Source organism: Melanotaenia boesemani, chromosome 3 (genome assembly GCF_017639745.1).
Source record: "Melanotaenia boesemani isolate fMelBoe1 chromosome 3, fMelBoe1.pri, whole genome shotgun sequence".
NCBI lineage: Eukaryota > Metazoa > Chordata > Actinopteri > Atheriniformes > Melanotaeniidae > Melanotaenia > Melanotaenia boesemani.
The window spans coordinates 31,022,331-31,255,085 of record NC_055684.1 but is presented as its reverse complement, the minus strand read 5'-3'; the positions used below and the strand labels follow the sequence as shown (position 1 = coordinate 31,255,085).

Genomic DNA, 232,755 nt, shown 5'->3' with positions numbered 1-232,755 from the left:
TAATAAACCATCTCATACTGATCATACCACACCACTTACTTTGGTAAAATATAGGCTGAAATTCCTAATAATATTATATTTTATATTGATTCTATATTGATCTTCATATCAACAGTTACAATCTTAAAGGAATATACAGCCAAGCCCAAAATTATTCATACCTTTGGCAAATACCATTTAAAGTTACTTTTATTCAACCAGAAACTTTTTTCTTGACATTTGAACAAAAAGTGGCATGTCCACAATTATTCATACCTTTCCCAATAATCAATTAAAAAAGCCTTTTTTTTTTTCTTTTTTCTTTTTTTTGTGGCTACTACAGCAATCAAACGCTTCTTTTAGCTGATGACCACCTTTCGGCATGTCTCCACTGGTATTTTTGCTCATTCATCTTTAGCGATGAGTTCCAACTCTTTCAGGTTGGAGAGTCTCCTTGCCATCACTCTGATCTTTAGCTCCCTCCACAAATTCTCAATTGGATTCAAGTCAGGACTCTGGCTGGGCCACTGCAAAATGTTGTTTTTGTCCACTAACCATTTCTTCACCACTTTTGCTGTGTGTTTTGGGACGTTGTCATGCTGAAATGTCCACTGGTGCCCAAGGCCAAGTTTCTCTGCAGACTGCCTGATGCTGTTGTTAAGAATCTGAACGTATTGCTCTTTTCATAGTGCCGTTTACCGCGATAGGTTCCCTGGTCCATTGGCTGAAAAACACCACGAAAACTTCAGGTTCCCACCACTATGTTTGACAGTGGGGATTGTGTTCTTAGGGTTGAAGGCTTCTGCTTTTTGACACCAAATGAAGGACACATCACTGTGGCCAAACAAGTCCATTTTTGTTTCATCTGACCATAAAACAGAAGACCAGAAGTTTTCTTCTTTGTCCAGATGAGCATCTGCAAAGGCCAAGTGGGCTTTTGTGTGCCTTCTCTGGAGAAGTGGTGTTCTCCTTGGTCTGCGTCCATGGAACCCAGCAGTGTGCAGTGTCTGTTGGACTGTCTGCCTTGAGATGTTGCCACCAGCAGAGCCCAGATTCACCAGGATGGCCTTGGCGGTGATGCTTGGATTCTTTTTCACCTCTCTCACTGTCCTCCTTGCCAGCACACATGTCACTTTTGACTCCGACCACGTCCTCTGAGATTTCCCACAGTGTGAAACGCCTTTTATTTATTAATAATACTTTGCACTGTAGCCACTGGAACTTGAAAACATTTAGATATGGCCTTATAGCCCTTTCCTGACTTGTGAGCAGCCATAATGAGCAGCCACAGGTGGTCGCTGAGCTCCTTTGTCTTAGCCATGACTGTCCAAAAACCAGCTGCAGGAAGCTGCTGTTTTTCACCTGCTGAGTTAATTAAAATAGCTGTTCCCAATTAATCACGGTAATTAGGATGCCTTAGAACAGCTAAACTATTTGGACTATTTTGAATGGTCTAGAACTTTGGATTTTCCCAAAGACTGCAAAGGGTATGAATAATTTTGGACATACCACTTTTTGTTCAAATGTAAATAAAAGCTGAGAAATATTTTTTTTTCCACAATGATGCCTCTTGTACATCATCTTATAATCTTCTGGGAGATGCCCGTGTCATTTCCAATCAAGAAAAAAGTTGCTGGTTGAATAAAAGTAAGTTTAAATCGGAATTTGCCAGAGATATGAATTATTTTGGGCGTGACTGTATTTGCCTGTAAGATTGTAACTTTTGATAAGAAGCTCAATATAGAATCAGTCCATCCATCCATCCATTATCTGCCGCTCATCCGGCGTCAGGTAGGGGGGCAGCTGCCTAAGCAGGAAAAACCAGGCTTCCCTCTCCCCAGCCACATTCACCAGCTCATCCAGGGGTATCCCAAGGTGTTCCCAGGCCAGCTGAGAGATGTAGTCCGTCCAGTGTGTCCTGGGTCTTCCATGGGGCCTCTTTCTGGTGGGACATGCCTGGAACACCTCACCAGGGAGGCTTCCAGGAGGTATCCTGACCAGATGCCCGAGCCACCTCACCTGGCTCCTCTTGATGTGGAGGAGCAGCGACTTTACTCTGAGCCCCTCCCGGATCACCAAGCTTCTCACCTTATCGGGCAGCATGGCTCAGGAAGGTAGAGTGGTTGTCTTGTAACCCGAGGTTACAAGCCGGTTCGACCCTTGACTAAGTCGAGTTCATGTCGAGGTGTCCTTGGGCAACACACCAAATCCCTAATTGCTCCTGATGGGTCGTGGTTGAGCGCTTTGCATGGCAGCTTCCGCCATCAGTGCATGAATGTGTGTGAATGGGTGAATGTGATGTATGATGTAAAGCGCTTTATTCCAATAGACTCTCGTCTTCCTGTTAAAAGAAAGTGAAAGTGTAGCTCTCTCACATAGGAGATAACGACACAGTCTATAGGCTACTAAATATAGCCTTCCCTGTTCATTGGCCAGCTTACTCCCTGGGCAAACTAGGTTTCTCTGTATGTTATTACGCAGTGTTTTGGTCCTCAGGACCCACTGCCCTACGTGTTTTAGAGGTAACTGTACTTTAACAAACCTAAACAAAACTAATGACTCGTTAACAGGCTTGCAAAGAAGTATAAGGAATAATAAATATTATATAAGATATAAGGATTTCTGTTCATCTAAATCAGGTGTGCTGGAGTGAGAACACATCTAATGCAGCCTGGCTAGTGGGTCCTGAGGTCCTGGTTTTAGAAACACATGGGCTAATTTACAATTTGTTCAGTTCTTCTAACGATGTTTCTCTCCGTGTCTCTGGTCTGCAGCTGTTCTATCTGTATAAACCCGACACAACATGCAAGTAACAATATGTCTGTAATAACAAAGAAAATATTTTTTGCGATACATTCTTTAACAGATTAATTACAGCTGCAGACGCAGAGGTGATGTAATCAGAAACGATTTACATGTTTTACATGTTGCTGCTTCACTGTTTAGGCTTTATGTGTTTCCCTTATGCTTGTTTACTTTTAGAAAGCAAAGTCCAAAAAGTATATGTTTTATATGTCTATTTATAAACGATTCATTTCTATTGATGTTCATGACTTATTATTTTAAAGATTTATTACAGTACATTTTTTCAATAAAATGTAGAATCTACATTAAAGCGGTCAAGAGTCATATTGTCCAGATTACTGGCCGACTAGTTAGTACATCCACTCCAAAACCCTTTTAAGGTGGAATTCGGTCTCAGAATAGACATTTTTCCTACACAGTTATAGTTTGTTCTGGTTTTTATCTTGCGTATTCCAGGTGCATTGTTTGGATCTGTGGCCTTCCTCTAATTTAATGGGGATGACATTTCCCATTTGGCACAGACTTCTACCCATCCCTCTCGCCACATTAACAAAATATTAATCTCCATCCATAATGTAGTGATAAAATCACACTGTACACATTTCTGCACTGGGTACAACTGATGTTTTCGTATTAACTAATTTCTAACTGTTCAGTTTCAGCATGGTTCATTTCCTTTCTGTAGTGTTTATGTTCCCTTTAACAGTTCTGTGTTGTTACATTTATTTGTAGCGTCTATGTCTGCATATTTCTATAAGTTTTGTACAGAAAACAAGTAACAAGCAAAACCTGTTTTGCATTTTGTTTACAACCTGGCCTGAAGGGAAGGAAAATATAATAGCCGGGTGTTGGATAAAATGACCATTTATTAGCAATCTGATCATGTCAGGTGACAACAGGTTACATTTACAACCAAATTTCACTATATTAAACATTCTGAAAAAAAAAGAAAATACAGGTCAACATGTCAACAGGAAGCTGGGGAAAATTAAGCTTAATAACTGTAGATTGTACATATGGAAACATGATCTGCAAACTTTAGAGCTGTCAATGTTTTATATTACACTTTAAAGCAAAACTTACTGATAATGTAAAATACTTTTAAAAATACAGCAAGACATAGGCTATAACAGTAATTCTTAAACTTTTTTCAGCATTGTATCCCCAGTGGAAGAATTTTTCATCCAAGTACTCCCTAAACCTGGGATGTCAATCATATGACGTGGGGACCAAAACAGGCCCACCAGAAGGTCCAATCTGGCCCACAGGATGAATTAATTTAAATTTAAACTCAAAATTTACAACAAAACAGTTAAACAGGCCGGAACACTTAACTTTTACAACCTTATTGCAAACAAAAACAAAATGTTGTTTTTAAGATATGTGAAGCATTGTTTTTACTTAAGGAAACATTGAAGAGTTTTGTCCTGGTTGATGCAAAGATGCTTGGTCGAATTTTCTCCCAGTTAAAGCCCACAACCTGCCTTTTAGACACTATTCCCACATCGCTTTTAAAAACATTTCATGGTCTCTTTGAGCCCGAGCTTTTACATATATTATTCTCTTTAGATGGGGCTTTTCAATCTGCCTTCAAAACAGCAGTGGTGACGCCTCTTTTGAAGAAGAGTAATTTAGATCCCAATATTCACGATAACTACCATCCTGTATCCAACTCATTATGCAGCTTACTACATGGTTTTATTCCTATCTCACAGAGCAACAATTTTTTGTAAGTCTGGATACCTGCTCCCCAGAAATCCATGTAATTAAGTGTGGGGTTCCCCAAGGCTCAATTTGAGGTCCAGTAGTTTTTAATCTGTACATGCCGCAACTTGGTGATGTCATCAGAAGACACAGCATTGATTTCCAGCTATGCTGATAATACCCAGCTTTATATCACAGTCTCCTGATGATCTACAAGCAGTTAATGTCCTTTTAAACTGTATTTTAGATATAAAGTCGTGAATTGCTGTTGATTTTCTACAGCTTAACTAGGACATGACTGAAGTTTTAATTATCAGTCCTGAAGATGAGAAAATAATCATTTTACCAAAAGTGCATAATTTTAAACCTTCTCAGTGTGTGAGAAATCTGGCCGTCCTTTTTACCTCTGAGCTGGATTTTGTTTCACTGCCTCTTGCAGGCAGTTGTTTGCAAATGGACACAAGCAAATCGGGCAGATTTTATTTTCATCTCCTGCTGTCGCTCCCTCTCTTGCCAGTACTTGAGTGTGATGCTGCGTTGAGGAGTTCTGTATCTCAGAAACACCTTTGGTGTCCTTCAAGCTCGGCTGTAATGCGGTGGTCTTTTGTTACTGATGTAGAGAAGCGTCAACAGAGGCTTTTCTTTCTTTCTTTCTTTTTTATAGTACTGACTCTTTTTGAAAAGCCAATATATTTTCATTTGACCTTTGCTGGTTTATTGACAGAAATAGTTATGGGCTTCAAGTGGTTCTCCTTTGTGGTTAAACCTGTATAATTAAAAATGCTCTTTGTTGGGGATCTCTGTCTTCCTTGACGTGTCCTGAGTTATTGATTTGTACTCTTGAAGAGAGGGATTTCTTTTCTGCATTGCATTTAAAGCTGCACTGAAAGCATCTTGACTTTGACTTGGCCCACATACAGTCACTTCTTCACAGGAAAAAGTGACCATAAGGTTGCTCTCCTTTTCCTGGATAACCCTCATAGCATCACTCAACTGATCTGGATCTACAAACCTGAGAGGAAAAACTGTCCCACAAGATTCAGATAAAGAATTCTGGACTAGTTTTGTGAACTCAATGAGAGCTTCTTGTGGTTCACATACCAGTAATGACCCACTGAAACAAGGCAATCTTCAGATGGCTTTTTATATTCATCAAAAGAGGTGTTTCTTGGAGTAGAATGTGCACTACTCTGTCTCCCACCACTTGGTGTACTGATGTGTTGATTCTCCATTAAATGGAGGTCCACTGGAGGTCTCCTCTGACCAATGACCAATGCTGGACTTGTCTACTGGGCCACTGAGCCCAGTGGCTCCAAAAAGTTGGATGAGGCTTAAGGGTGATGTGGCAGTCTTCTGGTGCAGATGCAGAAGAGCTCTGACTGTTCGACTGATCTCTTATTATCCTCTGTGCCCTGCTGCTGCTAACGCTACCACTCTGGTCGCTCTGACTCGTCCTTACGCTCAGCCTCTGTCCCAAAATGCTGCTTCTGTCAGAAATGTGTCAGCCATATCTTAATGCATGTGAAGTAACACAAGTCTATGTAATTACAATAACTTACGTTTTTATTTTGCTTAAAGGTCATGTTATTTTATGCTGTTGTATATGTTTTGTCATTAACTGAAAAAGAAGTACAATCATTTTACCTAAAGAACATTTTTGCAGAATCATACATGCATTTTTAGATTTTTTTTCTTTTTTTTATGAAAAATGACACATAGCTTTTATAGTACACAATGCATGGAGGTGCAGACTTTCTTCTGGAAAGAGAATAATGTTTAATTTTTTGCTGGAGTACTTTACAAGCTAAATAACAGATATTGTTATAAATAAAATTTGAAAAATTGTACAGAAAACCAGCCACTGTTTTCTTGTGTTTTGTTTCCAACCTTCCTTAATTAAATGAACAATATCATGAGTCAGGGTGAGTAATTAAACCATTTATTAGGCAAACAGTAAATTTGATTCTCTATTCTGTGCCATCAAGATTACAATCACATGCTTAAATGCATTTGTCTTACAAAAACAGCCATCAACTGAAATCACCTTTTATATGCGAACATGATCTTGCAAAACAACTTTGAGCTGAATATTTTTACTGAACCTTAAAGCAACCCTTACTGGTTATATTAAACATTCCTAAATAAGAGATAGCGAAGCATATGTTCATTTTTATACTTCAAACATTTAAGAGATTTTCTTTTTCTGTCTCGAACAAAGAAGATTTCACTTGGTGTCGCTGTCACTTAATGCCTTTGTCCTTCAACTCCTCCTTGACTCTTTTCAGATAGTCGGGGTCAGGATACCCAAAACTGTGGAAGCAGAATATGAACAAGTAGATATATGAATCATTTCAGCTAATTTAATACTGGAAAAGATAATAAACCTAGAAACCAAGACTGGGGTTCTGTACCACTGTGGTCCTCCTGATGGAGATGTCTTGTGGTGAATGTCATTCCAGGTCACCTGGTTCTCTGACCCAGTCGTTCTGGAGGTCCCAACAGTAAAAGTCAACTTCTGATCAAATGCTTTTTTCAACAGTTGCAGCACTTCTTTGCCCTCCTTGTTGTATGGAAGATATGCAACTCTGCGAGTACCAAAGTAGCGCTGACCGGGATTGGGATGCTTTCCCTGCAGAAGAGAGAAAGACAGAGTTACCAACATTTAGAAACCACAGTTTATTAAACTAATTTAAAGACAATTATCACATGTTCAACTATTTAAGAAATTTACCGTTTGTACTCCATCTGGAATATCATATCTGATTACAATGTGGCCACAGTCTGGGAATCCAGGGAGAGGTAAGGAATATGTTGTCCATGTCATTTTTCCATCTGGCTGGTCTCCCTCTATCAGACCAAAGACATCTTTGCATACAGGACAGATGGGCCCACCGTGTTTCACTGCATTTTGCAGGCAGTCGTTGCAAAATTCATGTTTACACTTAAGTTGTTTCTTATTGGTAAATGTAGACAAGCAAATATGACATTTGTCATCTTCAATATCTCCTGCTGACGCTCCCTCACTTGCTGGTGCTTTGATGTACTGATGTGTTGATCCTCCATTAAATGGAGGTCCACTGGAGGTCTCCTCTGACCAATGACCAATGCTGAATTTGTCTACTGGGCCACTGAGCCCAGTGGCACCAACAGGTTGGGTGAGGCTTAAGGGTGATGTGGCAGTCTTCTGGTGCAGATGTAGAAGAGCTCTGACTGCATGCCTTACCAAGGAGGCATTTCCTCCAGGTCCTAAGTAAGAAGCTTTGACATCGATTTTGTCTTGACTGAGGTTAGATTCTCTGAAGGTCACACCAAACTTTTCTTTGATCTTTGTTAATTCTTTAGCATAAGCAGTCTTCATCAGCTTCCTATGGCTCTCACTCATGGTTAATCCTGCATCAACAAAAGGATCTTTGATGGTCATGTTAATCTTCGGTGATGTGTCTTGAAGTGCTGGTTTGTGCTCTCTGAGAGAGGGATTTCTTTTCTGCATTGCATTTAAAGCTGCACTGAAAGTATTTTGACTTTGACTTGGCCCACATACAATCACTTCTTCACAGGACAAAGTCAGCAGAAGTTTACTTTTGTTTTTCTGAATAACCCTCATAGCATCACTCCACTGATCTGGATCTACAAACTTTAGAGGAATAACTGAGCCACACGATTCAGATAAAGAATCCTGGACTAGTTTTGTGAACTTAGAGAGAGCTTCTTGTGGGCTTCCATCTTCTTGGTCTGCTTTAAATTTCACGTTGACATTTGGCTCAATACTAACTCTATTTTCTTTCAGTATACGTTGAATTTCCTCCTTGTAGATGTGGTTCACATACCAGTAATGACCCACTGAGACAAGGCAATCTTCAGATGGCTTTTTATGCTCTTCAAGAGAATTTTTCCCTTGTGGGTCATTATCTTTCCTAACTGGGTCACTTTGTTTTTTATCCTGGATGGGGAACAAAAAAGTATATCAATTTGTTTAGAAACAGTGTTTTTGTAAATTGGCATTATTTCTTTGACAGTACATACAGCTTGTGGCCCCGGGACTGAAGAAGAATTGTTCATTAACTCATCATCTGGTCTTTGTAAATCCAGGTTTAGTGGTGCCAGACTAATGGACAGTATGGTGACTGTTTTTCCATCTTTACTGGTCAGTGTTTTTCCATTTAGTTCCTGAAGATCACTCAGAGCTTAGAAAGAAGAAAAAAAAATCATTAAAAGTTGCAAAGTTTATATTCATTTAGTCAGAAAGCCAAAATAAACTATTCTTTAAGTTGTTATAGATATGCAATTAGATGATCATGCAGGTTCTGACTGATACGATCCTAAGATTCAAACAGCCATACTGCACCTGGGCTCGGTTTCACTTTGATCAAGGCACTTCCATCTTTTCGGATGCTTTCAACTAAGCAGTCCATCTTATTTTCTCTTCCATTGAACCAAGTCTGAAGAAGTTTCTCTAGTCTTGGTTTTGGTTTTTGTAGTTGATCAGACTGTGACCACTTTAGTGAAAAAGTTAGCAGTACACCTTCATCTTTATCCTGTGAGATTGCAGATACATCACAACACAATAATAAAACATTTTCCAATAATTCCCACAGGTTATCACTTTTTTCCTTTTTTCTATTTCCACGTCAGCAGGTGTATTACAGGTTTGTTTCTTTGTTTGTTTATTTACTTATTTATTTATGTATTTATTATTTATTTATAAAAAAAAAAAAATAAATGAATAAAATTCTTGTATGTTAATCATTTATTGTGTCATATGCAAAAATTATTGTAGTGCATTGTTGTGCATCCACGCGGGGAGAGAAGACAAATATCAGATTATGTACAACAGCTTTTTCAGCCAAGTTTTACCCTTAACTGATGCAAAAGTTCTCGTGATACAAACTGCATAATAAGGTTAACAAAGCAGAGATCCAGTGCTTAACAGTTTAAATACCTGAACGTCAACGTCCATGGGCTCCCCGACCTGAGTTCCTGTCATTTTCAGTCTTCTTTCTTGAAAAACAGCAATAATTTACATGGACATGTCAGTTGTATTCAAATAACCACCTCTTTTCATTATCATTATTATTATTAGTTTTATTATTAAAAAATAAAATAAAATAAAATAATAATAATAATAATTCGCTTGAGCTATTTATGCAAAACTGCCTCCAAATGCTGACAGATTGTTATTCCTCCATTCTACTTTAGTTTACGTCTGTTTAAGGGGAAATGCCGTTCTTTTTTATTTACATCACAAACCTTTAACAAAATCGTTCACTCAGCGTTTTTTCAACAAAATGAGCAACACGCCAATGTGAATTTCCAACTGTGGCGCATCATTTACTTACTTTCAACAATTTTTTTCCAACAAACTCTCTTCTTCCTGGTAAAAGAAAGTGAAAGTTGTAGACTTCGGTAAAGTTAGAAAGATATTCACAGATTCGGCTTTTCCGGATTAATAACTCATCAACGGAACATTGCTTCTACAAAACCGACACAACAACGCAATCACAGCAACGTAGACTGTGAGCTACAATCGTATTTTCATCAAAACGAGCCGTCCTCCGAGCTGGGAGACTTACTTTAGACTCTATGCAGAACTGCCAGTGCTCGACTGGGCAGGGACCGTCTGCAAATTGTAACGCCGAAAAAAATACGGAAGGAAAATATTTAATAACTACAATATGACATGTTATAGTGCCACCAAACTAACAGTACTAATAAACTATCTCATCTTGATCCTACTACACCTCTTACGTTGGTAAAAAAAAATAATGCTTACATGTATTTTTAAATTTTTTTTTCATCATTTTAATAAATAATAAATGGGCAATAACTACAATATGACATGTGGTAGTGCTACCAAACTGACAAAACTAATAAAACATCTCATACTGATCATACTACACCACTTACTTTGGTAAAATATAAACTGAAATTCCTAATAATATTATATATTATATTGATTCTATATTGATCTTCATATCAACAGTTACATCCTTACAGGAATATACAGCCAAGCCCAAAATTATTCATACCTTTGGTAAATACCATTTAAAGTTACTTTTATTCAACCAGAAACTTTTTTCTTGACATTTGAACAAGATCATCCTGATCTTTATCTCCCTCCATAGATTCTCAATTGGATTCAAGTCAGGACTCTGGCTGGGCCACTGCAAAATGTTAATGTTTTTGTCCACTAACCATTTCTTCACCACTTTTGCTGTGTGTTTTGGGACGTTGTCATGCTGAAATGTCCACTGGTGCCCAAGGCCAAGTTTCTCTGCAGACTGCCTGATGCTGTTGTTAAGAATCTGAACGTATTGCTCTTTTCATAGTGCCGTTTACCGCGATAGGTTCCCTGGTCCATTGGCTGAAAAACACCACGAAAACTTCAGGTTCCCACCACTATGTTTGACAGTGGGGATTGTGTTCTTAGGGTTGAAGGCTTCTGCTTTTTGACACCAAATGAAGGACACATCACTGTGGCCAAACAAGTCCATTTTTGTTTCATCTGACCATAAAACAGAAGACCAGAAGTTTTCTTCTTTGTCCAGATGAGCATCTGCAAAGGCCAAGTGGGCTTTTGTGTGCCTTCTCTGGAGAAGTGGTGTTCTCCTTGGTCTGCGTCCATGGAACCCAGCAGTGTGCAGTGTCTGTTGGACTGTCTGCCTTGAGATGTTGCCACCAGCAGAGCCCAGATTCACCAGGATGGCCTTGGCGGTGATGCTTGGATTCTTTTTCACCTCTCTCACTGTCCTCCTTGCCAGCACACATGTCACTTTTGGCTCCGACCACGTCCTCTGAGATTTCCCACAGTGTGAAACGCCTTTTATTTATTAATAATACTTTGCACTGTAGCCACTGGAACTTAAAAACATTTAGATATGGCCTTATAGCCCTTTCCTGACTTGTGAGCAGCCATAATGAGCAGCCGCATGTGGTCACTGAGCTCCTTTGTCTTGGCCATGACTGTCCAAAAACCAGCTGCAGGAAGCTGCTGTTTTTCACCTGCTAAGTTAATTAAAATAGCTGTTCCCAATTAATCACGGTAATTAGGATGCCTTAGAACAGCTAAACTATTTGGACTATTTGTAATGGTCTAGAACTTTGGATTTTCCCAAAGACTGCAAAGGGTATGAATAATTTTGGACATACCACTTTTTGTTCAAATGTAAATAAAAGCTGAGAAATATTTTTTTTTCCGCAATGATGCCTCTTGTACATCATCTTATAATCTTCTGGGAGATGCCTGTGTCATTTCCAATCAAGAAAAAAGTTGCTGGTTGAATAAAAGTAAGTTTAAATCGGAATTTGCCAGAGATATGAATAATTTTGGGCTTGACTGTATTTGCTTGTAAGATTGTAACTTTTGATAAGAAGCTCAATATAGAATCAGTCCATCCATCCATCCATTATCTGCCGCTTATCCGGCGTCAGGTCGGGGGGCAGCTGCCTAAGCAGGAAAAACCAGGCTTCCCTCTCCCCTGCCACATTCACCAGCTCATCCAGGGGTATCCCAAGGTGTTCCCAGGCCAGCTGAGAGATGTAGTCCGTCCAGCATGTCCTGGGTCTTCCATGCGGCCTCTTTCTGGTAGGACGTGCCTGGAACACCTCACCAGGGAGGCTTCCAGGAGGTATCCTGACCAGATGCCCGAGCCACCTCACCTGGCTCCTCTTGATGTGGAGGAGCAGCGACTTTACTCTGAGCCCCTCCCGGATCACCAAGCTTCTCACCTTATCGGGCAGCATGGCTCAGCAAGGTAGAGTGGTTGTCTTGTAACCCGAGGTTACAAGCCGGTTCGACCCTTGACTAAGTCGAGTTCATGTCGAGGTGTCCTTGGGCAAGACACCGAACCCCTAATTGCTCCTGATGGGTCATGGTTGAGCGCCTTGCATGGCAGCTTCCGCCATCAGTGCGTGAATGTGTGTGAATGGGTGAATGTGATGTATGATGTAAAGCGCTTTATTCCAACAGACTCTTGTCTTCCTGTGAAAGTGTAGCTCTCTCACACAGGAGATAACGACACAGTCTATAGGCTACTAAACATAGCCTACCCTGTTCATTGGCCAGCTTACTCCCTGGGCAAACTAGGTTTGTCTGTATGTTATTATGCAGTGTTTTACTATTTTGGTCCTCAGGACCCACTGCCCTACGTGGTTTAGAGGTAACCGCACTTTAACAAACCTAAACAAAACTAATGACTCGTTAACATGCTTGCAAAAAGTATAAGTAATCAGAAATATTATATAATATAAGAAATAAGGAAGTCTGTTCATCTGAATCAGGTGTGCTGGAGTAGGAACACATCTAATGCAGTCTGGCTAGTGGGTCCTGAGGACCTGGATTGAGAAAGACATGGTCTAATTTACAATTTGTTCAGTTCTTCTAACGATGTTTCTCTCGGTGTCTCTGGTCTGCAGCTGTTCTATCTGTATAAACCCGACACAACATGCAAGTAACAATATGTCTGTAATAACAAAGAAAATATTTTTTGCGATCCATTTTTTAACAGATTAATTACAGCTGCAGACGAAGAGGTGATGTAATCAGAAACGATTTACATGTTTTACATGTTGCTGCTTCACTGTTTAGGCTTTATGTGTTTCCCTTATGCTTGTTTACTTTTAGAAAGCAAAGTCCAAAAATTATATGTTTTATGTGTTGATTTATAAATAACGATTCATTTCTATTGATGTTCATGACTTATTAGTTTAAAGATTTATTACAGTACATTTTTTCAATAAAATGTAGAATCTACATTAAAGCGGTGAAGAGTCATATTGTCCAGATTACTGGCCGACTAGTTAGTACATCCACTCCAAAACTCTTTTAAGGTGGAATTCGGCCTCAGAATAGACATTTTTCCTACACAGTTATAGTTTGTTCTGGTTTTTAATCTTGTGTATTCCAGATGCATTGTTTGGATCTGTGGCCTTCCTCTAATTTAATGGGGATGACATTTCCCATTTGGCACAGACTTCAACCCATCCCTGTCGCCACATTAACAAAATATTAATCTCCATCCATAATGTAGTGATAAAATCACACTGAACACATTTCTGCACTGGGTACAATTGATGTTTTCATATTAACTAATTTATAACTGTCCAGTTTAAGCATGGTTCATTTCCTTTCTGTAGTGTTTATGTTCCCTTTAACAGTTCTGTGTTGTTACATTTATTTATCTGCATATTTCTACAATTTTTGTACAGAAAACAAGTAACAAGTAAAACATGTTTTGCATTTTGTTTACAACCTGGCCTGAAGGGAAGGAAAATATAATAATCGGGTGTTGGATAAAATTACCATTTATTAGCAATCTGATCATGTCAACTGACAAAAGGTTACATTTACAACCAAATTTTACTATTTTAAACATTCTGAAAAAAAAAAGAAAATACAGGTCAACATGTCGACAGGAAGCTGGGGAAAAGTAAGCTCAATAACTGTAGATTGTACATATGGAAACATGATCTGCAAACTTTAGAGCTGTCAATGTTTTATATTACACTTTAAAGAAAAACTTACTTGTAATGTAAAATATTTTTAAAAATACAGCAAGACATAGGCTATAACAGTAATTCTTAAACTTTTTTCAGCATTGTATCCCCAGTGGAAGAATTTTTCATCCAAGTACCCCCTAAACCTGGGCTGTCAATCATATGACGTGGGGACCAAAACAGGCCCACCAGAAGGTCCAATCTGGCCATCAGGATGAATAAATTTAAATTTAAACTCAAAATTTACAATAAAACAGTTTAACAGGCCAGAACACTTAACTTTTACAACCTTATTGCAAACAAAAACATAATGTTGATTTTAACATATCTGAAGCATTGTTTTTACTTAAGGAAACATTGAAGAGTTTTGTCCTTGTTGATGCAAAGATGCTTGGTCGAATTTTCTCCCAGTTAAAGCCCACAACCTGCCTTTTAGACACTATTCCCACATCGCTTTTAAAAACATTTCATGGTCTCTTTGAGCCCGAGCTTTTACATATATTATTCTCTTTAGATGGGGCTTTTCAATCTGCCTTCAAAACAGCAGTGGTGAAGCCTCTTTTGAAGAAGAGTAATTTAGATCCCAATATTCACGATAACTACCATCCTGTATCCAACTTATTATGCAGTTTACTACATGGTTTTATTCCTATCTCACAGGTCAAAATTTTTTGTAAGTCTGGATACCTGCTCCTCAGGAATCCATGAAATCACGTGTGGGATTCCCCAAGGTTCAATTTGAGGTCCAGTAGTTTTTAATCTGTACATGCCGCAACTTGGTGATGTCATCAGAAGACACAGCATTGATTTCCAGCTATGCTGATAATACCCAGCATTATATCACAGTCTCCTGATGACCTACAAGCAGTTAATGTCCTTTTAAACTGTATTTTAGATATAAAGTCGTGAATTGCAGATGATTTTCTACAGCTTAACCAGGACAAGACTGAAGTTTTAATTATCAGTCCTGAAGATGAGATAATAATCATTTTACCGAAAGTGCAGAATTTTTAACCTTCTCAGTGTGTGAGAAATCTGGCCGTCCTTTTTGACTCTGAGCTGGATTTTGTTTCACTGCCTCTTGCAGGCAGTTTTTTGCAAATGGACACAAGCAAATTGGGCAGATTTTATTTTCATCTCCTGCTGTCGCTCCCTCTCTTGCCAGTACTTTAGTGTGATGCTGCGTTGAGGAGTTCTGTATCTCAGAAACACCTTTGGTGTCCTTCAAGCTTGGCTGTAATGCGGTGGTCTTTTGATACTGATGCTTCAACAGAGGGTTCTCTTTCAATTTTTCATATAGCACTGACTCTTTTTGAAAAGCCAATATATTTACATTTGACTTTTGCTGGTTTATTGACAGAAATAGTTTGAGCTTCAAGTGGCTCCTTTGTGGTTAAACCTGTATAATTACAAATGCTCTTTGTTGGGGATCTTTGTCTTCCGTGACGTGTCCTGAGTTATTGATTTGTACTCTTGAAGAGAGGGATTTCTTTTCTGCATTGCGTTTAAGGCTGCACTGAAAGCATCTTGACTTTGACTTGGCCCACATACAGTCACTTCTTCACAGGAAAAAGTCAGCAGAAGTTTGCTTTTGTTTTTCTAGATAGCTCTCAAAACATCACTCCACTGATCTGGATCTAAAAACTTGAGAGGAATAACTGAGCCAGAAGACTCAGACGAAGTACTCTGGACCAGTTTTGTGAATTCAGAGAGCTTCTTCTGGGCTTCCATCTTCTTGGTCTGCTTCAAATTTCACGTTGACATTTGCCTCAATTCTAATTCTGTTTTCTTTCACTATACATTTAATTTCCTCCTTGTAGATGTGGTTCATGTACCAGTAATGACCCACTGAGACAAGGCAATCTTCCGATGGCTTTTTATATTCATCAAAAGAGTTGTTTCTTGGGAGTAGAATGTGCACTACTCTGTCTCCCCCTGCTTGGTAGACGGATGTGTTGATTCTCCATTAAATGGAGGTCGACTGGAGGTCTCCTCTGACCAATGACCAATGCTGGACTCGTCTACTGGGCCACTGAGCCCAGTGGCACCAAGAACTTGGGTGAGGCTTAAGGGTGATGTGGCAGTCTTCTGGTGCAGATGTAGAACAGCTCTGGCTGCATGACTTTCCAAGGAGGCATTTTCTCCAGGTCCTAAGTAAGAAGCTTTGACATCAATTTTGTCTTGACTCAAGTTAGATTCTCTGAAGGTCACACCAAACTTTTCTTTGATCTTTGTTAATTCTTCAGCATAAGCAGTCTTCATCACCTTCCAGTGGCTCTCCTTCATGGTTAATCCTGCATCAACAAGAGGATCTTTGATGGTCATATTTATCTTCGGTGATGTGTCTTGAAGTGCTGGTTTGTGCTCTCTGAGAGAGGGATTTCTTTTCTGCATTGCATTTAAAGCTGCACTGAAAGCATCTTGACTTTGACTTGGCCCACATACAGTCACTTCCTCACAGGAAAAAGTCAGCAGAAGTTTGCTTTTGTTTTTCTGAATAACTCTCAAAACATCACTCCACTGATCAGGATCTACAAACTTGAGAGGAAAAACTGTGCCTAAAGATTCAGATAAAGAATTCTGGACTAGTTTTGTAAAATCAGAGAGAGCTTCTTGTGGGCTTCCATCTTCTTGGTCTGCTTCAAACTCTACCCTGACACTTGTTTTAATGTTAACTTTATTTTTTTTCAGTATACATTGAATTTCCTCCTTGTAGATGTGGTTCATGTACCAGTAATGACCCACTGAGACAAGGCAATCTTCAGATGGGTTTTTATATTCATCAAAAGAGTTGTTTCTTGGAGTAGAATGTGCACTACTCTGTCTCCCCCGCTTGGTGTACTGATGTGTTGATTCTCCATTAAATGGAGGTCGACTGGAGGTCTCCTCTGACCAATGACCAATGCTGGACTTGTCCACTGAGACACTGAGCCCAGTGGCACCAGCAGGTTGGGTGAGGCTTAAGGGTGATGTGGCAGTCTTCTGGTGCAGATGTAGAAGAGCTCTGACTGCATGACTTTCCAAGGAGGAATTTCCTCCAGGTCCTAAGTAAGAAGCTTTGACATCGATTTTGCCTTGACTGAGGTTAGATTCTCTGAAGGTCACACCAAACTTTTCTTTGATCTTTGTTAATTCTTCAGCATAAACAGTATTCATCAGCTTCCAGTGGCTCTCCTTCATGGTTAATCCTGCATCAACAAGAGGATCTTTGATGGTCATATTTATCTTCGGTGATGTGTCTTGAAGTGCTGGTTTGTGCTCTCTGAGAGAGGGATTTCTTCTTTTCTGCATTGCATTTAAAGCTGCACTGAAAGTATTTTGACTTTGGCTTGGCCCACAAACGGCTACTTCTTCACCGGACAAAGTGACCAAAAGCTTGCTCTCCTTTTCCTGGATGGCTCTCAAAGCATCACTCCACTGATCTGAATCTACAAACTTGAGAGGAAAAACTGTGCCTAAAGATTCAGATAAAGAATTCTGGACTAGTTTTGTAAAATCAGCGAGAGCTTCTTGTGGGCTTCCATCTTCTTGGTCTGCTTCAAATTCTACCCTGACATTTGTTTTAATGTTAACTCTATTTTTTTTCAGTATACGTTGAATTTCCTCCTTGTAGATGTGGTTCACATACCAGTAATGACCCACTGAGACAAAGCAATCTTCAGATGGCTTTTTATGCTCTTCAAGAGAATTTTTTCCTTGTGGGTCAATATCTTTCCTAACTGGGTCACTTTGTTTTTCATCCTGGATGGGGAACAAAAAAGTATATCAATTTATTTAGAAACAGTGTTTTTGTAAATTGGCATTATTTCTTTGACAGTACATACAGCTTGTGGCCCCGGCACAGAGGAAGAATTGTTCATTGACGCATCATCTGGTCTTTGTAAATCCAGGTTTAGTGGTGCCAGACTAATGGACAGTATGGTGACTGTTTTTCCATCTTTACTGGTCAGTGTTTTTCCATTTAGTTCCTGAAGATCACTCAAAGCTTAGAAAGAAGAAAAAAAAATCATTAAAAGTTGCAAAGTTTATATTCATTTAGTCAGAAAGCCAAAATAAACTATTATTTAAGTTGTTATAGATATGCAATTAGATGATCGTGCAGGTCCTGACTGATACAATCCTAAGATTCAAACAGCCATACTGCACCTGGGCTGGGTTTCACTTTGATCAAGGCACTTCCATCTTTTTGGATGTTTTCAACTGAGCAGTCCATCTTATTTTCTCTTCCATTGAACCAAGTCTGAAGAAGTTTCTCTAGTCTTGGTTTTGGTTTCTGTACTTGATCAGACTGTGACCAATTTAGTGAAAGAGTTAGCAGTACACCTTCATTTATATCTTGTGGGGAGGCCATCCCACCCTGGAAGAAACATGGATTACTATATATTACTATTTGTGAGAGGAATTTAAAAAGTCCTGAGCTATCCAGTTAAAATCATCTGTATTAAAGTAATTTCTGTATAATTCAAATAAAATTATACAGATTGCTTCAAATTATTTAAAAATTTTAGAAACTGATGACAAACTAAGTTCACATATTATAATTTATAAAATTGATATTTCTATGCTGTTAACGTATAAGTAATATTAAAACCAAATAACTTTACATAAACACAAATAATAATAAAACACAGGTTATCCTATGATATTCACTTTGTTCCTTTTTTCTATTTCCACGTCAGCAGGTATTACAGGTTTGTTTGTTTGTTTATTTATTTATTTACTTACGTATTTATGTATCTCTTTATTTTAAATAAATAAATAAATAAAATTCTTGTATGTTAATCATTTATTGTGTCATATGCAAAAATTAATGTAGTGCATTGTTGTGCATCTACGCGGGGGCAGAAGACAAATATCAGATTATGTACAACAGCTTTTTTAGCCAAGTTTTACCGTAAACTAAGGCAAAAGTTCTCATGATACAAACTGCATAATAAGGTTAACAAAGCAGAGATCCAGTGCTGTGTAATGTTCTGAGGTACAATTATCGCATTGCACCTGAATGCAGCCTAAGTAAGTACTGTGTTGTGATTGGTAGTTGATATCCCGTATTCGGGGAATGTATCACGAGAGTTGTATTGAAGCTAAGGCCTTCTGTACTGTAACATGACTGCATACGTTCTACATAAAAGTTATATCAAACGCAGCACGTCCGGATCAGTTATTCCTGCACGTCTGCAAAACAAACAACACGACATGCTGAACAGTTTACGTACTTGAACGTCCTCGACCTGAGTTCCTGACATTTTCAGTCTTCTTTCTTGACAAACTGCAATTATTTACATGGACATGTCAGTTGTATTCAAATAACCACCTCTTTTCATTATTATTATTATTAAAATTATTATTTCGTTTGAGCTATTTACGTAAAACTGCCTCCAAATGCTGACAGCTTGTTATTCCTCCATTCTACTTTAGTTTACGTCTGTTTAAGGGGAAATGCCGTTCCTTATTTATTTACATCACAAACCTTTAACAAAATCGTTCACTCATCGTTCTGTCAACAAAATGAACAACAAGCCAATGTGAATTTCCAACTGTGGCGCATCATTTACTTACTTTCAACAATGTTTTTCCAACAAACTCTCTTCTTCCTGGTAAAAGAAAGTGAAAGTTGTAGACTTCGGTAAAGTTAGAAAGATATTCACAGATTCGGCTTTTCCGGATTAATAACTCATCAATGGAACATTGCTTCTACAAAACCGACACAACACCGCAATCACAGCAACGTAGACTGCGAGCTACAATCGTATTTTCATCAAAACGAGCGGTCCTCCGAGCTGGGAGACTTACATTAGACTCTATGCAGAACTGCCGGTGCTCGACTGGGCAGGGACCGTCTGCAAATTGTAACGCCGAAAAAAATACGGAAGGAAAATATTTAATAACTACAATATGACATGTTATAGTGCCACCAAACTAACAGTACTAATAAACCATCTCATATTGATCATACTACAGCTCCTACTTTGGTAAAAATATGCTTACATGTATTTTAAGGATTTCTTTTATCATTTAAATAAGTAATAAATGAACAGTATCTACAATATGACATGTTGTAGTGCCACCAAACTCACAGTACTAATAAACCATCTAATCTTGACCACACTACACTTCTTACTTTGGTAAAATATGCTTATATGTATTTTTAAGATTTTTTTTTTATATTTGTCATTTAAATGAGTAATTAATGGGCAATAACTACAATATGACACAGTAATCCTTTCTTTGTGTGGTTATCCAAGCTATTAATGAATGATGGCTCTTGATGTAGTGTTGCCTGAAAAATCAAAAATCATAGGTATCCCACTATGTAGTGTAGAGAAAAATATGGAATTTCTCAGTCATTTCTTAAACATTTACATTTATTATATTTTTTAACACTCAACCTATCATTAATACAGCTTTTGTACCATTAAAATTACTTGTTGACATCACATCTTCCAACTTTTTTTTTTCAACTGCCACATCCCAATTTATTTGGAATTAGTTGGTGACTTTTCATGCACATGAAATGTAATTAAACAATGAGACAAAATGTAAAATATCAAGTTCATACTACAAATTAATGTGAGATTATAAACTGAATCTCCTATAAAGATATCAAGAAACAAAGGTTAGAGGTGCAAAATCTGTTTATTATTTTTCAACAAACAGTATACGATCTGATCAATCTTTGCAAACATATGAAAACTCAAAAATACCATAAGTGTAAAGTATGAGAAGCAAAGACATCTTAGCTGTAAAAAATAAACATAAAAAATTATTCAATAAGGCGCTGTGATAAGATACGTGGAAAAGTACTGTGAAATATACATATATGAGATCCACTGTAAACCGGCCATAAAAAAAGGTTAAAAATACTGAAGTGGCATCAACCTTCATAAATGATACAAACGCAACTAAAATCAGACGTTACTGCACTTCAAACAAAATATTCTCAAACATTAATAGCAACAAGAAAAAAAAAACTAAATCTGACAACGTTCCTCCTGAACCTGAATCACTTGCTCTACTCCATCTATAAACTCATCCTCATGCAACAATTTAACCATTTTCTGACCTCCTAAAAGCTTTTCTTATTTTTTAAACCCAACTACTTCAGCCTACTCATCTTTGGTGGAAGTAATTACATATAGTGCACTCCACTTTTCTACTTTATGTTCATACACAGTGAGCTGGGTGGATGCAGGTAAAGCTGCCACAGTGGTGCAGAAGTGGAGAAGAAGAAGGCATCAGTGTGAGAAGCAGCAGATTAGGTGATGAAGTTCTCATCACTGTTACAACAAGGTCAGCAAGCAGAACAACTATTCAGCCTCGTCAGTCAGAGTGAACCTGAAACATGAAGCGAAACAGTCATTTCACTACAAAACACTTGCAACGCAAAAAATTAAAATGTAAATAAAAACAAAATGCTGTGATTTTTAAAATCTCTAGAATCCATATTTAATTAGAAATAATAATAATAATAATAATAAAGCCATCACTGTGAGAAAAGACATTGTTGGATTTTAACAATGAGTTTATACTTTACGCAGCAACTCATATTCTAAGAAGTGGTGCTGTAGGTTTGTACAAGTTTCTAGCATTTGGTGAGAGTTTAGTGTGTAACGTAAAGTCATGGGAAAACTGAAAGTGTTCTGCTCACCACTCTGTAACACCAGACTTCAGGTCCATCTGGGCCAGCTCAATCTGCACCTAAAGATTAGAAAGGTCATATCAGCAGCTATACAGTTATTCTGCTCGAGTTCAGTGCATTTCAATGTAATTAAACAATTAGAAACAAAACTCTTTGACAAACTTTCATGCAATGAATGTAAAATAAGGGACCAACTAAGTTACCTACTATTGTCCTTCTTGAGTGCATATAGTGCATATTTATTCTTTGTGTGAGCAGATGTCCTGCAGTTTCAAACCTACCTGTCCAATCACATCTCGGCTCCTGAAGGAAGCAGAGTTATTTTTCACCGATACACTGAGGCGCCTGAATCTTGTCTCTTCCTCAGAGAGATCATACTCAAACCTTAATGACAGGACAAAAAGGAAAAAAACATCAGTACTAACAGAGATCATCAGGGATAATAACATCTCTACTGAAACAACGTGATTACCTTTCATTGTATTCTGGGTTGAGATCTTTCTTCTTCACAGCTGTCTTTCTCTTGGTGGCCTTACTTTTGTCTGGCAGCAGCATGAGCGAGACATAGCTGTCGATACCGTCTTTACTTTGTGACATCAGAGCCCTGTGTGAAAAAAACAGCAATTTTTTGTTTATCGCTCAGTTTTAACTTACACTGTTTTTAAAGTTGTTTTTTTTGTTACTGTATTTCTAGTTTCTATATTTTATAGATAAAGGTATTAAACTTTTTTCCAGAATGCCTTAACAAGCTGAGGATTTGTAAAAATTAATAAGATCTTTGTCTTTTTTGGTTGAATAACTATTATATTTAATTATTTTATTATCTGAAAATCCAGTTTTTGAAATGTAACTTAACTCATATTACTGAACTTATGCAAAAAGAAAGAAAAAAGAAAAGCTTAACCCTTAACTCAGCCTCAAACAGCAACAATGCTTCTATACATGTAACTGGCATGAACAGTGACCTGTTCATGCCAGTTACATGTGTGTTATGTCACACACACCTGCAGGCATGCACGATGACAACAAGCTTTCTCTCCTGCGTGGCATACGAAAGAGACATCTTAACCTGCCCATTTCCAGGGCCAGGAGCAGCACAAGGCAGAGTCCCTGTACCGATCATATCCACCATTTTGGACTTCAAAATCTATTAAAACAAATTGAGATGATCACCAAAGACCAGAATTCAAAGCAGTTAAGGCACAAATATATTTGATCTTTTTTTTTTGATCTGTTATCACCTTGAGTTCAGCCCTCAGGAGGATCTGACTGTCAGGCAAGGCGCCGTCCAGATGGAACCACTGGTCCAGGACCAGCTGCGGCGCTGCGAGTAGCTCCTTAACAGTAACCACGAGAGATCCCATCGGCTGGTCCCAGCCACTGGACAGCTGAAAGGCAAGAGACAGGGCGGTAATTTTTCTGGTAAATAAGATGGAAGCTCATTTAACCTGTGCCACAAATGGATGCAATAAGCAGCAGAACAGATCTAAATTCTGCAAACTAAAAACTCTAAATAAAAATCTTGCCTTCAGCACAAGCATCTGATGTTTGGGGTCATGCACCAGGAAGTAGAAAGACTCATTCCACTGAGGACTGGTACTGCGGTCACACACCTGAAACGTATGATGAAATGTTAAAGTGAGCAATATCTATTAAATGTATTTATCACAGCAGAAAGCAGTAGGCATGAAGTCTCACTTTGGTTTTGTAGGTTGTGTCACCCAGAACGAGCTCAGCTCCTGCTTTGGGCTCTTTCCCACTCTTCTTCAACTATGTGGTAAAAGAATAGCATTCACGCTATATTCTAGGAATCAGTTTTGGTCACAGTGTAAACAAACTCCAGGTGACTCACTGGAAGCGAATGCGCTGCCTCTATGTAGACGAAGAGCAGAGCTGCAGAGGGAACAGCTTTGTTCTGATAAGACTGGAGAGACTGAAGCTGCAGCACCTAAAACATGGAACACAACACATTATGTTGCAATATGAACAGCAGGCCTTGTGTGTCAGCAATTTCTCATCTAGTGGCACCTAAAGTAGTGAGTGATAAAGCTATAAACTAGTAGAGGAGCTGACCTGATCAAGTCTGACTGAATTTGACACAGTAGGAACCCACTCCAGTATCAAGTGAACGGCTCCAGATTTCACGTCCTGTAGAGTGAACCACTGTAACAGAGACAGTTACAGTTGAAGAAGTGGGACAGTGGCTTTCATTTAAGAAAATTATACAAAATGGATTTGGGAAATCACAAGGCGCAACCTCATGACCAAGAGTTACTGACTAACCTGATCTGTGTACTGTGATCTGATGACCTCTTTAATCTTAACAGTGAATCTGTGAACACGGATACAAGCAAATGATTAACTAACTGAGGCTCTTTTTATAATGTTGGTTACAATAAGAAATCACGCTTAAACCAGATAATTTACTGTTATTTTCTTCAAGTGTTAAGTGTATATACATATATATATATATATATATATATATATATATGTGACACACACCTTCCTAGAAAGTCATCCGAATCTAAATCCTTATCAAATGCTTCAAACTTGATGTCCTGGTCTCTGTGTCCACTCAAAACAACCTGTTAAAAACAAACAAAAATGTGTATTTGAAGAAGAAAAAGATTAAAACAGTGAAATCCAAAACATAAACAGTATTTTAACCTTAACCTCAAACTCCATACCTCATACATTTCATTCCAGGTTGGGTTTAGATTTTCTTTGATAACATGGCTTTTAAATGCAACCCCTCCTATGTTAATCTTGACATAGGGATCACTCTTGCCCTTCACCATTCCACCCATCAGGTTATCCTTTGCAACCAGATTCTTGGCCTCCAGCAGGTGAATCCTCAGCAGCCCCTACAGGGTGAAGATGAGAAGTGTTAGAAAATTTACAGAAAGACATCTACTGGTAGGTGCATTAAAGGTACCGTACACATTTAATAACTAATATTAACTAGCTCATGCACCATCCAAACAAATACTAGAGGCAACAATAACGAGTATTCCATCTCTACTAGCTACCAAAGTCTGAAGTTTGGCTGTCTTTGAATGCACATTGTGTCACTGAATTAGATTATGAGATGCTTAAATGTCTTTGCTAAAGGCAATTAATGATTTTTCTGCTTTGTTTATTTAGCAAAAGTAACTTATCAAACCCACCACACAAACCGTGTAAAAATATTAACAATCACATGGATGTTTTTCAACAGACTGCAAACCAGAATTATTACAATTCCAGAAGAGAACAAAATAATCCCAACAGAAGTAGCTGTGATATTTGAAAGAAGAGGAAGAGGAACTAAATTACTCCTTGTACCTTTTTTCAAACAGTATTTGGGGAAGAAAAGCACGAGGAATAATTTAGTGCACCCAGACATCAAACTGAGAGCCAGCAGCAACAATTTCCATCAAATGATTGGGACTAAAATAAATGTTGTGATTAATATAGTTTTCAATTACTTAACACATCCATCCATCCATTTTCTATACCGCTTGGTCCAGTTTGGGTCGTGGGGAAGCTGGAGCCTATCCTAGCAATTAGCAGGCGAGAAGCAGGGTACACCCTGGACAGCTCGCCCGTCCATCACAGACTATTTAACACATATTTGATAGAAAAAATCTATAATAATGAGAAACATCATCATGCTGTAAATTCATGGTGGAACAGCGATGATGGCTTTGCGTGTTACTCTTCATTGAAGCGCTTTCCTATTGCTACAAGACAAAGCTGATGAAGAAGACATTTAAAGAGACAGTCACAGCTGCTGAAAGGTCAATAGCATCATAACCAAACCCACCTCTTTACCAAAATCCTGGCTTGGTGCTGTGTGTGATGGAAGAACTGGACCCACTTTGGGCATTTCTGTGACTTTTGCTGGCTTCGTGGAGTCAGTGGGAAGACCTGTGATTGTCGCATGAGCAAGATCGTCCAAACCAGTTCTGCAGTAACACGAAAATACAGACGCAGAGAAGTAGAAATTATTGCATGGATATTGTTACTTTCCCTCATTTCTGAAAACTAGAACTTAAAGAAGATATAGGGGGAAAAGTTGGTTGTGTTGTTAAGCTCACCCCTCTGTTTGGACTCGATGTGGTTCAGAGTCTTTTCTAACAGCTGTGTGTGACTTTGTGGGATGCCGATCTGCATCTGTGGGTTCTTCCACCAACTGACAGAAAATTATGTTAAAATGATGAAACTGTTTAAAATAGTCCGTTAGTACAGAGTAACTACTGCGTGACTCACTGCAGGGGAAGGGATTGTATCACGTGTGGATTCAGTGGCAGCTGATTCTACAGGAGGAACTTTTGGTGTGGAACGGGCAGGATCTGCTATTTGCGATTCAGGTTGTGGAGGCTGGTCTGATACTGCAAGAGACCTAAAAACACACAAAAGAAAAGCTAACAGCAGGTCTAAGCTGAAACTCTCCTAACAGCACTTTTAGGATGGCTTCGATAGTTTCTGATTTGAAACAGAGCAGCAGGTTTGATGTACACATAGTCAGATAGGGCAGAAATGGCTCACTCATTTCTTGGAACATCGTTTTTCTCCTCCTCATGAGCTTCTTGAATTATCTCTTCAGTGGGGGGGGTCAAAACTTTTTTCGCTGAATCAGTGGAAGATGGTCGTGGCACTTCTGTCATCCGGGTGTTAAGGATCTGTCAAAAACAAAATTCCAGTTTTTTATTTATTTCTATGTCAGATACCGTGGCACTAATTAATTTGTGCACACATCGTCATACCTTGAGTTCAGCTCTAAGGAGGATTTCACTTTCTGGCAAAGCTCCATCCAGATGCATCCACTGGTCCAGGACCAAGTGTGGTTCAGAGAGCAGCTCTCTCACAGGAAGCACAAGAGATCCCATCGGCTGGTCCCACGCACTGGATAACTACAGACACCAAGACACATTTATAACATTATTCTTGCAACAGCAAAAAGCTTTAAACCCTTTTTTATTTAAATAATTTAATAATAAATTAAATAATTTAAATAAATAAGTTAAGTAGGTCCACCTTGATTATGAGCATCTCTTCTCTGGGGTCACAAACCAAGAAGTGGAAGGCCTCACTCCACTGAGGAGATTGGGAGGGATCACACACCTACAAAAGAAAAATAAAATGAACAGGTTATATTGAATGTTCGATGCACTTTAGTTTTATTATTTCTTCCTTCATATTTGGTGTTTTGGAACACTTAATAAAAAAATATGCACTGTTGTCTATGTAGCACTTATAAGGAAATGTTTTTGTTTGGTGCATCCGCTCAATAATCTGCTTGAATATTTAGTTTCACTGAGCATTCAAACACATTTTCAGTTATACAGTTTACTGTTGTCACCCTTAGAGGGCAGAACAAACAGTTTTTGGCTCAGGGTGGCCAGACATACGAAGAGGAAGAATCCAGCATTATGTGTAGTAGTGGAAGTATTTGCCCGGTGCTGATGTATCAGAATATTTGTACAGTCTACCCATCGTTGTTGGTGAGAAATAAAAAAAAAAAAGTTTTCTACATCCATTACCGTCAGTCTGAGTGATGTAACATCTACTGTTTCAAACCTAAGCAACCTGTTGGGAAGTCAAAGTTTCAATTCTTATATAATAAAGTAATAGTTTTCCCCCCATTTTTTTCTGATTATTTGAAGACTTTGCCGACATGGTATATTCAGAAATTTCGGAAAGCCCATAATAAAATTATTATAATAGATTAAAAATGCATTAATAATATTTTAATCAATGTTGCAATAAAAATAAGTACTACTTGCACTCACAAATTTGCAGAGCCAAATACAGTGTGTGTTTATTTTTTCATGTTTGTATATTTCACATACCTTAGTTCTGTAAGTTGTTTTACCAAATACAAGCTCAGCTCCAGCTTTGGGCTCCTTTCCACTTTTCTTAAACTGGACACAGGAAGATAAATACCACAAAAGCTAATTTTAGTTGTGTTTTTACTCTAAGTAATCAAGGTTTGACATCCAACACTTTCTTTTAAAAATGTATGTATTCTTGCTTTATATCATGAGATAAAAAAAAACAGCTCAGCTTGGGATAACTACTGATCAATCGTTTGTCCAATTTTGCTTATACATCCCTTTATCAGCATATATACAAACTAATCTTGATCTTTAAATCAGAGACAGTAGATTTAATACTGTGTGTTGCAGTGTGCAAAATTTCTCACAGGCAATGAGTGTGCTCTGTCCAAGTAAACAAAGAGCAGTGCTGCAGAGGGAACCGCCTTGTTCTGGTAAGACTGGCCAGACTGCAGCTGCATCACCTGCAGCAGGGAATCAAATAAAAAATACATTACAGTGACTCAGCACTGATGAGGACAGAGAATCTAGACAGGCGGGGATCATGTTTAAAATTGTGCGTGATTATAAAGAAACCGTGTAATAATAAGATATGAAACATCCACAAATCATATTAAGTGCACTAACCCGGTCCAGGGTGTCATTATGGGACACTGTGGGAACCCACTCTAGTATCAAACGAACACGACCAGACTTTACGTCATTCAGGGTGTACCACTGAAACACAGGTGTTTCCTTACTGAATCTTAGCTTATAATTACAAAGGAACACAAATTATGATACAGAGTGAGAGCAATACCCACCTGGTCTGAGTACTGGGAATGGATTATGTCCGAGACACTGATTTTGAACCTGTTCTCAGTGAAGAGGAAAATGCAGGTCATGCATACATGGACAAACACATGAGCAATACGGTGCAGAATAACAGGTCTTCCAATAATAAAATATTTGAAAGAAGAAAAAGAAAGACAAAACTTGCTTTATTTTCCTTCGCCATTTTCTTTTAGTTTTTATAAACAATACATGTAGGCTTTTATGTCTATGCTAATCTTTCATTCGTATGATTGCTTTTGACAATGTACATGTCTGATTAATGATGCAAAGAGATGAGGTCATTGCAGAACAACTTGAAACCTCCACATTAACCCTCACCTGCCCAAGAAGTCATCTGTGTCCATATCTTTATCAAACAGCTCCACTTGCACCTCCTGTCCTGACTGAGGCCTCATTACCACCTGAGGGAATACAGAGCAGTCCAAACTATCTCATTAAAAAAGAACAATAAAACACTGTGCATTATTCTGTTAGTTTTGACAGCTCTTCATACCTACCTCATACATCTCATTCCAAACTGGGTTTAGATTCGCCTTAATCACATTACTCTTCAACAAGACCTTCCCGATACTGATCTTGGCATAGGGATCACTCTTGCCCTTCACCATCCCACCCATCTTGTTGTCTTTAGCAACCAAACTCTGGGCCTCCAACAGGATGATTCTCAGAAGTCCCTGCATGGAAGATATATTTAAATATGCAAAACTTTATTGTAACTATATCTGGTCATGCTCGTCATGACTTTGTGATGTTACCTCACTGGCAAAGCTAATATCTGGGGAAGTATGAGGGGGCTGTGTTATGACAGGGGTCAGTGATTCCTCCACTTTATCCTCATTCACATCCACAGCACTTTCTTTTTCTTCAACCTTTTCCTGCAAAATCACTGAGGAAGTGATTGTCTCCACCGGAGGAGTGTCCACTGAACTTGACCTAAACATAAATAAAAAGCAATAATGCATGTTTAAGAGACTGGAGGAAGGAACAAACAAGGGAAAATAACCTTTTCCAGAATGAACTATCTTACTTGAGCACTTTGCCTGTCTCCTGTGGGTGTTTAGCTGGAGCAGGGTCCGATGCCACAGTGACCTTAGCCTTTTCAGTAGCACCTGGACACTTGCTAGGGATCAGCAACTGTAATTAAATTGATTTTATTAACACAGCAAAATAGCACAAAGCAACAGCTTTCACAAAGGAAAGATAGATTAAATACAAAGAGATGAATATATACTGAGACACTCAGCAAAGCCTTACACCAAGACAAATGGAAAATAAAACTCCACATGATCAACAGTAAAAATATTACCCTACCTTTAGTTCAGTCCTCAGTAGAATTTGACTCTCAGGTGAGGCTCCATCCAGATGGAACCACTGGTCCAGGACCAGTTCTGGTTCAGACAGCAGCTCTCTAACAGGAACAATCAGAGAGCCAATGGGCAAGGTCCAGCTGTGAAAAAGCTGGAAAGAAAATTTAATACTGAGTGTTATTACAGCCGTATATACAGTACATGAGATCTTACTCTTTCCATCTGCATGGCAGACTGCTAACCTTAAGTACAAGGATATCTTCTCTGGGATCACGGACCACGAAGCAGAATGCCTCATTCCACTGAGGTGATGTTGTACGTTCACACACCTTCAGAAAAAAGCATTAAGAGTTTGACACTTTAACAGAACTTGTGTTTGAATCAGCCCTGCATTATCTGAGGAAAGTTTTAGATCTTACTGTCGTTTTATGAGACATTTCTCTAAGAGTTAACTCTGCTCCGACTTTTGGATCTTTTCCGCTCTTTTTCACCTATAAAAACAAAGATCAGGTAACGATTTTCGCTAAGAGTTCAAAAAGCTAACTAAAGCCTCTTCTACACACTATGTGTCAGTATTAAAGGACTCACTGGTAAGCCATCTGCTTGGTCGACATACACAAACAATAGAGCTGCAGAGGGCACTGCCTTGTTTTGGAAAGACTGCCTGGAGTGGAACTGAAGAACCTAAATCCGCAGGAAAAAAATAAGGATCATGAATAAAACTCACCAGAGTATTCATCAACTCGTGGCTTGATTTGAAAACACTGACCTGGTCCAGTCTGTCTGACTCTGAAGATGTTGGAACCCATTCCAGCACTAAGTGAAGTCGGCCGGACTTTACATCACTCAGCGTGTACCACTGACAAATAAGGAGAAAATATTTTAATGTGGGAGTAAGATTTTCGACTGGTCTAGCCCAAACAACAGACACCACCATGCACTTTTTTCATGAAGTAATTTTAGAAATATCTAATTTAAGTACTTATAACTGTATTTTTTTGCTTAAATATGTAAGGCCTTCATGTTGGCCTTTTTACTCTATCTACATTCATAAAACCCAAAAACACACCCACCTGATCAGTGTACTGAGAGTCAATGATATCCTTCAGACTGATATTCAGCCTGCAAGTCAAGAAATATGAGATTTGAAGTCATGAACTTTTATCTAATTACCAAACATGATGATGACACTGTAGATAGCTACCTGCCCATGAAGTCATCCTTCATGTCCATGTCTTTATCAAACACCTCCACATGCACCTCCTGGCCTGGAAGCTCGGTCAGAATAACCTGAGAGGCAAACAAAGTCACACACTTCAAAGGCTGCACTTAAACCACAGCATGAAATCTGAGAATGCTTTCAACTTTAGTCATCCTTTAAAATTCAACATCACTGCACATGTATTCACCTCATACATCTCATTCCAGGTGGGGTTAAGATTACTCTTGATAACATGGCTTGTGAATGTTTCACCCCCTATGTTGAGCTTGACATAGGGGTCACTCTTGCCTTTCACCATGCCACCCATCAGGTTATCTTTTGGAACAAGATTCTGGCCTGCCAATAGGTGAATTCTCAGCAGTCCCTGAGTAGAATATAACACAAATTACAAGTTTGAATGTATTAAAAATACATATAAACATGTTTTATGCTTGGAGATAAAGATATATAATCACACTGTCCTCCATTACCTCTGTAGCAAAGCTAGGATGAGGGGAGGTGTGTTGGGCCAGCTGTTTGGACAATCCAGCTTCCAGATTAGATGACACATCAGATGAAACATGTTCCTCATCTAACCACAAGACCTATGTTGAAGTGGGAAAAAGTAAGATAGAAGGAGACGCTAAACTAAAATCCCAACTTAATTTTGGTTATATATATTTTTTCCAGTTCAGTGCAGAATTAGTAAACAGGCATTGATGTCATTTACCCTTAGAACTGCGTTGATATATATGCGACTGGCTGATTCGGGACTTTCCAACTGGAACCACTGGTCCAGAGAAAGAGTGGAATTTGCCAGTAGGCGGGACAGGGGGATGGTCAGACTGCCCAGCAGCTGCACACGGTCAGCATCCTTCACCTGATTAAGGAAAGCCAAATTAACACCACAACTGGTTTGACTATCAAACTGCCAAACCTGAGGTTTAATGCATGGAACTTAATCATACTGGTTGGTACCTGAATGTTTATGTCCTGTTTGCGGGGATCTTTAATAAAGAAGGTAAACGCTTCTTCCCACTCTGGATTATTGGTTGTATAACAGATCTAAAGACATGAGTAAACAGTTTGTATATATATATATAAAAAAAAGTAAGTACATCTATGGTATTTCATTTGGCTCTACCAGTAGATATACAGTACCTTGCTCTCTCTGGTGACATCCTTCACAGACATCTGCACCATGGGGCTGGGCTCTTTATTTCCCTTTTTCATCTGAATGTTACACAGTTTCAAGCAAACAGGAACAGACAGTAAGGCATGTGAATGATGAACAAACACACATGAGTATTATTCTAAAAACACATGGTTATCAGTAATAATGTTTTTGAGGCTCCCATAGCAACTGTGAGATTATGTAAAAGAATGCATCATACTGCATGGCACAATCAGGAAGTCTGCAATATAAAAAAAAATCCACACAGACTAGGTTTCACCGCTGCACCCTTTTGTGTTTGATAAGACAGCAGAAATTACAAGAGTAAGAAAAGTTTTACAGAGTTAAACTAAGTTAATCAGATTCTACCACGGTTTAAAAGAGTGGAAGGGGTGTGAGACCAAGTCAGCTACAACTACACCATTTTCAGCTACAGTTTTGCCACAGTAAAACCACACAGGAAGCAGCTCTGAGCTAAACATGAATATAGGCACTGAGGGAAAATATATCTGACTTACAGGAAGTGCCTCAGCTTTGTCCAGATACAGAACCAAGATGGCTGAAGACGGGGGCTCATTAGTCTTGCAGGAGACATTCTCACTCTTCTTTAAGATCTGAGGGAATTGCAAATACATTTTTTCCATATTGTGACTATATGACAGGGGTGTCCAGTTTCAGTCCTCGAGGGCTGCAATCCTGCAGGTTTTTCATGTATCCCTGCTCCAACACATCTGTCTATATTTGTTATATCCATTTATTTTGAGTCAGGTGTGTTGGAACATGGAAACCTACAGGACAGCAGCCCTCAGGGACTGAGTTTAGACACCCTTGCTATATGGCACCACGAAAGAGACTAATGAATGACACAGAAGACAGATTATGATTGAGACTGACTAGAGTAATGTATAAGTGGAAATGAGAGAGTCTAACCTGCTCTAATCGATCAGTACTGGGAAGCAAAGCCAACCACTCCAGTCTGAAATGAATCCGTCCAGAAGGAGCATCTTTCAAAGTGAACCACTGAGAGGACAGATACAGGCATGCATTTACTATCCGATGGTTAGATACTTGTTCAGAGAAAATATGGTTAGCTTGATAACAGCTTTTCACTTACATCATCAACAACTATGGATTTCCTCACAATGCCCAAATCCAATTTGGTCCTATATCAAGAAGTAAAACGAAATTATTAATATTACTAGTTGCATCAATAAAAACATCAACAGCACTGGAAGCAGATTCAACTTAAATTTATAATAAACCATAAGGACTCTTTCACATTGTCCATGACCGGTGACAGATGAGTGGTGAAAAGTGAGCATGTCAAATAAAAAAATAACACAAAGACATGAATTATGAACATGTACCTTCCCAGGAAATCATCCTGGTCTGGGTCTTTATCATACACCTCCACCTCCAACTCCTGACCAGGCACTTCATGGACTATGACCTAATGTATGGGACACACATAAGGACGTGAGGCCTTGACTGAGAGATCTGTATGGAAAGTGTCTGCAGACTCATGCATGAAAAATGAACTCCACCATAACAATGAGAGTCCAGTCTCTAAAATGTGAAATGCTGTGGTACACACCAATGAAACAGAATCTTTTGTAACCTGTACATGCAGCACAAATCTGAAACATTAAGAAAGATTTTCCTTTTTCCTCACCTCATACATCTCTCCCCATTTGGGAGAGTCTGTATTATCAATATGTTTGGAAGTGAAGGTCTGAGGCCCCACTCTTAATATAGCGTAGGGGTCAGACAAGCCTGCCATGACCCCTTTTACGTAGTTGTCCTTGGCTGCCAGATTCTGTGCCTCCAGGAGGTGAATGCGCACAACACCCTAAAAAAGAAAAATCAATTATAATACAGTTCTGTTAACTGAGACGCAAACTGGTGCAGTTTCAATGTGCAAGAACTTCAATCTTCACCCTGGGCAAAGGGCAGCGTAGGTGAGACACATGCAAACCAGGGACCAGTGGTACAACTAGACGGTTTGGCAGCACCAAGAAAGAGGCAATGGCGTCCATGATCATGCTGTCTGACATGACACTGCAAAAAATTAAAAAGTAAAGTTCAATGAAAAAAGTGGACAATACCTCAAATGTTTGAGATTATGTTTAGAAAAAAAACACTGTGATCATTACAAATGTGTAACTCTAAGAAAGATTATTTCAGCAGGACTCACTTTAGTCCAGGAATGTCCAACAAATTAGTCAATCCAGTCCAGTTGATGTCGAGTTTCTAGGAAAACAGAAAAAGATAGAGAAAAATCAATCTGGACTGACAGAAAATCAGTAGCATGAAAAGTAGATGAGACTATACAGGGACACATGATCTTCACAGCAATGGGGGGCTGATGGTGTAACAAGACGAGGACAAATAGAGGTGAATGCAGATGAACGTACAGGCCGACGGATGAAAAACATAGTGACTGCACCCACTATGGGCACATCTCCAATCAGAGGCTCCAGAATCACTCGCATCATCCCATGTAGCTAAACACAGAGAAACAGGAAGGAACATAAAATTAGTGAAATTCACATAGATTCAAACTCCAACCACTCTTATGTGTAGAAATCATATATGGCTTGTTGTTGTTCAGTTACTGGAATGCATAATTCCAGTTACTGAGAAGCTCCTTATCCAGCATAAGCGGAATAAGCAGACACACCTGTATTCCTTTAACTCCAGCTTTGCAGAAGTATCTTTTTACTTCAACGTTGATCTCTACATTGCCAACAAAGCTGTGGATACAAGAACAGACATGTCACCTAAAATAAGGCCTTCCAAAACTCTAAAACTAAGGTTAAACAAATGCAGATAATAAAAAGTCACCTGATGTACAGATCTAGCAGAACTTGCCCTTTGTCGTTTTCTGTGTGTGCCTTGATCCCAACAACTTTCATAGCCTGATGCAAACAGAAAACACATTTATTATTTGCACAATAAAAAAATTATAGTAATTACTTGCATCAATATTGACAGCATCATAAAATAGTTATGATCTCAATGGCATCACCTTATTTCCCATGTCCACCTTGGTGAAGTTGAGTGTCTGGAGGTGGGCGCTTGAGGCTCTGATAGAAGGAGCAATGGATTCTACCAGAAGCTTCTCAAGGTACTGGCCAACAAAGGGCCACACCTGCTGCAATACCTGGTAGGGGCATCAAGCATATCGAATAAGGATGCTTTTACGTGTAAGAAATATTGCATGCAATCTACAATCCTGCAGCATGCTGCCTTAGACTGCTACTGAAAGTAAACTTTGGCATATTAGTAATTCAGTATCAAAACTATCTGTCAGATTCTTTGGCTTCCATAAGCAGTAAGAGCTGAATGACAGAGACGGCTGGAGCCAGCTGGGCCTTCGCAGCTGTTAGTCTTCTTATTCTGGTACTTAAGGCTGCGTGACAATGAATTCTGTGCTCTACTAACTGTATATTAATCCAGAGATAAAAACATGTTTATACTTTAATTCTGTTCTTATTAGGAAAGAATCTAAAAGCTGAGGCAGTGGTTGGTTGTGTGCCTCTGCAACTGGGGGAAAAAAAACCACAGAGCTGGTTATAGTCTGGAATAAGTGGGGAGTGAGTCATCAGCTTTCTGCTTCTGTGGAGGACAAAGGAAATCTGCTGACCACCCCTCCAGTACCCGTTCTCAAACCAGTTCTTTGTGAAGCTAGGATCTCGTGGTCATGTTAGCATGAAAAGTGTTATTTTTGTATGTGCATATTATTGGCCTTCGTTTCTCTGGGTTGGAAGTGCAAAGGGGCTACAGTTTTATTTAGTTTAAAGGGACTGAACTGCTCCTCCCCCTTCCTGTTAGCCTGGCTGGCTGCAATGAAATGGAAATGTTGACGGTCGCCTGGCATGTGGCCTGCTCCCTGCAGTACAGAAGGCCTACAGGTTTGGAGGTGTGGCCTTTTTGGGAAGATGGCTGCAGCACTCTCTATCAAGCGTCACTCATCACAACAGTTGGCCAAGCTTAAAATAGATGAAAAATTAAACAATACAAAGATGAAGATAAATAGTAAACCCCTGATATCTTACCTTATTCAGCCATTCAACTTTCTCAACATCTTGAAAGTTTACCTGGAAGAAAAAAAAAAAACTATGAAGGCACACACATCAGTTGTGTCTAGAGCCTGGTAAATAAACAACAGGATGGGGAAATTATTCAAAGATTATCTGGAAATGTCATCAGGTACACTGTTGATAGAATTTGGCATGAGGTTTTTGACTTTGTTCTTGGAGAAAGCAAATATTGACAAAGGGAAAAAGAATGCAGATAAAGAGAATCTCCATCCAAAGACCACTTTGAAACACATCAAATATGAGTGCCCTCTCTGTTCATGTTCATAAATATTTCTGGTCATTAGGTTTGGTTCTAAAAGAATCTGAACACAAGTTGTTTGTTGGGCAACAAACCAGCAGAACGTGCAGGATGAACACTAAAGACTAACGTGTAAATGCACTCCTTGAAACATGTATGCATGGACATGAAAATATGGGCGCATGTTGCCTGGTTACAAGCAATCATGGAAATCACTCATAAAAAGAACCCACAGGAACCTCATTTGGGTGGGGTTTCATGCACCAAGTCAAAACAAGTCCATGCAGGTTTACCACTGTAATTCTAAGTTCTCTAAGGGATTCGTGTATGAATTTGCAAGACTGCGGGACTATTTAGTTTTTCCTAGAAAAAACTGATTAAAAATGCAGATGGGTTGAAGTGATTTTGACATTTTTGCAAAGGGCTATGAATGGGTTCATGTAAAAACAAGTTTAAAACAAACTAGGCAAGCATCTAAGTGGAAATGATGAAGAGAGAGGGGAGTATTGTCTGCACATCTGATCGCATGCTTTTTCATTATGAACCAAACAGCCATTCGTTATTTTTCAAGTATAGCTTGTGGCCTGTGCATGTGTGTTTCTCAAGTTTCATATAGCTAATAATTGTTGGTTTAGTTAGTTTACTGTAAACACCAGTACATCCTGTAAGATCCTTACAGGATATTATGATTTTAAACACCACTGCCAGGTATTTTGCCTCAAGTAATGTAAGGTTACTTTTGGTCAAAGTGAGCAGAGATGTATTTTTTAGGGCAATTTATGATCCCTGACTGCTGTGTGCTCTCTTATCTTACCCATGCAGGAAGCTTGGTTTTGGAGACTGTTCTGGACATATAGTCCTCCTCGTTGCCGAGCAGCTCTATCGCTGACTTGAGACGGTCCTCCTTTGCCTCTCGCGCATGTTTCCATCCCGTATAGACCATCATGCCGAACACCAGAAGACTGGTGCTGACCCGATAATAACCGGCAAGGTAGACGGGTAGCAAGGCAGTCAGACATTTCCCAAAGGTCCACAGCACTGCGACAGCACTTATCCCCTTGGGTTTGTTGGTCTCCGTTTCCACATTGCTCGGTGCTGCCTCATCTGACCCGCTCGCGCTCGGACTCTTAACGCCCTGGGGTTCAGTCGGTTCAGATTTTTCGCTCTGCATAGTGTTCTCTGAAAACAAATTTTAACGCCACCGAATTGAAGAAAAAATGCTGTAATAAAACTGTCGGAACTCACCTAAGAGTTAGAGTTTCATGTCTAAGGTCTGCTACCGTTCGAGGAGGTGGAGTGCTGCGCGTGAACTGCACTTGTACTGTCGCTTAGTCACACTTCACTCACATCCCAACTTATTAAATGGCCTTAAATCTTCTTTACTAACGTTTATCTGGCGCTGTTGTACAAGAGTCCAGAAGAAGTAGCAAGTTCTATGCCTCACCCAGTACCGTTAGCTAGATGAAAACACGCCCACTGAAACAAAAAAATGTGCATCTTTGACGTTTTCACTGCTGCGTCACGCTGCCCACGTCCGCTGTTATTACTGCGGCATAACACTAACCCTACATTTTACAAGACGAATTATCTTAATCACCATTTTCAATTAAAATTAAACAATGCCTGGAGGCCCAAGTACTGCACTGCATTTTGTGACCCATCTGATTCTGTGCCTCAAAGCCAAAACAAATTTCCAGAGAAGTTAGCCAAACAAGAGACTACAACATTAAAATGTGATATTTTTTCATAAAGTACTACATAGCACAAAGCAGAGCCAAATTCCAGAAATCAAAATGAGTTTCTTCTAAATATTATAAAATGCCCATATTTAGGGAAAGCATTAACAAAGATGGATAAAGTAAAGGTCGCAGATCCTAATCACAGTAAAAAATATGATGGGTTAAGAAAGATAGAGCACTCAGGTGATGATCCCAATGACTTAAGGAAAGCAAGTGCCAAATATTTCAGTTGTTTAAAGAAGTGGGTGGATATGAGACTCCTGGAAAAACGGATTACGTTTGCACAACCTGACTCCATACAAACAACTGTAGCAATAAAATGTAATGAGCACTGGTCACTGAAAACCATTGTCTGATTGCACATGGCTTTAGTATCTCCACCTATGTCAAATATAAAGTTGATTATGAACAGAAAAATACAGCTGTATACAAAGAAACGGATAACACAGGATTCAATAAGTCGTTAATTTTTGTTGTTATGTGCAAAGTACCAAAGTTAATTTACATGAGAGCAATCCACAAAAATATAAACACAAATTGTTTCAAATGTCTTTATGTCCCAACATGGACAGCACAGCAGTCTGGCAAAAAAAAAGTTTAAACAACATGGATGACTTCACATATTTTGAAACTGCAGCCATTTTAGGGTAAAATGATCCCTCTGCTACACAAATCTTTGCCAGAGTTTACAGGAAAAGAATGAAGAGGTCACAGAACGCAAGGTCCGGACTTGTGGACATACAAGTGTTTATTCTGCCCTCTGCTGGACAAACAAGTGTCTACATCTCACTGCTGACACTATTCAGTCATCAGTTGAGTATTAAACACATCAGGAGTCCCTCTGTTAAAATTCCCCATTTAATATATGACAGTCTGGTCAGGGAAGCGATACAAGTTCAGTGAGGCAGGGATGTGATCCTCATGCTCTGACTTGCAATGGGGTATGACACCATTGGGGTGGTAGCATGGCTCATGGTGATCCCAGGTAGGGGCTGCGTCATGGACACTGCCACCGGTGCCACAGATACTGCCACTTGTGCCATAGAAACAGGCGGTGCCATTCCCTGAGCAATAGTCTGTGCGAGGGCAGCTGATAGTGGGGTAATCTCGGGGTTGAGGTGTGGCGGAGGAGCTGTTGGTGGGGCTGCATTGGTCGGAGGTGCAGCAGGAGCACCGGTGGGAGCTACCAGGTCTTGCTGAGTGACAGGCCGAGGCTGCAGCCCTGCGCTGCTCAGGGTGGTGTGAGTCTGAGCAATGCTGTGATTGTAGGAGCTTACTGCACCCACAGGGGGTGCCAGACTCTGCTCGGTGGGCGCAGGAGTGGAGGACAGCGTCATCACCTTGGCTTGGCTCCGAAACTGGGCGTTTTGCTCCAACAAAACCTCATTTGTGGCAATAAGATTGGAAACCTGAGGAACACATGAGACATGACTTAGAAAATGAGTAAATAAACAACATAACCAGATACTTGAAACTACTTTAAATAAAGCCTGAAACTTTAAGATATATAGAAATCAATTCTAATTTGCAAGTAATTTTTAAACAATCAGATGCAACCTTATTTATTCTACATAGTAAATGTTTGTCTTGTGACTAAAGTAAAACCATCCAGTCAGTTCTTTGAGAGGAAAACAGCTTTGACACATCTTCATTCTTTTTTTGTCCTTCCTGCTTGACAATGAATCCATCCAATGAAAAACATTCCTGTGTAACAATGGAAAATGAGTTGCTTTGGCGAGATAACCTGTTTAAGAGGAAACAAATTAGCAACCATTACCAAAACTTTACATTTCCCTCAAGATGTCTGGATATAAAACAAAAGGCCCTAACTGTGGAATTCACTTCTCATGTTGCCGTCTCTTAAATGTAACTCTCTTGAGCTCAAACTTAAAATGCTAAAATCAGATTTTTATCTGAACAAAGCTTCATTTTCATGCACAAGAGCACAAGCTGTTCTACATAAAACTTTCCCACATTGTTAATGAAAAGAATGGCTCAAACACTGTTCCCTGGATCATACTTATATGTGGCTTTATTTAGGATAAAAGTAATAAAAAAGGATAATAATTTTTTTTTATTATGTTAATGTTTTATGAAATTACATAAGATTTGTTTACATAAAGCTAAAAAACTAAACTTATTTTTGTAAATCTGATCAGTTTGAAAAATGTTTTTTACTTGTCAAATCTTGTGCTCCTTTAAATTTAATGCAAGCAAAACACATTGTGAAGAAGTTTGGGCAGTGGCAAGAAAAAAACTATAATATGAAACCAGAACATCTTACAACTAATTATTTTATTTGGGAACAGGCCAGTAGCAAGACTGGCTATAAAGATCTGAGACAGACCGAGTCTCTCAGAGGGAAAGATGGGAAAGTTCAAGCTGCGCCGCATCAAAAACAAATTTGATAATTCAGTGGAAACCACTCCTTGGGCCCAAGAAAACATCTGAACATCACCGACAGCTAATTAAGTTTGTCTCTACACAGAAATTAAAATGAATACATCAACTATTCAAGGAAAACAACATGTTTTCAAATAGTCCAGAGGTAGTGCTGCTGTATCTTGCCTAGTCAGAGATGAACTGGAAACTGTTCTACATGATAATAAACATAACTTAAAAAATAAATAAATAAAAATTAAATAAATATATTTATTAAAATTTATGTGTTATGCTCATATCAAGCCTGTTATGATCTGCATGCCAATTTCTAAGGTTTTATGTATTGGGGCAGAATAATAATTAAGAAAGAAAAATCTGTGGATGTTTACAAGGTTTTAAAATGAGGTAAGAAGCTCAGACCAACAGCTTCACTGTAATATGTTAAAATCTTTATTAAACTCAAATTAAGCCATTTGGTTTGCTCTTTACGACCTTCCTTCAATTCACTGAAGTTTGAGGGCATTTGTTTATGCACAGCTCTCTGACTTTTGAAGAGGTTGAGGTCTGGACTTCTACATGGTCATTGCAACATCTTCATTCTTTTCTTCTTCTGTCATTTTGTTTTAGGTTTGCTGCTGTGCTTTGGATCATTGTCCTGCCGTATGATCCAAATTCAGCAAAGCCATCACAAAAATGGCCTCACGTTTGACTGGAGAATACTTTCAGAAGAGTTCTTGGTTTGAGTAGATGACTGCAATGTCCAGGTTGTAAAACAAGATCAAATCATTCACACCTAAAAAAGCCTGACAGTTAGTATGAGATGTTTGTACAGATATCCGGTGTTTGGTTTTGGTCAAATGTGATGTTGTGCATTAAGGTCAAAAATTTTTTATTTTGTCTAATCTGCATAAAGGACATTGCTCCAGATGTTTTGTGGTTTGTTCAGATGCAACTTTGCAAACCTAAGCTGTGCTGCCATCTTCTTTCTAGAAAGATAATACTTTTTCTTAGTAAGCTTTCTAAACGTATGCCATGGCATGTTAAATATTTAACATGCCAAATGAGGCCTGAAGAGGCTGAGATTAAGAGATGTCTATTTATGTTTTCACACTCATTTTCACTGTTACACTGTGTCCTAGAGTTTGGTTCTGTAAATAATGCTATGGTGTAATATTTCATGTGTTAATGGTGAACATAAATATAATGATGTAATGATGTTACATGATTAGACAAAAGAATGTCTGGGACAATCGGCTCAAGCTTTTATAGTTGACTGTAAGTAAATGATTATTAATCAATGTTCTAACCTGCTTCTTCAGCTCCTCCACTCTCTTCCTCAGCAGGGAATTTTCTTCCTCAAGGAATCTGTACTCCAGAGGACGAGGTGGGAAGGTGGCTTGGACCCCCAACTCATAGTGCCCTCCTCCATTCCCATCTGTCAGTCGCAGCCCCTCCAGCCGCCGCCTCTTCAGCTGTAAGGCAGTGTGGTCCATAGATGCCTCCAAGGAACCTGCATCAAACAACCCACTCTCAAGGAGAGGGTCATATACTGAGCATGTGCTCCTCTCGTACCGTCGCTGTCCTGAAGAACTATAGGACAGACAACCGCTCATTCCAGCTCCACTTACTCCTCCAACCCCTGAGATAACTGGATCTCTACAGCCACCCAGACTGGGACAACCTGTCCCCATCATATTCCCTCCACTTCCAACTCCAATAAGTCCTTGCATTCCTCCACATGAACCACCTCCTCCACCTATGCCTCCCCCAGTATTCACCACTCCACTGGTGCCCTGACCCATGACACCACCCACTCCAGTCCTGGAGGGTTCATATTCATAGTCTTTTTTGACATGGCGGAATTTACATTTATTGCCTCTCTGGCACTCTCCCTTAAGGAAGTCTCTGCAGATAGGAACCTCCCCCCGGCTATGGGGAAGATCCATTGGGGACAGGCCGAGTCGTGCGGCAACCTTTCCTCGTAATCTGAGGGGTAACTCTCCTGTTTTCTTGTAATAGTCCTCATCCTCTTTAGATCCATGGACAAAACGGCAGTTAGAGCGCATGCACTCCTTATTCTGATGGTCATGACAAAAGATGAATTCATTCTTTTGCACCCCCAAGTCTGGCACTTCATTAAAGTCTGGGTGTCTAAATCGGCAGCGCTTCCCTCTCTTGCAGACATTGCGTATGAAGTCTCTGCAGACCCCATCCAATGCTAATCCTGCACCTTGCCCCCCACCTCCACTGTTCCCACAACCGTTGCTGTTTCCGAGTGCTCCTCCTCCACCCATGCCCCCTGAGCTGTTACCACCGACACTTCCCCCTGAACTTCCTCTGCCGTCTGCTGAGCCCCCTGCCAAACCAGACCCAGGTCCTCCTTCGTCACCCAGACTGCCACCACTACCACCACCACCTGACAGGTAGGAGCTGTCCCGGTCAGGCATGGCGCTTGGCCCAGCTCATGGAGAAAATAGGACTCATGTGTATGTAGAGATGGCTGACGTGACCTGGTAAACGTGCATACAGACAGGTCAAAAAGTCATGGATTTCTTTTATTGTCCTTGGAATAATGTGATCTGCTGCCACGGATCTGCAAGACAAATACATAAAAGGATTTTGAGTTAACAACTCCAGTGAATATATATGCTAATAAAATTATACCAAGACAAAAGATATAGTTACAACTGACATAAGGCTGGAACTGAAAGACACGTGACAAAACAGCATAAATGAATAGTACCACTAGTTAAGGATGAGAAGCAGCTGATAAGTCTGATAAAACAACACAAATGTACGGAATTCAATGTCTTTTAGTCACCCAACAACACACATATTGGGTTATATTCCCAAAAAAGTACAAAGTTGCGACGACTTCGCTGAGCTCGGTGCATAGCTAGCTAATCGCTAACAAACGTTGCCTGGCTACATGGCTAGATGTTTTCGTGATCTTACCAGATCAAGAAAGCAGCCAGAGGTTCATAGTCAGAAATATCTTTAATCTGATTCTCTGAAAAATCTACAAATGGTTCTCCAGACAACAGCCAAGCTCGTGTTATTTTTGGCAATACCGCAAGGCCCCGGTGATGTTTACCACCTATCTGTCTGCATCTTTGAGTACCAACGAAGAAGACCGAATACTACCGTCTTACTCTGTGTTTATTTTCTCAGATAGTTGTTGACTGCCACCTAGTTGTGGAGTAATAAACTGCATGGCCACAATGTGCCCGCTTCAAACCAGGAAATAATAACAAAACATCAAAAAGCCGCATTTATAGAATTTAGCAGCGATTGTTGAGGTTACCTTTGATCGCCTTTTTTTTAACCTCATTTACTGTTCACCGGTGGGCTGAAACAGACGAAAAAGCGTCCTTCTACTGACGTTTAGATTAGATAGCTTTGTGTGAATATGGAAATAGGATATCAAACCGCAACGTAGCAGCTGTTGGCTTTTAGACAAAGTTTGTTTGAGTTCCTCATCCTGTGCTGAGGCGTTTAACATGGCAGCAAAAGTCGCGACCCACTGGATGCAAGCCTCCGTGGTCATCTTTTTCTGCCTAGCTGAAGCCCAGCCTGCTTCAGCAGCCTCGGAGACTGTCAGAAATTATTATGACACCCTCAATGTTGAGCGAACAGCAACAGACAGCCAGATTAAAAAGTCTTTCCGTAGACTGGCTGTGAGGTACCACCCTGATAAAAACAAAAGCGCCGATGCAGAGACGACATTCAGAGAGATTGCCGAAGGTAATGACTCACAATATCTCTATTTACTTTAGCCTAAATACAAAAGGGCGTGAAGCGAGATTATTGGCTCAGTTATGTCAGACTTTTCATTGTAACTCAAAGTAATCTTGAAAGTTGGTGAGTGTACCGCAGTTATGTTGATCAGATGTTAAAACATTTATTTCCAATGTTAACAGTAATGTTGATTCAGGGGCATCTTTTCAGCAGTTAATCTACAGTATTTTATAGCAGATCCACTATGGATTTTTATTCTTAACTAATACAAATCATCCTTTTGGAGTTCACTAAGAAAAAAAAAAGTGATTATGTTCCTCTCTAACATACACACATACATTGTTAAGATGACTGTGTTCACATTAAAGCAATGGTTCCTAAACTTTTTCTGCAGTGCCCCCTCTTCATTGACAAAAATAATGTCAAGGGTCCCCAATCCCACGATCACATGCACCCCAATGCTTACAAAGAAATATACAAAAAATGTGCCACAAAATATACCTTAGTTTACTCATTAATTATAGTTAAAACCATGTCAGCAGCAGTAAGGGAATGATCAATTCCTCTACTATAGCATGTGGCGTTTTAAACCAGGAAACTGCAAACTACTTCAGGGAAGTTGAGCATTTGATGAGACAGATGTTGCTTTAGTAAGACAACTCTGCTATTCATAACAGTTAAGTCATTTGTTTTTAATATTATCAACAGGCTTTTTTTGTGTGTGTTCAGGATGAGAAGTCCCCAAGTTGGCTTCCTACTGTTAGATGCTAAATTTTGAGACGTTGCATCTGATCACAATGACTTGAATGGCTAGCTCCATATCAGGCGGTGTTGGGGCAGATGATACTGTGGCTGGGGTCTGTCTTGGGTCAGAACTGTGTCCTTTCTCTTTAAAAGAAGATGGGAATATTTCCTTTTTGCTCTTCATTATTATATCGTCCTATAGACTGGCTAGCAACTGTCTTTGTCCTCATTTTCAGTTAATTTTACCTACTTTTTGATTTGACTTTAAAATAAACTAACAGCCTTGCTGGCCTCCTGTTTGATATTAACTGGATCATGTCGCTCTAGCATAATCAGCACCAAGTAAATTGGATACTGAAACATTCTTTGAACTTTTATATAGTTGTTTATTAGAGTTGATGTGTAGTCCTATTAGGAAAATTCTTCACAAGTCCCAAAAATACATTCTGTGAAAACTAAATATGAGATGATTTATCCAGAAAATGTTCAAACTAATCTATTGCTTCTAGATTAGCACAGCCTCATTCTAACATTAGACACGTCATCTTACATAACATTAATGGGGGACTGGAACAAAATGTCCTCTAGAAATATTCAATATCAATATTTCTGAGGGTTGATTAGTTAGAGAGTTACTGTAAAATTCTGTCTGTAAAGACTTTCCTTTCTCTACAGCAGTGGTTCTCAGACTGGGGGTCAATATATAGCCTACATTTATAAAATAAATATGGGATTTTTACCAGGTATGTCAAAATTAGATAAATGTTACATTAGTGCCCCAAAAAGAAACTGATGTGGCCATATAGGTGCCTTGTCACGGAAGTAAACCACCAAAAACCACATTATGCTCCTTATTTATGAAGATTCTGACAGTCTTCTAGCCTTTACGTTTTGATCACTAAGTGGTTGAGTGGCGGTGGAGATTGCAAACACCAAAGCAAGTTATCTTGGAGGTCGTGGCTCAACAAGTCTGAGAACCTCTGCTCTACGGCACTGTTTAGAAAAGGTCTCCAGTGGGATCTTCTTGTCATGCCAGAAACGTTGGAAGCCATCAGAACCATCTAGGTTTTTTTTTTTTTTTCTCCTCAAAAATAAAATTTTACTCCATCGTTCAGCGTCCAGTGTTTGGTGCTTTCTTGCAAAGTCCAAATGGGCAAGTTTGTGGTGTCCTGCCACGTTCAAGGACGGAAAGTCTTTTTGCTTTTGCCATCAGGGGGGCATGACAGTGAATGATTATAAGAAATGTCATGAAAGCCATATTTTTGTGCAAATTTTGACTTTTTAAGGCCACAGTTTTAAACGTTTAATTAACTGATTACCAGCCTATTTAATTTTAAATGCAGTACTCCACAAATTGCTCTTATTCTTTTTGTATTTTGAAGATACTTAGAACTAGGTTACGACCCACCAGGGTGAAATGCGAATACTTGTGCTTTTTCTTCTGATTTTAAAGCTTTGTTCAGGAGTGTGTGTGCAGTATATTACAAAGTTTGTAAAAAAAAAAAAAGATGATTTGACATCATTAGTCCAGTCCTTATAATAATAATACAGAGCAAACTATATATATTTTTAGATGTCAACAAGTCCATTCTGTATAGAATAGAATAGAATAGAATAGAAATACTTTATTAATCCCTTCAGAGAGCCCTCAGGGAAATTTGGGTACTCCTGATATCCTGATATCAGATCTAACACATTTAAAAATGATAATAACACATTAAAAATGATGATAATAATAATATATATTAGTTTAAATAAAAATTGCTTTGATTTTTGGTGAGAATAAAAAAATATAAAGCGATCTGCATCATCAAATGATAGCTGCATTTAATAAGTTTTATACCTATAAACGAAGGTGTTTTCATCATTCAGTGAGCCAAGTCTTCTGTATAAGGGCTAGACCCCTCATTGTTTGGCAGAGCATCATTTATGCACATGGATAGGGCGAATTTAGTCATTTCTTCTCAATTGTGAGAACTGCTCTGACAAAGAGAGTCATATCTTCCACAGTGTGGTCACAGTACAGACTCTTGGTAGCAGTACAAAAACACAAGATACAGATTCAAGGAAAGAGCCTAGAAAAAGCACAATTTTCCTCATACTCTCAGAGCTAAATGCATTTCTTATTAAGCTAAACAAGTAAAAAAAACCTAGTTTGATCTGAACTGAGCTGCATTATTACCACTTAAGTAAACATTTATTGAAGTTAACAACTGTTTCTCCTCCCCAGCCTACTCGGTGCTCTCTGACAAGGAGAAAAGGAGGTTGTATGACCATATGGGCCACGAAGCTTTCCTACAAAAAGAGGCCTCTGTTGACCCTGACGATGAGGATGAGACAAGCTTCCCCTTTAGCTTCTCAGACTTCTTCCGGGACTTTGATGATGATCCCTTTGTGGAAGAGCCACACTTCCACTGGAGCGTTCTTCAGGAGGAGGAGTATTTTACCAGTTTTGAGGGGCCTAACTTCAGCTTTAGTTTTGAATATGAAGATGAAAATGAGGAGGAGACCTACTATTAAAAATTCAAAATGATTTTCTTGTACTGAATTTGCTTTTTTTTTATTGATAATAAAGTGTATTTATCAACTTGTATCTTGTGTTTGACATGTAGACTTTTACACAGCTGGAAAGTGCTTTGTATTCTGCCTCTTTTATGAGATATCTTGTAAATTCAGTTGCTGTGAGGTTAGGTCTGACAAATAGATAACTGCGTGGACCGTTACAGCACTTTTCCTGTGTGGGTGTGTCAGAGGTCCAGAGTTTATGACTAACAAACCATTTACTTGTCTATTTCCCTGTGCCAGCACTTTAGATTTGGTTTGGTTTTACTCCATGTCTCTCAGGACAATTGTGCACTTTGACCCAGAGGATATCCTGTGCTTTCTCAGCAGTTGGAGCTTGAGCGCACTGAAGCCAACAGACAAAAGATCTTCATAGTTTTATGTTCTTTAATTGCGATAAAAACAAAGATTGTAACATTTTAAAAAGCAGAGACAAGACAAACTTGAAACATCAACCTGCAAGCTTAACAATGATGGTAAGTACGCCTGAAAAAGCAGTTGTTTATGAAAACCTGTGAATGTCATGTGACATCCTTAGCAGACATCCATAACTGCAGAGAGGGTTTAATACAGTTCTTCCCTTTTTATATAGTTCACAGATGTATGTGACTTTAACCTTGGCTGGTATTGTTTATATTGACTGCCATGTTTGTATTGAAGGAAGAAGTGAAAGATGCATCTTCTGTTCTGAGTGTCCACTGTCATAACATCAAGATTACAGAGGTGCTGCAAGACGGGGACGAACTTACCTTCATAATTGTATCTCAAAAGGTGTGAAAACGATTCATTTACCCAGCACTTGCTTCAAATATTGCACCATCTTAATTTATGAAGTGTGCACTTTTCCACTTGATTGATTTATGTTATGAAATTACAAAAACTGACATGTTAATGACCTGCTGTCTCTTCTGTCTGTTCCAGCTTTCTGGGACGGGGGAATACCATGTGGACCGGACCTATGATGACTTTGAATGGCTGCAGCAACACTTGTTTTCTCAGGAAGATGTTCCCGGCATTCAGGGAGTCATAGTGAGAGCTTCATAATTTTTTCTGTGCTAATCTCTACAAAACAAAGCTTGTAAAGGGTTTTCTAACAATAATTATTGATTTCTAAGGAAAAAAACGGGTTTCTTTAATGACTTCCATCAGGATTTTGGGAAGCCATTTCGTCTCTATCTAACTGCCTGCTGTAATGTTCAGAAGAACAAGTGAAACTTTTTTACATACATGTAATGACATCATACAACACTATGTGTTTGTTACTGAGAAAAAATGAAAACTATATTTTCACTGAGTCCGTCGGTTAGAAAGTGTTCTACTTGTATCCAGATTATACAGTCCTGAGGTATTTTCACCATTGAGAACTGCAGTTGCCATTATCCTTTAAAATGAATTCAATAAATAACATTATGCACCAAAATAGTTCCTTTAAATACAATTTAGGCTTTTGTATATCACAAAAGGTTAGGGCTTTTAATATAATATAATATATAATATGTATAATGTCAGAATGTACTTGGAATGTAATATAACCTTTACAGGTGAACTTAATTTGACTTTCTCTAAACATTTGAATACACATGTAGAGCTTTCAGTGTTTATTTTATTTTATTTTCAGTATCTAAATCAATAAATATGTATTATGTAGACTATATGTATTTTATGCACATATTGTGTCATATTTGCAGTTTTTGAGACAGTGTCCAATAAAGTGAAATTGTCTTCTCTCGTTTTCCAGTTTCCTCCTCTTCCAGCCAGGCCTCAGGTGAATGCATCAGCCAAGGTGATGAAACAGCTTGGTGAGTCCAAGCTGAGGCTGCTGAATCACAAAAACCTAATCAAAGCAGTCTATTAAAATGTGTGTTTCAAGGTTAAGACATCAGCCAAATATATTTTCCAATTTCGTGTCAGTTTTGTTTCAGTTTTTAGTTTGTTTTAAAAATCTAATTATTAATGCTTTCCCTGCAGGTTTCCTTGGTTTAGGAGAGTGGCAGCCATACTGCAGAGCGCTGGAAACATTCCTCAGGCAGGTCACTGCACACAGCATCCTTAGCAAAAATAAAGCCATGGAGGTCTTCCTGACTAGCACAGATGTAAGTGGACACAAACAGATTTTCACCTTTTTTTCCCCCCAATTTTATTTTTAGACTTATCTCCAGTAAAAGGAGGGAAATTAATTCTACAACAGTGTAATGACAATGTTTTCTAAAAAAAGATGTTTGTCTGTCTGTGCTACAATACATAACAAATTATACAAGCATAAATAATTGTGTTCATGTTGTCAGCCTCCAGGCAGACAGAAAATAAAGAAAAACATTTTCAACCGTCTGAGCCAAGCTGTGGAAGGAATGAGGAAAGAAGGCCATAAGGTTTGCAACTGCAGAAGTTAGATGTTAGTCGGTCTAATGAAGTTAGACAACGTGGAGTTCTAAAGATGTAATGACTGTCTGCAGGATGTTGATGAGTTCTTTCAAACTAAACGGGATCATAACCTTGTTCTAACTGGCTACACCAAGACTGCAGCTGAGGTGAGTCAGCCAACCTGTCGCCCTCTCCATCTCCTCCTCACACCCCCGCACACACACACACACACACACACACACACACACACACATACTCTCATAGTGTGAGTTTAAAACTTTGCTTTTTGTTGCAGAAATTCCTTGATGTGGTGCTGACAGAGCAAAGTAAGAAATGTGTTTCTTTCACAAAGTTTGCTTTCTTTTTGATTCTATATAATATAATATATATAATAAGGAAGATATCTGATGTATAAGTGTTTGTGGATAAGTGTTTGTGTTTGTGGACACAAGTCTGGAGTTCCTGTGTGGTGTGTTCTGTTTATCTGCAGAAATTGCTGTGGCCTGTGGGCATTTCTCAGCTTCTCTGCATCTTTGTGTAGAACAAGGGGATGATCCTGAAAAACAAGCTTTCACGAGGTGAGAGAACAACATTATTGGTGTATGGCAAAAAATATTTAAAGTTAATGCCCCTTAAGTTTTGAGGAGATGCTTGTAGAGAGAGTAAGCTTTGATTTTAATCTCCTACATTTTGAAATGGGGAGACCAGTTGCTGTAGTTTTGAAAGAGAAATAGTTCCCGTTCTTGCCTGACTCTAAATACATAGCCACCTGATGACCTGACATTACAGCCAGGAAACCAGAAACAGGAATGTACAGTTTAATAAACTGAAAAAGAAACAACTCATCAACTACACTTTCTTCCTGCAGGGTTTGTGTGAAATTATCAGAGGTCTTTAATTCTATGAAGGTAATTTGTTTTTCATTTTCAGTAGAAACATATTTAGCGGTCAATCGCTGCTATGCTGAATCATATATTTGTGTGTGAGCAGAAAAGCATGATGAGTGTTGCTCTGAATGACATGGGCACTCTTGGACTGGGCCTGGACCTGGAGTCTCGTTACCAGGATGCAGAAAAAGTGTGTGCTGTAGTTCAAAACTCAGTATTATCTGTCAGTCTAGAGCAATCAAACATCAGAAAACCTATGACCAATGTTCATGTTTGGAATTGAATTATTTTGTCAAATATAGGAGATGTTGTTCAGGAGAACCTGTAAACTGGTGGAGTTGGAAAATGCCAGAAAAAATGCAGAGAGGGCCAAACCTGTAAAGAAGACTGCTGTAAGTATTTAAACAAGTAAACAACCACTCAAATAATCATAAATAACATGCAAATAAAATAAGTCTGCGGTTAAAAGAGAGTTCTTGTAGACCTGAACATACTGTTGCATACGGCTGGTTGTCAGTAGAAACCATGGGAAAGATTAAGATTCTAAAACTCATTCCAGGAGGTAATTAAACACAGAGGATAGTGAGATGTTGCTTGTTCCCAGTGAGCTGTGTGTAAAATTTGGTTCAAATGCAAAAAAAGGAAGGAAGGAAGCTGTCAAAGGATCAAGACAGAAAACTAAAAGCAACAAAAGTAATAAAAAACAAATTGATAGTACCAGGAGTCAGTGTTACATTATTTTCCCCAGCAACTGGAGAGGGATCGACATGCTGTCATGTAACCAGCAGGTGTCAGCAAAATTCAGCTTATATAGTTCAGTCGTGGAGCACGAAGAGAAAACATAATACGAGGACAACAGATGCGAGTAGAATCTCAATAATCCCTTTGATGAAGTGCACAAGCATAATGACATGTTCTCCACTTTCCTCAGATGGAAGAGGTGAAAAACGCAGCAGAAACGGAGTTTGAGCAGATTTGTGAAGTTGCCAAAAAAGAGGTAAAACATCAAATTTACATCTGGATTCCCCAATCCAACTGTTGACTTCAACTGTTTGTTGACATGCACATATATAATGTTAACATTAAGACAATGTGCTCCTCACAGATCGTCCAGTTGGAACGAGCACGTGTGGAAATGTTGCAGCAGGCTCTGATTCAGTGGTGTGAAAAGCAACTTCTCACGGCCAAAGAAAGTGCTGACGTGCTCAGCCAGCACCTGCAAGCCTTTAAAGGGATGGCCTACTGACCTCAATTACATCTGGTGTGAATAAAGAAATCTAAACAAAAAAGAAAGAAAGAATCTACTGATAATCCAACAGACTCACTCTAACCTGAACCACTGCTATGGCCTCACATTTGCCCTCATCTTAACCAAATTCTACTTTTTTTGATATCTTGAGAAAAGTCTTTCCTCTATTACACTCATTCCAATAAAAACCAAGTAGAAATGATTGCTTCTTCTATCCTAGCAGTGGGCTTTTAAATCTGCTAAGGAAGTCCTGTGTGTTTATGATCGTATATGTGTTTTATACTGCACTGCTACAATATGCTGAGATTGTATTGTGTTGCTCTCTAGCTACTACATCCACTGGGGTCACACAAAATAAAGAGTGATGAATTGATTCCCAAAGTACCTGCTTGCCTTTGTGTGTGTTTCTCCCTCCTGGATCATTAATCAGTTGCTTTGACTGTTACTGCAAGGACATGGCAGCAAGGACGCTCTGTGCTGGCTTTTTATTTAGCTTTTGAAACTATTCCACCATTGTGAATATCTGTAAATGATCTCTTCCCACAATTGTTCTCAGTCCCTCATAACTGTATAAAAAGTCTGACTCAGAACTAAGATAGACTAACATTTCTGCACATAACCTCAATGTCATCCACTCCTGCTCTGTATTCAGTGGACTGTAAGGTTATATTTCAGCACTGCTGTGTGTTTTTTCACATCTCTTCTGGCATGTGATCTGTGGTTGGTAAGTAAATAGATATTACCATTTGAGGAAATATGTCAGTAGGAAATGGATGATTGGTCTCATAAGTAGAGAAAGCATAGAGCCCCACCAAATGTTGCATGGGAAATAATTTAGTATTGTCTTCACTTTGAATGAAAATAACTCAAACTTGGTATTTAATGGCTTATGCTGTACATTTATATTCAAACTTTAAGGTGGTCTTGTAATTTGACATTATTATTATTATTATTGACCAAAAGATAAACTTGTTCTTAGATGTGTCCTCAGAAGAGTAATCATACTTTAAAAGGCACCCGTTACACTTAATTATGGCATTATAGATTTATTCTTGCAGTAGCTGTGCGTGATTCACAAACATATTCAACCTGAATGTAATGGCTGTAGAATTAAAGCTCTAAACACCTGCTGACTTTGAGATAAAGAGCTGGTTAGTCTTTCAGTCACAAGTCAAATATGAAAAACAACCTATGTCCTCATTAATCTATTATTTAACAAGGAGGATATACACGTGAAAACATAATCTTGTTATAAAGATGGATTGTAAGCATGTTTTTACATGTAGCTTTTCCATCCAATTTTATTATTCAATATAAAAGGTCAAATAACGTCAAGTAACATTTGATTTAATTAGGTCACTGTAAACATATACATAAACAATAATGTTTTTCAATGTAATTTCCAGATAGAAATTCAAGGGAAATGTTTTAAAAAACATCCACTCTTAATGTTAATGTGCTACTTAGCATAGTTACTTTATTGTTTATAGCTTAGCCACGTTTAACATAACAATGACTTTTTAACTCTGTACATGGAATAGAAGATGTGGAACAGCAGTATTGCTGCCAGCCCATGGATATTTGGACAGGATTTTTCTTTTTTGTAAAATATAAAACATGCTACTAGGGCTAGAGATAAAGCTACAGAGTACAATTCATCCTAAACTGAAGATGTGTGTCTGTAACATTTCATGGAACGCACAAGCTACCGTAAGCAGTTGCTCAGTATTTTTCAGCATTATTTCAGTGTTAATATCAATACTCATCTCTCCTGTCTGTAACTGCATTATTGAAGATTAATTTTACATCTCTGCTGCTTCAGATTGAGCTTATTTACTAAAGTAGCTCATTGCTAGTTTAAAAATAGCACTCACTATGCCCCCTGATGGGACCAGGACTGGTTTGTCCAGTGAAGGCAAAAGCTTGTGTGAACACACTGTATGTCAAGGCATTACGACTCAACTAGTCCCACAAAGCTAAAGTCTCTGATGAGTGCAACAGTTCATTAAATAGTAAAAATGATAGAAACAGGCCAAAATGGATTAATATGTTTTAATGAGACATTTTATTATTCCTTGTTCGTTCTCTGAAAAAGAATAGATATATATTTGTATTACAGGCACGAAAATCAAAGATTAATGAATGAAATATGTCTTAGAAAATAAATAAATTAGGGGGTATAGTTTATCAGAAAATCTGTGTGTCCCTGAGTTTTTCCTTTAACCACATCTCTTCATCTTCACAGCCGTCTTTCCAAGAGAGTTACAGGAACACAATCTGATACAGTATCATCCTTTTTTCTTTTATTTTGACCGTCGGTGTTCCTACGACTTAGACTGGCCTTAAAGTTGAAAAAGTAAATGTACACTTTGAAAGTCTTAATCCTGTTCCTATTTACCAGTTTCCATGTGGTCAGATACAAATTTGTGTTTTGGGGTTTAGTTGAGTCAATCCAAGGTTGTCTGCACCTCATTAAATCTAATTATTGTACTTTCACAGAAAGTAACATTTGGACTCAAACACAGACAGTGAGCAGGGAACTTCGAGAACTCCCCTTTGAACTAAGGGAACTTTAATGACCCTTGCAACAAATAGTGCTGCAGAGTAAATAACTTCAAGCATACCGGAAACCCGCAGCAGGCAGAACCAAAAAGCAGACTGCCAGAAAAACAATCTGGCATGGAAGAACTGGCAAGAAACAAAGCAAACCAGAGTAAACAACTCTAAAAACACTGGGCTGCAGTGTAAAATGCAAATAAAACTATGAATTGCAAAACAAAATTTCAAATCTCATAAATCTGTATTTTAAGTCCAATAGAACATACACAACACATCAGATGTAGAAACTGAGACATTTTACATTTACTGGAAAATGAAGACCTGAAGATCATGAGCATGCAGTTTTGACCTTCGGTCTTGTCCCATACACACAGGGATTCCTCATAATTTTCTGAATCTTACACTGAAGATGGTGGAATCTTTAAAGTCTTTGCAATTTTATGTTGAGGGACGTCTTTGCTGAAGTTGCTCTACACTTTTTAGATGCAGTGTTTTACAGACTGAACGTTTGTGAACCTTCTCAATCTGAAAAACTCTCTCAAATGTTCTTTTTGATAATGCTCTTCCAGTTGTTTTTTTTATTTGTGTTGTCTTTTCCAGCATTTTGTTGTTTCTTTTCCATCTCATTCAAAATGAGTTAACATTTTCCATAAAATGATAAAATGTCAGTTTCAACATCTGTCATGTTGTTAATGTACTATTGGGAATAAATTTTGGGTTCATTAGATTCTGTTAGATTTACATTTTACACAACATTTTGGGCATTAGGGTTGTAAATACAGAGGACAGTAATGAATACCATAACACACGTGAGGTATTCAGTAACAGGAAGCAGGAAGCAAAACTAAAAAGAATGCAGTTTGAAACTAACTACAAAATAATCAGGAAATAAGGGAAGCTAAGGTGCAGGAGGAAATTATTTTTTTAATTAATATATATATATATATATATATATTAATTAAAATAATATGCACCTTAGTTTCCCTTATTTACTGATTATTTTGTAGTTAGTTTCAAACTGCATTCAATAAATCAAAACAAATTTTAAAATCAAGCATGTCTTCAGCCAAATTTTGAATGAAAAAAAGCCAAAACAAAAATGCCAAAACAGCTACCAATCACATATTTTTTCTTTCCTGAGTAACTATATTATACACCATCCATCCATTTTCTACTACTTATCTGGTTGTGGGGGCAACTGCCTAAGCAGAGAAGCACAAACTTGCCTCTCCCTGGCCACATTTGCCATCTCATCCAGGAGGATCCCGAGGTGTTCTCAGGCCTGCCGAGAGATATAGTCCCTCCAGCGTGTCCTGCGTCTTCCCTGGAGTGTCCTCCAGGTGGGAGGTGTCCGCAACATTTTGGCTGCTTGTATTTACGTAAACTACCCACAGCTTGTGACCATAGGTGAAGGTAGGAACGTAGATTGGCTGGTAAATCAAGAACGTTGCCTTTTGGTTCAGCTCCTTCTTCACCACAACAGAAGCCACACCGATCCACCTGTCGATCTCCTGCTCCATCATTCCTTAACTCATGAACAAGACCCCGAGATAACTGAACTCCTCCACTTGGGGCAGGACCTCATTCTTGACCTGGAGAAAACATTCCACCCTTTTCTGGCCTAGGACCATGGTCTCGGAGTTGGAGGTGCTGATTCTCCAACAAGAGCTGAAGATCACAACCGGATGAAGCCAACAGAACTACACCTGCAAAAAGCAGAGACCCAACCCTGAGGACACCAAACCGGATCCCTTCCACACCTTGGCTGCACCTAGAAAATCTGTTCATAAAAGTTATAAACAGAATCAGTGACAAAGGACAGCCTTGGTGGAGTTCAACCCTCACTGGAAATTAATCTGATTTACTGCTGGCAATGCGGACCAAGCTCTAACACCGATCAATCAGGGACCGGACAGCTCGTACAAAGGGGTCCTGCACTCCATACCTCCCACAGGAGTCCCCGGGGGACACGCTTGAACACCTTCTCCAAATCTACAGAGCACATGTAGACTGGTTGGGCAAACTCCCATGCTTCCTCTAAGACCCTGAAGAGGGTATAGAGTTGGTCCACTGTTCCATGACCAGGGCGAAAACCACACTGCTCCTCCTCAATCCGAGGTTCAACTATCTGACGGACCCTCCTCTCCAGCACTCCTGAACAGACCTTACCCGGGAGGCTGAGGAGTGTGATCCCCCTGTAGTTGGACCCTCCGGTTCCCATTTTTGAAGAGTGGGACCACCACCCTGGTCTGCCAGTCCAGGGGAACTGTACCCAATGTCCACGTAATGCTGCAGAGGCATGTCAACCAAGACAGTTCCTTAAGGAGCTCCGGGCAGACCTCATCCACCTCGGGGGGCCCTGCTCCTGAGGAGCTTTTAATAATAATAATTTTAACTTTAGTTAATCCATATGAGATTTTCATTTCAGCTTTTGTCAATCATTACACGTAGGAACTTTGTTTCCTTTACACGATGAATTTCAGGGTGCAGAAACCTTGTAAGGGTTTGTAGGACCTTTCTTATTTTAATGTGTAACACATCGTACATTTTACAAAATACCACTCTTCAATCCTGATGGTGACACTTGACTAGTTATTTGGATGCTAGCAACTGTATCAGTTCCCCTTCTACTGCAAAGCATTAGACTTGCTAATCTGGTCCATTTTTCTGTTCAGTACTGAATGGATCCATAAATATTAATGGATTCACGCTCCCCTTCTGACTGATTGTCATGCGTTCAAGGGATTAGGGCTGATGGTATTATATTGTTAATTAGGTTTGCAGGAATAATGTCAGCAGCGAACCAGCGGACAGGCTGACATGCTGAGGTGATGACTTTCCTGACATTTTTAATGCACAACAGAGTTCTCAGAATATACAGTAACATGGAAAACACTCTCACAGGAGGCATGGAGGGAAAGGGTGGGGCTGTCCATCTTCTGAATTTACAACATTATGGTTTATTCATACTTCATTGAGATATAAAAAAAATGTAAGTTTCAGCGAAATAGTGACAATTTTCTGCCAGGAAGAGATACTGTACAGTCCTCAACAAGTACACAATGTACAACAAATACTGTAACACACATAGTACAACTGCACCCATTAGAGTAAAATCAATTATTCATTTGTTTTTCCACCACAGCTTTGACCAGAGTGGCAGGGCACAAACACAGTCCTCACAGCTGAGGTTAGTTTGTCACATGTCTTCAACATGTGGCTCTTTTTCATCTTCATCTCCAACAACGTGTCCCACAGCATCGCTGCAGCACGCTGCAATAGTTATATTTGTATGGTCTTCACCTCAAGTCATCAAGTGAGAAATGAAAGAATGTACAACTTGCTGCGTTTCCAGCTTTCTACAACTTTTTTAAACAAAAAAAAGTTTGATACATAAGAATTTTGGATTTACACACACACACACACACACACACCCACCCACCCACACACACACACACACACACACACACATATATATATATATATATATATATATATATATGTATTATGCTTTATATATTATATAATATATACATTTTTTTTCTTAAGGCTTGGCATGTTCTTATAATGTGAGGACAAGGTTGTAACTGTTTTTCCACACACACACACACACACACCCACACACACACACACACACACACACACAAACAGAAAAAACATAATTTATTTTATTTGTTTAGGTTTTGCATAATAAAAAAGGTTTTTTTTTCTATAAATGTTTATTTTTTAGTGACTTTACCTGTAACATACTGAGGCAAAGGTTTCACAGTTTTGTTGAAGGACACCTCAGCGGGGCGACTCGCGCTGCCAGAGATGCTCAGACTAGAACCTTCTATGGAAGTTGAAGGGCAGCCACTTCTCCACCTCTATGTTCCAAAAACATTGAAGGGCAGCGCAGCCAGATGGAAAGCCATCCCTGGGAAAACAGAGGTTGAACATCTGTTGCAGGGATGTTTTCCAAGCATAAGACAAGTCTCACCTTCCTGCTGTTGTTTCCTATGACTTCCTAGGACTTGGCACAAAGATACAGATACCATCACCAATACCCTGTGGTTACTGCTATTAAATTTCACTTTGAAATAATGCATGCCAAAGTCTCATTAAATACCAATCAGAGATAAAACTCAGTAAACTCCCCTTGTGATTTGATTAGAAAGCATGGGGGCCTGTCTTCCTGCTGATTGTGTTTATAATCAAATCCTTCCTGTTACAGAGCAAATAAGAGCTAAGATGAAAAAACAAATAGGAACAAAAGCAGAACAAGCTGAGTGGGAAGTCCCATTTTCCTTTTGTTGTGTATAGTTTAGCTTTTTTGGTACAATGAAAGAATAGCAGAGTTGATTCTGTTCATAATTGTGATTTCTCACAATTATAATTTGGTGAAAAGAACAGCAATGAACCACAATTAGCACTGATTAAACACTGTAGCATGTTCTGTTTAAATTTTTTATTTTCTTCAAACTTCCAGGTACACTTTCGTTCAGTGGTAGTACATCAGTCACATTACTAACATTGTTTAAAATTAAATTATTTGCTAACGTTTGCACTATAGTCTACTTTTATATAATAGACAGAGGTTGTCTAACATAATAAAATAATAGCATAGTTCTGTGAGGATTCCCATCCTGTTTATTTATTTACTTGCTTTCCATGATTTGAAATTTGGCTGTAATCATCTTGTCACACCCTCCTTTTCTGTGGTTTTGGCCGAAGAATTAGTGCTACCCACTGTCTATCACCATCAACCAACTGCTAAAAATCACACTGTTAAAAATGGGATTTTCTGTTTTTTCAGTTTGTGCAGAGTTCTTTTGAAAAGCACATTTAAAAAGTGCTTAACAAGGTGATTAAAAACAAGAACCAAATAAATATAACCAAAATAAAAGCAAACACAGTTAAAAACAAGTTAAAACAAACTGAAATCACAGCATAAAAAACTGATGGGGCTTAAACAGAGCTTAAATTAAGTAAAAAGGAAAAAGGAAAAAAAAGATGTTTTCAGTCAGAATTCAAAGGTCTGTGAAGATGCTGCAGTGTGAATATTGAGCGGCAGGTTATTCCAGAGTCCAGGAGGCTGCCACTGAGAAAACCCATTCCTGAGACCTCAGCTGCATTAAGAGCATCTGGCCGATGATCTCAGTGATCTGTTGGGGTTATTAAGTGGAGCAGCTTATTTAAATAGCTGGATGCTGTCCCATTTAAAACTTTAAAATAAATAAAATAATCTTAAAATCAATACGAATAACAGGCAGCTGGTGTAAACCTGCTGAAAGTGGAGTGATATGATCATACCTTCTGTGACTTGTTACAAGACCTAGACGCAGCCTTCTGGACTTACTGCAGGTGATGGAGGGATGATGGTTCAAAGCCAAGGAAAAAATAATTGCTGTTGTCCATTCTAGAGGTGATAGCAGCCTGATCTGCTTCAGCGAGACACATCTAATTCCACCCAAATTAGAAAGTCATACACAGTTTAAGACTGTGACAATTATTCAGTTTTAAGTGTGGGTTTGAGAATCACATGGTGCAGCTTCCATCAGAGCATTTTAAAGGGGTTTGAAAAAGTGGGTAAATGATAAGGACAGGGCTCTATTTCTAGAGGATTTTGTTAAACCTTAGAAAAGTGGAAGCCTGCATGCTGGATTATATAGTAAGGTTTATCATGTAAAGGCTTAAAAAATATGGCCAAGTTCATGAGTCATTAGAATTTATTCTAAGCTATTTAAAGAAACTTGTGTTTTCTTAAAATCTAGGACATATTGAGCCTGAGAAAGTTGCACTGCAATGAAGGCTGAATGCTGAGTGTGTGAAAGTCTCTAAGGAGCAGTGTGCATTGAGAGACAATTTCTTTCCCTGTTGTCAGAGCAGTGAGTCTTCTTTAAACCTCTTTAAACTGAGCCTCAGGAAGACACAGCGCTCTGAGACTGAATGCAGTGAAAACATTATTTTCTGCTGATTACAGCAGCTGCAGAGCAGCTACAGAAAAGGGGCAGCTTAGACAAAGGAGAGGACGTGAGACATTGCCTGAGGTCTGTTGTCTAAAAAGTACACACACACACACACACACACGCACACACACCACACACACACACACACACACACGCACACACACAAACATTTAATTGACCATCTAGTATGTCAATAACAAACACATACAGAAGCAAAGCATGTCCTATTTCTGGAAAGCTAAATGAATTAACTCTCATAGGTAAAAAGTTTCTCTGAGAATCAAGATACATCATTTATGTCTCATTGTAAACTCATACAGACCATTATCATATAAAGCAAAGGGGGAGAGGGCAGAGAAATGTATTTTTAGCAAGTGTTACCAGCCTTCCTATTGATTTTCTCCACTATAATATGTATTATTTTATGTGTGCATAAAACACTCTGCTGCAACTTTGTCATTTCTGTTTTGTGAAGCAGCCCCGCACATGCTGACTGTGGTGGGGGGCAGGAGATAAGCAGTTCAGGAGGGGCAAATAAGGAAGAATGAAAGGGAGAGGTATTTCGTAGAGGGAACAGAAGGAGAATTGAAGAGAAGATGAGCTAGAAATTAATCAAAAGTAAAGCAAAGAAAAGAAGACACAAGCAATACCGTTGAAATTAAGTTGACCATCCTTGTTCAAATAAAGATTCTTCTTCAAATGCGACTGTTGTATTTTTATTCAAAATCACACAGCTGAGTGAATTACTCTCGGAGATAATGAATGATGAGGGAGAAATTGTCCAGTCCTGTCTAGATGAGCTCTCTGGATGCTGAGAATAACCCCTCCTCTCTTCTCAGGAGTTACAGAGCTCTGAGGAATACAACAGCAGAGCTTCTACATGAGGTAGAATCAAATTACATATGGGACAACAACAATACACCCACAAGCACAAAATAAATTAGGATCTGTGTTTACAGTGCTGGCTTATTTTCAGGCGATAGAATGTTTCATCTGTGAAGTATCTGCAAGGATTGAAAAAGAACATAAAAGCATCTTGAGTAATTGTTAAGTGGATAAAGTGCAAAATAATCAGCAGCCGTTAGAACGTGGTGAGTTTGAGTAGCAATACAGGGGTGATCAATATACAAGTCAACCTAATTTCATCCACATTATTTTAAATGTGGACAATTTAAACAAAGAAACCCTTAAGCCAGACAAAGACTGTTTCAGTGCCATTGCAAAGCCATCGGGGTGCAGAGAGGTGCAGCAAACCACATCCAACTATTCACTCTTTCTTCAGCTATTGATGTCTTAGCCCACTCTGTCATGTCCATCAGGTTAAATGTTTCTTTTAGGACTGGCATCCTACAAAACCTTCCATCACTTTTTATTTGGTTCACAGTTGGTCATCAATCCACACCTCTGGCCCCACTATATCAGTTTTAGGTTCTATATTTCACAATCTTCCTCCATACAGTTATTATTGCTTCATAGTCAGACAGTCTCAGATATGTTCCAGGCCTCCTTAAGCTGTCAGTAAGCAGCTGTGGATAGAATACCAGGTGGTGGTTCCCATTGTCAGCTTGGTTTGGGCTTTTTGCCAGCTTAGAACAAGGAGAGACTTAGATGGAAGATTCTAGCTTCTACTTTTTTTTTTTAATCTTCCAGTGCCTGCCTCTATTGCCTCTATCAAGATCATCCAGCAGTCTTCTATCAGAGAACTGATGACAGGGGTTATCACTCCTCACATGAATGTGGAGGTTTGTGGGGTTTAGTCGGACTTTAACATAAAATCTGACTTGGTGAAAGTGAAGTCATAGTATTATTGTTTAGAGGGTGATGATATAGATTACAGCCAGCAATGTAGAGTTGTTTTTTCAAGTTAATCCTTTCAGCTGTTCATCAATGTAGTCTAGCTATCAAATGATCAATAACAGCCCTTTATCATTACATAACAGTATCCCAGAGTAAATAATCCCCACAGTTTATTTTCTGGTGTAGTGCAACCTGCAGTACAAATCTGAGGAAACCATGGCAGTCCTCTACCTCGTCATCTCAAATAATGATCCGCAGAAATGCACACAAAGCTCCCTAATCTGCTGTGTGTAACCAGAGGTGAATATGAATGAGGATATGAATATAGATGAGAAAAAATAAATTAATATTGATGAAGACAATTTCTCCTCCCTCTGACTGATAGTGTTGGGACACAGAGTGGAACCAATCAATCATTATGGAACACCAAACTATTGGCAGGATGGTCTATTGCACTTTTCTGTTTATGTAATTCCTCCTCATGATAGTGTATAAGGCTTTATTTACACAGACATGCTTGAGTCTATAATGTAAAAGTTATGAAAACCTGCATTTATAGGATTGGAGTTATTACTTTGCATTAAACTGTGAGCAGATTCAGTAATTATTAAACACCAGTTTTTGTGCTAACCCATTTGAGAGGAAGATCAAATTAATGCATCAACTCTGACAAACTGCTGCAGAATGTGCTGTTCATATGATAAATTACATGCAAAACAAGTACATCCGTTTTCATCATTATTATACTGATTAAACCAACTCAAGAGCTTAATGAGGTGTTGCAGTTATGTGGCAGATGCATTGCTAGAAGCTGTTGGGTGGGTCAGAGTTTTTCTTATCGATTCAATGATTAAACTGCCCTAAAGCGCCAAGTAAGTGATATTGGATACCTGACACAGATTGAATCTTTTCAGTGTCATTCGGCACCCACTTTGCACAACTTTAGCGTCACTGTGAAAAAAAAAGAAAACTCATTCAGGTTGAAACAACTCTGTGCTTCATTACAAGGCTAATGCAGCATCTCCTGTACCTACACCTAAGGGATCATTTACCATCTCTTTGTTTTGCTCTTCTCCCCATTTACCCCCAATCCTCCTATTCCAGATAATGAGTCAACAACTCTCAATGGCTTCGTAGACCATGACGCTCCCTGACCATCTGTGAGATATTGAGTGTGTATCCCCTGATCCCAGCAGGAGAGGAATTAGATTTAGTCAGAGCTGAAGTGTCTGCATGGTAACCTACACAATATTAGATTAGCAGAGAGTCACAGCCAGGTCAAAAGCTCTTCATTAGATGACTGGGGCCCATATCTGCCACTAGAAGGGCAATGTTTTTTCAGTTGCTGATCTGATTCATGATGACAATATTCATCAGCATAAAAAAGTTGCTGATTCATTTATGAATCATTAAAGATCAAATTGACTCTGCATATCCTCCTACAAGCACCAACACAATTCATGTTATATTCCATTAGTTTAAAATCGTGTATAGAAATTACACCTGATTTGTTGTATATTTCATACCAAACAGAAAATTATAAAGTTAGCTTGAATTTTCTAATAAATCTATTTGGAAGAAAATGGCAGAATTCTCCAGAAAAGGTGTTTAAAAGCAACATTTTGTTGTCATGAAGCCTGAAGTTGGGTCCTTTGCAAGATGATGCACAACTGTTCTTTCTTTAATCATAAGGTAAATTTACCTTATGTTTCCTTCACTCATCCATCAGGAAGGCCTTATGACTGACTGCTAAGATCCCAAAAAAGGCACTATATACATAGTGTTAAATGTATTATCAGAAGTAATAATGGCTAAAAACAAAGCAGTATAACTTTACTTGAAGTGTGCAACAGTTATTTATGTTGGTATACCCAACAGATAAAGCAAGAACACACACAAATATTATATACTAACAGAAAATACCACATATTTTAAATAAAATAACAGAATTATGCTTTTATCTAGTCTACCTCCCAACAAAGTCCACAATGCTACTCCTTATCACCATGCCACACTGACTCTAAAACCAAGGGTAGAGTTAAAACAGGTCTCTGAGCACCAATGGAATATACCCTGAAATACCACACAGCCAGCATGTATTCTTTAACTCAGATGAGAATCATATTTAGAATTTTTCCTTTAGAATAGATAAGTTTAGTAAAATGTCATTACCAAAGGATTTCACAAAGAGGGATGCTTTAAGGAGTGATCTGAATGCAGCTATGAAGTTTGACAAGATGGGGTGTCTAATAAAAACATGTCAGAATCCCCTTTTGTCACAATCTGAATCTACAGCTTTTCAATGGTCAGAAGGACACATACCACTACTAACCAAATGTTAGTAGTAAGATTTTTAAAAATCCATAAGGAATCTAACAGTGAGCCAGCTCAGAGAGGCAGAGTGTTGTGCAATGTGTACCTTTTTTGACCTGAATATTGGTTAAGCGAGGAGCCCTGATTGATACGCGAGTCAGTCGTCATGTTTTGTTCTTCTTTACCTTGGCTATGTCTCTGAGCATTTGACAGTACTTTCAACTGGACAAGGAAAGTTGCAGTTATGAATAGTGGCGAAACTGGATGATAATGGGTTTATACTGTATACTGGACTTTTCATTACAGGTTACACTTTTTTTTATGGCCCATTTTATCCGAGGTACTGAAGCAAACATCCATTCCGTCCTGATGTAAATTTAACCTGAGAATAATGCAATTAATGTTCAAGTTTGTTGCTGGAAAATGTGCATAGAAAATATGATAAACTAACAACAATTACCTCCTTAATACTTCCACAGCCAGTTTATACAAATTTTAAACTTTCAATCGAGTCACTTCCAAGATCTGCTGTGACAAACAACATATCAAAGAGCAGGAATCTATGTAACAATTGGGATGTGGAAATTGTAAGACGTATCCATGGCAGCAGAGCAGTGCTGTGTGACAGGCCGAGACAGGATTGTCTATTCTCTGTCGTGAATACAGTATGTCAGCACTGTGTGTGACATTACCTCAGGGGCACAGTTTGTACAAAAGAGACGGTTTAACAACCAATGTTCCTATTAAAGAGAGGATCCACAAATTATAAATGAACAGTGAATTAAAAGCTATTGTGCAGATAATTGGGCGTTAATTTGTGGCCACTCGAATAAAAATGTTACATGATCATCTCGGGGAGGGACATAATCGGCTTATCCAAACCCTTGCAAAAGGCTTTTAGCCTGCCAGAGGTGGCATCACCCTGGGGTTGCACGTTTGTCTTTCTTTCTGCATGCAACACAATACAATTCAACACACTGCTTTGCAAGCAGAAAATACCCACAGTAAGCTTGTGCAAAGGAGGTTTCTATCACAAACATAAAATAGCTGGAAAGTGAACACAGTGTATTCAAAACAAGACCATGCATTACCTTCTTTTTTAGTTGGTAAATGGGCTCTAAATTAAGACGTGAGTGCAAACTGACAGAGAAGGATAGATATTTTCAAAGCCCAAAACTGCACTCTCAGACTCCATAAATCAGAGTTTCTTGCTCTGCAGTGTAGGACCAATTAGTCAGATGGATGTACAGTGTTATCTTTACTCCAGCTCAACCCTGCTTCACAGGCACATAGCCCCTGCAAACGGCTGTGGCCAAATAACGCCAAATAAGATCATAATAAAGAACCACCACAAAGATTTCTGCCATCACAGCAACTAAAGAAAAAAAGAAAAGGTTACCATTGTGTGGTGACATATCTACTCTCATCTAATCACAGCAGTTAGTAAGTCATTCTCATCCTCTCTATGTCCTCTTCATTGTTTACACACTCATATCAATTTTTGAATGGATATAGGAGTGCCTGTACCGTCGTTCTCTACTACAGTTCATGCAGCAAAATATTTCATTATGAGCCCTCTACAGAGAAGGTCTGTAAATGTAATATATCATCACGGTACTTCAGTAGTTTAGTTTTTTATATAAAGTTTGTGGAAATATGAGTGACAGATTTGGAAAAGATCTGTTAAAACTGCTGTAAATTCCTGATAATGTGCTCAGACACAGTCTGTGAAGAATGCTGCAGGCAAGTACAAATGCATGCAAAGTCACAAGAGGTTTAAGTAAGAATTTACTTGGCCAACTTGACTTAGCATCAGATGAGCAGGAAAATGAGAGAAACTATATAAGAGAGTAATAGAGTCCATAGGTTTCAACACTGCTAATACTGACTAGTATTTTATACATTGTACATGGATTGTTTTGGACCACTAAAGATGGTCCAGACATGTGATTTATACACATGGCACATAGAGTGTTTTAATTTAACTTCCAATATGGACCAATTAGATCACATAGATGCATCTTATCAAGTACATACCTTACAAACTGCACACCTCCAGTGTATAAGACAGCTTTTCTAATACTTTAAGTCTTAATTAATTATGTGGTCAAACCCAATAATGGGAGTATTACCCTCAACAAAGCTCTTGCCAGCCCACAAATAAAATTATACAAATGTTTCTTTCCAGATTTTCACGAATAATAAACTGATCCTTATCTAAAACCAGTGTCCCTTATTTTTTAAATAAATCTATCTACAAATCTACAAAGAACTGTCATAAATTTAGCCCTTTTGGGGGCGGCTTCACCCCCTGTTTAAAGTCAGAACGCTTTGTTTTATTTATTATGAGTGTTAGTTTCAGTATTTTCTCTCTGGTATACTTGAAATATAAGACTCATAGACTCGACACAATGAAAATGCCAGTGATGGGGAATAAATGAGTGGCAGTAGAATGACTGCAAGTAAGCTGACATAGTCATTAAAAACTGGCTTCAGGCTGCGGGTTAGGAACAAAAAGCTGCATCTATTTCTTTCCGATTTATGTCACTGCCTCCACAGTAGAAGCACCCCCGCACAATAAAGAGGGGAAAAGGTTTTGGTGACTTTATGGTTTACTTTACATATTAAAAATTTATTCATTTATTTATTAGTTTAATATTTTGTGGGATATCCTTCCAAGACAACACATGTTGAATCCAGGTCTTCCAGGAACGCACACTACAGGCAGGTCAGAGTTCAGTGACACACTCTCGAACACTGATGACACGGTGTTACATCATTAGTCTGATTCCTTGGCTTTGTCAATGCAGTCCAAACCCCACCCACCCTTCAGTGTATAAGGCTCTGTGTTGTTGGGACAGATGTCTACCTCCAGAGACTACGCCCCACCAGAGCATGGGAACACATGTGAAAGCTCGCCAGGCTTGGGCTGACTCTGTGGCTCACACATATCCAAATGTCTTCACTCAGAGGGGCCTGGCACTCACCCGTGGGACTGAGGGTGGGGGCTGATTTGGCTGTTGCAATGCTTCTCCCGCAGCCCTCTTCCACATCCTATTGATGCCCTAAAGAGTCCAGGTTAGAGGTCAGCCCCTCGGAGGTGCAGGGGTCAAACTTCATCTCATGAATATGGAAGAACATAGAGCTCAAGGGACCATCTGGCTGTCCCTATTGGAAACTAAACAAATGAGCCTGCTGAGAGGGTGGCGTATTAGTGTAATTGTTGTGCACTTCCCAGGCTTGAAAAACAGTGTCAGTACTTGTTGGCTCTATTTCTATACTCAGCACCTGCAGGTGTGTTAGACTGAAATCAAGCAAGTAAAGCCATTCAAAGGTCCCATGATTCAAACACACAGAGAATATGAGGGCTGCATCCATTCTCATTAACATGCTCATCAGAATAAATAAACATAATACAGTCAAGACCTTAATCTTTGTTCCTATTTATGCTCTAAAAATGGTTTGTGTAGAGTTATGCTGTTTTGTTTAAATGGTCTTTGTGGTATTACATATACGACATGTTTTGCTGAAGGTTATCGTTGTAGTTTGGGAAGCTGACAATGCAAGTGTTGTACAAGTATATGAAGCAAAAAACAAAAGTATATATTCTTGTCATCTCAGCAACACGTAGCTCATAAAAACAGCCAAGAAATTACAAACCCAAGAACCTAAATTTGCATACTAAAAAGGAGCATGTGTGGCTCAAGAGGCCACAACAAGACTTAAAGTCAAGAAGACAGTGGATTTGATTAATGGCTGTGAATAATTACAGTATAACACCGGCCATACAACAGAAAGTGAGCAATCTGGTTCTTTATGGGCAACATGACAGTTTTATATGACACTTACAACACATACAAAGAGCAATGGCCTTTCTATATGCTGTGGATGTTGAAGAGATGGAGGTACTTCCTTTGTCTGGTAACCTTGATAAGAATCTCACCCTGTTAAACACACTGTTCGCGAGTCTTTTGAGGCCTACCATCGGAGGCGAATCATAGGTCAACCTCTTGCTATCATCCTTCATCTTTACTTTCTCCTTATTTCCTTCTTTCACACCTCCCAATGATAGTAAATACAACGCAGCTCTGTGTGTTGGTGACTGCCTGTTTATATGTTTGTCTGTGAGGATATTTTTTATGTATAAGTGCAGTGAAGAGTGCACCCTCTCTTTTATTTTGTGCACACATGCAGGTGACCTGGAAACAATGAAAGCAGACATCAGCCACAAGATTACAAAGGGAGATGGAAAAGGTTTGATTTGGTTTGATTAATTCATTTTCAGCTTTGGGGTGCAAGTCAAGACCAACATGTGACAGCTGTTCTTTCCCTTCTGAGCGAAACTTTACTAAAAACCTTTTTCACTTCCTGGTTAGGTGTAGGAAATGACATCACTTGGTTAGAGTTAAAAACCAAAACTTATTATTGAGGGTCAGAAAATGATTATAGTCAAAACTAAAATACATTCTTTTTTCTATGCAATAGTCACCTTCCTGGGTGCAATTTTGATGGCTACCTGGCTCATCAACCTAATCACTGACCCCACTGTACCCGATGGATGGGATAATTGCTGAAGACTAACCAAACCATGCATGCAGAATACCCCTCAGAACTTAACAAAACCTCATGATCCCCTTGCTGGGGCAAAGGCTTTACGTTTTTCCATTGATTGGCCTGTATATTTGAATATAGACAGTTAATAAGCCTGCATAATGCAATACCACTTTACTTCTTCCTATAGTGCATGTTTATTGAAGTGTCATATTCTGGACTTTGAAAAATTATAGTGAACAACTTTATAATATCTATTAATGCTTGTTTGTACTTTAAACAAACACAAGTAAAATACAGTTTATTTTATAGATGTAATGCAATATTTTTTTTTAAAGGAAAAAGCATTTATGTTCAGGGTGAGCCCAGAACCTGCTGTCAAACTGAGTGGAACTAAAGACTCAGCACATGAATAAATCACCACAGTTTGACCCATTTAAATACCAAATGGAACCATACTCTCCACTGGGGAACTAGAGGCATGCCTGAGCACACTGCCTCATTTCCATGATGGAAGCGAGATGCCACTGGTAGACAGTCAGACAGGAGTCATGCAGCGAAGAAGTACTTCTGCTACGACTTTATTGCCTTTGGTTATGGGTCAAATATGTCCCCAGCTGTAGCCTGAGGCCGGTGATAGCGTTGTAATGTAATGATATTATATAACCCTGATATGAACTCAGCATTGCACATCTGCTTTTGCTCAAAGAAGATTTTCAGTCATGTGTGACTTCTTATTCAGCTGCTTTGTGCCCCACACTGTCACCCTCTGTCCTCCATTTGTAATTGCTCATAGAGTTGCTTAGCAGTTAAGCCATCACAGCCGGCTAATGGATGCCTCTGTTCACTTAACTCCTCAGTGCTTCAACAATTCCCTTAATGTAAGCCAAATGGAGCACATTAAATCTTGAGGAAAAATAACATGAATTTTTCAGTAAATGCTGGCCTCCATTCACCATTTCTCTTCACTGATATGATTTTGTATTTCCTCTGAAAAAGTCAGGATTTTATGACTTACCTTTTAGCCCTGCAGGTTTATTCATCCACAGGACCTCCCTCACACCACGCTGTAAATTACTAATGAGACGTCTGGTGTTTGACCATGGCACATTTAACTAAGTTGGTTTCCACCCACCAACACCACTGCGACAGTCTGTCTGACTGGCCCACAGTGTGTGTCACATCTTGTCTGAAAAGCTTATTAATATTTAAAATTTATGTTTGTCTAGATGTGATTAGTGACAAAAACCATGGTAAGGGAGGTAGGAGAGCGAGGTAGGTGAGAAATAACACTGTGGCAAGCAGGGTGGAGGATCACAAGGCAGTTGACTGACACAGAACCTTCAACCTAGGCTGCTTAATCTCATCATCTCTGTGGATATCTGTGCTTCTTTCTGGCTGCAGAGGATTCAAATGTCACACCTGAAAAGGCCATGTATTAACAAGGTTTCTTGTGCTGTTTTAATGTCAGTTTTTTATAGTAACACCAGAAATATTACAACCTGTGAATGATGATCAGTTGCTGTCATCCTGTGTTATTGTTTCTCCAGCTTTGACACAAATATTTAAAAAAATAATAATACTGAAGTACCCTGAAGTACCCTTTCTTTCTTTCTGATGATGATATCGTACATTCTCAAACCTTAGCTCACAGAAGTCGGTATTTCTTCGAAAGATCTTCTCTCTTTTACAGAGTGAAGTAAAGCCTTGAGACATAAACTTTTACTGAGAAAAGTATGGAGATGCGTGCAAATAAGAGACTCTATCTGAGAGAAGATTTTTGGTTTCAGACCTCAAGTTAACTAACCAAAAGTTAAAAGATGTGACAATTGTCATAGAGAGAAGTACAGAAGACTGGAGAGTCTGGGGAATGTCGAAGACTCTTTAGGTTGTAGAACGTTTTAAGGAAAAAAAAACCCAACTTTTTATTGACAGTTACAAACTGCAAAAACCAGGGGAACATTAAGCAAGGTCGAATAAAAAACTCAACATATCAGAAAACACAAAATGCAAATGCAAAATATATATATAAAAAATGCAATAATAATGAACAATATTTCCATTTAAGAAAAAGTGGGACAGCTTTTTTGGTCTGAGCTTGAACAAAAAGTCAAGTGTTGGGTTTTCTCTTTAGATGTTTTTTGAAGCTCTTCTGTTTTGTTGTGATATGATGCAGTACAGTAAAGAAGTCTTAAACCACCCCTCACCCCTGCTAGTAAAAACAGAAATAAGTAGACATCTTTTGAAATGTAAAAGATGAATGGAAACACAGTATATAGGGCAAAAACAGAGTTTGTATAATTCTAATGAGCTCAGCACGGCCTTTATTCTTCAACGCGGCCTGAACCCTCTTTTAGAAAATCTCTCATAATTTAAGTGATCTTCAGAACTAGTTCGCTGGGCTTTTTGAAGAACTTTCTGCTCTGTTTTCTGTTAAGATGATACCACATGCAGTTGTTTAAACACGTACCATCCCGTCACTTTCAGCCATTATGTCAAGATAATGGCTAATAGCTTTTTGGAAATCATCTTGTTGGTTCAAAAATAGTGTTTAATATCTGTCAAACTGTGTTAACTTTTTTATCTTTTCAACGACGTAACTAAAGAAATATGAAGAAATGATGATTCTTTATTACATGCTGCCAGTAATAAAGTGCCTAAAGATGAACTTTAAATTAGATCCTTTGCTAAGTTGTTATGTTTAGTCATTACACTGGATCATCCCCTGAATTATGTCTTTGTTAATGATTCATAGGTCAAATGTTAAGGGACACAACCTTGTTTACTCAGTATTTACTAATTATTCAAACGTAATGAGACTCGGAAGAGTTAAAACAGTATCTCTTTGAAGAGCAGTCTATTGATTCAACCTAATGAAGCACTTTTTCTTTCTTTCTTTCTTTCTTTCTTTCTTTCTTTCTTTCTTTCTTTCTTTCTTTCTTTCTTTCTTTCTTTCTTTCTTTCTTTCTTTCTTTCTTTTTAAACCCTAAATGATTTCCAATTGCTGCACTCAGTCCTGAGGCTAAATCTGATGGTGGGCTGGATAACCTGCTGAGGTTGATTCCTATGTACTGTATCAACGTTTGAAAAAAAAAAATTTTTTAAATGGTTTATTTACTTATTTCTTATAATGCATTGGTCTTTTTCCCAATAAAACATATTGTGTCTTTTGTGTTTCTAAAACAGCACGTTGACCATTTGAAGGGTAGTAATTGAAGACTAGCATAAAAACACAGACATTTTTTTGACCTTCACTCATATTTATTTTCCCCATAGCACCAGCTCTTTCTCTAAAATCAGCATGATTTATAAGGGATAATAGCCGCCCACTCTGCTCTTTAACTCTCAGTCTGCTGATATTTGTCAGCCAGTAAATGGAGTTAAATGATCCCACTCACAAGGAGACATTAACACTGTAGGATTTACCCTTTGTTGTAGACTTGTATATTGTAACACATATGCAGGGCACACTAGCACGCTTTTAGCCACAATGAATGATTCAGTCTCATTGGCCATGGAAATTAATAATTACAATTTCTCTTCCCAGAAACTAATATAAGTGTAAATAAATAGCAATATTTAAAAAAAAATCTGAAAAGGCAGTGAGATTTTGAAGGATAGGATGAAAAATATAGAAAACGAAGACAAAGAAATATTTCATGGGGAGCAGACAAGTTAAGGAGGCCACCCAACCCCCTCCTCAAAAACAGACCCTCAGAGAGTAGCCATGTAAACCATCTCAACATCTCTCAGCACATCAGACCCACCAAAACTGGACTAAATTGGGTTGGGTAACAGAGAGGAAAAAAATCCCTCACTACACTCACTTCTTTTATGTAAAACCTCTTCTTTGCAGGTCTTAATCACTCCTGCAAGTTTTTATCTGTCTCTCTCCAACCCAGTCTGTCATTTAATTGAATCTTTGTGTTCACTGGGCACTTTTTCTTAAAAAATAAAATAAAAATAGAATAGCACTGTCAGGATGTTGAAGTGCTTTGTAGTGTATCTTTGACAACATCTCATCTTTCTGACAAAAAAAAGTGCAACGTTCCTTTGAAAATCTGCAATATTTTCACGCTGATAGATGGAGGGCAGCAGAACAAAAGGTGGGGTGTTTTGAGCAAGAAAAGGTGCTTGGTGAAGTGCTTTTCAACAGACAGCTGCTTCAGCTCTCTTAACTATGGCTCTTGAAAACATCTGAACAAGGCACCTGTGATCTAAATAGAGACCTGAGGCCTGACTCTTTCTCTAGGATTATTTCCCCCTTACATATCTCCTACTCACAGACACATGCATTTGTAATAGTGGCTCCTATCTAAGCTACTAGCATTTTAAAAAGGACAAATTCTGGCTCCAAGTCTCAGACAGAGCATGTAGCCAACAAAGAGCAGTTGTCTTTGTTCAGCTGGTGCAGAAGAGGGAGGAGTGAGCAGGGAGGGATAAGGATGGAGGATGGGGAGACGCATAGATTTTCTCTATGAACACAAAAAGAGCTGGAAAGCCAAATTTTCTGTTCTAATCACACACAAAAATAATACACTCACAATTCTACCTGTTAAGACCCAGAATCCTGTGCTGGATACTTTTGTACAAGACCATGCTCATTCAGATGGCTCTGAAGGCTGGTACACAGATCCAGGAGACATACTGGAAGTAAAACCAAAATTTCTTTCGGGAAGGTGTTTGGTTACAACATGATACCAGACCAGCAACAATGCATTATTGCATTGATCTTTCAAGTTTCTGTTTTGTAGGAATGCTTTGCTCTGTGGGACCAAATGGATAAAAATAATGCCTCCAAATTCTTCCCTCTGCACAACAGAGCTATTGATCCTCACTGTTCAGGTCCTGTCTTTATATAGTCCTGAATATTATGTGATAAAATTAAATGCAACTAATATGTATTTCAGCTTATGAAACACTATGTATGCATATTTTCACATTACTTAGGGATTTGGCTGAAAGCAGCGTGGTAGAGTCTGCAAACACACTGCCAGCCCTGTGAAGCTGAGCTACAACCTACAGTATGAGTCTAGCATGTTAGTACTGTATGATGCTGTAGTTTGTATATCTTCTCTCCCCTTTACGTCTTAGCTCATTCATTTTTTTCTAATTTGCGACTAGTCTGAAACACTGCAAGTGTTTACTAAATCTACACTTATGGTTGTTGTCAGGACTGTTACACATAATTCAAATATCAAGGATCTTATATTTTCAATGGTGTGTAACATGTGTAGGTACTTGGAAAGGAGACTGAGTAAAATACATATTTATTTGTCATGTCCCAGCCATGGGGCATCAGGTACCAGCTGGTTAAAAAAATGAGTGAAGCGTTGGATTTGCCTGTGATGGCAAAGAGGAAATCACAGGGATCACCTCAAGGCTGTTTCTGATTCCACAGATTTCATGGTTTCATATCTGAGTGAGGGCCAGAGACCCACAACGGCGTCACTCTGAAGACATGCTGTCAGGCTAAAAACTGAGGACAGGAAGCATTAAATTTATAACCATAGCTAACATGGAAGACAGCCAATGTCAGATTAAGTGATGTCACAGCTTGTGCAGCAGTCCAGGGCAAACTGTGAAGGTTTGCTGTGCTGTCCTAAACTCACAACGTAAACGTAATTATTTAATGACAACACCCCTTATTTGTTTATTTATTTGATTCTCCTCAACACAAAAAAAGCATTTATAGTTCCATGAACTTAACACACTAAAGACTTTCTTTAACTTAAACATATTTCTATGTTTATGTTTGTTTTGGAGCTGAAATGAAAACAGACACACGTCCTCTGCTTTTCCATTCTGCTGCTGGACTGAGAAAAATCTTTTAAGAATATTTAAGAATAAGAAAACTTTTATTTTTCCCTCAATACACACACACACACACACCCACACACACACACACACGCACACACACACACACACACACACACACACACACACACACACACACACACACACACACACACACACACACACAACAAGTAATATGTACAATAAATGGTCTGACAGGGTGAGTATGTTCAGCATATAAATATATACATAAACGTATATAAATATGTAAACACATTGTTCATTGTAAAGTCTTTATTTTAAATCTTTATTAGTTTATTTTTGCTTAAAGAAAGTTGGTATACATCAGCTACACAATCACATGCAAATGCTAATTAAAAAAAACAATACATTTTTTTTTCAATCTGGCTTTAATAAATCAAGCATTACCTCTTTGACAAATCCAAATGAAAAAATCAGTTCTCAGGAGCTTCTGCTAAATTGCTTTGCTAAGGAGCAATTAGAAGCGGATATGTTGATTTTGTTTTTAAGTAGCTGTGAGTGGCTGCAGCACAACGGTCCCAAATATTGACACTAATGTAAAGAGACGTGTGTAACAGGAGTCAGGACCTCATCACCTCTGTGGCCATTACAACCGAGTTCTGACAAAATATTTGTACATTTACATTTTGAACAAAGCAAAACAACAACAACAACAAAATAAAATAAAATAAAATAAAATAAAATAAAATAAAATAAAATAAAATAAAATAAAATAAAACAAAATAAAATAAAATAAAAGTCAACACCAATTTCATGGCAACAGCACTGGATTTCTATAAAACACGGGTAGTGATTCACACAATTTGTACAAAGTATTGAAAAATGAACTAAAAACAGACTTTATTCTAGAGAAGTAAATGACATATAAAGACTTATATTTAGTTCAGACAGTTTCATCATCCTCACCTGTTTTATCAGGTTAAAAATGCCCTCTTACCAATGCTGAGACTGTCATTTTAAGTTAAATTAAAGTATCCAGGCTATAGTTTCATAGATACAGACAGAGAAGTAAAACTGATCTTCTCATCTCTCAGCAAGAACACACAAAAGTAATTCCCTAGAATACTACCTGTACACTTTACTGCAGTGCAATATAGAGACCCTTCAGTAAATTCAGTGAAGCATATAATGTTCAATTTGTGTTGAGACTGAAAGGTGCTGATCCAACTGCAAGGGGAGATTTTGAGGCTATTTGTTTTCTTTTATGTCAGACTGAATCATATTGTCTTTCTATGTCTCATGCTTGTCCATGTCACACCAGTCTTGCAGAATCAAACATCATGGAGCATGCCAAACAAAGTATTAGATCAGTACCAATGAGTGATTGTGTCTGAGTGTAAATGAGACGACATTTGCAATATCTTGACAAAGGCTCGTAATGATAAGGAATTGTGTAATTGTGATATATAACAAGCCTGTGAGTGTGGTACATGTTCAGAGACAGACATCTGAAGACAGCATCAAGCTGCACACAGCCATGTCAATTTAATCAAGAAAATCCAATTAAAACATAACACATTTATCTTATTTCTGCAAATAAAACTCTCTCCTACTGTGTGCCACTATGACTGTATGCAGTATGTATAAACTGTGGGTGAATTAAAAAAGACTAACATAAAGATTTCAGCATTTAGCTGTTCACTTCCAGTGATTTTGAGTCTCCATGAGTTGTTATCTACTTTTCAGGGTGCACTTTATTTTCTCTGACATTCATCTTCTTTCTTCACATTTATTATTCCACCCAGTTATTCCTGAAAATGAACATCAATAAGAAAAAAACAAGCCTTGTCTTGTCATCAGCGAAGTTTTCCAGCTAAACAATGTGAAGACTAAAAAAGGTAAAACAGAGGGCACATGTTTCTTCTTGACTGGCTTTCCCAGATGACCATGTGGAGGGAAATGTGTGATCAGAGATCTAATAAACCCGTGGATATGCTGCATCACCCTTCCTGACAGGGAATTGTTTCCATGGCAACCACACCACAAGCACTGCAGGTTAATGGTGGGAATTAAGATTTGCTGGTTGGAACTTAAACATACCCTGACACACACACACACACACACACACACACACACACACACACTGACTGACTATTTACACATCACAAAGACCTTCAAACATCTTTCAGATGATCCCCTCAGCAAAGTGGAATAAATTTCATTAGCACACTTAAACTGTATTTGCCTCATATACTCAAAATAAACCACAGCTCTGAAAGAAATAAATTAAAGAAATGATGATGAAATATTTCAAAACATCAAAATAGTATCTAGGTTGTTACAGAGATATAAGAGTGGTGTTCAACTACTGTTTCAGAAATGGAAAACAAAGCAGCAGGCTAACAAACTTTCTCATGGGAAAAAAAAAGGAATAGAAAAATAACTTCATCCTGCAACTTTGAAAAGAGAGAAAATAATAAAAATGAGAACAATTTGATTTTCTTCATATTGAAAATATGAATTCATCTGTAACTAAAACTACTGTGTAAACAGAAAAACCTATGACATCTGTTCTCACTACACAGAGATGATCATGGTCTTCCTCTGGATCCACAGTTCAAATGAAGAAGCAGCCTGGCAGCTCCCACAGCAGCAGCTCAAACAGAGAGCGATGAAACGCTGTCATTTTCACTGCTCTCCTTAGAGAGGAGCAGGGAAGAAAAGCATGAGGAGGATAAAGGGAAAAAGAAATCCAAGCAAGTGACAGGGTCTGATTAAAAGATGTCTTTCTTTTTTTTACCATTACTTCCTGTGTGCAAGTGTATAATTGCATGTGTTTGAGTGCATTTATATTAAGCTATGTGGTTGGCACCTACACTATTTCACATCAATGAATGAAAATAAAAATTATAAATAAAAAATAAAAGTAAAAAAATTACCCCTTTTTACTGCTTTTTCATTTCCTTCTGCTGTGGAGGGTAACTGCGTTGGTAAAATGTTGTTGATACTTTAGGGTTATTGTTCATGTGCGGCTAAGCAGGACACAGTTAAATGCTGCATTATTTCAAATAACGTGACGATAAGAGAAGAAAAGCATCACAGTGATATCCGAGTTTGTACTGATAGTTTTCTTTTGTTATGTAGAGGAAGAAATGCTACCTTCAGATATAGCTATATAGGATAAACAACTTTTGGAAAAAATATACAAAGAAGTTAAATTTTACTAGATACTCTACTCAGTAGGTAATGTAACTTTGCCTACTTTTTGTTGTGATGTAAAAGCATCTTTAACAGAAAATCTTAGGGCAGCAATTTTTTTTTTTCTTTCCCAGAACATTAAACCATAATCTCACATATGTCTTAGTACTTACAAAGCAGAATTTATGACCTCTTGAAACAAAACATGTAATAGCTATGTTGCTCAAAAGTGCAAAAGATGTGAAGACTTACATATAATAGAATGACTACGTTTTCAGACTGCATGCTATGTTTAAATACAAAAATGGGGCTTACAGCATGACTGTTCACTGCATGACATTGATGTTGTACTTCTGGCTGCATCAGCCACACAATGAGGAGCACAAACTTCCTTTTATGGTTTAAAAAAAAGTTCCAGTTTAGAAAACAACTGAAAATAGTTTAAGCTAAGTCTTTATATCTCACAGCATCCAAACCCAGGTCCTCATGAGGCAAAGTTCATTTCAGATGTTATGGTTAAGGGTTAAGGGTATTTAATTGAAGTTGAGGTAAGGTTAAACCATGAAATGATGGGACTGAGTTTGTGTGTGAATGAATGGCATTGCATGCCCTAATAAGGTCTTGCACAGGCATGTTTGATTTTGTGTGAGAGATGCATGAAATCCACTTTGAAGTCCATTTCATTCCATACTCATCGTAAATAATTAATGAGCAGGTCATTAAATTTATATAAAATATGTCTCCATGGTACACAACGTCTTTTGATATCCTCAATCAAAATATATTTTCATCTAAAAGAAAATGATGATGAACACCCTGTTGACCTGATGAGCAGGAGCAGCCAAAGAGAGCAACAACAGAAACTCTGACACGCTGACATCTTGTCAGCGCACTCAGATGCCTTCGGTGGCTCCTGTGGCTTCATCACACCATAATTCGCACATCGCAGATCGTGGCCGTTAGGGTGGGACTTTTGTTCCCATGGTAGCTCTGACAGAACAGATGGCGAGGTTGCCTCTTTGGGCACAACAGTCGATGTCAGGCGTGTTCCAGTCCAGCTGACCTGCACAGGGGGCATTCGTCTCTGGGAGCTGCGCGCTGCTGCTTTTTCCCACTTCTGAAGTATCACATTGTGTCTCCAACATCACCGGCTGGAGACGAACGGACACTGCATCCACCTGGTGGTTTCTATTCCGGTTAACAGAGCTGATTATTTCTACTTCAAAACATAAACTGCACCCCACGCGCATTCTCCTTGAGCATACTGGCTGGTGTTAAATACAGTAGCCTGCAGCATTCTTGCGTATGCAGAGGATACAACGCTTCATAGGTGAGAGCCATCTGTTTATATGCATGTGCCGAAATGTTTATTCTTGTAAAATGTGTCAAATTAATTTTGTAATCTCTTACTAGAAAAAAAAAACAATTTGATCAGAATAATGAAGATTAAGTCACTAGGCTGTGTTTTAACAACTGCACTGGTCAACAAAGGTGCAATACAATTAGTGCCGTGCCGTTGTGTTACATCCATTTAGAGGAAACATTGCTTTTAAAATGAAAAAAAAAATTAGACGGAATAAAGATATGTGTACATTTTAAAAAAAATCCATTAATATCGATGGTTGCGCCGCATTAATCTGCAATACACGCGTTTGAATCTCATCAATAAAATTGTGATTTGTTAGGACAGTAAGCTCTGCAGCCACTCTATGATGCTCATAATGAACCTCTCAGAAGTATGGATATATTGTTCAATATACACAAAGGGGAAGGAGAAAAACAAAGAAAACATGGACCAAATCTGTGCGCTACAAGGGCAAATGATTGTGTGAATCTCCAGCTGGCTTAACATTAAAGCTAGTCAGCATCCATGGTACATTACTGTACCGGGACATCATCTAATAATGTAGTGTGGCATTAAAAAAACAAAAACTGCAGCACCGTTTGCATTTGTGCAGAGTTCTTCTGGACCAGCTGAGCATGAACTATTGTCTCCTCAGTTTAATTAAACCCACTTGTGTGCCTGAAGGTAAAAATAAAAATCAGCAGAAACTTAGGCAAACTGGGGAAGAGGTCACACGGACAATGTTTATGCACATAAGTGTGAGAAAACAGTCAGTATCTGCAATGTTAGGGTCACCTTTGTTAAGTAGGTCCTGTTGTTTCAGCTGCTGCACTACAAGACACCTGTTACAGACATTTATTACCTTTAATATTTTATACCCACATTCAGTTTAGAGACAGAAATTAGGGAGTCATGTTTGTGCAGAGGGGGGGGGGGGGGTGTATTTCTTTGTGTGTGTGTGACTGTGTTACAGACTTTAATGAGTGTTTTTATTAATTGTTATGTAATCTATTTTGATCTGTCAAAAGGCTTGTTTTATTTTTATTATGCATTAATTGCTTTTTTTTATCATGTAAAACTTTGTGTTGCCTTCAGCATGAAAAGCGCTTTATAGATAAAGTTTTTGATTTGATTAGATTATAATGCCACACAAAGAAGAGATCACTAATGTTCATACTTGTAGTGAAGTCATCAAATTTGAAAGCACTTCATGTTTGATTTTCTTTCTGGCATGCACACAATTTTGTGTATTGATTTTGTGTTGTAAATAAAAGGACATAGTTGATGCAGATGTCACCTAATGAGCCACTCATGTGATTGCTCATTTGGTTGTAGTACCTTCCCTCTATCTTGGCAAACACAAGGCTCTGTGACGTATCTCCTCCAGTGATGAGGAGTGTGAGAAAATTCAAAAACAAAGACATGTCTTGGTGCGTCTGTGTGTTTGGGAAAGAACCATTGTGTGCAATTGGTCTAACTGCAGCATGTGCTGGTGTCTGGGTTCCCACAGCAGTGGATGGGAGTAGAGGGTAAAGCCTGACCATCCCCCTTTGAGAGTGTGATGTAGAAACATGAGGGGCCACTAAAATGTTTTGTCAAGATGTTGTGATTGAGTCAGTGATTTTGTCTTTGCTTCTGTCAAGAGAGTAAAGTGTAGGTCATTTATGTGGTTTTGGTTAAATTGTAAAACGAATGCATAATTAAACATCAACAAAACTGGAAATCTTCTTTAAAATCCTCCTGCTATCATTGGCTTCTAGGTCAATTTAAACAGTGCTGGTTAATTTTTCCTGATGTCTGCATTGTTTCAAGTGGGTATTCCCCAGAGATTAGAGACTTTGGCACAACAGTATGATTGATCGATGCACCAGTGACAATATATTGGCTTTTCACAGACACAGCAAATGCAAGGAGAGGTTAAGTGGAGGAGGAGGAGGATGTGGGCACAAAGTGGAGAGAAGAAAAATTAAAGCATGAGAAGAAAAATTGTGTCAAGATCCATCTCTGCTCCACAGGGAAATAAGGCAACCACATGGATTTGCAGTGAATAGAAATACAGAGACGGTTTGCTGCTCTGCAAAATTGAAACCTCAGAGACATTGTTCAAGTATACAGCATTTCATTCCATTCAAATATAGTGCTGAATTTTGTCATTGTACCATCAGTCCTGTTACATTTTAAGTTAATCGAATTCCTTCTGCGGCTTTTCCAGCTGAATCATAACTCTCATTTCTCTCTTTCTTTGAATGAACGTGCATCCTTCTCCACTTCAACTTTACCTCTGCGATCAGCAGCTGCACCAAAGCCGTCTGTGATGTGAACTGAGATGCTTGCATACTAATGTAGCAGGAGCATGATGCTTCTTAGACAGGGCAGCACAGTGAGGACATGGAGAAACATCAAGCAGTGTCTCTTAGCTTCTTTGTGTCCTATCATAGCTCTGCACTGAAACTTGTCTTTCCAAACTTGTAATTTCAGGGCAGAAATCTGGAAATGCATTAATGCAATATCATATAAACATGATGTTGTTGGAGAGGGATATAGTTGTGTTTACTGGTAGTGCTGTTTACACAATATTTTCATGCATGAACAATATGCTCTTCTGTTTTGTTATAGGGTTTTGTTGCAGTCACCTTCTTGCACCAGTGATAGCTTTTGCTGCTTGCTGGCACCGAGAGCTTCTCATGTCTTCTCATTTGGTTATGAACAGAAATGCTTGTGGCATAGCTGTTGCCATGGTAATGGCTTCTCTGTGAACCGGGTGTGCAGTTGATTCAGAAACACTGTTTGTACCCAGTGTGACAAAGGGCCTCAGAAACAGATGGGTGAAAGCATGTCCTCCTGTGAAAAATAATACGATGTTTTATTAAATAAGGTTCCTCCTGCTGTGCTGGTGGTGGATGGTAAAGTGTAGCATTAGCTGCATTGCATCAAAACGCATTGGAAATATAAATTCAAATAAATCAAAATAACTCTGTAACAACCTAACAGACATGATTTTGGATTAAGTCTTTTTTTTTTTAATATATTCTATTGAGATCTGCTACCTGAGCGTACAGGTGCTTGAGCTGCTAGATCTAAATGCAGGTCTGTGTTTCTTTAAAATTGTCTTTTTTTCTTTCTTTTTTTTTTTTTTTTAGAGAATCTGTCTTATAAACATGTTTAATAAACCTACACATGAAGCAGACAAACCTCATTATGTCCAAAAAATTACATTTTTGCTGCTTTGTGCCTTGGGGCAAGTGATTCTAAAGGTTTGGATGAAACGAGTGGAAATATTAGCTGTTCTTGTTACAGAAGTAACTGTAGATGGATGCATGTGTGCACTGTATGTATAATGTACGCTTAGATTAAAAGCTCATAGGGATTGGGTGGGAGAAAAGAGTAAATCCTCCTTCTGGAGGCTTCAGCTCAGACAGTCAGCTGGATAATACCAAGCAACTGAAGGATTTTTCAGCAAGTTTCCACTATTCTGTCTATGATGCATGTCAAAAATCAGTGAGTCAAAGAAGGGTGATGTTGATGGAATGGGGCAAAATGTATACTTTGTTAGGAGTGGGGAGACGGATGCAGAATAGTTATCCATGTTAGCAATATTTTTTTCCCACTCTTTTTTGCCTCAGCTTAGAGATTAGCAATAAATTGTCAGCATATAACTGCTGGTACATAACTGATGCGATCCTGTTTTGGCAGTCAGAATATTAAACTCAGCTGTTATCATCACAGCCTCACAAGAGCTCTTGAAGTAGTTACCCCTTAGGTATATTTTGGTGGTTATACTTTTATATCAGATACAAGTGTGGGAGGTTTCCCAGTTTGTGGAACTGGTACAAGACTGTAAGAATTGTGTTCTTTAGACAGAAAAGCAGAATGTCAGTGATCATTAGTTTGTGTACAGGTGGAAACCAAGTCCAACAACTTTAATGGAGCTGAGGCAACTTTCAGTGCACAGGGGGAGCGTGTAAAGATACATTTGTGTGCTGCAGTGATTACGAAGAAAACTATCATTGAAAATGAGCATATGTGCTCAGTAAACCTCCCCAGTGTTAATAAGGTCACCACATATGCTGAAGGAAAGATAGGTGGGAATGAGTGCAGACCCCCATAGTGCTGCCAGGTTGCCAGGAACTTGATGCCAGGTGTCTGAGTTTTAAAGCCTCAGCATGGAAGCGATGATTACTCTGCCTGTCTCCTCCAATTTAATATCCAAGTACAACTCAAGGAAGAGGAGAGAGAGAGCAGATAAACGTGCTAATGCACAAGTCTTAGTTATAGGCAAGTAATTAGAAATAACACATAAATGGATAATTCGAGAAACTGGGCAAATATGAGTGAGCTTTGATGCTTTCTGTCTAATTGTGGCAGATTTGTTGAAAGATGCTTTTCAGGTCCAGCACCGCTCTGAAACGCTGTCTTGATTTATAGAAACAACCTCTTTATGTGTTTTTTCTGTGCAGAGTTGTGTTCCGTTCTGTTTTCCTGTATTTATAGAGCTGTTGTATTCTACTCTTGCTCACATAAATGTGAAAAACAAACTGTCACAGATCACACATCACAGAGCGTGAACAGACAGCACATGGAAAGGGGAAACAATCTGTTTAATTTTTGTAAATATTAGAGGAACTTGTCAGTTTTGATGCAAAACAATACAGAATTTCTGTATTTTTCTCTCTCTCATACACACACTGGATGCTGGCATTGTGGTTGTTTGTTTCAGCCAAGTGTCTTTTCCCTTCTCTATAGTTTGGGCATCCTTTATCGGATAATATTACAGCTCTATTGATGGAAAGCAGGAGCTTCTCTAAACCGATGGCCAACTCTCTTAAAATAATTGACACCCAGAAGGCACAAGGTTATATCAAATTGGGAAGGGGGTGTCAGGTAGCTGTTTCCTTAGTTTGTATAAGAAATAACTATTTACATGAATGGTGAAGCTGATGTCGGGAAGATCAAGAAAAAGAGAAAACTGCTAGTAAGACTGCAAAAACAGGCTAAATAAATATTAGTTTAACTAGGAGACCTTCAGGAGTATTTAACAGAATAGACTTGTGGGAAACTGTTCTGCCTTACAGATAAAACCATATATGACCAATAAGAGGTTTAAAAAGTAATATCACTTGATATTTTTTAAAAATGTGTTTCACACTATAGAAATAAACCATTTTTCACACACTTATTGCATGCCACTTCCAGTAGTTATTTGTCACTTCTGATAATAATTAATTTGCATTGTTTACATATGTGATATCAGCACACATAAATCAAGTCCAAAAGAATATTGTTTAGCTGTTAGATTTTTTTAAGTACAATCAAATGGTTTACATAAGTTTTTTTTTATCTCTTAATAGAAAATTAAACTTATTTTTAAATTAACAGTGCTCATTTTGACATCTATGGGAAAAGCGAGTCTTTGCTTTTCATTTTTACATGTTTACTGGAACGGGTGACACCAAATTGACAAGTAACAGGAAAAAGCTTAAAATCTTACAAATTTAGGGAGGATTTAGCCTGTCAGTGAGCTTCAATCTCTCAGACCAGTACAAACACAGCTTATTAAACAGATAAATTCACTTCACATAACTGTGAGTGCCTAACATGAGCCTGTATTAGTAGTGAGTGATTAACAGTGAAGAGCTCATTCTCCCTGCATATTAAGCCTGTTGTGTAATGGGCTCACAGCCAGAGCTGCTGGCTGTAGTCACCACACACACTTGCTTGAGAGGATAACTGATACTAAGCTAGTATGCAGATAATCAAACCAACTCAGAGAGAAAAACATGCCCACAATCTCCAAGGAAACTGAGTCATCAGGGAATCAAAGATTGAATCAGCTCTGTTATCTTATATATTGACAACCATAAGGAATACTCAACAAACCCAATGTTTTGTAGGTATTTTTTACAACATAGACCTTTACAAAGGGTTTTGTTTTCTTTATGCGAATAGCTTTTGCAAGTTACATTCCAGCAATAACCTGTTGTCAAACTTGTGGTCATTATAAAACTGTGTTGTGGCTATGTTACAACTCATCTGTACAATTAATGTGTATGTGATAGAAGGGTAATCAGATAAATTCAAGAGATTTATTCAGCCCTGTTGGACATCCTGACAAAGTGCCTTAATTTTCTCAGAGTTAACACAATAGGAATATGCAATTGCTTTATTTTTTGTAATCTTCTGTAGGTGCTTTAACAGTTGCTCTGCTCTCTTTTGTATTTTAGGTTGGAAGTGACCAGATGTCCGTTGGGTCTGCCTTTTGCAAAGAAACTCCTTTGGCTTCGGAATCACATCTCTACTGCAGCTAGCTAGTGGCAAAGAAAACTAATGCTAATCAACTGTCCTTTCACACCTTTCTCCCAAACACTGCCTCTCATCTAAGTGTTTTTTGGGGAGAGAGAGCAGCAAACATGGCACTCAACTCCCAGCTTTGGCCTCCTCTAATCTTGCTGTTTGTGGGGTTTCTTCTTCCTTTCCTGTCACCGGTGCACGGTAAAGAATGTCCTCGTTTGTGTGTATGTGAGATCCGTCCTTGGTTCACTCCTCAGTCAACCTACAAGGAGGCAACGACAGTGGACTGCAATGACTTGAGGCTGACACACATCCCCACCAATCTGTCAGCAGACACCCAGGTGTTACTGCTCCAAAGCAATGCCATCTCTCGCACCAGTGGAGAGCTCCAGGCTCTGTTTAACTTAACAGAACTGGACCTGTCCCAGAACAACTTCACCAATATGCAAGCTGTTGGCCTCCCAAACATGAACCATCTGACCACCCTGCATCTAGAAGAGAACCAGATCAGTGAGTTGCCAGACAGCTGTCTGGGAAATCTCTCCAACCTTCAGGAACTCTACATCAACCACAACCAGATCAGCTCCATCTCCCCTCGAGCATTTGCAGGCCTGCCCAGTTTGCTGCGGTTGCACCTCAACTCAAACAAGCTCCATGTGATAGACAGCCGCTGGTTTGAAGAAACACCAAATCTTGAGATCCTAATGATTGGGGAGAACCCAGTTATTGGCCTCCTGGACATGAACTTTCAGCCTCTGGGAAGTCTGAGGAGTCTGGTTCTGGCTGGCATGGATCTCACTGATGTTCCAGCAAATGCATTTGTAGGCTTAGATAATCTTGAAAGCATTTCTTTCTATGACAACAAACTGGTCAAAATCCCTCAACTTGCTCTTGAAAAAGTTCCCAATCTGAAATTCCTGGATTTAAACAAAAATCCAGTTCACAAAATTGAGGAAGGAGACTTCAGAAACATGCTACATCTTAAGGAGCTGGGCATCAATAATATGATGGAATTAGTCTCTATTGATCGTTATGCTCTGGACAACCTGCCAGAACTGACTAAACTGGAAGCCACCAACAACCCCAAGCTGTCCTACATCCACAGATTAGCGTTTCGGGATATGCCCTCCCTAGAGAGCCTGATGCTCAACAGTAATGCTCTGACTGCCCTTTACCAGCACACTGTGGAGGTGCTACCTAACCTGCGAGAGATCAGCATCCACAGCAATCCTTTGCGCTGCGATTGTGTCATTCAGTGGATGAGTTCTAACAGAACCACAGTGCGCTTTATGGAGCCTTTGGCAATGTTATGCACCTCCCCACCAGAACTCAGAGGCCAGCGGGTTAAAGAACTACGGCTGCTGGAGTCACCAGAGCAGTGTCTTCCTCTCATATCCCATGACACCTTCCCCAGCCACCTGAACCTTGAACTGGGCATGAGTGTCCTCTTGGACTGTCGGGCAATGGCTGAACCAGAACCTGAAATCTACTGGGTGACCCCTGTTGGTACTAAAATCACAACAGACACTGTATCAGAGCGCTTTCACCTAAGCAGTGAAGGGACTTTGCGGATCTCTCATGTGCAGGTGGAAGATTCTGGCCGTTACACGTGTGTGGCGCAGAACACAGAAGGCGCTGACACGTGGGTTGCCACCATCCGGGTAAACGGTACTCTGCTGGATGACGCTCAGGTGCTGAAAATCTATGTGAAGCAGATAGAGTCCCATTCCATCCTGGTTTCCTGGAAAGTAAACTCAAATGTCATGTCCTCCAACCTTAAATGGGCTTCAGCCACCATGAAGATCGACAACCCACACATCACTTACACAGCTCGTGTTCCTGTAGATGTTCATGAGTACAACCTCACACACCTTCAACCTGCCACTGAGTACGAAGTATGCCTCACAGTCTCCAACATCCACTTGCAGACACATAAGTCTTGTGTCAATGTGACGACACGTAGTGCTACGTTCGCGCTGGATCTATCAGATCAGCACCCAAGCGTGGCTGTGCTGGCTGTCATGTCCACCGTGTTGGCCTTTCTCAGTCTTGCCACTGTTGGCATCTTCATGGCCCGCAGATGGAAGAGAAAAAACTACCATCACTCCCTGAAGAAATACATGCTGAAGACATCTTCCATCCCACTTAATGAGCTCTACCCTCCACTCATTAATCTGTGGGAGGCCGATGGGGAGAAGGACAAAGACGGCAGCACAGAGGGGAAACCTTCTCCTGTCGACACCACGCGAAGTTATTACATGTGGTGAGGACTGACTAAGGAGGCCTCACTGCCTCTCCAGCAGCACAAAAAGACCCACTTTTGCCATTTTGGTGCAAAAGTCAGTTAAGGTTGCAAGTGTTTTTTGTATTCTCATCTTTGCTAATAAGAAGCAGAGTAATTAAAAGCAGGAACTTTATTAGTATAGCGTATCGCCTTTGTTTCATCTGTATCCATTAATTACTCTGGACTCCGAAACGGCAGCTGTATTTAGCCTCCAGGTTGTCTTAGTTGCTCAGCTCTTTTTCTGTGGTGCATTTTTGACACTTTGTTTTGGGTTGATCACACTGCAGCAGGGGCAGATTCTCTTATTGCAGCATTAGTAGTAATTGATGTTTTATTATAATTTCTTTTCTGTTTTGTGAAACAGTTCATCTGTTGTGCTCTGATAGGTAAAGAAGTTTGTACAAACTTCAATTAAAAGCTGACAGTGGGGTTTAGACTTGTTATACTGTCTACTTAATGTTAGCAATTGTGCAGTAATGTTGTATCAACTACATTTGAACTTTGACTTACACTGCAAGAGAGTAGAACTTTAGTTTGCTAATAAATGTAATGTTAAACACTAGAAATACATTTACTGAAACCTCTTTTCTTCTTTTTAAGGTGCACTAGAAAATTTCCCCTTTCTCTACATACATATTTCTTTGACTAGACTATTTTGCTATTTGCGTTCTTTTATTATTTTCACATGCACTATGTATACTGAAGTCAGAATAAATAGAATTTTGGTTCTTTTGTAGACATTTTTTATTCATTTAAATATTTTGTTAGTTCTCTAATCCTAGTATTAATGTATACTTAAGGTTTAAGAAAGAATGTTTCATTCCCCTCTTTGTTACAAGCTGGCAGTTTCGTGTGGATTCTTAATTGCATGTCAAAGTAACACCACGCCCTACTCGGATCCATCATAAGTTTTGGATGTAGCACACATCTGGTAAACAGATATGGACAACTGCTGCCCCCTGGTGGATCCTCTACATTACTGCAACATGTTGAAGCGGGTATTACTGTCATCAATCAAACCGAACATTTTCAGCAGAAACAGTTCAGCATGACCTCTGTTGAAATCAAAAGACACACAAAAATTCTCAAAATAAGATTTAAATAGTAAAACAAGAAATAATAAAGAAACAAAAAGGTACTGAAAATAGCCAACATAGGCCGAGACAAGTCAATTGGACTGGGTTTAGTTTCTTTAAGACGTTTCACCCTCATCCAGAAGAGCTTCTTCAGCTCTGATAGAGATAGGATGATGTTTTAGAGTCTACAACCACTGTTGAGAGTTGTGACTGACCTGAGGTCTCGTTAAAGTGTGATGAGGACTGCAACATGAGCCAACCAACCACTAAACAGACAAATGGCTCAACATAGAGCCAAAGCGTCAGGCCAGGACTTAATAATAGAAGACACACCTTTGAAGATCACAATGTTAAAATCTTGGATGGAAAAGACAAGTGGGTTTGAGGGGGGCTCAATCTAATCTACTTTAAATGAGTAGAACCTTCACTTAAATGAAGAGCAGGACTGAGACACCACATATCCCCCACCTACAATAGCATTGTTTAAGTTATATTAAAGAGACTGACAACACATTTAGCCTAAAATACAAAGATGGACAATGGTTATGTAACAAGTCCTCAGGTGAGTCGCGACAGACGTAGACTAAAACGTTGGTGGTTTCAGACTACTTGAGTGAAATCTCTCACTATCTCCATCAGAACTGAAGAAGCTCTTCTGGATAAGAAACGTCTTCAAGAAACTAAGCCCAGTCCAGTTAACTTGACTCAACTACGCTGGATACTATGACACTGATAAATGAGAACAGACATAAAATAAAAAAAATCAACTTACAGCACACATACAAAAAAGAAAAGGACCATTCTTGTTCAGAAAACTGTATTTTACAGCAACTTTACAGAGTCAATTAAAATAACTCGCTTTCAGTCTTTATCTCAATTGGTCCTCAGACAGCTGGATAGAAGTGAGAAAACCTCCTTTTCCCTAAAATAATCCTCAGATGCAGAATAACGAGGTAGCAATAAAATACCTCAACATTAAATACAAATCCTTCTTTGATGGCTTTGTCTTGCTGTCAACACTGGGACTGTGTTCAGGACGAGCAGCTCAGGTCATCGTTTCTCATGAGAAGCACAACGAAAACCAAGATTAGAAGCTGAGCTGTCTGGAGTGTTCTGGCTGCGAGCGGCACACCTGTATCTGTAACAGTAAGACTGAAAGAGAAGGGGAAAAATATATATTAAATATTTTCCTCTGTTCTTGCACACATTTAACTCATATGAAACAAATGTTCCCATGGTAACCAAATCTGGTGAAAAGCTGGGAGGGTTGTCATTGAGTAAACAGCTCTATATCCACCATACCATTCTCAAAGTGGTTCTTAAAATGTGAATAAAAACATATTTAAGTCCTTACACTCTGTACAGCTTAAAGACAACTTTTCAAAGGTTTTTGAAAACTATTCTTAATATTTTGAATTTGCTACATGTTTCAATAAAAGTAGGGACGGAGCATGTTTAGGTGTATTATTTATGCTGCATCACAAATTAACATACTTTTGAGCTGCTCAACAATTTCATGCCTCTTTCAGTGTATTTCTGTTTTATGATGCAACAAATGTTTTCAGTCTCTTGATATCAGGCAGGCTGTGTCTGTTTTACCATTCAGTGCAAAAGATCACAGCCTTGTAACACTGGTTTCTGGCATCGTTACTCTGGTACTCATCCGTCAATGGTTTTATATAGAGAAGATTATGATATCCCTCATTTCTTAGCAACTTTACACTGACAAACCTAATTTATATCCAGTCATGTTATTAGTCTGGTGTCATTCAAGGAAGTTAAAGGTTTTTTGAAAATTTGACAACTTTCTATTTGTTAGTACTTTATGGATAAAAGGATTTATACTGTATATCATTTAAGCAGACCCAGTGAAGTCACCAGGCAGCCACTAGTATTCAAAGCCTCACATAACAGTCGGAAAAGAGAGACTTTATTTTCCTTTTGTAATCATACAGGAAAAGACAAATACTTGTCCCTTTTGAAATGTTTATGTTAAAGCTGTTTTCTGGGCTCAATACTTACTCTAAAATAGTACTGCTGTACAAGCCAAAATAATCTAATATTTCTAATATGCCATTAAGCAGTGAGGGGTTTGCTTATAATTCTGTGCAGAAATCTAGATAAACATAACCTTGTGTTGATCTATAGCAAGAAAAAGACTGTAATGTTAGTGGAAATTTAAGCCTTTTTTAATACCTTGTGGCACATGTATGAACCTCCTTTCTTTACTTTGTCATTGCCTGAAGGAGGACCTGTCTGAAAGAGAGGGGGAGATGGTAATGCTAAAAGCTCATGATAATATGGAAGAAAAGCTCAGATTTAAAATGGTTTTTACTGGGTTGTGTTGCGGGTCTGTTGTGTGGTACACAGTCCACCAGTCTGAGGTCCATTCCCATGCATTCCCCACCATGTCGTACAGTCCAAAACCATTGACAGGAAAGGACATCACCTGCAGGGCATGAGGACAATAAGTTCACAGTCAGTGATTCCATACCATTATATTAGGAAGGGTGGAAACACCTGCTCTCCAAGATTTATAACTCCAGCATTTTTTTTTTCTGGCTTACTTCCTTGGTAGGATTTCTACAAATCACTCATCCTCCTGCCTAACATAACCTGAAATATGACATTCTTGAATACACCCACAACAGTGGCATCGCTACTTCCGTCTTACCGGGGAAGTTTTGATGAATCCATCCTCTCCAGAGTTGTGTGATGGGAATTCCCCCTGCCACAGGTTAGCATAGTGTTGTCCTTTCGGGTTCAACTTGTTTCCCCAGGGGTAGAGTCTATGTGTGGAGGAAGTAAACCAGGAGTTTCATTTGAGAAGCGTCCAGGCATAATGTCATGTTTTACGCTCCTTTCATTAGGACATATCTCACCTGTCTTTCAAGCCACCCCTGCAGGCATACTCCCATTCTGCCTCTGTAGGAAGTCTCTTGTTGGCCCAGGAGCAATAAGCGACGGCATCTGCCCAGGAGACGTGTATGACAGGATGATCTAGCCTACAAAATGTCAGTTACGAATCTTATTTCAATTGTTGTGCTTTTCCAAAAATATATGACCACAATAAAAAGATAAAAATGAATCACAGTGTATTCTTTTTTAACCTATCTGTGATGTTGGAGTCTGGACCCTCAGGGTGCTTCCAGTTGGCCCCCTTGACTGGAAGCCACCAGGGGGCAGCAGCTACCTAAAAACAAAACAGTGGTAACTTGTCACTGACAGATTTTATACTTCACTCCTGTTTTGCTTCTTGTTATCCTCTAAGAAACCGCATTAAGTGTTTGTGCCAAATTATCTTTACATTAGTATAATGGTTCCCAGTGCTGCTGTAGTAATGAGTACACAACATCCTCTCAGCCACATGATCAGGGTGCACATGACAGTTGAGATGAAGCAGTGAATTCCTTGCTGTCTGGCTTTTGTCCACAGGAGGCTTAATACTCTCAGGCCTCTTACAGCCAATCTATGAACATTTTTAGGACTCTTAAATAGCAGAAGATTTTATGCCTTCATGTCTACCTACAGTTAGAATTACTGTCTTTTGTTTTCCTCCACAGATTCTAAATGAGATCACATATCAAATTTTGAACTGGAGTATTTCCTGTCCACTCTGAGTGTTTGTTTCAGATCTTTGTTTTAAGGTTAGGGTAAATCTTTCTGCAGACAGTCTGGTGTTTTACTTAAAGGTACAGTGTATGAATTACTGACATCTAGTGGTGAAAAGTGGTATAAAAATACCAAGCACAGTTTTGAATGAATGGTGATCATGAGTGACAAAATTCTTGCAGACATCAACACGTTTTCATCTGAGGGTGTATTCAGTGGCTTCAGGTACAGTAATGGCTGCACTACAGGTAAATACTTCAAAAATTGTGTCCATGTGTACTGTCTTCTTCTATGTGCCTTTCAAGGCATTACTTACCCAATACGGCGCTCTAGCACCTATCAAACAAAGCCAATTCTGCAGTTTTAAAGCTTAGAGGGTTCTCACTTTGTCCATTCAGAGACACTTTGTAAAAGAGATGGCACAAATATGGCAGCTACCATGTATGTGGCCTCACAACAAGTAGATATAAACATCTAATTCTATGAGAATAAAAACACAACAGCTATTTTAGTAAAGTGGTTAGATAACAACAGATACACAGTTTTTAATGACATGTTCTATTTTTCTGCCACTACCCTTTGATTTTGTTGAACTGAACTTTGGCAGATTTTCACACTTTGGTACCCCTTAATGAAGGCTAAGTCAGCATCTGGCTTGCATCCTGTCTCTTCTGAGCTCTCTCTAGCCAGTAAAAGTCAGTCTGATGTTGAAAATTGTCTTATCTCTAGCGCTGTCACTTTTTTTCTTTCTGTTTCTTGCTTCCACTGATAATGTCCTCTTGGCTTCTTCGCTGAATCAGCACATTAAAAATAGCTAATGTGTTAATATCCAGTTACTGGTGTGTGATGTAGTGCCATAAAGCAAATAGAAGATGTCACATGATGCACCAAGCTGGGGGGGAAAAAGTTGTAAAGTGCAGTTTCTCAGCCTCAAAATGCTGCAGGATAATGATGGCTCCAGAAATGCTCAAAAGAAGTGTGTGAATGCCATCAAAACAAATAAGAAGCACAGACTTTCAGGTCAGAAACTTGCGTAGTGTTTCTTTAAAATTCTTATTGTATTTGTCCATTATGTTACAACCTCAAACAATGTTGCCCAGGAAAAAAAAAGAAAATCCCAAAGCCTTTTATGGAAAGCAAAGTGGAGACAATGCTATTGAAGTTCAATGATCTTCCTCTTAAGTCACCAAATAAAAACCACATTCCAGTCTACAACAGACGCATTTTTGTCTCGTCCCAGTGGAACCAAAATTATTTTTCCTCAGTCCAGTCAAACTTTTGTTATTTTGTGATTTAAAAAATCTCAATAAATCTAAATCTGGCATGGATCTGAATAATCCCATACTTAAGTGTACATGTGAAGGCAGTATACAGCAGCGCTGTGTCTACAGGGGTTTCTATGTCTTTGTATGAAATAAATAGCAGAAGTCTTTTAATGTCAACAGACTGGTACTTTTAATACAGGATTGACTTGAACAGCAAAAGCGCTGGCCAACTTGGAAAACAAAGTGTGTGAACTTTTCCCCCTGGCCCCAAAGCTACAGGTTTCTATGGCAACCACCATGCGTGCGCATATGTGAACGATTACATGGTTGTATGTGACTGTGTCCTCATTTTGTTGCCGCTATCAAGGCGAACATGTGTTTCAACAGGACTTCAACAGTGCGTTGTGCTGATGTAGTGAAAAAGAGGTGTGCCACTGCTGAATAAATATACTCACTGCTTGGGTAATTTGGCTTTTGACAGGTTCACTCAAAATCCCCTCAAATACAAAAGAGTCTCCAAATTTCTCTGCCTAAAACCACAAGGATAAAACTTTGTTAAAGGTCACTGTATGACAAAATTATATTAACAGCCGCCAAATATAATTAAATGATTTTTCCAATTTTTTAATACTGACTTTTATGGTACCTCAGTAACATATCCTGTAGCACTGACATAACTCTGGAACTGGTGATTAGTTACTTCCATGATGTCCATGTAGAAGGAGTCCACATGGACCAGCCTCTGAGGCCCCTCACCATCTGCAGGGATACCTGGGTTGTCTGTTCCCATCAAAAAGTCTCCTCCAGAAATCTGTACCATCTGTAAGAAAACATGAGATTCATTTAACCTGTACAAAAAAAATTTTCATTTAGGCATGAATAAGTAGATGAGATTAAGAGGACTGATAACCTAAAAGATACTAAACATTGTATAGTTACAGTGTTGTATCAGTAAGTGGTGGTTAAATTTTTGCTGTTTAACACCTTGAAATACTGCTGTCCTACTGGTGGGGAGTCGTCTATTTTCAATCAACTCTGTTGCATTTTTAATGCTTTGTGTAAGCAGAAGGACAAGCAGCATGCTGTTGGAAAGAATCTTGTTCTTTAGCTGAAGCAAAACATTTTATAATATGGTGACCACAATCAACAACAACAATAAACACAAACGAGTTAACCCCACTATAAAGCCTATTTTTAATCCATGGATCCTAACAATACACTTTTCTTTAATACACTCCCACAGATTGTAGCTGCATCATCGCAAATGTGGTTAATCTCTCAGGTGTACTCCTTTGTAAGTCTCGTTTGTATTCAAACATTCCTAATATGGTGATTTGAAAATAAAGCCAGAGAAGTGTTGAGTGAAAACAATGTGGCTGCAGCCAGTCATTTAGGCGTACTGTGTCGCTCATGTGTTTTGCATAAACTTCCACATTTAGCAGTTATTAAGAGTTTTTAAGGTTAAAATGTGGAACAATATTCATTAGAACTAAATCTAAACTTGTTTTTTTTTTTTTTTTAAACAAACATTAAGCTTATTAGCTTTAAAATAAAGCATTTACTACATGTGGTTCTAAGACATCGCTCAATTTACTTTGGGTATGCCATGGATAAGCATTGTGGAAAAGTTTTATAGAAGTAGGAAAGGGTTAAATGCAATCTAATAATTGACTTAACTCTATCACAGTTCTGCAGCTAAAAAAAACTTAAAAAAACAAAAAAAAACTAAAACTAAAAACAACAACAAAAAAAAACCATTTAGCCTATGCTAACCCCCCCCCCCCCCCCCCCCCCCCCCCCCCCCCCCAAAAAAAAACAAACTATAAAACTCATATTCATTATATATTATTTGTGTTTTCAGCATTTCTTTGTCATGGATGTTTTGTCTGACATTGCAGAATATTTTCCTATAACCTGCATGTATTGTTTAGCAAAGATAGTGTTCTCATAGATATTCAAGTCACCACTTTTATGTAATTTACCTCTTGCCATCATTTCAACAGATAAGTTGAGTAAAGCTCTCACCTTTGACATCGTGGACACAATTACCTTGATTAACCAAAAAAACAAAAACAAACTTCACCTCAATCCATCTCATATGCGCTCTGGCCCAGAGAATGTGGAAGCATTATTATGTTGTATGTGCTTTGATTTTTTGTTTTGTCCTTTCATTTTTAAGGAAATGGTGAAGCCATATGCCCTAACCATTTCAGGGTTTGGAGTTCCCTGGAAAACAATATCAAACAGACCCTCTCAATTATTAAATAACATGTCACCACTAAGACACTTTCTTACTCAGGGAAAACTAGTTAATTTCATAAAGACCATGGCAAACCACATTGTGCACAAATGACCACAGCATGGCTCTGTTGTAAAAGGTATGAAGTGATAAACAGACCAAATGCTTTCAGTTGTTTCATGTGATTATTTGAAGTCTACTTAAGAATATCTTTTTGTTTCAACATTAGACATGCTGCCTTGTATTATTATTATTATTATTTATAAAACACATTATCTACTAATAGTTCTTTTATTTTATACAATGTCACATTTCTAATAAAAACACTTTTTAGGAGACACGTGAGCTTCTAACCAAAGAATCAACAACTCACTTCAAAACTATTGCTCTTTTTTCGTTCTCCCCTAACAAGACACACAACACACCTGACTCGGAATTTTCTTCTCATCTCCGTTGGCTTCAGACGTCCTCTCATAGGCACCTGTGGAATATTTGGTAGCTGGGTCGTTGGACGCTGTCTTGTCCTGCTCGGGATCCACAGCAGCGACGGTTCTCTTCAGCTTGTCACAGCCGCAGCCCGCGGTTCCTCCTGGGGAGGTGGGCTCCTGTTTTGCCCCGCATGAACTCTGAAGACAAAAACCTTCGTTCACAAGTCCAAAGAGACAAAGTAAAGAAAAATATGGCCCCATTCTTCTAAGACGAAGGCAAGGATCTACTCATACTGTTGAAACTATACTTCCGCAAAGTCACGTGATCAGTCAGCTGGTAAAGTAACCGTTTAGAGCCCGCGGGGTCATTTTATTTCGTGTATTTTTCTTAATTCACTGAAAAAAGAAGGGAGCGGATCAAAAAAAGAAGATTTTCACTATTTCATTAAAGTTTAAAGTTTAAAGATTTTAATAAAATACATTTCAAGTATATATATATATATATATATATATATATATATATATATATATTAACACGACCAAACTTTTCTGCTGCCCAGGATTAGACACCCCCCACCTCTTTTTTTTTTTTTTTCTTTTTTTTTTTTACACACGGCAAAGATATACTCGGAGTGATAATTTCCTCCAGTTTTTAATAGAAGTAGGATGGGACCACTTGGACATCGTTTCCCAGCTATCAACCTAACAACCGTTTGAGAAGAAGAAGTGGCAGCGAGCCAGGCAGCTCAGCCAACCAGTGCCTGCCTGTCTCAGTGAACGCAGCCGCGGAGCTCCTACAGGCGCGGAAAGCTGTCAAAAACTGGATTATTACAATCGCTAACTGCTGGATCTTACCCTCGGCCCGGCGGAGAGGAGAGTGACAGTCATGCTGTTTCAGCTAGCCCAGAAAAAGCTGGACATCTGAGCGTTTACCACAACCGAGGTAAAGTAAAGTTGAGTGGACAACTCGAAGACTGTTTGCCATCCTCTCGTCCTATCTCTGTTCTCTCTCAGCGGAGAAAAAGATTTAGTTCTCCTTACATGGTAATAAAAACGCTCAAAGACAAAGCGTGGAGTTTCTTCGCTTTTGCAGTATCCTAGTTAACCCTCCAGACAGCTCTGTCGCCGCTTATAAAATTAGAGTGTGGCAATGTATGAATACGAATCGTGGACGGAGTGTGAAACAAGCAACAAACCCAGCATTAACTCTGGACGTGCTCCTCAAGTTGCTTTTTGTGTATTGTTGCTTGGGTGGACTATTTTATCAAAAGATGCGCGCTTTTGTTGCATATCATACCTGATTTAATCATTTATGTCGTTAGTTTAAGCTTGCAACTGTCAAATTCACTGTAAGAGGTTCAAGGTCTGCTTTGTTCTAAAACATGCTGGTGAAAAACGGACTTGGGGCTAATTCGCGAGCTCGCATGTCAGCTTCAGTGGGGATGACCTGCTGCAGGTGCAGAAACTTTCCTGGCATCTGCAGCTACTAATCATTAAGCCAAACCATAACAGGCTACTCTTGTATAAGAGAGTTTTCATTTCCTGCTGTTTCTATGCAAATCTATGCTGCCAGACAGCTTTTTCAGCTTCTTATAAGCATGCCTCACTTCAAAAATGTCCAGTGGCATCTTTTACCTGTGAACTGCAAATGAATGTTCAGGCCTAGCAGAACAGAACCTGACTGAATGTCATAATTACAAAAATGAGTTTAGAGTTTTGTTATCTAAAACATTTTGACATAGTTAATACTCTTTATCTAATTTTAGAAATGTTTTCCTTCTCTGCAGGTACTCCCTAGTTGGCGTCAAACATGTCGGATAAGATGTCCAGCTTCTTACACATTGGGGATGTCTGCTCCCTGTATGCAGAGGGATCCACCAATGGTTTCATCAGCACTCTGGGGTATGTCTTACTCACTGCTGGCCACACATTTGCATCAGTGTCTGCTTGTAACAGTTTTCTCTGCTCTAATGCACTTTTAATCCTTTGCTTGTGACACACATCATGAATGTTTGTTTGCATGTGACATGGCCATCAGTCTTCTCCTCGTCAGTCACAGAGTGGAATTAAGCACGAAAGATTGATAAATAACTGCAATTTTGCTGTTTATTCTTCAGGAAAAAGCTGTGATTTAGGCCTATGAGGAGGCACTTAAATCTGATAATGCTAAGAGAAAAGGAAATGTTGGTGAGATAAATCCACAGTTAATACTGTATGTGGCAGCAGGAGTGAGTGATAAGTTTTAAAGCCACTTATTCACCCACACACCCACAGCAGTATTGAATTGTTTCCTCCATTACTTCTACTTCACACATAAAAAAACAAAAACAAACTACAGCTATGCAGAACAACCAAGTATGATTGCTGCAAACTGTAAAACACAACATTACTAATCACAACAATTAAAATAACATAAAGGAAAAAATCAAATGTACCAAATGGTATATTTAACTTACAAACTTTCATTCCTTAGCAGCTAAGGTAGCAGCTTAAATAAATAAAAATGTGTGAAGACTAATTTACACTGCATATAATGATACCGTGGCTTGCATATCACAAATTAGGTTAGAATTTCAGTCCATTTTTTCATCAGTATTTATTTTTTGTTATTGTACTTAGCATATAATGGTGCTTTGATTATGGTATTGTCATTATTTTTACTCTTAGTTGTTTTGCATATATTATAATGTTCTTGAATTCCAAACCCTTAGCCATGACTAGAAATCATATATACATTACAGAACTTCCTGTTAATACACATTTTCCATGCAAATTCACTAACTGAAGGTAAACTAAAAGTAAAATAAGAACACCATGAAAAGAACAACTTAGCTGCATGACAGCATAAAAATATGTTTTAGAAAGTGCAATAATTCATGTAGAAAAACAGAAACTACAACTTAAAAAAGTGATTGGATGGATGTACATAAATTCATTAAATCACACGGATTTGGCAAATAAACATAAAGAGGTCACTAAAATATCAAAATATCCAAATGCAATAATTTTCCTCTTTTGCTTTAAAGGTGAACAAGCCCTTTAGGAAAAAAATGTTTGCTTTCATCTTTAGCTGGCTTAAACTACGGTCTCATAAGAAGGTCAAGTGTATTGTGTTGTGTTCAGCATTAGTAATGGTATCAGGGCTACCAGCTCAGAGTCCTGGATCTCTCGCCCCCCTAGCTCATAAAAATGGAATAAGCCACAGCAAAGACTGAGTCATTATAGAGACACTCTGGCCTTTCTTAAGTTCATGCACTTCCCACATTGACATATAATCCACACACTCACATACTAAAGCGCATTCATTTACAAAAAGTTGTCGTTAGAGTTTTGGCCAGATGCCATCTACTTCCACAAACACCAACTCAGCAACATTCTTCAGATTATCTGCCTCAGAGGAGGACAACATGTGAAGAGAGCAACTATGTGAGCATCTTAACCAATCAAATGAGTTTTAAAAAAATTTAAATAAAAGAAACCAAAAGTTAAAAATGAGCCCTCAACAGAACCTGCTTTTTTTGTCTAAAGGTGTAACATTTGTTAAAAGCTAACCCATCTGAAAGGTTGCTCAGTTTACATCATTCATACATGAAGATGAACACCTGTCATCATGTCCAAGTATAACAGTCTCATTCATTGAGGTGTAAAAGCTGAAGGAGCAGATAGGTCTGTTTGGACAACCGTAGACATTCTGCTGGAAAAGGACTGAAATGGATGTGGGATTTGGCCTTTGTCCAGACAAGTGTTATTACAGGCCAGTGAAGGACATATTTGTAATAAAAAATTCCCCTCTGCCCATTGGTCGTATAATCCAACATATTTTCTTGTATTGGGTAAGGAGCAAGATAAAAAAAAAAACACACACTATTCTCTGTGAAGGTAGGTGATATCAGTAGAGTTTTAATAACCCACAAGCTTTTAATAGTAATACTTTGTTTTGAGGATTTTTAAAACACTCCTAAACCAGCTTATTGTCTCAGTATATCTGTATAAATTTGGACCATTATGTTTATATATACTGATGATGTGTCCCGAGTGTACCCTGTCTATTGTGTAGTGGTAGCTGGAATAGGTTTCAGCACCTCCACAACCTCACTGTGGAATAAGTATGGATGGATGGATGGATGGATGCAATTTGTGTTCATTTCAAAGCTCCAAGATGCAGGTTGATCATAGAGGAGTGAGAAAAGGAGCAAATATATTCTGTAGCCTCAGAATTTTAGATTTGATAATTGTTATAGAAAGATTAACTAAGTAGATATTAATTATTTCAACTCGGCAATCAATATTTTCAGTTTTGCTACGACAAACTTGTAGCTGACTGCATTTTAGAGATTCAGTTTTATCACAGACTCAGTTCCTCATTTCACAACACAAAATTCCATAAAATAAAATCAGCCATGGTCTCTCAAGTTGCTAGCACAATGACAAAAATTCCTCCTATCAAAAGGTCAAAATATGTGTTCAACCCCATAAATATGACCCATAACAACAACCTAAGAACTGCCACCTACAGGGAGGAGGAGGGAAATATGGCTCATACGAACATTTAACAAGCCACAAAATCTTCATAAGGACAGAGGAAGGGGCTGTGGGGTTAGTGCAAAAGTTTCATTATTCATATATTAGCTCTGGGTTATGTTCAGACAATAAGACATAAATTTACTAAAACATTTTTAACTTTCTGGTTGGGTTAGGACAATAACAGGATTTGGTTATAGTTAGAAAACTATCATGAGGACCAAGATATGTTCCCTTACCGATCCCCACAGTTAGACTTCACATAGTTGCTGTCATGACCAAGTCTTGATTTGTAGTTCACATGAATGTCCCGATAATTTCTCCTCTGTCAGGGATGTTAACAAGCTGGTGGGAATTGGATATAGCAGTTCAGATTACATAAAATTTTTAATCATTTTGCCATATGATTGCTTTGTGCATTTGTTGAATTTGCATCAGGGGGAATGTAATCAGCAGCAAACACACTGTTGCACTTCAATAGTAAAAAATACCCAGTTCAGTGTTCTAATATCTAAACAATCTTCAACTTTGACTGCACTAGAGCACCAGATGTCTCTGTGAAAAGGGGAATTCTATCCATCCATCTGAGCTGATTATTATTTTGTACTTAAAAATAAATCTAAAAACAAAACCCACCAGATATCCCTGAAGCAAAGCTCAGTTTCAGCATATTATATTATGCAATTAATGATATGTTAATGTGTCCATTTTTACAGCTTGGTGGATGACCGCTGTGTTGTCCAGCCTGATGCTGGAGACCTCAACAACCCCCCAAAGAAGTTTAGAGGTAAGAGGTGCAGAATCTACTCTCGTCTTCCTCTCGTGCACAGACATCATAACACTAACTGCTGTGTGTTTATACAGCGGACTGTGTGAAAGACACTGCTGAATGTGTTGTGTTGTGTTTCTTTGGTGACGGCCACAATATCTCTGCCTACTGGACTTCAAACAGGCCTGCCTTTGTCAGCGTTATTGATGTGTGTGTATGTGTGCGCACATGCCTGTCTTGTATGTTTATGCATTCACATGTACATTCGTTGGCTGTGTGTGCATTTGCTCATGCAGGTCTCTGGAAGTAAAAGCAGATGGACAGAATCAGCACTGATTCTGATTTACTGAAAAACAACACAACAAAGCTGCTATCTAGCCAGAAGCCTTGAGTTCTTAGTGTTGGTGGACTTGCTATTTTTAGCTACCATACAGGAAGTAAGGCTCATGGCCCACAGTTCTCAGGCTAGAAGTTTATATCCCTTGGGAAAGGCCTGGCCTGATGTTGTACTATGAGTGATTGAGACTCTGAGAACATTGAAGGCTTTTTGGTTACATCTTTTGCCATAAAATTTCCAAAAACCTTTTGCTTCCTGTGAAGTGTTTAACAGAAATGTGCCACATTGCTCAGACTTTTGCTAGATGAATGAATTCTATCTGATGAAAATATGAGGAAACCCCTGTTGAAAGACAATTTGTTTAAAGCTTATATGCATAACATTTCTCTCCCCCTTCTGGCAGGAAAAGTAATAACATACAATGTTGACACTTATTTGCTTTACTATAGATGTCTATCTTTTTCCCAACTGAAACTTTAAGGTCTTTTCAGACATGTGATACTTAACACTGATGGCTTCTTCAGTCTGTGAAAGTGATAATGTTCATCTATTCAGACTCTGGTCATGATAATGTTGACATTCCTCACAGCTTAATTCAGACATACCATCAAGAATCATGGCAAGGGCCAGGGTATGCCCATTCATCCATGACTGCATGATTTATCAAGTGAGTCATCACCATAATAATTAATAACAGTGTGCCAAACGCTCAATGGTTCTGCAGTACATCACCTCACCACCACGTGGTTAAAGCATGCACAGAAACACTGTCCACCACAGCAACGATCCTGAATGAGTATATACACGGTTATTTTCTCCTACTAATCTGATTATAAAAAGTTTAAACCATCCATCTTGATTGGATTGAAAATTCTTTCCGATCGAGGCCGATCGGACCAGCTGAGGTGTTTACATGACACGTTTTTATTCTGATTGGATGTTAGATCAAAAGTGCTCCATGTGAACGCAGCTGTTGTAGGTAACTGCAAGAAATAGTAAATGTGAGGCACATAATTAAACATTGTGATAAAAGCTTCTTTTTTCTACCTTTTTATGATTGCAAAACAAATTTCCTTATGTTTTTAGCATCAAAGCATTTTTCACCTATAAAATATGTTTATTGCTGTTGAAACTGTCCTACACTATGTTCACCAGACTATTGCTTTGGAGAATAACACATTTATGAGTACTATAAAAATTGATTTCAGCACTATGACACTTTATTTTTTTAAGTTTCCAGGGATGATTTGAACCCCCTATTTTAATAACACTAAACCTCTGTAACATACTCATCATGACTAATTCATTTACAGTGTGGCTTTGAAGTGTGTCAGACAGCATGCATTTCATGTGCAGCTCACACTTTGTATTTGGAGTCATATCTACTGTCTAAAGAGTTTAAGGATGTCTACACAACATTTATAAGCAGACAACTTTGATCTCAGCTTTAACCTAAACCATTCAGCTCTTCAGTGAGTCTCTGGTGTTCCAGGAGTTGTTATCTGTCCCCTGGAGACAATCACTGTCTCCAGGGGGGTTGAGACAGTGCAGACTACAGACTGATACCTCCATGAAAGAAAGGCCCATCTCTCTTTGTGTCCGATCATGTGTGTGCAGCTGTCAAGTTTGTTGTATGGACCTCACTTGGACAGACTGTCCCTTCTAACCACTCCTGCTAATGAGTTGAGCACTATCTTTTATTAAATAGTTGAAACCACATTAGTGCTTGTGTTTGTCCCTGCTGTAAACATGTGAACATTATCTGCTATGGTAGCATAATGATTTAACTAGGCATGGACAGAAGGTCTACCTCTGCTGTAGAGTTTTTGGTGAGATTACAGTCCAAATCATTTTTTTTTTTTTTTTTTTTTTTTAACCTGTCTTGTCCAGCATCGTTGCAAACAGAATGATTGTCTGGCTGCTGTCTGGTGCTGGGCAATTTTACTCTATCAAGCAGGGATTTATACTACATGTATAAAGTCCCTCTTGATGACATGAAAAACTTTATTAAATCAGACTCTTAATGCTGGACTCGACCGGAGGGGACAGAGAGAGAGAGAGAGAGAGGGACAGAAAGGGTGTGGGGAGTGCGGGTGGGGACTTAAAACATTATACAGAAAACCATGTAATCCATACTACTTGCAACATATATAGCTAAGATCATCCTGGCCAGTAGGTCATTACACAACTAGTTGATAATAGTAACAATAATAATAATCACAATAATAGTAATAATAATAATAGTAGTAGTAATAATAATAAGAGTAAGAGTAATAATAATAATAATAAGAACAGAAATAATAAAAAAAAAAAGAAAAAAAAATATGATAATAGATATAAGTGAAACTGCTGTATTCAAGAACACGCGCAGAGAAACCTGTGTGGATATGCTGGAGAACTCGGCCACACGGCGACGCAAAGACTGTGTGGAGACGTTCAGGAAGGAGTGACCATGCAGAGTGATCATGCAGATGCCACCTCACTTGAACAGAGGCCAGAGTCAGGCCAGCGGTCCCGAGACCCAGGCCACCAGCCCCCCCGTAGGCTACAGATCCCGACCGGTCCACAGAGACGACCACTCGCCCGCCCAGGAAGGCAGCAGCAGGAGACCCCAGCAGGAGCCGCCCCGCGGACACAGGGCACCGGCCCCGGCAGGCCGAGGCCAGCAGTCCCCGACCCCCCCGGGCACCGGCCGCCCGGGACAGACGGGGCAGAGGGCCCGGGCCCAGGAGCGCAGGGACACCCCCCACCCCCACAGGCCAAGGGCCAGCACGCCACCCGGGGGGACCCGGCCCGCCCAGACGGCCACCGCCAGAGGCCAGCCCCACACCCCAGCGCCCAGCCGCACACCCCGAGAACCAGTCCTGCCCCCCCCCCCCCAGACCAACACACACAAACACACACACTCTCCTTCCACTCCTCCATTCATCCTCCCACACACACACACCATCCTTCCACCATCCATCCTTCCACACACACACCATCCTTCCACCATCCATCCTCCCACACACTCACCATCCTTCCACCATACACTCTCCCACACCTACCCCAACCTCCCACACACACATCATCCCTCCACCACTCATCCTCCCACACATACACCATCCTCCACCTTCACACCTCCCACACACACACACACACACCATCCTTCCACTACCCATCCTCCCACACATACATCATTCTCCTACACATACACCGTCCTCCCTCTCCTACACCAAACATCCACCTTCACGTACCCCATCCTCCCACACACACACACACCACCCCTCCATCACCCACTCTCCCAAACATACACCACTCCCCCACACACACACCATCCTCCCTCCCATACACCATCCATCCTCCTGCACACACACCATTCTTCCACCATCCATCCTCCCACACACTCCCCATCCCTGCACCATACATTCTCCCACACATACCCCATCCTCCCCCACATACATCATCCCTCCACCATTCATCCTCCCACACCCACACCACCCCCCCTCCCACACACCACACATCCACCTCCACACACCCCACCCTCCCACACACAAACACCATCCCCCCACCACCATCCTCCCGCCACCCCACGCCGCGGGGGGACAGCCCCAGCCAGGAGGCGAGGAGACACGAGCCAGGCCCCCACCCCCCCCACCCCGCCCCAGTCCCCCACTCCCCACCCCCAAAACAGCACCTTCCCCCCAGGGCCAGCAGCCAAACTCCCCGGGACAGCCCGCCCACGCCCCGGGCCAACGCGACAGGCCACCCGGCCCGCCCCGCCCCCGGGCCATCCATGGAGACAGGGGCGCTTGAAGACCCCATCGCCCCTCCCTCCCCCACTAGTGAGGGAATATATTATGTGCTGTTTGCAATTAAAAAAAGAGGGTTAAAATTGGGGGGCAGTAACTGCATTGAGGAGGGGGTGGGGCCACCTGAGCAGTCCCACCCACCTGACCTCGCATGTTCCACCCCCCAAAACGTGTTTGTATGTTGCAAATGTTATTTGTGCTCAGTGACTAAGTGGAATTAAAAGCTGGGAGGCATGCTGCCGCTCGGCGAAGCAACGGGGCCACTATGATGACCCCCCTGCCCCGCCCAGCGCAACAAGCACACCTCCCACGGCCCTACCTGTGTATGTAGTGAAGAGTGGGGAGGGGAGGGGTCAGGAGATGTAGGTCCAGAGGGGGGTAAGCCTCCCCCCTGGAAGACGACCCGCCAGTGGCTTAGGGCGCCCCCGTCCCCCGCCGGCCCCGAAGGGCGTCACAGGCCCAGAGCAGGCACCCCAACCCAGGCACGCCACGAACCCCCCCAGGGGCCAGCCACCAGCCCAAGGGGCCACTTTCCTCTTTCTGAGTGGGAGGGGGGCGAGGCGAAGGAAGGGAACCCCAGGCCCCCGCCCCCAACACCCAGCCAGGGCGCCCCCCAGAGGACACGTCCTAACCCCCTGCAAACGCACACACTCCTTTTTTTTTTTTTTTTTTTTTTTTTTTTTTTTTTTTCTCCCCAGCCACTCACACACACTCTCACACACCTCTATATACCAACACCTCAATACGTGCACATACCTCCACACACACACGTCACGCACATACCTATAAACACACACACCGGTGCCCACATACACACACACTCTCATACCCCTCCATACACATACACCACTACACACACACTCACATACATACCTGCATATACACACAAGCACCTCCATACATACTCACGCCTCCACCCACTCCTTCACTCCTCCACACACACCTCGACCTCCACGTGCACACACTCATATATACATACCTTCACACACACCCACATCCCACATAGACCTCCACACACACACCCGCACACTACTCACACACACACATACACGCACACACCCAGACCTTCATACACACCCACACACACATACGGCACACACGTCCCTCTACACCCACCCACACACCAGCATACCCACAGACACACACACACACACACCCACACACAAACACACCCCCACCCAGGTTCCGGGGCTGCGACCAAGCACCAGGGCACGGACCAACCCCCGGCACGGCACATCCGGATGGGCCCAGCCCCCCCCAGCAGCGGCAGACCCCCCACCCCCAGGAGCGGGGGGAGACCCGACGCCCCAAAGCCCGGGGCCCCCACCCGGCCCACCCCGGGCCCGACCGGCCACCCGGCCAGGGGCCGACAGACACTGACCCAGGCACCCCGGCAGCCACCCCCCACCGCCACGAGGCAGCCCCACCCCGGGGCCCACCCAATGCCGCCCGCCCAGACCGGAACCCCCAGCCGACCCAGCAGCGGAGCAGCCTAGATCCCCACCCAGGAGACAACCGGAGACCTGAAGCCACCAGGGACCCCCCACCCACATCCGCCCCCATCCCAGCGAAGCCGCAATCCTCCAACTACATTAAGTGATGTAGCCAGTCACAGGGGACCAGAGGGAATGAAAGTCATCTGACTGGTTCCTGGAGGAGGCAGACATTGTCTCAATGCTGATGTGATCTAACAGGAGATTTCTAAACTGCTGGATAGACAAATTATTCTTATCTTTCCAGTTCACAAGAATAGTTTTCTTTGCGATGCATAAGACTGCGAGGACCAAGTTTATGGAGTGTATTCCTATGTTGGTGTCACCCAGGTCGCCCAGTAGGCAAAGTGTGGGGTTTGCAGGAAAACTAGTTTTAAACCATTTTGAGAGATCTTCACACACCTTAATCCAGAACCTTTGGACAGGTGTGCAGGACCACAGCGCATGGATGTAGCTATCAGAGGTGTTCTCAGAGCAGTGTGGGCAGATATCTGATGGTGAAAGGCCCATCCTGAACATCCTGTGTCCTGTATAATGAGTTCTATGGAGAATTTTAAACTGTATTAGTTGTATATTTGAATTCTGAGTCATTTTAAACGTGTTTAAACATATTTGTGACCATCTTTTCTGATCAAAGTTATTAGATAAATCATCTTCCCATTTTGAAGTTGGGAGAGATATCCTGTCTTCTAGCTTTGCAAGTAATCTATATATTTTTGATAATAATTTTGGAGTATTATGATTCAGGAATTCTGCTATTCTGACAGGAAGCTGCAAGTCTAACTGTACAGGGGTATACTTCTTACACATAATTGATTTTAGTTGGTGGTACTCTAAGAATTTATTGCTGTTGATCCAAATCATTTTGAGAGCTAGTTGTATACCAAGGCCAAAGGTCTGTCTCACAGATTTAAGGAAATGCGATCTGGATCCCCATAAAAATGTAACAGATTTTTTTTTCCCTTTTGCCTTTACTCCAAGTCTCCATCATGAAATTCAACTCTTTTATATGATCTTGCAGACAAACTGCACTGAGATCATGCCTCTGTCTCTGCAGGGTTAACTATAATTGTTTTTATATGTCTGTTTTCAGCGTCAAACATGAGCGCATGGAGGGAGTTGCCGTTGACTTACTTCCACAGAAAGCCCTTCGCTGATCAGTTTGTTTCATTAAATCATCCATCCCACAATCTGTTTTTTCATGAATCCCTAAAATGAATTCATCAAAGTACAGTGCACTGAGGAAAGGTCCCAGAACCACTGTTGGAAATCAGATGTCTTTAGCTAGTTTGAAATAACTAAAAAATATTGGAGAAAATGGATACAGTGTTTTTTTTCTCCCCTTTTTATGTACTTTTTGGCAGTGTCACTAATGCAGTTACAGAAATATTCTTGTAAGATCACACTTGGTATTCATTCTCTTAATTCTCTCCAGCTGACTATGTCAGCTGGTTTAGACAAGAGGCTTTAATTTCACCGTGTGAGGCCTGAATATCTACCAAAAATCAGACAGAGATGGAGATGGGTCCCATAAGGGACTATTAAAATGAACACATAAAGAAAGTTTCAATGAAAGTCTGTATTTTAACCCAGAGAAGTTATTGAGACATTGCAAAAGAGGACCTTTATTTTAAAAGGGATTTTCCATTTTTTACCCGTTAGCTTTGAGCTAACGTTGTTCTGTTAGCGCAAAGCAATGTCCGCCTATTCCATTTGAGCCGGCTCCTTGCTCCTTCTCTTTGTGCTTCACCTCAATTATTCTTGCTTCAGCTGTAATAGGGGCAGTAAGGGGAACATTGATCAGTGTACTTCTAAGTAATGCATGCTTTGGTAAAAGAAGGGAAGGGCCTTCCATGTCCTGCATTTGCACAAGCTTTGCCCATAAAAGCAACCTGCTGAGATCTTACTGTATGGATATATGAACCAAACAGTTATAGAGGCTTTCTGGGGGTTATGGGAATTGGAAAACTTGTGAAGGATAACACATCTACATGGTCTTCTCTGGTTGCATTCACACCCCGGGAACGTTTAGGTGATGAAAGAGCCAGCTGGCGGGTGGTAGATAATTAAGTCATGTTAGAATTACTTAGTCATGCACACGCTCAGGTAAATCCTGTCATTCAGTGTCAGTCCATTCATCTGGTTTTTTGTTATTGTTGTTTTTTGTTTTTGTTTTTTTTTAAAGCAAGCATTAAGTTTTTTATGTGGGTAATATGCTCCAAATAATTCTCTATCGTGTTGATTCTTGATATTTATCATAAACACAAAAGAAGACTTGAACATGCATGCTTACTTTTCTGATAAGACTACTTTTTTCCACCTATTAAAACACTGAATCATTAGATATTTAAAAAAGCCTTCCTTACCTTTTGTTTGTTAAATAGAATGGCCAAAATATCTCCTCCAATCAGAGGTTGATTCAGAAACATGTTTTAAAATCTGATGCGACTAAATCAATGATTAACCAAATTTATTTCTGTCATGTATTTAATTTGTGTCTTCTACAATGTTGTCATGAGGACATAACTGGAGTTAAATCCTAAAACTTCTGTTTTTCTTGGTAAACCTAAAACTATTCCTTAGCTCTTGTCTGACACGGCATTTTTGTCTCTAAAGCTTTGTAGAAGCAATTGCTCTGAGACACTTTTCTAGCAATTTGAGGTGAGATAAGTATTTGTCTTCCGGACTTAAGTTTGTCACAACTAAGCACTCTGGGAATTACCCAGCTGGAGTCCGTCCAGTGTCATCTGCAAACACTTTTCTGTCTTTTTTTCCATTTTGGTGGATATTCAGCTGTTTGATAGAAACACTTGTACTGAGATATGTCTTCTAAGTGGATATTATAAGGGCAAAAGGCCAGATGAGCTGTGTTCACTGGGTTGTACTGTCGCTGCTGAGGTATGCTTAACATTTCCTGCTAATGTAAACAAAACACCATCCCCACAGTCATACTCTCACTCATTTAGCCTGTTGTTTTTTTACTGGGACATCAGCCTTGCTATGTGTTTCATTTGGACAGTACTTTGAAAGACCATAAGACTCCTACACGTGCTGAGTGCAGAGTTGAGCAGAGCATGCTGAGCAACCGCCAGCACACCTAAGGCAGAGACAGCACAGCAGCAAGGCTTTGTATTTCCACTCTTAGTCGGTGTGATCTATACTTCATCATTCAGCTGTTTTATTGTCAGACCACTTGTCTAAATCGGAGGTTGCTATGGAAGCAGCGCCTTTTGGTCATAACTTGCAGTGCAAATTAAATGCTGCTTTTTCCAAATGTCATCCCGTTTACATAATCATCAATCACTCTTCGAAAATGTTAACAAAGAGACTTTGAGTAGTGTGTTGTTACAAACACTGTGTGTTTTTGTGTGTTCTTGTTTTTGTTACCTTGTTGGAACATTTTCTGGTATAATTGTCTGAATTATGGCCCTTATAGGGATGAAAGGCCTATCCTTATGAGGTCAACCTTATTTCTGGGGTCCTGGTTAGGGTTTTGTGCTGATGTGTTGACTGGGGTTAGGTTAGTGTTAGTAATGAACTGGTAATGGTAATAACTGGTAAGTTCAGGTTTGGTTTAGCTGTGGACAGTGAATGAAAGTCAATACAATGTCCTAATAAGGATAGCCCACAAGCTTGTGTGTGTGTGTGTGTGTGTGTGTGTGTGTGTAATATAGCACTGAGCTCTCACATGTCAAAGTGTTTATTTGACTTATACAGGCTGCATGTATACACATAACCTTTAATCAGTACTCGTTGACATTTCCTGTTAAGACTGAGCACCACGGTTTTTCTTTAAGTTGAGTTTTTAGCTGCTGATATTTTGATCTGTTCAAATACATAACTTGTATGTTTGTGCTATGCTATGCTTATCTGTGTGTATTACAGTAAATGACCATTTTAGTCAGTCAGTCAAGCACCGTGTACTGTGGACTGATCATCATTACTTTGATCACTTGATGTATTTCCCTGTGGCGATGCTGTAAAGTTTTTTTGTTTTTTACAAAAAATTAAATAATTTTTCTGAATCATTCAAAGCCATTAAAAGTTATACAAAGACAACATATCAATTTTTAAAACAGATAAACTATTATTTATATTAATGATGTAACTTAAGTTGGAACAGGAACATCTTTGCCAATCTGTTGTATCATCTTATATTTACACAAAAAAAAATTCCAGTTTTTTAGTCTCTTGTGTATTAATGGACGCCCATATCATTATGGATGCTTTATTTTTAAAAGACTTTTCACACAATGGAAAATAAACAAAGTTAACTGTAACAAGATGGTTTTGGTTCAGTTCAATGAACAAGATAAAACTGACATCTAGTCAGAATACACCATAATGGAATAAAACCTGAATGGCATTCTGTAGTTTCAGTCCTGTGCTTGTCACAGTTTGTCCAGAACAAACATCCTATTTTGAGCATACGTGCACATGGCACCACAATGTCCCACCTTGCTGATTTTTGTGATCTTATCATTGAATCTGTGACCACAGAGCTCTGCTCACCATATACTCTCTGATCACCACATGATGGTGAGTTGGATCAGGTGTCAAGGTGACCTGCCAGTCAAGCTTAGTGCACCTTCATTTCATGTGAGCATGTGCTGGGGATGTTTGAAAGAGGCCTCAAACCAGGAGGTCTTTCACCTCCATCTCCAGCAGAGTTTCTCTTGCATTCCAAGGGAGGCTGGGAATATTGAGTGTGTGGGCTGTGTTACAGACCTCTATCACTGAAGATCTCCTCGTAATGCCGACAAACACTAGGAAGTTTTGGTGTGACTTGCCCATCAGCAGTGTTGGGGTAATAAAGTTAAATGCAGCAAGGCCCTGGGGGCGGGGTGGATACGGGATTCACCCTGAGTTCCTTAAGACCCTGGATGTTGTTGGGCTGTCCTGGTTGGCACAACTGTACGACTAGGGATTGTAATCTCAGTCGCAGTGACTCAGCATAGATACAAAGGGGTTTGTTCCAACAAACATCTGCTAAAACAGCTGTTCTAATTAAGTGCTTTAAACTTGTCTTAAGACAGAAAAATCTACGCAGCAAAAAACTTGCTTGACTTATTTCTGATGGGTGCTGTTCTCTAAATCCCCCTTTGTTTGTTCACTGATTCTGCCTCCATAAACTTTATGAAGAGAATTTTTAGCCACAACAAAGTCCTTTTGGCTTAATTGAAGAGGAGACCCTCACCTATGGTAAAGAGCTGTGGGCGATGGCAGAAAGAATGAGATCTAAAATAGAAACACCAGATAGGAGCTTCCTGTGAAATCCGTCTGGGCTCTTGCTTCAGGATAGGGTGAGGAGCTCAATCATCCGGGGGGAGCTTTGGGTCAAATCTCTGGCCCTTCACATCAAAAGGATCCAGTTAGGATGGTTCATGCATCTGTTCAGGATGCCTTTCAGACACCTCCCAGGGGAAGTGATCTGAGATGTCCAACCTGGGAGGAGGCCTCTGGGCAGACCCATGACCTGCTGTACAGATTATATCTCTCTGCTGGATGGAAAACGCCTCCCATTAGAAGAGCTTGGATAGGTGGATGTGTAGAGGCAGGTCTGGATACCTCTGCTCAGACTGTAGCACTTAGAATCCAGTCCTGTATAAGTGGCAGAAGATGGATAGATGAATGAATGGTTATAGAACTAATCTGTTACTCTGGTGTTCTACTCCAATTAGGCCAAAATATTTGTCCAAAACTTTGGTAAAAAAGGTTAAGTAAAAGTCAAACCTTACTAATTTTTGAGGAATATCTGAAAAAGCAAGTTTATCTGTCTAACAGTTTCATTCTTTAACTAGTAGCATGTGAAGGCAATTGCAGAGAATAGCCTCCTTGTCCTGACTTCAAATATATATTACTCCTACCCACTTCACTTTCTTCCTTGGATGTCCTTTGCGTATGCAACGAAGCCTTTAAACCTCATACATTGCAACTCAATTTAAAAAGAGTATTAACTACTTACCAGTTCCTGTCTGTTGTCAGCCCAAAGCACTGCTGCTGTCAGACACACAGTAGACAAGCTGGGTGGCTCATCTTAGATGAACAGCAGAAACAGTCCTGTCCTCAGTTCCTTTTTTTTGCAAACAACCACATATGCTGCTCTCTGGTCTATCATTGGATGAGTGGTTTTGCACGGCACAGTTAAGGGAAGCTCCTGTCTGTTGACTCATTAACCACATTTTACTTTCTCTATAATACCTCCAACAACATAATAACCTTGTTGTAAATACTGGTTGATATTAGTCAAGTGTATCTAGGCCATCTTAAGTTGGCTTTTTTTTTTCTTTTTCTTTTTTCTCTAAGGTACAAAATGTTGATTTTTTTTTCTTGTAACAATGTGATACAGTTTCTTAACAGTTGCAGACAATTCACATGAGATGACGTGGAATCAGAAGCAGAAGACCTTTATTAATGCCTGCAGGAAGTTGTTTTCCAACAGTCTCTCAAAATGGGAAAATTAAATAAAAACATTAAAGATAACATTTAAATTAGATTTTAACATTTAATTGAGAAAAGGAATTTATATAACCAGATTGACACAGAAAGATAGTGACTCTTTTGACATTCACTGGTACATTTAGTTATTAGTGGGTTTTTTTTTGTTCTCAGCACCTCAGCTACTAAATTATCCGCCATGGTTGTACATTATGCAGCTCTGTGTTGTCATAAATCTGACTCCATTGATGTTGTTGCTGTTCTTATATTCTAGGTATTGTGGCAGTTTTGCTCACCAATAAAACTTCATCAAAGATAAACAGTTGCTGTCAGTTTTACAACTCTTGCTGTTTTTATTATTGCAAAGACTGCAAACACCTTCCTCTTGATTCAGTTACAACTGGTGAAGTTTGCCAGTGAATGCCAGAGTTAGTAAAAGAGTTTAAGTTTGTACCACAAAGAGCACACCTAAAATAACACTGACCAACAATAATATAACTTACTGACTTATTTCGAGTCCATCAGCAGATGTAATGTTGCATTTGTGTCTAATAAAATACCCATACAAAGCAGATTTTACATAAAATGAACTTGAAATCATCAAATCCTTTTCACATTTTGTTTACATTTGTGGCAAAACAAAACAGAAAGTCTGATATTCTCTAGTCATATTTTATAGCTGTAGCATATTTCCAACTCGTCAGTTTGTCACATTAAACTACGGTGTTTCTAAAAGAGCTGTGCATATCTAGAATAGTCACTGAAAGCAGAAGTCATACTATGTTATTTGTAAGGTTTCTTATACTTCCTTTTAACTAGCACTCAGACATCTCACTTGAGGTTAGCAAAGCATTTCAGGCCATCTTCATCAACTTAACTTTTCACTCAACCATGTGAGTGTGAAAGAAAAAGCAGTTTTGGTCTCATTTAGGTCATTTTTGGTAAAAACATAGTATAATTTTTTTTACATGTATCATTTAAAACCCTCCTGTCTGGATTTTTTAATATTGCATTCAAACACATTGTACGTGTTGCAACGATTTCTAGAAATACTCTCTGAAGCTCACAGTCCAGTGATGAAGCAGTGGCATGCTGAATGGCATTCAGGTACTAAATGTCACTGACATTGTGCAGTTCCAACTATTTTTTATGTTGTGCACATTTTGTTTTCCATCTCCTGTTTTTTGGTTTGTTGGACAACTGTACCTTTTTTAAACTCTACTGTTGATATTGTGAGAATACTAAAAAAGTACAAAGTTTTGACAGTCATAGAGCACATAAATCTAAACTCTGAGAGTACAAGAACTAACTAAATTTGACAGTATTGTGTACTGTGTACTTACAAACACATGCAATAATATTTGAGTGTACACGTAACTGCGTATGGAGCAGCTAGATCAAAAGCAGTCTTTTTGTGGTCTGAAAATGATCTGAGTGCTAAACTAAGTATTGTTATGTAAAATGGAATATTAATAAATATTATTTATTTTGGACCCTCCGGATTAGTCTTAACCTGGCCAGGTGTACATGGCAGCCCCACAGCTGATTGTGATTTAAAGCAAATGTTTAGTGTGTGCTGATCATTTGTCAGATATAGCGATTGCGCAGAGTAAAAGAAAACAGCAGCTCATTTGTTAGACTGAAGCTCTCAGTTTTCGCTCATTTACAACTACAAGCACGATTCATGCTTGTCAGCATTTGAGAAGCACAAGTACACATCGACTCCACCGACAGCACCGGTTTTCTCAAGTCTTCCACTTTCTTACTGTTTCTGTTTCACATTCTTTAACTCTCCCCCTCTGTCTTCCTCATTTCTCTTTCACTTCCCCCTCTTTTTTTTCTAACTATATTTTGGGTCAAATTAAAGTAAACACATCTAAAGAGGAGGGAAAATGGGGTTAGAAGAGGACAGAGGAGGATTTAGGAAATCTCCACCATTTATCCATAAAGAAAACAAATGAGGTGTATTTTTCTTTTAGGAATTCAGAGAGGAGAAGGAGGGATGACAGAATTTTGAAGGGGGAAGATGGGGAGTCCCCACCCTCTCCTTTCTCTTTCTGTCATTCAGCTCCCCTTCTCATGGCTGACCTTATTTGGGCATGTTACTGCAGCTTGAAGTGTAAGACAGAGAGAGACAGAATGAGGAAGGATGGACAGATTGTTCTTTTTCTCTTGTTTTCACCCACTTAGAAAAAAAAGTTTTGGTCTGATGAGAGGTGAAATCGGAGGAAAGCCATGACTCGGAGGGAGGAGTCAATGGTGAGCAGAGCTTTAACTCTGCATGGAAAGTAGTTCATCTATACTTGCTAAATAAAACCTAGCTTTCATCCTTGTGTTGGAGTTATAGCGTGCTACAGAAGAGGAACTGCCCTGGGACTGAAGAGGAACTTTGTTAGCACTGTCTGCACATGCAAATAAAAGCCATGTCTTCCCTCCTGGCGGGCTTCTATGCAGTTTATGAAAATGAACAGTACAGTAAAACGCTGTTGATGACAGCAGCATCTCATTGTCGCTGCGCTTGCAAACTACTGGCCACCGCTAATTACAGTTCCTCCTCATAACACACAAACACATTGAGTTTTTTGTGTGTCATTACTTATTGTGGTTTGACCACAGGATGTAATCACATGTTACAATGCTTGTACAGCACGAGCGCACACACAGACACGTCCTGTGTTGTTCCTCAGCACTCTTCCCTGAAACAGATAAGCCCTTTGATCTCCATTCAGGAGAATTATTAATATGTGTTTGAAGTGCAAGTACGCACGTGTCTGGATCAGTCTCAGGAGGATGAAAATAGTCTCCATTTATATTTCTTGTTATGAATTTGTTGAATAAATGACTTGTCAAAAGCTGTCGTTTATTATGTGGGTGTTTTTTTTTTTTTTTGGTATGTTTTAGCAACTGAGATATTTAATATGTGTTGCTAAGCTGTAGCAGCGACCTGTCTTTCATATCACTTCATTTACAGCACGTTTTTTTCTTCTTATCTCTAATTGTTTTTGTCCTGCCTTTTGTATGATTTCATTATATGAATCTTTGCTCATACTGCCTCTCTGTTGGTGCAGACTGTCTGTTCAAACTGTGCCCCATGAACCGCTACTCGGCCCAGAAGCAGTTTTGGAAAGCGGCGAAGCCTGGAGGGAACACCGACACAGTGCTGCTCAACAAGCTCCACGTAAGTGAAGTGACGACATGTTCACCTCACAGCGGTCACTACAGACCAGTGCACAAGACACACAGCTGTCGTCAGGACAGCAGATAAGAGACAGAACACAGCTGGTTTCAGAAGTTTTTAGTTTTAATTTTTTCATGTTGATGTGTTGTTGAAATTTTTCTTATCACTGAATGCAAAGTGAATGTACAGAAAAATTTAACTGTGTTCCCCACACTACAGTTTCAGAGCCCCCTTTTTTTTTTTTTTATTGTGAATGTGCTACTAGAATCCCTGTCTGTCCTTTTATAGACATTTTTTTCTAAACCTTTCACTTCCACTGTCTTACCTTTCTGCCTTCTAGGCTTTCTTTCTCTCTTTCTGCTGCAGTACAATACCATTTAAAGCAATCCATCTGATCACACAGTCATAAAATAGAAGATTGCAATCTTTTCTGCGTTTCCATGGATATATGAGCCTGAGCTTCACTTAAAACCCATTTGAAAAGTGAAGCTGAAAAGTACTTTTTATTTTTTGGGCTAAGAATTCTATTATTTCCGACTAGCTGTGCTCTGTTTCCATCCAGTGTAGAGTGTTTTTTTATGTGGTTGTTGTGGTAAACTCTGATGTATTTAGTTGTGAGATTAATTTCTCTTTTCTTGCTTTTGCATCCCAGCATGCTGCTGACTTGGAGAAAAAGCAAAATGACTCTGAAAATAAAAAGCTACTTGGAACAGTAATCCAGTACGGGAACGTCATTCAGGTCTGTCCCTCGGAAATATCTCTCTTTTTTATTTAATCTTAAATTATAATCCTTGAATTTTTTTACGTTTCATGATGTCATCACAACACATCATGTAACACATCATTGTCTAACTGGTTTTCATCTAATAAGCTAACTTTAACTGCTTGCATTATTTCTGCTCAGCTCCTTCACCTGAAGAGTAACAAATACCTGACAGTGAACAAACGTCTGCCGGCGCTGCTAGAGAAGAATGCTATGAGGGTGATGTTGGACACTGCAGGAAATGAGGGCTCCTGGTTCTACATACAGCCCTTCTACAAACTTCGCTCTATAGGGGACAGTGTGAGTGGTCAAGTCCGTGGGTTTGGTACAGAGTGGGATCACTAAAGTGAATGTGAATCAACATCAAGTAATGGTTTGACTTGTGTCTTGGATGCAATATATTATGATTTTTTGTATTTTCAAGCCTTCTCTTTGGAATAAATTTACTACTTTAAAAATAGTACATTAATATGTAAAGATGGATGACAGGGTAGCTCTGACCAGGCTGGGTAGAAAGCTTTTATGTTCCGGCCGATGCTTAGATGCTGAAGTTCCTCGACACGACCGGCCTGGGTTTCAAATCCCAGCCTGTGACCTTTTGCTGAATGTCATCCACTCTCTCCCTTGACTTATTTCCTTTTAAGCAATGTTCAAATAAAGGCCACTAGTGTTCAAAATTTTCAACAGTCCACACAAGTCTGCCACTAAACTGAGATAAAATCTCAACACTTTTCAGCAACATTCAGTTTCCTGTAAATGTGCTGCTCCTATGTTGCACCCTGTCGAGAGATGGCTAACATGAGAAGAACCAAACTTAATCAGGTTTCAAACAGTCACAGAGACTTTCTGTTAAGATTTGAAAAATGTAAAAGTTAATTTACAATATGCCTGCAAGCGGTATCTTAATTTAGATTTCAGGCTAAAACTATCTCGTAATAACCAAGAATAATGAATAAAAAAAAAAAAACTTGCCTCCCTAGGTGATATAAACAGAAGAAATAAAGAAAAAGTCCTTGCTATCAGTCAACAAAATTACATCAACACTTTAACTTAAGAGTGTGTTGGGCTGGTTAGGAGTAGAGACAGATGAGTAAATCCTCCTCTCTTGCAGCAGCATCATCATTTCTTCTGCGAGCCAAGTTTCATCCAGCTGTAATCTTCACTCAGCCTAACTTCTCCACAGTGATGAAACATATACAATACAAAGACAAGCAGCCTCTTACAATAATTCATCATTTCTGTCGACATACAAATACAACTGAGTATAGATGGACCCTGCCAGACATTCTGCTCATCCTCTTTCTTGGTTACCAAGATGACAATTTTTGCTTATTTGTATGCTTGTCGTATAAGTTTTTTAACATCAAAAGGTAAAGTAAAAACCTAGGGTTTAGAAAAATGCTGTTTAGACATATGCAGCACTCTAGAGCAGCAATAACTGATGAATCGATCAATTTACGATTCTATAAGTCAATCCCCTCAATTGTTTTGTAAATCAAAACTGTAAATTAGTTGTTAGTATTTCTTTCTTTTCTATGTCAAGTTTAAACTGAACATCTTTGGATTTTGGACTGTTGGTAAAAAATAGAAATACAAAAATAATGAGCAAATCAACAATGAAAATAGAATCATCAGTCTTACTAGGATAGTTTTGCCCTCCTCACCTTCAGTTTGATGTGTTGAGTCACATGGACAGGAGCCAACAGTTCGTGTATTTGGCTATAAAGCTCTTGTTGACGCCAGCTCTTCTCCACCTGCAGCAGGAAGTAGTGGGCTGTTGCTGAAGGACATAATGAACCACATAACAGACTTCACTTTCAAGCTCCTTTTCTTGGTTTTATAAAAGAATTGGAGTTAGGACCAGCTTGGAGAGAATATACACTGACTCAGCCTGAGAGGCTGATGTTTTCTGACCCTTGCCTACAAGAAGATGCATGTTAGAGATGTGTGGAGCTGAACACCTCATGTTCCTGATGTTTACAAAATTCAGTAAATTTTTTAACTAAATATTTTAATACATTTAAATAAAATTTCAGAATGTAAGCTGTATGACTGGGGAATATTTTGCATAACTATTTCTGATCCTTGACTCCATCTTTGGCAGCTTTTCTTATGCTAGGGTTACAGTACACAAGCATGTTTGAAAGCTTTTCCTACACTGTGTGTTTGTGTGATTGCAGGTGGTGATTGGAGACAAAGTGGTTCTGAACCCAGTGAATGCTGGCCAGCCACTTCATGCAAGCTCACACCAGCTTGTGGATAATCCAGGATGCAATGAGGTTTTCTTTTAGCTTTTTTTTCTCTCATGAACAGTTTGATTAGTAGCTGTAGGAGCAGATTGCTACGTTTTATTGGATTGTGATTTAAGCAATTAAATCATAAATCATGAATGTTGGTGAAATCAAACAGAATCCAAAGAGAGTTGTACAGTTTTGTAGTTGAGAATCTAAACAATTAACCCCTTTCTTGAAGAGTCTATTTTTTTTCTTGTCCAAAATGACATACCCCAAACTACTGAAGTATACCTTCACAACTACAAGCTGAGACATGTGAGATAACTACTGAATTGTCAGAATCAAGATATATATTACTTTGTTAGTGTAAATTCACCTGGAACACAGTGAAAGATTTACAGTTATCTCCTCTTAAAGGAAAACTACATTACTTTCCGTAAAAACCAGATAACAGTCCAACTTGTTAAGGGGTTAGTAAAGTTATGTAGTAACTGTGCAGAGGCAGAAACTAAAAATCAATTTTACAGATGTTTTAATAGAGGTGTTATGCAGGTAAATATCTCAGGAACACATCAGGCACTTTTTATGATCCGCACCTCTAGCAAATGTCAGTCAGTAGAATCGAGGAAAAGCCCCATAATTCACCTTAGAAACACCATGATGATCCAGAAAGAAGTGAAGCCTGGGATAGTATATCATCAGAAGAATGAATAAGGGTTTGCAGTAATGGAGATGAGAGGAGAAAACTCTACAATATCCTTTGTTGCAGTTACGTGACTGTACAGGAGTGCTGCCAGAAAATTAAAGCTGTGGTCCGTCTGTTTGGTTTCCAGGTGAACTCTGTAAACTGTAACACTAGCTGGAAGATTGTCTTGTTTATGAAGTGGAGCGACAACCAGGAGGTCGTCCTGAAAGGGGTGCGTAAAACCAGAAAGAAATCTCTTACTAATACAATATGTATATATATCAGTTGTATAAGATATGTAAAGGAAATTGCCAAATGAAATGAACTAGAAGCCCTCAGAGAGCGCAGACCTCCAATGAGCCGTTGTCTTTTTTTGTGTGTGTTTTGTGGGCATTATGTTTGAGTTAGAAGCTCTAAAGGAAAAACTATCCCTGTCTCCTTATTGTAAAGAATCCTTTAAAAAAAAAAAAAAGAAGTGATGGATCCAGGTTGTGATCCGGATCACCCCTGAAGTCTAATCACTTATTCTTTATTCCATTTATTGATAATTTAATCATAATTCGTCCATAACTTTTCAATTATATTGCAAACAGACAGACCAATGCCACTGAATACATGACCTCCATCTTACTGGAGGTAATAGGCAGAGATCTACTATAAATAATAGAGATAATTAGTTAGCTGATTTATGTAAATTATTTCAGAAAATTTGCCCTTTCCATTTTTTTTATTTTTTTTTTTATTTTATCAAAAAAAAATGTGCACCTCAAGCTGTAGGTGTTGCACAAGGTTGCTCATCAGATCTGAGTGGGATGCTTGTTTTGTTTGTTTCTATTTCAGTGTTATTAGTCTACAATAGATGCTTACAAATGAAAACATGTTTTGTGATACTTAATGGCTGTGTATGTGGGATTTTAACACAAAAAATTAAGTGGACCTATTGGTTTGCTTAGCAGCATTCCTAACATATAAAATTTGGCACAGCCGCTCATGTGTTAAAACTTTTTTTTTTCATTTCAAATAACTGATCTAACTAAACCTGACTGTCCACATCAGCCACAAGCACGTTCACCAGAGATATTATGGATTTTAAAGCATTTTATTGAGCAATATGACTTTTTCTTTCTTTTCAGAGAGATGTATTTTTTAATGTCATGGGAAATATGCTTTTTGCTCTCTCCAGGGTGATGTCGTACGGTTGTTTCACGCAGAACAAGAGAAATTTCTCACATGCGATGATCACAGAAAAAAACAATATGTTTTTCTTCGCACTACTGGACGGCAGTCGGCTACCTCTGCAACCAGCAGCAAAGCCTTATGGGAAATAGAGGTGAACAAAAGTATTTTAGGCCGTGGTGTGTGATGTAAAGCTGTTCTCTGTATTCCTGAAGTGACATAAAAATGGAATGTAAATCTATATTTCAGCATTCATTTTACATTGTTATCTGTTTTATGATGTCAGGTCGTACAGCATGATCCATGTCGAGGGGGGGCAGGCTACTGGAACAGCCTGTTCAGGTTCAAACACTTAGCTACTGGACACTACCTGGCAGCAGAGGTCAGTCTATCCATCTGTCAGTGTGTGGCTTTTCATAAATATATATATCTGTATCTGATTGATAATTGATACATTAACCTGATCATCAATGTATCAATCATATATTGAGTTATGTCTTTCAATAGATATGTCTGTATATAGATATATGAAATACAGAAGTCAACTACTTTTGTATTTCTGCAGGTGAACCCAGAGTATGAAGAGGAGTGCCTTGATTCTCGCTCTCTTGTACGTAAGCCGTGCCAAAATAATAAACTTGCTTGTTGTTTATAACAGCAACTCCTAAAATAGATGAGTTGCTGTGTTGATAATTCAGTTATCGTTGAGTAATGCTGTTAAACCTTTATTATGTTTGCTAAAATGAGCTGTTTAGATTAGCTGACAAATCACTGTTTAAAAAACTCCCAGTATTTCAGAACGCTGTTTCAGAAGAGTTGTCACTTATAAAGCTGGAGGTGTTAAATATTACTGAGACTAAATTTAGTTGATAGTCTGTTACTGGTGGCATAGTATCTAAAAACAATTGACTGCTCCGTTTTTTCCTCTGTGGTAAATACTGAGGAGCCAAAGAGAAGTAATGTTGCTTTGAAAACTTTACTATTGTGTTGTTTACCAAATCCAGCACTAGCAGGTTTGAGGGAGGAAGATTGTGAAGGTATTATACTTCAGTGATCAGCAGATGGCAGCCTTTCACTGTGAATTCATCCTTCCTCAAAACACAAATAGTTGCTTCAGTTCACTGCTAAATTTATAGCATCTGTTTAACCAGGACCCAGGAAACATGGAAAAGATATTGCTCAATGTTATCACAATCATCATTAAATTAAAGTTAAATAAAATTAAAACCATAAAAATCTGTTCAAAGAAAAGATTAAATGCAAATTCATTAGTTTTAAGCCTTCTATGGCAGCCATTATCAGCTTATTTACCTTTATGATAACTGAGAACATGAGAAAATTCTGCTTATGAAAGAAGGAGCTGGTTGTTTTTACTCTTAGACACGGGGGTCTTTTAATTTTTGATTGATATAATTCAGCTTTTCATTATTACTATCATGAAATAAAAATATCTTTAAATTTTTTGTTTACCAATGTCTAAGCTGTTGAAAGAGAACATCTGTTGTTTAAGATATTGCTTTGCTTTTTTATTGTGCCAGTAATTTCTAACCAGGTTTGATATGCTGTCTCCCCCCTCCAGCTTGATTCAGAGCAAGAAGCCTTACGAGCACGTTTGAGAAATGTCCAAGATAAAGTCATGTACACACTTGTGTCGGTTCCTGACGGAAACGACATTTCCTCCATATTTGAGCTTGACCCTACCACCTTAAGAGGGGGAGACTCACTTGTACCCAGGTAGGAAAGCCATGATAAGTAGCAAGGCATTTCAGACCCAATCAGATATTTTGTTATTGCTCATACTTTACTTAATATGGTCTGGTTCCTGGTCTGTCTCGCTTGGCAATGAAAAGCAAAAAACAGAGTCATTTCAAATGGGGGACTTCCACAGTATATTACATCATCCTGATATATGTCTAAAGTAGGAGTACATAGATACCAGTTAAATATGTGCAATTCTTGTTTACGATGATGCGGATATGAGTAGTGATGAATTGCATTAAATAGGTCATTGTTCTAGGATGGCACAGTCATATCTCTCTGAACTTCTGTGCTTGTGCAAGTTTGGTGAGGACTGATTCTTCTTGCAACTGTTGAGCAATACATAAATGACAGACTCACTATCCCAGTCCCCTGGGGCCTTCACTTGATGCTGGTCGGGGCCCTGGCTGCGGCCTTATATAAATATATATATATATATATATATATAATTTTTTTATTATTTTATTTTATTTTTTTCTTTCTTAAGTTCCAGACAGAAAACATCTCTTCATGTTAATAAACCCGCACTCTCCTGATTAAATTAGAAGCACAGCTGCAGCAGGGAAGGGAGACAGGGACGCCGTGTTTTCTGTGGTCAAAACCAGCAGCCAGCAAACAAACAAAAAAAAAAACGTAACGATTAAAAAAATTAACGGCTCACGAGTGCTCTGTCAGTTTTATTGTAGTGTGTACATGTTGACAGAAAGGAAGTGAGCAGGAGAAACATACTGTTGTTTGCAGTTGTTTGCGAACTGTGATTAAAAATGTTTCATTTGAGACATTAACTTTTAATGCATCTAAAACATGTATGCTTTGTTGTCCAAAAAGAAAACAAAAAAAAAATCTTTCATAAAACTTCAAATTTCCGATCAGAAACTCATATGTGCGGCTGAGACATCTGTGCACCAACACCTGGGTTCACAGCACCAACCAGCCAATCGACAAAGAGGAGGAAAAACCTGTCATGCTGCGTGTGAGTAATGTTTTATTACTAGTAATTTGAATATCAGATGTAAATTGTAAAGTTGATTATTCTGATATAAAATCTACAGTTTAAAATGTTCAAGTTCCTTCACTGCTGAGCAGTAAGTTTGGTGTTTTGGGATTGAATGTCTTGCATGGGTGCAGCTGTATAAAGTCCTGTTAATGGCTTAGAAACGTATAGTAAACAGTTACAATTATCATGTATTGCCTTTGATAATTGAGAAAGTTGTACCCCCCCTCCCCCATTTAAGATTGGTACATCTGCACACAAAGAGGACAAAGAAGCTTTTGCCATTGTGCCTGTCTCCCCGGCCGAAGTGAGAGACCTTGATTTTGCAAACGATGCCAGTAAAGTACTAGCGTCTATTGCTGGAAAGCTGGAAAAAGGCACCATCACACAGAATGAAAGGAGGTATAAGTGCATTGTGAGACAAGAATATATATTTCCCTCTGAAAACAAAGCAGTCATGATTTTGCTTTGTGTGTCTGTTTTTTGCAAATCCAATCAGAGCCGTTACGAAACTTCTGGAGGATTTGGTGTTCTTTGTGGTGGATATTCCTAACAATGGACAGGATGTTCTGGAGATCATGGTTAACAGACCCAACAGGGAACGTCAGAAACTCATGAGAGAACAGAATATTCTCAAACAGGTAATGTCCTGATGTAGCAAAAGCTACACTTTGAACACACCTTGGATTACATTGTCCAGTAACAGTGAACTTTTTTAGCCTCACTACAATTCCCCCAAACTCCTCCTCATCAAATCTTTGTAACTGCGTTGAAATGGCATGAATGCCACATCTACTGTTTGAATCGGCATGCTTGTTTGGCTTCAGCCTCAATATGGTTTTAAATGTCACAACATAATTCTTGCATTCAGATCTTCAAGCTGCTGCAGGCTCCGTTCACAGACAGTGGGGACGGGCCCATGCTGCGACTGGAGGAGCTGGCTGACCAGCGTCATGCACCCTTCAGACACATATGCCGCCTGTGTTACAGGGTTCTACGTCACTCTCAGCAGGATTATCGCAAGAATCAGGTAGAGTTTGTCCGGCCTTAACATCTCTGTGAACGTCAGCACATAGTGAAATGAGTATTTGTGCCAGTCTTAAGTGAATACAAGCTAATATTGTGCTGCAACACTGTTGTCATAAAATCATGGAGAATGCAACTGAATGTTCTGTCCACAATAAACTGTAAAGCTCATCTTGGACGGTTTACGTCAGATGGTTCACGCCTCTGTGTCTCTGTGTGGTCACTTACGAAAGAAAAAAACATTAAATCAATAATTATTATTACGGTAATGTTGTTTTTTACCGTTAAAATCGTAAGTTTTTCGCAAGAAGCAGCTGAGGAGTATTTAATATCTCTTGTTGGACCACATCTGAAATGTTCTCAGCTCATATTTGGCCTTGATTTACAGAATCCTTGTGTGTCAGGATGTATGAGACTGTGTTCTTCTGGATCACATTTGGTCTAAATTTACAGTGTGGAATTGGGGCAAATTTGGCATCCAAAATGCTGTCACACACCCAACTGACCTGGTCCCCAAATAGCAGACATGTTTGGGTCAGATCCAGGTTATTTTGGCCACTTATGGCTCAGTTACAGCATTTGCAAGTGTTGTGTGGGCCAGTGGTGGACCAGATGCTAGCTGCCATGTCTTAACCTAAAGGGTTCATGCCTTCTGGAGAGAGCATAAGATCATGCATGTGAAAACACATTTTCTCACTGTGTGTATATGCCACGTTGTGTTTGCATAGGTTGGTTCAGAGTGTCTGTCTTTCTTGCAGGAGTATATTGCCAAACAGTTTCGCTTTATGCAGAAACAGATTGGCTATGATGTCCTGGCAGAAGACACAATCACAGCTTTGCTCCATAACAACCGCAAGCTGCTTGAGAAACATATCACTGCTGCAGAAATCGACACGTTTGTGAGCCTTGTCCGCAAGAACCGTGAGCCCAGGTTTGTGTGTGTGTGTATGCGTTTTCCCTCTGATGTTATTGTATCTCATTATGGACCATCTGGTGATCTGAGTAAAGTCTGTTGTACTGGTTTGCTTGCTATTACATGTGACAGTTGCACATGACAACATTATGAAGGATTTTAGGGTTTTTTTTTTTTTCGACTGACAACTCTGGAGTTTGAATTAATCTCATTTTTATAGTCATGGGTGATTGAATTTAGCATTTTTGTGTGTGTCTTTTATGTCCAGGTTCCTGGACTATCTGTCAGATTTGTGCGTGTCAATGAATAAGTCCATCCCTGTGACACAGGAGCTCATCTGTAATGCTGTATTGGACCCAACAAATGCAGACATCCTTATAGAAACTAAGTAAGTTCTCTTGCTTCCTTATCTTAAGTATGCCAAGAAGCACTTTGGAACATGTTCATTTGATTTCATGTAATCACCAACCAAATTAAGAACTAATTTAAAAAATAGTGTAAATAGAAAATTGGGCCTTATTTGAATCCTGTAAGTAAATGCAGCAATTAAATATTTTATCATTAGAGAGGAAAAGAAAAGATGACTGTTTTCCTTCTTGGGTAACTTTATCTTTTGTAGACTGGTGCTTTCAAGGTTTGAGATTGAGGGAGCACCACTTGGAGAGAACTCTGTTGAGTCAGAGGAGGATGAGGAGGAGGTTTGGTTGTTCTGGAAAGACAGCAATAAGGATATACGTAGTAAAAGCATCAGGGAACTGGCTCAGGATGCCAAGGAGGGCCAGAAGGAAGACAAGGAAGTGATCAGTTACTACAGGTAATCAAGGCTCCCTGTGTTCCATGTGTTGATTGTTCTTATTTGCCACATCAACAGTCAGTCAAATGGGAAAATCAGTTGGGTTTGAAGTTGGATGGTTATGCAGATTAAAATCGATATCAGGATTATCTTGTGTGTAAATGTTACAGATACCAGCTGAACCTGTTTGCCAGGATGTGTTTGGACAGACAGTATCTGGCAATCAACAAAATCTCTGGCCAGCTGGATGTTGACCTGATCTTACGATGTATGTCAGATGAGGACTTGCCCTATGACCTGCGAGCCTCTTTCTGTCGAATGATGCTGCACATGCATGTGGATCGTGACCCTCAGGAGCAGGTTACGCCGGTCAAATACGCCCGGCTGTGGTCTGAGATCCCCTCGGAGATCTCTATTGACGAGTGAGAGAATGGACAAATGACTTGAAATTTGTCCAATGAAATATTTGTTTGTTTTGAATGCTTGTATTTCTTTTAAGTTGTGTAATTGTTTGCTTATTTATCTTCTGATCCACAGCTATGACAATGATGGGACATCAAAAGATGAAATTAAGGAGCGATTCTCACAAACTATGGAGTTTGTTGAAAACTACCTCAGAGATGTGGTTTGTCAGAGCTTTCCTTTTGCAGACAAAGAGAAGAACAAGCTAACATTTGAGGTCAGTATGGCAAGTTTTTAATTAAGAATAAATAAAAAATCACTTATGTTGACGGTTAAACCTGAGAAATGCTGTTATATCCTTGTTTAGGTGGTAAATCTGGCCAGGAACCTGATCTATTTTGGCTTCTACAACTTCAGTGACCTGCTCAGACTAACCAAGATCCTGCTGGCTATTCTAGATTGTGTCCATGTGAACGCCGTTTTTCCTTTCAACAAGGTGGACAAAGGAGACGAGAGTAAAGGTACATCCTGAGTGGTGAGAGGAGGACATGGATCTGATGGACAGGAAATTGATCTGCGTGTTTGTGCATGTGTGTGTATCCTTCCAGGTAGTAATGTGATGAGGTCCATTCATGGTGTAGGAGAGCTGATGTCCCAAGTTGTCCTAAGAGGAGGCGGCTTCCTTCCTACAACTTCAGCCAGCAGCTCGACTGGAGGCACAGTGAAGACTCAGATGGAACCTGAGAAACAGGACATACTGGTTATGGACACCAAGCTCAAGATCATCGAGATCCTCCAGGTGAAGTGCGATCAATTTTACACTCATGTTCAACACAAACTAACCTGAAGTCTAAATGCTGAATACATTCATGTATTTTCTGTTTTGCCCTGCAGTTCATCCTAAATGTCCGTCTGGACTACAGAATCTCCTGTCTGCTCTGTATCTTTAAGAGGGAGTTTGATGAGAGTAATTCCCAGAGTGAATTATCAATAACTGGAGTAGTGGAAGGTCCAAGTAACATGCCAGGTCAGTTTAACATATAGACACGTTTTATGACACATACAGTAGGACCAGCAGAGTGGCGTGTGGTAGTTACCAGTATCATTTCTACAACTGCAGGTGCTTTGGATTTTGAGCACATAGAGGAGCAGGCAGAGGGGATATTTGGTGGAAGGTAATCTCAGTTTTTATTCAGAATGAATCACAAAGAAGAGATGATGTTGTTTTAATTGAGTGTCTATTATGTGTATGTCTAGTGAAGAAAACACCCCTCTGGACTTGGATGATCATGGTGGTAGAACATTCTTGAGGGTTCTGCTCCACCTAACCATGCATGACTATCCTCCTTTGGTGTCCAGAGCTCTGCACCTGCTCTTCAGACATTTCAGTCAGAGACAGGAGGTTCTGCAGGCATTTAAGCAGGTATACAAACTAAATGCAGTAAAACAAAAGGAGTCACTAAACTCACCACTTTCTTTAACAAGTCCACCAAGATAGAAAAGATTAGAATACATTTATTATCATATATTTTAAAAGAAGCTCAGACACTCTTCTGTGCTCGGTCAGCCTGTTCATTTATTTCTGAATAAATAAATGAACAATGGCATTTTCTGTTGTCTCGTAGGGTTTTTATACCATTAATCTCACATTGCAACACCTTTGCATCTTTACAGGTACAGTTGCTGGTCACCAGCCAAGATGTGGAAAATTACAAGCAAATAAAGTCGGACTTGGATCAGCTGCGTTCTATTGTAGAGAAGTCTGAGCTCTGGGTGTATAAGAGACAGGGGCCTGATGAGGGCATGGATGGAGGGGAAGCACTTGCTGCTGAGCCAAAACATAAAAAGGTGCATTATTTTTTACATTTTGACAGACTCACGGAAAAGCCTGTAACTCCACCTTGCACTCTGTAGAGCTTGAATATCTAACACTTTATGTTGTTGTCTGCAGGGGGACTCTGAAGCTGCTAACAAACCAAAGAAAGCAGAAAGCACAAGCAGTTACAACTACAGAGTTGTAAAGGAGGTAATCTTATAGTACCAGTAATGATATTATCAGTACAAAAGTTGGTAATTACTTATTTTTTTGTCAGTGTTTTGGGATTGCTCATTATCTAGTCCTCTAACGCTGCATTTTTTTCTTTTTCCTTTGCTCATGGTTCCCTCTTAGATCTTGTTGCGTCTCAGCAGGTTATGTGTCCAAGAGGGTCTGTCAGGAAGGAAGAGCAGGAAACAGCAGCAGAGGCTTCTGAGGAATATGGGGGCTCACACTGTGGTTCTTGAGCTGCTGCAGATCCCCTATGAAAAGGTACAAATGAACCTCAGTGACTTGTTTTTATTTTTACATGTTTACACACTGATTGCAGACTTTCTTGTAATCTCTCAAAATGGTCTTGAGCAACAGGGTCATTCAGGGTTTATCTTTGGACATTGTCTGCTTTTTCACTAATTCTCTGTTCATATGTGCATCAAAGAAAAAAGACCAAATATTTACTTTCAATCTCATTACAATTGCACAAAGTCTGTTTTTGCTTTATATACTGTGTTTCCATATTTCCTGTTTCCTGGACTATATAAAGAAATCAGGGATATTTGAAGACACTTACATCATTGGGATGTGAATAAACCCTCATCTAGGTTATTTTCTCCTCCAGGGAGAAGATTTACGCATGCAGGATATCATGAAGCTGGCTCATCAGTTTCTGCAGAACTTCTGTGCAGGAAACCAACAAAACCAAGCCCTGCTCCACAAACACATCAATCTTTTCCTCAATCCAGGGGTGAGTTGTTCTCTCTTACTATGCAGTTCATTGTAGTATTGCAGAAAACCCCCAATTTGACTCCAAAGAAAACTCACCCTCTGTATGTTCTGTATGTTCAGATTTTAGAAGCCATCACCATGCAGCATATCTTCATGAACAACTTCCAGCTGTGCAGTGAGATCAATGAGCGTGTGGTTCAGCATTTTGTCCACTGCATTGAAACGCACGGCCGCAACGTGCAGTACCTCAAGTTCTTACAGACGATTGTCAAAGCAGAGAACAAGTTCATTAAGAAGTGTCAGGACATCGTCATGGCAGAGGTTGCATCTTGTTTCTTTTTCAAATGTGTCTCATTAAGCCACACCTATGCCATCTTTTTACCTAATAAAAAATGTGGTTCTCTCCACAGCTAGTGAATGCTGGAGAAGATGTTCTGGTCTTCTACAATGATCGTGCTTCCTTCCAGACTCTGGTCCAGATGATGCGATCGGAACGTGATCGCATGGATGAGAACAGTCCACTGATGTACCATATACACCTGGTGGAGCTTTTGGCTGTCTGCACCGAGGGCAAGAATGTCTATACAGAGATTAAGTGTAACTCCTTGTTACCACTAGATGATATAGTACGTGTGGTGACCCATGAAGACTGTATCCCTGAGGTGAGCTGAGCCCCTCTGGTTGAAGTGAACTGACAGCTTGACATCTATGCTAATGTGTTAGGCTGTTATAAGAGTTTTATCCACCATCAAATGACAAATGTGATGTATCTGGTAATAAAGATTTTAACCAGAATTATACCTTGTTACATTTGACCTAAGCCTTGAATGAACTTAAATCCCTCAGGTGAAGATCGCCTATATCAACTTTCTCAACCACTGCTATGTGGACACTGAGGTGGAGATGAAGGAGATCTACACCTCCAATCACATGTGGAAACTCTTTGATAACTTCCTAGTTGACATTTGCAGGGTAAGGAGCATCATGTTTGCTTCAAAATGACCATGTCCCTGAGAAATAGAACCAATTTGTTTTTGCTGCTGTGTTAAGGTGTGCAACAATACAAGTGACCGCAAGCATGCAAACACCATTCTGGAGCGCTACGTGACCGAGACAGTCATGAGCATCGTAACCACCTTCTTCAGCTCACCTTTTTCTGATCAGAGCACAAGCCTTCAGGTATCCCTGTTACATATACAGCTGAAGCAATAAAACTGTTTAACTATTCATGACTTTGAATAATGTTTGTGAACATCATGCTAGTTTTCATTCAGTGACTTCTTGACTTATTCTGCCTATTCTTATATATGCTTTTATCTTAGAAGACTATATCTCCACCCTTAAAGCGTCACCTGCAAGTTAGCAAGACCAGTGACTTACAGTGTGTAAACATATAAAGAGAACTCTTTTTTTAAGAAATTTGTATATATTTCCATTTGCAATGATGATTTTAAGTAACATGCAGAATGGCTGCTTTTCTTTCTGGATTTCAGCATGTATGTCTTATAAAATACATACAAGTAATAAGTTACCTTTCAAACACACGTCTCAACAAGATGTTTTGACATATTGCTTATGTACTATGTTATTAACACATTTCAAGTTTTCATTCACTCTGATGTGAATGATACAGTGTGAATGGGGCAGGTGGTGGTGCCCTTCTAAGAAAGAGACATGAAACAGAAAAGTGATTGTTAACATGAAAATGTTTGTCTCTTCTAAAAAATACTATGAATGAAATATTCCTGCAAACCCCCGCACTGTGTCTAGTAGGTGACTTGGGTGACATTAATATGACAATTAACTCTGCACACATGATACGCACAGCATTATGCATCGCAAAGAAAACTACCCTTGTGAACTGGAAAACCAAAAATAATCTGTGTATTCAGCAGTTTAGGAATATCTTAGTAGACCACATCAGCAGTGAGACAATATCTGCCTCCTCAAAGAACCATTTAGCTGAATATCGTTCCCTCTGGTCCCCTGTGCTTAGCTCCATAACTTAGTGTAGGTAAAGGACTGTGACCTCGTTGCTTTGGGGGTTGGAAAATGGCCGGGAGTGACTGGTGGTTGCGGGTTCTTTGTGGTTTCCCGTGGTGCAGGACCGGGCTGCTCTGCGGTGGGGGTGGCTCTGGGTCCGGCCCTGTCGGGGGCTGTGGGGGCCAGCAGTTGGGGTCGCCTCATGGCGGGGGGTGAGGCCACTGGTGGTGCCTGGGTTGGTGGGCGTCGGTCCTGGGCCGGGCTATTCCGGGGCGCGCTGGGCGGGGGTTCTGGGCTCTGGTGCCTGAGGGTGGTCCCCCTCCCTCCGAGGGGTGGGGTCCGTATGTGCCAGGGGTTTAGGCCTGCCCGGATGTGATGCCATGGTGTGGGTTGGTGCATGGCCTGGTGTCTGGTTGCCACCCTGGGTATGGAGTGAGAGTGGGAGGGGTGTATGCTGTGTTGGTGTTTATATTGTGTGGGTGGGGGTGAGGAGGCATTTATGTGTTAGGATGAGCGGGAGTGTGCAAGGATATAGGTGTGCGCATGTGTTTGTGTGTGTTTGTGTGCACTTGCGGGGGGGGGGGGGGCCTGGGGATGGTGTGCCGTTGGTCTGGGCTCTGCCACTGTCCCCTCCTGTCATTCCCCGTTAGGCATGTGTGGGGTGGGTACCTTCTGGGGTCGGTGGCAGCTCATTGGCTGCGGTCCCTGTATGGCCCGGTCATGGGGGCGGCCTCTCCTGGCCTGTCTTGCCCTGTGGGACCTCCCGGGGAGCGGGGGTGCCTAATGCCACTAGAGGCTCAACATCCAGAGGGAAGTTCGCTTCTATGAATTTACTATGAATTCTTGCTTGTCTATTGTATTTCTGTTTTTATCTTTTAGAAGAACGTTGTAATCTCCTTTAATTTTTTTGTTTTTGATTATATTATTTGGGCCTTTGAACCCTGTAATTTGCATTTTAAGTCCTGCATTTCTGTGGTCATGAGATGAACATATTAGTGGAATATACTATATAATTGCTGCCTCATGACTCTCCAAAAATAAGTCCCTGATGCAAGAGCCTGGTTATTAGATTAGAAGCATAGTTATTTTCATATAAAGTGCTTTTATAAGTGATGAAAGCACTTTTTGTTCACACTTAGATTTGATGAGGAATGCCCCATATGTGTGTGATCCTATAGAGCTTATTGGTTACAAAAAAGCAGGTTAGTTCTGACTGTGATTGTAAAAGTCCTGGTGTCCTTGTAATGTAAAAGCAAACTCTTAATAGTTCACAGAAACATCCTTTAAGTTAATATCCATTGTTCCCATAAGTGCTTTATTAATAATTTGTTATTTCTTTAAATATTTAGAAAATCCTTTCAGTCAACTATGAGGATTCGACTATAGGAGCAGTTTTAATCCATCATCTTGTCTTTTTTTTTTTTTTTTTTTTTTTTTACAGGCATTTTGTTTTTAAGGATTTGGTCCATTATAAAGTAGAATAGGCAGCGAATAGCCAGGATTAATAGTTCTATCAGAAATGCATAGTTTTTAACTAGAACGTCTGTGTGTCATTCACTTGTGTTTATTTTTTTTTTCTATGTATATTTTATTTCTTGATGCTTATGTGCTTTGCCACAGGCTCCTCTTCTAAGGAAAATATTCCAGGCATTTTTTGTCATTTTTCTGTAGCAGGGAAACAGTTTGTTTTTTTCCTGGGATGCTGCAGATTTTTTGTACCTTGTTATTAACACTATATTTGGTGTTTGTGTGTGTCTTCTGTCAAACAAGTGTAAAATCACAGATTTTTACAAGGTGAGATTTGGGCAAACGTCTGGGACTGATGGGTGTCCAACAGCATCACTGAGTCAGCATGCTGGTCTTATTACAGGTTCTGTCACTCCAGCTTACATAAACAGTCAAGACAAAGAAAGTTGATCTTTTTTTTAGTCCTATACTGTTTTAAAATACAGGACTTAAAAATTAAATTAAAAAAAATTCTTCTAGCTTTTACCTGGTCTTAAAAAGTAAAACATTGATGCAGCACCACAAGACATACCAAAGTGTCATAATATACAAAAACTCTGTCTTAATCCAGAAGTAGTGTGTGGATAAACTAAGTACACTCTTGCTACTTTTATAAGAATTTAAAGGGTAAGTAACAGTCAGGTACTGCTGATCAAATACACTTGATTAATTCATTATCAAATGTGAGCTGTCTATAAAAGCAGATATTTTGGTAGTTTGCTGGTCTGCAGCATTAAGACATGTGTTTAGTGTCAAGGAGGAAAAACAGTGCATCATTCTACAGTGAAAAAGATTCTTCACTAATGAAAACATTCAAGTCAATAACCAATCTTTGCAGGGCTAGGCATACTAGCAACTTCACTGCACAAACGTGCAATGCTCAAAGACATTGAAAAGAACTCAAGAGCTCCATCACAGTCTCTATAGGTCTCAGCATGTTGAATGCTGAAGTTTTGTCTTTGTCTAACTCTGCTGTCAAAAACAAGCTTATTTTTAAGGTTTGCCATGATAAAGCTCCTTCTTATACACATGAAACCACAGCTTGTGTTTGCAAAGTTGTATGAAAGTTGGAAATGTTTAGTCATAGTTCATAAAGCCATGTTGAGTGAAAACCAAACAGCTTATCAGAACCAACATGTCATATCAATTGTCAAGCATGGTGGCAGAGGACTGGTGATTTGGGCTTGTTTTTGCAGCCACAGGACCTTAAAACCTTGCAGTAATTTGCTCAACCATGAACTCCTCTGTATTCTAAAGCCAAATGTGATCCCATGCACAGCAGCAAATCTTCAATAGAATGACTGGAAAAAAAGAGTTGCAATGAACCAGTCAAAGTTCAGACTTTAACCTGATTGAAAGGTAGCAGCAATAAGAGAGCTGTGTATAAACAAATGTCTACAAATCTCAGTGAGCTGATGCAACATTGCAAAGAAGAACGGGCCAAATTTTCTCCACAGTGATGAGAGAGAGGCAGATTAAATCGTACAGAGAAATGTTACTTTAGTTATTGCTGCTAAATGTGTTCCTACAAGCCACTAAATCATAAGGTGTACATAGTTTTTCAAACTCAGCTTTGGCTTTTTTTTTGTTTTGTTTTTATTAAATAAATAATGGCATAGTGTAGCATGTCAACACCTGTTGTTCATCTTAGTGTGTATAAAGCTCATTTAAGACCTGGTAAACATCCAAAAATCTTCTTAATGTACCTTGATAGAACCAAACTGATAGAGGGTGTACTTTCTTTTTCACATGACTGCAACACTGCTTGAAAAGGTGTGGTTCAAATTGTTGGTGCTCTAGAGAACAGACTGGTATCTTTCATGCTGGAAACTCTTCTGTTTCTTTGAAGACAAGAGACCTTATTTCTAACTAAAAGGAAAATGATAATGTGAAGTTTCTCTCTGTTTCCTCCCGTATCCTCCTCTCAGACCAGGCAGCCAGTCTTTGTACAGCTGCTGCAGGGAGTGTTCAGGGTTTACCATTGCCATTGGTTGATCCCAGTCCAGAAGGGCTTTGTTGAAAACTGTATCAAAGTGCTCTCTGATGTCGGTAAGATGTTTCTTAACCCTCAGATCAGGTGCTTGTATTTCCTAGTTTTAAACTATGAATCTATTCTAAATGCTTGTCTTTGTGTACCCCTCAGCCAAAAGCAGAGCAATAGCCATCCCTGTAGACCTAGACAATCAGGTGAACAGCCTGTTTGTGAAATCCAATAACATCGTGCAGAAGACGGCTATGAGCTGGAGACTCACTGTTCGCAACGCTGCCCGCAGAGAATCTGTAGTGACCACATCGCGGGACTACAGAAACATCATTGAAAGGCTCCAGGTACAGTTTGTTTGAATATATTCATGCAAGTTGATTTCTATAAATATTAAGTGTTAGTTTTATTTTATTTTCTCTATTTTGTTTGTAATGAAGGACATTGTGTCAGCTCTTGAGGACCGTTTACGGCCACTCGTCCAGGCCGAGCTGTCAGTTCTGGTGGATGTGCTGCATCGGCCTGAGCTGCTCTTCCCTGAAAATACAGACTCGCGCAAAAAGTGTGAGAGCGGGGGTTTTATATGCAAGTAAGCAATGCAGGTATCGTTTTTGTTAACAATTTGATTTCTGAATTAAAAATGAGACTTAAGGACTGATGTGCCTGTGCAGGTTGATCAAACATACCAAACAGCTGCTGGAGGAAAATGAGGAGAGACTGTGCATCAAAGTCCTGCAAACGCTCCGAGAGATGATGACTAAGGATAGAGGCTATGGAGAGAAGGTAGGACATGCTGTCAAGGACGTTGGTGCATATCCATAGTAAGATGATAAATGCCCAATAAACTATAAAACTGTGTACAGTTTTAAAATATATGTCATGTATTTTTCTATGCATATTTTGACTGAAGATAATGCCAACTTTTTACTAATTATGTGTAAAGGAACTTCATTGAGCCTTGCATTTTAACATATTATGATGTCTTATTCTGTTAAATTTTAAGTTTATTTCCTATTTCATGGTTTCATCAGTGGCTAAATTGAACTGAAAGTGACTAAGTCATCATGCAAGTCTTCACACAGAAACAGTAAAATGAAGCATATTATTTAGAATATGACAAGTTGTCCTTACATTGTGTCTTCATATAGCTTTGAAGTTACTGGTAAATAGACTGCACTACATATCCACAAACTCTCACTTATTTAAAGGGAATTGGCTTGCTGTTATCATCTCATTTACTTTTGTAGTTGAAACATTTTCCAGTCGCTGTCACCTCCACAATGCTTCATTAATTTTTCTAACTTTGATGAATATCCTTCACAAGTACTACTCTTCTGTGTTGCTGGAGTATCTCAGCAGTTCTAACACACTTACCGTGACTAACATGTCATGCTGTATCATTGACCTCAGCTTTAACTTCCTCCTTCCTGTGTTGTTATCTAATCCCTTAAACCTTCTGTTTTCTTTCAGCTCAGAACCTTTGATGAGATGGATAATCCTAAGGTTGTCTCTTTCTGTTTTTCTTTTTTTATTATTATTATTTTATTCATGTCCTTGTTTTCCTGCTGAGCTCCTTTCTGTTGTGTCTGTGTAACAACGTTTGTTGCTCTATAACTGCATTGTAGCAGCTGCTGTAGCTGTGTTGTAGTTAGCGGGGGCTCTGGGCTCAGCTGGTAGCAAACAAGGCCAGACTAATTCTGCCTTTAACACCTGCTACATTGTCTGCAATAAAACTGTGTGCAGATCAACTGACAGCGGTGAGAAAGAGGGAGGTTGGTACATGTGTGCTGTCTGACTGCATGCTGCTCAATAAAACTGGGTTTTTCCAAGCTCCAAGGTGACTCACTGGCTAGCTGGGCCAAGTGCCAGAGCTGCATTTGTGTCTGCTCACTATCCTGACAGAACATTTTCCTTTCTAAGTTTTTGCCAAGCTGTATATCAAGAGAGAGTTATTTGGGGAAACATTTATTTCAGATTTTGCAGATAAGTCAAGGTAAAAACTCACATGTGGTTTACAAGATGAATAGTGTAAAAGCAGCTCAGAAACTTTGGAAGAGAGCCTTCCTGTGGATCAGATATTCTTCTCGGTCAAATCTCAACTTTAAACCAATATTTTTTCAATAGTGTTTTCAAATCAGGCTTTGGAAAAAGGAAAAAAAAACTTTTTTTATCTTTTATTTACTACCTTAATTAATTTGACATGTTTTTAATTTCATGTGGATTTTAAAACTGCCATGTATAGAAAGACTTCCTGTTTAAAATGTCTGAGATACAATTCATTTATTGTTATGATAGCCCTGACAGAATCGCAGATCTGCATGTGTCAGAGGAAAAAAATATTCTGTGTTCATGTTCATGTCAAAATTTCTCCACAGTGATGAGAAAACCTGATAAAATCATACAGAAAACTGTTATTGCTGCTAAAGATAGCTAGTCATTAAATTATAAGGTGCAGTTTTTTTACACACGGCTTCTGCTTTTTGGCAATTTTTTTGTTAAAGACAAGAAACTTAGTTTGTAGGAGGGAAAATGAGAATGTGAAGTTTCTTCTTTGTTTTGTCCTCTCAGACCAGGTAGCCACTCGTTGTCCAGCTGCTGTAGAAAGACTCCAGGGCGTGTCTTTGGCACTGGCTGATCCCAGTCCAGAAAACCTCTGTAGAATATATATGCTTACACCATAACCATAAACTCTGCTGGTGCTTCCAGAGACCTGCACAAAATACACAAGAATCCACAAAGTTTGTAGCAAAACAACAGTAGAGACCCTCCCAGTGAATTGCAGAGATTAAAGTGCACAATATGTGTTTTCTTCTTCATTACTTTAGCACAACTAATGCAGTCAAACAAATGGCCCATATTATCATGAGCTAATAGGTAAATAAACCATGTTCCCATTTGCCAGCCCTGCAAGTCAATGGTTTTTGTTTCTTAGGTTAGTTGTTTCTCAGTCTTATGTACTTTTACTAAGTGTAGACTTTTGTCAAGACACTGTTGTTCCCAGGTGGTACTCAGGCTTTTCATTCATTATGTTTCTAAGCATTTTTAGTAGTTTTCTAAATTTCTAATCAAGAAAGCTTGATTTTCACCAGAGCTTTTTGTTTGATTAATGTATTCATGTACTGCTTCATCTACTTTTTGCCTGATGTGCAGCACCTTTATCGATGTTTAATTTTTGAATGTGCTGTACTGGACATCTAAACTGACTCGATGTGGAAAGAGAAAATGTGAAAAATTAGGTCAAGAAGTTATAAGCTACATATAGTTTATATAGTATAATAATGATAGAAACATTTAAAGAAAAAATGTTTTAAAAAAATTACCTCAATATGAAATATGACTACTTTTTAACCATAACAATGGCTGCTGGCTCCATTATGGGTGAAATTGTTCAGAAGATCAGTGAAATCATTCTAGAACTTCTGGTTTTGCACAACGTTCACAGTAAATATTGTAGCAAAAAGGATTTAAGTATTGGGTTTATGTTAATATCATGACAGAAAAGATGGCAACTGTGGTTTTGTAGATGGTTTAAGATTGTTAATCAGTAACCTGGGAAATCTGGTCTCATTTGCATCTATGCTGCCCCTACTGGTCTCTTGCACATTTCATGTGGAGTGAGTCTGCTATTAATTTTTTACGTCATACAAAAACGATTATTTGAACAAATTCAGGATAGATGAAACATCCAGCATACATGCACAAATGTGTTCTCAAAAGTATGCGTATTTCTGGCCTAACAAAGCAGGGGTCAGCTAACGACCCTATAATTACAAAAGATACTTGAAGCACGAGGATAAAGGAGTGGAAAAAGCAATAATTTCATGACTTGTATTACAAATACAATGCAAGAAAAAATATTAATGAGCTTCAACACATAAGTTCAAACGTTTCCATGTTAGTACATAGGTGAATTCAGAACTGTGCACCACCATATACTCACTCTGTCTGGTTTTACAGAAATTAGAGCAAAGATAGTAGAACCATAAAAGCCAAGTTACTTCCTTTCACTTCTCTGGTGTTTTATTATGACCTCAGCTTGTTATAGGGTGTTTCCCCTGTGCCTCCTTTATACACCAATAGGGGGCACTGCGGCTGTGTCCACACAGTGTCTTTTGTATTTATGAATGTGTGGGGCTGTGGCAGTCATTGAGGCTGTGTCCTAGTTTTTCTTGCCTGCAAGCTGCACGATTCTTGGGTCCCTGCCGACTCCGGGCTGAGGTTACATAAGAGCCAGTTTTTTTTTCCTGGAACTCAGCCGTGTCGGTGATGCGCGACCTTCAACAGTAATTGCCAATCAAAGTGTGGTGGAGCTGTTACCCACTCAGGGTGTGTGTGAATACATTTGTGTGTGCACACCTGTGTCTATAAATGCAGTTTTTGAATAGAGGGAGGTTTGGCAGGGTGTTTGCTGGAGTTTTGTGTTGTTTCTGCCCGTCTGCACATGAAAAACTGCCATGGTGTAAGACTAGTAGTTAAGTAGAAACCTGTGTTTTTCACACTTTCCTCACGCTTTCCTCTTTTGCCCCTGTTACATTATGGTATCCCAAATTACTTTTAATACTCACATTTCCACTCACACCCTTTGTCACACGGATGCAAACATACACCCTCTCAGTGTAAACTTGCTGAATCCTGCTGTGAATGTTTCAGTGGGTGTGATATGAAAATGCATAGTTGGCTTTTGTCTTCTTTGTTGCTGTTTGAGCAAAGCAGACTAATATGTTATATGATTTAAGAGGAAAAGGATGACTATCTATGCCACTTTAACAGGAAGCATGGGTTAGTGTGGTCACATGAAGTGGGATCATGAAGCAGTATTTGGCTATATATCTTCAGGGCATCTTTGAAACGGAGGAATAGAAACATAGATAGGCTCAGATGTATTTTTGACCTCCCTGTAGAGCGCATACCACCCCGTTGCTAAATGTCAGGGAGGTGATTATCAGCTAAATTCACTGCTCTTTGACTGTCTGAGTTATGTAAGAGCTAGATTAGTTCAGGAAACACAGTGTGGCACTTACTCCCAGTCTGCCCTTTTCACCTGGTCTCATGGCTGTGTGGTCTCATCAAAAGAGTTATGCAAGCCCTCTCTTAAAAGTGAGGCATGCATCGACCTTCTCTCCTTCATGTTACATGTTTGACAGTAAACAAACTTAATGATAGATATTCATTTTATAGATTTTAAGATTTGTCTTTTTAATCCACTCAACACATATAATACCTCCATTTCTGGTCAAGACAAAAACTCGTTTTACAGGTCTGGTTTAGAAGTAGGTCAGCTGCAATGAAAATGACAAAACACAGTCTTTTAATTTTGTCTGCTTCTCTGTATATAACGAGCACTCAAGTGGTAAACCCCAGTTTTCGTGCCATTCGCCACTGGTTTAAACATGACTCAGTCTCAGCCAGCAGAGACACACAGACATGTTTATTTACGCACTTTCACAAGAAGCAAAGTAGAATGAACTCTTTGTGGGTAAATGTGTATGTGTGTGTGTGTGTGTGTGTGTGCACAAATTTATTTCCTTTTGCGTTGAACTGAAAAGTGTAAGACTGATCGGGGGTTTGCCCTGGGGAGATTCCAGTTTGGTGAAATACACTGTAGCTGGGGTGGATGTGGCAGCAGTGAGGGGTTACCCTGCGGTGACTGTGGTCGAGCTGGGGGTGATTATCTACATATATCCACCCTGATCAGCATATTGCTTTGTGGTTTGATGTGGTCATGATGAGGCAGTGTCCGCAGATGTGCGATAGATGCTGATTCTACAGTGTGTCATTACTGAGAGTGTAGACGTCAATCTGCTGCTGAACTCTGCCGCCTGTATGGTGGGATCATTAGAAAAAGTTTTAATTTACCATTTTACCATAATTGGTTTTAGTCAGAAATAGAATAAAAAAAATCTTGTTTAGAACTGGGCTTTCTTTACACCTGAGAAACCGAGCCAGGAAGTACCTTCTGCAATAGTGCATGAACTATCAGAAATCACAAATAAGCTGGCTCAATAGTGATTTAGAAAACCCTTAAAATACCAAAGGCTGGATTACCATTATTTGACTTTTTGCTGTTCTAAAGAAATCATTTCAGCATGTTCTGTGTTTTCCCTTCGTTTGATACTCTCACTTTCTCTTCCTCAGTTTGCCTTATTCTGCTTAAGCACCCCCCACCCACACAAAGACAAACAAATACATCCATCTCTATCTGTTACCTATTTTTTTAAAGACAGTCACTGGCCATTTAAGGCCAGAAATGAACTTTGTAATCACATTATTGTAAAGTTGAAAACAGTTCTGTTTTTCCACGAACACCTAAAGTAGCACACTGTATGTTTTTCAGATGTAAGGCTTTAAGTTTTTGAGATCGATGTTGGGTGTGTAAGCCATGGTTTTACAAGAAATGATTCAGCGTGGCTTTCTTTGGCAAGCATGGAGCCTTACTTTGCCTTGGACAAAATTTGTTTGAGAGAATGCAGTTATTTTCTAATCCGCCTGCAAGTTGGTCAGCATCTTTTTGCATAACTCGTTTGATTACTTGCAGAAGGTTTGAATATACACAAATCAGTGACATAAAATAGGAAGAATTGTGATGTATCTACACAAGGCCCAGGAGATAAAAACTTTATACTTGCTTTATACCCAGATAGCCAGGATAATTTGTCCAGATAATGACCAGAATGCATACAGTCCTTTAGATCATATACTGGAATAATAAGCTAAACATACTAGCCCAACTCAGGTTGATCAAATAGAAGCACTGTCAGTCAAAATATGGATGAATATGCCAGTCTTCAGTCCAAGCCTGCCCATAGATCAGGACAAATCTGTCAACCACTGCTAGATCAGAATTTTCTCAACAAAATTGAATTTTCTGACACTGATCGCCTGAAAATGCCTTAACTGATTTGCTGCTGTTCACCAATATCCTCAAAAAGCCCATTTAGGGAATGTCCTTTGGACTACTTACTTAAATAGGTTTTTCTATGGGTTTTTTTTCTTGCCTATATGTAGTTTGCTAATTAACTTACAAGCATGTCCTCCTTCTTTCATCTCTCAGTTAGATTATTAGATGGTACCCATTTAGTTTTTTAAAGCAGAGTTGTTAGTTCTTGTTGTAGCTGCAGTGGAGCTTCTATTAAACTGTGCTTCTTTCATGTTGGAATCTCTATTCTGAGTGTAATTAAGTTATCAAGGTAACAGGGGAAAAAAAGAAAAAAGTCACTGGGTTTTTATATCAGTAGAAGTTGCTAGCCTTATCAAAACTACATGCTTACTGTACAGTCTGCTCTTTACTCCTTACAGTAAGGCAATCTCAGCTGTCAGAGAATATAAATTTCCTCATGGTGTGTTTGCTTTTCTCTCGCTTTCTCTCTGTCTCTCGCCCCGAGTGTGTTTTTGGTGACAGATGGCCACTGTAAGCAGCTCTGTGTCATTGGTTCAGTGGCCTGGTTTCTTTTGGAGTGATTATGTAACGCTAACCCTATCACCCCTCTCCTCTCCCCCCTGTCCTGCCCCTCCTAACATGTTCTTTTACATAACAGTGTATGTGGAACAGCACTTAAAAAAAAATGTAACTACTTTAATTTTTCCTTTGTGAAAACACACTTTATGTACTTCATAAATGCTGAAATGATATCTAATTCTGATTGTTCAAAAGGAAATTATTTGGAAAGCAACACATCTCTAGATTTGATGCAAGTAAAATTTGATGAACGTGCTTTGTGTCTTGTTACTAAGAATGTGGCTCAAACTGAGAAGTTCTCACCTTGTGATTACTCATTGATGACTTTAGCTGACAGCAGTAGTGTGATTTTAGTTTTTGCTCAGTTTAGCCGTTAGCAAAAGAAGGATTTGACATTTGATAAACGGGCCAATTTACTTTCATGTCTTAGAATTTTATTGTCACTGTGAAGTTTTCCAGGCAACTATTTCATCAATAGTCTTTTTTAAAAAAATAATAATAATAAAAATTGTATTTGTATGTTTATAGTTCAAATGAGGTGGATGCACAAACAGATCACTGCTTATGTGATCATTTTAGGTTTATATAAGCTTTTTCCCACTCATTTTATGTCATGTTAAGTAATTTTATTCATTAGTGTTTTTAGTTACAAGCTGCAGTCTTTTGTGTTGCTGTGTGTTACTGCCTATAGCCCACAAAGAAACCACTGTCTGGAAAAACAGTAGAAATTCAGCAAAAATGTCTTTACTCTTATTATAGTTGTTTGAACATAGTCGGCCTGAGTGTTCATTAAATGAAAAGTATTTTTTTATAATTTATTTGAGCATCTGACCATTGTTTGAGCTCAACCTGACAAACTGTAAGTCTTGTTTTACAGAATGAATTCTGGAGATGCTTCAAGGGGTTTTCTTCTTCTTCTTTTTGTTTTAATCTTTCGACAAAACCAATCCAACCAGTTCCCCTTGTTCCTCATTTTTATGTTAACATAACTAGCTGCTGGTTGTAGGTTCACATTTACCACAAAGTTTTGTAAGATAGTTATACAAGTGTTACGACTGAGCAAATAATTCAATGCGCTTGCATACCTAGATGTAAATATTTGATTACATGTTTGACAGTCACGCATGTTCTTGTTTACTGTATTGCTTCTTTTTCTTTTCTTTTTTTTTCTTTAGCTAAATTCGGTTGATCTGTGTCAATACTTAGATGACTGTGTGGGTAAGCATTTCAACAAAATGCCTAAATTGCGGGTATTCAAAAGGAATGGGACACTTGGCTCCAGATGTTGTGGACTATTACAACCTTTGATTACATACAAACTTGCACAAGTTCTGAAAGAAATCAGAACTGGCTGTTCGTTAAAGGTGGAAGGAGGTGGCCTTACAAATGAAAGGAGACAATAATAAGACTCAAAAAAAAAAAACAAAAAAAAAAAAACACATGCACTAAGAAGTCTTGTAAATGAGTCATTTGCATCAGGGAAGGAAATACCTTTTGTGATAGCACAGAAACTCAATAATTTCTTCCAGGATTTGGGCAATCATGATTCCTGGTCAGACTTCATAACGATAAACCCCTACTATGCCTTTTTTTGAGCTTTATTTTGGAAGGTGGAGTGAATGCTGATCAGTTTGTGCTGAGGATTTCAGGCAGTCATGACTGAAATGAATTTTCTTCTAAATATTGAAAACACTGAAGATGTTTTTTTGTGTTTGATTTCTTTACTTCATGAGTATATGTGCAATAACCATTAACGCTTAAACATTCTGCTATGTTATGTTTTTTATGTACCGTGCTGAAGGCTTAAATGTCCACACACTTGTAGCTTTAACTGTGAAAAAAATGCTCTGAAGTTATTAGAATTTAAACAAAAAGAAAAAAAATAACTTAATTCATTTAATTTTATTCAACAAAACTACTCCTGCATTAGCTCCAGACCTTCTCTAGCTACAAAGTTTCCTAAGTAAAAAGCATGGCAGACCTTACTGAGCAGACCTTTGCATGGCTAAATTAGTACATGATTTAGTAATTAACCTTACAACTACTCTCTCAATGCTGCATGAAGACTAACTCTGTATTTGTATTACTATGCTCACAATACTACACCCAGCAGCTGGATCAGAACCAGCCTGAGAAACTGTTGGCGGACCAGAAGAGGGTAGGTACCTTTTTAAACAGCATGGCAGCTTAACTGGCAACTCCAACACCACACAGACGCATTCTTGCTTTTTATGTTTCTGATTTCGCTCCTTCAGTGTTTTAAATAACACCCAGCTCATTAATCACATTGTTTTACTGAAGAAAGATAAAAAAAAAAAATAATAAATTATATTTCTCTCCACATTATCTCTCTAATACTGCTTATGGCAATGTAGTAACTTTACACACCACTAACGGTTGATATTGAATAGATTTTGTAGTTGTGTAATGTCACTGCCAACAACATCACATCATCTCACAAGCAAGTTTATTTAATAAATGTGTTGTACAAATGTCTTCAGTCCCCAACCACCACTAATGTTCTGCATCTGTTGCACCAGTTTCATTATTCCCCTCATCATTTCCCTTTAGTTTTATCTTTTTTTTAATGTAATAAAGAAAATTTGTATGTTTTATCTAAAATTACAAGATATGAAGCGCCAGTATCCTCATTAGATTTGAAAATCCTCAATGCATGCAAGTTTGTGTGAAGAGATTAGGTTCTATCCTTTAGAAAAATTTATATAAAGATTTAAACTGAAAAAGAAACCATTATCTAGTGAGAACAGGGAATATTCCTCTGACTTCATCTGATTGTGCTTTCTGTTATGAAAAATGCTTACAGCTGATTAATCTACCAATAAAAGATGAGAACAGTGTTCTTCACACCACCTACATAAACTAATCCTGACTGCTGGAGAATAACTACGACAGCAGAGCTTACATAATTTCTCTGCTGTCTTTCAAGGACCACCCACAGCTGACAATAATTTGCACATAATGACACAAAAAGACAAAATCACCCATCCTTTTCATTTTCCTCACTTTATCCCATGGGAGGTCTGTCAGGTAGCTCTGGGCTGCAGTTGCCATAACAACAGCAAAGTCGTGCCGTCGACTGCTTAACAGTGGATGAGTCACAGTGTGGGAGGACTGCCCCCCAGGTCTACTTAAGTAAAGAGTGGGGCCTCACATTGTCACTAAACAGTGTCACTGTTGCTATAATAAACATTCGTCATGTGGATAGCAAAAGGCAAAAACCTTACATTACGCCTCAGTGTATTTCCTGTGTTGACCTTTAGAAAAACCTTAAATATTTCAAATGAAAAGTTGATATGCCTCTGCTAAAGTAGAATTGATTAAAGGGTGTGGTGGTGATGGTAAGCAGGCTATAATTCTCTGAGACTGGGGTGTTTTAAAGTCTCAATGAAGGATTAAAGTGCACAAGATATTCCTGCTGTTACACAACCTTCTCTCCTTGTCACTGACATCACATTACATCCTTCACCCCTATTTTTTCCCTTTGTAGGGCGAGGCGTTGAGACAGATTCTGGTGAGCCGTTACTATGGCAACTTTCATCGAAGTGGTGGGCGGAGGGACAGTTTGACGTCATTTGGCAGTGGCCACCTCAGTCCAGTAGGACCAGGCAAAAACCAACCAGGTGAGATCTTGTGACTGTTGTTGCTTATTTCCACCACTGAACAAAAAATTTATATAAGTTTTAGCAGAATATGTTGTTTAGTTTAAGCACACAAGGGCATAAGAACACAGATTTCAGCACTTCTAATTGATTTAATGTGACTGTAAAGCATTAAAAAACAGGAAGGATATATTGTTGCCATGATTATATAACCATGATGATACTGGCCTGCTGAGCCTTGATGAAGATTGTAATTTAGCTTATTTTGTTTTACCAAAATATAAGGATGTAACTGGGTCTGTCTGACCCTGAGCTGGTTACCAGCTCCAGAGTAGTGCTGTGAGTTGCCCTTTGAGCATGCAGAGCACAACATCCTTATCACTACGTGATAGCATAGCCACTGTGTTACTATCTGCAGTCATAACACAGATACTCTCCATCTCTGTTCAAGTTTTCTCCTTTTATTTTACCTATTTGTTTTTATTGTATTGTATAATATATGTATGATTTTATCAGATAGTTCTTTTGGTTTGGGATGACACCCTTTATTAGAAGCAATGGCATGTGTTTTGAGTCTGTTATTGGTATAAATTCACTGCTGCCACATTGACTCAGTGACCACAATGGTTTGGGTCTTTTGAGGTCAGAGTGCCAGCAAAGCTAAAACATGGGTGTGACACTATTATGTCACTATATTCTTTGTGTTATTGAACTTGAAAGCAGAAACCATCACACTTGATCCCTGATCACCATCTTTTCCCATGTACACTGACACCTTGGTCCAGGCCACAGGAAGTCTACCCCTCCCACCTGTGATAAACTTCTTACTGTTGCTAGGAGAAGGGCTGTTACTTCCTGTGAAAACAGCTTTGCACCTGTTGCAGAAGCAAGAGCTAAGACAAGAATTCCATATGTAGCCTGAAGCAGGGGCCACAAGAGGGGCATGGGTTTACATGCAAAGTTGGGTGCAGCTACTTAGACAACTGCACAGTTATGCAGTTATTTAATGACCTATTTTAGTAAGCCATCCGAGATTGTGTATTGGCCAAAACAAGAATATGTGATTCATGAGTAGCAGAATTGCATTTAGAAGAATAACATAATTCCTCCTTTATTTAATTTGCTATTTGAAATGTTTATGTAAGCTTTCAGTAGCTTTGCATGTATTGTGTTAGATTTTGGAGAAGAATTAAAAAAAAAAAGTTCAAAGGGAAAAGTTTAAATAAAATTTTATACCATAAAATTAAAAAAATCTGTCAAATTGTTGGGAGCACAATAAAATTGATTTTTTTTTTCTTTTGTTTATAATGTATATATTACTAATTTACTGTCAAATATTTAAAGACTCATCTTAAATCTGCAGTGTAAATGCAGAGAATATTTTGAATCATACAGAAAAAACTCTTAAAACTTTAACGTGGAACCCTGTTCTCATCAGTCCTGTTACTTTGCCTCATTCATGCAGGGTTGGGGGGTCCAGGTGGTCTGATTCGGGGAGAAATGAGCTTGACAGAGGTGCAGTGTCATCTGGACAAAGAAGGAGCTTCTGATCTGGTTATTGACCTCATCATGAACACTACAAGTGACCGGGTTTTCCAAGAAAGCATCCTCTTGGCTATTGCACTTCTGGAGGGTGGAAACACCACCATCCAGGTCAGTTATGCACAAATATCTTTCATATAAATGTTAGATCCAGAAGAGAAAAGAATATTGCTGTGTCTTTTTTATACAAGGGAAAAGAGTGTCTGAATCTTGAAATTAAATCAGTGTAAAGTGTATGCATTTTGCTTTGCTGTAGATAATCTGCTTCAGTAAGATCAGTGAAAGGATCAAGCTGTGTCATTGATGGAAGTTTTCATCAAAAGGCAATGTGTAGTATTTGGGTCAGTGTGCCATAATGGCTCCGCATATACATCACTAAGGCAGCTCTTCTCCCCCTCATATAGCTCACTATATCATCATGGCTGAAAGACCGGGCCAGCTGCTAATGAGATCAGTGTTATAAATTATTCTTTCACCTGGAACTCATAAAGCTGTAAAGCTATGTGAATGTATGGTTTTCCCACCTTAGCTACTTTGAACTCTATTTGCATCTGCAGGTCTTTGTCGTGTTTCTTTGTCTTATGCCCAGTCAGTTGATCTCTCCGTCTTTTTATTTTGTGTGTCCGTCTACATGTTGTTGTGTAAGCAAGGGGCTTGCATAATCAGATTAGAATGAGGAAGCCACTGAGGCAGAGATAATGCTTTGGCTTCCCACGGCTGCTGCAGAGCCACGTCACGTGATCAGTCTGTGTTACATAAGGATGTGTTAATGAACAATGAGGCATGTCTCAGCCTTCAAAACATTCCAGCCTCGCTCCCTCGCGTTTTCTTGCCGGCCCAAACTGGGTCATGCTGGGCCTCCGGAACTGGGGCAGTGGGGAGAGAGGGTGGAGGGACGAGGAAACACAGAGGGGATTGAGGAGAAACTGGAGCTCTTCTCAACCTTGCATTTTTATGTTTGTTCTGGAAATGGAAATTTCTCTGCAGGAAAAGCTGCCCTGCAGAGTTAGAAAAGTACCACACAGCGCAAATAAACGTTTTCTCTGATTTACAGGGAAATTTCCTAAAAAATTGTCAGCAGTTTGAATGGAAGTGAAATGTTTGATAAAAGCCAGACGTCTCCACTGGGAGCCACCAAATTGGTTTTCTTCACAGTCTTCGTTTGACGTGCCGAGCTGAACACCTGTTCGGTGTCGGGTATCTTCCTCTCACATAACACAGTTAACTATTTACTCTTGGCCTACATAGTGCACAAAAATAACCCACACAAATTAACTCAACTGCACGCTTATTCAGTTTCTTACATGCACTCCAAGCCTTTTTGCTTTCATCCACAGCTAATACATGAGCACACAACATGTAATACTAATACAACCTAACCGTGATTTGCTGATCATATGAACTGATATTTAAAAGATATATACAGATTTTTATTGGCTTCCATCAACAGTTTATCCAGTGTTTAGATGGGGTCAGTGAAGTACTGGAAAAGTTGTGCAATGCTTAAAAAACAAACAGCAGATTGAGCTTCTTGCAATAAATTAGGTTAATTATCAATGGGTCAGTGACATAACCGAGTATTAAAGGAGCATCCCAGAAAGTCTTATAAGATTATAGATGAGGTGGGGTTCACTACTCTATGAAAGACTATGTAGGTAAATACTTCAGCAATTTAAAGATAGCCTTTCTATGAAAATGCAAAAAATTTGCTTTTTTTTTTTTTATCTAAAAACAGAATATGATTGGAAAATTTTAGAGAATATGAGGGAATCTCTGAACAGAAGTAAAAAGACTGGAAACAAACATTGAATGCAGGTGATTTTTAGGCACCCAGGCAGCACTGCATTAAGACAAGCATAATTCTGTTGAGGAAACGCATAACTCATTCTACTCATATTACAGAAGCATCTTTTCATGCTAAACTTTCCTGCCTGGAAGTCCAGACATATAACCCACTCAAAACTGGTAGAGCATTAGGTTATGGGAAATATGACAAAGGAACCACCAAACTGATTAGCAGCTGAAATCCAATATGAAGCTGGAGTGAGAAACAATTTCATCTCACAGTTACAACATTTCATCTTCAGCTCTAATATGCTTCTTAAGTGTTGTTAAGGGAAGAGGTGGTCCAACGTGGTGGAAAACTTTTTTAAAATGTGTTGCTGCCTTCAAATTCTAACAGAAGTTGTATATTTTCCAATAAGTAAATTTCTCAGTTTTCAGAATTTCATATATTGTTTTTCCATGTTTTTGTTAATGAAATACAAGGTTGCAGTGGTTTAAAAATCATTATATTCACTTTAGTGACACTGAGACTTTTCAACTTGTGTAAAAACAGGGTTGTATGACGTAGTGCATTTAACTTTTCTTTCGCTAGCTCCTTTTCTCTCCTCTCCTCTTTTTATCTCTGTCTGAAGTCAGCTTTTCTGCAACATCCATGGCAGAGCTCACACAGCTGTAAATTTTTGTTGTGACATGGCAACTTGTGACATTTCACTTGTCAGCCATCTGCTGTTTAACCACGTGGCACGCTGCTCCGTTTCCCTTCAAAGCATTAGCTAAAAGGAATTCTGACAGACGTGGCTGATTTGTGGAAAAAGGGAAGAGTCTAAAGCAGAGGAAAAGGTTGTGGGGGGCTAGTAGAGCCGAGGAGCAGCGCCACTTGGTTTACATGTGGTGCTGCCTGACGTGAGAGGGAGGGTGAGAGGAAAAGGGTGCGCAAGTATAAATAGCTGTTACATAACATCCCTTTGTTGATGCCAAGTGGCAGAACGGAAGGAGAGAAGGGAAAGCGCTATGACCTTGTTTTTCAGTGTTGTCCGCCCCCACCTCGCCCAGCTCCTCTCTCTCATTCCACTAGAGTTTGTCTCCATAGAAACAGACAGGCTCTATGTTTACTCAACTCTACAGGAGGCCCTGAAATGATTGTCCCTATCCTCAGTCCTCCTCTGTTACTATTACTCCATTCTCTCTTTGCCTTGATCACCAAGGGTTACTTCATCTTTGACGTCATCTCTCTGCTCTTGTCCTTGCTTTTTGAGTGCTATCAAAACACAGATGGTGTCTTGATACAGTAGCACAGATTTTGAAAATGAGGGTGTGAGGGCAAACATCAAAACATTACAGAGACAACAAGGTGGTTAGACATGAAAGTTTTCACAGGTTTTCACTTCTGATTTATTGTCACAAGCATTTCTAAAGAAATGATAAAATGAAAGTTCTGTTATGCTGTTTTCTTTACTGTGGTGTCCTTTGTCTGTGCACGCTTAGTCTCAATAGTTTCGGTGACGCACTCAATCCACTAAAGTTTAGTTCTTTAGAAACAGGTTTTAAATTCTAGTTTCCATCAGTGTAATGTTGCAGGTTCACTGCACCTCATAATAATGAAGTTCTTTACTATTCCAATGCATTCATTCCCAGCCACTGTGAATAAAAAATAAAATAAAAAAAAACACAATGAAATATAAAGCCTGTAATAAAGGCGAAATACCCCTGGTGGCGTGGTGCTGGGGCAGTATTCAGTAACTCAGACTGACTGTAAGTATGTCTGACATGGGAAATCCTAGAGATGAGCACTCCTGCTCTGAAATAACAAACTGTGGAAAATATGACTGATTAAGTAAGAATAATGTTGGCAACCATAGACTTCGGGATAAAATGCTGTATTACAGAGCATGTGTGATCTGTGGGTGTGTCTTTTCAAAATTGGCATGTGCTGAAGCCAGAGACAGCTGACCCAGTTTTGTGAGTGTAAAAGTCAGTGGGCGTGTTAGCGTATGCACTCTCCAGCCTGTGTGTGCTTATACTGTACAAGTGTTTGTGTGTCTGTGCCAGTTATGTAATGATAAAGGGTGAAGGAGTGCTCTTTTCTGCATTTTCTCTAGTCTGATCGATGGCATGTTATCCTGGCCCTGATCCTCATGCCTCTCACCTCACCCTTCCTTATGAGTGGGTTACCAGTTGTGCAGCTAATCCCATCACTTTGCTCTTCACTCTATCATCAAGTTGTTTATTGCATGATGGCCTTGCTTGGCAGTTCCTCTTTCCTCATACTGCTATCTCCTTGTCCCTGAGTTTTTGGCAGAGTGCATACGTGCAGGAGGCCTGCTACTCAGTGGTGGAGGGCTGGGGTGGGGCACAAAGCTCTGGAATCTGCTTTGGGGAACAAGCGCACAGTTATGTCATTGTTTCTTCCGAAGCGCCTTGGTCTGCAAAATGATTAGCTCTGCTCTGTATCGTGTAAAACATAGGCTATATAACCTATTTTTTGTCTGCTTGATTTCTTTGTTAATGTTAGTCATTCTGAATGAGAAGACACAACAGTGTGCTTAAAATTAAATCTCAACCCTTGAACCCAACATTGCATGTAAACTTGTTCATGAAGAAAACATTCAGACGAAGACCAGGGAGTAGGACAAACATGGCTTGTTTTGTTCGTTTTGCTTAACATCCTTGTGACTATCATCTATTTGTTTTCTCTAGTAGCCCAGTTTCACATCTAACCTGGAAAGACAGATGGTTATGTAACAAACTTTGAGAAGTGGCCTAGATACTGCCTGATAACATTCTCTCCCTCCCTGTCTCTTGCACTCTTCTTTCTCGCTCACTCTCTCTCTCAATCATTTGTTTGTTATCATGCTTCCTCCTTCATTCTCTCCTTGGTGTCTCTTTTACCTCCTTCTTTTCTCCTCTATCTATGTAATGAGGCCAGGCTTTGCCCTCTCATGTTTAATTTTTCACCCTGTTAGTGTGACAAGGCTGCTTTGGCTGGGGAGGGCCTTTGCATTAAGCTGCAGCAGTAACAGTTCTTACATAATCAAAACAACAACCCTGTGGGTTGGGACATGGTGTATACATTGGGCCTGGTAGGCTTGAAAGTGCTCTAATTCTGCCTGACCCCATTTTGCTGCTATAACTGCAATATTTAAACCCCCATATCTGTAAATCTATGCTTGCTTCACAGCAGTTATATAATGTTTTGTGAAAGCCAGTTTTCTCATGAAATGACAGCTTAGATTTTCTCTTTAGGGTTAGACTGTGCTGACTAAAACATACTCAAGTCAACACTGAAACTGTTATTTTAATTCCTGATAAATCTTTTATTTCTTTTCTTTTTTTTTCAGAAATGTAGAAGAAATGGTTCAAATATATCCTATTTCAAATTCCCAGAAATTCCACATTGGCATCTTCAATGTCTGGGCAGAGCAGGAAAAAAAATCGGTCACATCTTAGAAAAATGTCTTTACCACTCAGCCAAACTGGATAATTCAAACAATCGTGAAGTATATAATATTAAGTTTCAAAGTCGCTTAATTTTCTAAGAAACTGAGCAGTGATCTCTGCTCTGACCTGTTGGAGAATTGGACACTGACCAACCGATCTCCGACCAGCTCAAATGAAGTCGCTGCCAGGGCAAACAGCATCATTTTAACCAAAGAAACCTTTTTAGTTCTAAGATAAATAATCCACACAGGCAGTAACACATACTTTGCTAACCATTTAGTTATCATCATTCTTAAATTCTATAACTTTTACGTTCACGGTTTGAGAATCCTCTGCCAACAGAGTGGCTGAGTTTTCGGCATGGTGTGGACCCCAGTGGAGAAGATGGGAGTCAGTCCAGTTATTTGACATGTGGCAGCAGTGCACCCCAACTGTCTCTGGTAAAAAAAAAATTGTAAAACTACCATGGAAAAATGAAAAATATGTTGACAGATAAACCTGGCTCTGCACAAATCAATCAGCTGTGAGTATACTTACTCCTGGTTCTCCCGTTCTCTGAGAAGGTATGCAGGCCTTAAACCTCCATGGTAGGGTGTTGACTTTTTCACAAACTTACCATGATGCTTCTCTCTTAACTACATGCATTTACAGTTCTGTAACAACCGCAGTATGAGATTGTTAACTTGACCAGTCAACCCACTGTGCATGACTTTGAGCTGGTTGTAACACCTGCAGTGTCACATTTGAAATTCACTCCTTACAAAATTAATCCAATTATAATGTTTTTTTGCAAGTTCAGATGGTATCCCAAGTTTAGCAAATTCTGGCATCCAGGTAGGTGCATTTCCATGCTGAAGGTAGAAGAGTTGAGCTGCACGGGTGGTAGCTACACAGCTAATTGACACGGTTGGCTCATCCGAGGCTAATGCATTGTTGTAGGCCTATTTATAACATAACGGTGTTAAGAGGTGGAGCTGGTTTTTGACTGCTTTATATAGCTGCTTGCTGCATCATGGAATTGTCATTTCAGATGAAAGCAATTGAAGAACTCTTGCATGATAACATGATTCTTTGTTAATATCATTCCTTAGTTTGATTATATTTCTCCATATTTTATCACAGCTTTATTGATTGGTTGCATTTATTGTTTGATATGGTCTGAAAAAGACTTCCACATTCCCTCATTGTTAACAGTTTACAGTAACAATAACTGATAATTGTTTTGCTTTTACCAGATAATACAATCAATAACATGGTTTTGCCTTTTTTTCTCCTATATGTTCAGCGTTCTTTCTTTTGCCGTCTGACTGATGACAAGAACTCAGAAAAGTTCTTCCGGGTCTTTTATGACCGCATGAAGTCGGCCCAGCTTGAAATCAAAGCCACTGTGACAGTTAATACAAGTGATCTGGGAAACAGAAAGAGAGACGATGACAGCCAGGAGAAAGTTGTCCCTGTTCATAAAAAAGGTCAGAAGTCACCTGTTTTGATCAAATGCATGAACTGATGTCAGGTTGTTAGTTTGTAAGTTACAAGTTTCAAATTAAAAGAGGATTTATGAATAGATGATTATGTAAGATATGACTGTATCCCTATTTTGTGCCTCTGTTGATGCAGCACGAGACTCAACAGTGGTCATGACAGAGGATGTGAAAGAACAACTACTAGAGGCCTCATCTGCTACCAAAAAGGCCTTCAACTCTTATCGGCGTGAGGCTGAGCCAGAGGACCATTTTCCCTCAGCAGATGGCCAGTCCAGCGCTGGCGACAAGAACCAGGATGAGGGAGAGATGAGCTTTGTGATCGTTATCATGCAGCCTATTCTTCGCTTTCTCCAGCTTCTTTGTGAAAATCACAACCGTGATCTACAGGTGGGACAGAGTCATTATTAAATTTTTGTTTTGGATGGATTTCACTTAGCAAGAGTACTTAATTTTCTCTGGCCAGTGGAGGAGATTTTTAAAACTCAAATGTAGGCTTTAAGCAAAGTCAAGACTACACAGTGTTGTTTTATTAATTCCAAACCACGATGGTCATTTGTATGAATACTATGCTGATTTTGCATAACTCTTATGCACAGATGAGGTAGTGGAATAGAAAATAACTAAATAAAATAAATAATGCTTTTACTTGAGATTTAATTTTTACTAGCGATAAGCAAACATAACTGAAAACGTAATTACATTTATGGTATTGTGTATTGTGATTAAATGTATGTATTGTCTTAAAACATTGTCTGAGTTTTTGGTTTCTATCTTTCTGTTCTTTTTTATATTGTAAAGCACTTTATGATTATATTTATGAAAAACACTATATAAATAAACTTTAATTACTTACATTACACTAAATCTAGAATTTACATGTCTCTGTAATAGGTTCAGGTGCTTGTTAAATGAGCCATTTATATAGACATAAAAAATTATCTACTAATTTTCCCTGTTTACTCCTATGTACTATATATAACTCCTGTGAGGTTTGATGATGAATTATCATTTATGTTTTGTAAAAGTATTTTTACTTCTGGTAGTTCAGACTGCAGGATTGTACTATAAAGCTAAATATTAACAACTTAACTATTTTTAGTTTTACAGTTGATGAGCTGTTATTAATCAATTTGTTCTTGAATCATGGTAAATGATGACAGATCACTCAGTGAAATATGCCCCCTGTCATCCCCTGCCCCTTTTGCAATTTTTTTGATTGTCTTCCCAGAACTTCCTTCGTTGTCAAAACAAAAAAAACAACTACAACCTTGTGTGCGAGACCCTGCAGTTCTTGGACTGTATCTGTGGTAGCACCACAGGAGGTCTTGGTCTGCTGGGACTGTACATTAATGAGAAGAATGTTGCCCTAATAAACCAAACTCTGGAGAGCTTAACAGAGTACTGCCAGGGCCCCTGCCATGAAAACCAGGTACATAAGACATAACACAAAAAGGAAGTTTTAAGACTCTACTAAGACTGTATGTGTCTTTTTTTTAACATATACATTTTACATTCCTTATTTCTTCCAGAATTGTATTGCCACTCATGAGTCCAATGGTATTGACATCATCATTGCCCTGATTCTTAATGACATCAACCCACTCGGGAAGAAACGGATGGATCTAGTGTTGGAGCTCAAGGCAGGTTTTGCTGGTCAAAGATTTTGTATTTGTGTTTTTGTCAAAATGAGGTAAAACTTGCAGTAGTTCCCTAGAGTATCACTAACACACTTAAACTGTGAACCTGTTGAGCCCTCTGAGCCAGAGGGCCTGCTAAGCACATCTGATCTGTTGTGCTTAAATGCCAGAACAAATTTTTACAGAGGGAGTCAATTTGACTTTAAGTGCCTCATCTCATTCATTTTCTTTCTCTCTTTTTCACCCTCAGAACAATGCATCCAAGTTGTTGCTTGCCATCATGGAGAGCCGACATGACAGCGAGAATGCTGAGAGGATCCTGTACAACATGAAACCGAAAGAGCTGGTGAGGAACTGTGCATTTTGTTATTTCATCCTTTACCAACTTGCTTCACACATCTTAGTTGACATGTTGTATATGCTGTGAAACCATAACGGTGTGAGGGAATATGTGTGGGTCTTTGCAGGTGGAGGTAATAAAGAAGGCCTATCTTCAGGGTGAGGTAGAGTTTGAGGACACAAGGGAGGAAGATAATGGAGATGAAGAGGAACATGATGCTGCATCACCCCGAAATGTTGGACACAACATCTATATTTTAGCTCACCAGGTCTGATTTGTTTTTCTGCAACATGCTAATTGAATTGCACGTTGATTTCTCACTCATACACAGTATTACATCATTATGAAATATTCATCTCTGCACTGACACAGAATGTGAGATGCACTCATTATTCACGTGTTGCTGACAAGCACACACTTGTTGGCTGTGTCCTTCATGCAGTTGGCGCGCCATAATAAAGAGCTGTCCATGATGTTGAAGCCAGGAGGGGCCAGCGGAGAGGGAGATGAAGCCTTAGAGTTCTATGCCAAGCACACTGCTCAGATAGAGGTCATAAAACACAACTTTTGTCACAGAACATCTAACAAACTAAAAAATAAAATATCAACTGCAAGTGTGCCACATTGGCCTACACAGAGCTCCTTTGAGGTTAATGTGTGAGTCTTTCTATTCAGATTGTGCGTCAGGACCGCACCATGGAGGAGATAGTATTCCCTGTACCCAACATCTGTGAGTTCCTGACCTCAGAGTCAAAGCTACGGGTGTACTACACCACAGAGAGAGACGAGCAGGGCAGCAAGATCAACGACTTCTTCCTGCGAGCAGAGGACCTTTTTAATGAGATGAACTGGCAGAAGAAGCTCAGAGGTAGGGGGAAGAAGCATTTGCATGTTTGAATTTAAAAATGCAACAGAGCTACCTGGCTGGAACCAAACTTTGTCCCTGTCTGTTATGGGGTTCTGTAGGTGTGCTAAGCTTTTGACTATTAGGAGGCCCACTAGCTGTTCACAATTGAACCCTGATTTGCAATAGCAAATTACTGCCTTTGTAAGTGTGATTGCTTTAGAGCTGATTGATGCTCATCAGTTAATTGTCCGCACAACCTCAGAGACCTGTTTCCAGGGACAGTACACAGTTGATTTCCTTTCACAGTTTTTTCCTCTGTGGAATTTGGATGTTCCTGACCTTCCAATTTATAAGTTATTTGCAACAGAAACCTTTGCTGTAGGTCTATTTGTGTTTCTCTGGTTGTGCCCCAGACACAGATTTGTGACATGTCCCATGTATGTAGCACCTCTAACAAATGCTGGAAGGCAGTCTGAGCCATAGAAGTTTGGAAAGTGGAAAGCTGTGCATCAGCAGCACTGTCGTCCTGTTTGTGCTCATGCTATTTGTATGTGCATTTTTTCTGCTGTCTGAAAGCAGACTGGGGCTTTCCAAATTCTTTGAGCCATGAAACTTTTGTACAGTAACCTTATGAATCACAAGTGAGAGCAAGCAGGCTCATACTTAACAAACATACACACTCAGACCCGCACCCACACTTCATCACACTTCAGCTCCACATACAAGTCTTCATACCCACACAAAAGCCTTATTTTGTCTCGCACTCAGAGGAGGGGATGGACAGAGAAAAGTCCCCGCATCTGTTTCTTTTTTCCTATAAAACCTGAATTTACAAAATAGTGTCTGAAAGTCACATAGTTGGTTGGAAACAAAGGTCAGAGACATACTTTTAGAGTTATGTTCGTCATCTTGATCTGTTTGAACGCTGTATCTATGTTAGAGTTCAATTTGATTTCATTTTTTTCTGACGTTTCCTGCCAGTTTTTAGTAAACTTTTTATGTTCTACTTTTCTTTGGCTTGTGTAATTTAATGTCTTGAAAGATGTCTTGAATGTTTGGATAATTTACAAAACAAGTAATCCCCCATCTTCCCTTTTAGCTTTTGGAACTTGGCATTTTTGTATATCATAATTAAATAAACCCTAAATAATAAAAGAAATTGATCTGACTAAAATGATTGGTTTCCTCTCTCTTCTCCAGCTCAGCCAGTTCTTTACTGGTGTTCCAGAAACATGTCAGTGTGGAGCAACGTCTCCTTTAAACTGGCTCTGCTCATGAATCTGCTAGTCTGCCTCTTCTATCCACTGGAGGGGGTGCACGAAGGTCAGTCACATGAGACAACGCTTTAAAACTAGACTCACATGGATTGGGCTCACATCCTGTTGCTTGTGTTAGTGTGAAACTTTCAGTTGCATTTCCAGTTTGTCCGAAATTTACAAATGAAGAATTATTTTATAGGTTTTATTGTCAAGTAGATCATCTACATTTTGACGAGGATGTGTTTTTATATGCATATGAACGATACATTTTTATAGGAAATTGTTGATGCTTGTGTGCTGTAGCGTTGCAGTTTCACTCTGTGGTATTTGATCTAACAATCAGATTTCTGTAGAAACAAAAGTTCAGATAAAGGTTAGGCTCTGTACGATGCAAAACAAAGACAGCGGCTTGCTCATGTGCTACAAGGCTTCATTTTTCAACTTGTACCAACTTGAATGTAACAGATGTGTGCATATTTTGTAAACTTACAGCAGCAAAGTCCAAGTATGCAACCAGAAAGTTGAAACTTCACTCCATTAGCATTTACATCACTTTCTGGGATAAGGTACTACTTTGCTGCCACCCACAGAGGTAAAATTTAAAGAGCTGACTCTCAATCCTTCTACTGGGAGGCAGCATTGACCTACTGATCTCTTTTTGCCACTGTGTTCTGATCTACTGACTCCTAATCACCTGATCAGGATTAAGAACAGGATTTGAGAAGCCTGTTATCTTCCTTCATGAGATACTCACAGCTTTCATGAGTTTCAGCTCACATTAGCCCCTCCAGTATTTGAACACCACAATACACATGGCAGTACGGTTTGCTGTAAACAGAGCCTGTACTGACCTATGTTGTACATGTCATATATCCAGGTCACCAAAGGGCCTACTTTGTTCATCCCCTTGATTTCTTTATACACACACACTCAAACATATCAAAACTCAAGCTAACTTTAATGATCCCAAAAGAACAAATCATTGCTAGCTCACCTACATCCCATGTCGATTTTTTGGTTTTCTCTCACTTTTTGGATATTTTTTCTTTAACTTTAACACATTAATTACAATTAATTAATTACAAAAAAGCTAACGCATTCGATCACAACAGGGTGGAACGCTTGTCTGTGCACCATTTCCACTACAGCGATTAGAGCGATGCACACATCAGACCTCGACTGGGGCTGTGTGCGAATGGGCACCCTACTCCCTACATAGTGCCCTATATAGGGGTCACGCAATTTTGTAGGGGTGTCCGAATGTCCAGAGAAAAAAAAAGTAGGGCACTTAAAATTACCCACAATGCATCTTGAAAAGTAGTGAGCATCGATGGTCACTAGACAGGTCAATATAGACCACAATGCTTTGGGGGGAGAAGCTCAACATGGCGCAAGGAGGTGAAAAAACTTTTTTATTGAATAGATATGCAACAAAGAATAAAATACAGCATAAGGAATAAAAATAAAAATATTTACACACAACTTTGGGTTAGATTTGGAATGACATCTTGAGTTGTGGTTGCCATGGTGACAGCTGGTAGTTGCATGGTTTGCGGTTAGAAAAAAATAGACAGCTTCATGTCCGAATCGCCAAAAGAATGAGTGCACTATGTAGTGTGCTATATAGTGCAGCCTTATGTAGTAAACAAGGGGTTAGGGAGTAGGGTGGACATTCGGACACAGCCTTAAAGTGTAACTACGCCCCCTACTTTTTGTGTAACTCCACCCACTGCTGAATTTGAAAAATGCCAGAAACTGCAAGGGTTGGGGTAGGAGGTTTGGGGTGAGCAGGGAGTGGAGAGAGCGGGTTGGGATACACAGGCAGAAATGATTGACATACAGCAGCTCAGCTCACTGGCAAGATGTACAGCGAGATTCACTAAGCACCTACGCCACAGAGCGGTCTTTGAGGTGGAAGACATTTCCCTCCTGAATCTCCTCAGCTACACATGAACAAAGTGGTTCTGAACTGTATCAGTCTGTTATGCTGGCCTGTCAACAGCTCCAGCAGCTCTGGAAAGCTGTGGAGACTCGCGGCAGGTTGTGGCAGCTGCAGGAAGTGCTGCTGCAAGTTGCCGCTGCTACAACTTGAGCTGCTGTCTGTCCCCAGATGAGCATCAGCAGGTTAAGAATAAAGGCAGATGTTATTTTTACACCCATCAAAAGCACAAATCCATCCCATTGCAGGAATACTTAATCAGAAACTCTGTAAAAAAAAAAAATAGAAGTCTGAAACTAGCAAATTTACACCAGATAAGTTCACATCCCTTCATATGCGTTGGTGGGCGTGGTTTTCTACGCCTACTAGGCGAAGACCCGCTAATCTGCATCTGGAGGAGGGGGCTGTGGGGTTTTTCAAATTTACTCATGACGTAAATAACCTCTCTATCACGAATAACATAACCCGGTTTTATATATATATATATATATATAAATATATATATATATATATATATATATATATATATATATATATATATATATGTTTACGCATTTACATTTTTGCTAGGACTTCTATCTCGTATTTCATAATTAACCTGTAAGCCAATGCAAATATTCACAAATTTTGGCATTGATTTACAGTTTGATAACAATTTAAAATATAACAGTGCAAAATCTGCTACAGTCTAAAATCAAAACAAATACTCTTGCTGTATCTTTTACATAAAAAAGAAAACGAAATTACTGCACAAGATGAATAAAGTGTGATTGTATCCCATCTGCACTCTGGAACTCAGTCTGTCTGCAAGACATCATCACGTGAGATTTCAACATACCTTTGACTTGCTTAAACAAGCACTTTTATGGCTTTTGACCTCTGTCTCTCTCTCACACACACACACAGACACACACCCACTGTGCTCTCCTCCCTCCTTTGCCTGGGCTTTAGAATGAAGGTTATAAGAGCAGGAGATCTAGGTCAGTGTGTTTTTTCCTGCATGAATGACTGCCTTTTGATGAAAACTTCACTTAGCATGAAAAACTCATGACACATGACTCAAAATAAAAAAGCTCAAAATGTTTGTGTTTGCAGCTTTGTCAACTGTTAATTTTTGTGGACATATTATCCACCTGCACATTAAACTGAATCCTGAGTTAGGTGAAGAGTTTGTAAGTGCACGTAAGCACCTCTCTTTTAGTCTCCAACCTAACTGGAGCTGCATGTTGCTCCCTGCTCATTCCTCATGAATCTTTCAGTTGAGGTATTTTTAGAGGCTGTTATGTAAGTGGCACCTGTCATGTGATCTCCGCAGGGATTGAAAAAAAGAGAACAAGAGACAGGGAAGGAGACCAAGAGAGGCAAGTGTGCAAGGAAAGGAGGACTCCCTTAACTGCAGCACTCCCACTATTGTCTGCATGGCTATGTGTGTTTCTTTTTTAAAAACTTTGCAGTCCTGCCCTGTTGTCCTTGTTCTCTCTCAATTTATGGCTGATCTATGATTTGTGCTAATAGAGTACAGACATAGAGATCACTTATGTTGGCTGCAAGTTAAGTGTGGCCTTGCATTTAGAAAGGTCCAACCTGGCTGAAGATTTTAGTTTGATTGACCCATGGCCACATGAAACACTTGACTAGGACACTAATCCTGGATTTACCTCAGGATCAAGAGGGGTATCAGGTTGGCTCTCACTAAAGCTTAGTGTGCACACATACACACTTGCTCGCACTAAAACTGTGTCATACATTTTTGGGTGTTATGCAACTGGCTTTCTTTGAGTTCAAAGTCTACATAACGAGGAGATATTAGAAGGAGCCTGTTAAAAATCTGAGCAAGATGCAAACTTCACGGACATCCTCTCAGTGCATTGTTTGTCTTCCATAGGTTCATTTTACAATGCGGACATTTTCAAAATCTTTAAATTCAGTGTCATAGTTCTATCATATTTTTATTCATATCATATTCATCCCTTCTAGCTTGCCTGTGTATTGCATACTTAGTTTCCTTGTTTTCTGTGTGCATTTGTTTTCCGCAGGAATGTTGGATCCCCATCTCTCTGCTCTGCTGTGGATGGGAGTTTTTGCAACACTGGTCATGGTTGTCATCATGCCCCAGCCACTGGGCATTACTGCTCTGGTCATTGTCACTATTCTCCGTCTCATTTTTTCTGTGGGCCTGGAGCCCACCCTCTTCCTTCTGGGTGCTTTCAATGTGAGTGAGCAAGCTTTGGGGTTAGTTCAAATTACCAACAGTGGTGTTCGGAGATATCTCCAACTGAAATATGTGTTGAGCAGTTGTTCCCATTCTTATTAGTCCATTCAAATAAATTCTCACAACTTCAGCAAATTAAGTAAAAACAACTTACATGGCAAGAATCTTACTGAGGAAAATTTGTTTTCACTTTGGGTGAGCCATTTGATATTTCCTCTTAATATGTGAGAAAATGACTTTGTCTGGGTTTATAGTCATTAGTATGCACTTTTAAGTACAGAGAAACCTTCACCCCACCAGTTCCACTTCTCCTATTAACTTTTACACTCATGCCCACTTGGCATGTCGGTGCACCACCTGCCTGTGGTGTTGCCCCGGTTGCTGCAGTTCTCCCTGGCAGGGCCTGGCTGAACTACGTAGTGTGAAATGCGTCACTGGACCCTAGAAAGGTAGACACCGCCCAACAGATTTTCAAGATGGCCTCTTGAGCAAACATATGTTCACACAAACACACAAAGTAAAAACATGATCATGTCTCTGTACACTTGCTTTGTTTACATGTCCAGACAAAAGCAGGGCATTGAGAGAAATTAGGTTAAGGCAAGAAACCAGAGAACATGTTACCATGGGCTGCAGTAACCTGGTTACTTTAAAATCTAGTTTATACTCTGGTCAGATTTCCCCTTCACATTTTTAACCAGTTTCTGTTTTACACATGTGAGGATTCTTTTAATAGGCCAAATTTCAGTTGCACAATTAACTTTATTTAAATGTGAGTTTCAGTTTTGATCAGACTACATTTTCACTGTCTGGGATAAAATCAGTGCACGGATGACCTTTCCTTTCATGCTTCCCCATTTCTCTCAGAGATAATTTCCCTGCCTGAAATGTGTGTCAGGCACATAAACACAGAAAGAAATCTTGTTAGACATAAAGTAGATATGGCCGAGAACATATCTGAAGACTAATGCTCTTGCTGTCTTAATCAGAATTTTCTTGATCCCTTGCCACCCTAATTCAGGAAACCAGGTTTCATATTTGAAAGAAATAAAGTCTCCGGTTATGCATTTCTGTTTAACTGTGTCCTCATTTACTTTTAACCCTAATATACTGCTTTTAACACAGCCTCTGTCAGCTTTAGAGTTCACAGCATTGTTGATTTTTGTTTTCTATCCTAGATATATTTAATGATTAATGAGCCTGCATTCTAATTATTAATGAGTTTTGTCCTTTATCTTCCAGGTTTGTAATAAAATCATCTTCCTGATAAGTTTTGTTGGAAACCGAGGAACCTTCACACGAGGCTATAAAGCCATGGTGTTGGACTTTGAGTTCCTCTATCACCTCTTCTACCTCATTATCTGCTGTCTCGGGGTGTTTGGTCACGTCTTTTTCTACAGCCTGTTGGTGAGAAAAACACTCACAGACTATATATTGTTAATGCACATGCTAGAAATTTAGCATTTATGCACATGCTAGAAATTTAGCATTCTCCTCTTCACCTATACAGACACAGAAAATAGAAGATTATGAGAACAACCATAATAATAGTAATACATTTTTTATAGAGCACTTTTCAGGACACTCAGACACTCTACAACAGAAGAACAAGACTGAAAAATGCAATATATTCAAAACACCAATTAACAAAATCAAAAACATTAAAATTCTTAGGATATCACCTTATATAAAATCATTTAAGAGCATTAAAATCGTAAAAGGCAACACTGAAAAGATGGGGTTTTTTTGCACAGTGTCAGGTCAGAGCAATCACAGATGTCTTTAGAGAATGAGTTCCAGAGAATAGGGACAACAATTGAGAAAGCTCAGTCCCCCCAGGTTCTGTACTTGGTCATGAAGGGAACAGAAGGAAGGTTAGTATCAGAGGAGCGGAGATCACGTGATGGTATATGGGATAAAGGAGGTCAGTCAAAAAGGGAGTGAGGTTATTGAGGGCTTTGAATGTGAGGAAGATGATTTTGTATTGAATTTGTTGTGGAACTGGAAGTCAGTGGGGTCTTTTGAGGACTGGGGTAATTTGGTCATGGGAAGAGGTGTGAGTGAGGAAACAAGCAGCAGAGTTTTTAATGAATTGAAACTTGTTTAAAACTTTGTGTGATGAGCCGTACAGGATGCTATTGCAGTAGATGAATCTAGATGTGAAAAATTATGGATGATGCAGAAAAGGGAAGAGATGGATGAATAGGGAAGATGCGCTTCAGGTAGAAGAATGCTGTTCTGGTGATTTGGTTAATGTGTTGCTCAAAGGAAAAGTTACTGTCGAGGATAATATTAAAAGTTGCAAATGTAAGGGGATGAAGGCAAGGAGGAGTTATCAATATGAAAACAGATGTTCTCTGTGGTTTTGGTGATGGATTTAGGGCCAAAAATAATCATGTCTCTTTTATCCCAGTTGAGTTTGAGGTAGCTGGTAGTTGGTAGGTAGGATTTGATTTCAGTCAGACAGCTGGTAAATATGGAATGGAATTAGTAGATGTAGAGTTGAATGTCATCAGCGTAGCTGGTAAATATGGAATGAGTTGAGGGGGTTATGGATTTAGTAGATATATAGAGTCTAATGTCATCAGTGTAGCAGTGAAATTGGAGACTATGGTGATGGATGATGTGTCCTAAGAGGAGCAAATGAAGTATAAAAGGTAGAGTACCGAGCACAGAAACCTGGATGACACCATGGGAAAGGGGTGCTATAGATGATGAGCAATTGTTGACGTGGACAAAATGTTTACAATTTATGAGATAAGATTTAAGTACCAGTGATGTTTATTGAGGATTCCAGACAGGAGAGGAGGATGGAATTATTAATGGTATGAATGCTGCAGAGAAATCCAAAAGAGTGAGGATAGTCAGGTGTCCAGAGTCAGCAAAAAGAAATGTGTCATTTATTACTTTAAGGAGGGCAGTTTCTATTGAGTTTTTGCACAGTATTTAAGACTAAAACTGTTTGAAAAGGTCATTGGAGAGGAGATGGGCTCGGTGTTGGGAGAAGAGAACACGTTCTAGAATTTTCAACAGGAAAGGTAGGTTAGAGTGAGGATGGAAATTAACCATGTCATCAAGGCTTAGACCAGGTTTCTTGAGGATGGTAGTGACAGCAGACAATTTTAGTTCCACTGGAACTGAGCCAGAGGTGAGTGAGGAAAAAATTATAGTGGTCATTAGGGAGGAAATGGCAGGAATGCAGTCATGCATGCATAAAATCCCCTTTTTGAATGTAATCTAAGCCTTTCATCATGGTGCAGTCAAGGTCATACCCTCCTACGAAGCCTGAGGTTGGTTTCTTGGTGGTGTGATAAGGTTGCTGCTGTTGTTGATGGTGAGATGTTATATCAAGTGCTTTGTGCTGATGTTGGTTGACATTTGACATTTTGGAGGTGTTTTTCATTCATGTGTCTCAGCATTTGCAGGTGTATTACAAAATGTTATTATTAACAATTTGTGCAAAAATAGTCCAAATCAGCAAACACACATTTGTAACATGTGTTCTATCTCCGTAGCTGTTTGACCTGGTATATCGAGAAGAGACCTTGCTGAATGTAATCAAGAGCGTGACTCGTAATGGACGCTCTATATTGCTGACGGCTGTGCTCGCTCTCATTTTGGTCTACCTGTTCTCCATCGTTGGCTATATCTTCTTCAAGGACGACTTCATCTTGGAGGTGGACCATATCCCCAATACAACCCAGAGTGAGTATAGACTGCAATCAGTTTCCTGGTTTTCTAAGTAGCCTTAAACCTAACAAGATCTGCATTTCAAAACGACCAGAAAACGTACACATTATCCTTTCATTACTTTTTAGAAAGTGGAACCAGTCTGACTGGGGAGTTTATGTCTGCAGGAATTTGTCACGGAGGGATTGACAAGAACTGCAGCAAGACCGCACTGGAGGAAGGTAACTGTATAGAATAAAAGAACATGGATGTATTCCATTGTTCTGTGAATGATTTTAGATGTTAAATACTATTATGAGAATTTCTTGTATTAAATTCAATCAGATTTAAATGTATTAAATATTCATTACTACAAGCTCAGTATATGTTGCAATTAGGTGTTTGCATAGTGTTACAGAAACCGTAAGGAGACCATTAAGCACCACTGGAAATGACCATAGGATAAAATATAATTTTATGTAAATATATATGTGTGCAAACATGAAGATCAAGTACAGGTTTGATTTTGATGTTCCTTGTTCTCTGACTGTGGTGTTGAAAAATTTTATACAGAAAAGAGAAATAACTAATAAAAGGAAGTTGCATCATAAGGGACACATAAAAAAGTTGCAGTAATTGTGTGAAAAAAACGGACTTCTCAGACCACAGTTAATGAAAGCAACTTTGTGGGATATTTTTTTCAAAATACTGCAGTGTTTTCTAATGTTCTGCATTTCACATTGAGTTCACACTTAGGCGCATGTGATTCAGTTAAGCATCACATGACTACCATTTGACCCAAGTTACTCACATGCGACCTCATCGACCCCCGCATGTGACATCAATTTATGGTTATGTTCCCAAAAAAGGTGAAATTCCAGAGGACTTCCCCTCCAGTCAGACTGTTTGGTGCCATTGGGACTAAAACAGCTAAAACAGTTGTTTAGAGTTAAAATCAGAAAATATCTGACCTACTTCTGCATTATTCTGTGTCTACTTTAAGGATAGACAATTTAAATTACTCACCCTTGAGCCAAATTAAATTTAAGTAATTTAGTCAGGATAAACAAACACAATATGAGCTCTCTCATTTCATTGTGCCAGAGGTGTTAAAATGATATAAGACTTGCTTCTGACTATTTTAAAATGCCCTAAAAACTCTCCAATTAAGTTTTTATCCATCTAGCTTCTCACATTCCAACTAAACAAACACATTTCTGCTTTGACTAACAGTGGTCACACTGAAAGAAAACATGTAAACAACTGATATTGTGTGGTGCAAGTGGGTCAAGGATGTTTTTGAAAAAAGAAAAAAAACATTTCAAGTGTGATTAGAAAACTACATACCACTGAAAAGCAATTAACCAACTAAAATTCATGAAAACAAAGGCATTACTCACCTTGTATTGTTTATTATAAGAAATAAACACCACAAGTATAATATAGATACATTTCAGGTTATCTGTCTGTAAAAATGGTCTCATGCTCTACCACCTTTTCCCTCTTTTGAGTCTGATGGATCCTGAGGTTATCATGGAATATTTCAGTGACATCAGAAAAAAAATGTAATATGGTCATATGTGTATACAGTTAGTTGTTGAACCTGGACCTGAGTAACTGAAGAAACTCCGGATAGTACCGCCTATGTTTTCCTAAACCTTAATTACTAGAACGAGACAAATCTGGTCTCATCACATCACATTATCTTCTTCTATCATTCCAGAGTGAAATCTTTCTTCTTAGCAAATTGAAACCTTTTCCTTGAGTTTAATCTAGAGTTTTTCTTGTGTTGAGTGTGTGAAAATGCTTTTATTTTCACTGTAAACAACCCAATCTAAGAACATTCAACCCCATGTTAGAAGTTTCTGTTGTGGCCTTAGTTTTTTTGTTTGCTTGATGCATGCCCCATACTTTGATTCTTTTGAGACAGACTAAAGCAACATAATTAAATAGTTAAAAGTTAAATAACTGGTTGTCAGCTAAAGCCTGTTACTCATTGTAGTGATTTTCCAATAGATGATTCTTGAAATAACACAGTGGCTCTCAACTGGTCTGGCTTTGAGACCCACCATCACCCCTTAATGACAAGGTGTGACCCAAATCGACAAAAATGTTCAATTTCTCAACTTTATTTCATGTTTAAACCTCAGATTGTCCAGAATTAATGGTGCTAACATGCACAAACATGGAATAGAAAAGTGCAAAAGAGAAGTTGTTAAAATAAAAACTTTAGCTTAGTACCCTCTCATTGAATATATAGCAAACACTGTACTAGTTTGTCACTTAATCAAACTTTAAGCATAAGGCTGCCATAAAATATTTCTGAAACAATCTCAGCTGGTGTTCCTGAAGCAGTGATATAACAATATTGTAATTATCCTGTTTATCATTCAATTCTGCATTACGTTTGAGTGTTTTACTAGTTATTCTTTCTGCTTCTTCAGATTTTGGGAGTGACGATGAGGAGGACGACATGGAACGGACTTGTGACTCTTTACTTATGTGTATTGTTACTGTGCTGAGTCACGGCTTGAGGAGTGGAGGTGGTGTGGGGGACGTTCTTCGTAAGCCTTCTAAGGAGGTACACACTGTGTGATTAGGCCCGTTAATATGCGTGTGAAAGGCTTGAGCGGGTGTAGCACTTGCTGCTGCAGTGCAGGTCATGTCAGCTGGCCGTGAGCTCATAGTCACTGAACTTGTTATGATTTCAAAAGCATGGAGATATCGCAACATTTCCTTACAGCTGCACTGCCTCCGCCTTGTGTGAGAATGAAGTCTTAAAATAGACTTCTACTGAATTCAGGCTAAACCGCAAGTGACGTCAAAAGAGGATGTCAATGTCTGCCTCACATTCACAATGTCTTGCTGCCTGCTAAGGTTTCTGAAAAATCAAACAGAAAGTAGTAATGAAATGGTTGATCCAGTGCCTCACTGTGTTTCTTAAAGGCAAGCTTGTGCTACACACGAGTGGGTGTGACTGCTTTAGGCTGCTCACCACCGCAGGATAGTTCAATGCATCCATGGTGGGGCTTCAGCTCATTACATTTGGAAGCGTTGAGTAAAAATATGACATGAATAAATGAATCAGACTGAAGTATCAAGACAAGCTGTATCACGTTGATCCGCTTTCTGTCGTCTCTATTACTTTAGCATCTGGCAGCTTAAACCGTGGCCTTGTTTCCATTAACATCCTTGAGGGACAAGGTTAACCTCATTTTAAACCCAAAACATCATTCCTAACATGTGAAGCCCTGCATTTAGGGTTAAATAGGACAATCTTTTTCATTGTTCCTAGTCTTTAAATTTCTGTCTAAATAAAGTAAACGAGTTCATGTCCATTTTTAAGATGTACATGTTGTACAACCCTGTGTTTCTGTATCCTACCCAGGAGCCACTGTTTGCAGCCAGAGTGATTTACGACCTGCTGTTCTTCTTCATAGTCATCATCATTGTCCTCAACCTAATCTTTGGTGTAATCATTGATACCTTTGCTGACCTGAGAAGTGAAAAACAGAAGAAAGAAGAAATTCTCAAGACTACTTGCTTTATTTGTGGTAAGACTGCTCAGCTCATCCATTAGACTTTCTATAATGCTTATTTAGAGTTCAGAATTTTGTCATGGGGTCAACTAGAAATACCTTTAACCCTCAAACTTTTTTTTATATTTTCATGCTATACACTGCTGTAGAATCTCTTTTGGAAGAAATGCTTTGTTTTGATTCCTGTCTCAAAGGGTTCTGGCATGGTTCAGGGTCCACTCAGAATATAATGTTGCAAACAGACATTTGCGTTTTGTAGCTATAGCTGCTACTTTAGCATATATATATATAAATATATGTATATGTGTGTGTAAATGATCAAATCGTGGAAAATGTGGAAGTGACATAACATTCATAATGGCACCATGTATGGCTGGGATGGCATTCTTTTCTTGTTTGAAGGACTTTGTATTAGAAATACTGTCCACCATTAGACCTCTTTCCCCATCTGTTTAAAGTCACTCCTTTAATTCCCAAATTCCCCTCCCAGAAGATGAGATTTTCTAGTGTATTTGTGGTTTCTGGTAAGTGCGTCTATAAAAGTGAGTGTAGTTTGTTGCAGTTCCCCTCGTCTCTTCCTCCCCCTTTTTCACTTTGCTGTCGTTCCACAGAAGGCTGAGTCATGCGGGCTTCCTGCCATTGCTCTGCTCGCCTCCATATTCATGTCTGTCTCACACACAGTTTCTCCTACTCACTCATGCACTCACATGCACACACCTAATTTCCTTACCATATGTTTTTGTACAAATCTGCAGATTCCCCCTTTGTGTATGAACATGTGCATGTCCTTATATGTACAAAACATGTGTATTTATCTAAATAAGTACATGCTGCACAGAATGTCAATCCACATTCTGATGAATATGAGTCCTGCATTACATGCTGTACGTGAGCACGTGTACGAGCATGGGTGTGTTGGGTCAGCCAGCGAGGACAAGTGGTAAGCATATGGAACCAGAACAGAATTATGTCAAGCAGCCAGCCATCAGCTCTGATTCACTCATGTTAAATAAGGCCAGGACACAAGGGGAGCTGCTGTCTCTATGGTTTCTAGAGGGACCACAAGAGAACCGGAGATGCACAGATTAGGATCCGATCTCCACAAGAATTGAGTGGCCTGACGTGGTTTACCTTGGTTTTATAAGGCAATGATTGCCCTTTCAGTGTCTCTTGCATCAGTTTGTAGATCTCATGGGGGCCATTGATTGATTTACGTCACAAATTTCCTGCAACTGAAATTGTGTTTTGTGCTCTCTTCCATCTTCTGTCGAAAAGGTTAAGAAACAATAGTTGTTTTCAAAGAGTTTGTTGTTCCTCGAGTCATTACACACAAATTACTTTATTGTACCACTTGTAATAACTGAGAACTGGCTAAATTCTCACTTTTTTTTATTTAGACAGCTTCTGCCTGTTTATATTAGGCCACTTTTAACAGAATGCATAATTGTTCTCGATGCCAAAAGGAACTTTTTAAACCAGCAGAATTGTTTTCTTTGTCATATAGATGCAAAGAATTCAGAATAACACAAAGTGACAAATTTTGCAGGACATCATAAGAAAATTTGTGAATTAATAGTCTATTTTGGAGACTACTCAGTCCTAAACCTAACTGTAAATTGTGAAACAAAAATAGAAATATAAAAGAAACATCCTCAGTAAAGGAAAACCCTCATCTTTAGAGGTTTTTTTTTAAAGATATTTGAATATTTTTATCATTTACCTAATGTGTTATAATTTAGATTTCTGCATGTAGAATATCTCCTAAAGACTGAAGTTTACACCAAAGGAAGGAGAGGTGCCGAACTGCTTAATACATCTTTTTTTGTCATCCAGGCATTTCCTCTCTTCATATATAACACACTTGAAAACATCCTGTACACTACTTACTTTAGCTCTTTTCACGCTTTACTTTAAAGCCAGGACTGATGTACCTTTGTTGCAGATAGATGTTCTAGATGTCATCAGTAAGTTGAAGTTGATCCACTGCTGCTGGGCTTCTAAACCAGCAAAGGAAAATGGTGAACATGCTGCTCTAACCAACTTTGCTGTTGTCACACAGCTGAAGCATGCTTGCTGTTTGTTGGCGCACACTGATGCAGCGCAGAGCTCTCTTTGTGTGGCATGTTTGTATTGCCAAAGGGCAATAGCATTAGTTTTATAAGGACATCTTTTAATGCTGATAAGGGGCAATCAATGTATGAAAAAGGCCTTTGCTACATATCAACAAAGGCTCTATTGTACTACAATATTTACGACCAGTCAGCTGACCAATCGGAGCAGATTGGGCTTTTTTGGGATGAAGGTCCTAAATGACAGAGGTTAAAATTAAGAAGTTTACACAGAAGGCCTAGCTGCAACAACATAGGGTATGGGAAAAATATCTTGCTTTTTGATCATTAAAGCATGTAAAAATATTCAAGACCTATCCCCTAGCCCCCCCATCGTTCATTTTAAATGAGGATCACATAGGCTCCATTAAATGATGGAGTATTCTTTTAAACTTTAATATCACTTGTTGATGTCGAGAGCAATGCGCTCATTTTTCATAATATCATATGAACATATTTAGTATTGATTTGCATCTCATATTTAAAAACAATATATTTAAAAAAATCTAGACTAAATATGCTGCTGTTACTCGTTTCAGTGCTGCCTTAATAGTTGTTTGTTGTGTCAACCCTGCTTTATATTGTCTGCTTTTGTTGCCAATATTTTCTCATCTTCCTGTCTGTTTTTTCATCAGTACTTCTGCAAATTTGCCATTGAATGCAGTGCTAGTAAAATGATGACTTCAGTCACAACAAACCATCTTAGATATATTTAAAAAAAAGAGGACAAAACAAATCCTACAGCTGATGTCTTGCTCCTCAGTATTGTGTCAATCTGGGATATAAGACAATCGGAGGGTAAAAGTGTACTTTGAGATATTTGAAACAGCCCCACGTGCATATTGAGAACCTGCAACCAAACAAGCCTGATGCTGTTTTAAAGGCAAAAGGTGGTCACAAACACTGATAAGATTTAGGCTAAGTTTACTCCGCACATTGTATAAAGTTAATGGATAACTTCATAAGATTAGCTATATATTTTAAACAAACTGTGGCATTATCTTTACAAAAAAAAAAAGACACACACACTTCACTTAAGTGCCTATTTCATTACTCTGTAAATAAGGCACAAACCTAAATGTGACTGTGTTGGATAGAAACGAATAGATTAAATGCTATCACCTGTCTATGCAAATCCATACTGTAAACAGTGTTGATGCCCTGTTACAGGTCTGGAGCGTGACAAGTTTGACAACAAGACCGTGACTTTTGAAGAGCACATCAAAGAGGAGCACAATATGTGGCACTACCTGTTCTTCATTGTGTTGGTAAAAGTTAAAGATTCTACAGAGTACACCGGTCCTGAAAGCTACGTGGCTGAGATGATCAAGGTAAACAGAAAGCATGAAAAACCCCTTAAAGGTGCAGCTATTGTCTCTATCTTGCAATGTAAGCCCTTGTAAAAAGGTTTAATATATGATGAGTATGCATTGTTTTGGGAGAAATGTGTGCTCCACAAGGTTACAGAGGTGTTTTCATCATTGTATCTCTTCTTTTGAGTTTCATGGCTGTTAATTTATACTATTTATTTATTTATACTATGTGAAAGAGCAGCATTATTAACATTTCTGTTTGTGTCACGTTTTTGGTATCTGTGGTTAAGCATTTTTTTCATTCGTGTATGCGACTGAGTCACACATGTAAACATGTACCAGCTTGTTTCCTTCTCACACACACACACACACACACACACACCTGCACACACAAATCTGGCTTGTATTGGCCCTGGGGACTCTCCATTGACGCAATACATTCCCCTGACCCTAAACCTATTCATAACCTAATTTAATCATGAACCTAAAATTGAGTCTCAACCTAAAAAAAAAAACATTTTGTAACCATGGGAAAAAAAACTACTGTTCTTTTTTTTTTTTTTTTCAACAAGAAGTCCCCATTAGTTGGTGTGCAGTCAGATTTTTGTCCCTCTCAATCAGTAAAAACAAGTGCACAAACACACCACAGCACTAACCTGTTCCTCTTTTCCAACCTTAACTAACAGACATGCCAGTTATGCCCATTTAACAAGGAAGTCAGTGAAACAATGCAGTACATAAGCCATGTCTAACCCTAAAACTGATCAAGGCTTGATAAGGACTTGTTGGTCATTTCTCTTGCATTTTCATGTGAAATGTGGGCTCAAACGGAGGTCACGCTCCACTGTTAATATTTTAATATGTAAACATGTGAAACTGTTCATCTCTCTGCTTGATTGCCTAAGTTTAGCCCTTTATTGGGCACTTTTTGAAAAAGTTGGAAATTTTACATTTCATTTTTACATTTAAACCTTATTAAATTCAACAATAAAACATTTCATTGTGATATTAGTGGATATTACAAGAAGACTTTAAAACTTGGTAAAGTAGTAAATGGTCAGATGTAAATGTTTGTTCTCATTTTTATGGTGAAAGCTAATCTCAGTTAAATATCTGGGGCGTAGCCTGATCTTTGATGATTGGCGGGGAGAACTCTGTGTGGTTTTATTGTTTCAAAGAGTAGTATGTGTAGGCCTTTTGTATCTCAAATGAAGTGACCGAATATGGCTCTTTGCTTGATAAAGGATTAATTTTATGTTGCCTGTTTTTTCTTTTTAATGCTAGAATGAACTGTCTCATTAACTTATTGCATATATTAAATAGCCCTGATGTGCTTGGTTATCCACAGGAGCATAACCTGGACTGGTTTCCTCGGATGCGTGCCATGTCACTGGTGAGCAGTGATGCGGAGGGGGAGCAGAATGAAATCAGGAACCTACAGGAGAAGCTAGAGTCAACCATGAAACTGGTGGCCAACCTGTCTGGACAGCTGACTGAGCTCAAGGAGCAGGTACTTCCAGTATCAATTGCTTGTGTTGTATCATGCAACCCTTAATTTATGTTTTTTCTTTTGGTTTCCATCCAGTACTGTGGCTGCTATCAAGTAGCCGTGTTGCCAGGGAGGGAGGTTGAACATGTCAAAAGGACACTCAGATCATTTTGAGGTTTCCCAGTTAAATGATGTACTTTAATGATATAACCTTGATTTATAATTTTTATTAATTTTATTTATTTCATATCCTGCATAGGTTACATCTGTGAAAGCATTGTTTAAAAAATCTCAACAGAAACAGCACCACACATACCGGCCCTGTCACCACAGCCAAACATTTGTTTCTTTCTTTCTTTCCTTGTTTAGGTTTTGAAGCCACAAATATGCCATTTTCATTACTTACCAATGCTTTGAAAGGATCATGTCATTTCTAGATCTAAATTTCACTCTTATTTTTTTCTCAAATGTAACCTAGTAAAGAGACCGGGACTTCTATGCTCAAAAGAAAAAAGTGAAAACACATAATGTATCAAACTTGGCTCACCTGGAAAATCTATTGACTTATTCCACCACCACCTCTCCAATCTCCTGATGCAGACTTGTTAATGTGCACATCCCTTGGTTCTGACAGCATTTTAGGGAGCATTCACACCAGGATTGTCCAGGGGACTCATTGCACTTTTATTTACTTTCTTTTACCTTTACTCAAGCGGCTCAAACCTCGTGGACAGTCTCTCACATTCACAGCTCCTCACAAGGGGTGCTATTCCCTTGAATGACCACTAACCAAGAAGAAAATTAAAAAAAAAAAACAGGAAGAAGAAGAAAATCTGCCTAATTGTGTCACCAGGAAAGAAAGCAGATGTCCTTCCGCTTCAGCAGGCTCGTTCACCACAAGTAAACAACAGAGCAACACTAAATTTCTGCACCTTGGGGTTTCTGTTTTTACTTTGGTGTTAAAACCTATTACAGTTTTCAAAAGAATCTGATGCTTCTGAGTTCGCTGCCGAACCAGAATGTGAATTAGTGTTCACACTACAACAAACAAACCGCATTATCCATGGAAGTGGACCAGGGTTCACTTAAAGTGGACTAAACAGTGCCAGTGTGAAGACGCTCTGAGTCTGATAACTTAGTTGTACATACATATGCAGTGGCCTTAAAAAGATACTGTTTCAGATCACTACCAGTACTCTTCAACAATGGCTTCACAGCTCCACAGAGTCCCTTTAAGCATTATAGGAAGCTCATAATGTGAGTTTACAGAAGTAATCCTGATTAAAATGTCATCTTTGTACTGTTTTGTTTGTTTCCCTGTGCAGATGACAGAGCAGAGGAAGCAGAAGCAACGAATCGGACTTTTGGGTCATCCCCCACATTTGAACATTAATCCTCAGCAGCCTGCTTGAGAACCCTTCATTACACTTTCACCAGTGACTGGGCACCCCACACGGTGTACCACGTTAGACTGAAAACTGCCAAAAAAAGTGTCCAGCACTTGTATGTATTTAGGTCAGAGCCTGAGTTTATTCTTTACCAGATACTCTTAGAATATATTTCTTCAGCAGACATGTTAATGAGTGTCTTTGTAAAGTGAACAATACTGTGTTGTTTGGATGTGCCTGCAAGGGTGGAGTGTGGATGAAGTGGCTCAGGACCTGAGAAGCCAGTCTTGTAAGTCTAAGATGAATGCACTGACTTCAGCTTTACTACTACCCTGACTACCGTCTGCGTTTGACCCCTCTGACAGCATGCCAAAGTTCAGCTATTGTTTCGGAGGGGGATTTCCTATCAAGTGTCCTTGTGTTGAGGTTTAAACCCTCAGTGTTGCACCAGCAAACTCAGGTCACATGTTGATTTGAAGGTTTGTTTCAGCCCTACAGCATTCAATTTTGTATTTTCAACTGACAGCAATAGGAATGCTTTACAATATGCAATGTCTACATTAGAATGATCTATTTTGGAATTATATTTGCTTTTATATTTGATGTAGTTTATCTGATATTTAAAATACAAAGAAGACAACTCTAAACCATTCTGGAGAGTAGTTTTCCACAGGCACCTAATCCTGTTATAAATTCTACACAGTGTTTGTTTTGTTTTGTTTTTTTTTCATCTTGAAGGAAAGCATTTGTTATTACTTTCAGAATTAATTGTAATCTCAAACATGAGGTCCTCCTTGTTCTAGGACAATTTTGATAAAAAGAAAGATGGATTTGTGATTACATTTAAACTTTTTGAAAGAATAGATTAGTCTGACCTCTTAAAACCCCTTTTTGATAATGAGTAGTAGGAATAGAAAGCAAATCTTAAAATTGCTTCACCATGAAGCTAGGTGTATGATGCTGTGTTTAGTTGCAGGGACTATATGGAGTCCCATTAGAAACAAATGTCCAAACTTTGAGGATTTTGGGAGCAATGTTTTGCTGACTTTATTATTTAACTTTAATATCTCTGCACTGAATTATGTAATCTTTCTTTAATTCATTTAGTCCTAAGCACTGATGTTTTCTGTAGCACACAATCATCTGTTGGTTTTTTTGTTTGTTGGTTTTTTTCACATTGTATAACATTACCAAGAGAATGACTGTTTGAGTGTACATGTATATGTGACCAAAAAAAGAACTATCAGATGTCACTTAGCGTGCTGCTTGACCAAACTGAAGTTTTCTACTAATTGAGGGTTTGTGTCTGAATTGTACATTCCATTCTTGGAGTCTATTTAAATAAAGGAGTGTGTAAAATAATCTTTTGGTGAAAACAGTATCTGTTCTGGCCAAGAAGTTGAGAGAAGGACCAGAACAAATGTCACACTAAAGGAAATGAAGGTTTGGTATTTCCCTAAGTCACTACTCTGCAGCTTATTTTAATACTTCAAAGCATATTGTAAAATTTTAACTGCTCATTTGATGACTTCTTGAGTGGGATCATTCTTCAGCATGTTAAAGGCAAAGACTAAAAAGGAAGTCAGAGAAGTCAAATTTCTGAATTGCCAGAAGATGCATTTTTATCTGTGGGCTAATGTACAAATGAGGAAGTGTGCTTATTTTTTAATCATGCTTCGTGAGGAAACATGCCTATTCAGTCTTTTTAGGTTTTTATTTGGTCTTTTTGGATTTGACCACAGCACAGCAGGGCTATTTGTAGAATTTCAAAGTTTAATAGCTACCTTTTTACATTAATTTTCTAAAGATTTATCTTATACATTTATAATCCCTTTGCACTCAAAGAGGTTATCAACTAAAATGTTTAGAATTTGTAATAAATCTAACCATTTATTTGATCATATATCCTGATCATTTTAACAAATTCAACACCTTAGGGCTCCATTATAAATGTCCAAAACCTATATGTAAAATTAACAATAAACACTCTTGACTCTTGCTGAAAAATATAAGGCCCAACTGTACTTTCCCCTGTAATTCTTAAAATTTTAACAAGTGAACTGGCATAAAGAAGACAGATTTATGATGTTTTAAAAATCCAGTTCATCCAGTATTTAATTGTGTTTCATGTGCCTAAATTGTCTCTGAGGGGCTTTCCGTCATTGTTGTGATTATTTAATTAGAGCTGAATTACTTTGACCTGTCCAGTGCAGGGGTCTTTTTGTAATTACTGAGTGATACAGCCTGTCTCATTTTTAATTTAAAGTCTGCTCTCTGGGAGTTTTTACATAAAGACTATTAGTCAAAGACTCTGATGTGGGCACACTGCAGGATGTGAGCTTTCTATGACAACTCTGTTTGATCAGGAATGTTTCAAAAGTTTCATTGTGAAGTCTTCTGGGGTTAAAAAAAAAATCTTCTCTAATAACTACTGTCAGAAAATATGCTGTGTTTTTTTAAACTTTTTTTTAACCCAGAAATATATATATAAAAAAAATTAAAAATCTTGATGTTGAACATCTCTTTAAGAAATGTTTCCTGGTCATGAGAGACAGCAGCTCAGGTTAGCTGAAATAACACAACAATACACACACTGTTACTGCACACAAGATGGTGAATAAAGCTATAAAAGAACTACATATAAAGCAGAATAAATCTTTAATCACCAGCCATGGCAAGCCAAATGTCAGTTTCTAACCAAACATGTTTGTCTTCATAGTTGTAAAACTGAGCTCCTGTTCCAGCTACAGAAAATTCTGCTTTGCAATGCTCACATTTTAAGAATGTAGTATGGAAATTATTTAGCCTTATGACTCTTACAGGGCTTGTAAGACTGAATTCTGGGTGCATTTAAGTTAAGAATTTTAAAATAGTATATTGTCAAATCTTAGATGGAAGAAATTACATGATTAAGTTGCAATCAGGCCTTTCAGTTAAGAATAAATGCAAAAAATGTTAAGGATATGCAGTCAAATAACAAAAAACTGGAATGAAAAAGCCACATCCTACACTGATATAATTACAACTTCACATATTAACTCCAAATTGGGACATTGATCCACAATGTCATCAATCAACAGAAAAATAATGTGTTCATTCAAGGTTTTACTGCAGATGGATAGCATAAAAAATCATTTTTACACCAACAGTACTAGTTGGAAGGGAGAGACTGGTCTATAGCTTACTAGTTCATTAACCTGTAATAGATTTATGGTAAGAGTTAATAAGGCTTGCTGCATGCCTGGAGGTTGACTTTATGATCATCAAGCCCCCAGAACAACCTTTCAGCTTATGTCGTTCTTGTTGAGGAGCTTTCTGCACTATGAAAATAAAAAAAATAAAAAAATTATTTTCAATAAAACTCTAAATTGTAATTCATCTTGACGTTTGCTGTAAGAAATAATCACCTGAATTGTAGTTTGTTTGGTTGTTTTTGTTTTAATCATGTGGGTTGTGTTGTTTGCTTGCTGCCAGCAGCAGACAGGTGCAGCAGCCGTGTGCTGGATGAGCTGGATGGCCAGGATGTGCCCTGCGTGCTCAGCAGGCCCCCGGGGCCATGAGGAGATCAACGTGACAGACTGCACCGCCTCATGACCATAGACACGCATACTCCACGCAACCGTCCATGTGCATGTGGTTCCCCCACTATGGAGCTGTTTTTCCTGGGTCGTTTCCCCCGCACTTATTTTTAATTAGGTAACCAGGCATTATTATTATTATTATTATTATTATTATTATTGCATGGGGTATAAATAACCTATTACATATTTCATCGACGTGTAACTCATGATGTTTCAAAAACCTGATGTTACATTTCTGTTGCACAACTGTGACCGTGAAAGTAATTTATTAATGTTAGTTTTAATTTTGTCCAGAAGCGTGTCGTAGTACTCGGACCTGCTGAACTCCTGCACAGGGTCGCTGCTAGCACGTTCCCTGTGCCTGCCTTGTTTCCATACACTTCAGCATGGTGGTACACGGGATCCGACACGCGCCGCCCTCCACTCTGACGTCAGCCGACGTCTGTCCACTGAGGCGCTTTATCTGTTTCAAGTGGGCCGTCCCTCTAGCGAGGATACAGCGCCGTTTAACACGTGAGCCTCATGTGACTGAGGTAGGTCAGGCTGAGCGGAGAGTCAGGGTTTATTTAACTCGTCGCTTCGTCCTCCCCCACTTTCCCAACGCGCCACCAAGAGGGTTGACTTCCTTTTGCGGCGGGACCACGGCGTGGAATTCACAAAACTAACTTGAGAGTATTTCTCAGACCCAAGATAACGTTTATGTTACTAATAGTGCGGGAAAATGCCAAACTCGTAAACGTTTTGACCATTTCTTAAACGTTGTATTCTACAAGCTATTTTGCAGCTGCACCGAGCGTAAATAAACACGTGTTTATTTGTGAGTGATTTGGAGAGGTATATCTTGACTTTGACAGCGTTATTGGAAATAATACAATACAAATAATGGAGCGAATTCCAAGCGCGCAACCTCCTCCTCTGTCCAAACACCAGGCGGATCTGTCAGACGTTCAGGGGTAAGTTGCACTCTGAATAAGATTTCTTCAAACGCGCTTGATGGATCACTGCTATTCTAAACTTCTTACTTATAAAAACTACTTATTCATGCCCTAAACGTATGCTCTCTCTCTCTTTTTCTCTCTCTCTATTTTTTCTTTTCCTAGGATGGATTTCCCAATGTATGTTTATAAGCCTAGACGGGGAATGAAGAGAGGAGAAGAAAGCAAGGTATGTTTTTGTTGTTTTTCTTTTGTTTTTTTTAAGGGAAAGTAATAATTAAAAAAAATGCTGGCTTGTCATCACAGAGCAATGCATGTAATCTGCAGGGGAGGAATTAGAGTGGCAGTAGTTCCCATAAATGGTTGACCTAATTCCTGGTGTGACATAACTCATGGATTCCACCCTATGGGTGTAGCTGCCTATGATCATGAAGAATTTATGCAACATTTTTGTCTATTCTTGCAGGACACCTACAAGCTGCCTCACAGACTTATTGAGAAGAAAAGACGCGATCGGATAAACGAATGCATTGCTCAGCTGAAAGATTTATTACCCGAACACCTGAAACTCACCGTAAGTTCATGCTGTAGCTGGGAGGGAGAATGGGATTTAACTAATGATTAGCATGCACCATCCAGTGGCTGCTCAGAGGTATTACATCTGTCTAGAATGCGTCAGCAGCGCTCTGTGAACGACCGCTCACATCAAAGAGAATGTTATCTGCTATGTTTCATTGGGTTTTATACACGCTGTTATATCCTAACACAGTATGTCTCCATTAGACTGAATATTGTAGATGCCATTTATGTAATTATAAACCTTTTTGAATATTCCTGTTTTTTTATTGCCTAATGGATGTTGACATTGTGTTGCCATCTCATAAATGTGCGGCAGCAGTAAGACCTTGCACGTAGCAGTTGTTGAGATTAGTCTCTGTGAGTTATATAAGTGGTGAGGACGTGCTGACTCTGCATGTCTTCCTTAGACTCTGGGCCATCTGGAGAAGGCTGTGGTTTTAGAGCTTACGCTCAAGCATGTGAAAGCCCTCACCTCTCTTCTGGAGCAACAGCAGCAGAAGATCCTCGCTCTGCAGAGTGGAATGCAAATTGGTGAGCTGCAGATATTTACACACACAGATGTACGGCACCTTCAGAGCAAAGTGGTATTGCCAGACAGAATGCTAAGCAGTCAAGTTAATGCATACTGGTAGGATTATTCAGTACTGGAAGCAAATAAGTACCTGATAATGTAGTTATGGAAAGGAAAAATCCACTATAACCTGTTTTTGTGAAATTGCAGGATTTCTGACTCATTCTTTTTCTTTTTTTTCTCTATTGCTTTTATAGAGCAACCTACCATCAGTCAGGAGAAATCAGAGGAGATGTTTCGCTCTGGCTTCCACATGTGTGCCAAGGAGATTCTTCAGTACGTAGCCAGTCATGATTCTGATGGAGACTTCACGCCTTCACATGTCATCAGCCACCTTCACAAATTAGCTGCTGAGGTGCTGCAGGGTCCTGTCCGACCTCGCACCCCTCTTAGCCCTCAACCCGAGGAGATCCCTGCCTACCGCCAGCATCAACCTCACAAGGAAATGCCCACCAGCGTACCCCCTAAACCCAACGAGGGTTATGGGAGGAACTGTGTGCCTGTCATCCAGCGGGCATACGCTCCACCGAGCAGTGAGCAGAGTGGCAGCGATACAGACACAGACAGTGGCTACGGCGGAGAGCTAGAGAAAACCGAATCCGGGGCACCCCAAGGTCGTCCAGATTATTACGGCCAGGAGAGCCAGCAGAAGCGACCACTGGGTGATAGGCAGAGCTCCAGCATCAAGCAGGAGGATGATGAACCACGTCACAAACGACCTCGCGTGGAGTCCTCTGAGGATGAGCTCCTCTCAAGTGGAGAATCATCAGCTTCATCGTCCTCTAGCGGTTATGGTAGTTATATGAGTGTATCCCCCAACCATCCACCTCCTCCACCACACCCCCTTTGCATGCCGTTCTACCTCATTCCACCTTCTGCTGCAGCTTACTTGCCAATGCTGGAGAAATGCTGGTACCCAGGGGCTGTGCCCATGCTCTACCCTGGCATGGGAGGCTCTTCACCCACCATGCCCAGCGAGATACCACCCCCATCTCAGCTAGTGTTGTCACCCAGGGGCGGCTCTCCAGCCCCAGCCATTTCCCAGACACCCATGGACTCCCCTGCCCTTCTTCAGGCACTAAAGCAGGTACCACCACTCAACCTGGAAACCAAAGAATGAGAGATAAAAGAACAAGAAAAATTATGCTCCTGTTCTAATAGGCAGAGACAGAGTCGGTCTTAGGATGGAGAACATGACTGAGCTGTTCCATAATCCACAATCATTCATCTGCTCTTTTCCTCAGCCCGGAGGTCAGACAGGAAACAAGAGAACTTGCAGAAATGATAAAGGAGACTTGTGAGAGCATCATCCATCCACACAGCAAAGAATGCAAGATTCTGATTGAATGTTCGAAGCTCAGTGGTAGATGTATCATATAAACTGGACCTGCCCTGCACACATGCATACACATACACGTTGGTTGAATGTAAAGAAAAAATGTTTTAGATGCTGCTGTTGAATTGTAAACTCGGATGACACTGATGAGTCTCACTTGTAGCTGTTGTGATAATGACATGTCATCTTGTACTCTAGAGACCTTTGCATCAAATTAGCAGTAAAAAGTCACCCAAAGTTTGTCACCTATGTCCTTTGCTCACCATTTAGATTACTGAAAATCCCATTTCAACCTGACATTAAGATGACTGGCACCATGAAATACAAGGATATCATCAAAGGGTTTGGGTACAGCCATCATGGATGAAGGGGAAAAGCTGCCACATGGCCGAAACAAATTATACATCTTTTTTTATTTATCATTGATAAACAGAAAGCTCAGATGGATTTCTGTAATTATTGTCCAAAAACTTCTTGTACATTTCTATTTTTGATACCTGTTCTTTGCGGTCTGTCCACTCAGAGAGTTGGAGGGGGTGCAGGATGTGGACCATGTTGTGTACTCAGAAACTGTGTACATTCTGTAGCACTGTGCTGGACCTGGTCTGCATACTCAACATCTGTTTTTGCTCAAGTCAAACCCGGTGTTTGTTCTTGCTGTTGCCTTTTACTTGTGAAAAGCTGATAAATCTCAAATGTTTATTCTCTGTGCTATGTATGAATACTGGAGTCAAAGAAGTCAGGAGGGGAGACGTGAATGTAAGTTTTACCAGAAGACTAGTTTTCTATAGAAAGAGGTACTTAAGATTTTATATTTTGGGACCTAAAGAGAGATGTTTGATGTACATATTTTGTCTATAAATGTTGATATACATCATATAAGTGTATTAATAAAGTATTTTTCCCGTGGAAATTTCTGTTTACTGTATGTGTTTAAAAAAGAGTGGAGAATGTGTGAGGAAAGAGTTCAGCTGTTTAAGATGAATAAATCTACACCACCACAACATCACATGATACATTTAAGTATTGGAAGACCTTTAGCTGGTGGTTATGCTGGTCAACCATTTGTGCTACTATAAATAAAACATAGAAACAAATATAAGCTTAAAAAGCTGATTTCCTGAGGCAACAATGAGATCAGTCTTTTGGGCGGTTAACTTGTTCAGCACCATCGTGTCAACCAAGAAGTAGTACATTCTGTATAGAACAATCACATTTTCCAGCTGTTATAGAACTTAAATTCACAGTTTTGTCTTAGCACTGTTCTGCAGTTCGGTCCCCAACAATGCAAACATTTAAATAACATAAAAGTATTTTTTTCCATTATCACTTCAGAGCTGAAATGTTTATTCATTCCACATCTACATTATCTGTGCAAAATCAAGTCTAACGCCACACCCTGCTGTTTTTCATGTTGCTCCTCCTGATGCTGATTTCCATTTGCTTGTTGAGGAGTTGCATGTTTGACTTCTGACCTGAAAAAAAATTGCAAGTTGAGGCATATTCTGTTCATTTCCTCAACAAAATTTACTTTTTTCTTCGCTGATTTAATAGCATCCGTAACATTTATTTCAGTTAGTTGGTCCTGGAAATCTAAAAACAAATATGAATATATATATAAAAAAAACAAACAAAAAACTTTAATTTGACTTGTTTGAACCTTTCTTGCACATCATTCACGTCATTCCCTTTCTTAAAGTTTCCTGTCTGGGTTTAAATTTTTCCTTTTTATCCACCATAGATGAAAATATTTCTAACACATAAAAAATTACATATAGTTGATCAAATATGTGCTAATTAAATGGGCATTAAATCACTGAAGAAATATGCTTATCAAGCATCAGTCTTTTCGAACCTACCGGTAAATTTGGACATTTTTGTTATAAAGATACTAAAGCAACTGCAATACATGATTGCGCTGGTGTGTAAGGTACCAATCTGGATGGGAAATTACTTTCTTTTTTTCCTCTTAGGGGTTTGGCTTAAACCTGCAGTTTGATTCTTGGCACTTTATCCCCACCTGCTGGTAGGTTGAAATACTTACAACTTATTTGAAAGAAAAAAAGCAAAAGAGTAAGAAATAAAGCACAGTAAGCTCATTGTCAGTTGTCTTCTCATTAATGCTAATCAAACATGTTCAGCTGCTTTCCATCATCTCAGCTCTAAACAGCATCAGTGTTTATGTTCTCCTGTGCTCTCTCCTTTGCCTCGGCCAGGGTTTTGTCTTTGTGAACGAATGAATAACTCTTGCTTGTGGATGCCGGGGTAGGATGAAAAAGCTGAGTTATGATGGAAAGTGGTTACAGCCACATGAGGCAAGCGACAGATTTCAAGACTCGGTAGGGGACCCTGGAACGGAGGACAGATTTGATTAGAAATTCTGTGTCTAGGCTCAAAAGTTGTCGGAGGTAGAAAGGATCTGGAAATCTTTGACCCATGAACAATTTTATCCTCTGATGTCCTGTGTGAAGGGCCGAGTGAAAAGGAAAGACTCCTTGGCACTAAGGGTGCCCCATTAACACGAAGACTTAAATCAAACCGTCGAGCTTTCCTCTGAGGTTCTGAGCGTATCATCAAAGGTTGTTCAGATTCAAAACTGTTGCATGTCCTCCGGACACAGAGGACATTCTGTACTTCTGCCCTCATCTCACATTCTCGTTTTGGAGATATAGATGTCAATAGTCTCTTTCTCTCTTGGCTCTCTTTGCCTGAGCAGCAAAGGTCAGCCACCAGGTGTGGCCTCTGACCTGATGCTTTATATCTTATCTCAGCCTTGTCTGGTGATGACTGGTCAGAAGGGAGGTGGATAGTGAGAGCTGTATTTGTCTGTCTATGAAGCACAGGTCTGGGTTGCCGAATAGGGTTTCCTTCCACTAGTAGGTGCACCCCCACATAGTGAGGAACTTCTACTGTAGCCTGAAAGGCAATATTGTGAAAAAATGAATTGGTTAATTTTGTACAGCACCAATTATTAAAAAGAATCATGATGCTTGAATCATGAAGAATCATGAATCAGGAATTAAACACATTTATTTTAAAGATAGCCCAACCTGTTTGTAGATTAGCTGGAAGCCTCCTGTGTAAGCATTAGGATCAGTCCGTCTGTCCAGCACAACCCTTAGTGTGTCCACCTGCACAGCAGGGCAGAGCCGAGTGGTCACAGCAGTTGAACACTCCATAGTTGGACTGGCATTGATCTCCAGAAGCCAAGGTCTCAGATCTGCTCCCAACATAAAATCAGCTCCAAACAGCTCAAAACTGGCCTTGCGGGGCTCAACCAGGTCTTGGGCTGTCTGTAGGGCATGGACCACTGCTTGCTGCATGCCTGGGACCACTACTGACTCCCAGTCTTCCCCACGTCCTTGTTGCTGCAAAAAAGACCGAAACTGACTGCAGGACCACATATTGTCCTCAGGCACTCCTGGATGACGGTCATGAGAAGGCTGAAAGTGCTTTTGGATGGAATTGTTGCACAAGTGGACTGAGCTGAGAAGATAACAGAAAGGTAGATGTAAAATGTGCTTTGAAATAAAATGAATATATTCAATCCCACTGGTAAACAAATCTCTCCACAGAGTACACTTGATATAAGATACTTTATAAGTCAGGGACAGCTATATAATTAAATTCTGTTACTTTGTGTGAGCCTCTGTCTGACCTGTGTAGGTTTTTTGTTGAGTAGGGCTGAGTGGAAAACCGTAGGTAGCACTCTTTGTAGAACCAGACAGTCAGGGGGTTCCAATCAGTAACGAGGAACCACTGACGGAGGTCAAACTTTGTGCCATGGACAAGCAGAGGACGCTCTAGGTATTTCTGAACCACCCACTTGCTCTCCTTCATCAAGGCTCTGTCGGTGTCCACAAGTGCCAAAATCTCGTCCAGACGATTCATACACATAATGCCTGACAAGGAAATGGTGTCAGGTTGACATAAAAACAGGATGGCACATGAATTATCCAAAACACATTATAACAGCAACTTTAACTGCACAAAATTTTTAGTAAGCATAGTGCTGCAGATGACAATCAACAAGATTCCAGGAATAAAATGCCTCACCTCTTCCTCTTGATTTGGCTCCTGGTTTGACAATCCAGATGTTGTTTAGTCCATCAATATGCAGCTGAGGGCAAACTTCCTGCAGTCTGGCTAGCATGGCCTTACAGAGCTCCACGAACTCGCCACTGCCACTGATCACTGCACATTTGCTACAAACATTCAATGATAGAAACCATTTTGTTTTACAAACTATTCATATACAGATCTATGAACTGTATACCAATACCTTTTTCCTACTAATAAAAAAACATGTTCTTTTTGAACACCTTTGAATACAAGCACACAGTACTTTCCCCATTGTTCTCCTATCCTACTAAGAACCCATATTTGTTATTCTGTAAGATACGTTTGTGAATGTTTAATTGAAAGTGAAAAGAACTGAAAGTACAGCAGATATAATAGACACAACAGAATTACAGTATGGCAAATTAGCCTGACCTAGAGGGGATCATTTTAGAAAACATACTCACTGCACAACCATGTAGTAGTTCTGCAGAAACGTGGCCCACTGCTGCTCCTCCACAGATGGGGTTGTTTCTACAGTTGTATCAATGTCACTATGCTTTAAAACACTGAGAAACTCTTGACATGCAAGCAAAGCTGTGTCAATAATTTCTGGACCTACAATGTGACGTTTCACATCATTCAACTCTGCATAGAAAGAGAGAAAAGGTATTGTGGGTGTTTTTTTTTAAATAATATGACATTTCGTTATCTCTGTGAAAAATTGTTCTTTTTAACTTTACCTTTTGCTTCATCATTTTTCCATGTCTCAACAACATGCTGTAACAGGCTGGTACAGGCTGTCCTCCTGAAGTCCTCTTTATTTTCATCGGAAATGGAAAGACAGGATCATAATTTAGAAGACAAAAGACAAGCAGGAAGTTACATTACTGTAAAAACATCAAATGAAACATCTGAAAACTTATACCCAAAAACCTTATGCTAGTTTCTTTTTTAATCCAAAGAATAAAAAATTTTTGACAGTAGATTACTGAACATAGTGTCACACAGCAAACCTATGAAGGCCTGCTTTTCATCCTCCGCTCCAAGCCTGTAACATCTTGGAAAAAAGGTGTCAGGATCTGCTGTATCAAACCACTGAAGGTTACGCAGATTCATGCACAACCCCACCTGTGAGAAAGACATGTTGAAGGACATTGGAAGAACTAGTTGACTTCTGGCCAAAGCCAATAAACTTGCATTTTTATCAGCCGGTCATCAGAAACTCTACAGACCTTGGTGGTAAATGTTCCAGCATTTGCAAAATGATTAGTCATCTGGTCATTCTGCAAGGAGCGACAGTCTATAGAGTCCCGCCGAGTTGTCCAGTAGAAATATGATGTCTCATTTCGAACCAACCGAGACTAAAATAATTTGAAAGAGGAAATTTTAGAAAGCACACAGAAATAAAGCAGTTGTTCTCACAGTATGAAAGATATCAGTGTTCACACAGGCAGGCCACTTAGATGGTATCTTACCATCAGGTCATACATGTCATTGAGGTTCTCATCTTTCTCGCCTTCATCCACTCTCTCTGAAAAGAGATAATAAGTGTGTATTTGTTTATCTATGTGAGTCTGTGAATGTAGATTTACATGTATATGGAGGGCGGTATACACAAGGGGTCTATGTTAGTTTTTTAGTCTGTGTTTGTTGTTAGTTTACTTGAGAAATCCCAAATATGTTAAAGTAAAAAAAAATCATTGGTCATTAAGGCTTAAAAAAGCCTTTTTCTAACCAGTAACATCAGCATTGACCACTCCATCATCATCCTCCTCCTCTTCATCACTGTGGCAAGGAAGTGTTTTCTGGACCGGACCCGGCAAACGGCGTTCCACCCACCCTCTGGCCCATAAGGCAGTGCGAATCACAGGGTAAGGTCCCTGCACTGAAAATACCTTCTTCATCTGAGGAATGAGCAGAGGAAAGAAGATAAAACAATAATAATAATAATGGGACTATTCAGAAGTAGAACCTGCTTTCACATGTACAACACCTTCACTGCTTTTTCCACAACTGCTTTTGCTGTTCTCAGCCTGTCTGGTTTGATGGCTGGCAGGCAGCGACGTAACCTACCCTCCAGAGGAGTACCTGTGGACTGAAACACTGGGACACATTTATTAGTCTTATGAACAAATAAAGTACTAACACATGCATGCTTTGTATAAGCATGAATTACCTGACATTTGTTGCTGATGTTGCCTCTATGTAGTTTTTCCTTCAACTGATAAATGGACGAAATGGAGGAGAAAGCACAAATAAATTATATTACTTTATTCATTAATCAGAAGATAACATTTATAATTTTCACAGTAGATCTGAACAACATGCAGCAGATTAATTATTTCCTCTGCATATTAAAAATAGAGAGCTTTACTATATATAGTATGACATGTGACACCTACTTATAACTATGCTGCCACTGAAGAAGGATGTAAATTGGGTCAAGCAGGCATCTTAATTTGGACTGACTGAGGCTGACATGCTGACAATTCATGCACAAATAAGCAGAAATAAATTTAAAAAATAAATAAATAAATAAATAAAGACGTGCACAAAAGTCCTAGTAGTCATAGTACGACTATGAATTTGCAATCTCCATACAAAGCCTTTGACAATGATTAGACCTACATAAAAATAGGTCTGCAGCGCTTCTCACTCAGAAATGATGGGATTATACGGTAAACATTAATATACAAACCTATTTTGGAACCTTCCTTGTGATTCCGCTGCTCTGCCCATAGACTCCTCGTCCGGCTTTTTTCAAGCTCTTTGCAGACAGTTCCCATAACAACCGTGCATGCTCCCACAGAATGTTTACAGCTGCCATGGCAACCGTTCCAAAGAGAAACTGGACGCTGTGCTGAACTGGCCCCACTCTCAGCAATGCGTTGAAATAACTGGATCGCTTACTTATCTGACCCTATCAGTTTCAGCGTGGGCCACACGTGTAGGAGGTGACGTACGGTATTAAAATAGCCGTGACGCTACGTCATTCACGAGGATGTTGTAATCTGAAATCCAGTTAAGTGAGGATGGTAAACGGTCTGTTTTGATCGAAAAATTCGGGCTGAATTCAGTGAGAACGTACAACTGTCTTGTGGCTTTGTTTCCTCGGGTGACCTTCCTCGTGTCATCTTGTTAAAGGAGAATAGTATATTTTATTTACAGAAATAACAACTGTCACTCTGTGAGACTTCTGTATATGCATAGGCTTTCATTAAGAAAAATCTTTGCAGATGTTTTAGGTTTCCACAAGATGGCGCCAGAGACTTTGTAGGATGTTCTAGTAGTGCATTGCATTGGATCACTGAGCTCCATAATACCAGTCTGTATTATCATGCCAATGCTAACTTCCCACTTAAGCAACTTTTACAGCTGAGGTCAATTTTAGGCTAACGTAGACTAATAAGACAATTCAAAGTGCTTTACATAAAACATTAAAAACATTACAACAGCAGGTGCAGAAAAAGCATTAAAAAGTACATAAAAGAATATAAAAAGAAACAAAATCACATTAAAGGAAAATGAAAATAACAGAATATGCAGACATAATTTCAGCAATGCACAAAATTTGCAGTAATGCAGTTCTGGGTATCTTAAAGTTAAAGTCAAATAAACCTGAGCACAAAGGAGATTTTATTTGTCCCGTCATAATGTTTTTCTCCATGGCTCATTTCAACAATAATGAAAGGCTTTTGAAGATACCAGCAATTCCATTTCATTCCAAGTCATAATTCTTATCATGGACATGATAAGAGCATTTCAACCAGTTATGATATGAAATGATCTAAATCCAGAATGAAATATAAAATTCTTCTCCCCATCTATAAAGCCCTTAATGACCCAGATTTATTCTGTCTTAATGGCCTCAAAGTTCCACATTTTCTCAGCAGAGTACTTCCCTCTGAGACTGCATGCTTACTTGTATCCCTTTCATTTCCTGATGGGAAAGGGGAGACAAAGCCTTTAGCGTTCAGCTCCTCTCTTGTGGAAGTACCTCTTAAGTTTAGATTTGGGAGACAGACCTCCTCTCTGACTTTAAGATTAGACTAAAAACTTTGTTTTTGGATCAAGTTTATTGTTAGGGCTGTCATGTGTGACCCTGAGCCTAACAGTTTTGCTGCTGATGGCCTAGGCTGCATGGGGACCTTCCATGATCCACCAAGCACCTCCTTTTACTTTGTTCTCCTCATACTCTCCATGCAATCATATACTGTTTTGGTTGGCATCACATTTGTGCACATTTTCCTCTATTGTTTAGCAAGAAACTTGTGAGACTGTGAAGTGTTGTCCATTAGATTTACCAGCATGTACACCATTCTACTTTGCACACAGTTTGCAGCTCCTGAGCAGTTCCCAGCACAGACCCAGCCTCATGTATCCATTTATTCCAGTTATTTTAGTCAGTTTTTATACTTAACAGGTGAGCAGAGAAATGCACTTTTCACCAGTCATGCAGAAGATATGCAGCACATTGCAAAAAACACTAAAGAAGCTTTTTAAAAACAAATAAACAAACAAAGTCTTGGTGCTGAATTCATTGTTGTCAGGTCCAGTCTGCTGTCCAGGTGAACCCTTGACCTCTTCTCCTACAATGGACAGTGTTTAGTGAGAGTGAAGTCCCCTGTGGTGCTTTCCTGCTACTGACCACACGCTCTGACGCACAACCCCTAAGGTGCACAAACTGTGATCTATGTCAGTAATCTCAGCAAAATCAATGGATGGATGGATGGATGTATGGATGGATGGATGGATGGATGGATGGATGGATGGATGGATGGATAGATGGATGGATGGATGGATGGATGGATGGATGGATGGATGGATGGATAGATAGATAGATAGATAGATAGATAGATAGATAGATAGATAGATAGATAGATAGATAGATAGATAGATAGATAGATAGATAGATAGATAGATAGATAGATAGAGCAATGTGTCCACAGTTTCTCTCAAACTGTCATACCTCTGGTGGAACACATGCCACAAGAAATGCTGGGATGGAGAGTAAGTTTTGTGGACATTGTTAATTTGTTGACATACACCATAAGCTGTGGTTTGCTGGATGTAAAGTATAATTATGCTGTAATCGTAAAAGTTGTGTTTAGTGGTCACAGAATCTATTTGCGCAAGAAACAGACTAACTGGACATTATGTACAATGAGGCAGCTCTAGACAAATTGGCTTTACTGGGTAGCAGCACTGCCTCGCAGCATAGTGTGTGTATGTGTGTGTGTGTGTGTGTGTGTGTGTGCCTCTGCGCTCTGATCCCATTGGCTGGGGCTGCAGTGATGCTCTCTGCATCCTGCTCTAACAGGCAGGACGGGAGGGAGGGGAACTGGAGGCGCAGCTGAAAGATCATCACAACACAGGGGCTAAATAATCATTTTCACCATTTCTTTCATCTGAAATAGTTTTCAACTGTCAATATGTCTGCAGCAACAGAGGAAGCTGCGGTGGTCCCCTCGTGACTGCTTCTTCCAAACGTCCAAAGAAAGCGCCGAGAGCCTGACTGTAGGTTTACTGAAAGTCTCACCTTTACTCTTCCTGAAAGCTGAGCAATTTAACCCCGAAACCATGAGCGTGCCCGCCAACGAGCCCCCGAGTATACTCTGCTACCAGGTAATGTGGCTTTTTATTCATCCTGCTTCAGATCAGACTGAGGCAGACTCCAACAACTGTAGCCCCTAAACTGTCTGCGCTAATAGAAACTCAAAGGTGGAGTATGTCACAATTTAATAACTAGCATATTTAATACAGAGCCTTGAATTAGCTCGATTTGTTTAATCTTTGAAAAGACCTGATGTAGCTATGCGATGTTAAGTTGTCTGTCTTGAGCTGGATGGTGTGTTCTTGGGGGGGTTATGATAATGTTTGGCTGAGGTGCGAACACGTGCGCCAATTCTTGTCACGTGGCATTGCACTGAGAAATCACAGTTACCCAGACAGTTGCTGAGGCGGAAATAAATGAATTAATTCAGGAGATGTCACATTTATATGAGAGTTCAGCAGATTATTGATAAGATCCCTCAGCCTTGCCAAGCGCTCATTAAAATGTCAACTGCTTGTCCCGAGGTCGCGTGTGTCAGGAAGATGATCTGGTCGCTGTGTTATTTGTTTATTGATTTATTTTGATGTTTTAGTTTTAGTTTTTGGTTACCCTCAAATGACCTTGGCGCCATTCTTCCGCGATGCTTTAAAAAGAACGGTGTGTACTTCCACACCTGTTCATCGGTAGCCAGTCTAAGAAGAGGACAGATTGTGAAGTGTGTGATTTAAACTGGAGGACTGCTGGATCCAGTGCTCTGTTCTACTGCAATCTTCTACCAGATACTCCAGATACATCTCCTAAACTGGGAATCAGGGAGGACAAATTTGCACCAGTAACCATGCCAGCACTGTATTCAAGCTGGCACATAGTTATACGTTAAGTAAAAACTCCTTGGCATGCGGTATTATAGCTGAATGGACTTGATGCAGCCTGTCCCTAGAGTGATGCCATGTGGTAATTTATAATAACATCCTGCCTGTAGGAAGGAGACAGACAGAGAAGAACCAGGAGTGAGCTGGGAAGTCTCTGATATGATTAGACAGCTTGCAAAGAAGGGAAGGAAGCTGCCACAGACCATAACTCTTTTAACAGGTTATGTCAGTTTAGTGTCGCTACATGTGTAAGGATTGTCTCTCCATCATGTCTGTGTTCTTTAGTCAGCTCTCTTTGCTGCTCTACCTACTTGACAACAATACAATGGAAATAAAAAATGTACAGGAAGCTTGCAAGCAAAAGTCAGCACTGAAAATTGCATATAAAGTATATCTAATATGGTTCTTTTTTCAACAGCACTTTGCAACATTACAGTTCTAAACTTTCAGTAATGAATACAGTTCTTAGAATAATTTTTTAGTAAAAATCTAGTGTAACTTGATCCATGGCATGAAAGAATTAATCTGGAAAAATATTTATCCTCAAAATTGAATTGGGCATTTCAAAGGAAAGAAAAACTAGCAATTCTTCAAAATGTATACATATATATTTGTGAGACAGCTCACTTTTCCTCGTGTCAGTCCTTTTACACTAACGATTTGGCAACCATCCCATGCTTTCATTTTAATTAATTTGGTGGCATAGATTCAATTTAGTGCAAGCAATCCACAGTCGATGGTCTGACGACTGAATATTGACTTTAAATAGCAGAGCTGAACACATTTATATCAGTCTCAAAACTGAATCTGATTTATTTAATCTGAATTGTGCATATGTGAGTAGTCCCTGTATCTCTCCATGGCTCTCCATATGTACTCATGTGACACAAACACCCTTCACTGGGACTTGTTTAGTTTCGAACAGCAAACAAATTCCCAAACTCGAAGTGAAGAATGAATAGGTGCTTGAAAGTTCGTAAACCCTTTTTTTTGTATCTATACACAATTTTCACCACACTTTACACAATTCCTAAAAGTAAATAAAGAATCCAATCAAATGATGTGGATAAAAAGTACTTTACTTTCTCAATTATTTAAAGGCAATATGGATTCTAGATGACATATGTGAGCGGCCAAACTATGTGAATTTTGCTGTTGGAATCAGACACAATTATTACGACTCAGTGCATCTGGCAACAGATAATTAGTCCAGAGGACCTTCAGCCCATTCCTCTTCACTCCATCCAGCTTAATTTATGAGATGTTGGTGTGTTTCCTCAAAAAGAATCACATGTTTCAGGTCCAACATGATTATTTCCATATAATATTTTGATTTGGCTATTATAAAATATACACTTTATGCTTCTTTAGCAGAACTACTAACAGTAATGGACTAGAGTTATATAGTGCTTTTTAAGGCACTTCGAGTACTTTACAGTAAATCCATTATTTATTCTCTCCCCATTCACACACTGGTGATTGGAAGGCCATAGCAATAGCTACCCTGGGGCAGACTGACAGAAATGTGACAGCCAATCCATGCCTCTCCAGTCACCACCAAACATTCATACACATTCATACACCAGTGTTGCTGACACTGGGGGCAAGGTGGATAAAGTGTCAAAAAGGTGACTGGGGTGAAGCAGGATTCGAACCACCAGTCTTGCTGCTGCAACCGCCATCACGCTACTTGTTGTTGGGATTCGTTTCATAGACTATAAATTCTGACTTTATACGTAGGCTTAGCTGTTGTAAAACATGCCTGAATCATGATACTACCACTACCATGTTTCCCAGATGGGATAAAATTCTGTAATGTAGTGTTTTTTTCTCCAAACGTATGCTTAATTTTGTTTAGTCTTATCTGTTTCTAGATTTTTGTTTCTACTGTTCAGTGTTTTATTAATATGATTTGCAAAGTCTCTTTTAATTATTTTTTAAGTATGTTATTCTTGCACTCATGCCTTCCACACCATTGTTTTTTTCCATTGTATTGATTGACTCAGAAATATTACCATTAGCCAGTGTGAGTGTGTCTGTAGTAGTTTAAAAGTTATCTTGTGTTCCTTCTGGCCTCACAGATTTCAAGGACACCATGATCTTGGGAATGATGTTTCCTAGAGAAAGCCTTCTGGGGAGAGTAACAATGGCTTTGGATTTCCTCTGTTTGTAGACATTCTATGTGTGGAGAAGAGTAAACTCTTCAGAGATTGGTTTTGTTGGTTTTGTAACCATTTCCAGCCCGATAAGCACGAGTAACCCTCCTTTGAAGTGTTTTTATACTTCCCCTGTTAAACTTCCAAAAATGCGTTGGATAACTCAAACTTTGATATATTCCCATTCTTTTACAATATGTGTCAAATCTATTGGTCTTATTTATGGGAAAAATGTTTTGTTTTTAAATTGTATGTGTTCACAATCTTCTACGATCACTAAACATATATTTCACTCTGATATATTAAGATATTCTTTGAACCTGATGCCTGAATCATCCAGAAACAGAGATGCATGTCCCTTAAGTGTTTATTTCTGCTTGTTTAATCTTTCATTCTCTCAATTTGATGACATGTTATACAGGATTAAAGATATTAAATGTTATAGTCTACAACCCACAACCCAATCTAAGGCTGCTGTAATATTTGTAGAAAGAAGAGAATTAGAGAGTGAGAGCTGTAAGAGCTGTAAGGAGACAGAATTGCATGTGTGGCATTGAATAAGGTGTGCATGACTCATGCTTCTCGTAGGCTGAGACAGTCAAAACGGCCGCCCCTCTCATCTTTTCTTCTCCAGCCCTGTTCCTTCCTGTCTCACCTATTCACCATTACCTTTTCTTTTCAGCTATTCATGTCTAACAGTCCCCTGAGTGAAGCACTGTCACATGTATCTACAGCAGAATGGTGATTTTGACACGCTATGAAGAGGCAGCAGTAGCTAGAGGACATGGCACCAAGTGCCATTCTTGGCTCTCAGACACAACCCATAGTCAGGAACTGACAGACCCGGCTGTCAGAGTCAGGATCTGTGTCCCTGATGTCAGTTCAGGATGTTTAGGGGATGGAGCGAGACAGGCCAGCTTTGAAAGAGGAACTGGGACAGTATTTGTGTGGACAAATTAAATAAAGGGAGACTTCACAGGATCAATAGCAGTGATGTAAGTTTGTCTCAAGAGACTTATTCAACAAGTGTTTTGTGTTAGAGGGAAAGAAGTCTCTTTTGGGTCTCATTCTTTTCATTTCAAAGAACTGAAAGCTCATGTTGCTGAATCATGAATGAACCTCTTTGAGTTTCCCATTTTTGTCTTTAAGGGTTGTTGCTCTCATGTTAATATACAACAAAAACTCAGAGTCAGCTGTGATTCCTTTATATTTTGCTTCCAAAGTGCAGGTGTTTCTTTTAAAGTGGTCTTGATAATTACATCTCCAGGCTTTCTAAAGGTGTTGCAAAGTTTATCTTTGGACATTGACTACTTTTTTTTTAACCTATTTTCCTGTTAAATCCTTGTACCTGGCCATTTTCAGGAGAAATATGTTTTTTGTTTGTCGCTTATCACCTGACCTTTGAATCATTTGAGCATAAAAAAGACACCTAACTCAAGGGATGAACCAGTGTTGTGTTTACACATAAAAGACCACAGAACTGAACAATTTTAAATAGTATCAAGGTACTTTATTACCAGCCTGTCACATAGATATTTTGTCCAATGTCTGAGCATGATTTTTAGTGTGTCCTTATAAAACTTGGGAAACTGGAGAAGTAGAGGATAAAACAACAAGTGTCTGGCCTTAAAACACCAATCTACAATAGACCAAAATATTAAAGTAATATCCTTAAGAAATAAGAAAAACAAACAAACAACAAATCCAGACCTAAAAGGTGCATCTGGACCTGCAGCTTATCCAGCCACTGCTCATCAAAGCCTCATCTGAAATGGTCTCTATGGAGGGAGACTCAAGAAGTCATTCTTGATAACAGGAAACTTGGAGGAAAGACAGAGGCAAATTACACAATAAATCAACTGAAGATCTGTAGCAGTGGTTCTTATGCAGTGGTGAATCCTCTCCAGAGCCTGGACCTCAACAGTTATGAAGCAGTGTGGGATCAACTTGACAGGAAAAAGATTGATACCAAACAATGATCTTAAAATTATAAACCCTGATTTTGTCTTATAAGCTTGTTCCATTTATATTTGCACAAGAATCCGTAAACCACTGCACCTATTTCCCATTTTCAACCAGTATATCATGACTTTTTGCAGTAGTGTAGCTGATGGATAGCCAAAGTGTATCAGTAATATTTACTCATCAAAGTTTAATATTTGTGCATTTTAGCTCTTCTGCAGCTTTGTTAAGGTTGCCAGCAGTATGCTTCCTCCTTCCCTGGAGCCAGCACAAAGTCTGTTCTTTACTAGTTGACTCCTATCACAGCTCCCTCACAGTGCTGATGGAGTGAATAAGCGCTTTGGTAGAGCACATTGATTGGCCCGCTCAGTCAGGACAATCATTACTGCTCTACTTGTTTAGAGTGCCAACCAGCTCAATGTTTTTCACACTCATCTACTTTAACGGTACCTTGCATTTGTGATGTTGCCAAAAAATTATTTACTTTCAACAAATGTTGAATAACAAGATGTTAGGCAGCCTTAAAAGAGCTCATATGGAAATCATTAACTGAATTCATGTAGGAGGGGAATAAAAGAATATAAAATAGTATTTGCTTAAGATAAAAGAGGAAGTCATAAAGAAAATATGTAACATTTCTTCTTGTTTTAAGACTATTTAATTAAATAATTAAGTAATTAAACAATAATAAATTATATATAATATATTGTGGTGTTTGATATATCCACAGTGACTTTCTGCTTTAAAGGGAGGTTTATCAGCTTCCTAAGTAGGACACTGTGTGTGTGACTGTACAATTCAATAATACTGTGCTGGGAACCTAACATCTTTCTAGGACAATCTGCTACACTTGAAAATATATCTCGTCTCTCATCAGCTATCACATGCAGACTAGTGATAGCGTTTTACTATTTTCAGCTTCTACATCCTGAAACCTCAGACAAGGGTGCCTAAAGTCATCATCATGTGAATCTGTTGTTGACCAAAAAACAAGGAAACTTTTCAGAAACACCAAATAAATATATTACTTTGCAATGTGACCACTAAGTACAACTTTTCACGTGTAATGTGGTGGGTGAGCACCACTGCCACAGCACTGGTTTGAGCCTTGGCCCGGGAGGGATTCAAACAGTGGCTTTTCTGTGTGGAGTTTGTATGTTCTCCCAGCTTGGGTTCTCTCCAGGTACTCCGCCTTTTCCAACAGTTAAAAAACATGCATGTTAGGTTAATTAGTCACTATAATTTCTCCCTAGGAGTCAGTTTGGGTGGTTGTTTATCTCTCTGTGTTGGCCCTGCAACAGACTGGCAACCTGTCCAGGGAAAACCCTCCTCTCACCTACTACATGCTGGGCTAGGCTCCAGCTTCCCCACAACCCTTAACTAGACGAAGCAGTATAGATAATGGATGTTTTTTCCACCTTTTCCACGTTTTCTTATTCAAATTTTGATTTGGTATAATTTGATTTCTGACCTGCTTGAACTCACATGACAGCTTTTATTTATTTCTTTTCTTATTTTTATCTTTTTATGTGCTACAAAGTTGTGCCGCTGTGAGTTTGCCACAGCTGGTTTTTCAATGATATGCATGTAAAGGAGAGACCCTCAAGGTCAAGCAGCCATTTTGGATCCAGCAGTGGGACTATTCTGTGGGAGAAGAGCACTAATCTGTGAGAACAATTATTGACTCATAAACCCCAGCTGAGTGCTGCTACTGATATTCAGCTAGAGGACAAGAGTGTAGACAGAGGGGACAGTTGCCAGGTTATAGAAACCACCAACAACACCAGTTATTTTCCATGTCAGTGGAAAATTAGGTGCACATGTATGTTTTTAGGGTCATAGATATGCTCATCCTCAGAGAACAAACAAAACCTGTCATGTGAGATTTTAATTAGCTTAAGTCTTTTATGTGACACAAGAGATGTGAGATGTGTATGACAGGAAACCATTAAAAATGTATGCAGACATGAAGGATAAGGTGATGTTCCTGGACTGTGACTGAGATGACCGTGTGCAGGGAGTCTTATGGTGATAGGAAAAGCATGAACCTGGTAGAGAAAACACAAGCATACGATTTATATAGCAAAATTTTAGAGAATGGTTTCCTTTTCTTTTTTTTTCAGCAAATGGATCTAAATTGATTTGATCTGGTAGTGTATCACTCTTTCTGGGACAGAGAGCTTTTAGAGACTCTTGCAGCCATTCTCTCTTGTTTTCTGTATATGTTGGTAAAGCTCCAACTCTAATGCAGCTGACTGCCTCCAGCATGAGGCAAAGAAACAAAATGTATAGAGGCCCTAATTCACCAGCGCAGCTGCAGCAAGTGATAACACATTGTGACGACACATGAAAGCACAGTGGACATTTCTATCCACAATATGATGCTAATGTTTGCATGTGGCTGAAGTCTGAAGAACTGCCTGAGACAAAAATCTGAGGTGCTTCTACTAAATTTGATGTTATGTTTTTTTTGTAAATCATATAATTGAGGCTGTACATGTTAAGAAAACAATGTGTTTTAGAGTGATTTTCTCTGCACTTCATTTAAAAAGTTTATATATTTTTTGTATATGCCCTCTAACCGACACAGATGACCCCACCTGCCCTCCCCCTCCCACACACAGTATGTTGCTTTACTATACCACAAACCAGCAAATTAACATAAACACATTTTTTGTGTTGAGTGTGTTACATTCATTTTGTTGATAGCTAAAAGCACTTTAACCAGACTTTGTTAAAGCACCTTTGCTAACTTTGCTAGCCTTCTGCCTGTTTTGGGAACAATCATAATAGCTCGGCACATCTTTACTTTTTTTTTCCATCATTGCAGAATTATTTTGGATGAACCATGCTGTATTGGGAGCAACTATGCACAGCAATTTCCAGGTTCCCTACAGAGTCTCGCTGGGTCTCTGCAGGACTCTTGCAGAGACTTTTACTGAAGCCAGTCCTTTGTTTACTTTGAGTTGTTAAAGTGTAAAGTAAATCTTTGCCCCATCTTAAGATCCTCAGCATTCTGACAAAGGTTTTCCACTCAGGAGAGCTATGCATTATTTTGAACCCATCTGTACCTCTTTCATTGCCACGTTTAAAGCCCTCTCACAGAAAATTATACAGCCATCACCATACCTGACACCTGGGATGGTATTAAAGAAGTTTCGCTCAGTGCCTGATTTCCTCCTCACTCATTTTTGTTACCAAATAGTCCAGTCTTTGTGTCATCAGATGAAAGGATTTTGCTTCTCATGAGCGTCAATTTGGTACCATTTAGTGAGGAATAGCTTGTGTTTGGTCACTCAACCATACAGGCCTAATGGTATAGTGCTGCAGTAATGATTGTCCTGCTGTAAGGTTCCTCCATAAAGGACCACAAAGCACCTTTAGATCTCATCTATAGAGACACGAGGCCTGCTGTCAATCTGAATATTTCATTATGGATCACAGTAATCCTAAATCTGCCTGGCCAGCAAAGATGAGTAACTGATGATTACAGATTACTAGCCTGCATGTAAATCCCCCAAAAATTAGGGGTCTGTTGTGCTTTGAAGCTCTTTAACTGTTGCCTTGAAAACAGTTAGCTAAAGGTTATCTTCCCCAAAGTTGTAGAATCAGCCCAAGGAACACCGATGGAAGCAGATTCCACCAGTTGCATTCTATAACAAGGGGTTTTAATATTTTATTTAAACTTGCTTATAGATTAATCAGCTTGCTTTGTCGTTGTCAAAGCAGCTGTGTAACTTTAGAGTAAAAAATTAAATTAATTAAATTACATAAATTTGAAACAACAACATTTAGAACACTGATAAGGCTCCGAAAACTTGTGTGCATCTAATCTTCCTCACCATGCAATCTAACTAAAGATATAACTGAAGATACAGTAAATACAATAGTCAATATATGCAGAATAGTGTGGGGCTGCTGTCATTTGAAGATTAAGTACTCTGCTGACTGCTTTCTGCAGCAGGAATCATTGGTGGAATTACAGTATGTTCAAATTTACTACAGAGCACTGAGCTATAAATACACACATGCCTTTTTCTGTCATCACACTTTCATCTCTTGTGCAAATGTAAGTATAAAACCATGAATTCAATGGCCCAAGCATGACTTCCTAATTAGCCTTATTCTTTAAAGGAGCAGAACTGTCTTGGGAAAAAGACGTGCTCAGTCATGCAAAGAAATTAAATCCCAAAACACTGATACGGTGAAGGCAATGGCAAACCAAATGCACATGTGTATGAAGTGATTGTCTTGGGATCTTAAAGCTAGTTTTGAAAATGGGTGAATTATAGGCTCATATTAGAGGGGGTTAAAAAAGTAAAACAGAAATCTTTTAGAGTTTGAAGTTTTGAGTTTAATCAGATATGCTTCTCTGCTCAGGTTTTAGCAGCAAGGAATTTGATATAAATTCAAGTATTGCTTTGGTGTTTGTTTGCTGACAAAAATACACACATAGACACACAAGTCAAAAATAGTTCATATTTATCACATTTCATGAATGCAAGTGGAAGCCATGAATCATTGGTACGGTTCTTTGATCAATAAACTGTTCATGGTGTTATATCAACCAGACCTTGGGAGAAGTAAGAATCACTGCTCGCTCATCATCGATGGACACATCCTACAGTAACACACACAACTGCATTGACTACTTTAGTGCAAATGCTGTTTTGAGTCCAAAAGAGTTTAAATAAAAACCTTCACCCTTAGTACATTGTCATATATTTTGTCTCTAAAGTCAGCTAAAGTTATGTGGAAAAATTAATCCATCCCATGAATTTGTTGGCTTTCTTGGTCATATTAGTACAAACATTTATTTGATTCTCATCTCATCTTGAACACAAACAAAACAAAAGAAATGACTGGATTTTAAGAGGAATTGAGTAAAGGAAGCAATGATTACATCTTGGAAAACATGGATGTGGTAAAGGACTACGAATACCTTGGAGGTCAGCTGGACAAAAGACTAAACTGGAAATGTAACACAGAAGCCACGTATAAGAAAGGAGTTGACTGTTTTTTGAGAAGGCTGAGATCCTTCTATATCTGCACCAAACTGTTGCATATCTTCTATAAGTCTGTTATGAAAAGTAGAGTCTACTGTGCAGCCATCTGTTGTGTGGCCAGAGGCTGAAAGTAACTGAACAAACAAATTAAGAAGGCTGGCTCTGCAGCAACTCTAGAATGGAGATTTTACAAAGAAAATTGCTGCAGTTGTTGCTGAAAATAATGGACAATTAGTCACAACCCCTCTACAAAGGCAGTTAGGAATCAACAAAGTGTGTTTAGTGAAAGGATTCTTCAAGTTAAGTGCAAGACAGAAAGGTAGGGGCAGTCATTCCTGCCAGCAACCATCACACTTTGGAACAAGTCTCGACTATGAATTAATTATCTCTAAAATAAAAAAGCAAACAAAAACACCTACAACAACAGTACAGTTTCCTTCAAGACATAAAATATTTTCCATTTCATTCATTCATTCATTCATTCATTCATTCATTCATTCATTCATTCATTCATTTATTCATTTAATTTCATGTCATAAAACAGATGATTTACATTAATTAAACATCACTGAACTGAAGGCAGGTCTAACATGTTGCAGTGGTACCATGCCCACTCCTTTTAACTATATGTGAAGGGTTATCAGAGATTAGAAATAAGTGGTTTACTAATTGGACGCTGTAGTCCAGGGAAATCAGAAAGTGTGGAAATGATGGAGTGGAAAAGTGACTCCAGAGTAAGCAGAGAGGGCCCTGCACCTATCTGCCCTCATTGTCATAGGACAGATATGTGACTATGGGCAACCGCATGTGAGCACTGTTTCTGGGAAATCCTTGTCTCTGGGGAAGTAAAATTATTAGCAGCATTCTGCAACACAGCAGCAACACAGAAGGATGTGGCACTGTTTGTTTTGTTAAACCCTGGATAGAAGAACCTTTCACAAACTTCAGCTGACTCATACTCTGTTTACCTCTAGCATCTGTATGTGTATGTGTGATTTTGTGGTTTAGTGTCCTTTAAGTGTATGTGTGTCCATTTTAGAAACTCTGAGAATGGACTGTCTGGAATTTGATGCTTATGTTACGACCCCTTCTTCTTTTGTGGCTTTGTTAATTATGTTTGTGTGCAGGTGCAGCTGGAGTATTCGGCGGGGCGTATATAAGACCCGCCTACAATCGGCCTGCTTTTTTTTCTCTTTGCTCCGCTCCCAGGCCGGACCTGCGCCGTTGCACCTCGCGTTTGTGTTTGGTTTAGTTCTACATCATACAACACTGCCTGCATTATATTTGTACACACAACCAAGCACGCCCTGACATTACTGATATTGCAGACAATCACACTTCATGATTATATTATTTTGTCTTAAGTTTTGGTTTAATAAATAATTATAATTGGTTTTCTTGGTTGTTCGGCGTTGTTTTGTTATAACCGTACGGCTGGTTGTAACAAATGGGGGCTCGTCCTTCTTGTTCTCGGGTTTTTGTGTTCTCGTTGGGTGCGCCGTGGTTGTTCTTTTGAGTGTGCGTTGGGTGGTTTGTTTTGGTTGTTCTTTGTTTGGTGTTTGGCGCCTGCGGCTGTCTTTGTTGTTATCAAAAATCCTCTGCCAGTTTGGCCAAGATGTGGCTCAATTACAAAGTCAGTAGCTTTTACCTAACAGGATACCTTTATTGCTGCTTGAGACAAAGGATGTTAAAGTACGGAATTGTCTGCACCAAAAATCATCAGTATGAATTGTAATGTTTTTTTGTATGTCCGTGTGTGTCTGTCAGAGGCCAGATGAAGAGGTGGTAATAGACCTAGGAGGAACCAGCTCAGTGATGAACATCCACTATGAAAAGGAGGAACTGGAAGGTGAATAAATTTCACATTTATAATAAGTATTTAGAACATTTGATATGTTACCTCATCTGTGTATCTTTTCAATTAGGGAAATGTTTTACTTAATCTTCTCCTTTTGGCAGCTCATTGTCCCTAAATGAGGGACATTAAAGTTTATTTCCAGCTGAAATACAGTGAAAACACTTGGCTTAATCCAATTCAGTCCCATCCATTTTTTAAAATGAAGCACTTTATAAACATGCACAGTAGACCAAAGTGCTGTACTGTTCCTGTGAAAGTGGTGACGACTTTGGTATCACATGATTTTCCAAACTTTAGATTTCTTTTCAATGCAAGACACTTTTAAAGATATAGACCAATTAAACGTTGACATATCCAGTCCTATTTAATGCAAGGCAGTTATAATCCAGTCAAATCAAAATTGGATTTATGAGGCAGATTAGTCCAGTCAGTACTAATTGTGTTCACATAATGCCCATTTGTTTTTAGAACAAACAAAATACAAACAAAAGAAAACCTTCATTAAGAAAACAGTTGAGCAGTGGAGAGAAAAAACTCCCTGAACATGAAGAAAAACCACCAACAGAACCACACTCAGTAAGGACAGAAATCTCCCTTCACCATTTGGGGTTGGAGATTACAAGAAAGATGGGTCAACAACCACCACAACTCCAGGCCAGGGCTACTTGCTGACAAAGAAAAACAGAGGAACACAATTTCATAATGAAAACAATGTCATATTGAGAGTAAAGGGTTAAGAGAGAAGCGTGCAAAGAGATGTAACCAGCTCACTTTCTTGAAAATAGAAATAAGTGCATGGCCGTGCAAACATGCACACTTTTTTTTTCAACCTTTGGCCATTTATTTTTCCTGACACTAACTGGATATTTTATATTCTAATGTTTGAAAAATATTTTTATTTTGTAAACTTAAAGTGGCTTTGTTTTCTTTGTGAAACCAAAGAAAATACTAAAAATAAAAAAGAGGGAGAAGCAGGAGAAAACTTATCAAAGGAAAAACAAAATCAAGAAGAACTGTTTCCTGCTGAAACTAAATGTACTGGATTAATCTCTAATCCTGGGATACCTTCAAAACTTGAACTTGAAATGGGAACATATTTTTCTAAGGCCTGATATTCTCACAATATGATCCTTTTTCATGGGCTATTACAAATGCAGTAAAATGTGTCCATATACCTGCAGTCTGTTTTTACTTCATACCTGCAGATCATGTTGACCATGAACACAGTGTATTTCAACAATGACACATCTAAATGCAGAACTATTTCTGTTTCCTACAACTTCCAAACCAGGAGGTTGCATTAAATTGGATAAAAGGAAAACTAACAAACAATGATGCATATTATAACTGATAAACAAATGCTTTGCACATAGCTTTTATTTGTATAAATAGACAACATAATATAGAAACAAGGGTTAATAAATCATGCATACAAACAGACCATTGAATTCAATAGGTGTCCTGCAGCTTACAGCAGCTCTCTAAAGACCACTTGCTGTGGTTTGATGGAGCATGGTTTGTTTTTTAGGCATTTAAAATTAGTGCCAGGGCCAGGGTTGCACAGATGTGATGATTAAGGTTAGAGTGAGGGTGCATAAATATATATCCACAGAAAGATAGCATGTTAATTTGCTAGACGCATTATTTCTGTCCTACATGGAAATACGCTGTTGAAGTACAAATTCAGACACAAAATATATATTTAGATAAATAAGGCTAATATGAGACAGGCTACAACAGGAAAAAATTATGCTTGCCAGTTCTCCCAGTGGAGTTTAAAGCGAACACCTAATCCCTGGTTGAATGTCACATTCAGTCACCAAGGGACTGCCATGCATACTATTCCATTCAGTTAGAAAACGCTTTATTTGAAGGTAACCTTATCTAAAGACAGAAATCCTTAGAGTATAGATTAGACATTATAAGATAGTTGTAAAGTCTTACATGAGAGGGGAAGAGAAACTTGATAAGTTATTTTTGTGTACAAAGCCATTCTCAGCGAAACAAAGTAAAATTCAGTTTTTTTTTTGTTTGTTTGTTTGTTTGTTTTTTTTCTTCATTCAGGCCATAGGGCACTGTTTGTGGGGGTCCGGATGCCCAGGCAGAGCCATCGTCACCACAGACCCCATGGATCCCGCCATCGCAAGAGAGACAAGAGGGCAGGAAGCATCGCAACTCAACCAAGCGAGGAAAGTGAGACGACCGCCGGCAGTCATGGTAACAAACATGAGCACACATCAAACCTCTTCTTGGGCTGCTCATTTTTTCACAAAATGTCTTACATTTTTAAACTTACTTTTTAAACTTTTAGACTTGCGTGAAACTGTGTGGCAATTTAAAAGGAAAGAAACAACCAAATAAGAATCTGTCTGTGTGTATGTGGAAATGAGTTTTTTCACCTCTCCTTTGTCCCTCACATCCTCTCACTAAATCAGATACACCGTCCCAGCGGGTCCAGTTCATCCTGGGCACAGAGGAGGATGCCGAACACGTGTCCCACGAGTTGTTCACTGAGCTGGATGAGATCTGTGTAAAGGATGGAAAGGATGCAGAGTGGAAAGAAACAGCCAGGTCAGGATCTCCTCTGAGAGCATTTGGAAACAGTAGCTGACAAAAAGCTTCTGACAGCCTGGCAGCCCCACAGCTCTTATGAAGAGGGATGTTTACAAGTGGTTATTACATTTAAAGTTTAGTGAATCATTTCTTGCTTGGTTTGTTCAAGGTGAGGAAATAAAATGGGAAGAATCACACAGAAATTGATGTAATTTCATTCATGAAATTCAGTTGAAAAAGTAGCTGTTACCTTGTACAGCAAAATAAAATGTTAATTGGAACTTTCACACAAGACATTATCACCTTGTGGAAAAAAAACAAGTTAGCAAAAGCAATTTGTGCTACAGGTCCAGTGCATCCACAATGTTGTCTATCCTTTTTTCAAAATTCTAACAATTCACTCAATACTGCATCATCCTTCAATACTCTCTGTACTTACTGATCAGCTACTTGCACACAGACGAGCAAATTCTTAACCTCAAAAAAGACTCATAGCAGCTGAATGTACTGTATAGTGAATTTTACACAGCAATTTCTCAGTGTTGGGCAGCATCACACAATCCGTTATCCAGGACTACATGGACAAATTATTCAGTCAATGAAACAGTGACAAAGTAAAGAAATGCAAAAGTGACTCTAAAGCAATGAGTTGCTTTAGATGGTGGAAAAAATAAAAAAATAAAATCTTTGAAAATAAATATATCTCTACTTGAACAAATAAATAGACATTTTTGAAGACTTTGTCTAAATATACTCATCCCCAAGTGAAAATTGGATGCGTATGATTTTTAATTTTATTGGATTTTTTCTAAATTACGTCCATGTCTTTCCTAATTTGGGTTTTCCTGATTGTCAGTCTAAGGTGCTGTGCTCTTCACTTACTTGGAATTGCTTGGTGACAGTTAACAGAATTACTGCAGTCTTATATGTTATAGAAAAAAAAGAAAGAAAAAAAAAGTTAAAAAGTAAAGTGAAGCAGGAAATGAATCCAGGTATCTGACATATTAGTTTTAAAGAGAATATTTTAATATTTCACCAAATTCAGGGTAAATTTAATTATTTATTTAACTCCGCACTGTGTTCATTTGATCTACCATTAATTACGTTTGGGAATTGTTGTTACTATATATTAAATTGGATGTAATCTTATAAGTTGTCTTTGTGTTTTTCATATTCAAGATATCAAAAAAAGAAGAGCTGAAAAAAGCTAAACTTCCTGTTTACTTTCTTTAATTTCACATTGCTACACACGCTCCTGATCTCTTGCTTGTTGTTACCTCACAGGTGGCTGAAGTTTGAGGAGGATGTGGAGGATGGTGGGGAGAGATGGAGCAAGCCTTATGTTGCTACACTTTCCCTGCACAGCTTGTTTGAGCTTCGCAGCTGCATTATCAATGGCAGCGTGCTGCTTGACATGCACGCCGACTGCATAGAAGAAATAGCAGGTGAGGACTCATTAGATGTTTAATATCTCAGAAGCCAAGTGATAGGTGAAAACAAAGAAATGCTTCAGGTAAGAGCTGCAAGAAATCAGCCTTTTCAGTTAATTCTTATTCTTATTCTGTCCTGTAAAGGGACTTCTTGTCCTGTATTTGAGTAAATGTTGCATTCATTGATATAAATCTCTATATCTGAAACAAAATGGCCCCTGGATGCCTTTTTGTTAATTCACTTATCCTCAAAGAGGAAACATAGGACAGAGCTTAGGGCAACATCTGAGACTCTCAAGCAGACGCTCAAGTTATTAATAAAAGAAGAAAAAGATTCCAATCATTTCTTTTGATGTTAACATTGTATAACAAGCACATAGCCAGTCCAGTGCCATGCAACCACTGCCTAGACTGTTTTTAAAAGTTGTGCTTTTGTAATGAGGCTGAACATCCTCATCTGTGCTTTGTCTGACTTTGTCTCACTGAAATATATCAGCTGAACTTGTATTCAACACGACTTCATATAGTCTGCTGCCACCACAGTCTATTTTCATTTGCATCCAGTTGTGCAATTAACTGTGAGCATGTCATTTGGATGCAAGCAGATGGTCGGATAAGGACCCATCTGCTTTCTTAGAAGAAATAGTGTGGTTATATAAATGATTTCTACACAACATAAAACAAGCAAGCAAAAAAAAAAAAGCTAACAAAATATATTTCAACATTCCTTGCTCTCTGCTGCTCTGTTGCATTTCTGTCTTTAAACAAATCCAAAATATTCTCAAAATGTATTTCACATTCTCTTCTATTAGTCACACAGATTTATCAATGTACTCAAACATGTAAATGATCTTGTTGTCAAAAGCGCCCCATCACAGTCTTCCTCTTGATCAGATTGTTTTAAAAGCTTCAGCAGCGTTCTGCCTGCAGTCATTCCTCTTCTCCAGCCCTATTTTCTGTTTTACTTCTCTGATCCATGCAACTCCTGCCAGCAGCACCTGGACGCCATATGACTGTTAAGGTGAAAAAAACAAGGGATGAAATACTTTTTCTGTTTCTTTTCTATTTATTTTAATGGGGTAAAGAACTTATATCTGAGCCAAATGACATCTTGTTTGTAATATCACTATCATATAAGTGATTGGAATGGGAAATTCTTCCAGCGATAAAGTAAACTGACATATACCAGAAAAACACAGTTGAATAAAATAAATAACAAGCAACAACAATTGTAATCCTGAATCCAAACACCAAGTCATTACATAAATGTGAAATAAAGTGCCTTTATTAAAAGTTTGTAACTAAAAGGTTGAAGACCAAATGGAACAACAATGAACTTTATTAATTAGAAGCACTAAGATTTCTGAAACACATTAATTCTCTTTATCCTTACACCAGGCTACATCGATATAAAAAAAGAAACAACAAACATCTGAAATAAGTTGATATTTTTCTTCTTCCACCAAAATAAAATACTTGTAAGTTAAAGAGAAAACAACATCCTCATAACAATGAGTCACTGATCCATAGATTCTCAACTGCAGGTCTACAAAATCTGATGCAGCAGCAATGAAGCGTGACAAAGGCTACATCCATCATAAGCAAAGAAATAATAAAGCAGCATGTACAATTAGAACGTGCCATCCCTGGAAACCTTTAAAAACTAGCATTTGCTATTTTTTTATTTTCTTAAGCAGCCAGACAAAGTACAGGGGCCTCCAGGCCAGAAGAAGTAATGAAAATGTGGTAGAGGAGCACAAGGGATGTTTCATGGCCTCTGAATTCTGATGTATTTCCACTGAAAACAGAAACTAGGAAGGCTGCAACCTGTAGAAAAACTGTGTCTCCTCTAATTGGTCAACCCCTTCTGTTTTTGGCCAGGTTTACTGCAACAACAAAAAGGACATCAAAATTAGATTGTTCCATAGGACATAATATGAGTATGCATCCCTGAGTGCAAGATGACTCATCAACAATGTTTGTATACTTTTCCAGGAAATTACAAAATAGCTCTAAAATATGACTGAAAATACATACAAAACTTTTTTGTGATTGTTACAGGAAAAATAACCCAATAGATACCAGATAAAAACACGTACAGTGTGCATTACATGTGATTCAATGCAACTTGTTTTAAGATAGTCAACTTACAAATCGCACACTGGAGGAAGTAGAGCTGTTGCTATGAACTACTGTTAGAAGAAAATGTGAGTAGAAGCTACATGAGGTGTGTTTGTCTTTTCTTAATAGCAGGTCTCTTTGTGCTGTTCTGTTGTCACTGTCCTTATTAACAAGGCTGATTGTCATGGCACTGCGGGCAATGCATTAATCACGGCCTTGAAGTGTGTTCAGAATAAATGTAATCGCTGCAGTGTGTATGTAAGACTGACTGCTGAGGGAGAAAGGAAGGAGGAAAGATAAGATTCAGTGCTGACTCAGCAAGTCAGCATGAAAAGACTGAGACTGATTCTTCTGCAGTCCCACAAGACCAGATATGTTGGACACATAATGAATCAACTCTTCTAACATACCATCTGTTCAGCACAGAGCCAGGACAGATGTCTGAGCAGGTTGATGAACATGTATTTAAAAAGAGCTGTTACGGGACAAAAGCTGTAAGTTGATAAAAACTGTGGTCAAAGCAGGCCAAATACATGTACATTATCCAAATAAAACATATCTAATACTACTGATATGAAACTATGATCAGAGTTTCCTCTTGTGTTGCAGACATGGTGCTGGACCACCAGGAGGCATCGCATGAGCTGGATGACAGTGTGAGAGTGAGGGTGCGCGAAGCCCTGTTGAAGAGACATCACCACCAAAATGAGAAGAAGAAGAACTTGATTCCCATTGTGCGCTCCATCACAGAGGGAACACGCAAACAATCAGAGGCTCATGCGATAGGTGGGTTTCATATTGTACATCACACACAAACACATGAGTCCAGAGCTATAAATAAAGATCACAGTGTAAAAATCTCAACTAGAAATTAAGTTCTGGTGCTTTAATTTGTTACTGTGGGGCTTCAGAATTAATTTAACATTGTTTATATTAGTTGAACTAGAGTCTGTAATCAGTGGCACTGTTTATATATTTGAGTTGACTTTTACATATAATTTTATTTTATATAATATAAAGTGAAAGCAACAAGTCTTAGTAGCAGACAAACACACAGACTGAAATCATCTTCAGACAGTGACTCCCGGTGCCTCCAGGGACAAAACAAATGGATAATATACTGGGAGAAAAACATACCAGGCTACAGAAATTGTGTTTCCTTTCGCTTCTGGCAAGTCGTTAAGGTCCTGACTCTGATTAACTCTCTTTATCTGTCTCTCTCAATCACACACATGCACATACAAACTCAAAACCCAACATGCTGCAGGGTCGGCCACATCTCCCCAGCCTCCTCCACTCACTGAATCCAACAAGAATGGCGCTGGACAGGACCCCACTCAGGTGGACCTCAGTAAGGTAATATCAAAGCTGTGAGCCAGAGAATTTTTATCACTTTCAAAGGGATTGTGTGACTTCAGCTGAATATTTGTGAATGTTAACATATCTCATAAAAGTCATGTAGCAATGGTTTTGGTAGTAGAGAGCAGTCTGCTCTATGCGTGTAGCAATCTGTAGTACTGACATATTGCCTCCTAGGAAACAAAAGTTGAGTTACATTTGCTTCAGTCTGAGGCCAGTAGTTAAGTCCTCTGCTGTTAATCTGCACTTGTGGTGTAATCACCACTAAATGTTTTTTATTTAATTTTGATTTAGCATTTAATCTGATGTGTCAATAGGTTGATCTACACTTCATGAAAAAGATTCCTGATGGTGCAGAAGCTTCCAATGTTCTGGTAGGAGTTCTGGACTTCCTGGAAAGGCCGATTGTGGCTTTTGTCCGTCTTTCCCCTGCTGTGTTGCTCACTGGACTTACTGAAGTCCCCATACCCACCAGGTAGATCCACTGCAAATCTGTTTGTAATTTATGTTACTTTATGAAAGAACAATTGACATACCATAATTTATGCTGACACACATCAGGTTCCTCTTCATTCTTCTGGGCCCTGATGGAAAAACTCAGCAATACCATGAAATTGGACGATCCATGGCAACCATCATGACAGATGAGGTGGTAGCCCTGTCAGTTAAAATAAAATAAAAATAAATCAATCTCTAACCCGTCGAGAAAGATAAATGCATTTCTTAAATCTTTTGTTTCTTTCTGGTCCAGATCTTCCACGATGTAGCATACAAGGCAAAAGACAGAAGTGATCTGTTAGCAGGGATTGATGAGTTCCTGGACCAGGTGACTGTCCTGCCACCAGGAGAGTGGGACCCCTCCATTCGCATTGAGCCCCCAAAGAGCGTACCTTCTCAAGTACAGTGACTTAATTCTTTTTCTTCTTTAGATTTTGAATAAATAAATAAATAAAACAACCACAGTATAGGTAGCATGTTAACGACATATTTAAATTTTTGTCTGTTCTGGATGTCTGCAGGAGAAGAGGAAAATCCCAGGTGTTCCTAACGGAGCAGCCTGCCAGGTAGAGGAAGAGCTACATGCTGAGCACCACGGGCCAGAGCTGAAGAGAACTGGAAGGTAAGCAACATCTCAGTCATTTTCATTGCTGATACTTTTTGCATCACATGTGCTTTAATTCATGACGAGTACAGAAGCTAAATTCACATGTAAAAAGGCAGCATGTTATCCCACGTAAATAGGCAACCATAAAATCGGCTTTGGGAAAAGATGCAGCCCAGCTAAGATTCTGAAAAGGATGTGTCACAGCCCCAAACTGAGCTTAGTCCTCTCCACTGGTCAGCTGCTGTGACCACAAAATCTATATTTAGATCGGTGACAGGATGGTGAAAATCACCATGACTTGGTGTGACAGCCTAAAGACAATCACACTTCTACACCAAACATTCTGCACTTTATGTGATCTTTATGTTACCAAAACACACATCAGAAGATCTGACCTCTGAGCCCTAGCTTTTTTTTTTATTATCTTTTTTAGCTGTTTTTGTTTTTGCAGAGCTTTAAGAAAGATAAAGTCCATCAATGAACCTTTCACTTGAGAAAATACAATTATTCTGTATTTTTTCCAAGATAGGTGAGAACCCTGCTGTGTCCTAGCCAGAACAAGGAGGCAGTTATTCTAGCTTTAAGACAGAAGATTATGTGTTCTGTGTTTATATAAAGTGGAAATGAACACCATAATCATGCACAGTAATAGCCATAATTTGTAAACTGCTTGCACTTCAGTAAGTTCCTTTCCTGTGTGGTTCGGTCAGGTTGTTTGGTGGTCTGATACTGGACATTAAGAGGAAAGCTCCATTCTATCTGAGTGACTTTAAGGATGGCCTGAGCCTCCAGTGTGTGGCCTCCTTCCTTTTCCTCTACTGTGCCTGTATGTCTCCTGTCATCACCTTTGGGGGTCTGCTGGGGGAGGCGACAGAAGGACGTATTGTAAGAGTGTAAACACACACAGGGGATCACTTACAGCACAATACTGTACTCGTATACTGTGATGTGCTTTGAACTGTTTAAATACAACATAGATGTGCAGAGTAATGTAAAGCAAACACTGTATTTCCATCATTTTTTCTAGAGTGCCATAGAATCCCTTTTTGGTGCATCTATGACTGGAGTAGCCTACTCTTTGTTTGCTGGTCAGCCTCTCACCATCCTGGGCAGCACAGGTCCTGTTCTGGTCTTTGAGAAAATCCTCTTTAAATTTTGCAAGTACGTACAGTATTTTATTAACATCTCTGTGACATTTTATCCCACCTGCATGAAGTTGACTTTGCTTACTGATTGCATATCCCCCTGTTCTTCTCTAACCTTTATCTTGTCAGGGACTACGACCTGTCTTATCTTTCGCTGCGGACTTGCATAGGCTTGTGGACGGCCCTGCTGTGTTTGGTGTTGGTTGCCACAGATGCTAGTTCTCTGGTGTGCTACATCACTCGGTTCACAGAGGAAGCCTTTGCTGCCCTCATCTGCCTCATCTTCATTTATGAGGCCTTGGAGAAACTGTTCCACTTAGGAGAGCTATACCCATTTAATGCACACAGTGACCTGGACAAACTCACACTGGCATAGTGAGTAATCAAATATTTACTTGTGTTCTCTTGCTTTCACTTCAATTTCCCATCATAGATTTAAGGTTTTATCAACTGCTAGTATTTAAAGTCTTAAGATTAGGTAAATACAACCACAGATGAATAGTAACATGTGACATCGTTATTCAATGAACAAAAACTCAGCCAATGCATTGTTCAACCACTAGCAGAAGCAACTTGAAGTAATCAATTTCTTTACATCCCTTACATCTCTGTCATCAAAATTTGGCCCACTCCTCTTTATATTGCTTTGAGATTTTGAGGCATGTGTATAAAAACAGCTCTCTTAGGTTCCTCCATAGCATTTAAATCAAATTGAGATCTTGGCATGGGTCAATGCAACACTTTTTCTTTTTTTCAGCCATTCTGTTGTAGATTTGCTTTCGTTCTTTTGCAAGGGAGTCCTGGCCAAGAGGCAGCAAAAAGTATCAGTTACAACTAAAATATTAACTACAACAAATAACAGTTAAAATAAACAGTTAAAATACTTACAAATTATAAAAACAGTTCTCTTTCATAATATTCCGCTCGATGTCTCACAATGGGATGCAAGCCTCTCTGCAGCCCTCAGAAGCATTAATCTCATTACGCCAACCCTGATTGGCTGATAAACGTGTGACCGTATGTCTCAAGTGCTCTCAGTCTGGATTTAAAGTCATTCAATGAAATAAGTTCTGTTAATTTCCAGTCCTTTTGCATCAAGTTCCATGTGGAAGTGGCAAAGAAGACAAAGGCCCCTTTTCCCAGTTCAGTGTGGGCAAATGGTACAGAAAGCATACAACCATACAAATCAACATTTCTTGTCCTGCTGTATGTCCTGATATATACAATTTTAGAGTTCAGACAAGATGTCATTCTCTGTCTACTGGCATCTCCTCAATGTGGTTTTACTTTTTTTGTCTCTTTTCAAATGGCCTCGAGGAAATTGTAAAGATATCACATTTTTTGCATGCAGTTCCTTTTAGGATTAAGAAAAGCAATGAATCCCACCATCTGTTAATCAGCTGTCATACATTGATTTAGCTGAGTATATACATCTCTTTCTGTAGCTGTAGGTGTGCAGAGCCTGATAATCCCAATAATAAAACCATTGATCTGTGGGGAGAGAGAAACATCACAGCTTCTGCTGTTCCCTGGGCCAACCTGACTGTTAAGGTAACATGCCTAAATGGAAACACACATACACTCACAAATGCATACACTTGAGCAATATAATTTTAAATAGATTTTTATAGACAAGTTTAAAGACTTAGCAACCATTGGTTAAGTCAAGTTATGGCAGAATTATATTCCTACTACACAATCATGAGGTTTTGTGACAACATCCTTACCAAATGCCCACTTTGCTGATCTGGCCCATGATGTGTGACAGCCTCTGATAAATATCTAAGGCAACACATTTATTTGAAGCCTGACACACAGTCATTAATTGTCTTGAAACTCAACTGTGCCAGTACAACAACATGGTTGGCTGGACATTAGGGGTGTGTATCTACCTAATAAGATATGATTTGATGTAGATACATGGAGTACCATGGGAATGTAGACTTTGATTTTCCCCTCTAAGTGATAACAAGCCATTTCTATAAAGGTACTGGGTGGCTACTTTTAAAAAGATTTCCAGGAAAAATCCAGGGAATGGCAAATGTCCAGCAGATTGGCTAATATGCTGTTTAAATGGTTTGCAGACTCTATTCTGTGCTCTGCTAGCGTGGCCCTGACATGGTGATGGTGCAGTCTCACTCTGAACATACTCAGCTCTCACCATTTTCATCTCTCTACTTTGAACATGGGATGTAAAAATCTCTAACTGTGTAAGATCTGCAGAAAAACGTTAGTAAAATGTAGAATCAGAACATCAACTTGTTTACAGGATACTTTAGACTGCAGGGGTGCGCATACTAATGTAATTATAGCTTGATGTTAAGAATCAAGTTCTGAATTGCATTTCATCCTAAATTATGTTTCCTGGTTTGGCAGACAATTGGCATCTTTGAGAAAGGGGGCAAACATAATTTTTTTTACCTGTCCTCTTTAGGGTTACAAACACCTCCCATTTCAAATCAGAATTCTTTAAAAGAAAGGTCTGATTTTTATGTCTCTGATTTACTAATGTAAATCATAGCCCATGATATAACATACTGGTTTCTGAACTACTTTTTTGAAGCCTTGATTGTGAAATTTTGACCATTACTGTCAATTTTTGGACAAGAGGGAGTGGTTGGAAAGCAACGAAGGGTGAATTAGTTTGATACCTGAGTATACTATGCAAACATCCTTACGGCAACAAGACAAGGCAGTTTATTTGTATTGCACATTTCACGTACAAGACAATTCAAAGTGCTTTACATAAAACATTAAAAGTATTACAGATGGTGCAGAGAAAGCATTTAAAAGTAGTAAAAGGCAGCAACAAATAGCAAAAATCACAATAAAATGATAATAAAATCACCAATGTTGAAATTATTAAAAGCAAGATAAATTAAAAGCTACCGTGCAGATTTCATTCATAGAGAAAAGAAATGTTTTTAACCTGGATTTAAAAATGTCTACATTTGGTGAACGGTTTAATCTCCACTGGCAATTTGTTCCACTTGTTTGCAGCCTAACAGCTAAATGCTGCTCCTCCATGTTTAGTCTGGACTGGAAACCAGTTTAAAGTTTTAAAACTGGTTTGATGTGTTCAGATGTCTTAGTCCTAGTTAAAACTCTAGCAGCGGTGTTCTGGATGAGCTGCAGATGTTTAATTTTCTTTTTAAGAAGTCCTGTTAAAAGACAGTTAAAGTATTCCAGTCTACTGGAGATGAATGCACAGATGAGTTTCTCCTGGTCTGTCTGGGAGACTAACAAGACTGCACCCAACTTAATACTCTTTACCCTGCATATATGCTAAGGTATTAGCAAATGTTCAGCTTATATGTTTGTTAGTTTGTTTTGCAAGATGCATTCGTAATATACATTAACTTTGAACTAAACTGGTAGACTTGCGTTATACAGGTGCTGGACAACAAACAAACAAAAAAAAAATTGCAGACAGTAAATTGTAACCAAATATAGTGCAAAATATCAACAAAAAGAAAAACACTGCATGTACACCAAATCAAATTGCTAACAGTGACTGACAAGGTGAGTATGTCATTGAGATGTGAGCCAATCTTTCAAGTCTGACATACTCAAATAGTTTTGATATCTCGGTGGTGGGCCAGATGTAATGAGCTGGCGGGCCAAATTTGGCCCGCGGGCCCTACTTTGGGCACCCCTGCCTTACAGTGTCTCAGCAAAGCATCCTTCAGCAACAAAAATGTGACACTAAGCTTAATAAATTGTCAAGTACTTCGGTGTCAACGTACATAGATTACAACATGGTTAGCACTCAAAAAAGAGACTTCGTGGCTATTGAAATTACATACACATTGACCAAGACACTATGGTAGCAAACGTTTTAACGGCAAGTTAGCCACACTCTGAATTACAAGGACTTTAAAAAAAATAAGAAAACATTTTATGGAGTTAGAAATAAAAAAAAAAAAAAAAAAAAAATGCAATGACATTGGATAAAATCTATTTTACTTCGTGGGCACGTGTTGCTAAGTCATTTCAATAGATTGCTAACACATGGGAAAGAGATAATTAAGTTGTGGCCATTTGTTAGTTATGCATGGGAATTTATGCCTGTATGGCATGAATCTATATGGATTTAATGCTGGGATGAATAATAATGATGTAACTGAGCTTACTGAGTTTGGCCAACTGAATAGTTTACTATGAAACAACAAATGGAGACAGATACACCAATCACGACTACGCTGCTTATTGTTTCCCAAAAACCACAAATCACTCAAAATTAGCAAATAGTCTGCCTACTCTATGGTAACTCTGGGGAGACATACATTTTATTCAAAACCCCAAAATATTAAATACTTAAATAATGTCTTACAATGTGTCCTAAGATCTCTTGTGACTGAGCTCTGTATCATAAGGCTCAGTACTCAAACTGAAACAATATGCAGGCAGAAACAGGCGTAGACTGAGGAGATCAGGCAGACAAGGTGGAAGTTTCTCTAGGAGCAGTCTCAGGCCAAGCAGGAGAACTGACGATCTGGCAAGGCACTGTTGTAGCCAGCAGCTAGATATACTCTGCCTCCTAATGCCTGATGCATGTCAGGAGTGTAGTAGGTAATCCAAACGAGCTCGTTCTCCACCTGTTGCTGAAAGCAATTAAGTTGAACAGTCAATTTAGACCCAGTCCTGGTTGTGTCAACTACCCCATGACAGACACTGGGTAAGTTGTTGATACATTAGTAACACAAGGCCCCAACAGTCTTTTTTTTTTATTTTATTTATTTTTTACTTTTGTTGGCAATCAACTAAGCCCCAAACTTTTGTTTAGTAGTTAACTTTTTTAAAGAGCATTTGTAAATATCTATGAGAACAGTTACTCCACCAGAGACCCATCTTGTCAATCATGCAGTGTGTAGTTTATTTTCTTGCCTGCTTTGTGGATTCTTTCCACCTTGTAGATTGGTGTCATAGAGTTTATATAAGTTTATATTTTCACGCAGTTCACTGGGGTGATTTTTTTCTACTGTGTTCATCCACAGGAGTGTATAAGTTTGCAGGGCCAATTTGTTGGGACAGCATGTGGACACCATGGCCCTTACACCCCAGATGTTCTCTTCTGGTCCACCATCCTCTTCTTTTCAACATTTTTTATGTCTGCCTTCCTCAAACAATTTAAGACTAGCCGTTATTTCCCCACTAAGGTAACCTAGCACATAAACGCAACTATATGATTGATTATTAGTGATCACAGATCTTTGACTGCTTTAATCTCTCATCTTCAGGTGCGGTCCATGATCAGTGACTTTGCTGTGTTCCTCACAATTGTCATTATGGTCCTGCTTGACTTTGCCATTGGAGTGCCTTCTCAGAAGCTGAAGGTCCCAAGCAAATTTCAGGTATAGAGGATATATGTAACCTGCAACTGCAAAGCTCATCTACATTTATTGCAACACTAAAACCTCACATCTGGTGACTGTTCCTCCAGCCTACGAGAGATGATCGTGGTTGGTTGATCAATCCAATAGGACGCAACCCATGGTGGACAGTTCTGGCTGCCTCTATTCCTGCTCTTCTCTGCACCATCCTCATCTTCATGGACCAGCAGATAACTGCTGTTATAATCAATCGCAAAGAGCACAAATTGCTGGTAAGAAAAAGACAGAACATTTAAATAATAGTGAAATAAAAATATAGATTATAAATCTCTATCTGACCTGCTCTATGTTTTACAGAAAGGTTGTGGGTACCATCTGGACCTTTTGATGGTGGGGGTGATGCTAGCAGTGTGCTCCATCATGGGGTTGCCATGGTTTGTAGCAGCTACTGTTTTGTCCATCTCTCATGTGAACAGTCTGAAGTTGGAGTCAGAGAGCTCTGCCCCAGGAGAGCAGCCTCGCTTCCTAGGCATCCGAGAGCAGAGGCTCACCGGCCTCCTCATCTTCCTGCTGATGGGCTGCTCTGTATTTATGACTGGTGCCCTGCAGGTTAGCCGAGTTATGAAATGTTTACCCGTTCTGGATGGACATATTGTCTACAGAGTGAAAACATGAAAAATAACATTTTACAACATTTATTGCTATAAAATCACAGGTGTAAATGACCAAATTAACTTTATTTTGTGCTGCTGTTAATACTGTCTGGTACATATGCAAGTCTTAGGTCAAAGTACTAAAACTAAAGTTAATAAAGCTTAATGAGATAGCATGCTGATTTATTTATTTTTTTCTTTTCCCAGTTCATTCCTATGCCAGTGTTGTATGGTGTTTTCCTTTACATGGGAGTCTCTTCATTAAAAGGCATCCAGGTAATATAACATCAGACATGACTGTAGATTTATATCAGGAACAAAATCTCATGATTAAGATCATTTATTGTAGAGCAACTTTTGTAAGCCATAGATGTATTAGCAGAAGCTTCTCTTTCTTATAAAAACATTGCCCTCTAAAATATTTCCATGAAGTTTATAACTTAAACTATGTGTATATAAAATGTGAAATGTTCCTTCTACATCCTTATTTCTGGTTTCCCATTCCTGTTATGTTCCAAATTGACACTGTAACAACATTATTAATGCTTTTATAGTTTTTTTTTAGACAGAATTGTCAAACTACAACAAATACCAAAAAAATGAGAACCTCCTGTTTAGTACTTCCTGTCAAAATATGCAGAAATGTCAAAATATAAAAAAAAATCCTGTCACTTTTAATTATTTTAAAAAGCTGAACTGTTGAACTGCAGATTATTTACTCCCAGATGCAATGGTAAACTTACTTTTTCCCTCTTTTTATTTATTTTTTTTTCTTTTAACCTTTGTTTTTCCTTCATGTTTTTGAAAGCAGACTCGATATGGTGATACTTCTTGCTTTTCTGCCATTTTTCAGACATTTTTTTTGTTCTTTTTTTTTGGGGGGGGGGGGTTGATTTGTTGTTTTGCTCTTCTGTGCTCTTTAAAACATTACATAATTGTTATTTTTGACACTTTTCTTCTGCGATTTTAGTTCTTGTATTGGCACGCTCTTGGAGACTTGATAACCATCCTCTTGCAACCTTTTGCAGGCATACAACTTCAAATGATCCTTCTTTCCTGCCAGGTTCATAATAAAAATACTGTACTTTGTCTGAGCTAAAAAGAAAGAATTATAACTATTTTATTGAAAAGATTTGATTTCAGCATTAATTATGATTCTTTTAGAGGAAAGCAAGATTTTTTTCCTGGACACTTTTGCTTTTATGCTTTTTGAGCAGTCAGAGAAACGAGTTTCCTCTGATAACCACTATGCCAAGTCTGAAGCATTTCTCCATCACTTTGTTTTTAAATTAGTAAAGCAGTAGCTTAATGTTAGTACTGATATTTAAGTTGGACACTGCAGCTTTGATTAGTAAAACTGTGGTTGTTCTGGCTCAATGTGTCCTGATATCTATTGCCAATGTGTTGATGATTTAGTTGCACACATATATTTCTGTATGCAACGTTTCATCATCATATATTTCATTTTCACTGGATTATCTCTTCTAATTGAAGCCAGAATGCAGATTATCAGACAGTTTGACCAAAATTAGACTTAAAAGTTCTTTTATTCATGAGTCATGTTACATTTGTGTCCATGTTGTGAGACTTGACCTTTTGTGGGCATTAATTTTTTACTTTAAAATGTTTTGATTGTTCATAAGAAGGTATGAATGCACTTTTTTTTTACTGACTTTAGGTGTATAGTGTATCTCTTACAGAGTTTTGCAGCATTCTCTTCCTGCCCTGTCTGAATTCTCCACCACTTGGGTTTATTTTTATCATTTCTCAGTTCTTTGACCGTCTGAAACTGTTTGGTATGCCAGCAAAGCACCAACCAGATTTCATCTATCTGCGACACGTTCCCTTGAGGAAGGTGCACCTGTTCACTCTCACCCAGCTTACCTGCCTGGTGCTTCTCTGGGTCATCAAAACTTCTCCTGCTGCCATCGTCTTTCCCATGATGGTAAGCTGACCGCCATCTCCAAATGCTGTGTGCTCGCTTTTCTTGTCATGTACAGTTTATATAACATGTACTTTAACATTTGCATGTAGGTACTGGCTCTGGTTTTCATCCGCAAGCTGCTGGACTTTTGTTTCTCTGATCGAGAGCTGAGCTATCTGGATGATTTAATGCCTGAATGGAAGAAAAAAAATCTTGATGACGCCTCCAAAAAGTTGCAAGAGGTCTTTAAGTGTGCAGTTCATCTCTTAAGAATCTGTAAACATGACTATATGGTCTTTGGATATTTATAGTCTGGGTGTGTCATGCAGGAATCGCAGGTTATGCTTGATTTGAAAAAGGAAGATACATCTACTGTTCAGATCCCTGTTGAGAGCAGAAAACCCATTCAGACTCCAAAAGCACATGATCCCAGGTGAGACCACATACGCGCACCTACACACTTAAATTGAGAAGATGGGCATCAACAGATTAGACTGGTGAGAGAAATGTGTCACTTTCCATTTCATCTATTTGCATGAATGTTTTTTTTATTTGCTGGTGTATGGTGATCTGTTTTAAATGGTCCCCTAAATAATATATTCACTGAGATCTCTCCTCAGGCCATTCCCCACCTTGTCCTCTACCTTCTTTGTGCTCTTATCCTCGTTTTCCTCTCCCTGCTCCTCAGGTGTGATCCCTCTGATATTAATATATCTGATGAAATGTCTAAAACCACTGTGTGGAAATCCCTCAACTCCAATCAAAAGGACTTTCGTCCTTTGGCTGCTAAAAAGGCAAGGCCATACCTTTTTTTTCCCCCTCACCTCACCTTGTGGAAAAATTCCCGCTACACTCTGTGGTCATCTGCCTCGTTGTTCTTGCCTAAACTTTTATAAATAGGTGCAGACAACTTTTCCTCTATACTTTTATAACTGTAGTTTTATGTTTTTCATTCCTGCAGGATTGAAGGACTCACATTCATTGATGAGTAACAAACGTCTACACTCCTGACAGACTCAACTGTATCACCCGACTGTAGCTCTGGACCACAGGAGACCACAATTTGGCTGCTGTAGCCAAATAAGCCACCTCTGTGCTTACAGAATAAGTCTCAGTAATTTTTAGCTGTTATAGTATCGTCTACAAACACACACACACACACACACACACACACACACACAAAGTGAGCAGTTCATACCTATACAGTGTGTATTTGTATCTTTCTGAGGTTTGTACATATTTAAACACGTTTTGAATCTTATACTTCTAAACAAAGCTCTTAAATTGATTTAAAACAACATAGGAAAACATACTGGAACAAACAATTGGTAAACTGCAAAAGAAGACACACCAGGTATGAAAGGCTTAGTTGAATGTGGTAACGCTAAAGATGTAATAGGAGTATTTGACAACCCTGCACTGACAAGCAAGAAGCACAATTAATCGAATCAGAGTGGATTAAAGCTCTGTCTTGTTTACGATTCTTGAGATCTGCTTGCCAGAAATACGTTATCTGATTTTCCTTGGCGTTATTAAACTGTAGCATCAAACAGCAATTGGATTAGTTCTGTGTTCAGCAGAACTTAACAGAACAATGTTCCCAATTTTTCCTAAAATGGGGGACAGCTTGCATGTTGACTTGGATTTACTGTTTTAAATGTAAATTTTTGAGATAACATGTGGAAAAAACTTTAATGGAAAGCAATCTCCCTGTGAAGAGATTCATATGTGAAAAATAAATACTAGTGGATATCTCACTTTTAATAATTTTTGTTTTCAGCAGGGTGTCAGACTCACTGCTGTAAACAGGGAGTGTTACTCACCTTTTTTTAAAATGAGAAAATATGTTTCTCATTACCCTACCCAAAACTTTATCTGCAATGAAAGTCTGGAAGCCAAAGCACCACCGAGCCATCTGCAGTGAGAGAAGTGACACTTAGCCAAAACGTGAGCTAAATAAGCCATAAAAACTATATAAATGGCAAATTCAGATTCGGAGGCTAATCGTGAAGGCGTATGCTAGCTGGTGGTCCCTTTTGCTTGCAGGTAATCATGTGACCTCAGAATGTGGCAGCTTTAAAATAATCCAGTCCTCAGAAAGATAGAAAGTCACACAAAAATACATAAAACAACAACCTCTTCAGGCCTTTTTAAAGTTTTCATCAACTCTACACTTAGCTGGGATACGTAGTGGAGTGTAGCTGTTCCTTTAAAACAAACCAGGTTCTTTTTATTAATCTGTGTAGTTTTGTCAGTTACCATTCCTTAAATATAGTCTCTATTTATTCAGCGTGCCATAAGTGTGTTCCTTTTTGTTTTTTTGTCTGCTTTTTTATGGTGATGATGTAGTTAATTAACCGGTAGATTTAAAAAACACATTTCACCTTCAGTAATAGACACAAAATCTTGTGTCAGTTTTGTGTGACAATGTAAACTGAAAAGTTTAAATGTAAGAAGATCCACTTCAGTGGCATCATTAATGTGCTTTTTAAGGTGTAATCTTTTCCCTTTACAGGTGATTGTCTTTGAATTAATGATTGTGTAGGCTGGAGGCTGTTCTACAGAATGTTTGTCATGTGTTTTATATTTCTTTACCTCAGAAGAGATGACGAAAGCTCCTGCAAGGCACTTTGGATGATGTTAGGCCAGGGAAAACCAGAGTAGAGAAATGGTTTGTGTGTATGGATGTGTACAAAGAAAAACTGTGTGTAGTAATAATTGTGGGGGAGCGTCATGATATTTGTCAAGCAATAATTTTCCCACAATTTAAGAAAAACCGACTGTGTTGTAGCTTTTTATTTATCACAGGGATTTTTGTACCAATACAATCTTCTTATCTTTTTTATTTTATGTTATTTTTATTTTTATTTATTATTGTTGTTGTTGTTATTATTGTTATTATTATTATTATTATTATTATTATTATTATTATTATTATTATTGTGGGATTTCAGGCCAAAAACAAAAGTTTTTACTATTTGTGCCAAAAAGAAAATTTGCAACAATAACACACAAATCAGTGAAGCTATTTACTGGGATATTTTTCTTTGGATAAACAAGGTTTCACTGCAGTTTGCTCCCCTTGTTTGTCTTTCACTTAGAAACTTTAGGTGCAAAGACCCTGTTTTGAATGTCACTTCAAAGCTTGGACAGCTAAAGGGAAACTGAAAGATTTGAAAGTATAATCTTTAATAACACTTTATTTATGGATGCACTTTCTGTAGATAGTTGGGATAAATTTTATTTTACAAAGCTCTATTAAGCAATTAGATTATTTTACATAATATATTATTTTTAAATATAAAATTATGTATTGTTCTCCTTACTTTCTGTATATACTGTAAGACGAGAGAATGGCCAGTGAATGCAGTACATGACTAATGCTATGAATGAAGAACAATAACTCTGTTACAGGTTTTTGTAACACAGACAGCAAAGACATCTGCTGGTACACTTGAGGGGTCATTGCAATAACACTGAAGCTGTTCCTTTTTTTTAACTAATGTCTTGTGAGTTTTAAGAAAAAGGAATATTTAATATTTAATCGGGTGGCAAAAACTTAGACTAAAATTTTAAATTTTCATGTATTTTCAGTGACAATTTTTTCATTTAGAGATGGAGAAATGGGATGAAATGCAGCACAGGTCCTGGGCTGGTCTGATTCAGGGATGTTGCCGGTATACAGTCAGTCTAATAAAGTGTCAATAATAGCAGCCAACAAATGTCACATCTGTGAGTTAGTACATTTTGAATAATTGGATTAAATGACAGTTATCTGAATCCAACCATGATTTAATTTGATCTCTTGAAATTTATAAACTAATCTCTGGAGTAAATATCAGTTAATGTTTTGTTTTAGCATCACTTTTAATGACTTCTTCACCATGGTCTTCATCAGTTATTTTAAGTAACTTTAAATCAAAGTGCACAAGTGAATTATTTGAATTACAACATGCATTAATACCTCTTCCATGGCATGAATGTTTTGTCCAGCACTTGTATGCAGTTCCATTTTGATTCTCAGACTTTTGAATGTGAAAGTCTTTCCATGTCTAAGGATCCATAGCTGAGTTAATCAACAACATGGGTAAAATTATTCTTAAAATGATCAGTTAATTACTATGTATGGGCCGTCATTCAGCTTGTAAATACATATATGAAATTAAAAAGTGAGTGAAAAGTAAATAACGCTTTGTAAATTAATGGAAAAAACATGGTGTGCACCAGTTTTGCATCTAGGTTTTAGGGATTGCAAACATGCTATGGCAAATAATTCATTTATGAACAATTACTAAAGTTATTTTAATAAACATTATGTGTCTTAAACTTGACTTTTAACTCATGAATGTGTATGTGTACATTAATGTGTATGTGTATATTAAAAATATAAATTTAAAAACAAAGTAATGCCTTCATAATATTGTAGGTTGTCTGCATATAGAGTACATGTGATGAGGAAAAGTAATTAATGGGAGTACAAATATATTTACAGTAACGTGTGCCTGTCATTGAATTGAATTATGTTGTGTTTACAAGTAAAAGTAAAAGCAGACACAAAAAAGCAACAACAAACACTGTTTTTAAATCCCATTTTGGATGATTGCAGATACAAGCAAAGCTGTGTGAGACTGTGAATACAGTGTATCATGAAATGTGTGTAAGTAAAGGAGAAAAACATGAGAGGATGAAGTGAGACTTCCTTCAGGGAGAGGAACACTTGTACTGCAGTAACTTTAATTATAGTTTGATTGGAGCCATAGCAAGAGTGATGCCTTGTCTTTTCTTTTCAATAAAGAGTCTTGAGCAAAATTATTATGTGTGTGTGCGTGTGTGTGTGTGTGTGTGGCTGTGTGTGTGTGGGTCATTTCATTTTTGATTATGGCAAAATGGAAAATAAATAATTGCAGATGCAATGGGAATAAAACTGGTGTTTGAGTCATTTCATTGCCAGATGTGGATATAAACAGATAACAATTAATAGACTATGCATTTAATAGACTGAATACACACTTACAACCCCTGCCTGAAATAAATCATGGAATCACTACTTTTGGAGAATGCTCATTGAGTTATTTGATTTCTGTCTAACCATTATTAGTATTGTTATTATGACTACTACTGCTACTACTACTACTAATAATAATAATAATAGATTATCATTCACTCATTCATTCATTCAGTTTCTCTACCACTTATTCCAATTAAGGGTTGCAAAGAAGCTGGATTCTATTCTAGCACATAGTATAATAATATTGATAATATTGGTATTTAATAGCTGAACAAGCTTGACTTTGTTTTATTTCCATATATTCCAGTGCAGGGTGTTGGTGGGCTGCAGCCTATCCCAGCTTTTCTACAATATTCTTTGTGAATAATAAATATTATTACGGATCAATTTTCTATTTCCACCATAAATTTGAAATCAGACTAAATCCAAGATCAGATTAAAAGTCAATGAATTTATGTGTCCCTTGAAGAAACATTTGAACGCTCTTGCCTCACCCTGCAGCTTCACTAAACCTCCTTTCCACAGGTGGAATGAGAGAAGTATCCATAATTGAAAAGCATACCTGTATATTTACTGTAGAGCCAGTAACCTGACATTCAACATGCCAAAACATCCGTTTTCTGTTTAAATTTTGTTATTTTCTTCAGGAAGTCATCTTTATATATTTATTGGACCTCATCTTCCCATTGTTTTGACTGACAACTGTCTTGTTGAGGCTGTTTCCTGCCAATCAGCTGTCTGCAATGCTCTTTAAACTGCAAACACATTTGGACATACTTTTGCAGATTTTTGTTCTTTGAAGTAGGTTTTAGAAAGGAAATGTCCAAGCTGTAGCTGTTAGATTAAACTTTTATTTTATTTTATTTTATTATATTTTATTTTTATTTTATTTTGTTTTCCTGGGGGATTACTTATGAACATTGTGTGCTGCTCCACAAGGAGGCAGCAGATCACAGTCGTTTGTAACAGATTCTGCCTAGGTGGCTTTTTCTTTTAATATATATGTAAATTAAAAACCCTTACGTCATTTAAAGGAAATAAACACCAGCCCCACCCCAATCCTGGCAAGAACACACACTCCTTTACCTTCCTCCTGGTCTCAACTGTTTTAGACTGTCCTCATCCTTCTTGTCTGCAGCCCCTCCCCCAGTTTTTTTCCCCAAGGTGAGGACACAGTGTGCACATCTGGAGGTGATCCTGACTGCAAAGGAGTTGCCTGTGGGAAGGGGTATGAGGTTAAAGATGCACTGCACTCTTTATGTGTATTTCTACCAGTGAATGTGTGCCTTGAGGGTGTCATGTGATCCTCACTCCCAAATGCTCCTGATTACAAGCAGCTGGCGGGCTACTGCCTCGACCAATAGGACAAGCCTGTGGCAGTGACATCAGATTGAGGAAGGGAGGCGAACAGGATATTTAAGAGGGTTTTTATCTCATCCACTCAATCAAGACATGAGTAGTACTGGACAGGTCCTTTAAACAGCATTTGATCTCTCACAGAACTGTGAGACTTGCCTGTTGGTTAAAAATCTACATTATAATTACCTAGAGTGGCCAAGTTTCATTAATGGCAGCTGTGGACTCAGTAACTTTGCTAGAAATTGATATTTTTAAAGTATGAATCTGTGGAGGCAATGTGTTTTTATTTATTTATTTTTATTTATTTAAAGAGGAGGAATAGGAACTTGAATGCAATTTCTTTGTAGGACTGATGCAAATGAATAGCAATTGAATGTATAAGTTAGATTTTTAATGTTATTTTTATATCAACCCCATCTGTTTTTATCCATTTTTTTATGTGTCACAACAGAATAAACAAAGTTGTAACCAATAATTCAAACAAAATGACCTGTTTTGTGTAAATGAATGTGAGCATTGAATCACTGGTTCCTGCATTTTTTGCCAACTAAAGATACTGTCTTGAAGACATTATCTCAACTCAATCGCTTTGCTTTTATAGAGTAAACATGAATATATATATATATATGTGTGTGTGTGTGTGTGTGTGCGTGTGTGTCTGTGTTGCTTTGCGAGGAGGTTTTGTGTCTGTGCTGAAATATTAACTCATGAGGATTTTTCTAATTTGAGCAGCATGAAATATAAGAGTGCATGTCTCCAACAAGCTCAACAACAAAATTGTCCGTCATGTTTAAGATCCAACCAAAACATAGCTGTTTATATTTCCCCCCTCTTTTTTCTTTCCCTCTCTTTGACTCAGAGAGCTGTTGTCCTCTTTTCAAACTGAACAGAGCCAGCTCTCAACTTGTCCCTCCTCTCCATCAATCTTTGTCATAAATCTGTCAAGCAGAGAGAAAGGGAACTGCTGAATTCAGATTTGTCAGCAATTAATCTAACCTCTATTACCAGACTTGGATATTGTGTCCTCTATACCAGAGAACAATAAGCCACTCAAACATGGAGGAGTAGGCTGCATGTGTGTGTGGTGTGCTGTTCCTGTGTGCTACCGTTCTCTTATGGTGTTTTAGATGTTTTGTTGATTAGATTACAAACAATATGAATCAATCTTTTCTTTTGTCCAATATTTCCTGTTAAACCTAGCTGTGCTCAGCAATATTATTTGTACTTAATTCTTTTTTGTACTTTGTAAATTACATAAGATTGCAACCCTGTCTTAGACATTTGCTGCCCTTGCAGTAGGGTTGTAATTGGAAATCATTGAGAAGGTGATGCTGTTTAACCTTAAGAGGAATACCAAGAACAGGAGGATGGTTCATTGATATTCTTAATTTTAAAAAATGGACATGAGGAGTTGTACTGATAGCATACATTTGTAGTAGGTGCTACTGCTCTTTCCTGCTCCTTTTTAATCGATTGGGGGTTAATTATAGTCAATATGTTACCAAACATGACAACCATGCAAACAGTGAATAAATAAACAGAAAATACTTCATTAGAAATATAAGTAGCTTAATGTTTAAGAGTGTATGTTTTATGTGCATGTGACACAAGTTAGTTCCAGTTTGTGTGTCTAAATACACTGATAAGCATGATGCATTGTAACAACTGCATGCAAACACCAAAACAAATTATTCATCCTCAGTGAAATCATGACTTCTCTTGCCTTGTACTTTCATGCCAGCATGAAGCAACAAAGCAGTTGTTCAGGACAGAGATTAATAATTCTAGTGTTGAGTTGATTTCTATCACAATAAACATATGTACCTGTACAATGATTGACTAAGTTATATATTTTGCTTATATATAAAAACACATTATATAAAGCCATGCTACACAGATATATAGATATTTTATTATCACATCCAATTCTTGATTTTTTTACTTGTGTAATTACTAGAAAATACAAGGATGACCAGCATTTAAAGTTGAAGTCCACCTCTGAAACTACACTGATGTTGCCTGTGAGAGACAATACCCAACAATCAATGCATTTCCTGTTCTTTTCCCAAAGATTTCCTGTTCCTGTTTTGCCCTTTCCGTCTGTCTGTTGCTCTCTCTCTGCCTCATAACTGACCCCTCACATCATTAGCCAATGTGCTTGGTTTATTGGGAATGAAGATTATTTTCTATGTGCAGATACAAAAGCAATTTTACAAGGTGTTTCATTTATTTTTTATCATTAACTGCATTCCCTCCACCAACACTCTCACACACACATGTATGCCCACACGTACACACAGCAATATCATTACAGGGACAGTTCAGTAGAGCAGTGGGTCAGCGCTCAGCTGCTTGAGACAGAATTAGAGTGGCTAACAGCTGAGCTTCTCTAGGGTGCTATCATGTGACCTATCCCACCCACAGGACCAAAGCAGCATAGGGTTAGAGTTACCGTGTATAATTTCCACTATGGCCATTATGAGTGTGCATGGAAATCTGTCTTCCTGCGGATATTTGCTTCATATTATGGTGGGTGGATTGTATTGAAAATTTGCCAGTGAACTTTTCCTCCAACCTGCAGATAAACACACCTTTCTGTTTGACTGTCATCAACACTCATGTTGGCCTTTGTCCCTTTGCTTTTCCCCATGACCTGCTTTAGACTGGACCCGCCTACATGTGGAGGTTTTTCTAACATAACAAGAGGCCACATCAGGAGGTTTTGACACAGGCAATGGGAATGTATTTAACAGCCTGCCTTGCCTGGGATGGGAAGAACAGCCTTTAGTTGCACATCGGGAAATGCTCAGATGTAAAGTGTTCTTGCCTGCAAAAGAACACTGTTTTACTATTAATTTATTTATTTTACTGTCTGTCAGCAAGGTACGTCAAGGAGAAAGAGCTGAGGGCTGCACTAGACATTATTCCCCTAAGTCACCTGATAAAATGTCCTATAAAAAGGCTTTCCTGCTATTACCAGAAACATTTTTAACTCTGCTCCTTATAACTAGCTTGCTAGTGGTGTCAGCATGGCAAGTGCAAAAAAGATGGAAAATGTCATTTGATTCATGTTACTTTACAATAATGT

The 232,755-nt window shown here is 39.0% G+C and overlaps 12 protein-coding genes across 24 annotated transcripts; 6 read left to right on the top strand and 6 right to left on the bottom strand.

Annotated features, from left to right (window-relative positions):
• Positions 1-6,414: 6,414 nt before the first annotated feature.
• LOC121636522 (E3 ubiquitin-protein ligase DTX3L-like) lies at positions 6,415-10,089 on the bottom strand. Its single transcript, XM_041980058.1, has 7 exons — positions 9,825-10,089; positions 9,428-9,486; positions 8,834-9,023; positions 8,512-8,672; positions 7,220-8,428; positions 6,900-7,117; positions 6,415-6,798 (listed from the first exon to the last, which is right to left on the bottom strand). The coding sequence occupies exons 2-7, from the start codon at positions 9,470-9,472 to the stop codon at positions 6,729-6,731; spliced, it is 1,893 nt and encodes a 630-aa protein (XP_041835992.1). The 5' UTR covers positions 9,473-9,486; positions 9,825-10,089; the 3' UTR covers positions 6,415-6,728.
• A 3,689-nt stretch (positions 10,090-13,778) lies between these two features.
• Positions 13,779-19,811, bottom strand: LOC121636520. Of its 2 annotated transcripts, XM_041980055.1 has the most exons (7): positions 19,774-19,811; positions 19,540-19,574; positions 19,197-19,249; positions 18,127-18,337; positions 17,805-17,965; positions 16,708-17,721; positions 13,779-15,811 (listed from the first exon to the last, which is right to left on the bottom strand). In XM_041980055.1, coding segments are annotated over exons 1-7 (1,602 nt in total). In that variant the 5' UTR covers positions 19,776-19,811; the 3' UTR covers positions 13,779-15,685. The 2 variants fall into 2 exon arrangements, with proteins under 2 accessions (XP_041835989.1, XP_041835988.1); XM_041980054.1 differs by having other exon boundaries at positions 13,779-17,721.
• A 790-nt stretch (positions 19,812-20,601) lies between these two features.
• Positions 20,602-37,770, bottom strand: esyt1b (extended synaptotagmin-like protein 1b). 2 transcript variants are annotated; one of them, XM_041980052.1, is made up of 52 exons: positions 37,110-37,770; positions 36,013-36,054; positions 34,983-35,117; positions 34,799-34,872; positions 34,635-34,707; positions 34,369-34,458; positions 34,149-34,204; positions 33,892-34,012; positions 33,627-33,803; positions 33,322-33,404; positions 33,069-33,117; positions 32,885-32,974; positions 32,473-32,568; positions 31,942-32,013; positions 31,759-31,845; positions 31,511-31,660; positions 31,272-31,385; positions 30,989-31,165; positions 30,784-30,869; positions 30,653-30,701; positions 30,349-30,438; positions 30,168-30,263; positions 29,999-30,070; positions 29,822-29,908; positions 29,584-29,730; positions 29,300-29,406; positions 29,028-29,205; positions 28,770-28,946; positions 28,591-28,673; positions 28,242-28,290; positions 28,066-28,155; positions 27,807-27,902; positions 27,454-27,525; positions 26,639-26,725; positions 26,368-26,514; positions 26,150-26,283; positions 25,871-26,003; positions 25,699-25,793; positions 25,425-25,566; positions 24,307-24,483; positions 24,122-24,204; positions 23,903-23,951; positions 23,693-23,782; positions 23,472-23,567; positions 23,318-23,389; positions 23,146-23,232; positions 22,861-23,007; positions 22,624-22,766; positions 22,092-22,223; positions 21,901-22,003; positions 21,629-21,678; positions 20,602-21,315 (listed from the first exon to the last, which is right to left on the bottom strand). In XM_041980052.1, the coding sequence occupies exons 1-52, from the start codon at positions 37,464-37,466 to the stop codon at positions 21,288-21,290; spliced, it is 5,517 nt and encodes a 1,838-aa protein (XP_041835986.1). In that variant the 5' UTR covers positions 37,467-37,770; the 3' UTR covers positions 20,602-21,287. The 2 variants fall into 2 exon arrangements, with proteins under 2 accessions (XP_041835986.1, XP_041835987.1); XM_041980053.1 differs by lacking the exons at positions 28,770-28,946; positions 29,028-29,205; positions 29,300-29,406; ... (5 more) ...; positions 30,653-30,701; positions 30,784-30,869 and having other exon boundaries at positions 37,110-37,769.
• A 710-nt stretch (positions 37,771-38,480) lies between these two features.
• Positions 38,481-43,858, bottom strand: zc3h10 (zinc finger CCCH-type containing 10). 3 transcript variants are annotated; one of them, XM_041980061.1, is made up of 3 exons: positions 43,721-43,858; positions 41,724-43,009; positions 38,481-39,443 (listed from the first exon to the last, which is right to left on the bottom strand). In XM_041980061.1, exons 2-3 carry the CDS (start codon positions 42,861-42,863, stop codon positions 38,931-38,933), a joined length of 1,653 nt encoding a protein of 550 aa, XP_041835995.1. In that variant the 5' UTR covers positions 42,864-43,009; positions 43,721-43,858; the 3' UTR covers positions 38,481-38,930. The 3 variants fall into 3 exon arrangements, with proteins under 3 accessions (XP_041835995.1, XP_041835993.1, XP_041835994.1); XM_041980059.1 differs by lacking the exon at positions 43,721-43,858 and adding an exon at positions 43,372-43,560; XM_041980060.1 differs by lacking the exon at positions 43,721-43,858 and adding an exon at positions 43,488-43,560.
• Positions 43,859-43,916: 58 nt separating this feature from the next.
• Positions 43,917-47,491, top strand: LOC121636528 (dnaJ homolog subfamily B member 9-like). The gene is made up of 2 exons (XM_041980067.1): positions 43,917-44,160; positions 47,129-47,491. Exons 1-2 carry the CDS (start codon positions 43,917-43,919, stop codon positions 47,416-47,418), a joined length of 534 nt encoding a protein of 177 aa, XP_041836001.1. The 3' UTR covers positions 47,419-47,491.
• A 9-nt stretch (positions 47,492-47,500) lies between these two features.
• Positions 47,501-52,333, top strand: si:dkey-28n18.9 (sorting nexin-6). 2 transcript variants are annotated; one of them, XM_041980064.1, is made up of 14 exons: positions 47,501-47,936; positions 48,121-48,231; positions 48,382-48,489; positions 49,199-49,259; positions 49,429-49,553; positions 49,746-49,829; positions 49,914-49,988; positions 50,117-50,147; positions 50,312-50,399; positions 50,690-50,729; positions 50,812-50,898; positions 51,011-51,100; positions 51,640-51,705; positions 51,814-52,333. In XM_041980064.1, the coding sequence occupies exons 1-14, from the start codon at positions 47,841-47,843 to the stop codon at positions 51,952-51,954; spliced, it is 1,203 nt and encodes a 400-aa protein (XP_041835998.1). In that variant the 5' UTR covers positions 47,501-47,840; the 3' UTR covers positions 51,955-52,333. The 2 variants fall into 2 exon arrangements, with proteins under 2 accessions (XP_041835998.1, XP_041835999.1); XM_041980065.1 differs by lacking the exon at positions 47,501-47,936 and having other exon boundaries at positions 47,947-48,231.
• Positions 52,334-78,990: 26,657 nt separating this feature from the next.
• On the top strand, positions 78,991-88,851 carry LOC121637503 (leucine-rich repeat neuronal protein 1-like). The gene is made up of 2 exons (XM_041981703.1): positions 78,991-79,431; positions 85,668-88,851. Exon 2 carries the CDS (start codon positions 85,854-85,856, stop codon positions 87,999-88,001), a length of 2,148 nt encoding a protein of 715 aa, XP_041837637.1. The 5' UTR covers positions 78,991-79,431; positions 85,668-85,853; the 3' UTR covers positions 88,002-88,851.
• Positions 88,852-89,408: 557 nt separating this feature from the next.
• sumf1 (sulfatase modifying factor 1) lies at positions 89,409-97,631 on the bottom strand. 2 transcript variants are annotated; one of them, XM_041981705.1, is made up of 10 exons: positions 97,494-97,631; positions 96,636-96,836; positions 94,618-94,791; positions 94,427-94,501; positions 92,205-92,287; positions 91,977-92,099; positions 91,769-91,883; positions 91,430-91,543; positions 91,291-91,350; positions 89,409-90,246 (listed from the first exon to the last, which is right to left on the bottom strand). In XM_041981705.1, exons 1-10 carry the CDS (start codon positions 97,524-97,526, stop codon positions 90,145-90,147), a joined length of 1,080 nt encoding a protein of 359 aa, XP_041837639.1. In that variant the 5' UTR covers positions 97,527-97,631; the 3' UTR covers positions 89,409-90,144. The 2 variants fall into 2 exon arrangements, with proteins under 2 accessions (XP_041837639.1, XP_041837638.1); XM_041981704.1 differs by lacking the exon at positions 97,494-97,631 and having other exon boundaries at positions 96,636-96,955.
• Positions 97,453-177,689, top strand: LOC121637502 (inositol 1,4,5-trisphosphate receptor type 1). 4 transcript variants are annotated; one of them, XM_041981699.1, is made up of 60 exons: positions 97,453-97,581; positions 98,426-98,540; positions 101,876-101,946; positions 117,056-117,165; positions 117,818-117,904; positions 118,070-118,228; positions 120,109-120,207; positions 120,996-121,079; positions 122,031-122,177; positions 122,310-122,405; positions 122,589-122,633; positions 123,603-123,757; positions 124,655-124,754; positions 125,017-125,177; positions 125,275-125,416; positions 125,647-125,805; positions 126,560-126,732; positions 126,983-127,102; positions 127,334-127,528; positions 127,678-127,929; positions 128,045-128,186; positions 128,277-128,430; positions 128,518-128,708; positions 128,804-128,936; positions 129,030-129,084; positions 129,167-129,332; positions 129,584-129,757; positions 129,861-129,935; positions 130,080-130,217; positions 130,564-130,689; positions 130,791-130,991; positions 131,081-131,332; positions 131,517-131,642; positions 131,721-131,849; positions 136,088-136,208; positions 136,303-136,487; positions 136,581-136,729; positions 136,812-136,923; positions 137,611-137,643; positions 145,707-145,754; positions 147,105-147,237; positions 148,682-148,869; positions 155,267-155,450; positions 155,599-155,852; positions 156,694-156,894; positions 156,995-157,105; positions 157,353-157,448; positions 157,570-157,710; positions 157,885-157,992; positions 158,118-158,310; positions 159,490-159,612; positions 163,524-163,699; positions 164,942-165,106; positions 167,215-167,404; positions 167,518-167,610; positions 169,813-169,949; positions 170,757-170,922; positions 174,186-174,346; positions 175,677-175,838; positions 177,143-177,689. In XM_041981699.1, the coding sequence occupies exons 2-60, from the start codon at positions 98,449-98,451 to the stop codon at positions 177,227-177,229; spliced, it is 8,226 nt and encodes a 2,741-aa protein (XP_041837633.1). In that variant the 5' UTR covers positions 97,453-97,581; positions 98,426-98,448; the 3' UTR covers positions 177,230-177,689. The 4 variants fall into 4 exon arrangements, with proteins under 4 accessions (XP_041837633.1, XP_041837635.1, XP_041837634.1 ...); XM_041981701.1 differs by lacking the exon at positions 137,611-137,643 and having other exon boundaries at positions 145,710-145,754; XM_041981700.1 differs by lacking the exon at positions 137,611-137,643.
• Positions 177,690-181,313: 3,624 nt separating this feature from the next.
• LOC121636816 (class E basic helix-loop-helix protein 40-like) lies at positions 181,314-185,120 on the top strand. The gene is made up of 5 exons (XM_041980633.1): positions 181,314-181,739; positions 181,887-181,950; positions 182,188-182,295; positions 182,708-182,831; positions 183,069-185,120. Exons 1-5 carry the CDS (start codon positions 181,669-181,671, stop codon positions 183,989-183,991), a joined length of 1,290 nt encoding a protein of 429 aa, XP_041836567.1. The 5' UTR covers positions 181,314-181,668; the 3' UTR covers positions 183,992-185,120.
• A 99-nt stretch (positions 185,121-185,219) lies between these two features.
• ttll3 (tubulin tyrosine ligase-like family, member 3) lies at positions 185,220-191,267 on the bottom strand. 3 transcript variants are annotated; one of them, XM_041980630.1, is made up of 13 exons: positions 190,968-191,267; positions 190,446-190,490; positions 190,263-190,372; positions 190,005-190,173; positions 189,745-189,800; positions 189,502-189,630; positions 189,283-189,397; positions 189,010-189,084; positions 188,734-188,914; positions 188,264-188,412; positions 187,866-188,109; positions 187,258-187,693; positions 185,220-187,123 (listed from the first exon to the last, which is right to left on the bottom strand). In XM_041980630.1, the coding sequence occupies exons 2-13, from the start codon at positions 190,450-190,452 to the stop codon at positions 186,380-186,382; spliced, it is 2,415 nt and encodes an 804-aa protein (XP_041836564.1). In that variant the 5' UTR covers positions 190,453-190,490; positions 190,968-191,267; the 3' UTR covers positions 185,220-186,379. The 3 variants fall into 3 exon arrangements, with proteins under 3 accessions (XP_041836564.1, XP_041836566.1, XP_041836565.1); XM_041980632.1 differs by having other exon boundaries at positions 190,263-190,357; XM_041980631.1 differs by lacking the exon at positions 190,968-191,267 and adding an exon at positions 190,672-190,717.
• A 1,610-nt stretch (positions 191,268-192,877) lies between these two features.
• On the top strand, positions 192,878-225,667 carry slc4a8 (solute carrier family 4 member 8). Of its 2 annotated transcripts, XM_041980997.1 has the most exons (26): positions 192,878-192,944; positions 193,712-193,894; positions 205,587-205,668; positions 207,742-207,894; positions 208,113-208,248; positions 209,515-209,675; positions 212,391-212,567; positions 213,049-213,137; positions 213,458-213,615; positions 213,702-213,789; positions 213,892-214,038; positions 214,160-214,260; positions 214,956-215,130; positions 215,273-215,406; positions 215,520-215,765; positions 216,836-216,941; positions 220,388-220,549; positions 220,631-220,744; positions 220,834-220,995; positions 221,081-221,332; positions 221,584-221,652; positions 223,148-223,321; positions 223,411-223,542; positions 223,630-223,733; positions 223,989-224,094; positions 224,262-225,667. In XM_041980997.1, the coding sequence occupies exons 2-26, from the start codon at positions 193,850-193,852 to the stop codon at positions 224,265-224,267; spliced, it is 3,279 nt and encodes a 1,092-aa protein (XP_041836931.1). In that variant the 5' UTR covers positions 192,878-192,944; positions 193,712-193,849; the 3' UTR covers positions 224,268-225,667. The 2 variants fall into 2 exon arrangements, with proteins under 2 accessions (XP_041836931.1, XP_041836930.1); XM_041980996.1 differs by lacking the exon at positions 192,878-192,944 and having other exon boundaries at positions 193,638-193,894.
• Positions 225,668-232,755: the final 7,088 nt, after the last annotated feature.

What these genes read in the sequence shown, in the direction of transcription:
- LOC121636522 (XM_041980058.1), bottom strand. Translation starts at nt 9,472, where the DNA reads ATGACAGGAACTCAGGTCGGGGAGCCCATGGACGTTGACGTTCAG. An exon ending in CAAAGTGAAACCGAGCCCAG is followed by an intron (nt 8,673 to 8,833) that starts GTGCAGTATGGC and finishes CTTCTTTCTAAG; the next exon opens with CTCTGAGTGATCTTCAGGAA. An exon ending in TTCCAGATGGAGTACAAACG is followed by an intron (nt 7,118 to 7,219) that starts GTAAATTTCTTA and finishes TCTCTTCTGCAG; the next exon opens with GGAAAGCATCCCAATCCCGG.
- LOC121636520 (XM_041980054.1), bottom strand. An exon ending in TTGGAAAAACATTGTTGAAA is followed by an intron (nt 19,250 to 19,539) that starts GTAAGTAAATGA and finishes AAATAATTGCAG; the next exon opens with TTTGTCAAGAAAGAAGACTG. An exon ending in CAAAGTGAAACCCAGCCCAG is followed by an intron (nt 17,966 to 18,126) that starts GTGCAGTATGGC and finishes CTTCTTTCTAAG; the next exon opens with CTTTGAGTGATCTTCAGGAA.
- esyt1b (XM_041980052.1), bottom strand. Translation starts at nt 37,466, where the DNA reads ATGCAGAGCGAAAAATCTGAACCGACTGAACCCCAGGGCGTTAAGAGT. An exon ending in TACGCTGCCCTTTGCCCAGG is followed by an intron (nt 33,804 to 33,891) that starts GTGAAGATTGAA and finishes TTTCTTTTTTAG; the next exon opens with GGTGTTGTGCGCATTCACCT. An exon ending in ATTCAGTCAGACTTGATCAG is followed by an intron (nt 23,568 to 23,692) that starts GTCAGCTCCTCT and finishes TCCATGTTTTAG; the next exon opens with GTGCTGCAGCTTCAGTCTCT.
- zc3h10 (XM_041980061.1), bottom strand. Translation starts at nt 42,863, where the DNA reads ATGCCTGACCGGGACAGCTCCTACCTGTCAGGTGGTGGTGGTAGTGGT. An exon ending in TGGAGGAGCTGAAGAAGCAG is followed by an intron (nt 39,444 to 41,723) that starts GTTAGAACATTG and finishes TGTGTTCCTCAG; the next exon opens with GTTTCCAATCTTATTGCCAC.
- LOC121636528 (XM_041980067.1), top strand. Translation starts at nt 43,917, where the DNA reads ATGGCAGCAAAAGTCGCGACCCACTGGATGCAAGCCTCCGTGGTCATC. An exon ending in ATTCAGAGAGATTGCCGAAG is followed by an intron (nt 44,161 to 47,128) that starts GTAATGACTCAC and finishes TCTCCTCCCCAG; the next exon opens with CCTACTCGGTGCTCTCTGAC.
- si:dkey-28n18.9 (XM_041980064.1), top strand. Translation starts at nt 47,841, where the DNA reads ATGTTCTTTAATTGCGATAAAAACAAAGATTGTAACATTTTAAAAAGC. An exon ending in AGGTCTTTAATTCTATGAAG is followed by an intron (nt 50,730 to 50,811) that starts GTAATTTGTTTT and finishes GTGTGTGAGCAG; the next exon opens with AAAAGCATGATGAGTGTTGC. An exon ending in GTGAAGTTGCCAAAAAAGAG is followed by an intron (nt 51,706 to 51,813) that starts GTAAAACATCAA and finishes TGCTCCTCACAG; the next exon opens with ATCGTCCAGTTGGAACGAGC.
- LOC121637503 (XM_041981703.1), top strand. Translation starts at nt 85,854, where the DNA reads ATGGCACTCAACTCCCAGCTTTGGCCTCCTCTAATCTTGCTGTTTGTG.
- sumf1 (XM_041981704.1), bottom strand. Translation starts at nt 96,899, where the DNA reads ATGGGGCCATATTTTTCTTTACTTTGTCTCTTTGGACTTGTGAACGAA. An exon ending in CTACAGGATATGTTACTGAG is followed by an intron (nt 94,502 to 94,617) that starts GTACCATAAAAG and finishes TTGTGGTTTTAG; the next exon opens with GCAGAGAAATTTGGAGACTC. An exon ending in GACTCCAACATCACAGATAG is followed by an intron (nt 92,100 to 92,204) that starts GTTAAAAAAGAA and finishes GACATTTTGTAG; the next exon opens with GCTAGATCATCCTGTCATAC.
- LOC121637502 (XM_041981699.1), top strand. Translation starts at nt 98,449, where the DNA reads ATGTCGGATAAGATGTCCAGCTTCTTACACATTGGGGATGTCTGCTCC. An exon ending in GACACTACCTGGCAGCAGAG is followed by an intron (nt 122,406 to 122,588) that starts GTCAGTCTATCC and finishes GTATTTCTGCAG; the next exon opens with GTGAACCCAGAGTATGAAGA. An exon ending in GACTACTTGCTTTATTTGTG is followed by an intron (nt 170,923 to 174,185) that starts GTAAGACTGCTC and finishes GCCCTGTTACAG; the next exon opens with GTCTGGAGCGTGACAAGTTT.
- LOC121636816 (XM_041980633.1), top strand. Translation starts at nt 181,669, where the DNA reads ATGGAGCGAATTCCAAGCGCGCAACCTCCTCCTCTGTCCAAACACCAG. An exon ending in CCGAACACCTGAAACTCACC is followed by an intron (nt 182,296 to 182,707) that starts GTAAGTTCATGC and finishes TGTCTTCCTTAG; the next exon opens with ACTCTGGGCCATCTGGAGAA. An exon ending in GCAGAGTGGAATGCAAATTG is followed by an intron (nt 182,832 to 183,068) that starts GTGAGCTGCAGA and finishes TTGCTTTTATAG; the next exon opens with AGCAACCTACCATCAGTCAG.
- ttll3 (XM_041980630.1), bottom strand. An exon ending in TTGTGGAAAAAGCAGTGAAG is followed by an intron (nt 190,174 to 190,262) that starts GTGTTGTACATG and finishes CTCATTCCTCAG; the next exon opens with ATGAAGAAGGTATTTTCAGT. An exon ending in TCCAGCTAATCTACAAACAG is followed by an intron (nt 187,124 to 187,257) that starts GTTGGGCTATCT and finishes ATTGCCTTTCAG; the next exon opens with GCTACAGTAGAAGTTCCTCA.
- slc4a8 (XM_041980997.1), top strand. Translation starts at nt 193,850, where the DNA reads ATGAGCGTGCCCGCCAACGAGCCCCCGAGTATACTCTGCTACCAG. An exon ending in CTTCATTAAAAGGCATCCAG is followed by an intron (nt 221,653 to 223,147) that starts GTAATATAACAT and finishes ATCATTTCTCAG; the next exon opens with TTCTTTGACCGTCTGAAACT. An exon ending in CCTCCAAAAAGTTGCAAGAG is followed by an intron (nt 223,543 to 223,629) that starts GTCTTTAAGTGT and finishes TGTGTCATGCAG; the next exon opens with GAATCGCAGGTTATGCTTGA.